At 46.0% G+C, this 286,892-nt stretch overlaps 7 protein-coding genes, 3 long non-coding RNA genes and 2 pseudogenes across 28 annotated transcripts; 6 read left to right on the top strand and 6 right to left on the bottom strand.

The window, feature by feature from the left end:
* Window positions 1-46,331: 46,331 nt before the first annotated feature.
* Window positions 46,332-55,630, bottom strand: LOC134479994 (uncharacterized). The gene is made up of 7 exons (XR_010054081.1): window positions 55,260-55,630; window positions 53,385-53,971; window positions 52,643-53,053; window positions 49,809-49,943; window positions 48,120-48,175; window positions 47,576-48,029; window positions 46,332-46,740 (listed from the first exon to the last, which is right to left on the bottom strand). It is a non-coding gene; the product is annotated as an uncharacterized LOC134479994 (long non-coding RNA).
* On the top strand, window positions 53,897-58,896 carry Izumo1r (IZUMO1 receptor, JUNO). 2 transcript variants are annotated; one of them, XM_063266161.1, is made up of 5 exons: window positions 53,897-55,202; window positions 56,402-56,558; window positions 57,114-57,302; window positions 58,052-58,190; window positions 58,300-58,896. In XM_063266161.1, the coding sequence occupies exons 2-5, from the start codon at window positions 56,421-56,423 to the stop codon at window positions 58,566-58,568; spliced, it is 735 nt and encodes a 244-aa protein (XP_063122231.1). In that variant the 5' UTR covers window positions 53,897-55,202; window positions 56,402-56,420; the 3' UTR covers window positions 58,569-58,896. The 2 variants fall into 2 exon arrangements, with proteins under 2 accessions (XP_063122231.1, NP_001385730.1); NM_001398801.1 differs by having other exon boundaries at window positions 55,148-55,202; window positions 56,418-56,558; window positions 58,300-58,895.
* A 6,366-nt stretch (window positions 58,897-65,262) lies between these two features.
* Dpp3-ps1 (dipeptidylpeptidase 3, pseudogene 1) lies at window positions 65,263-68,452 on the top strand (annotated as a pseudogene).
* A 1,184-nt stretch (window positions 68,453-69,636) lies between these two features.
* LOC102549408 (uncharacterized) lies at window positions 69,637-77,278 on the bottom strand. Of its 4 annotated transcripts, XR_010054080.1 has the most exons (4): window positions 76,420-76,566; window positions 71,975-72,114; window positions 71,349-71,462; window positions 69,637-70,517 (listed from the first exon to the last, which is right to left on the bottom strand). It is a non-coding gene; the product is annotated as an uncharacterized LOC102549408 (long non-coding RNA). The 4 variants fall into 4 exon arrangements; XR_010054078.1 differs by lacking the exon at window positions 71,975-72,114 and having other exon boundaries at window positions 76,420-77,278; XR_005487969.2 differs by lacking the exons at window positions 71,975-72,114; window positions 76,420-76,566 and adding an exon at window positions 76,588-77,083.
* A 21,964-nt stretch (window positions 77,279-99,242) lies between these two features.
* Window positions 99,243-109,731, bottom strand: Gpr83 (G protein-coupled receptor 83). The gene is made up of 4 exons (NM_080411.2): window positions 109,042-109,731; window positions 105,299-105,424; window positions 103,201-103,334; window positions 99,243-101,938 (listed from the first exon to the last, which is right to left on the bottom strand). Exons 1-4 carry the CDS (start codon window positions 109,423-109,425, stop codon window positions 101,314-101,316), a joined length of 1,269 nt encoding a protein of 422 aa, NP_536336.1. The 5' UTR covers window positions 109,426-109,731; the 3' UTR covers window positions 99,243-101,313.
* A 13,088-nt stretch (window positions 109,732-122,819) lies between these two features.
* Mre11 (MRE11 homolog, double strand break repair nuclease) lies at window positions 122,820-184,515 on the bottom strand. Of its 11 annotated transcripts, XM_039082071.2 has the most exons (21): window positions 184,263-184,515; window positions 173,467-173,573; window positions 170,047-170,163; window positions 168,601-168,733; window positions 165,778-165,938; window positions 161,031-161,118; window positions 159,269-159,410; window positions 156,816-156,930; window positions 156,131-156,316; window positions 153,832-154,003; window positions 150,203-150,283; window positions 148,249-148,375; window positions 145,619-145,722; window positions 144,228-144,401; window positions 141,854-141,916; window positions 136,610-136,826; window positions 135,667-135,747; window positions 132,812-132,870; window positions 131,301-131,365; window positions 129,644-129,719; window positions 122,820-126,062 (listed from the first exon to the last, which is right to left on the bottom strand). In XM_039082071.2, exons 3-21 carry the CDS (start codon window positions 170,064-170,066, stop codon window positions 126,006-126,008), a joined length of 2,121 nt encoding a protein of 706 aa, XP_038937999.1. In that variant the 5' UTR covers window positions 170,067-170,163; window positions 173,467-173,573; window positions 184,263-184,515; the 3' UTR covers window positions 122,820-126,005.
* Window positions 171,070-175,758, top strand: Ankrd49 (ankyrin repeat domain 49). 3 transcript variants are annotated; one of them, NM_001126283.1, is made up of 3 exons: window positions 171,070-171,101; window positions 172,663-173,009; window positions 173,995-175,755. In NM_001126283.1, the coding sequence occupies exons 2-3, from the start codon at window positions 172,752-172,754 to the stop codon at window positions 174,454-174,456; spliced, it is 720 nt and encodes a 239-aa protein (NP_001119755.1). In that variant the 5' UTR covers window positions 171,070-171,101; window positions 172,663-172,751; the 3' UTR covers window positions 174,457-175,755. The 3 variants fall into 3 exon arrangements, with proteins under 3 accessions (NP_001119755.1, XP_006242587.1, XP_038937278.1); XM_006242525.4 differs by having other exon boundaries at window positions 171,082-171,160; window positions 173,995-175,758; XM_039081350.2 differs by lacking the exon at window positions 171,070-171,101 and adding an exon at window positions 171,117-171,534 and having other exon boundaries at window positions 173,995-175,758.
* On the top strand, window positions 182,795-200,044 carry C8h11orf97 (similar to human chromosome 11 open reading frame 97). Of its 2 annotated transcripts, XM_063265959.1 has the most exons (6): window positions 182,795-182,930; window positions 184,127-184,268; window positions 184,560-184,757; window positions 189,368-189,472; window positions 196,879-197,004; window positions 199,765-200,022. In XM_063265959.1, the coding sequence occupies exons 3-6, from the start codon at window positions 184,619-184,621 to the stop codon at window positions 199,767-199,769; spliced, it is 375 nt and encodes a 124-aa protein (XP_063122029.1). In that variant the 5' UTR covers window positions 182,795-182,930; window positions 184,127-184,268; window positions 184,560-184,618; the 3' UTR covers window positions 199,770-200,022. The 2 variants fall into 2 exon arrangements, with proteins under 2 accessions (XP_063122029.1, NP_001102759.1); NM_001109289.1 differs by lacking the exons at window positions 182,795-182,930; window positions 184,127-184,268 and having other exon boundaries at window positions 184,541-184,757; window positions 199,765-200,044.
* Window positions 200,045-209,855: 9,811 nt separating this feature from the next.
* Window positions 209,856-212,204, bottom strand: LOC120094082 (uncharacterized). Its single transcript, XR_005487968.2, has 2 exons — window positions 211,755-212,204; window positions 209,856-210,661 (listed from the first exon to the last, which is right to left on the bottom strand). It is a non-coding gene; the product is annotated as an uncharacterized LOC120094082 (long non-coding RNA).
* A 382-nt stretch (window positions 212,205-212,586) lies between these two features.
* On the top strand, window positions 212,587-216,548 carry Fut4 (fucosyltransferase 4). The gene has a single exon (NM_022219.3). It carries the CDS (start codon window positions 212,942-212,944, stop codon window positions 214,241-214,243), a length of 1,302 nt encoding a protein of 433 aa, NP_071555.3. The 5' UTR covers window positions 212,587-212,941; the 3' UTR covers window positions 214,244-216,548.
* A 6,850-nt stretch (window positions 216,549-223,398) lies between these two features.
* Window positions 223,399-266,741, top strand: Piwil4 (piwi-like RNA-mediated gene silencing 4). Of its 2 annotated transcripts, XM_008765980.4 has the most exons (20): window positions 223,399-223,592; window positions 224,526-224,589; window positions 227,282-227,413; window positions 230,105-230,319; window positions 234,674-234,795; window positions 236,506-236,586; window positions 240,082-240,279; window positions 241,686-241,797; window positions 248,870-248,993; window positions 250,764-250,881; window positions 253,386-253,497; window positions 255,100-255,284; window positions 258,472-258,544; window positions 259,839-260,039; window positions 260,997-261,100; window positions 261,268-261,338; window positions 262,443-262,596; window positions 264,650-264,778; window positions 265,300-265,447; window positions 266,014-266,741. In XM_008765980.4, the coding sequence occupies exons 1-20, from the start codon at window positions 223,506-223,508 to the stop codon at window positions 266,128-266,130; spliced, it is 2,547 nt and encodes an 848-aa protein (XP_008764202.1). In that variant the 5' UTR covers window positions 223,399-223,505; the 3' UTR covers window positions 266,131-266,741. The 2 variants fall into 2 exon arrangements, with proteins under 2 accessions (XP_008764202.1, NP_001258062.1); NM_001271133.1 differs by lacking the exon at window positions 224,526-224,589 and having other exon boundaries at window positions 223,506-223,608; window positions 266,014-266,740.
* On the bottom strand, window positions 227,490-228,130 carry Scnm1-ps1 (sodium channel modifier 1, pseudogene 1; annotated as a pseudogene).
* Window positions 266,742-286,892: the final 20,151 nt, after the last annotated feature.

Genomic DNA, 286,892 nt, shown 5'->3' with positions numbered 1-286,892 from the left:
TATGTCACTGTGGGGAGTGGGCTTTGAGACCTCCTCCTAGAAGCCTGGAAGCCTGTCTTCTCCTGGCTGCCTTTGGATTAAGAAGCAGAACTCTCAGCTCCTTCTCCAGCACGTCTCTGCCTTCACGCTGCCATGCTTCCTGCCATGTCTTTCTGGACTGAACCTCTGAAAGTATAAGCCAGCCCCGGCTCAATATTGCCCTTTGTAAGTCATGGTGTCTTATCACAGCAATGGAAACCCTAACTAAGACAGAAGTGAATTTCCTGAACTAACTTGAGAATTGTAGTCAACCTGATACTACCAGTCAATGTAGGTACCTCAAATGGGGGTCTGGGAATTAAAGGACAAGGATGAGAGAAGGATGGGGCTAAGACAAAGTTCTGATCGAGACTCAATTTTATTGCAAAGAAGCAGGCTTATAAAGGCAAAAACCATAGCCCAACCTGTAGACATGACTGATGACGTAAATCACCTCATGCCGACAGCCAATGGCATAGGTTTCCGTTTCTCAGCACAGGCCTCTCTTATTGGGCCAAAAGTGGAATTCTCAAAATCTACCAAGTGCTGTGTTAGCAAACATAGCTGACACGGCAACCCCTGATATACGAGTCAGAGAAGAACCTCCACAAAGTGCCATGTTCCTGCAAAACCAGGCATGTCATTAGGAGGATCAAGGCAAGATAGAGATGAGGCTGTGGAGTGGAAGTGGTAAGAGGTCAATCTACAAGGGAATCAGCCCGATTACCAGGTGCCTGGATGGACAAATGTGGGAGCTGAGTGAGCAGATTGCAAGTCATGACCTTAGTCATAAAGCACACACTGCAGCAGTCAGCACAGGAGGCTGGCACCGAGTATCAGAGGTGGTGCTCAGGATGGCTGATTTGCCGAGCAGTCAGCACAAGGCTGTCCTTAGAGAGGTGACTCGTAACCCTGGATGCACGTAAAGATGCTAAGAGGAACTTCCTGCAAATATCAATGCCACAGCCTCATCCCCAAGAGTGTGACTTAGTGGCTCTGATTTCATGGGTTGGGTTTGAATGTTGGGAGTTTTCAGAGCTGCCTAAGTGAGTCTGACAGTAGGTCAAGATTGAAACATCCGTTGTAAAGGCAGTACCGCTCAGCTGCCCACCTCCCCACTGGCTGATGAGTCTATGCTAACTCGTAGTTTCTTTCCTGAGAAGAAAATATTAAAAGACCCTGGAGGTAGGAAGGACTGGCTTCATAGAAGAGGCAAGGCTCTGGTTAGCCTTAAAGGCCCACAGATTCTCTCAGTACAAGAGGCTTAAAGAGCAAAAGAGTCAAGAGACTGGGGCACCTGTAGGCTCTTTCCCAGAGGAAATTTTGCTCATACCTAAAAGAGGGGAGCTGTTAGGAAACCCTGCTGCTAGGGTCAAAATCTAACAGCTCTATGCAAAATGGTGGATTCCCTTTGTTCTCTTCTCTGGGGGAATCCCAGACCCCACATCAAAAACCCGAGGAATGTCACACATAGTTCTGCACCAAAATTCCTAGAATGCCTTCCCATGCTAACGAGGCATCTCAGTAGCCTTAGTCTTCAGCCTACCTGGATATTCTCACCCCTTCCCCAAAACTGCATAACCGCTGGCTCACTCCAATATGTGTATCAGCCCATCTGGAATAAAGATACATGTACAAGCTAAAATCATCTCAAAGAGCTATTGCATTGAAGATGGTCAGAGAAGGAATAAATTACCTCCTCTGCTTTCTCCCTCTGGAGGTGTCTAGATGCCCCTGCACACTGGACTAGAAGAATGAAATAAAGTTCCGGGAAGATTCCTGAATGGGCAGGATCCTGGTCCAGCTGCGAGTGAGTTTGGAGGTGGTGTGGATTCTCTGATGATCTTAGTGTTATGAATCTTCTAGACAAAGGCCTCTCTCTATGTACTCACGACTAGGCTCTACTCCCCCCTCTCTCTCACTCACCCCCTTTCTCTGTCTCTACTATCCCCTCAACTCCCCTCCCCATGCCCTGAATAAACTCTATTCTATACTATACCATCCTTGTCCTGTGGCTATTACCTTCAGAGGATGAGATGCCTCAGCATGGGCCCACAGAGGCATCCCTTTGCTCTGAACCATACTGCACTTCCAACAAACATATCCCTGCCTTCTTTTTCTTTTTTATAAAAACATGACAGCCTATGTCTAGCATGTGTATGAAAGATCAATGTGGGAGCTCCCAGCAAACCCTGAGGAGCAGCATTCTTTAGACAGGTGGTCCTGAGTGGTTTGAGCAATCTAAGTGAAGTAAGTCTACCTACAAGCCAGACAGCAGAACCTCCCAGGGTTCCTGAAGCTCTTCCTTGTCTGTGAACTGAGTTCCTCCTTAGAGATAATGCTTCACAGAATTACAGGCAGGTCTGCCTACAGGTTCCTGCCTTGACTTCCCTCAATAGTAGCCCGTGGAATCACAGGCCAAACAAGCCTTTCTCCCCATGTTGTTTCTGGCCAGGGAGATGTATCGTAGTGACAGAAAGGAAGCTAGAGCATCATGTAGAGCATACAGGATGCTTTAAACTTTCCCTCTCCTTTCTATAGCCTTAGCACCTCTGTATAACAGAGGGACTAGCCATGTATGTAAGAAGGATGGGATGTGTAAATACAAAAAGCAATAGCAGGACAGACTCCATCTTGTCCTCGAAACTCTATTTTAAACTATTAACCTTGGGAAAGGCTGCTGCCTCCTGTCCTTGGAGAAAGCAGAAAATTGATGTCCTTGGAGTGATATAGCCCCCACCCTTGAGCACTGGGAAAGAGACCACTGAGTGTTGAAGACAGGCATAACTGCTGTGGCCAGCTTGCAACAACAGGAAAAGACTGGTCCCTGTAACAGGATGAGTTCATCATTCCCAGGTCAAAGATGCTCCTTTCCAGATGTGTGGTCTCTCCTTGTTGTCTGAACAAATGTTACCGTTCGAAGGATAGCATTCCTTTATCCTCTACCCAATCATGTAATGCCAAGGCTTCAAAGCCCCAGCTTGCAGATTTTCCCTATAGAAACCCAAAGTTCCTAAACCCAAGCGTTGCATACCTAACTTGTTGCACAGGGAGGACTGTGCCCTGAGTCTGAACTACAATAAAAGACTCTTGTGTACTTGCATTGGAATTGTGGTCCCTGGTGGTCTCTTGGGGTTCTCAAGAACTGGACATAATGGATAAACTCTTTGGAGCTCAAAGGGAAGATAATAAAAATGGTTGTTGTCATTAATTCAGCATTTACAACATCCTGGGTACCTGAGAATGTACTTTAGGGTTTTTTCTCCCTTTTAATTATATATGTGTGATTGCTTGTGTGTATTCATAGGCCTGCAGGTGATCACACTTGTGGATTTGCAGTTACACACAGCTGTGAACTGTCAGCCATGAGTGTTGAGACTAAAACTGGAGTCCTCCTTAGGAGCAGCAGGAGCTCTTAAACACGGAGCCATGTCTTCAGCTTGACTATGGCCTCAGGGTCCTGATGTTCTAGCCAACTCTTGTTAAGTTCAGGTCCCAGTGGTTTGCCTTCCAAACATTATACGAACAGATAGCCGGAGGTTTAAATGGCAGCCCAGGAACTGGGCCCAGAGTTCTGTTCTCTCTGAGCCCATGCATCCATTTTGCCTGGGACTGACTGTAGTTCTCAAATTTGGGGGAGTATCAGGATCTCTGTTCACATCAGAGGGTGCATCCTAGGCACTTTAAAAATAAAGCAAAACAGAACAGTGCTATTCTGGTTGCAATCTCCTGAGAGACCGTGAGGCATTTTCACCCAATACGGCTGCATCTAGAGTCCTAACCCCGGTAACTGGGACGTAACAGATGAAATTTTCAGTCAGTGCACCATAGGGCCATTTGTTCTGTGGTAGTGAACAAGGGTTGTTCAAGTGTAATCTTAATTATATTGATTTTTAACATGCTCCTAGGAGCTAGAAGACTCCACAGATAATATACCTGCTGTGCGAGCCTGACTGCTTGAGTTTACGTCCCCAAATCATCATAAAGACCAAAGGAGAGAGCTGCGCTCTCCTCTGAGCTCAGTACATGGCCATGGCAAGTGTGCCCTACCCTATCATGCACGTATGCGCAATAATAAATAAGTTAATTAAATGCTAATACAAGGAGAGTGAAAAACAGCTGTGACATGTTCCTGCTCCTTTCCTGGCTAGACAAGCCATTATTCAAGCCAAATTTGTTTTTCCAACCTCCTTTCCCTCAGCCTCTAAGCCTGCTGCCAATGCCTCCCTACCTGGATAGAACTGAGGCTTTGGACACACAGAGTCAGCCTCCAGAAGGACAAGTGACCAGAGTTGGCATTAGGGTGCAATGAACCAACACAGCCATCACAGAGCCAAAATGAAATAACAGGCTGCCCGGGTTCCCAGGGTTATCAGCAGTGAAGGAGCCTGGGGAGCCGGTGTTTATATCCATCATCCATGTGTACATGAGCCATAACCACTTCCATGTGTTTCGCTCCGAGCCAGCCAATGTATGACATACTGCAGAGCGGTGGCCCACAAATCAAAGCTACTCCTGCTATGTTGCCTCCCAGCATAGTGAGCCGCGTCCCTACCCTCTTACCAGGAAAGTGAAGAGCTCGAATGGGGAACTTACCATTGAACCAAAAGTGAGAAGCAAACAGAATAGAGCCAGGGAGGCAGTTAATCTCCTTAAAGTTGCTCCAGGGATGGGCCCAGCCAGAAGCCTCCATCTCCATGGAAACCACAGAAAGAAGTTGGGGCAAAAAGATAGGAAACCAGAGCAAGGAAAGGATTTGTTATGTTCTAAACAAGACTGAATTCCAAGGTTGGTCAACTCAAAGGTCTGGGAACCTTCAAAGCTTGAGAGCCAAGCCCTGAGTTCCACTACCAGGAAAGGCGCTGTGCCCTGGCAGTTTGCAAGGCGTTGTAACCTCTGGAGTTTCATAGCTCGATGACAGGTTCTGAGGAGGAATGTGGGGTGGGGTGGGGTGGGGTGGGGTGGAAGTCCAAGACCCAGGCAGAAGACAAGAAAAGTTGGGTGTAGAATGTGGTACCCCTCTGGAGCTCCACAGATGCCCTATGCATGTCTCCATGGTGACAGGGACCATGCTATTGTAACAGCTATGTGCTTCTCCAGCCATCACGTGACTCTTCTTTGAGAATATGGTGTGTGGAAGTCACCGTTGTATAAGACACACTCAGGGTTCATCCTTGCTCCTATCATAACAAGGACAACCCTTACAAAACAACAATGGCCAGCATGCAAAATAGCAATGATGGACATGTGTCACAACTGTGGGGCAGTGTGCCAGGAGAACTCACAGCTCTTCATACCTGCTACCCTCCTCTTCCTGTGACAAAATGTCAGAGAAAAGTGACTCAAGGAAGGGAGGGTTTGCTTTGGCTTACAGTTCCGGGGTACACAGTCCATCATGATGAGGATGGCAGCCGATCGCACTGCATCAGCAGTTAAAGCAGGTTAAGATAGAAGGCCAGTGCTCACGTTGCTTTCTCCTGTCTTACTCAGTTCAGGAACCCAGCTATTGGATGCTGTTGCTCACATTCAGGGTGAGTTCTCCTCAGTCAAACCTTCCTCTAATGATATCATGCACACACCCCTAAGTGTGTTTCCATGATAATTCTAAATCTGCCCAGCTAACAATGAAAATTAACCATTCCTTTCTAAACGGTCACTGAATATTAGACCCAGTTTATAAAAGAGGAGCCAGAGGCATAGAGAGTTCCAGAGGCTTGCCCAAGGCCATGCTCCCAGTAGGTGGCAAACCTGGGATTTGAACCCAGCTCATCTGCTCCAGACAATGTTCTTCAGCCAGTACTAATATGTTCAATAAAGTTCTGTTGAATTAGTGGCCTGCCACAGTCTGTTCTCATCCCTTGTTTCTCTTTATCTCAATAGCTTGAGCTCCTGCTGAGTCTTTGCCCACGTATCTGTGTGTGGTTCTTGGTCTGTATAATGCCTGAGCAGTCTCACACGTGCCAGTGTCCTCCTGGTGGCTGGTATCCCTGCCTCCTGCACATGTGTGCTGTAGTTGAGAGAGATGCTCACACATAGTCACTGTTCTTTCTCTGTCTTGCACGCACACATGCGCACAGCTCTCAAGATTCTCCTCTTTCTTTTCTCCTCCTTGTAAGGTACAACTGGCCAGCAGATATGTTCTTTTTCCTTGTCCCTCCACCTGAAGTCCTCCTAGAATTCCTGCACTGAAAATGAAATCAGATTCTTAGAACAAATCCAGATGGGAGTTAGACTGGCCAATTTCTTCAACCAGTTACATAGGACAAAGTCTTCATTAATTCAGAACTCCAGTCCTGATCTGTATCATTTTTCTCCCCAAACTGATTATCAGCTCTGCTTCAGGACCCACGGACTAAAGTGGACACATTTCCTAACAAGATTCAAGGTCTTAATGTCTCACACAAATGTTTCCCCGTGCCTGAGCAGCCTCATATTGCTTCTCTCTGAAATCTCTTCCATCAGGAGAAAACACTCTTTGGAGGGTATTAGAGCGCTCAATTGGCCAATAGTAGCATCTCATACATTAAAGAGTTCAGCTGGCCAATAGCAGCATCCTGTGCATTCAGTTCTAACAATCATCAACTTCCCAGCAGCTCCTTTTTTTTTTTTTGTGAGAACCAACTGTAATTTTTAATATTCCTTTTTCTAAGACACAAGACCCCAATCCCACTGTGCAGTTTTTCAGTATCTCATTTATCCAGCATCTAAGCGACATTTCACACTATGAAGCGAGATCTATGAAATGTTCTAGTTTTCTTCTTCCTTATTTGGCTATTTCTCAACCTGCCCTTTAAAGTCAGGGTCACTGAAATCTTATCTGATGCTCCTGCTCTGAAGGAAGTTCTTTACTTCCAGGACTTAGGCTATAGATGAAATGTCAGCAGTGATTTTTTTTTTTTTTTTTTTTTTTGGAGACACATCATTGTCAATCTCCTTATTGGAAAATAAACCTTTCTTCGTACTCATATAATCAATTTTTTTCCATCTTTATTAACTTGGGTATTTCTTATTTACATTTCGATTGTTATTCCCTTTCCCGGTTTCCAGGCCAACATCCCCCTAACCCCTCCCCCTCCCGTTCTATATGGGTGTTCACCTCCCCATCCTCCCCAATTACTGCCCTTCCCCCAACAATCTTGTTCACTGAGGGTTCAGTCTTAGCAGGACCCAGGGCTTCCCCTTCCACTGGTGCTCTTACTAGGATATTCATTGCTACCTATGAGGTCAGAGTCCAGGGTCAGTCCATGTATAGTCTTTAGGTAGTGGCTTAGTCCCTGGAAGCTCTGGTTGGTTGACATTGTTGTTCATATGGAGTTTCAAGCCCCTTCAAGCTCTTCCAGTCCTTTCTCTGATTCCTTCAACGGGGGTCCTATTCTCAGTTCAGTGGTTTGCTGCTGGCATTCGCCTCTGTATTTGCTGTATTCTGGCTGTGTCTCTCAGGAGCGATCTACATCCGGTTCCTGTCGGCCTGCACTTCTTTGCTTCATCCATCTTATCTAATTGGGTGGCTGTATATGTATGGGCCACATGTGGGGCAGGCTCTGAATGGGTGCTCCTTCTGTGTCTGTTTTAATCTTTGCCTCTCTATTCCCTGCCAAGGGTATTCTTGTTCCCCTTTTAAAGGAGTGAAGCATTCGCATTTTGGTCATCCTTCTTGAGTTTCATGTGTTCTGTGCATCTAGGGTAATGCGAGCATTTGGCCTAATATCCACTTATCAGTGAGTGCATACCATGTGTGTTTTTCTGCAGCTCCTTGATCAGAGACCCCTACATTGAGCTCATCTGTAATTTACAATTCATGAGCTCAAGCCATCCAAGCCCATGTTAACTTACTGGGGACGGAACTCTGGGCTTTTCTGAACAAAAGTGGTTTGTATTCAATGTGGCAAGCATTACTGTGAGTGGGGAAGAGGGCAGGCAGTAGGAGCAGAGGTATACCGCTCATAGTTCCCACGTTCCTGGTCTAGTAAAGCAGCTATGCAGACAAGTGATGGTTACCCAGGAGCGAGAGCTACAAGCAAAGCCATGAACTCCTCTTTGAGAAGCCCATAGATGCAGGGAGGAAAGCCAGAGCCGTGCAGAGCCAGATGACCTTGAACCCTGATCATAAGGCCCAAGACCACTCTCCTGGGAACACGCATTTGAATAGCTTTCGCCATGCGATCATTATAACCTCTCCTTTTCTGCATATTAATTAGCGAGTGCCCAACCTTTTAAAAGGTTATATAGATGTTGGGATTTCTCTGTAGACTATTTTATTTTATTGAGTTTGTGAATATTTTGAATTATTTTTAGCCGGTCTTTGTGTTCCCTGTTCCCTGTGACCCTCTTTGCCACAGAGACCTTCCAAGTTCAGCACAATCAGATGTAGCAGTCCCCTGCTTTGTGGAAGATACCCTCTAAGTCTTAGCAAAGCTCCACCCCTACTCTATTAGGAACTCTCCACCCACCGCAACTTAAACCTCATCTTCAACGCATGGCTTCTCAGGGCTTCTGACCTCCTCAGGGTTCCTGGCTTCAGCCACTTTCCACAGTTCCCTCCATCTTGCCATTGTCATGACGGCATCACTGGTTATCACTTGAAAAATGCTGACAAGTTCTGCTGTCAGCTCAGGGTGTAGCCTGGCCCCTTTGAACCACCCTGGTGTTAGCTTCCCCTGGGGAAATGTTCTGTCTTCTATTCTGAGTGTAGACTCCCCCTTTCAAATGAATTTGCACTTTCACAAGATGGAGCTCTTAATGGGAGGGGGTCTTCCCTCAAGGTACTTTCCCTACTGTCCCAGTGCAGAGCACCAGGCAACTTTTAAATCTTACTGTATTCTTTTAAATTACGTGTATGTGTGGGTATGTGCCAGTGCCCATGGAAGCCAGAGGCATTGAACCTATCTGGAGCTAGAGTTGGAAGTGGTTGTGAGCCACTGGATTTGGGTACTGCGAAATGACCACGAATCTCCTACAAAAGGGGGGAGGGCATGCTCTTAACTGCTGACCGGCTCTCCAACCCTGTTAGGCTTCATTCTCGAAGCACTAATCTCTTTGACAGTTAAAGCTGATGTGTTGTCTGGATGTCCCCTGTTTACAAGCTCTTAATTATTTAAGTGTGTCTCCTGGTGCAGTTGTGGCAGTGAGAGCCATGCACTGCCACACCCAGCTTCACATGGGTTCTGGGGCTCTGACTTGAGGTCCTCTGTCTGAGCGGCAAGCACCTTACCCACTGAGCCATCTCCCCAGACCTTTCTTTTAAGTTTAATCTCCATCACACACTTTCCTCACCACATCTCACAGTTTTTATTTCCCTTTGCGCCACGGGCTCCTCCTTCTCACAACAGGTCGATGAGCAGTGAGCATCAGGCATGCCACGGCCTTGATGTTCAGCCTTCACTCTTCCTTCAGGAAACAAATTAAGCCTGTACTCTTGGGTTCAGCATCACTCAGGTTCAAGTCAGGAGACGAATGCAGCCAGATTCTTTGTCAGACTGTAATGTAAATGGCTTCTAGCCCACTTTGATCCTCTCTGAGCTCTAATGAGCCAGATTCCACAGTCTGCATATTTCTCTGTTTCCATACTACCACCAGAATGGTCCATTCAACTGTTCACAGCATCCAAGGAGTGTTTTTTAAACTCAAAGTACCTAAAACTTTCCACATTCCTCCCACAAACCAGCTCTAAAGGCTTAAGAACATCTTCAGGTTAATCACAGTAACAGCCACACTTCCTAGCACCAAGGTTCTGTATTAGTCATTTTTCCCATTGCTGTGATTAGACATCCTGACAAAGGTAACTTAAGAGAGAAGGAGGGGGGGTTGGGGATTTAGCTCAGTGGTAGAGCGCTGGCCTAGCAAGTGCAAGGCCCTGGGTTCGGTCCCCAGCTCCGAAAAAAAAGAAAAAAGAAAAAAAAAAAGAGAGAGAGAGAGAAGGAGGGTTCAGACTTACAGTTCCAGAAGAATACTGTGCATCAATCTGGGGACGGCATGGTGGTGGGGGCAGAGGCTGGCACCAGGAAGGACAGAGTGAACAGGGAGCCAGGTTGAGTCTCAAGACCCAACCCCAAGGCCCCCTCCTACAGTGAGGCAACTCCCCCTACTGGTTCCACAACCTTCCCAAACAGTGCCACTAGCTGAAGACCAAGTGTTCAGAGAGTTGAGCCCAGGGTGTGAGGAAGGTCAGGAACTTAAAGGGAAAATCCCACTGTATAATATTTTTGATAAACTGTAGAAGTCAATTGATAAAATTCTATTTAGCATTGCTTCTCTTCCTCCTCCTCCTCCTCCTCTTCCTCCTCCTCCTCTTCCTCCTCCTCCTCTTCCTCCTCCTCTTCCTCCTCCTCCTTCTAGTTTTCAAGACAAGGTTTCTCTGTGGCTATCCTAGAACTTGCTCCTAGACCAGGCTGGTCTCAAACTCTCAGAGATCTGTCTGTCTCTGCCTCTTGGGTACTGGGATTAAAGACATGTGCCAACACCACCCAGCTTGTTTTAATTTTCAATTGTTTTTACACAGTAGGAATAATTTTACTCTTAATGCACAGAACTTGATGGAAAAAATACAATTTTTAACATGTCCTTTGATGACTATTAACACAAATGCAAGATAAGATCCCGCAAATGAATACCAGCTTGAGTAGTAGTTTATATATAGCAATAGCTTGAGACAACTCACTAAGTGTGCTTGGACACCATGTCACTTAATAAAGGAGCAACCTTCTTACCTCAGATGCCAGAAATACAAAACATCACTAACATCTCTGAAGAGCAAGAATCCTATGTATATCAGGCAAGATCTACTTTGGGGGGAAGTTCCATTCAGGGTTTTACACAGGGAAATGGTGTGAATTGTTACAGTGTAGCTGTCCCTGAGCCACCAGATGACCATAGAACTGTTAATCATTACTTCAGACACCGAATCTTTGCTTTCATTCATTTGATTAATCAAAGCATGCTGGGCTCTCTTACCCACTGGGAAGCACATTACTGTGAAATTCATGACCACACAATTAATTTAACCTCAGGTGAATTCACAGGAATGAAACACTTTTCTTAAATATCAATTTCTCGCTGACGTGAGTTTTGTTTACACACAGTACTGCTCACAGCAGTGTAGCACATTTCCCATCTGCAGGGCTCATTATTTTAACACAAGTCTTGGTGTTGGGATGGACGCTATATATACACCCTGCCCCAACGCACTTGGCTTTGCCAATTTTATCTCCCAGATAAAGAATTCCTCCTAAAATATGACCAGGGGAGGTAAAGTGCTGGTCAATACGGCTTCTAGAACAAGAATCTTCCAGAATCAAATGTAGGATGTTTAGTATTGGGGTGGGGAACGGGGAGAGTTTAGTAATACTTCATCCTCTTTCCATTTTGTTTTTGTTTTGTTTTGTTTAAAATCTAGTTTAGGCTCTTAGGTTCTTTTAAAAGATTCACAGTTTTGCTTTCATATCGCTGTTATTTCTTTTGGGTTTTCCAGAAAATCTCCTGTCTTCACCACCTAGAGCAGTCTATGTGCTTCTTCCCTGGCATCTGTCTCCCCACATCGCTTGGAGGCAACATCCAATGAGTCACTTCTGGGAGGCAATTCTGGAACTCTCATCCAGTATGCAAAGAAACGATTCAGACAACCACATAGGTGAATGGCTTGACCCTGTCACTCAGGTTTGTCCGTCCTTCCTTCCTTCCTTCCTTCCTTCCTTCCTTCCTTCCTTCCTTCCTTCCTTTCTTCCTTCCTTCTTTTCTCTCTCTCTCTCTTTTTCTTTCCTTCTTCCTTTCTTCCTTCCTTTCTTTCTTTCTTTCTTTCTTTCTTCTTTCTTTCTCTTTTTTTACAATTGAAAAGTATTCAGTGGTGTGCAAATGTCAGTTTGCACATAGCTTCACATAGGAATGTTTCTAGGCTTTTGCTATCATAAATAAAGCTACTCTGAGGACCTGTAGCAGATCTTCCTGTGTTCATGACTATTTATTTCTCTGGCTATTAGAATTTCTCATTCGTATCATAAGTGTGTTTAATTTTATAAGAAACATTATATATAATATAATATGTATTTCTTATAATATATGTATGAAAGAAGGTATATAGAAATTAGCTTTCATCAGTGTTGACTTCTGCACATTGACAGGGACTGTAACATTTCGAGGTAAGTGTCCAGGTTGAGAAGAAAAATTCCCAATACAGAATCCTTCAATAGCAGAATTACATTGTGGTTATGTTATTCTTACAACCTCACAGCAAGGAAAGAGCACATGAATATGAACAAAATTATAATTTAGATTATATTTTACATTCTTTTTTAAGATTCACATTTTCACTTTCATGTTGCTCTTATTTCTCTTGTGTTTTTCCAAAACTCTTCCCGTCTTCCCCACCTGGAACAGTCTATGCATTTCTTCTCTTGGCATCTCTGATTATAATTCAGATCATACTACAATTGTGTGTTATAAATAAAATAAATTATATAGAAAAATTTATATTCAAAGTTGTCCTATTATCTTAAATCCTTGCTAGTAATGAGACTTGCAGTTTTTCCACCTCCTGAACAACCCTTAGTGTTGGTCATACGTTTTTAAGATGGGGTATCGTTATAGAGACTATGCTGGTCTCAAACTTGCAGAGATCCTCCTGCCTCTGCCACGCAAGTGCTGAGATCAAAAGCATGTGCCACCACACCAAGCTTGCTCACCGGCTTGCATGACGTGACATCTCAGTACAGTTTTAATTTCATTTTCTGCTGATTAATCCTGAGCGCTTTCCCACATGGGTATTGGGCATTCATGCGTCTTTCTTCACAGAAGGCTAAAAGCCCCTGCACTCCTTCATTTGACGACATTTCTATTCAAGTAGCTTGTCCACATTTATGCACCATTTTCTTACTGTTGAGTTGTAAGAATAACATAACCACGATGTACTTCTTCTGTTGAAAGATTCTGTACTGGAATTTTTTTTCTCAATCTGCTTTGAAATGTTACAGTACCTGTCAATGTGCAGAAAACAATTTTGACGAAGGCTAACTTCTGCCTCCTTTCTTGTTTATGCTACATAGAAAACATTCTCGTATACAAGGCAGTACAGGTTTTCTCCTCTATTTTCTTCTGGACGTTTGATAACACAAGCTTTTGGATTTGGAATCATCAGTCATTCCCATGTAACCTTTTAATTTTCAAGTTAAATATTTTTTTGAGTTTCGTACACAAGTGCTATATTCACATTATTTTCACCCTTTTCTCCTAGCCAACTAGGATCCCCGTGATGCCTTTCCTTGATGCCTTTCAAATTCATGACCTCTCTTCTTTAGTTATTCTCGTAGGGGTGTTGTGTGTTTTGTGTGTGTGTGTGTGTGTGTGTGTGTGTGTGTGTGTGTGTGTGTTTGTGTATGTATGTGTGTATGTGCATATGTATATGTGTGTGGATGTGTGTATTATGTGTGTATGTGTGTATATATACATATGTGTGGATGTATAACCTGCTGAGTCTCTTCGGTGTTGCTCCCGTGTGTGTGTGTGTGTGTGTGTGTGTGTGTGTGTGTGTGTGTATTTGTGTATGTATGTGTGTATGTGTATATGTATATGTGTGTGGATGTGTATATTATGTGTGTGTATGTGTGTGTGTGTATGTATATGTTTGTGGATGTGTGTATTATGAGTGTATGTGTGTATGTATACATATGTGTGGATGTATAACCTGCTGAGTCTCTTCGGTGTTGCTCCTGTGTGTGTGTGTGTGTGTGTGTGTGTGTGTGTGTGTGTGTGTGTGTGTGTGTTTAGTGCTGACTACTTGGGGCTGGATAATCTATCAGGGACTCATCCCTGGAGAAGCCTTCCTCTCCCTCTCTTAGCACCATTAACTGCCTGCTGCTCTTCATCTGGGGGCAGGTAGCCTATGAGGGATTACCCATCTGTGTCGGCATGTCATGCATAGATGTCATTATGCATGTCTTCTTTAGGTGACCACATTCTTGAGGTTTCAGGGGGGCAACGTTTCTGTCAGATACAGAAGATGCTGTCTCAAAGCAGTCTCTGGCTCCTATAATCGGTCTGCCCACTTCCATGGTAGCCCCTGAGCCTTACACGCAGAGAGTACACTGTAGGTCTACCCACTAGTCGCAGGCATTCCAGTCTGCCGTTCTCTACATTTTGACAGTAGCTGTCTGCGTCTGCTGCAGAAAGAAGCTCTCTTTGTTTTTTCTCCAAAAATACTTTTCTCCAAAAGTCTAATTTTTCTGTAGCCTAAAAGACATGAGAAATAACAAAACTGGTAAATATAACTCCTGCCCTTGGTAACACACTGTAGCTGAAGTATTTTAAAAGGGAACACTTAGATGATGAACATCGCCCATAAAAAAAATGTATATTTTAAAATACAAAACTAAGTGGTACCTGCCACCTAGAAGTTAAGGGGGAAATATTAGCCACTTCAGAAACCCAGGCAGACTGAATTAGGGAGGCAAGCAGGCTCCTATGTACAGTTGAGACCTGTGCTTGCTTTACGTAGCTTTTGCGACTCTAAAATGTAGATTTAAAATAAAACACTGCCTCTGAGTTCATCTTTTCATGGCTCTACAGTGCGCTCAGTGGGGCAAGTTCAACTTACTCCCTGTGATGTCCGTGCCCCGTCTCCATGGGGACTAGAGGTTCCAGTTTTAGGGAGTCTTAGATGACTGACAGCAGCTGTCCACACCCAGAACTCTGCGGCCACTGTTGACCAGGGTCCTCACCTCAGACCCCTTCCACATAGCCCATCTGGTGAGACGGGGCCTTTCCTTCTTGGAGTCCATACATCTCTCTGAAGGACCACTGAATTTAGATTATAGCTAATGGCTCCGAAACACTTCAAAAAAGTACTGATGGAGCTCCTCACCTCAGCTCAGACATCACTCCCTACACACCACACCAAATTCACAAACTCAGCATCTCAGCTCAGAATCTCATCCATTTTTAGGTTTGTCCATCCTTCATAATAACCTGCTAAAGCCCAGCTCCTGTGAGTGCTTCATTCAATCCTTCATAAGCTAAGTACCCACAAGCCCATTTAACCAAATCAAATTTGATCCCCAGACTCCTGGTTCCCACGAATGTCATGTTTGGAAACAGTCTTTGCAGATATGATCAGTTAAAGATAATGATATAAGTGTGCGCCTTAGTATGATATGATTGGCAGCCTTATGAAAAGAGGAAGATCTCACAATAAGATCTCTCATATGCAGAGAGAATACCCATGTGACAACAGGGACGGAGATTCAGTCCCACCATTGCAAGCCAAGGACCACTAAGTTCTGATGGCTGCTTCCAAACACCAGGGACGAACAAGGATTCTCTCCTACAGGTTTCAGAGGAAACTAAGACCTGGCAATGCCTTGGCTTTGAACATCAAAGACTGAGAAATTATGGATTTCTGATATTTCTAAGCAATTAGTTTCTGGTACTATTAAGGCAGCTCTAGGAACATGATTAATTTCTATTTGAACTCCAATGAATCTTCCTTCTGGCCTTCGTCCTCCATAAATGCTGCCTTGCCATTTCTAACTTGCTCTTTAACATACCACAACCATTTTTTTTTAAACCTAAACCCAACCTCTTTGTGCCTGATTAATAACATTTACTGTTGCCTCCTGTATGAAGGATGGACTCTGAGTTCCTTGACCTGACCTTTGACACTTCAGAAGCTCTCCAGCTACATCCTGCCTGTGTGAATTCATGTGTGGGGCCATCTGCACTCACCCTTTGCAGTCTACGTCCAGCATGAGATGCACGATGTACCTTGTCTCCCTGGTGAGCCACAGCCTTTCCATAGCAACAGTCAGGTGAGAGGTGCAGCCCAGGAAGGATGCCATCTTTCTTCCTGCATTGTGTCCACACAGCATCTACCATGCATTGGCTTGGTTGGTAGGAGACTGTGGGATGATGTCACAGGTGAGGCAGGTACAAGATACAATGAGGCCTGTCATTGGACAAGAAGGAAGGATGGGTGAGAGAAAAGTTTGAAGGAAGGGGAAGAGACGGGAATGGAAAGGAAGAAGAAAGGAGGAGAATGTGGGTAGCTGCAGAGAGAACATGGAGGCTGACGTTAAGATTCCACACTGTACCTTTACAGGTTGTTATGAATGTTCTTAAGGCATGGATGTGTACACAGCTTTGTGTGTTTAGGTGGGCAATTATATCTAATCAATTGGATCAGAGGTCATTGTGTTATGTGTTCTTTCCTGTGGTGATTTAAGTTTAAGAGAGTAGGTGGCAGCTGGTACACTGAGATGCCACGGAATTAGGATGTGTGTTTCCGCCATGGTAGCAGCCTGCCTTGGGAACTGGATGGGTAGAGAGATTGCTGCCAGGCTCAGAGAGAGGCCTTCAGCAGTGTGATATGGGATAGAGCAAAGTGGGTGAGAGGCTTTGCTGACTGAGATTGAGATATCTACCAGATATCTTGGGGCACTGCGGTGCCGGACCTAGCAGGGTAAAAGAAAGGTATTTGTTATAATTTTACAGCAACAGGAGACAGCCAATGAGACAGCAGAGAATGTCACAATCCACATTGAATATTCAAGTGATTTAAAAGCTTTTATCCCACTAAGGTTCTGTAATCCTTTGTACATAGACATGTTGCAAAAAAAATAAATAAATCAGTATTTGTCATTGAAATAAGCAAGGTAATAAAAAAAGCATGGTTTCAACCATAAATCCTGACATTTTAGCCATATGATGAATGATGCCTGCTTACCTGAGATATCCCTGAAACATTCTTACATTGACACATAATATGTTTGGAAATTTCTAGAACAAAGGGACAGAGACCATCTCTTCATTCAAGCAACAACACCAGGTGAATCGGACTTGACTCTGCCTTCATACAAGGAAGCAGCTTCCTTTGTGTAACATCTAGAAGATGTCTGTGTTAACATGAGGATAGTAAGGTGGTTCTCCAGTACCAAACAGAACAGAATTAATTCCAGACAAACACTAGGGGGTGTTCTGTTGGGTTTCTTTTTAAATTTTGGAAACAGCTCTGAGCCAGCCTTGTGCACGGGGGCAAGCACCCTGCTGGAGAAATAGTGGGGGACAAATGTGCCAATTGTTTCCCAAATAAGCTTCTCCATTCTTTCCTTAATACACAAGGATCATAAGCATTTTGAAGGACCACGGTAAGAAAACAGAGAATAAACTGAAGGGGCTGGAGAGGTGGCTGCAGGCATCAGGACCTGAGGCTGATACTCAGAACCCAGGCCAAAAATAGACAGGCATGGTGACACAGAGACAGGCAGACCCCTGGGGTTTGCAGGCCAGCCTTCACGGTCTACATGAGGGTTGGGTCAGCAAGAGACCTTTTTCAAAGCTAAGGTGGATGAGAAATGACTTCTGAAGTTGTCTTCTAATTTCTATGTGTACCCATAGATGGCAAATGCACACATGTATACACACACACACACACACACACACACACGTGTGCACACACCAAAATAAAACAACTATTCGAAGTTTGAAACAAAATTTTAAAAAGAAAATCTAGTATCAGAAGAAACAGAGCTAGGATGAGAGGGGAAAAAAACCATTCTTATTAATGACTCTTATTAATGACTCTTATTAATGACTCAGAAATCCGAAAAAGATTTTTGTCTCTGGAACATAAGCAGGCTGCATTAAAAATAGGATATTCAGAAAGTAATTACTTGGGAATTAGAAGTGTAATTTCTGCTATAAAATTTAATAGCTACACTAGATAATAGCATTAAGGAAAACTGTCAAGAGCACATGTAAAAGAAAGTAGCAGAGAGAGAAGACATAACAGGCCAAGTAGGGTCTCAGCCTCTGCCCCAGGAAAGTGTTCTACTTAACAAAAAGAGCCCCCAATAAAGGTGACTTTAAAAAAAGAAAGAAAGAAAAAGAAAGAAAGAAAAGAGGATTCATATCTTTGGTATAAAGTATCTTTTTCAGAAGCTAAACAAACGGGGGCTCAGTGAGTACACCGCTTGCTTTACAAACGTGTGGGCAGGGTGGTGACTCACTGGCAAGCCAATCTAGCCAAAGTGATACAATCCCAGTTCAGTGAGAGGCCACGTGTAAAACATAAGATAAATGTAATTGAGAGAGACACTCATCAGTAACCTCTGACCTTATCCATGCATACTTGAGTTTAACTCTCCCACATGTATATAGCACACATGTGCACATACACATCTATAAAATAAATAAAAATACACATACAGATGCAGCTATGTAAAATTTCATTATTCTACTCTTTTCACAGGAAAAAAAAATAAGAGATTCCATTTTAGAAAAAGACTCGTAGACAATGAACCAATCCCCAAAGAGCATGCTCTAGACTAGTGAGGCACTGTAGAACAATAACAGAGTCTAGGTACAAACAGCTACAGCACATCTATAGACACCACATCTACAGACATCTACAGACAGCTACAGACAGTACAACTACAACACAGCTATAGACAGCTACAGCACAGCCACAGACAGCTACAGACAGCACAGTACAGCTACAGACAGAACAGCACAACTACAGACAGCACAGCACAGCACAGCACAGCACAACTACAGACAGCACAGCACAGCTACAGACAGCACAGTACAGCTACAGACAGCACAGTACAGCTACAGACAGCACAGCACAGCACAGCACAGCACAGGGCACAGCACAGCACAGCACAGCACAGCACAGCACAGCACAGCACAGCACACCTACAGACAGCTATAGACAGCTACAGCACAGCAGTCCCTCGGAAGTGCTGAGAGAAGGCACTGAGCTGTGGGAAGACTGTCCTGACACGTGCTTACAGATATGAAGGAGATGGCAGAGCATCTAAGCCCTTCCACATAGATGAAAGCTATAACTGACCGAATAATGAAGGTCAAATGGAGCCAAGGAAAGTCTGCATCGCACTCAGGTGAGACACAGATCCCAGATCTTCCTAGTCTCCCAAAGCAACTGTTGTACCTGTTCAGGTGAGCACTCCATTCAAGAGGCTCTTCTGATGGTTTTTTTCCTCCCTCCTCTAGCGTCTTTCTCAGAAGCCCACTCAGAACAAAGGAGTGGTTATAAGTACATAATTTTCCAGAATGTTCCCTGAAGAGTTAGGTGAACCTGCGCTTAGGCTCCCGTGTGTACTGACTCTTCAACATGTGCATAGCTTCTTCCCTGAAGATCCACAACAAGCCAGTAAGACAAGGGCTTGTTTGAGGACATTGAAGAGTCAGGGATGAGCTCCCAAAGTCTTCACAAAACAAAACAAAATGAATTGAGGATTTACTTGGAAATTGAAAAATGAATGTAGAAAAGAATTTAAGGGAAAAAAAATAGAATTGTTCCAGGAAAGCAATGAGAAGGCCAATTGGAAACAGTTGCATAGGAAGCTTTCGAAGAACTGGCCCAAGCTAGAACTGAAATCAGAAGACTCGAGAAATGAGTGGTTTTTATTCAACAAGAAGTACTGAAGCCTTGAAAGCATCTAGTCATTTAATAAGGAGGTCAAATGTTTAACTCAACAAGATAAAGACAGAATGTTTAAAAGCCAAAGGAAGGGGTTGGGGATTTAGCTCAGTGGTAGAGCGCTTGCCTGGCAAGCGCAAGGCCCTGGGTTCGGTCCTCAGCTTCAGGAAAAAAAAAGAAAAGAAAAAAGAAGAAAAAAAAGCCAAAGAAAGCAAAGATGAGGAAAGCATGGTTTTGAGCAGCCAGAACTCAAGAGGGTGCATTTGGCGGGCTTGAGTAAGAAGTCTGTGACCCGCACAAGGTTAATAGCGTATGATTTCCTAAGTATTTGACCTATAATAAGCTTCACACAACTATAACATTGTTTCTTGAATCTCCCTATAGACAAAACAAGAGAGACTTAGTTCTAAGTGTAGAAAGGGTTAAGGAGATGGCTCAGCAGGTAAAGTGCCTGCTTCCCAAGTCGAGAATCAGAAAGTCAGGGAGGGTGTGGTAGCTGCCTAACCCAGTGGTTGGGGTGGAGACAAGGAATTACCCAGAGCAAGGAAGCTAATCAGACCGCTCAAAGGAAGAGCTGAGTGAGAGACCCTGCCTCAATTCCTAATGTGGAGAATAACAAGGAGATACCCAAGGTCATCCTCAGGGCACACACACGCACACATGCCACATGCACATGCACACACACATGCATGTGCATACACTATACACAGAGTTAAAAAACTAGTAATACAAGCACTTATAAAACAAAAACTCTCACAAGAATGATTAATTATAATTGACAAGAGAAGAGGCAGGAGACGGCCCACTGGTCAGTCAACCCCTTACCCGGAGACAGTGGTCTGGAGTGAATCAGTGCAGAAGTAAAATCTGCATACACTAGTTCGCTCTGCAGCATGCATTAAGTGCATTCCATACTCTCACCTCTGAGCCAGGACCTGAGAAAATTGTGAGTCAGACAAATATGCCTCCCACCCCGAGCAACCTCATAGGATCTGGGTGGGAGCAGAGCCTCTCTCTTTGGCAAAAAGAAACGAGAATCCTTACTGTAGCTACAGCAAGAATTAAGACAAGAGGTGGAATGAGAAATGGGGGAGAGTTCTTGCTACCAGGAAGTTCCTCTGATCAAGCAGGAAATTTTCAGTCTAGTCCCTCATCTATATCACTCCCCACCCACACCCAAAGGCTCGGGGACCACTGCCAGAGAGGGGGCTATGAATTGTAAGAGTCAGAGGTCAGGGAACATCGGGAACATCACAACAAGACAGTACCTACTGGACAGAACAGGACCTCTCCACTCACGAGCTGCAGCCAGTTGACAGTCCAGCGTGGGCTACGGAGGAGCTCAAGAGCCTCCACTCCATCTGGGAAAGGAAGACTCAGATTTCTTTATGGGTGTGGCCCCTGATCTCCTTGAGATGGGCCACACTCTAGGGAATGATCCCATACTCATGAGTATATGCACCAAGCACAAATTGGTTTCAGTGAAATTAAAAAAAAATTTTTTTTTACTGATCTTTGTGAAGAATCCCTTCATGAACCCCAATCCCACCCATCTTCCCATCCTTCCATATTCGCCCTCCACCTTATAACCTCTCCCTCAAAAGAAAACAAAACAAAAAATTAATTAATTAATTAATTAAAACAAATAAGACAAACAAAATCTGCAGAAACTGTGGTGTGTCATGGTGTGTACACCCCTTTGCCCAAACAGCTTTACTTGCAAATGTTTATTACAATGAGTCATTGGTCTGGTTCAAGAACTCTGGGTTCTGCTACATTCTCACTGGGACTCCTCTTGTATGTCCTGTGTTGCTCTGTGTCATTGTGTCTTGTAGCCCCTTCACACACTCCAGCAGTTCGTGGATGGTGGAGATGTTGGGAGAGGTCAACTCAAGTCCTGGATCTGGGCCCAGGTAGAAGCTAAACTGGTTAGCTCACCAGTTCTCCAGTTCTCGTGCCCTTGGGCCAGCCTGTACTGTCCAGTCAAGGGGTGGGACCAGCTCACCTGCGGCCTGCAGCTGGTGAGAGCAGGGTGATTCTGCACAGCCTTAGGACATCGACATGGGTCCAGGTAGCAGCGCAGACTAGGGACTTCCACATGGTCTTTGGTAGTAGCATGGGCCACGGACATCAGCACAGATCTCTGCTGCTGCAGGGTCAAGGACCCAGACATGGCTTTGGGCAGCAGCACAGGCCAAAACTTCACCATGGCCTCAGGTGGCTCTGCAGGCTTCTCCCATCCGGATGCTCCTCACCTCTCTCCCTAGTGCACACACTCCTTCGCTTCTCTTTCATCTCTCCACCACAGATTGCTCATCTGAGTGGTACCCAGACCTCTGGGTGTCTTCCATTCAGCCCTCAGTGCCGCGGTGTCTCATGGAACCCCTCCCCCGGCCCATGCTCTGCCTAGCCCATACAGCATAGCAGTGGGCTGGGGTCATCTTGGGTATGCTTCACCCTACCCATGTTGTGTGATGTGGGGAGAGTGGGGAGCCTCTTGACATCTTGTTGTATTTTTTTAAAAAGAGAGGAGGGCTGGAAAGATGGCTCGACTGTTTAGAAGACTGAACCCTTTTCCAGAGACTCAGACTGAACTCTTTTCCAGAGACTCAGGTTCAGTTCCAAGCACCCACACAGTGGTTTATGGCCATCTGTAACTACAGCTTCAGGGGATCTGATATCCACTTTTGGATTCTGTGGGCACCAGGTATTCAGGTGATTCGTGCACATACATACAGGCAAGGCATTCATATACACAAAATGGAAAATATTTTAAAGAAGATATGAAGTTAGGAGAGGGTTGGGATGGGTCTGAGAGTTAGGAAGAGTAATAGAAGATGAATGTGATCAAAATATATTGAATAGATGTGTGAAATCCTCACAGAATAAACTAGTATATTTAAAAAAGAACCTAGTTCTAACTTAGTTCAATTTATATACTATTAGGAACTTTTCCATGGGGCCACGCAGAGAGGAAGGCTTGAAAGAGTCAGTTTCAAGAAGAGTCAGTGCTGAGGGGCCTGGGGGTTCAGAGGTAGGTTAGCTCTGGGATAGAAAGGGACTCCACAGACAGGACAAGTAAAGTCCAGTGAACAGTGAGAGTCAGGTGAGTGAAGTGGATCTTATGATGGTCAATTTCAATCACCAACTGACTGCAATGTAGAATTACCTGGGAAGGGAATTTCAATGAAGGATTTGTTTTAGTTAGTTTGGTCCCTGGGCATATCTGTGAGGGATTTTCTTACTTGGTTTGATTGAGTTAGGGAGGCCCTCTCTGAATATAGTCAGCACCTTTCATGAGCTGGGTCCTGGGAGGAACAAAAAGGAAGCCAGACGAACACCAGTATACACTCATGAGTGCACTGTAAAGCCAATGAGGGCCAGCATGCACACATGAACGCATTGTTCTCTGCTCTTGACTATGGATGGTATGTGGCCTGTTTCTCCTGCCATCATGACTTCCTGCCATGATGGGCTATAGCCTGGAATTGCAAGCTAAGAGAAGCCCTTCTCTTCTAGGTTGCTTTGTTCAGGTATTTACTGTAGCAATAAGATCCCCCAAACAAGAAAGGGAACTGAGAGCCATGGGGTGGATGTTTCAGACAATGAGGCTGTAGTGCAGTAAGGGCAGCTGTTATGGTGGCACCACAGGGAGGTCTGGCAAGGCAGAGGCTTGTGGCCAGGGACTGGCTACAGAAGGAAGTGGAGATAGAAAGTAATTTGTAGCATGTAGTTTTTGCTACCCTGCTTTAAGCTCCAGGAGGACCACGTTACCAGCCCCACCTAGGTTCCTTTGTATTGTGGATAAAACACACACACACACACACACACACACACACACACGCACACGCACACGCACACGCACACACACACACACACACACACACGCACACACACTTAATTTCAACCTGCCTTATAGGCTCAATTGCTGGGCGCCTCAAATCTCCATAGCTAGTGTGCTCTTCCCAATACTCTTAGCTCAGCACCATAAATCTTCCCTCAACTTTAGTTGCTCAGTTACCTTCTCTTTGTTCTCGTTTAACTGCCTTTACCTTAGTCCCTAATCTCCTGCCTGGGGATGTGGCCTAGGGCTGCTCTGCCTGAGATCTCACATGGCTGGCCACCTTTCCGCCCTCTGAAGCATGGTGACGTCTCCCTCTATCTTCCTGTTTCCCTTAGCCTACTATGGTGACCCAGAAGTCCAACCTCTTTCTATCTACACAGCAATTGACTCTTGGCATCTTTATTGATTGATCAAGAACCAATTGAGGAACAGGACCTTAGCCTCAGAACCACCTCCTACATCTCACCTTTTCTGTCCAATTTAACCCTCTTCTTCTAGACATAAATTTAACAAAACCATAACCATCACGTAAATTATAAAGTATGATATACAATTAAAATCTAGTCTATCATATTTGTTAATTAGATAAAGTACTCTACCATCATTCCTAATTTAAGGAATTATGACTCTAGCCCTAGACTGTGTTTATAGTTCAGCTTGTAACACTGTCTGGAAACCATGTCTTACACTCTATAACCTCTCTCTCAATGTTAAACAATTTAGGTTTGATTATGGACTATAACTAGTCTTCAACCCTGTCAGAAATCTGAAATGAATTAAATATTGCCTGAGTATATAGGAAGCACCAAACATATCTTCCAAAACTTAAGCAATTATAGAGACAGCTGACTACCTCAACAGCCCCTAATTTCTAATAATGTTGGGTCTTCTATCTTCAGCCTTCTGGCCCAGAATCATCTGGCAAACTTTTCATGAAGTAGGAAATATGAAGGATCAGCTTACCCTGTATTGGCAGAGCTAATAAATGACTATCCTACCTTTTTTTTCTCTTTTGGACAGTATTTGTCTGTAGATGATAATCATTTTTTTGTCCAGTGGCTACCTTGCCATGATAAGCAACCTCACCTGAACATAAAGATGCTCAGTTTTTCTTTGAAGGAGAGTGGGAAAACTGTCCAGAACAGACACGTCCCATTGTCAACTGATTCTTAATAATGAAATAACATTAAATGTCACATTCTGTGGGTTTCTGATGCTCTTGAAGACTAAGTAAAGTGTCTTTGAACTATTAAACCTTAACTAGTGTTAGCCATTCCTATTTGAGTAAACTGAAAATACTTTATAATAATTAAATCATAATCTAAACCAGGAGTTTGCTATCTGGCCCTTAACTTGCATTACTTAATCATCCTAACCAGTTTGTAAAGCAGCTGTAGAAGGATGGCGTCTAAGCCTCATATTCTTAAATGAGTTGCATAGGCACAATGCCTATCTAAGAGTAACAATATTAATCTCAAATTTTGTATCAATATAAGACTTTCACACCCTTAAATCTGTATCAATATCAATTCTGTACCAGTGTAAAAAATTATAACCTCAATTTGTATCAATTATAAAGTTTTCTATCAATTAAAATTTTGGCTACACAATGCTTTGTTCAAGAATAAAATTTAGTTATCTATCCTATTTCCTTAGAGTTCAAAATTATGACCATTTCCAAATTATTCCTCAAAATGACAACCTATTTATAATTTGTAAAATAACAATTACCAGACACCCAAGCCCAGGGAATTGGTCTGACAACTCTCCATAGCTACTTCCTGCTGCATAGGGGTGATGAGAAATTCTCTAAAGAGGTTGGGAAGGGTAGAAAAATTAGAAAAACCGGTTAGACTTAAGAAAGCTAGCTTTAGCATCTGCTGTCCAGTCTCTGCATATTTGGAAGGTTCAGAGTTTGACTGAAGTTCTAGCCAGATCGGCCTGAAAGTTTGGATGAGGTAAGATGACCTGGAATCAGCAACAATCCTACAGCTGTTCTGGAAGTGAGTCTCTGGCACCTTTATTGATCGATCAAGAACCAACCGGGGAACATGATCTTAGCATCAGCACCACCTGCTACAGTAACTGGCATGACCTGGTTAGTCTAGGGAGGCTGTGGGTCTATTCTGAGGGTTTTGGATGCTCCATCCAGAAGCCGTACACACACACACACACACACACACACACACACACACACACACACACACACACACACATGGTTCATGAAGCATACAGACTCTTACCTTTGAGCAAGAAGCCATAAAGCACTCCACTAAACCTACAACACTAGATTTCTTCTTGGAAATCTCTGTTGTCTGTCATCTTCCCACCGTAACACAGCAGGGCTCAGTTCTGCCCTTAAAGGCAGCTCTGGTTCACAACTCCTGCAAACTGAAGGGAAAATGTTTCCCAGATGCACCCACGTAAAGCAGAAACCTTCCTACTACCCCCACCTCAAAAGGGCCTGAGCTATCATGGTGGTCACACCTGCAATCTTAGTTGACACTTAGGAGGTGGATGCAGGAGAATTAGGAGTTCAAGAGCGATGTAGTTAGTTCAAAGCCATCCTAGACCACATGAGATTGAAGAAAATAAAACACAAAGGAGCCTAGCTGCCTTCTAGGACTGGCGTCTCTCCCCCGCCCCCACTCGGTCGGTAGATTGTTTGCCTGGCATGAATGAAGCCCTATGTTCATTCCTAGCACCTCATGAACCAAGTGTGTTTCCTGTAAAGTGGGGAGACAATAATTAACAAGAACGTTAACAAGCTTCTCAGTGCGAGGTAATGAGAAATTATGATTCGTGAAGTGACTGATTCAGTGTTGGGCACATGGCACAGAAATATATCGCTGGTGGTTCCCAGTAGAGACACAGTTGTAGTTGGATGAAACAGAGTCTTGCTTTTGTTTCCCAGTAGAAAAAATGTTCAAACTCCAAGAACTAGCTGTCTCCACAGTCTTGAGTCCAGCCCAGTGTCTTATCACCAGCTGTGTGTGTCTGCTGGGCAATGGCTCAGACAGGCAAGCCTCCTTTCTATTACGTGTTAGTTTGCTGCAAGAACAGAGTCCTTGGGGTTTCTCCTACACCCTCTCCCTGCCCCCAGCTCTGTGCAACCAGAGGCCTACAGGTCACTAGGTCCACTTTATAGTGGTTTCCAATCAAACTGCAGGCTAGCTCCTCACATTACTCCCCACAAACCCAGCAAAACCTGCACTACCACCCCGAACACACAAACATACATGGCTGCTTTCTGGCCTGTATACCCATCTGCCTCTCCAGGCTTGTGGACAGGCTTCCCAGGGTGAGAGTAGAGAAGGCCACAGCTCCTCACTAGGAGCAGCCTCTCAGCCTTTGGACTCCCGAGATGCCTGGAATAGAAGACACTGTAGGAAGCCTGCTTCTTTGTCGCTCTCTATTCTTGTGGCAGTCTATTTTTAGAGATCCCAGGAGTTCAAAGACATGCTTTGGCTAATAATGCTAACAGTTTAAACACTGCATAGTGCTTAAAGCAAGATTTGAATTTAGATAGAACTTGGCGTTAATTTCATTTTACAATTTATCTATTATGTGACCCTGGCTACTTAAATCTGTCTCATCTAATATTTGTCAATTAAGTTACATCTAAAGATAGGTAGTTAAGGTTGTTGGCATAGGTGTATTAACTATTAAATGTAATAATATTTGTGACATTTCTAGCAAAATACTAGACTTTAAAATTAGTGTTTAATAAACTATAAGTGTGTCCCTGCACGTGTCCAACAGGAAAGCGAACCCTGAAAGAGATAAGAATGAAAACTCAGTGCAGATTGACTTTGTCAACCCTAATAAGAGGTGGTTTACTCCTAACGTATTTAAAATCAGTACATCCTGGGACAGGGGGAAATTCTAGGCATAATACAACCCCTAGTGCACAAGGAAGCATAATTACATTGGAATTCAATTCAGGCCAGTGCCATTTCTTCCAAGTGATAGTTACTAGAGAGACACTTACATTGGAATTCAATTCAGGCCAGTGCCATTTCTTCCAAGTGATAGTTACTAGAGAGACACTACCTGTACTAGCTTAAGCACCTAAGGACTGGCCTGGGTCATATAGATAGCATAGAGTCATTTGGGCTATTAGTCATCTCTGGTCCTGGTTGTAGAAGCTTGATATGGCCTGGCCCAACAGATAGCACAGACCACCAGGCAGTTAATCATTTCCAGTTCTCAGCTTTCTGAATGGAAGAACAGGTTTTTCATCTTTCCCATTGGAAAGAGAGTCCTGTGTCCATAGCATTCCTGGATTCTCTGGAGCTCTGTGGGCTCACGGAACCTTGTGCCATGCTCCCGATTATTAGCAGTGAAATGTATACATTTCCAAGTTGCTTGTCCGTGTCCAATGTGAAATTATTTCTAATGCAGTGCTTTCAAAATTATAAAGTTGATAGAATGCAGCTACTTTTATTTTGAGAGCATAGCCCATTTCCACTAGCCCAGGACTTCTATAGCACAAATGTTCTTTTAGTACCAACTTTGTACCAAGGCACAAGAGATAAGCCTCTTTCCTGGCCATAGGGGGATCTCAGACCTCAGAAATTCCACTTACGGTCATGTTCATCCTGAAGGATCCCCCAGCCCAACCTTACAGAGCCATAGAAATGTGGGTACGCAGAAGCCAAGAGGATGGTTTATAACTTGCTGAGAATTCAGCAATGAGCTATACTGAGGCTCCCAGCCTCATTTAGTAGTCTTGAAATCATCCAACTGGGAAGCAAATAAAAAGCTCAGAAGAGCTTCTAGAGAACTCTGCGCAGTTTGCACCTCCTGGGAGGCAGCAAACCAAGAGAGGATAGCAGGATGTGGGCGGATGTAGGCTGGCCTGCCCTGCTGACCCAAGGACACCAAGCATTAGAAGTGCCAGGCACAGCTCCATTATGCACAGCACCACACTGGCCCTGGAGCCAGGCAGAGACCTAGATGTGTTCCTATAGAGCTGCGGAGGAGCTTCCTAAAGAAAGCTACACAAAAATTAGCAATGAAAGAGACCAGAGGACTGGAAGCCCTAGGAGAAAAGCCCTCCATATGAGATCACAGGAGAGGCAGGTACCAGGTACGGGTCCCATTAAGAGCTGTGTTCTCTGCGTGGCTGAATGCTTCTATGCTCTTCCCTCAGCTCTCAATCCCACTCTCGCTCTCAGGCATGCTTTCCTATCATTAGTAAACTTTCTCTATTCTTGTTTCCATGTTACAGTCTTTTGTCATTTAACACAAGAGCCAAGAGTGGGGTGCTCTTGAATGTGGTCTTCAGCTCCACACTAAGCTGGTTTCCCTTTACTATCTTTTCGGATACTGGCTATAAGTCAAAGCATGCTCCCCTAGACACACTGGGCTCCCTCAGTGTCTCTCTGCTTTTCATGCCTAACCTAAAGGCATTTTCCTCCATCTCCATGCCTCTAGCAGCGTCAGGGACTTTCAGCTTGGCTTTACTACTGTCTTTCTCTCAAACTTCGATAAAATTGTTTTGGGGTTTCCATTTGAGTCTGTTTTTTAATTCTTTTATTAATGAGAAAGAGGTCTGTCTACAGCACCAAGCAAAGCCCAGAAGGGTTATCTGTCAGTGGTTGGACACTCAAGGACAAGTCCACAGCTAGAACTTAAACACATAACTTCTGACTCCACATGCTTCCCCCCTGGCTGACTAGCCCATCACTACCTGCATTCTTTGAGATAATCCAGCAGTGATGAGTGTTTTTAGGCACTCTGAACACACATATTATAGAGGAAGACACCATATAGAGTAAAATTGTCTGCCCAGTCTCTGATGCTTGTAGTTTTTATAGCTGCATGGGGAGAAGTCATCAAAGTGCTTCACTCCAACTGCAATTTCACATGCATTCCTTTCTCATCCACACACCAACTCTTAGCCTATGACCTATCACTGACATTTTGTGCTGCCTTTTGCCAAGGAAGAGGAAGTCCTTAGAGATGATGATGAGAGAATGTTACAGAGAATCACCAAATCTGCAGGGCTGACTTCCTCATTCAACTTTCTTCACCAGGACAGATTATAAAAACGTTAAAGATATCAGGAAGAATATTCTAGTGGAGGGGGGAGTAAAGAATGAGAATGGGGACTGTGTGTGTCTGGGGGGGGGTCCCTGCAAGCCATGCAGCCTGCAGTGAAATGAACCATGTGAGGTTCAGCAAGACTTAGCTGGGGCTAGCTCAAAACATCTGGAATCTGATTGACACCAAACTATTTCTTACACATTTAAGCAGTAAAACTTTGGAGATAAGTTTCCTCGTGACAATTATCACAACAAAGTTTCAAGCATGGCTGCATCGAAACTCCCTTGCAAAGCACATTTCTCTAGTAAAACACCCGTGACCTTTTCCCACAAGAGTGGGTTCTGTTGACTGAGAACAGTGTTTGGGATTTTGGGGGATTCAATGGCTTTACAGAAGAACAAAGGTTACCAGGTGTTAATACATCCATTTCCAGGCTTCTAGATGGAAAACAGATGTTAATTTCTTCTGTTGAAGAAAAAAGCCTGTGTGTCTAACAAATCTGGTTTCTCTGGCACTATCTGCAAGCTCGTGCCCTCTACAGGAAACTGTGACTAACAGTCAGCATCCTAAATCACACACAAAAGGAATCAAGACTAGAACAGATGCCACATAGATTTGTTTCTCTTCCCCCATTCACCTTTTCAGAGTGATCATGAAACAAGAGTGTCCTCCTCTTGAGACCCCCCCCCCCAGAGAAGCTGTGAGAAGTTGGAAAAATGACTAATAGGAGGAGGAGGGGGATGCAGAAGGGGGGAGGAGGGGGGAGGAAGAGGAGGAGGAAGAAGAGGAGGAGGAGGAAGAGGAAGATGAAGAGGAAGAGGAGGAGGAGGAGGAGGAAGAGGAAGAAGAAGAAGAAGAAGAAGAAGAAGAAGAAGAAGAAGAAGAAGAAGAAGAAGAAGAAGAAGAAGAAGAAGAAGAAGAAGAAGAAAAGAGGGAGGAGTGGGGGAGGAAGAAGAAGAGGAAGACGAAGTCATTGTTTACTAAAGTTCCAGGCCCACAATAAGCATTAATTCATACAAGCCTTAAATGATCTTTTTGAAATTATAAGTGTATCTGTATGTGTTTGTGCATGTCTGTGTGTATGTCTGTATGTATGTCTGTATGTAAGCCTGCATCTCAATGTATGTGTCTATGTGTGTGTGAGCCTGTGTGTGTATCTATATCTATGTGTCTGTCTGTCTGCTTGTGTGTCTATATGTCTTTGTCAGTGTGCTTGTGTGAGTCTGTGTGTGTGTGTGTATGTCTGTGTGCTTGTGTATTTGTGTGTGTCTGTATCTCTGTGTGTCTCTGTGTCTGTATGTGGGTGTATGTCTGTATTCATCTATGTCTATGTCTGAATATGTGTGTATGTGTGTCTGTGGAGGGGTTCCCATGTTTATGTGTGTGCATAATTATCTACATGCCTGTTTGAGTGTATATCTGTGTGTGCATATGTGTCTTTGAGTGTGCATCTCTGTGTATATCTTTGAGTACATGTCTGTGTGTGTCTATATGCTTCTCTCTCTGTGTGTACGTGTGCTTGTGTGTGTGTAAGGGCATGCATACTATAGCATGTATGTGGAAGTCCAAGGGTAACCTTCAGAAGACACACCTCCTCTTCACATGAGCCCTGGGGATCCAACTCAGGTCGTCAAGACTGATGGCAAATGTCTTTGCTTACTAAACCAACTCCTATGCCCTTAAGGTTATTAAGTGAACTTTTAAGGCCTGTGTAATTAACTGAATATTATAGGTGAGGACACTAAGCTCAGAGAGATCTAATAAACTTCCCATTTTCACATGTGTCAGAAGTAGAATTCAAATTCAGTCTGTGGTACCAACACAGCTCAGATTGGCGTCTCTCTGAACTGAAATGTGAACTGAAGGTCGGACTTTACACTTGTCCAGTATTGATTTCTTTTAATTAGCGTCAGTGCATCAGACTGGACTTGTTAGTCATGCTGGTAATTCTCTATTCTATATCTTACCATGTGTAGAGTCATTCAAGGGCCATTGACGTCACACAACAGCAAAGCACTTGGCCAACACCACATACCCATGTTTAGTCCTTGACCCTCCCTTTATGGTTGTCCTGGGCACGTTGTCACTTCTTCCCTGGTAGCTGACAAGTTAATGAGAAAAGACATTGAGTGTAGTGATAAATTGCTATAGCTGTTCCAACTAAAATTCACAGTGTTCTCAGCCCAGTGTACCCGTGCTTCCTGCTGCAGGCTGTCACGTTGGGTCATGTCTTCCTTCCAGTTTTGGTCCATCAGAGAGGCAGACTGTGTATCACTGTCACTCTCGATGAGTGTGTCACAACAGACAGAGCTTATGTCAGGGGGAAAGCCAATAGCAGAGCCCAGAGGTCTTCCCACACTCTGTCCTCACTGGAGATGATCTACCACTTGCAACACAATTCCCAGAGTGTCCATCAAAAAAGCCAAGCCCTCAATCCATGGACATTCTACTTCACGACAATCCTCCGAGTTTTCTTGGAAGCAGAACCAAGCACTGCCATCTCTGCTTATTCCTAGGAGAGCGCGAGGGTCTGCTTCTCTGTGTTGGGAAGGTGGGATGCCTGCTATGCCTTCCTGGAAATCTGAGGCCAGCTATGGAGCAAGACTTGTGGACACGTGGTTTTAGTGAAAAACCACAGAGCATCCCTGAGAGCACAGTCCAGATGAAGAACCACATTTTGGGTGTGTGGGGCAAAGAAGCCCAATACAGTGACCAATAGACCTTCGTGGTGCACCTTTGGGTGAAGTAAGACAAAACTGTGGAAAGGGATGTGACTGCTTAGCTTGTCCCGGCACCGTAGTCTGTCTCATTATTCATTCACTCACACATCCCTTCTTTTGTGAGCCCCTCCATCCATCCATCCTCTCCTTGGCTCTATAGTCAGCATTACTGTCTCTAGAGAGAAGCTGGGAAAGGCCCAAGGATGTGCCTATAATCTGTTCCTGGTGAGAGCTAAGGGATTCACAAAGGCTGTATCTGTTAGCTGATCCCTTCTCCCTCCTACACAAACCTGACAAGTATTCAGTTTATAATTCCCTGAGCTTCATTCATCCATATTCAGAGTTCCATTAGAAATGATGAAGGTCATTGATAACACTAAGCCTTTTCATGTGTTAAGTGGTGCCTTATTGTACATCATTTTGCTTCCATATTATAAGACTCTGGGCAGACAGGCCCCGTTCGTGCATTATTTTTTGGCTAGGGAAGCGTAGGCATAGGGGCTTCTGCCTGCTTCCTGACATGCCATGGCTGCTGTGAGTAAGGGCTGAGACTTGGATGCAGGTCTGTGGATTCAAAGCCCCCATTCTTAGCCACTGTGCTATCTACTTAATGAGGGAGCGCTGGCCACAGAGAACATGTAAGTGTGGACAATGCTCTTTGCTGGCTCTAATGACAGGATTCAAACCCCCTAGAGCAGTCTCTAATGGAAACTGTTGAAGTCATTCATTCCTTCCCATACTCATTAGCAACCATTCTTGAAGTCAGCTATGCCCAGCCTCTGTTGGCAGGGAAGAAACCAATTTTGCCCAGAAGAGATAAAGGTGGAATCCCACGAGAACTATGAGAAATTGGATGTTCTTGGAACAAAATCCCTTTTATTTTCTGTGTCTGGGAGTAGCTTTTGTAAGGAGAGGGAGAGTTGAGCCAGTGTTAAGGGAGAAGCTGGAGTTTGCAGAAATGAAGGCGATGCTGACTGAGAGAGCTGAGAAAAGGCAGGCAGAGAAACACGAAGAAAGAAAACTGGCAAGAGGTGGGGCAGAGTGGGGGCTGCTGCATGCACAGCCATGAGAGGAAACAAAAGAAGGTGAACAGCTAAGGCTGACAGGAAATGAGAAACAAGACTTCAATACATGGGCTTGGAAGAAAAAGACGTGCTCAGAGTTGTCCAAATCCTCCCCCCTACTTTCCTTCTCTTTCTTTTTTTCTCATCTTCCCGCACTCTCTGACCCCTCCTTTGTCCTTCTTCCCCTCTGTGAACTAAACAGGTTTTAAAAATATGGTTTTACTCTAAAGTATGCTGTAGTTTGAAGATTAGCATGAGAAATAAAGGAATAAATGTAGGCCCACTGAAAACCCTCGTGGAGGACCAAGAGCCCTCTGGATGCCATGAATACATCTCCTATCATGACCTGGAGGCTTATGAATGTGTGTGTGTATATATATATATATATATATATATATATATATATATATATATATATATATATATATCCATCCAGGCAGAGCAACTGAACACAGGGTAAAGAGAGGAAAGGAAGAAAAAGGGGGGGGGTAAATATCTTAGTCACAGTTCTAGTGCTGTGATGAGAGCATAACCAAGGCAAATATTATAAGAAAGAGCATTTAATTGAGGCTTCTTAGAGTTAGAGGTTTAGATCATTGTTCTCGTGTCAGGAAGCATGGTGGCATGCAGGCAGGCACTGGAGCAGTAACTGAGAATGACATCTGATCTATAAACAGAGAGGGAGGTGAGGGGGAGGGAGAGAGAGAGAGAGAGAGAGAGAGAGAGAGAGAGAGAGAGAGAGAGAGACTATAGAGGTTTGGCATGGGCTTTTAAACCTCAAAGCCCACCCCCAGTGGCATACTTCCTTCCAGGCCACACCACGTAACCTTTCTAATTTTTCAGAACATGGCACTCTTCGGCGACTAACTATTGAAACACACAAGCCAGTGGAGGACATTCTTCAAACCATCACAGTAAAGAAGAGGGTATGGAGGGAAAGGGAATTAAAATGCTACAGATGATAAACCACTGAGACCAATTTTAAATACAGCGGGCAGCATACTATCCTGAAAAGTATGCATACACAAGTCACTCAGTAAATATAATGAAGCCACCACAAATTGGGCAGGAATGCCTGTATAACCCAAAAGTCCCTGCCACGCCCTGTGTACTAGCGATTAAGCTGTGTGCTACTGTGGTGTTGGGTAAGGTAAGGGGGGAAGCCACATTGCTGCCAGGAGGAGTTGAACCCGGGGACTTCCACCCTGACCCATCCAGAGCAACTCTGTTTATAGTAAGCTTAGGGCTTCATCTTGGATTTCATGTAAAAACAGAGTCATTCCCAGAGAGTGGCAAGCCCCAATTAAATGCTTTCTCCCATAACAAGTGCATCCTGCCCTTCTTGTTAACTGTGTTGTCCCCTAAGTGTCTGTAACATTTACAACCAGTGCACATACCCTAGAAATCTACAGAGCCCTATGTTGGCGAAGGTTGGGGTAATGCAGCACACTGTGCTCGCACACTTGTCCGTCTTCCACACAGTGTGGGGTTCCACATCCAGCCTGTAAGAATGAGTTCAGTCCTAGATGCACTGTTTCCTTTATCCTGGGCTCTTTGCTCATGTCAGAGTGGCAACCCCAGTCTGCATATGTGAGAATTCCCTGCACTCAACATGTGTGGATTCCCTGCAGTCATCGGGATGACACAGTGAGGTCCTTATCACTTCCCTTCGCTTCTTATGGGATGTTTGCTGGGTTACTCGGCCAGCTCCTGCTTCATAACCCTAGGGGAGAACAACGCCGGGTCGCTGTCCACGGTCCTGAATCAACAAAGCTCCACAGAGGGCTTTGATCACAAATGAAACAAAAACTGTCTTAAAATTCAAATATCTGAACACGATATGACCATGGGCCTCTGTGGTCCTTTGCTGCTTCTGAGAAAGGTACCCAAGGGTCCTCAAAATAGAGAAATTTAGACAAGTCATGACCGTGCCCAACCCATTTGCTTGCTGCATTTGTGTCTCCTCTGTATGTCTCTTCCCCTCCCTCTCTAGTGTGTGTATGCAGGAGCATGTTTCACATGTGTGCACATGCATATAGCTGTCAGAAGACAACCTCAGGTGTCATTCCTCAAGAGCCTTCCCATTCTACCTTTTTGTTTGGGGCAGGATTCCTCATTGGCCAGAAACTATACCAAGAAGCAGGGGCTAGTTGGCCAGTGAGTTTCAGGGGTGTTTCCGTTTCCAGCTCACACTTTGCCATTGCTGATCACAAGGGCAAGCTGCCACACAGATTTTAGAGACCCAAACTGGAGTCCTTAGACAAGTGACTTACAACTAAGCCATCTCTCCACCCTGTGCATCTCTCTTACCTCTGATTCCCTTACAGTGTTCACAATGACTTCTAATCAGGGATTGTCCTTTGTCTGTCCTGCCAAGCTTTCTGATCTTTAATATGCTGGGTTTTGTACCTAGTAGATCCTGGAATGATATTCTCTTAAATCAACACAGGATTGCACCCTGTTGTTCATTAGCTGTAAATGTCTCCTTCCCAGAGATATCTTTTAAGCCCCATTTGGAATTAGTGGCAATATAAGGGAGTTGTCGTGACATCAACCATTTAATTCTTTATTTCAGTGCTGGGTGTTGAACTCAGAGCCTGGTGCATGCAAGACAAACTCTATTCCACTGAGCCACACCCCAGCCTTTCAACTGCTTAACATTCTACTACTACATACCATTATTTTCCCAGGTATCGCCACTCTCTGGCTTACTTGAAACTCTTCCAGCAGAAGGCACATGCAGGGGTCATAAAGAAGGTCTGGGGTTCTGAGCTACCCCTCTCACTGGCTCTGCTGGAAAGGTCAGTCTGTAAACTGTGAAGGGGAGTTTCTAAAGAAATCGCATCCCTGGAAGTGATGGAGCAGGAGCATGCTTCCAATACCTGAGATCAGATGGAGACCTGGACTGGGCAAAGTGGCTGTGATGCCCACAGAGCACAACAATGACTCAGTGGCCTCCCTATCTGCCACACCCGGGAGGGTTGCTTGCCACTGGATCCTATTACTATTCAGATGAGGGAGACAGATGCTAAGAATAACCAAAGAAACTGGACGTGTCTGCTGCCTTTAACTTAGAACTGGCAAAAGAAATATTTTGAAAAGTAAGCAGGGGAGAAAAAAACAAATCAAAAACAAAAAATCTACTAGGGTTGCATCTCTTAGTCTCGGGGTCTTCAGAATGGAGGGAAGATTTAAAGAAGCTTCTTACAGAAGGAAGGGGGCTGGAGGGGAGGGAGAAGAGAGGCCAGCAACTGCTTTCTTAAGCATTTGCTTCATTGAAACATGGAACAAAGCCTTCAGCCATTTTATTTTGCGATAGGGCGGCAACCTTGCAGAGTTTTGTCTCCTTTGAGTGTGACTCCAGAGCTAAAGGAGGCAGTGGAGCTTCAGGAATGCTGCAGAGAAGACTGGGCGGCTCCGCCCAGAGCTCAGTGTATGGCGATGAGCTCAACAAACACGAAAGAAAATCTTTCTCCAGCTAGAAATCCTGCCTTGGGTTCAGACAAGTGCCATCACTTTCTCCTCTTTATCCTGATTCTCTCTCTTGATTTCCTTATCTCTACAGAGCAACAGATTCAGCCAACAGCTGTTCTGCCCCCTCTGGGTGCAAATGATTTCCTGCTGGGCCACTTAGACAGACACTTAAATGGAGCTCTCAGTCCTCTCACCACTGGCGTCCTGCACTCCAAACTCCACAGACAACTGTACTGCCAGGGAGAGAAAGAAAATCAAGGAAGGTTTGCCTATTGGTAAGCCTTTGAATACAGATGGCAGAAATCCAACTTGGAATATAGTAGGGAAAGAACCCAACAACAACAATAACAAAAAAATCAAATCAAATCAAAACAAAACAGCAGCAACAAAGTCACTTGAAGTCTGAGAAAGGGTTGGGAGACCTGAGGTGCTGCTGGGTGTTGAGAAGTGGCACCCAGGAGCCAAATGTTGTCAGACTCACTTTTCCTGTCCGATATCAGAGATGATTTTTCTCGTTGCATTCTCCCTCCTGCATAGTTTCTTTTAATACTTGGCAGACACAAACATAGTTTTACAAAAGATAATGTCAGCCAGGCAGTCATTGTCAGTCAGTGACAGTCAGTCAGTCAGTGTCAGTCAGCATCCGTTAGCGTCACTAGGCAGTTGGTGTTAGTTATTGTCAGTCAGTCAGTGACAGTGTCAGTGAGTGCTAGTCAGCATCATTAGTGTCAGTAGGCAGTCAGTGTTACTGTCAGTCAGTCAGTGACAGTCAGGCAGTCAGTGTGAGTCAGTCAGTGACAGTCAGGCAGTCAGTGTGAGTCAGTCAGTGACAGTCAGGCAGTCACTGTTAGTCAGTTATTGTCAGGCAGGCAGTTGGTGTTAGTCAATCACTGTCAGCCATAGTGAGTATCAGTCAGGCAGCTGGTGTTAGTCACTGTCAGCCATAGTCAGTCACTGTCTCACTGTCAATCAGACAGTTGCTGTTAGTCACTGTCAGTCAGCATCAGTTAGTGTCAGTCATTGTCAGTCTGTATCAGTTGGTCAGTAGGCAGTCAGTGTTAGTCACTGTCAGTCTGCATCAGTTGGTCAGTAGGCATATGGTATTAGTCAGTTATCAGTCATAGTCAGTCAATGTCGGTCAGTCAATGTCAGTCATTGTCAGTCAGTCAGTATCAGGGAGTTGGTGTCAGTCATTGTCAGTCATCATCAGTCAGGCAGTCAGTGTTAGTCACTGTCAGCCATAGTCAGTCACTGTCAGACAGGTACTTGTTGTTAGTCATGTTGAGTTAGTGTCAGTCAGACAGTCAGTGTCTATAGTCAGTGTCAGGCAGTGTCAGGCAGTGCCAGGCAGTGTCAGTCAGGCAGTGTCACTCATTGTCAGTCAGTCAGTACCAGGCAGTACTGGATAATGTCAAACAGTGTCAAACAGTGTCATCAGTTTGTGATGCTATATAATGTCAGAGCCTGGCTGTCTGCAGCTAGAGACAACCATTCTTATAGTTTGGAGCAGAAGGACCTGATAAAGATGTGGCATAGTCAGATTTGGGTGAGGGCTTCCTGGTTTACCATCTTCTCACTGCATCTGGCAGAACAGAATGAACACTCAACGTTTCTTCTCAGAAGGGCACAGGTTCTGTTCCCGAGGGCTCTGCTTCATGACATCAGGGGGGACTCAGCATCAGTGGGGACTCAGGCTCCACTGATTGCATTTTAGGTGCACATAAGCAATCTGTCTACAGGAGACGGAATAGAAACAGAGCCAACTTTTCCGATCTCATGTCTGAAGATCCCATTGGTCCTCATTGGTCATAGCTCATCCCTATAGGCACACAATCACAGCAAGGGGTAGGATCTGAAAGAATAGATCAGTTCTTCTGGGGCTGGAGAGATGGCTCAATGGTTAAGAGCACTGACTACTCTTCCAGAGGTCCTGAGTTCAATTCCCAGCAACCACATGGTGGCTCACAGCCAACTGTAATGGGATCTGATGCCCTCTTCTGGTGTGTCTGAAGACAGCTACAGTGTATATAATAAATAAGTCTTTTTTCTTTCTTTCTTTCTTTCTTTTTTTAAAGAGAGATGCTTTTAAAAAAAAGAGCACTTCTTCTACATGAAGGGCACTGAGGAGAAGCCTCTGAAGAAGGACTTCACTAAGCCTAAAGCAGGGAGCAGGTAGATGGGTAAAGTAACCAGAACTCATCAGAGAAGACAGGAAGACAGGAGAGAGGGGACACCTGGCTAGCCTACTTTCCTATATTGCAGTCTGAGAATTAAAGGTCAAAGGAAGTGAAGAGGGCCTTTTTACCAGGGAGCATGTGCCTTGATGGACTATTAAAATACTAGATCATTTTTTCAAACACTTAAGAAAGCATCCATTGGGAGGAGGTGGCTAATGGATGCAGACTGTAACAATTGGATCAGAGCCTGAGGAGCAGAGCCCATGAATCTGTATCTTAATAAGGACTCCCTACAGGCAAGAGAAACTCTGTAGACAAGGTGCTCCCATTTCCTGAGAGCTGGCTTTTATGGTGGCAGAATTTTAAATTGATTTATGTGTCACACAAGCAATTAAAGAATCAAAGGATAGAAAATTGCACAGACTTATGGAGAAGCAGGTAAGGGAAAGTCTAGTTTTGAAGAATAAACAATGTGACTAATTTACAAAGTAGCAACAAAAAGGATTGCATTAAGAGTTAATATATTACCTTAGTCACTGTTCTATTGCTTTGAAGAAACATATGACCACAGCCTCTCATTTTAAAGGAAGCATTTAATTAGAACTTGTTTAAAGTTTAGTCTTTTATCATCATAGTGGGACACAAGCAGACATGATGCTAGAGTGGTGGCTGAGAGTTTCACATCCGGACACACAAGTAGCAGGAGCAGAGAGAGACTCTGGGCTTGGCTTGAAAATTTCAAAGCCCACTTCTAGTGACACACTTCCTCCAACAGACTTCACCTACCTCAACAAGGCTGCACCTAATCCTTCTCAAGAAATGCCACGCCCTGGTAACTAAGCATATATGGTTTATTTTATGCTTTTTGGAGTAGTTTTCATACACTACTAAATGGTTCATAAAATCTTTCCATAGACTTCAAGGACCTTTGCACAAACTGAATGTGAAGAATAATGTGAAAAATGCAACCATGGACTCCAGACTCTTGAGGCATGTGAAGAAGGGACATCATGGAAAGTGTCAGAGTGGCACACCCCCAGGACCCATTATTGCTGAGAAACAAGCCTTGGGCTTACAAGCATGTTCACAATAAGCCATTTGGAGACGTAGACATCCAATTTTAAAGACAACAAACAACAAAGGGGATGCTTAATGAGAAGCTGCTAGTGTTGGCCCGAGAGCGCGCAGCCTATGTGTGCTTAGCCTCTTACCATTTCCAGCTCCTCCAGCTTGGTGATGGTTTCTGTTCCTCGGCTTCCTGCTAGCCAGTCATGGCAATATTGTTGTCTATGAATGAGGCTCATGTGCTTTGAAGCAGGTCCCTGATGATTGTTTGTTTGTTTGTTTGCTTTGTTGTCTGATTTTCCTTTGTTTTATCACACTTTAATTTTTTCTGGGCTGAGGATTCTTGGGAAGTATTTGACAGCAGGAATTATGGTACTGGTAGTCTCCTGGGTAAGGGGTAGAGAGACAGGCGAGCAGCAGACACAACAAAAGCTGCAAAGTAAGAAGCTAAGGGGAAAGCTCCAGGAGGAAATAGGAACCCTGAATGATTTCTGGGAATACCAGGAATTGTGAGAGCTCCATGTCCGTTGAGCTTCAGCCCATTCTCACAAAGACCAGAGATGGGGCTGGGGAGACAGCTCAGCTGTTAGGCATGCTTGATTTTCTTCTAGAGGACCAAAATCCAGTTTCTAGTATCCCATGCCCTCATCTGAATGATGCAGACACACACACACACACACACACACACACACACACACACACTAAATTAAATTAAATTTTAATTAAATAAATATAAAAGAAAGAGCAGGGATGAGCCAGTGACCGTATTCTGGCTTACCTGTGAACTTTTGTAAGGACAAAATTACAGATGGCTAGTCTAAACACCAAACATTTTAGCTTAGACTGAAAATCAGAAAAGATTGAAAATTCCAGAGTCTGTTTTGATTTATTTTCAGTTGGAGGCATTTAAGTAAGTGTTTCTCAGGTTGCTGCACAGCTGACAAGATAATGGGAGGGAGACAAGCAGGGTTCCACACAACAAGGAGTCTGACAAGGGACGCTTGCAATATCATTTGGAAAAGTCAAAATGCAAATACAGGCCAGCAGTCTGCAGAGAGCAACAGTGAACCATGAACGGAGAGGGGGCAGTCGGACAGAGATATGTATGGGAAAATTCTTATGAGCGTGAGAGCATGGCCAGACAGAGACGAATGTGATTCGTTCGAATGACATAAAACAATGAAGCTGCAGAACGTCCCGGGGGAGCACAGACACTGGGCTCTCAGGCAGAGGCTTCAATGACTCTGCTCAACTGTGCTTGAATGACTCAAGTAAACTACGGAAGAGTAAGACAAAGGACACTGACACTCCTAGGAGAGGATCAGCAAGCACTGGGCCATTGGGGCGAGCTAAAGTTAACACATTCAGCAGGTTTCAGAGATAAGTCAGTACCTTGAAAATTTATTAAAATTATTCAGTAGAAAATAATAATAATAATAATAATAATAATAATAATAATAATAAATACAACTGCACAAAGCCTTGGGTATCCACTGGACTTCGACAAGCTTTCTAGAAAGAGAGAAAACAAGGAAGAGAAATATTTGTGAAGAAATCACAGTTCAGATTCCACACATATGGTTGAAAACAGGAAACCACACATCCAAGTTCAGTTCACCTTAGGATGCTTAATGCCTTCAACATGGAGACGCACTGTAGTCAGTGTCAGAGAACAAAAGTCAGTCTTAGAAGTTGCTGGGAGAGCCTCTGGTCATATACAATAAAATTAGCAATAATTTCTCATCAGAAGTTGTGGGTGTCAGACAGTGAACAGTGCACTTAAAGCATTAAAAGGTAAGAAAAAGATAAGAACCATAGAGATGACCGCTGTGAAGTACCTCCTGTGTGAACACGAGGACCGAAGTTTGGATCTTCAATGCCAGTGTAAAAGCTAGGCATGAGAGCTCATGAGGTAACCCCAGCAATGATGAGTGGAGACAGGAGGATCCTGGGGTGACCTCTAAATTGAGCAAGAGACATCAATTCTCAAAAACTGTAATGGAGAGCAAAAGAGGGAGCTCTCCAAAGTCAATCCCTGGCCTCCGCAAATGCATGCACCAAACAGTGTACATGTGCATGAACACTAACATGCACACACATAGACACACCCACATGCACACACACAGACACACCCATAGTCACACACATAGACACACCCACATGCACACACATAAACACACCCACATTCACACACATAGACACACCCACATGCACACACACAGACACACCCACATGCACACACACAGACACACCCACATGCACACACATAAACACACCCACATTCACACACATAGACACACCCACATGCACACACACAGACACACCACATGCACACACACAGACACACCCACATGCACACACATAAACACACCCACATTCACACACATAGACACACCCACATGCACACACACAGACACACCCACATTCACACACATAGACACACCCACATTCACACACATAGACACACCCACATTCACACACATAGACACACCCACATTCACACACATAGACACACTCACATGCACACACATAGACACACCCATATGCACACACATAGACACACCCACATGCACACATATAGACACACCCACATGCACACACATAGACACACCCAGTGTACACACATAAACACACTCACATGCACACACATAGACACACCCACATGCCCACACATAAACATACCCACATGCACACACATAGACACACCCACATGCCCACACATAAACATACCCACATGTATACAATGCGCAAGCAGCAATTCATTCTTCAAAAAGCATTCTTCAAAACTTAAAAAAAAATTAAGGGACTTCCAGAAAAACAAAACCCCAGAGTTCATCTCTAGTAGATCTGACTTACTAGAGATGCTAAAGAGTGTCTACCAGGATGAACGGAAAGAAAAGTAGAGAATATCTCAAAACCATGCAAGGGAATAACATGGATTATGGCAGCTGGGCAGACAAATATGAGAGCTGGGGTTATCGTATCTGGGGTTTGTAGTTTCTCTTTCCTAGATGATTCAAGATACAAAAGAAAACCTAGAGATATACGCCACAGGGCATACACCACGTGAAGGTGTGATTCATGACAACAGGAAGACAGAGGCTGTGTTGAACAGGGAGTTTGTTGGTTTTCATTTTGTTCTGAGATGAACTTCATGTGTCCTATGCTGGCCTTGAACTTGCTACATAATGAAGATCGCTCTTGATCTTCTCTGCCTCCCAAATGCTGGGATTTGCTATATACTACCACACTCATGCTGAGGGGATGGAACCCAGGGTTCCTGTGTGCCAAATAACTGCTCTACCAGCAGACCTCTACCATTCACCGGCACCCAGCAGTAGAATTTCATATGCTGGTGAAATTAATTGCTATCGCCTCAACTAAATTATTAGAAATATAAGATATTAACTTGAACCACTAGAATAACTGCTAAACTCCACCCTCAAAAAACAGCTTAAAAATAAACAGGACAGGGGATAAGGAGAGGGTAAAATTTTTAATGTTTAATTTTAATTGAAAAATATTCAGAATGATTGAAAGGTTGGCTGTTCTGAAAATCGATCAGGAAACGCTTTCCACTGAAAACTGTCATGGAGCCCACAGACAAAGCAAGGCCCTCTGAGCAGAATGTCAGCCTGCATATGACTTACATGAAAAATATAATTTTTGGATGAGGAACTTGTTCAGTGATTAAAGAGCTTGTCACGTAAGCATGAGAACCAGAATCCGGATCCCCAGGATCCCACAAAAATGCATGTAGGTGCCGGGACGCAAGCACGCTCTGTCTCAGGAATTTTCTCAGGGATGCTTCAGGCTCACTGTTACAGCCTTTGTCTCCCCGGGAAACCTAACCAGTTATCTGTTCCTATCACTTTTATAGCCTCTGGCTCTGGGAAACCTAGCAGTTGTCTGTTCTTATCAGTTAATACCTGCAGTTTACGGTTTATGGCTACATGGAGGGTGGTGACAGTGATGAATTGATCGTGGGCCCTGTGTGGCCTTCCTGCTTGCTTGTCCTTTTAAGCTGCAGCCCTGAAATAAAGTTTGAGAGCTTGATCAGACAATCGACTTGCTCTCCTTCTTTGAGCCTCTTGTTTCCCATTCTTTCTACTCCTCCTTAGGTCTCCACCGAACTCCCCACAGGTCGGGCATCTAGGTCTGTTTGCAACTCCAGCCTCAGAAGGAGGAGACAGGGGATCTCCAGGGCATTGCCTAGAAAGGCTTGCCCTATCAGTGAGCTCTGGGTTTGATTGAGAGGCCTGGCTTAAGTGGACGAACAATCAAGGATGATTTCCAACATCAGATATCAACCTTCTTTCCCACAGGAACCTTGAGAGTCTGTGAACGTCAAGGGTCACACTCTGGATCCTCAGGAGATAGTGAGGGCAGGAGTCATGGAAAGGAACTAATACTTTGCTGACTTGATCCTCAGTAAATATTCTCCAGTGAGCAAAGCCAGACCACTGCATTTTAAAGCCAAGTTTCCTTTTGACCATACTCAGGTGGTGGCTTCTGGAGCTAGGGTATGACAGCCTATATGACAGCCATAGCCCATAACAGTAACTAGTTCTTGGTAGATGTATAAGACTTTTATAAGCACGGAGCCTAGGACCTCATGTATTCTGCCACTGAACTAGGAGGTGCTCAACCCAAGGTTTAATAAGCTTTATGAGCTGGCCATCAGAAAATGGCACCCTGGGTCTGGTGCCAGCATTAGCAACCAGTTTCTGAAAGATCATGGCAGGTTATACCTGTCGGAGGGTGGCATAGGGATGGTGTGGGCCTGCGTACGACATACATCAGGTACTTAGTCTTCCACGGTAAAGCAGAACTCTTGCACCACATACCTCAACAGGTATGTACGAGAACTTTCTTCAAACTGACCGTACTCTTAGTAGAGAACAGAACAGACTATTCAAAGAGAAGAATTATAGGATAGTCAGTGCAGGAAATGCATGATGCAGTAGCAGAGATGGGCCACCCCATTCCACTCCTTGCTGCAAAGTATCAGACACAATATCAAGGAGAGCCAGATATCATAGAGGTGATCAGAAACTGGGTTTCCTCTCAGTCAGGAGCCATATGCATCAATAGTAAACTTGGTAAAACTGCGTTTGGGGGTCTTGTACCGATGCGAACCCTTTCAATCATTTGGACACTGTTTGGTGGATCATTCCAGGTCTCCCTGGCTATCCAAGAACTTCTCTACCTTGGATTTTTTTTGAAATTCTGCTTACTTGTGAATTCTCAGCTTGCTACATTGCTGTTTGATGAGCTTAGAAAACTGCTAGGTTCTAGTGGTGGTGGAAATAAATACAGAAGTGGGGAAGGGGATGAAATAATTGTAAGGAAATCTGAGAAAGTCCCAAGAAATCATACCATTAACTATCTGCCTAAAAACCTATAATACATGTATGCCAGTGTATAAATACACATACATAGAGTAAATAAAACTTTTCCATCTGAGCTAGCAATGTTTTCTCCAAGAGGCAAGAACCATCCTAAAAAATCCTAACACCAGACATGAGAACATCTCTTTTGAGTTGTTCAGGGTGGTTCAAGGGACTCCACAAACATGGCAGGCTATTGCTGCTGTCCTTAGTGGCTACCTTGAGGTAGAAGAAAAGTCCCTCTTGATGATGACAATATATGCTTCAGACACAGTGTCAAGAAGCCCTCAGCCAGAAATTACCTGAAAGCCTCCTCCCTGGGGGCTAACTTTCAAGGTATCAGAAGTTGCCACGCAAGATTACAAAGGAGGGAAGAAACCAACAGTCCTGTGTAGCTGTAATACTCGTAAGCCACAACAACGATCACCTTGCATGATACCCCTAAGGGTGCAGTGGTGGCACATGTACCTTGGCAGTAACCAACAGCTCTCTAACTGGACTTAAGAACCACTCAACAGGAAGGAAGCTTTGTCTGCTACTAGGAAGCTAGCCAGCTACCCAGGGCTGGGGAAGTCATGAATCCTAGATGAAAATCTACAATTACCATTTTCACTAAACCAGTGTAATCCCTAACTACATTATGGAGAACTACATTAGGAATATTTGTCCTTATAACCACAGGTCAGTGCAATGTCATCCCGCATCAAAGAAACTTCTCTTCACACTAGAGATCATTACAGAAAACCACAACCAATCGAAGTGCAGAGTTGTGGAGCCCAGTCACAGTGGCTGAATCTACACTCTAACTGCTACACCTAAGGCTTAGGGATCATTATAGAAAATGAAGCAGGAACCCACGGAGTTTGCTATGAGACTGTGTCTCAGGAAGAGCATACCAATGGTTATCTAACACCACACGGTCAACCCTAAAAACATACATACTGGCAACATTATATAGACGGATCAAGTTATACTTATGTATGTAGGAATATCTATAGTTATCTATACATACAGATGTGTATAACTATATATGTATATAACAATTATAGTAATAATGAAAAAAGAGACTGAATTTTAAAAGAGCAAGTAGGTATTATGGAAGGGTTTGGAGGAAGTAAGAAGATGAGAATGATGTAGTTATCTCAAAATAAAAGAATACTCATAAGTTTTCAATGCTAAGGGAGATTTTAATGCACTTTGCCCTGCCTCACTTAATGCAAAATTTGGAGAACATGAATTTTACCAAATCATCGTTCCATTGTTCATGATTTAACAACACGCAAAATGTCTCACTGTAGCTCTACGATACTGTTTTATTTTAAAATGGAGCAAAACTCTAGACAAATAGAATCGTAAATCATCAGAGCATACTTTTCCTTAAGCCACATTTAATCTCCAAATAAAAATAACCACAAAATATTTTCAGTTACCAGGTGCACATCTGGAAAGACACTGACCCCTTCCTGGGAAAGAGATGCAGACCTTTGAGTGGTCATCACTGTTTCCTCTGACATCTGATGAATTAAACAATATGATAACACAAAGTTATCTAAAGTTTGATGATAAAGACACAAAACTAATAGACTTGTTTCACTTCTCCAAGGCCACTAACAAAACGGGCTTACAATTCCTGTGCAAGGTTGCTTACACACCCATTCGTCCATTAGTCGTGCTGCTGATCAATACTACATTGTACACATCATACATTGTTCACATATGACCTTGTCTTTATTTCCAGCAAGTAAATGGGCAAGGACATGAGACACGGCCAAGGTTTGGTATAGGACCTAGAACTGGACAGACACTTGGGACATCTCAGTCATCTCCCTTTTGGGCCTGACTTGGGTAAGGCAAAGGTCTTTGGACAACCACAGCCCTATTCCTTCTGAAGAATGCACTCGCCAATTTATAGAGATGATTTCATTAGACAAATTCCAGATTAAAAGCATACCATCATGCCTGGGAATTTGGAGGGTGAACGACTACCCACATAGCTACAGATATGCGCCATGCTTTGTCTTCAAGAACAGTTTGGCGAGATGACTCAGTGGATCCTTTTATGCCCAGTATCCTTGGTAACCAGACATCCCACTGGCGTGAGCAGAAACATAAAATCCTCAACTCAAATATAAGGGGCCATTCGGCAAGTGAGAAGTCTAGCTCTGTAAACTGGAGTCACTGAATATTCATTACTGTTCATATCTCATGGCACTGTAAGTCTCATAAAAACAAGAAGCCATCCAAAAGTTTGGGGGCTTGAAAGAGGCCACTGCAGGATTGAGGATCGCAAGACTCATTGTTCTAGGATGGAAACTACTTAATGATCACACTACAGGGTCATTTACCCACCATCTCTGAGGGAGTTCATCTCCGGCCAGCCATCAGCTCTGCTTCCCTGATGAGCTGAGTCTAATCCATGACAGAAAGCAAGAGCCAGCTCTCGGCAGGTTGCTCTCTGGCCCCACACTCAGGCAGCAGCACATGTGCATAGGCACAACAAACAAACAAGCAAACAAACAAACGAGTACAAAGTTAGCAATTGTTCTTTACCATTTTATTCCTTTAAACTGCAAAATACGTTGTGAAATCTCCCAGTCATTTTCAGTGTATAGCAGAGACGTAAGGAATAAGACAAATCTGGAAGTTTGTATACTTACTCCTTCTTATCCATGGGATATAAATTTCATTCTTTGAAATTAAAATCATGAAGGAGACACAAATTGCATTTGATGAGCTGTCAGGGAGATGAGCCTGAGGAGCTCCTTCCAGGGATGCAGAGAGGGCAGGGACAGACGGGAAAGCACTGAAAACGAAAGGCATGGTGTCTATAGGCTCTCAACACATGTACACATACACACGTGCACACAGGTGCGCACACACTCATACCACTTACCATTGCCAAATGCAAAGATGTGACTTTCTGAGAATTTTTGCTGGATAACTTCTTGGCTAAAAAAAAAAAAAAAAAAAAAAGAATCATAGGATCTTTTGTATAAAAATAATCTTTTGTTCAGTTAACAAATGCCCACTGTGTTACCACATGTGACGCCGAGAGGCAACTATCTAGAAGAGACCATGCTCATCTGTGCCTATACAAGAGCAGCGTGGTTCACGATAAAGACAGCACTGTGCACAGGACTCCAGGAAGGCACATCTAACTCAGATGTGGGTCTTCTGATGAGGAATCCACTGAAACGATGGCTGTGGGTATATCCATGACAAGGGTGGAATTTCCCATGTGAAAGGGAATCACACAAGTGAAGAGGGACCATAAGAAAAGAGGGCACCAAAGACAATCCACTTAGCTGGAGTGTGGGATCCTTCATTCTGACAGCAGAAGGACATGGCCGTTGCTTTGATCCTAAAGCTAACACCAAGAACAGCTCAGGTCCCTTGGGAAAGTGAGTAGAGAGAGGGTATGGGAGTGCTAAGGGTTAGGCTCTGGAGGCCAGGCCTAAATGGGGCTCTATATGTTGCAAACATCTGGAATCCTCCCAGTCTAACTTTACATGTTTAGGAAAGTTTGAAGGTCTTTGGAGAAAGGCTCAAGGGTGGAACTTGGGAAAATGTTTCAACGGGTTACTGCCTTGTCCAAAGACACTTTGGTTTTGAGTATACTAGGCTGCCAGAGCAGAACCTTTGCTGAGCATTAACCTCTGAGGAAAGAACACTTGCCACAGACTCAGGCCGAAGCCCTGTGGACTGCCATGCTGAGCACTGCATTAACTCATTTGTTGAAACATTTAAAGGCACCACGCACTGTGCTAGAGGCTGGAAACAGGCGGACAGAACAAGTACTCCCGCCCAAGGGACTCAGAGGACAAAGAACAGCACCATAAATATGCTGAAGGCACAGTGTTGTGTAACAAGTACAATGTTAAAACAGAGTTCCAAACGTCCAGGGTGGCCGTGGAGGAGGTCTGTACCAGGGAAGAACAAAGACTGGTTTTCTGGAGAGAATGGCACCAGAATGGAGCCCTGCAGGGCAAACAGCTGGTGAAGAAGCAGGGTCAGGTCTTCCAGACAGACAGCCCTGCAGATGCAAAGGCAGAGAATGGTGGTTCATTCAGAGAGCAGCGTGATAAGTGCATAGGATGAAGATGGGAAGGAAGGGGAGGTTTCCATAGTAACCAGTGGCTGGACCATGAAGAGCCTTGTATGTTATGTTAAAGCCCTTGCATCCAGTGGGAGAACTATAGACTTCTGACCTGGAGACTAGAAGGAAGGGGGTCCCATTAATCAGCACAAGAAAGAAGAACTGAGAGGTTCAGAAGAACTGAAGAATTGAGGGCAGCGGGCATGAGAAGCTGGGAGAAGAGTGAAGTGTCACTGGAGGTCTAGGAACTCGAGGTACCACAGGCCAGGAATGGAGAGTGTTCTTTAGGGACCCGCACACAGACAATCAAGGAAACCATGCTGGAGGTCAGAAGGCCCAGAGACAAAGGGAAAGGCCCTGGGGCAGGGCTCAAGGGCAGGTTCATTGTAGAAATAGAGCAATTCAAGGAATGAAAAACACTGAGATTCCGACAGAAGAGAAGAAGGACGGACAGTTCTGAGAATCAGATAGAAGCAGGGGCATTACCTTAGTCAACAGCTTCTGAAAGGCCAAGTGAGCATTCAGGCCTCACCCATTAGCTCTAACACATGGAGGCTGGAGGCGGCTGGCAAATTTGACAGGACTGGGTCACATGGAGTGGCAGGAAGAGTCTGAGAGGCCCTGGTAGAGGAACATGGTGAACAGACACAAGGCTTTAGAAGCATGGCTGAGAGAGAAAACTAGTCCAGGGACAAGTGAGGGATGTAAGGTCAACGGGTAGTTCCAGAGCAGGATGCAGGGGCAGACTGCACACTGCCACATCGTATAAGCCTTACTGCCATACTCTGTGGAGAACCAGCATGGCTGGCTGTGAATGGGAGGAAGAGACAGCCCATGTGTCTAATTTTCAGTCCGTCTTTCCATTAGAACTTTGATGTGTTCTATCTGTCGGCCCTGTACTTGGATGCTCTCCAGTACCTGGTAGGCTTCACACTCATTTCCGTTTTGTGATTAGGCCTAAAAAGCAGGCCTTTTTCAAGTGTCGATGAGAGGCCCAGCATTGACACCCAGAAATCTAGCCGCCATCAGAGAATGAGCTTGTGGGGGCGAGGGAGGAAAATGGCCAGAGGGAAATGGGAGGGGAGGAGGAGAGGAAGGAGGGTGGAGAGGGAAGGGGAGGAGGGGGAAGAGAGCGAGTGAGAGGCATCAGTTGTGATGAATTAGAGGGGTGAGGGGGAGGGAAGAACGGGAGCAGAGAAGGAAGGGGAGGAAGAGAGATCGAGAGCAGAGAAGCAAGAGGGAGGACAAAGAAAAGAGGCCAGGGAGCAGCTCAGCGTGGGAGCCCATGCAAGGCTCCCAAATTGATCCTTGGTACTGCAAAACATGTTTGTCTTTAAGTAAATGCGAGGGTCTGAAAATCACTGAAGGAAGACCCAGGCTCAGACAGTACACAAAGACAAAGGACATTTATTCTGCAGAGACGACCAGCACGCAGGGGTCAACCATTTCATGAAATGGTTACCTCAGACAAAGGCACGCAGGCCTTCTTATAGGGAACGGGGGAGCTAAGGATTGGGTAATCTAAAATCTCATTGGTGGGTGCTAGGGGGTCACAGGTAGTCAGTGGTCAGATTCCTGTGCTCTGGACATTTAACCACAGGATGAGACAGGACTGCCCAGCATAGCTGACCCAGCCTGGGATATTTTCCCATCCTTGTGGACATCCCCAGGCTGTTCTCTGGGAGATGTGTGTGTGTGTGTGAGTGTGTGTGAGTGTGTGTCTGTGTGTGAGTGTGTGTGTGTCTGTGTGTGTGAGTGTGTGTGAGTGTGTGTGTCTCTGTGTGTGTGAGTGTGTGAGTGTGTGTGTGAGTGTGTGTGTGAGTGTGTGTGTGAGTGTGTGTGTGAGTGTGTGTGAGTGTGTGTGTGAGTGTGTGAGTCTGTGTGTGAGTATGTGTGTGTGTCTGTGTGTGAGTGTGTGTGTGAGTGTGTGTGAGTGTGTGAGTCTATGTGAGTGTGTGTATGAGTGTGTTTCTGTGTGTGAGTGTGTGTGTGTGAGTGTGTGTGAGTGTGTGTCTGTGTGTGAGTGTGTGTGTGAGTGTGTGTGAGTGTGTGTCTGTGTGTGTGAGTGTGTGTGAGTGTGTGTGAGTGTTTGAGTGTGTGAGTCTGTGAGTGTGTGTATGAGTGTGTCTGTGTGTCTGTGTGTGAGTGTGTGTGTGTGAGTATGTATGTATGAGTGTGTGTGTCTGTATGTGTGTGTGTATGTGAGTGTGTGTGTGTGAATGTGTGTGTGTGTGTGTGTGTGTGTGTGTGTGATCTTGTTCTGGATTCTATGGTCTGTTCCCAGAGCTGGTATGTATTGCCTTCTTTTTGAAATCAGGCCTGTTCCTTAAATGGAGACAAATGGGGTTTATGTTGTCTATTTCAAAGTAAGTTCTCTCGTGGTTTGAATTAAATAAGAAAAAAGAAAGAGGATGGGAGAAGACAGGAGATAATTTGAAAGACAGGAGAAGGATGTCTGAGAGTAGGAGGATGGGAAAGAAAGGGAGAGAGTAGAAGACATGGGGCTGAGTCATAGTAAACCAGGGAGCTGTCTGGACCAGTGCTCCTGCTCTCTAAAGGCACGTCACCATGGACTGTCCACTCTTGGTCAGGCTTGTGTCTGCCTGAACCGTGGACAGAGGGAGGCTGGGGGAGGCTGACAGGTGCTCCTTGGGGCAGAAGGCAGCTGTGGGAACAAAGCTATAGCAGGAGACATCAGACCCAAGAGAGCGTCTCCCCAAACCACAGAGACCGCAGAGCATCTTCCCTGGTGGGCAGAGGCAAGCGGTCCCTTCTGGGAACCAGAACTGTGTAGGAGTCTCTAGACGCTGAGGCTGAGGGTGAGTGGGCTGTGAGAGAGTGAGCCTTGCCAGGGAGACACCCTCTGGGAGCAGGGCAGCTTCAGATTTACAAGAGTCAGACAAAAGAAAGGGGCTGAGTTCAGCCTGTGAAACCAAGGGAGGGTGAAAGGAGAGAAGTGATTTCCTAAAGTTGTCCTCTGACCTGGGCACTCTCCCTATGGCTCATATGCCTACCCCATCCAGGTCACACACACAGACCAATAATTAATTCAAATAAGGAAAAAATGGACCTCGGATTAAAATAGAGAAATACACGGGGACTAGATTAACAACAGGGCCCGTGAGGAGGGTCAGTGGTTAAGAGCACCGGCTGTTCTTCCAGAGGACCTGGGCTCAATTCCCGGCATCCACATGATCGCTCACAACTGTCTGTAACTCCTGTTCCAGGAGATCTGACACCCTCATACAGACATGCAAAACAGCAACATACATGAAATTTTAAAAAAATATATATTAAAAAGGGAGCCCACAAACACTTACCCTAATGGATACACAGATTTTAAATGCGAGTGTCTGGCAACCATCTTTATGTTTTTAAAGGATCATTCTGGCATTTTTTTGTTTTAAAAAAAAGTGACAAATATTGGAATCTGGCTGAGGATGTGCTTGAATGGCTTGGAAGTTCCTCAGTTCCTGCTTCCAGGTGCCCGTGGGACAGATCCCTCAAGAAGGAGATGGATGGTTGGCTCAAATGAACGCCCTCCCTCTTAAAGAGGAAAACAGAGCGTATAAAATCACACTGGAGATGAGTATCCACTGTGAAATTCTCTCAACTTTCCCGCAGTTTGGAAGAGTTTACAGTAACGCCCTGGGGGCGGGGGTATCATCTTGACTGTTGCGTGGATAGTGCGGTGGAGGGAACCTGTTTGCAGTATCTGAGCCTGGCCCCAGCTGCAAAAAGAAACAAGCGGGTTAAGTCAACAACACCTCACGTTTGGGTGAACCACCCAAGAGCGCTGCCCCTCTGCAGGAGCTACAAACTTGCAAAGAAGCTTTAATTATGTAGGGTAAGGAGGAGGCTTCAGAATTAGAGCCGCTAGGGGGCCTCCTCACTGGCATCTGACTTCAGAGGCCCTGGGGAGCTTTTTTGTCTTCAGAGGCACTGTTTTGGATGGCCTGGTAACCCGAATGGTGGGACAGGACAGTCATCATCCTCCAGCATCCCTGTGACTTCAGGTCACTCCACCCCCACCCCCTTCAGAATCCCTTAAACTGGCTGCACCTCTTCCTCCGGTCTTTAATCCGTTGTTGTTTGCAGCTGCTCCGAGTGGCACCATCTACAGCCAGCCCTGATTTAGCAGCCTTCAGTCAGGAAACAGATTTCTCTGGAACACACTCGGACACAATAGGGCAAAATGAGCTCTGCTCAAGGGCCTCAAACTGCTTCTCCAGGGACAGATGCCTGGCCTGGAGGCTCTCCGAAAGGCAGCCTCTGCGATCGCCCCTCCCCCAGTCCACCTGCGCCCATGCTGGCCGCGACTTTGACTCGTTTCCTACAATTCTGTCCTGGAGGTGGCTAACGCTGCCGTCCTCCTTGTCCCTCTCCCTCCTTGCGAAGGACGTTTTTCCATTCCAGTAATGAGTGTGACTCATTTCTGGATTCTTGCTCTTGCCACATCCACAGTCATTTTAAACTTAATGTTCAATTCCAAATCGCTTACTTGTCAAGACTCGTTGCTCCCTGGGTGTCTATTCAGAACAAGTGTGAGTCCCCGTCTCTGCTGTCCCTGTGGACGCCGATACAAGGAGACCCTTGAGGCAGAAATGCCTTCCCATTTGGCCTCTGATTTCCAGAAGGGAGTCTCAGCTCTGTGGGAGACAGCACATGGAAGTTGGGCTGATAAACATCACCGCTCTGTCTCCAACCCCTAAAGCCAGCACATGCCCCCCCCTAATCCCAGTCTGACTGTGATGTTTAACTTTTTAAAAAAGACCTGGACAGTTCCTACCCCTCGGTCCTGGAGGTGATCCCCTCCCTCACCTGGTCCATAAGCATTAAATATGGAGTCAATCAAGCCTCGTTCAGATTCCAGCTCTCTGGACCTCTATCTGAGCCTCGGTTTCCCCTACATCTGAAAGAGAGTGCTCATTTGGGGGAATTCTTGCAGGCAGTAAGCCAGACCGGGTACCAGTGCCATAGGCTCCAGTCCCATGACTAGTCCTTCTGGATGTTCAATACTTTGTACCCGCGTGTGGAAACTGCCATTTTCCCTGCACATAATTAATATGCTTTGTACACTGACTGGCAGCCGAACATCGTGTGCTGTATTTTGTCTTCCTCAGCGGAAAACGCGGGAGGGTTATTTATTTATTTATTTACTATGTTTCTGTATGAAATTTCAGTGATTTTTGGCTACTTCTCCTTTGGAGGCAGAACATAAAAGACAAGTAAAGTTACAGGCATCACCTCCTACAGAACCTTTGGAGCAGCGGTCAGACCACGCCCCGGGTACAAATGCAGACGGTCCCTGCCCGGGCTGAGGGGCGGCTTTTGTTTCAGGTTTGATTTTTGCTTAAATCCTTGGCGCTCCAGGCTGCCTGTCTGTGCACCTGTGCGCTGCTAAGCTAGCTCCGGATGCTGTGGGAGGATGCTGTTAGCCAGGGGCCCCAGGGAGCTGAGCAGAAGAAGGGCCCCGTGGAACACTGGAGAGGAAGAGCGCGCTTCCGAGAACAAAAGATGAAGGAACTGTTAAGACATCCTTGTGCCGTGACCTTTTCGTGATCTCTCTTTCCTGACAGTCCCTGCCAACAGCTCTCATTACAGAGCACTAGACTGATAGAATCTAAGCTATCCCCAAGTTCTCGCAGGTTAGCAGCAGCGCTGAGAGTTGAACTTGTCCACTGCATGGATCTCTGGTACCGAAACGTCTTGTTTTTCTATCTTGAAGGCATGGAGGATGCTTAGGTCTGGCTACTTGCTGCTCTCCGCACCTGTAGCTCATAGAAGCTGAAGGGCAATAAAAGGCCAGTGGGTGGAGTGCCCTGAGCCTGCTCACCTCTCTGGGCCCAGGAAGAGCAACCAGAGGGCCCTGCCTTGAGGGTAAGTCTGAAGACAACGCTGAGAGGACTGACATCTTTCCTCTCTTGTCTATCTTACCTTCCTGGTCTTTGAGAAGAGTTGTTCTTTGTGCAAACTTGGAGCTCTGTGGGAAAACAGCCGTAGGTTTCGAGGTCGGGGTGGGTTCTGCAGTAGAATCTGGGTCTCTCTCTAATCCACATCTCAGACGTCCTGAGGTAGACATAGGCTAAACTGCTATGTGTAGGGCATGCTCCCAGCAGGCCTAGGAGCCATAGGAGCCATGAAGACCTGGCAGTGAGGACTGACTGGAGCCCTCCTGGAGCAGGGTGCACCCTTGCTCTAGCCGGGGGTGGGAGGGTACATCTTTCTGTCCATCCTCTCCACCCCCACCCATTGCCAGTACAAGCCAGAAGAGAACTGGAAATGTATCCGCAAACACCAAGGTACAAGCCAGCCTCCATGTTCCCGTGCTAGGGTTAAAGATGGAAGGTTCCTCAGCTCCTCATGCCTGACTGTGCTCCCAGCCCTTAGAGGCCAGCAGGATTCTTAGCGTTGTCTATTATGGCCTGACACTTAGGGTGTCTCTGAGATAGACTGGGGTGGGTTGAAATGAGCTAAAGAGAGCTCAGCGGTTGCAGGGACAGAGTGGGGATGAGCTACTCCGAGAAGCTCCATAGCCTGGTGCGGACCCTTCCTAGGGACTAGAATTAGGGTTGGCACGTGACGGAGAAAGCTAAGGCCAGCCTCAACCACCCCATCCCACCATATCCTTTGGCCATAAGGAGAATCTGCTTACTGGGATTGGTCACTTGGCCAAGAAGCTGTCTGCGGGCTGGGCCCAAAGCTCTAAACTCCCAGTCCATATATTACTGAGCTAGCAAAACCGCATCTAAGTGAACACAGCTTGAAAACATTCCCCACCTGCCCTCCTCTTCAGAGCTGTCTGTCTGTTTTTCCTTTTTCTTTTTTCTCTCTTTCCTCTTATTGCTCAGTTTGGTGTCTACGTTTCTACCATGGTTTGTACTGGGGTGTCAGATCCAAGTCATACTCTACGTTCTGTGATGTTGCTCTACACAGAAGGTTCTAGGAGCAGCCAGAGTGTTTCAGGGTTCCTAAGGGAGCCCTGGAGCCCCTACTCCCTCTCCAATGCCTGAAGGTTGGCAGGAGCAGGGTGGGTCTTACCTTCTTGGTCTTTGAGAATAATGTCCTCTCTACCTTAGGCTCCCCTCTCAACAGGTCATGGCACAATGGTGGCTGATCCTCCTGGGCTTGTGGACAGTCCTGCCCAGCTTGGCCGGGGGCAAGCTGCTCAATGTCTGCATGAATTCCAAGCACCACAAGCAAGAGCCTGGCCCAGAAGACAAGCTCTACTTTGAGGTACAGAGGAGCTGGCCCAGGGGCTGAGGAGGCTTCTTAGAATTATTGGAGAAGGAATACAGGCAAGATGGTCTCTGCACCCCATCACCCCTGATCTCTCAGTTCCTTAGTTTGGGGTCCATCCAGGGCTTTGCTGCTGAGCTGCTCTGGCTGCTTGGGAAACAGGTCATGTGGTGATCCCGGAGGATATGTTAGCTAACCATGGATCAGATCAAGCCTTCCTGTCAACATGGCGAGTCATAGACCTTGATTTGTGTCCTTTCCAGTCTCCTAAATTCCAACTATAAGTCCCTCCCACCCATCATACTGACCCAGGTTCCTGAACCTATTTTCTTTCATGGATTTATTACCTCCCTGGAGCTGATAGCAGGAAGCTATATTTGTGGCAGGAAGATAGGGAGGAAGGAGGTCAGTGGTCAGGTGCACCTCATTCTTCAGATGCTAGAGTCCCTCCTCTACAGAGGTGCTCATACGTCCCCTCTCCTGATACCCTTCTGCCCAAGCCACCCAAGCCAGCCTCTTACCCACCGTCTGTTGCCTCTGCCCCCGCCTCAGTGCATGCCCTGGAAGGACAATGCCTGCTGCACACGCGACACAAGCTGGGAAGCCCACCTTGATGAGCCCTTGCTCTTTAACTTCAGCATGACGCACTGTGGACTGCTGACCCCGCTCTGCCATAAGCACTTCATCCAGGCCATCTGCTTCTATGAGTGTTCCCCCAACCTGGGGCCTTGGATCCAGCCGGTGAGGAGACAGGAGGCAGACCCATGCAACACCCTTCCATTAAGTCCTAGGCTGGCATCTACAGGAGGCAAGTAGGACCAGGAGATGCTGTCCCTCTAGGGATAGGAGCAGAGCCAGAGGCCTCTGCTGGAGAAAGGGATGAAGAGGAAGCTAGACTGCCTCTGTCTCTGGAGGATAGCATGGCAGACACTACTGAAGAGGGCAAGTAGGATAAGGCTGGGTGGATGAGATGAATCTAGCCATCTGTACTTACTGTGAGACCTGGGACTGATAGCCATTCTGCCTCACGGTTCTTTTATCTGATGATGATTGTGGTGGTGGTGGTGGTGGTGGTGGTGGTGGTGGTACCTAGGGCTGAGAGATGGCTCAGTCAGTAAAGTGCTCATCACACAAGTGTGAAGACCTGAGTTCAATCCTCAGAACCCACACAAAAGAGCCAGGGGTAGAGATATGCGGCTGTAATCCCAGCACTACAGAGGCAGAGAAAGGAGGGTCCCTGGAGCTTGCTAGCCGATGAGCCTAGCCTGCTTAGTCAACTCTAGGCCAATGAGAGAATCTAAACCAGTGTAGACGAGGCCTGAAGAACAATAGTTGTTCTCTGGGCACTGCAGACGCACGGGTGCGTGCGCTTGCTGGCGCGCATGCGTGCATATTCACCTGCATTTACAGAATATGAACACACGGACACATAGAAGAAATAATACAGACATTGTAAAGAGTTAAATTCTGCCCCTCTCTTCTGCACCTAGGTGGTGCCAAACAGGCAGGAAGAGCAGCGGCTTTGGGACGTGCCACTGTGCCTGGAGGATTGTGAGGAATGGTGGAAAGACTGCCGCACATCTCACACTTGTAAAGCCGACTGGCTCCACGGCTGGGTCTGGGATCAGGGTGAGTGGCCTAACTGGGTCCCGTGGGCCCTCAGCCTGGGTTAAGGATGCATGGGGCTCAGAAGGGAAGGGACGATGGGAAGTTAGGAGCCCATTCTCGATGCCCACAGGGAAGAACGGGTGCCCAGCACACGCACCCTGTCTCCCGTTCTCGGATTACTTCCCCACCCCCGCGGACCTGTGTGAGAAGATCTGGAACAACACCTTCAAGGCCAGTCCTGAGCGCAGGAATAGTGGGCGGTGTCTGCAGAAGTGGTTTGAGCCCACCCACGGCAACCCTAACGTTGAAGTGGCCCTCCACTTCGCGGGCTCTGCCTCAGCCCCGCAGCTCTCTTACTCCATCACAGCCTTCTCTCTGTGCCTGTTGCTCCATGCCTGAGCCCCATTCCCTCGCCTACCCACACTTCCTGATCCTCTGGGCCATGGCCATCTCTTCCCTCAGGCTATTCATGTTGGGGACAGGCTGGTGTCTGACTTTCCCAAGCTGCCCAGCGTCCCCTCCACTGCTTGGCTCCATCTCCACTGGTCTGGATGGCAGCTGGTACCCAGCAGACTACGGTGCCTCATTTCTCCTGCCTTTAGGAACGGGCACTACTACAGGACTCCGGCACTTCTGTTCACAGCCATCTCTTTTGTGACATATTCAATGTTGACAGCCAGTGGACCTGTCCTATCATGGTACCTTCAATAAATGGCCAGGAAACTCACCTCTCCATGTGTCATTCTGCTCTAGTCCCATAGGCACCAACCCAAGATGCATCAAGAGAGAACTCATTAAGATTTTGATTTCCTTGATTACTAAGGGGAATGAGAATTGTTAATATTTACTGGCCGTTTGGAATGTTTTTCTCTTACACGCTCTGTGTGTGTGTGTGTGTGTGTGCGTGCGTGCGTGCGTGTGTGTGTGTGTGTGTGTGTGTGTGTGTCTTCCTTCTCTTCTTTTCTCCCCTTCTCTTTTCTTGAGAAAGGCTTTCCTGTATCCCAGGTTGGCCCTGGAACTCAAGGATGGTCTTAAACTTCTCATTTTCTTTTGTGCACCTCCTACTGCTGGGGTTAAACACATATGCCACCACCCCTGGTTTCAGTGCCACCACCCCTGGTTTCAGGCTGTGTTAGGGAACTAGCATGCTAGGCCAGCACCCTAACAACTGAACCGTATCCCAGGCCCCTCTTCCTCTTCCTCCAAAGGCATGATGTGCTAGTCTTGAATTTTGGACTCTTGACTTCTAAGCTGGTTTTCTACTTCCTGATATGCCCCCCCCCAATCCTCCCCCGTGTTTTGAGCACTGAACCTAGAGTCTTATGCTTGATAGGCACATTCGTAACCACTGAGCTAAAACCCAAGGCCTTTCCACTTGCTGTGTGATTCTTGCCAATTCTTTTGATCTTCATGTAAGACTGCTTTGATTTTTCTTTCCCACTGAGAGGAATGAGATGGTGGACCAGATGATTTAATTTACAAACAAAGAAAGGAGGGAGATCCAGGGGTCCCACTTGCTCAACCCAGAGGGAGTCACACCCAACAGAATGGGACAGAAGCACAGCATTAGGTTGTAGAAGGGCCACTGACTTCAAGGATGTCTTCAAGGATATGATCTGTGTGCTAGGAACCTTCCAGAACCAGAAGCTGACCCCTCCCAATGCTAGATGGTGACTTCCCTGTCACATTGGTTTTTTTATTTTTATTTATTTATTTTTTTGTCACACAAAAAAGGGACATAGCAGGTACTTTTCTCAAGAATGCCGATTCTGATTCTCGCTGGACACAAATTCTGTTCACCAATGAGCTCAGCATGTATTCCTCTTGTATTTGCTTATTCACAAAACAAATGTATCCCCAGGAGAGCACTAGAATCACAAAACCAAGTATGGAGCTCAGAATCTGGAGTAAGGGACAGCGGTCAACAATAAGAGGGACAAACTGGTGTATAGGATACTTAGAAGAAAAGGGCCAGCCAGATGGGTCCTGAAGGGTCTCACAGAAGCCAGGCTTGAATTTCAGTGGAGAACAGAAAAAGAATGTTCTCAAAGCCCACTGAGACGCAGAGACAACAAAGAACAGAGCCGCCCATGGCGTATAAATGAATCAATACATACACCCCCAAAATTACCTCCAGGAAGCCAGACATGCTGTCTCACACCATGGAGTGAGCCTGAGGCAGAAGGCTTGCTGTAAGTTTGAAGCTCACCAACATGTAATACAAGAACACTCCCACCCCATCTTTCTCTCCAGAGTGGAGGACCCCGGGGGATCTGAGGGTGTGTTGCTCATACGATCGGGAGCTTAATGATTTAAGGTGTCTCTAAAGTATAAAACTCACCAAAGTAGAGTTAGAACGGACATGAAGAAAACAGGACGAGTTCTGTTAAATAGTGCAACCACAGGAAGGGCTCTAAGGATGCAACATGTCAGGTTTCTCATTTGAAAGCCCCGCTGCTTAGCCTTTATCTTTACTTTTCTGACTAGAACATGACCAAGACATGTTTGAAAACAGCAACATCTAACTCCCAGCTCCAGAAGATCCCAAAGTTCCACCCGGCTCCATCAACCTTGGCCTACACAGTCTTAGGCACCCTCCCATCTTCAGCTGACTCCCATCTCTAGCTGACCCCCCCATCTTCAGCTGACTCCCATCTCTAGCTGACCCCCCATCTCCAGCTGAACCCCCATCTCCAGTTGACCCCCATCTCCAGCTGACCCCCATCTCCAGGTGACCCCCATCTCCAGCTGACCCCACCCATCTGTAGATGACTCCCCTATTTCCAGCTAAGCCCCCCATCTCCAGCTGACCCTCATCTCCAGCTGACCCCCCAGTTCCAGCTGACCCCCCCAGCTCCAGTGTTTGCACTGAACGGCCTGGCCCAGAGTGGAATGAGACAGAACCACAGTCAATAAAGAAGTAAAGGCAGACAGAGGTGAGGCTGTCGAGCTGAGAGAGCTGGCCCCTTTTCACTTTGGGATAGATAAGTGGGAGGTTTTCTAAAAGAGAAGGGAACTGTAGAGTCTCAGATGGCACTAACGCACGTGGGCCCAGGGACCTCTGACACATAGCTCAAAGCTCCAGGCAGCACCACCTTCTACTCCAAGACCATGGCTGAAAGGTGGCCACCCCTGTCCGTTTATCCACACAGAGTTAAGTTTTAACCTGGATTCTCTCTTCTGCTATACAGACTATCTTTTTACACTGAGTTCTGACAGTTTCTTGAGTTCATCTTCCAATCTTTTTAATTTCAGCAATCCATTTTTAATTATTTCCAGGAGATGTTTCCCATTCCCTCCTTTTTTTTCACAGCCTGCTGCTCTGGGTTTTGTGGCTGCAATATCTTCTCAAGTCTCACTGAAGATCTAATTAAAAATTTTTTCAAAAGCTTGTCCCTAGTCTCTGGAAGATGCACGTCCCCCAAGGTTGCTCTGTTCTGTTCTCTGATGTTTTCTGTGCACAGCTGGTTTTTCCAAGTCTGGTGACTTTGGCTACCCATCTACATTTAAGAATGAGGGCTGGATGCGTTTTGTATAGCTGGTTTGATCTCGTAGGTGCTTGTCTATATGATGCTGGAAGGTTCTGGATGTGGGGCGGGGCTGTCCACTGGAATAATTTGCTTAATGTGTAGAGGTAAACAACAGTCACTCAAATGAGTCCCAGGAAAGGCCGATTACTCAGAACATGCTGTGTACAAAGGCTGCAGCTATTATAACTTGCATTTTGGCAGAGAATCAAAGGCAGAGAAGGAAAGCTTTCAGTCTGCCCTGAAATCTGTGCTATTGGCAGGGCATGCTGGAAATGAGGTAGTTTGGGTTCCGTATGACTGGGTAGAATAATGTTTGGGTTTTTTTTTGTTGTTGTTGTTTTCTGGTTTGTTTGGTTTTTTTGTTTGTTTGTTTGTTTGTTGTTTTTTACCACTCGGTCCCATTTGGAATCATAGATTTAAAAACTAGGGTAGGGCTGGAGAGATAACCCAATGGTCAAGAACACTCTTTGCACTATCCTGGTGACCAAAGTTCATATTATATCAGCTACACAACAAGCCAGGAGCTCTACAAGCACCGTCGGCCCTACTCAGAGGAATCCAAAACCCCTTTCTGGCTTCCATATTTTCTCACATGTATACATACCCACATACCTGTGTTCATCACCCAGTCCCATCCACACAAATCATTCAAAACTAAGGAGGTTTACAGCTCCTCTTCTAGCTCCTGCTACGTGTGTGTCAGGAATGAAGACATTCTAAAGAAACACTGTGCCTATCTTTGACTCTCAGACTACTTGGTAAGATGAAGTTTCCCTAGGAGTATCAAGCTGGGAGAGGAACAGGCTGGAGCCTGGGACCAGCCAGAGGAGGAATGTGTTGATTTCTGGAAAGAGAAGTCACACAGTTTTGACACCTTAGCCGACCACCTTCAGGGAAGACTGCAGCTGAGACAATATGGGCGGGACTCCTTGAACGTGACTCTGTGGTATTGCACGCTTCTAGCTCTCTGTTAAACTTAGACTTAAAGTCAGGACTCCAAGGGAGGTATTACTGGTCCCTCCGCTCTTCTTCCAACACAGGCACAAGTCACTGTGGTTTTCTCTACAGCTCGTCTCCTCAAATGGCCTATTGTGGAAGCAGACAGGATTCTTGTCCTTGAAAATTGATATTTAATAAAAATAGTGTAGCCGTGTAAGGAAACAATAAAAAAAGAAACTTCAAGAACTCTAGACAAGACAGCTGTTAGGAAAGGAATCACAAGGAACTCTGGGAGGGAGAAGAGGGGCCGCTGTAGAGGAAATAGATATGGTAGAGACACCTGGAGAGACTATTTGGTGTCCCGGGTGTGTTTTGGGGGCAGATGCGGAGTCCTAGAGGAGACGAAGCAAGGGAACAGAAGACGAACAGAAGAGTCCAAGGCTCAGCACAGGGTAGTGGGGTCACCATGTTTTCTCTATGGAGACAAAGACAGAAGCTATTTAAATGCAGACACGGAACGAACTGCTTCACATATAAACTGCTGGCTCGATTAGCACCAAGCTTTGGCCATCTGCTGAGATTAGATGCTTAAACCTCTGGGACCTCAGGGACTTTCTGGCCACACTGGAGGGTCTGGGCAGCTAGTTTTCCAAGTCCACAGCCCAGACCACTTATCTTTCCTCAGCCATATGGGAGATAATATTCCAGAGGAAGGAACTCCACCCAAGGCTGAGGTCCGGAAACCCAAGAGGATTCTTTTCTGGGTACGAACACGTTATACAGACCCTAAAAGTTGGCACGAACAACGGGGAAGCGAAGAAACCCTACTGCCTCTCCTCTGAGCTCTGCGTCTGCTCACAGCAATGAAGGCTGTGTCGGAGCATTCTGGAACAGCTGCTGATTGCGAAGCCGATGGGCCCAGGCCCTCTGACTGCTTCATGCAGGAAGAGCTAATACTTAGCAGGCTGTGATTACTTCCATTCAGAGTCGGGCTTTGGGAGGAAGGAGCAATTTCTCCTAAGCTAGAATCCGGTGCTCTAGCAAAAAACTGCAGGAAGCCGGGTCTCTGAAGGGGCTCATTGCTCAAATAGCTTAGTTCAGCTAATCCTTTGTGGGCATAAATCATGTGTGGCCGCCTTCCCCCCCCCCCCCCAGCCCCTCAGCATCACAACAGCACAGGAAGTTGTGGGGTGCAGTGGGTTCGCTAACTCATTAGTAAGCGATCGCTAAGTTCAAAACCCATTTCCCAGCTCGGGGAAGCTGAGATTATCTCCCAGCATATCTGTTTTTAGTGTCACAGTTTTAATCAGCAGTCTTTCAGTAGCGAAGAGCTTGCAACATGAATTGTTATCAGACACAGCTCTGGACGCTGAAAAGCTGAATCTGATCAAGTCCAAAGAAAATGGAGGCGTCTGGTGGTTGGTTAGATGTCAGCAGGCTCGGGGGTACTGGGGTACGCTCAAAGGATTGGAGCAGAAAAATCATAATTGCTAGTCAGAGGAATGGACCTTGAGTTTTTATCTCTGGACCTAGAAAGAGGTATGACACCCTGAATGGTCCTAAAAGTCACTAATGGAGAACCCTCTAAAGCTGTGGCCAATCTCTTGTCTCAACATTATACGACACTGTCACCTACAAAGTTCACACTCAGGCGGAATCCCCGAGTTTGGTTCCCAGCATCACCTCAGGCAACTTCCAGCAATGCCCTCTTCTGGCTGTCTCTGGTACTCCACTCACATGTAGAAAACCACATAAATATGCACACAGTTAAAAATAAAAACAAAATATTTTTAAAAAGCCACGCAACCAAGTTACAAAATTACTAATCAACATAATGTTCTAAGTAGGTTTAAGAGTTTGTGTTGAGCCACATTCATACTGTCTCTGGGTATATGAGCCCATGAAGTACAGGTTGGACATGCCTGCTAGCAGGAGACTTTCTTACCAAGAACAAGCAAGATACAGTGTTTCTTTATATAAGACTCCATCTAGACTGTCAGCCACTGGGACAAAGCCCTTCAGGAGAACCATGGGAACAGGAAGTCAAGTGGAATACAGAGACGCTGGTGACAGATCATGGGTCCCTACTGCAAAGATGTGGGGATGAAGACGTTCACAGCGCCCCTCTATCTACTCTCAAAAGGCTAGCAGCAAGAGGCATCTTCTACACCACTGAGCTTCACCAACAGTCTCAGAGCCCTGCTAAGGAAACGTAGCCATTTCTTCCCACACTGTCTTGGATTCTGCGTCCTGAGCCTACCACAGTTTGTGGTGAGTCTACTCCATGCTGGGAATTCTCATGCTTAGCATTTCTGCTGCTCTCTGCACCTTGTACTTAAGAAAATGTCACCCATTCTGTCAAGACTGCAGGAGAGGACGAACAAACCAGATCATGCACTGGTCAGAGCCACTGGCCCTTGCAATAAGAGACAGGTGATCTTCCATTTTATCCCACAAATAATGTTGATAGCAGGTCAGGAAGAGGGGCCATCATGCTTCTTCCTCTTCAATGCGACCACTGTTCCAAGAACACACCCTCCTCACCATCTTGCCTGAAACCAGGTCACTTCATCAGGCAGGTAGATGAACTCTGCTACACACCTTGCTCCTGCCTTCTTGCCTCCCCTGGGTGGTGATGGAGAACTAAGTTCATCTTTTCTCCCTGTGATGGTTAATATTGGTCATCGACTTGACAGTATCTAGAATCACCCAATAGACACGTCCCTCTCTGGGCACTCCTGTGAGCCACCCTGAATGCCCACGTTACCATCCAAGGAATGGTCCCAAACTAAAGAATCAAAAGGGGAAATGGAAGTGAGTTTGCGAACAGAACAGCTGCAGCAGGGCTCATGGCAGATACCCAGTACATCCTGCCCAATGACATTGGTGTGTCTAGCCTGGACTGCCGGGAGGCATTCTGCCTGCTGTCACCCGCAGAGCGCCTCTAGGCCCATCACCTGTCTAGAGCCGCTTGGTATGGAGGCCTGGCTGTGCTGCTCCAGACATCCCCTGAAGCCCCCTACATCTATGCTCTGCTTAGCCGCCTCTTCCCTGCCCAGGATCCTGACCAGCTACGCCAACATGCCCTGGCTGAGGGCCTGACGGAAGAAGAGTATCGGGCATTCCTGGCCTACACTGCAGGGGTCTACTCCAACACGGGCAACTATAAGTCCTTCGGTGACACCAAGTTTGTTCCTAACCTGGCCAAGGAAAAGCTGGAGCGTGTGATCCTGGGGAGTAAGGCTGTCCAACAGCAGCCAGAAGAAGCCAGGAACCTTTGGCAGACCTGTGGGGAGCTTATGTTCTCCCTGGAACCAAGGCTTCGACATCTTGGGCTGGGGAAGGAGGGAGTCACCACCTATTTCTCTGGGGATTGTACCATGGAAGATGCCAAGGTGGCCCAGGACTCTCTGGACTCTCAGAACCTCAGTGCATACAACACCCAGCTCTTCAGGGTGGTCGGCCAGGAAGGGAAGTACCACCATGAGGTGCGACTGGCTTCAGTACTCAACACAGAACCTGCTCTCCACTCTGAATTGACTTCCAAGCTGAACAGCTACGTTCCAGGGGAACCATTTCCGGGTCACCCATGGGGACTATGCCCCCAATCCTCCAGTAGGTGGTAGAACACTTGGAGAAAGCTAAGGCTTACGCAGCCAATCGCCACCAGGAGCAAATGCTGGCCCAGTGTGTGGAGAGCTTCACCCAGGGCTCCACTGAGGCCCATAAGAGGGGCTCCTGCTTCTGGATTCAGGACAAAGGTCCCATTGTAGGGAGTTACATTGGCTTCCTTGAGAGCTACCATGACCCCTTCGGCTCCCGAGGAGAGTTTGAAGGCTTCGTGGCCATGGTAAACAAAGACATGAGTGCAAAGTTCGAGCGCTGGTTGCAAGTGCTGAGCAGCTGCTGAAGGGGCTGCCCTGGCCTCCTGCCTTGGAGAAGGACAAGTTCCTCATGCCTGACTTCACTTCCCTGGACGTCCTTACCTTTGCCGGCTCTAGCATCCCTGCGGGCATCAAAATCCTCAACTATAATGACCTGAGACAGACAGAGCGCTTTAAGAATGTGTCTCTGAGGCAAAGATTAAAACAGACACAGAAGGAACACCCATTCAGAGCCTGCCCCACATGTGACCCATACATATACAGCCATCCAATTAGACAAGATGGATGAAGCAAAGAAGTGCAGGCCGATAGGAGCCGGATGTAGATCTCTCCCGAGAGACACAGCCAGAATACAGCAAATACATAGGCGAATGCCAGCAGCAAACCACTGAACTGAGAATAGGACCCCGTTGAAGGAATCAGAGAAAGAACTGGAAGAGCTTGAAGGGGCTCGAGACCCCATATGTACAACAATGCCAAGCAACCAGAGCTTCCAGGGACTAAGCCACTACCTAAAGACTATACATGGACTGACCCTGGACTCTGACCTCATAGGTAGCAATGAATATCCTAGTAAGAGCACCAGTGGAAGGGGAAGCCATGGGTCCTGCTAAGACTGAACCCCCAGTGAACTAGATTGTTGGGGGGAGGGCGGCAAGGGGGGGAGGATGGGGAGGGGAACACCCATAACGAAGGGGAGGGGGGAGGGGGATGTTTGCCCGGAAACTGGGAAAGGGAATAACACTTGAAATGTATATAAGAAATACTCAAGTTAATAAAAAAAAAAAAAAAAGAAGAAGAAGAATGTGTCTCTGAGGAATGTGCTGGCTGTGGCCTATGCCACAAAGTGGGAGAAACTCACCTTCATGGAGGAAAAAGACAAGGATCTGTACATTGGCTGGAAGGGGCCATCTTTTGATGTGCAGGTGGGGTTACATGAGCTGTTGGGCCACGGCAGCGGCAAGCTCTTTGTACAGGATGAGAAAGGTGCTTTCAACTTTGACCAGGGGACAGTGATCAACCCGGAGACTGGGGAGTAGATCCAGAGCTGGTACCGGAGTGGAGAGACATGGGATAGCAAATTTAGCACTGTTGCCTCCAGCTACGAAGAGTGCCGGGCCCGAGAGTGTGGGCCTCTACCTCTGTCTCAACCCCCAAGTGCTGCAGATCTTTGGCTTTGAGGGAACTGATGCAGAAGATGTAGTCTATGTGAACTGGCTCAACATGGTCCGGGCTGGGCTGCTGGCTTTGGAGTTCTACACCCCAGAGATGGCCAACTGGCGACAGGCCCACATGCAGGCCCGGTTTGTGATCCTGAGGGTTTTGCTGGAAGCGGGCGAAGGACTTGTTACCGTCACCCTCGCCACAGGCTCTGATGGGCGCCCAGATGCCCGTGTCCACCTGGACCGCAGCGAGATCCGGTCAATGGGCCAACCTGCCTTGGAGCGGTTCCTCCGGAGACTCCAGGTGCTGAAGTCCACAGGGGATGGTGGTTGCAGGGCGCGCCCTGTACGAGGGCTATGCGGCGGTCACTGAGGCACCCCCAGAATGCTTCCTTTCTCTAAGGGATACAGTACTGCTGCGCAAGGGATACAGTACTGAAGCTTATTGTCCCGCCCAACACTCGGCCTGGAAGGCTCAGAAGTGCAGCTTGTAGAGTATGAGGCCTCAGCCGCTGGTCTCATCCAATCCTTCTGTGAGCCATCTCCAGAGGATGGGCCTGAGTTGGAGGAGATTCGTACCCAGCTGGCCGCAGCAGATGCTCGATTCTGGAGGGACCAGGTCCAGGAGGCCCCATCTGGCCAGGCTTGAGAAGATCTGTGTGATCTCTCCCTTTTAGTCAAACCGGGGCTGTCTGTGGCCCTGAATTGTGTTTAGGAGTCGGGGGGAGGGGCAGGAGCGTGGACTTTGGTGCTACCTCAGCTGAGGATGGTGACGCTAACCCCTTCCATTTGTCAGCACGTTCCAGTTTACCGTATGTCCCCATTTCCTGGATCTGCACTGCCATCCGTGGAGGGAGCTCAACCGGGTGCCTAGTCTGGTTTTCCAAATGGGAAGGTGGCAGTTCTGAGAAGTAACTGTTCTCGATCCAGCAGGTGGCATGTGACAGAGCCAGGGCGCAAAGCATTCTCACCAAACCCAGCGCTCTTCGTGTATTACTTTTATAGCCAGAAAAATAAATATGACAACCACCATCTTTAAAAAAAGGGGGGGGGGAATGGAGCCTCAGTCAACTCTCCTCTCCCTGACCGTGGTGTGACATCACCATGCAGAGGCAAAGGCCCTTGTGTACACAGATAAACACTGAAGAAGCCAGGAAGACGTAAACGTGCTACTTCTCTCTCCAAAGGGAGAAGATATTCGGCTGTCTGAAATGCTGGGGGTGTGGGGCTGTGGGAGGTGTGGCTTACAACCTGGAAATTCTTTGCTCCCTGTTGAGCCAGGCTCCACCCATATCCTCCAGAATACTAGGTGTGTTTATCTCTGACCTTTTCCTCCTAAATCTTGAGCATTGCTTCTAGGCCGTAGAACCCAACCCTATGGGTGGTGTCACTTGTGCTTTACAACAGCCTAAGTGACTTCTGTGATATCTTAGGGCCAGGCCCAACCTGACACCCACAGGCCTTGTGTTTATCACAGCCATCCTCCCTGGACCTTTATTGTGCACACTGTTTCTGAGTCAACAGAACCTATCTTATGAAAGAATCCATACATACGTAGTCTGTAAAGAACTTCAACAGAACCATGTCTTAAGCTTTGCCCTACTCATGGGACTGAGTTATTAGAAAACTTCCAGAATTGTGCTGCGCTTAAATATGGCTGAAATAAACAGGTATCAGACCCTCAAAGATTTGGCACAGCACTAGTACCTAATTTGGGCTGAACTGAGTTTCATTTTCGTCCCTTCACGGCTCAATTCCCTGCTATCCAGAAGCCCTCAGGGGAACCTCTGTGAGCAAGCACATCACTCCTACCCCACACCTTCCCCACCAGGATGGATTACACCCTTGAACCGTGAGCCAACTTGATTCCTCCCTCCTTAAATTGCTTTTGTCGGACACTTTGTGCCAGCTACAGAAAAGTAACAGATGTACACCCCAAAGTCACATCAGATGGGAGACAAGAGATGTTTATTAATTAACCAACCACTGGTCTGTCTTCTCTGTGGAGTGAAGCTTATTCTTTAGACCTTGAGGGTATGCCAACCCCTCTTCCTGAGCACTGATGCCCCTGCCTGGCCTCCCTTAGGGTAACCCCTCCCTCATGCCCTGGCTGGGCATTGTGGGGTCACACTTGTCATCTATGGCTTGACAACTGGCTTTACCACCTGTGGCTCTGCTGGGAAACATGATGAGAGCAAGAGCCCTGAGACAGCAGAATGCTGGGAGGAAATGACAGATGGAGTAGGTTGCCCATGATGTCAGCAGCATCTGCAGTAGAACACACTTTACCCCTGGAGGAGCTGAATCATCCATATTTCACTGTGGGCGATCAGAGATGCTAACGTCTTCTCTGGGGTTAGAAAGGTGGTCATAGACAGCACTCTGCTTAGAGCCTACTGTTGTCTGTCACTGCCTGACCCAGGAGAATGTCCATTTCACTCTGAACCAATGCCTCTCTTTTAAGAATCCAGGGTTCATCGAAAAGGACAGGTTACCTTATTCCACAGCCCTCTTCCCTTCTCCCCATGAAGGCTCATATGGCTCTGTCCTTCTAAAATGACAGCAAGAAGCTATCTCACTCTGTGTAGAAACAAAAGTCATCCCCAATCCCGAGACAAAGAGCAGGTAGGCCATTCGCTTCCACCTCGTTGCCACAGCAAGGCCACCAGCATTGTGCTTTGCCAATCAGCAGAGGCGCAGAAGCAGGAAGAAGTGGAAAGACTTAAAGAAGCAGAGCTGTGGGGACCACTTCAGCGTGCTCAGATTGGAGCTTGCTGGGGAAGCCGGAGGCAGGGTGTCTTCTGTGACTGATCTGGTTCACTGGGTGGGGACCTGAATGGGAACAAAGAGTAAAGAAGCCAGCATCACTGACCGAGTCGTCACCAACCTGGGACTGGAAGTGCAGAGCTGTGCTGGGCTTCCTGTTAGGTTACTGCAGATCCGGGGTGAGGGGACACAGTCAAACCATAGACAACAAAGTATCAGCTACTGTTAGTGGCTTAAGGCCTTCGTTGTTGTACATCTTTTCTGGGTCGGAAATCAGAATGTGGTTTGGCTGCTCTTTAGACTCAGGGTCTCTGACCAGAATGTAGGGTCACCAGACTCTGTAGTCATCGTAATGATGAAAACGGAGATTGAAATTAGCCAGGCAGGACCCCATGTCTTTGTTCTCCAGCCAGAGATGCTGAAAGGGAGCTCTGATTTCCCTCTTTCTGGATTCTTCTCTGACACTCTAGCCCAGACATCAAGCCCTTCTGGATCTCTGGACTCTCCCAGTCATGGCCCATTTCCTAAATGATTTTAGAGTTACTTCTTTGTTACCATAGCAGTAGAGGCTCACCAAGGAAGCTATGCTGGCCACTCGACTACCGTAACGGTGGAGACTCATCGAGGGAGAACTACGGCGGACTCTCAATCGTGGGGGTAGGCCTTCCTTCCTTCCATATTGTCTATGATTCCTTGACCATAAAATAACCTCTTTGCTCCTCCGGTAATCCCTGACTCATTGGCACTTACCATGTTTTAAATTCAACCTGTCGGACAAGGCAAATGGTGTCCTATCCAGAGGTCCATACATTAAGAGACAGCAAGGGGGGTAACAAAGCGAGTTAATTACAGAAGCAGCATTAAGAGCTGTTTGGCCTTGTGTGGAATGTGACTTACTTGCTGTGCAAAAGTTACTCAGTGGAGCAAGAGGTGAGTCGAGAAAGGGTATAACTCGCTTTCCTATTGCAAGGCCAGCTGTGCTCAGAAGCAGATTTATGCAAATTAGTCCATCTGCAAAACATCAAGACACATTAGCATGCATTGTAACCACAGCCCTCAAGGATTGGTATTTCGGTCCCCATTAGCGAATGGAGAGTTACCAATCTAAAGTGACTGGGAAACTAGTTCCAAGATCCCCAACTTCAGAGAGTGTGCACGGTGCTTCCCTTCCCCAGAGGCGGGGGAGGTCTGTAATGGTTAGAATGGTAGACTTGCTGAAAGTACCAGTCAGCCTAGGTTCAGATGAACAGCAGCAAATCACTCAACGGTAGCCCTGAGAGACTGAAGGCTTAGATTCCCAGGTCAGCCCTGCTTCTCTGGGTTTTCTCATTCTCTCAGAACAATTATTATACTACTTAGTAAGCAGTGTTGGCCACTGGCTTCCAGGTCTCAGTTCTTCAGTCTATAGATAAGAAATCACAGTCCAGAATGGTTGAGTGGCCTGACAAAAGTGTCTCAGGTAGGTAGTCATGGAATTGTGAACCAAGAATCCCAATTTATGGCCTTTTCTGCTCCTGACTGACCTTCCTCCAGTCGGCTCTGTGCCAGCGCTGACTGGGTCTGTAATGAGTCTTCACTTATCCACCTCCTCACTGACTCAATAGGTTCATTTCAACTAGCCTGGGTTTTTAATGGCCTTGATGGTAGAAAGACACTTCCTGCACTGTACAGAGAAAGAAAAAATGGTTCAAATCAGAGTTAACAGAGCCTCCCAAAGTCACATGGAAAGCTGGAGATTGGCATGGATGTCTAACTTCCAAAATGCAGGCTGATATTTTAAGTCAAGATGTACTGACTGAAATGTTTCCTCCTTAGCCTGGAGCCTGCCATAGAGGTCCTAAAGAGTCTTGGCGTTTCCTGATGAATGCTTTCTTCACACTAGTAAAGTGATTATTGGAAGCTCCCAAGCTAGTGTTCCGATGGGGCTTGAGAAGGTCCAGCCAGAGGCTCTAAGGAAGAAGGGGCCTGCAGGAACTCAATGGTGAATCAGTGGTTTAAACCATCATGCCTACTGAACAGGCAGACTGAAGTCCTAATGGCTGGTTTGCAGACTGCAGCTCAGTGGAGATTTGCAGCCTGTGAACAGGTCGATGTGCCAGGAGGGTGACAACCTGACTCCCCAAGGGAAGGACACTGAAGGTATGTGTCTTTCTTCAACCTTGTACTGTGAATGCATGTTATAAGGAAGCCATAGAACAGGCCAGGGAGATAACTCAGTCAGTAAAACGTTTACCTTACAAGCCTGAGACCCTGAGTTTAACTTCCAGAACCCACATTTTAAAGGCTGGGCATGGTAGTGCACAATGGTAAACCCAACACTGGGGAAGCCAACAGGTGGATTCCTGTGGTGTGATGAGTCTATCCAAGAAAGAAAGTTCCAGGCCAGTAAAACCCTGTCTCAAACAAACAATGAAAAGAGAGAGCAAGGTGGATGACTTCTGAGGAACAATACTGAAGTTGTCCTCTGACCTACACACACACACACACACACACACACACACACACACACACACACACACAATGCACTCACATACCAACCACACATATGCAAACACAAGGGAACACATACATGTGGACACATGTGTGCTCACACACTTGCACCTACAAAAGCATATCTAGTAACTGGAGGCCCTTCTTAAGTTCTCTGTGATTTTTTTACTGAGTTGTGTGACCCTGAAACTGTGGACAGGCAGGCATTCATGGGTGCAGGCAGACTAGGGGTCACTGGAACTGGCATCTAGGGTCTGGAACTCCCCTCCAGGCAGTTCAGTTGCAGTAAGCTGACCTGAGGCTTTACAGAAAGGTGCAAGGTGTCAAACCAGGCTACAGGCATCAGAGGTCTTCCACTACCAGGACAGGATAACCCTCTCTCTTCTCTGTGCTACACACACACACACACACACACACACACACACACACACACACACGAAGAGCAAGCACTCATATCTCTTAACTTCCCAGAACTGAATTATCAGCTCTTTGAGGAAAGCGATTGTACCCTATCAGTTTTACTGCCTTTTCCTGCCCCCATTCTCAGCAGTGTGTGTTTAATGAATTAATAGCTGAATGACTGACTACCACGTGCTCAGCACTCAAACTGCCATTTCTGCCCGGTGCCTTCTGCCTTCCCTATTTCCTGCACAAACAGGGTAATTGCTCCACACAAGCGCCACTCTCTCCCAGGTGCACTCTGTGCTCTGCTGAAGAACAGAGGCTGCCCAGCGCACGCAAGGGAGAGTAACTTGTTCACTCCCCTCAGCCCTGTTCCTAAGGAGAAACTATGTATCGCATGGGGCTCCGCCAGCCTCTGAAACTAGTTCCAAGATCCCCAACTTCAGAGAGTGTGCACGGTGAACTTCATAGGCTGGGGCATGTCTCAGGAAGGGACTGTTCGCTGCACGAGTCTTCCTGTGCTTTGTGTCTGCTTTCCAGAGAATGGACCAATGCATTAATGACTTGACTCTCTAGATGGTCTTTGTGGGTGTTTGCAGGTGGAAGAAGACCTATCTCAAATGTGGGCAGCACCGTGTCATATGACATGGGATCTTGGAATGAATAAAAACGAACAGAAGGCACTGGGTGTGTGGCCCTGCGGCAGCAAGGCACTGTGCCGATGTCCATGGCCCGTATTACCACCGAAGACCACGTGGACATCCCTGGTCCATCCCAGGTGCTGCCACTTGGGGCCATGCTGGCCTCTGAGGGCTACATAGAGCTGCCCCCATCCCTTGCCAGCTGCAGTTCTCTGGAGAGCCGGCCTGCACCTTACCTGAGCAGGCCTGAGCTGGCCCTGGTGGCAGGGATGCATGTGAACTGGTCCAGAGGGCATGAGTATGGAGGAGTTGGCCCTGACTCTCGCCTGGGCAGTGTGCAAGAGTTGGCCCTGAGGGTACGGGAGTGGGAGACCTGGCCCAGATGGTGTGAGCACAGGACAGCCACTTGCCAGCTGCTGCAGACAGGAGAGCTAGCCTTGCCTCTTGCCTTGGTCAAGTGGGAGAGATGGACCTGGTGGCACAGGCACGGGAAAGCTGGCAGGCTGCCCACTCAGCTACCACGCGGGCCAGATTCAGCTGGCCCACCCAGCATCTACCCCATGTATGAACGGCTGGAGCATGTGAAGGGCTGCTCCCACAGAACCAATGCTACAGGCCCCCTGTGACACAGGACAGCAGCAGATAACAGAGGAATCCTGGTGAGGACCCAGCATTGATGGTATCATGAAGCCAGAGGCCCCAAACCAGCCCAATGACTCGCTACAATGAACATTTGCAGGTGAAGCTATTTGGGCAAAAGGTATACTGTGGGACACACCGTGACACACTGCAGTTTCCACAGTTAGATTTTTTGTTTGTTTGTTTCTATATTTTGTTCTCTTTTGAGGGGTAGTTGCAAGGGCAGAGGGTGGTTATGGAGGAGGAGTGGGATTGGGATATACAATGTGAAATTCACAAAGAATCAATACAAGGTTTTTAAAAGTGAGCAGAGAGCGGCATGAGAGACAGGTCGGTGGGTGAAAGCCCCTGACCACACATGCCTGACCAGCTGAGTGCCAGCCTTGGAGCCCACTGGAGAAGAGGAGAACTGACTCCTGAAAGCTACCCTCTGACTGTAAGGAGCCATATTGGATTTGGGCCTGGCCATTTTGTGACTGTATAGCTCAAAGTGGCTACGTGACTCTTGGCCACACATACTCCTCAAAGAGCCTCTCCCATGAATTTATGGCACAGGAAGATAACATTCACGGGATGCTTCAGCCTAAGTAAAAATCAGTTATCTCCTGAGTCAACACCCGGTGTCTCTACCGCCTGACCTCTTTGCCTCCAGCTATCACTGCTTATATCCTCATCTCCCCCTCCTACCTATTTCACAAAGGTCACTCCCCCTACCTGAAAGCCTTAAAAGCTGTAACGTTCATCCCAATAAACGAGACCTTGACAACAGAACTTTTGCTTGGTCTCCTTCTTCTCTTCACCCCCATTTGGCCCACAGGTAGAAAGCCTCTTCGGGACCCTGAATAACTGGGTCCCCGCTGGCGGGGACATCTGACTCTACACTCCTGCTGTGCTTGTGCACAGTAAGAAGGTATTTTTTAGCCAGGTTTGGTGCTGCACATCTTTAATCCCAGTACCCGGGAGGCAGAGGCAGTCAGATCTCTGTGACTTTGAAACCAGCCAAGTCTACAGAGTGAGTTCCAGTACAGCCGTAGACAGGAGAGCTAGCCTTGCCTCTTGCCTGGGTGAAGTGGGAGAGAGCTGGACCTGGTGGCACAGGCACAAGAGTGTTGGCAGGCTGCCAACTCAGCGGCCACCCAGGCCCAGACCCAGGTGAGACCCTGCTTCAAAAAGCCAAACACATATAATTAATGAGTGAAGAAGAAATCCAGATGACTCACTCCTCTAGGACTCTTGCCTTTGCTCTGGACCTGCTCAGATGTGCGAGCAGCCTCCCACTCCTGCTGCCAGCCAAGGGCTGCTCTGGCTACACACTTTCCCCATCGTGTGGCCTGCTCCCTCAAAGCCGGAGCTAAGCTAAAGCCATTCTTAAGTTGCTTTCTGTTACAGATTTGGTCACAGTGAGAATAGAAACTGAAACCATTTCTAGCCTGCACGGTGAGGATGTGATCCTGAGCCAACCCTTACAAATGCAGTGGTAAGGAAGGAGAAACCCGAGGTTTCCTCCGGAGGGACTGGGAAAGCCCAGAGCACTTAAGGGGTTTCAAGTCAACAATCGGGCATAATGGAATCAAAGGCAAGAGCATGCAAAAGGCTCTAGTAGGCAACAGGAACCATCCAGGAGGTCCAGGAAGGGCAGAGGGGTGTGGTTTTGAGTAAGCTCAGTGCAGCATGGCGTGCCAATGGGAGACTGAAGACCTGCACAGGAAGGCAAGTTTCACCAGTTGCCAGGTGAAAATAAATGAGATTCCGTGGCTACAAACTGAGGGACTGCCCCTTTACACTACCAGACTCACCGCAGTAGAGCCCTGGCAGAGCACATGAACCAGCGCGGGATTCTTGATTGTCTGCCCACGTCCTAGTAAGAGCCTCAGGCTAGCGGCTCTGCAAAATACTAAAGTATCCAATTCACAGCACTCTGCAGAAACTCTCCTCTCCTGCAGTCAGAAGGGCACACTACTCACGGTGGGATTCTTGGCAGGCCTTGACCGGAATGGAAGGTAGAAAGGGATGAGTCGGACTTCCCACATCGGAAGGATTTTATCACCACTGATCTTGACTCAGCATGTGGCCAAGAGGTGGGATTTGAACTGAGCATTATGAAGCCATCAAGCCAAGGACCGTGTCCTTCCATGCCCACTGCATCCTGGGTCAGGGTCTAAGCTTCTTGGCAACACTAGCATGTTCTGCAGGTCTGGACTTCACCCCTAATTGGCTTGGCTTCTCTCCCAAGTCACGAGCTGGAACAAAACCCCCAAGAATCCCCACACAAAGAGCGCGGTGCCTGAGAAGAAGCCACCCAGACTTGTGGGGGAAAAAAAAAAACTTGTGTTTTGAGTGTGAAATGGTTGCCTCCCAGCTGGTGACGCTGTTTTAGAAAATTTATGGAACCTATTGGAGGTGGGGCCAAGTTGGAGAAAGGGTGGGGGGTGGGGCTTATAGCCACGCCCATTTTTTCCTGTCTGCTCTCTTCCTCCTGACTGTTGATACTATGTAACCAGCCATCTCAACCTTCTGCTGCTGTGGTATGACCATGCCTCCTTCACCAAGATGGACTCTGTTCTCTCAGGTCACGAGCCAAAATAAACCCTCTCTTCATTAAGCTGTTTCCTGTCTGGTCTTCGGTCACAAGAACGAAGCCAAATAACCAGTATCCAGTGGGGGTGGGGGTAGGGTGGAGCGGGGGAGTCTTGTAGCACAGTGCTAGCCACAGCTGACTTCTTTCCTGTTTGCACACTTTGTTTTTGGAACAAAGTCAAGAGTCTTCTATCAATAGGGCTACAGTTTACAGCACTTCATCTGCTCCATTTGATCCTTCAGCAACTCTGGTTGCAGATAATGGCACTGAGGCTCAGAGAACACCATTTGGTTGCAAACAGGCTGGAACAAGCTGAGACAGAGTTGAGCCTCCTATTACCCGGTCCTACCAGAGCCAGGATACCCATCCCTGCACCCTACTGCCTCTCCTGGCTCCTGAGACACGGAAGAAATCAGCTTTCACCCCTCCACTGAGTCCTCCTTCCTGGAAGAGCATCTCCAAGGACAGAGTGCTCCTCCAAGGACACAGAGTGCCCAGCCTCCCTGAGGAAGCAGTTCCAGCCTTTTCTGGCACTGTTCTAAAAAGATCTCCTTTCTGAAGAACACAATTGCTTCTTGCTGTAATTTCAATTCATTGCTTCCTGTTGAGTTTAGTTGGAAAAAAATTAAAGAAATGAAATAAAGTGTTATTTTAAACATTTACATCTCCATCCTCATCAAAAGCAGCTTCCCCTTTCTCTCAACTCTTTGACAACAGAAATATACAATTGGTATAAATAAAGTATATTTTTGAATAAGAAAATTAAAATTATTCATTGCTCAAAAGTATTTTTTCCTCAGAGAGAATTCATGAAAAATGGTGTGTCATGCTTTCCTGGTGGCTGGCTCCCTGTGTGTATGATTCTTTTATCCCTGCATTTTTTTTTCCACAATGCTAAAGTTTGAAGGTGACATCACATTCCATGTCCCTAATAATTTCTACTGCTGGGATGGATCTAGAGCCAACTATTCACAAATAAATTTTCATTATGAACGTTTCATCATTTTACCTTCAAAGGAAAGTAAAACAAATTGCCCTGTCTCTCTGACATGAGACAGTAGATCCTTGACATTTGTGAATGCCACTCCCAAGCCTTTGACAACCTCCACAGGGCCTCCTGGTTGCCCTTCAAATCCTACTTCCTTAAAAGGCATACTTCCCGGATGAAACTTAATTTTTTAAATTTCTTTTCCATTATTTTATTTTCCCCTTGAAATGTGCATTGAAGCAGACTGAGAACTCAGTAGTGGTCCCATCAGATCTCTCATGACTTCTCATTTCTGCCTAGATTGTCAACATTACAAGTCAGAGATCTTAGTGGCATTCTCCATTTAAAGTCAGGCTTCTAATCACTGGCCAGCCATACACTGACTTCCTCTTGGAAGTCAGCATAGAAGCCATTTGCACTGAACTTCAAAGCAGATGATGAAAATGTGCCGAGAGAAGGGAAACATTCAACACATTGTTTATAAGCTCATCGCTTTCAGCTGAGCTGTGACACAACTTCATTTGTTGGAGTCCTCACTTCCAGGATGACTGTTGGGTGGTGAGGTTTTAGGGACATAGTTATTTTGAATGAAGTCATGAGGTAAGCCATATATAGGAAGGGCCAATGTCCTCATAGGAAGAGACGTCGTCTCAGTGTGCTGGTTAGTTTTGTGTGTCAACTTGACCCAAGCTGGAGTTATCACAGAAAAGGAGCCTCAGTTGTAGAAATGCCTTCATGAGACCCAGCTATAGAACATTTTCTCAACTGGTGAACAAGGTGGGAGGACCCAGCCTACTATGGGTGGTACTGTCCCTGGGCTGGTGGTCCTGGGTTCTATAAGAAAGCAAGCTGAGCAAGCCAGGGGAAGCAAGCCAGTAAGAAACATCCCTCCATGGCCTCTGCATCAGCTCCTCCTTCCTGACCTGCTTGAGTTCCAGCCCTGGCTTCCTTTGGTGAGGAACAGCAATGTGGAAGTGTAAGCTGAATAAACCCTTTCCTCCTCAACTTGCTTCTTGGTCATGATGTTTGTGCAGGAATAGAAACCCTGACTAAGACACTCAATCAAGAAAGGTCATGTTAGGACGAAAATACCGAAAGACAGGAAGAGAGGTCTTCTCAGACGTCAGCTCTAACATCTTCCACTGGGACTTCCGGCCTCCAAAACCATGAAACCAGAAACCAGCTTGAGCTGTTTGGTGTTGTGTCAGCTGGAGCAGGCTACTCAAACATCACCAAATGACTTACAAAGACTATCCAACCAATGAAAGTGGGAAGTGAAGGAAGTTCGAGAAACAGGTTGAAAAACAAAAACAAAAACAGACAAAACCCCCAGGACATTGAGGTAGATCCATTAGCAAGCTTAGTCTAATAGGTTTTTAGATGTTCTTTTCCAGAGTAACTTAGATTACAGCAAAATCGGGTGGAAAATATAAAGATCCTTCATGCACCAACTGTTCCCACCACACACAGACCCCACACCATCAGCACCCCAGTCTGCACACACCAACTGTTCCCACCACACACAGACCCCACACCATCAGCACCCCAGTCTGCACACACCAACTGTACCCACCACATACAGACCCCACACCATCAGCACCCCAGTCTGCACAGTTCTTGTGCTCTAATTGGTGAGCCTGCATAGACATGTCACTCCCTCCGTAAGACCCCAGTTTTCATCACATTTCACTCCTGTGTGTTCTGTGGGTTTGCACCAAAGGAGGTAATACATATTTAGTGTGATAATATCATGTGGAATAGTTTCACTGCCCTAAAATCCTGTCTCCTTCATACCTTCCCATCTATCGATGCGTTTAAACCACTGATCTTTTTACAGTCTCCATAGCTAGACCTATTTCAGAATGTCAAGTCACTGAAATCACACTGTTCAACCTTTTCAGGTTTCTTTCTTTCGTACAATGATAAGCTTTAACTTTTCCGCCATGTCTTTCCTCTTTTAAAAAAATCATTTTTTTTATGTGTGGCCGGGGTGTATTTTTGAGCACCGTGTGTGCGCGTGACCCATGGAGCTCACTGTCCTCGGGGACTGCAGTTACTGGTTTTGAGCTGCCCCGTGGGTGCCGGAAACTGAACTCCGGTCCTGTGCAAGAGCAGCCAGTGTTCTCCAGCATTTGGGTCACATCTCCAGCCCCATTTCATGGCTTTTTCTGGTTTAGCAACTCGTTTCTTTTCAGCATTGAGTAGTATCCCACCATCACACATGGACATGCCCCAGGTCTCCACTATTCACCTAGCAAGGGACCTCTTGGTTGCTTCCCATCATTGCCAATTATGAATAAATTTTCATAAACATTCATTTGCATGTTTCTGTAGAAACAAAATGTAAATCCCCTGGATAAATGCCAGGGAGTACAATTGCCGGACCGAGTGGTAAGAGGATGTTTGCTTCTACAGAAAGCTGTTAGAGCATCGTGCTGTCCTGACAGCAGAGAGGGAGAGAGCCCTGCTTAGGGCCACTCCCCTGATTTTGTAGTTAGGACTTCGGCCATTCCCATGCGTGGCCACCCTAAATATATTTAGCATTTATAAGAGTTCCAAACACTCTCCTATCTCTCTCCATTGACACAGGGATAACTCCTCCCATCCTAGCATGACAGCATGCTCCCTTGGATGGGATTTGGAAGGCACCAGACCCCCTCCTTAGAACCAGAAGGGCTTTTACTTGTATTTTTCCACAGGACCAGCCTAGGCCTACTTGGATACTTGCTAGAAATGTCTGACACCACCCCTCTGATCAAGAAGATGGCCTGCCCCTCGATGACAGGTTGAGGACTGAGGAGACAGAAGAGACACCACCCTTAGCAGATAACATGACCTCAGGGAAGGACGTCCTGACCTGGTGGCCACTGCCCAAGCCGTGTGGAATCCACCAGTCATGGTGACACCGTGTTCGCCAACCTTAGAACTCATTTTCAACTTTCTGTCATCAATCCCTGGGATGAACAATGGGGAATGGGAGTTGTGGGTAAGCTCTACTCTGCCAAATGCCCGAGAGCCAGCCTACACATTTTCTGCCAGCTTGTCCCTGGCTCCAAGTCTGTCTTTACCCATGTAGACATTCTTCAAGAAGAGCATCGAACCCAGGAGGTTCAAGTCACCCTCTCCTGGCTACCATACATCCAATTTACAGTGATCCTCCTTTCCATAACCACCTACCCTAACTCTTCTCAATGCCTTTTCCACCACCTCTTCTGGCCACTGTTGACAGCTGTTCTGATTAACATCTCACTTCAGGAACCCTGTGGACCTTACCACATGAAAGTTACAAAACACTCCTCTCCCCAATCTATCCTTCACCTTTTGCCTCTTAGGACACTCTTCAAGGTTCCATCCTGCATGTTTCTGAAATGCCACTGTCACCAAGCCAGTGTGTGCTGACCAACCCCCCCCCCCCAACCATTCTCTGGTGCAATAACTTGGGTCCTACAATCTTTCCAAGGTTTCTGCACCCCCATAATGATTGTACTCCAGGCTTGTCTCTATAAGCTCAAAGAGCTTGCACTGCAGCTGGGAGGTGGCCAAAAGAAAAAGGAAGTCTTCATCTCTCTGCTTCCTGGACTCATCTCACTGGGCACCATGGCAGCCACTGGAGCAGCCCTTGTCCAAACACTCCAGCTGGCCAGTGACTTCCAGGTTAAGCTTGCCCGGGCTATGGCTTCCACTACTGACAGTCTTGAGTCTCTCTAATGATAAATCATCTCCCTAGCTGTGGATGGGGGTGTGTTTGTGTGTGTGTGAGGGCGTGGTTCTTGACTTAACAGCTGAACTTAACCACTGAACAGGAAGGGACATGCATTGTGTTGGGGAAGGAATGCTGTTTCTATGTCAATGAATCTGGGCTGGCAGAACAAAACATACAAATTCCCAAAGATCTCTGGTGAGATCTCCAGGTATGCTATGCTCCCAAGAGCCCTATCCCATGGCACTCAAACCCTCTGGTAGCGTGACTTTGTCCCCTCCTTGGGCCTATGTTGTTCACTGGGGCCATATTCCTCTTGGCACCCTGCCAATTGGGTTCTGGTTTAATACCAAGCCATTCCCAATATATAGAAGCTGATGACTGTGATGACATCTCATCCCTTTATAAAAACAAAACTGGAAGATGTAGGGCCAGAAAGCTGGGGCAAGAGTGAGTTTGGACACAAAAATTTCATCCTGAGACCTGTGGGCTTAAGAATGTTTTCCTACTTGCTTTGGGCCTGCATGTTCCAGGTCTGGTTCTGAAATGACTTTAGTGTCTCATTTCCTCTAGAATCGTAAACACCAGCTTTGCTCCTTCTGAGGATGTAAATTGCACTCTGAATATCTGGGTTTTGTTGAGGCCCATTAAGAGAACATGACTTCTTCCTGGTCAAAAAGTAGAATCTAAATTCTACCTCTGACCCTGGGTAGAGACCCCAGATTCTAAGTTACTACAACCATGACATGCTATTGTCTCCTCCTTTTAAAATTTAATCTAGGAGTTAGAGAGATAGCTCTGTGCTTTAAGAGTGAGTGCTGCTGGGGCTGGGGATTTAGCTCAGTGGTAGAGCGCTTACCTAGGAATCGCAAGGCCCTGGGTTCGGTCCCCAGCTCCGAAAAAAAACGAACCAAAAAAAAAGAGTGAGTGCTGCTCTTGCAGAGGACTTGGGTTTAGTTCTCAGCACCCAGACGAGTGGCTCACAACCATTGGTAACTCCAGTCATAGGGATCCAATACCCCCTTCTGACCAGGCACACGCACAGCACACAGACATACATACATGCCAGCCAAATATTCATACACATAAAATGCAATAAGTCTTTAAACAGAAGGGTGTTGTTAATCTGGCAAGACCTGTCTACCATGTGGCCAAGAGTCCACTCTGCACAAAATTGGTTCACCCAACAACAGGATACGGAGGGGAAAGACTGATTATGCCTTTAGGGGATAATGTACCTCACCATTGTGGGCTGCTTGTTTATCAGACGTACTCAGAAAAGCATTGCTCCCCACCCTCCTTTTGTTTTTTATTTTAAACACTGACCAAATCCTGGGCATGTCTGAATATGCTTTCCTACACAGTGGCCTTTTTTTTTCTGTTTTTCTGACTCCCCCCCCCAACACACACACATCCATTTCCACTATCTGGCCTCTTGGCACCTTACAAAAGGAGTGGCTTTCTCTCTCATCTCTATCTGCCTTCTCAGGACAGCTGCTTTCATTCACGGCTTGACTCCCCTGTTAGTTTGGTTTTTAATAATTTTTCTTCAATAAGTTGTCCCCATGCTTCCTTCTAGTCTGTTTCTAAATTATTTTATTAAGGGAAATAAGAAATTCCACCCCCAAAATCAATTCATCCAGTAGCAATAATAATAACAAATAAATAAAATTAAATTTTGCCTTGGAATTATCAGCATGTTTGAAACAGTAATCTTTTCTGCTTGGATTTTAGTTTGGAATGACTCTTGAACAGGCTTTTAAGTTGATGGAATTCTACATCTTTTCTTAAATGATTAAATGTATAAGAGAAACTGGATTTAAGAAATACTGAAGGATGGGTTTCTAGCTGTTCCCAGAGCTGACCCAGTCCCACAAACCCCTATAGCCAAATCCCATGGGAAGAGAAAGCTGGACTCTCAGAAGTGCAGAGAATCCTGAGAGCACAGGGGAGACCACCACTTCTGCTCACACTTCAGGCCCAAGAGGAACCTGCCTGGAGCCCTCTGGACACAGGAACCTAGTAGTCAGAGACAAGATCCTTCCAGTTTTCTTCTGCACCCAGAGCTGAAAACCAGTTGCCAGGAGATGACACAGTTGACAGCAGAGGTAAGACCACCACTTCTGCTCTGAGGGACCCACCTGAAGCCCTCAGGAGCAGTCTGGGACAGGATCCTTCCGGTTTCCACCTGTACCCAGAGCTGACCCTATGACACAGCTTTCTGTACCCAGATCCCACTGGGAAAAAGCTGGTTTCCAAAAGTGCTGACTCACAAGCTTACAGGAGGGTCAAGCCACTGTCAGAGACAGCAAGACCAGTCAGTATCACCAGAGATAACCTGATGGCAAGAGGCAAGCACAGGAAACTAAGCAACAGAAACCAAGCCTACCTGGCATTATCACAGCCCAGTTCTCCCACCAAAGCAAATACTGGATATCACAACATACCGGAAAAGCAAGATTTGAATTTAAAATTACATCTCATGATAGAGGACCTTAAGAAGGACATAAATAACTTCCTTAAAGAAACACAGGACAGCACAGGTAAACAAGTAGAAGTCCTTAAAGAGGAAACACAGAAACCCCTTAAAGAATTACAAGAAATCACAACCAAACAGGTGAAGGAAAGGGATAAAATTATCCACATTTTAAAAATGGAAATAGGAACAATAAAGAAAGCACAAAGGGAGACAACTCTGGAAATAGAAAATCTAGGGAAGAGATCAGGAGTCATAGATGCAAGCATCACCAACAGAATACAAGAGATAGAAGAGAAAATCTCAGGGGCAGAAGATACCATAGAAAACATTGACATAGTAGACAAAGAAAATACAAAAAGCAAAAAGTTCCTAACCCAAAACATCCAGGAAATGCAGGACACAATGAGAAGATCAAACCTAAGAATAACAGGTATAGAAGAGAGTGCAGACTCCCAACATAAGGGGCCAATAAATATGTTTAACAAAATTATAGAAGAAAACTTCCCTAACGAAAAGAAAGACATACCCATAAACATACAAGAAGCTACAGAACTCCAAATAGATTGGACCAGAAAAGAAATTCCTCCTGTCACATAATAGTCAAAACACCAAATGCACAAGACAAAGAAAGAATATTAAAAGCAGTAGGGGTAAAAGTCAAGTACATATAAAGGCAGACCTGTCAAAATTACACCAAACTTCTCAATAGAAACTATGAAAGCCAGAAGATCCTGGGCATACATCATACAGACACTAAGAGAACACAAATGCTAGCCCAAGCTACTATATCCAGTAAAACTCTCAATTAACATAGATGGAGAAAACAAGATATTCCATGACAAAACCAAATGTACACAATATCTTTCCACAAATCCATCCCTACAAAGGATAATAGATGGAAAACTCCAACACAGGAAGGGAAACCATGCCCTACAAAAAGGAAGAAAGTAATCTTCTTGCACCACACCAAAAAGAAGAGAGCCACACAAACATAATTCCACCTCTAACAACAAAAATAACAGGAAACAACCACTACTCCTTAATATCTATTAAAATCAATAGACTCAATTCCCCCAATAAAAAGACATAGACTAACAGACTGGATATGTAAAGAGGACCCAGCATTTTGCTGCAAACAGGAAACACACCTCAGTGACAAAGACAGATACTACCTCAAAATAAAAGCTAGAAAACAACTTTCCAAGCAAATGGTCCAAAGAAACTATCTGGAGTAGCCATTCTAATATCTAATGAAATCGACTTTCAACCAAAAGCTATCAAAAAAGATAAGGAAGGACACTTCATATTCATCAAAGGAAAAATCTACCAAGATGAACTCTCAATCCTGAATATCTGTGCTCCAAATATAAGGGCACCTACATTCACAAAAGAAATCTTACTAAAGCTCAAAGCACACATTGCATCTCACACAATAATAGGAAACTTCAACACCCCACTCTCAGGAATGGGCAGATCATGGAAACAGAAACTAAACAGAGACACAGAGAAACTAACAGAAGTTATGAACCAAACGGATTCAACAGATATCTACAGAACATTTCATCCTAAAACAAAAGAATACACCTTCTTCTCAGCACCTCATGGTATCTTCTCCAAAACTGACCATAAAATAGGTCTCAAAACAGGCCTCAACAGATACAAGAAGATTGAAATAATCCCATGCATCCTATCAGATCACCATGGACTATGGCTGGTCTTCAATGACAACAAAAACAACAAAAAGCCACATACACACGGAAGCTGAACAATGCTCTACTCAATTACTTGGTCAAGAAAGAAATGAAGAAAAGAAATTAAAGACTTATTAGAATTTAATGAGAATGAAGGTACAATATACCCAAACTTACGGGACACAGTGAAAGCGGTGCTGGAGGAAAACTCATAGCTCTGAGTGCCTCCAAAGGGAAACTTGAGACAGCATACACTAGGAGCTTGACAGCACACCTAAAAGCTCTAGAACAAAAAGAAGCAAATACAACCAAGAGGAGCACACAGCAGTAAATAGTCAAACTCAGGGCTGAAATCAACCAAGTAGAAACAAACAGAACTATACAAAAAATCAAGAAAACAAGGAGCTGATTCTTTGAGAAAATCAACAAGATACATAAACCCTTAGCCAGACTAGCCAGAGGACACGGAGCAAGTATCCAAATCAGCAAAGTCAGAAATGAAAAGGGAGACATAACAACAGAATCTGAGGAAATTCAAAAAATTATCAGATTCTGCTACAAAAGCCTATACTCAACAAAACTGGAAAATCTGGATGAAATGGACAATTTTCTAGACAGATACCAGGTACCAAAGTTAAATCAGGATTAGGTAAACCATCCAAACAGTCCCAAAACTCCTGAAGAAATAGAAGCAGTTATTAAAAGTCTCCCAACCAAAAAAAGTCCAGGACTTTATGGGAATAGTGCAGAATTCTATCAGACCTTCATAGAAGACCTCATACCAATACTATCCAAACTATTCCACAAAATAGAGAGAGAAGGAACACTACCCAATTCCTCCTACGAAGCCACAACTAAACTTATACCTAAACCACACAAAGACCGAACAAAGAAAGAGAACTTTAGACCAATTTCCCTTATGAATATCAGTGCAAAAATACTCAGTAAAATTCTTGTAAACAGAATCCAAGAACACATCACAACGATCATCTATCATGATCAAGTAGGTTTCATCCCATGGATGCAGGAATGGTTCAATATACAGAAATCCATCAATGTAATCTACTACATAAACAAACTCAAAAGACAAAAACCACATGATTAGATGCTGAGAAAGCATTTGACAAAATTCAACACTCATTCATGTTAAAAGTCTTGGAAAGATCAGGAATTCAAGGCTCATACCTAAACATAGTAAAAGCAATATACAGCAAACCAGTAGCCAACATCAAACTAAATGGAGAGAAATTTGAAGCAATCCCACTAACATCAGGGACTAGACAAGGCTGCCCACTTTCTCCATAACTATTTAATATCATACTCAAAATCCTAGCCAGAGCAATCAGAAAACAAAAGGAGGTCAATAGGATAAAATGGGAAAGGAAGAAGGCAAAATATCACTATTTGCAGATGATATGATCGTATACTTAAGGGACCCCAAAAGTTCCACCAGAGAACTACTAAGCCTGATAAAGAACTTCAGCAAAGTGGCTGGGTATAAAATTAACTCAAACAAATCAGTAGCCTTCCTCTACTCAAAGGATAGACAGGCTGAGAAAGAAGTTAGGGAAATGACACCCTTCACAATAGTCACAAATAACATAAAATACCTCGGTGTGACTCTAACCAAGCAAGTGAAATATCTGTACGACAAGAACTTCAAGTATCTGAAGAAAGAAATTGAAGAAGATCTCAGAAGATGGAAAGATCTCCCATGCTCATAGATTAGCAGGGTAATATTGAAAAAAAAATGGTCATCTTGCTGAAAGCAGTCTACAGATTCAATGCAATCCCCATCAAAATTCCAACTCAATTCTTCATAGAGTTAGAAACAGCAATTTGCAAATTCATTTGGAATAACAAAAAACCCAGGATGGTGAAAACTATTCTCAACAATAAAAGAACTTCTGAGGGAATCACCATCCCTCACGTCAAGCTGTATAACAGCAATAGTAATAAAAACTGTATGGTATTGGTATAGAGACAGGCATGTAGATCAATGGAATAGAATTGAAGATCCAGAAATGAACCCACACACCTATGGTCACTTGGTCTTTGAAAAAGGAGCTAAAACCATCCAGTGGAAAAAAAGATAGCATTTTCAACAAACGGTGCTGGTTCGACTCGAGATCAGCATGTAAAAGAATGCAAGTGGATCCATTCTTATCACCCTGTACAAATCTCAAGTCCAAGTGGATCAAGGACCTCCGCATAAAACCAGATACACTGAAACTAATAGAAGAAAAAGTGGGGAAGAGCCTCAAACACATGGGCACTGGGAAAAAAGTTCCTGAAAGAACAGCAATGGCTTATGCTCCAAGATAAAGAATGGACAAATGGGACCTCATAAAATTGCAAAGCTTCTGTAAGGCAAAGGTCACTGTCGTTAGGGGAAAAAAAGGCAACCAACAGATTGGGAAAATATCTTTACCAATCTTACATCTGATAGAGGGCTAATATCCAATATATATATATTGGAAGTTAGACTCCAGAGAATCAAATAACCCCATTTAAAAAATGGGGTACAGAGCTAAACAAAGAATTCTCAACTGAGAAATATTGAATGGCTGAGAAGTGCCTAAAGAAATGTTCATCAGGGAAATGCAAATCAAAACAACCCTGAGATTCTACCTCACACCAGTCAGTATGACTAAGATCAAAAACTCAGGTGACAGCAGATGCTGTTGAGAATGTGGAGAAAGAGGAACACTCCTCCATTGTTGGTGGGATTGCAAGCTGGTACAACCATTCTGGAAATCAGTCTGGAGGTTCCTCAAAAACTTGAACATAGCACTACCTAAGGACCCAGCTATACCACTCCTGGGCATATACCCAAAAGATGCCCCAACATATAACAAAGACACATGTTCCACTATGTTCATTGCAGCCTTATTTATAGTAGCCAGAAGCTGGAAAGAACCCAGATGTCCCTCAACAAAGGAATGGATACAGAAAATGTGGTACATCTACACAATGGAATATTACTCAGCTATCAAAAACAATGACTTTATGAAATTCATAGGCAAATGGATGGAACTAGAAAATATCATCCTGAGAGTGAGGTAACCCAGTCCTCTAATTCTCATTCTCTCTCTCTCTCTCTCTCTCTCTCTCTCTCTCTCTCTCTCTCTCTCACACACACACACACACACACACACACACACACACACACACGGTATATACTCACTGATAAGTGGCTATCAGGCCAAAAGCTCAGATTACCCAAAATACAATCCACAGACCACATGAAGCTCAAGAAGAAGGATGACCAATGTGTGGATGCTTCAGTCCTTCTTAGAAGGAGGAACAAAAATATCTATAGGAGGGGATATGGAGACAAAGTTTGGAGCAGACACTGAAGGAATGGTCATTCAGAGACTGCCTCACCTGGGGATCCGGTCCATATACATACAGCCATCAAACCCAGACAGTATTGCTGATGCCAAGAAGTACATGCTGACAGGAGCCTGATATAGCTGTCTCCTGAGAGGCTCTGCCATGTATTCTTCTCATACAGAGGAGAATGTTCCAGCCAACCATTGAACTGAGAATGGGATCCCCAATGGAGGAGTTAGAGAAAGGATTGAAGGAGCTGAAGGGGTTTGCAACCCCACAAGAACAACAATACCAACCAACCAGAGCTCTCTGGGACTAAACCACCCTCCAGAGAGTACACATGGACAGATCCATGACTCCAGCTGCATATGTAGCAGAGGATGGCCTTGTTGAGCACCAATGAGAGGAGAAGCCCTTGGTCCTGCCGAGGTTGGACCCTCCAGTGTAGGAGAATGTCAGGGCTGGGGCTGGGAAGGGTTGAATGGATGGTTGGGGGAACACCTTCATAGAAGAAGGGGGAGGGGGCATGGTATAGGGGAATTATGGACGGGAAATCGGAAAAGGGGATAATATTTGAAATGTAAATTTTTAAAAATCCAATTAAAAAAGAAAAAGAAAGAAATACTAAAGGGTTGTGTGTGTGTGTGTAGTTTAGTGCTTGAATCCAGCACCACAACAGATGCTAAAAGGAAGCCCAAACATATATATATATATATATATATATATATATATATATATATATATATATATATATATATGTTCCTCTACTATAAAAACATAGAGATGTCTAAAATTACAAACAAGAGAATACTGGTGCTGTGGCAGCCAGTGCTAGTGAGTAGTGGGGTCAGATCTGTTGTGCCAAGGCCAGGACTGAGTGTACTGCTGGGTGTTGAAGTTCTGTCACCTTTGAGAGTGCAAAGGCCACTGAAAGCTAGGAGCCTGTAAGAGCAGAACGCACAGGGGAGCAGGTTGATGCTGGCTGCCTCAGAGAAGGGATGTGGGCATGGGGAAGAGCAGCTAGATTCTGCCTAGCCCAAGGAACTAATGTGGCCCTGGGGAGTTATTAAATTCGGGCTGGCATGAAGAAGTAAGGAGGAAGCTCCTTACTTGATTCAAGCATGGAAATAAGGTAGCCTACAAGAAATTTAAAATCTAAACCAGCCTCACAGTTAGATATGAGGCGAAATTCACGATGATTGTCAGTATGCACAGCCTACGCCGGAAGCAATCTTAAAAATTCATTCAGATGGGTGAATAGCGGAAGGGCTGGGTCAGAGGAATTCTTCTAAAGTAATGAGTAAAAAGCCAGGAGAATTGGGGCAGCAGAGGGGGCTAATCTGACTACAGTGGATGCCACCAAAGAGGTGGTTCTCAACCTGCCGGTCAAGTGCGACCCCTTTGGTGATCGGATGGGGTCTCCTGAGACCATCCTGCATATCAGATACTCACATTGCTATTTATAACCAGCAAAATTACAGTTATGAAGTAGCAAGAAAAATAATTTCATGGTTGGTGGGGGAATCACCACAACGTGAGGAACTGTATTAAAGGGTCACAGCATTAGGAAGGTTGAGAAACACAGCTCTGGAGGAAGGAAGACCAGGCAACAGAAGCCACCCTGAGATAGACCTAGCCATGCTAATTAGCAGAAGAAGAAGAGGGGGGAAAATCAGCTACTACTCTACTCAAACCGTTTAAAGGAAAATGTATTTATTAGCAGATGATGACTCTCTACAGCAAAATAGAAATTATTTTAAAATCTCAAGTGGAAAAGGGTAGGACTTCTCAATGGTGGCTTTGAGAGATCAGCCTATTCCTCTAAAGGAGCAATGACGTAAAGAACAAGACTGAGTGACTGGAGAGAACCGTCCGGCTGGCGTGGAGGGGCAGGACTGTACTCCCAGCACTTGGCTGGCTGAAGCTGGAGCACTGATGGAGTTGTTAGGGCAGGAGCCTGGGCTCAAGCAGCCCTAACGAGTTAGGCTAGAGCACCTGTCCCCAGCAGGCCAATTAAAAAGAGAAGCAATACCAGAGAGAGGAGATGTATTCAATCAGGACAGACATTTGAAAGGGAAATTCCAAGTGATAGAAGACTGCAGAAAGGCTGAGCTCCATTATCAGAGTATACATTTTACCCAAATCCTGGCTTACCATCAAAATCTTCTGACAGTGGAAGCCTCCAGGGACCAGAATCAGCAGAGGAGAAGCTGGAAGCTGACAGCTTTAAGCAAAGAAACCTCGATGTCTGAAGGCAGCACATAACTCCACTGAAAAAGCTTGTTTCTCATATGACTACAGATAATTATTATTAATGATATTATATTAATTATATTTTTTAAAGAAGAAAAGTAAAAGATCAGCCAACCAAGAATTAGGTATAGAGTGCTGGAGGGATGACTCAGTAGTTAACAGCACTGGCTGCTCTTCCAAGGGACCCGGTTCAATTCCCAGCAACCACGTGGCAGCTCGCAACTGTCTGCAACTCCAGTTCCAAGGGCTCTGACACCTTCACACCATCATGTGTGCAGTCAAAACACCAATGCCCATAAGAAAGGAACTAGATATGGTCTACAAGGTTCAGTGTACAGGATTTTGTGTTGTGTGGATGGGCAAATTATATCTTATCAACTGGATCAGAGGATATCGTGTGGATGCATTGTGGATTGAGAATTTAACACATAAATCTGATTGTTGGGTTACAGTTGGTTGAGTCTTGATCTTTCTGGGTAGTTGGGAGTTTGTACTTTAACCACCAGGGGGCGGTTGCTGGGATCGTGGACTGAGTCCGTGGCAGGGACCCACGAGAGGCCAGCCGCTGCAGGATTTCTAGAACCATGATTTTACCGGGTAGCTGGAACGAGAGAGTTCGAGGCTAGCAGAGAGCCACTGGGAGAGATACTAATCTGTAATGAATTAGCGTTAGTTCCAATGGCCTGTTGGAGCCAGAACTAGCGACTGACCACCAGGACATGCGCGGGAACCGGTCCCACCGCTTTTTTATTTTCCCACCACAGTTCAATCCTTGTGGCCGTGTACTCACCCGTAGATTTGTATCATATTTTCAGCTCCGTGAATGTGATATGTCATGTCCGCAGAATAAAGGAGAAAACCAAACCATGTGGTCGGTGACAAAAGTCATTTACCATGATTTGGTAGCCACAGTGAGGGAAGGGGAGATCCTTAGTGTGAGAGAAGGCATCTAGGACAAGATCAGACTCAGAGATGGAAGGCTGAGTCCTTTCTACCACACAGCAGAAACAAGGCGAGAGAACCCACCATTGGGCCACTGTGAGCACGGGTCTGATACTGCTCAGGGCAATTACAGCAGGCTGGGTAGATTCATTGCTGCTTCAGTGATGTAGCAAAGAGAAAGCTACTCTGGTGGAGTCATCTGAGTGAAGAACGGCCACGTGATAGCTGCCAATAAACAGATTCTATGTGGGTAGAGACAGAGCTGGATTGGGGCAGCCTAGTGGCCCACACACTTTTTGTGTGGGGAGTTTGTGGAAAGCATCCTTAGTGAACAAGAAGCTGAGGACAGAGTGTCTCAGGGACTCAAACATATCTGCCATACCTGTGTTTAAAAGAGGCTGTGAGGAGTCTCCACAGAGCCACCAGAGTGTCCACAAAATAACTGCCTGTCTACACCAGAGAGATGAAGTCACCCTGTGAGAGTCCTCTCTCCCTTTCCTCTCTTTGACTCATCCCTGATTAGGGATCCGAGTCAAGAGTGTGTTGAAGAATGTCAGAGTAGAAACTGATTACACCATGATCCAGAGGGCGGGAGGCTGGCCCTGCAGGTGTCAGCTAAGGCAGCGCAGAGACCCGCTGAGGATGGAGATCGAGCTTCGGTTCTTACCCTCAGCATTTTAGTTTCTGAACGTAAACACTCAAAACTATATTTGCCTCACGACTGTTTAAGAATAAAAATAGTAACAGCACTTACAACATTAAAAAAAAAAGACACCAGGTACTAAAAAAAGAATTGGTAAACCAAACTTTGTCAAAAACCAGTATTTCTGCTTTGCAAAAGCCGCGGCTGGAATGATCACTCGGTAATGGATCAGAACTGAGAACCTCGGGATGAGCTCATGGGCAACTCAGCACCAGGCATGGAGCAGAAACCCAGCTATGTGCCCTGACACGCGGAAGGCCTTAGAAGCAATGACAGCCCAGTGGGGAAGGGCACACCTAGCATGCCAATAATTGATACTTAAAATTTTTCCAATCAATGGAGTCAATCCTCTTAGGAAAATAGATAATTCTAGAACAAAGACAAGGATATAGAAGAAGTCATGTGGTGGTGGCACACATCTTTAATCCCAGCACTTGGGAGGCAGAGGCAGGCAGAGTTCAAGGCCAGCCTGGTCTACAGCGTGAGTTCCAGGGCAGCTAAGGGTACATAGAGAAACCCTGTCTTGAAAAACTAAAACCAACCCACCCCATCCCCCAAAAAAAAGAAAGAAGGAAGGAAGGATGGAAGAAAAGAAAAGAGAAAGAGAAACAGAAACAGAAAGAGGAGAAAAATACAAGAGAGGGAACTAACTTCCTTCTGTCAGACCCCACCTCCTAAAGGTTTCCATCTCCAGAGAGCAATGGAGGCACTAAGATCAACTCTGACACATGAGCCTCTGGAGGGCACTGATGCAAACCATAGCATTTTAAATTGCCACTGCTCCGTGAGGAGCTAAATTCCCTGAGCTAGCCTTGAAGTCTCTTTGTAGCCCAGGTTTGCCTTGAATTCACAGCCTTTGTAACTCACTTTCCCGAATGCCGGAATCTCAGCCCGTGTTGCTATGCCTGGTAAGTCTTAAGCTTCCAAAGAAATTATTTTCTATTAATCTCTGTAATGCTGAATATATCAGGCTGATTTGTCTGATAGCCAGTCCCACTGCTTTCTCATAATATAGAGGTGGGACCAAAACAAAAACAAAACAAAAAACAAAGCAGCAACCTCTGTGGTCTAGACTCCTTCGCAGTCAGTGATACACATGTCAACATGATCTGGAATGGAAGACAGTCATGAAATTTACAGAGCAAAGAGAGCTTGATGAAGGCACAACTGTCTTCAGGTCAAAGATCTCTTCCCATGGACCCTCCATGGGTTGGAGGAAGCTGTGTCTCCCATGGCAACTGTGGCAGAGATTCACTGTCCAAGTGCTGCGCGATGGCCAGCAGGGTTTGCTCCTAGCACACCAACTGAGCACGCCCCTCCAAGATGGCCACTCGTAAAACACCCACACCTCGTCCCCGGGAATCCCGAACATTTCTCCAATTCTTATGACAACGTGCTTTTAGATTTCAACCTTGAAAAGCATTGTTACAGCTTTCGTTTTCTGTGATAAAACACCCAAGATAAGTAATTTAAGAAGAAAATATTTTGACTCGTTTGGGCAGTGTTTTACACACACACACACACACACACACACACACACACACACACACACTCACACACACAGCTACTTGGTTCTGCTGCTTTGGGACCTGTAGTGGGGCAGAACCAGGAGCCCATAGTAGAGAGAGCTACTCACCTCATGGCATTGAGGAAGCCAAGAGCAAGTGCAAAGGCCTGGACACAGCCCACAGTCTTCAAGACTGTGCCCCCAGTGACATTCTTTGTCCAACTTGGCCCCTCCTCTGCGGTGTCTACTGCCTCCCTGTAGTCTGCCCATTTATGAATACGCTGAAGGTTTGATCCCTTATAAGACCTGAGCCGTAATGGTCTGGTCACCCGGAGACATTGCAGCTTAGAGGGCCAAGCTTGCACCACAAGTCAGTCTTTGGGGGACAGTGTACCCAAGCTATAAAATTTGTCCTCAGGTGAAGCAGCTGTAGACTTCTGAGAAAATTGGCCCGGAGTTTACCTTCTTTCTCGGACTTTGAGGGCATTGAGGATGAGGAGAGCATTGCTGGATGGGGAGGCACTGGTGCTCATGGTACAGAGGCTAAGCAGCATCCCTCCAGCTGACTGGACTCCTGAGGTTATGGGATCAGGTGAGCTAGGCTCCTGTGCCCACAAGTCTGTTCTGTGCCAGCTGCTGAGCTGCCAAGCATAGTTGGGATACTAAACAGCTGGCAGACTGCAAGCATGGAGGACGCTCGTGCCAGGTGGAAGCCCCTGAAGTCCCCCACTTCTTGAAAACAGTGAGCCAATGCCACAACACATCCTTGGGGAACCAGAGAAGCTGGCTCCAACATCCATTCTTAAATGTCATAAAGAGAGAGGAAAGCACCAGGTTTTGGAGCAGGAGAAAAATGTAGCCTTGTAGGTAGAGCAATGGTCATCCCCCAAAGTGCCCACTCTTCAATGTCCAAGCCCTGTGGGTGTGTTCAGGATGAGAGGAGTTATCTTTGCAAATGAATTAAAGGTTCTGAGCATCCTGAATTACCTAGGAGGTAGGTAGAATACAATCACAGGACCCTGAAAAAATGGTGAGGCAGGATCTCAGAAAGAGCCCAAGGGGGATGTGGTCCTGGGAGAAGCTCAGATGCAATGCTGCTGGCTTCAACCTGGAGTGAGGGAGGAGGCAATGAGCCGACGCATGCTTGTGGCCTCTGGAAGCTACAAAGACCAGGAGGCCTCACTCGGGACAAGTAGAAAGAAAGCCCCTCGCCGATGTGTGTCACACTGTGTGGCTGTGCGGCCTGCAGAACCAGAAGATGAGCAATTTTGTTGTTTAAGCCGCTAAGACTGTGGTAATTTGTTACAGCAGTAATTTAAAACTAATTCAAATGCTTTCAAAATTGCAAGAGAAAATGATTTTAACCCATTACCTAAATTCAGACACAGTACTGATTAAGTATGAACTTAAGCACATTTTCAGATAAATAAGGTCTTGAAAAATATGAGCTCCTAACACCTACTCTTGCAGGGCAGGGAGAGGGGATAGAGTTTTCCAAAATAAGGAAACAGACCAAGACAGGACAGCAGGAAGCAGCTGGTCTCGGCCTGGAGAAGGTAGCGAGGAGACGCTCAAGAGCAAATGCTGCAGGCGTAGAGCAAAGACCAGACAAGCAAAGAAGAGACGAGCTTCAACCCCAGGCAAGGAGGCTTTGTTCTGAGAAGGAAAAAGGATTGTCCTGTCCTTGTTGTATGGCAATGAGCTCTACTTGCCCACTTAAAATGGTTTTACTAATTCTTTGAAAATTTCAACCCTCCCTACACCTCCCTTCAACTTTTAAAATAAATAACCATCAAATCCATTTTGTGTTTCCCGTATACTGGTGGAAAATACATATACATCCACTGGAGGGAGCATGGCCAATCAACCAGGGACATACCCTTAAAGAAAACCAACTCTCAGTCTCCCTTACCAACTATGAGTTGACAGTGGCTTCTTCACTAGGGGTGGGACTTCTGACTTCCTTCCGACTCTATACTGGGTTTCTGCCAGGCTCGATCTTGGGCAGGTCTTGGGCAAACTGTTAGAGCCAATGTAAGGAGTTCCTCTAACTGTCCTGCTGTGGGAAACACTGCTTCAGTGTGCCACCTCTGCCTGTCACAATCTTACAGGGTCCTCTTCTGATAATAGCCCCGAGCCTTGTGAGGAACAATGTGACTGACTTATATATTGTAATGATTCAGACGTAGCCTGATTGGAAAGAACAGGGTAGAGAGGTGGAGGGCTGTGCCTCTGGCTCCCTGACTTCATTGGTTTTCTGTTTGTTAGTAGGTGTGGTGGTGGGTGGGCCACAGGGTCAGGACTAGATTAATTGCTGTCGGTGGCCTATGGTACCTCTGAGCAGGTGTCCAGGTGTGACCTGCTCTTTGCTGTATGGTTAAGGATTTGATTAATTACTTTCAATACGTAGTAGACACCCTTGAACCCACTGCTTAAACAAAGCTAAAACCTGGAGAGTAACCCATATCTAGCACTATGGTCCATATCCTGTCTCCATATCCTGTCCTGAGACCAATGCTTCTCCCGACTGTGATAATTCGTGAGCCTCCTGTCAGTGAGGCTGTCTCTTGGCTGTCTCTTCATATGCACGCCGAGAGCCTTAAATTACTGACCAATTTGACAATGGTCCCTACTAGGCTGGAAACAGGAGAAAAGGAGAGGTTGTTGAAACCAACCACTTTGCCCCTGAGAAGCTGCAAATAGCACACAGTCTGTGAGACAGTTTACTACAACTGGGGGAGAGATCTAGCCCAGGCTTTGCTCATGTTGAACACCACTGTTTTCTGTGTTTTCAAAACTGCATCCAGCTCTCTCTCTCTCTCTCTCTCTCTCTCTCTCTCTCTCTCTCTCTCTCTCTCTCTCTCTCTCTCTCTCCCGTCCCCCTACCGAGAGAGAATTGGCCATAGAGGATGCATGGAGATGCTAAAACAAGATGCTGACAACTGGTCTCTCCAGATCATGAATCTTCTGTCTTCACGCTATGCTCTGAGACAGGCCGGCTTCTGGTTCTCTCAGATCCCTCGGTGCCAGCCAGGGAGGCCTCTACATTAGTTACTTTGTTTCTTGCTGTTGCCAGATACTTGACACAAGTAATTTAAGGACGGCTTTCTCTTGGCTCATGGTTTTAGTACACAGCCCGTCATGGTTAGAAAGGCATGGCGGCACAACACTCCAAAGTGGTGAGAGCTGCTTGGTCACATCTCAGCAGACTGACCAAGAAGCAGAGGAGGGGAACGTTGTCACCCGATAGCTTTCTCCTTTCCTCTCTGTAATCACCCAAGGGATTATGCTGACCCACCCACAGAGTGTCTCTTTCTTCCTCCAGTAGATCCTCTCTGGAAACATCGCCATAGATACACCTAGAGGTGTGTTTCTTACAGGATTCCAAATCCAATCAAAGAAGATTGCGCAACAGGATCTCACCACCATGGAGGTCTTGGTGGAGCTCAACAAGCTCAGACTGGCAATGGTACATTTGCATCTTTGCAAGCAACCCTAGAACCTTGAGGCTCAGGAGGATTCCTTGGCAACCTGCCAAGGTCTCACAGGTACCAGGGATATGGGAATGATTTTGCCTACCATGCTGTCTAAGTCCTGATCCGTAGAGGCCCTAAGACTCACTCAAGCATTTTGCAAAATATGTAAATTAAGCTCTAGTCTTTAGGGTTGCTAGCATATTTTCTATCCCCCAAAGAAAACCTTTCCATCAAGTAAAATTGGAGAATATGGGATTAAAGTTAAAAATGGGATTATTTTTTATGCGTTCACAGAACTTGACCTCCTAGGTGATATTTTTCAGTTTAGACTCTGATTTTGAGAAAAATTATCTAAGTTTGCTGAGCCTCAGTTTCTTCTTCAGAGAAATACCGATGCCCACCCCAGAGAAGGCAGGGAGGGTGAGGTCATGAACTCGAAGGCATCTACGCCATGAGGAAACATCCACAAACCTGAGCTCCCTTCTCTCGTCTCTTACGTTTCTATCAAATTGCCTTCAGGCTCTTCAGATCACCTCGTTTACATCTGTCTTTAAAACTGGCTTTAGAGTTGCGTGAAGGCCTCGGGTTATTCTCTATGCTGGCACTCCAGACCTAGCATAGCATCAATCAAGCACACGAGGGGAGGCCGTGTCTACTGTGCACTGCTAATGGGAGGCCTCCAGGCTCCAGCAATGGCTTTGCTTCCTCCCAAATCACCAGGGACCAGTGTAGCTCAGGGTTCAAGCATACAGCGCAGGTGCATCACAACCAAGGAGGGACATGGCAGCTCTTAATGAGAGTCAGAGGGCTCTCTGCGCTCTCCTCACCTTCGCTGTGCCCAGACTTTCTAAGATAAAATTCTGAGCTTCACATGGAGAATCTCCATGCACTCCTCATATGATCCATGCCAATCCTGTTTTAAAGGCTACCATCTGTGACACGATCACCAGTCCAAGAAGTACAGCCTGCACACAGAGGAGAGGTTTTATTGCGCCTATGGTGACTCACAATAAAGCACACTTTGCAGCATATTGGAAAAACTCAGGCTTCACAAAGACCACAGTCACTGTTACCAGTCACGTCTGCTCCGACGCATACAAGGAAGGGAGCAGATGGGGACGGACAAGAGATGCAGATCTGATGGCTGACTCTGTGACAGGGTGCTGTCTCCAGCTGCCCTCTGGGAGCTATGGCTGAAGCTCCTCCCACAAGTCCCTAGGGGAAGACACACTGTGTGTTGCTGCTGCCTGTCCTCAGGTTAGTACCATGACTCTTCTTGGCCACATGAAAGATGAAACTCCCAGGTACCAGCTGACAATACAGAGATAGGACAGATGCAGAAGCTGTGGCCTCAAAAACTCACTTTATATTTGGAAATCTACCCTCTCCAAAACATTTTTTTTAAACAAACTGATGTTCTATAGATGACATTTTTTTTTTATCTTGGATTTTTTTCTAACACTCCTATGGACAGACTAGTTTAAGCAACCCCCCAGGTTTGTTAGAGGGAATCAGACTTAAGCAGATTGTGCTTCAGTTAGCAACTGAGAGTTCTAAATGAGTCTTGGATGAGCCTCTCCTCCCTTGAGCCTCAGTTTCCCTCTCAGCTCCACAAAGATGGCTTGTCTCTGTGGTGGCTCTGTGAGGAGGAGGTGGGAATCCGATGCTAGCGCAGCAGCAGCCATGGCTCTGGGCATGGGGATTGGAGTCAGTTCTGCCTGGCACAGCTGTCAGTGGGGAACACTGAGAGTCATCGGGACCACATGGAAGATGGCAAAATCACTGGGCACCTGGAATGAGATTTCTCTGACAAAGGGGCCCTCGAGGAATAGAGTGGCTTCAAGAAGCCTGTAAGTTTTTAAAAAATGACACATGAATTTCTCAGGTGATGTAGACAGGGAAATCTTCTCTCAGGAACTGGTGTGAAAAAGTTTTTCATCATTCAGACAATGGAGAAAAATGCCCTGTCTAGACATCTTGGGCAGATGAGGTGTCTAAGCACAATTATTTCCAGCTTATTGGAAAGCAAGTCCTCACATTGTCCATTAAAAGGGAACAGTGATTCACCCCTTCTTCTTTCTGGGGGTCAGGAGAAAGGGAGCCTACCTCCCGGCTCTCTGGTGCACTGCTCATCTTGATGGTAACCACCTAGGAGAGGGCCAGGCCCCACCCATCACTAGTTACAAGGTAGAGTTGATCCAACCCTCACCTTGCTTACTTCTCCTCTCCCCTCCCCTCCACTCCCTTCCCTTCCTCTCCCCTCCTCTCCTCTCCTCTCCTCTCCCCTCCCCTACCCTCCTCTCCTCTCCTCTCTTCTCTTCTCATATGCTGAGGGACCCCATTTGTCATGGAGGAATTCAATAGTACTCCAATATATCCCTATTTCTTGCTAATTATTACAATCTAAATGGATACATGTAGTTCATGACTTTAAAAGTACAAATGTGCACACATAGAGAAGGCAAAGTTACAGATAAATTCACAGCATATTAACAGGCTTTTTTTTTTTAACAAATCGATGGGGCTGAATTAATTTCTTTCCCTTTTTGACCTTTTCAAAATGGCAATGCTAATTTCTATTTTAAGAAACCAAGATGGGCCCTGTCTGGCATAGACAGAGCCAAGGCCATTGAAGCTGTGTGATTGGACTTGCCCCAATGACTTCAGAAGGCCTCCATGCCTGTTCTCCCTGGCTAGTGAAGTTCTTTTCTGAGCACATGCGTCAGGCCTACCAATAATGTGACCCGGGTCCTGCTGTGGGTGCTCAGCAGAAGGAAGGACAAAGGTGGCAGATGCTATACAACTGACAGGGGTTGACTGAACCAGCCTCTGCTGGAGCTGAGGTGGCTTCCGGAGCTCTTGCTCAAAGATCCACACACAACACCTCATGGTATCTTCTACAAGGTTTGCAAACCAGAGGGTGCTGGACAGGTTCCTAGGAACCCAAGCATCTCACTGATTCTGGGGAACTTTCCGACACCTTGAGTCTGGTCAATTGTGAGAGGACAGAACCCTCTCCCACCACTTCCAGCTTCCCCTAACTCACGGCCACAGTGGGTTCCACAGAGGACAGATCTGTCTTCCCAGACTGGATCTGGGAAGAGGGAAGGTGGTGATTAGCTAGCAGAGCCCTCCGACCATGGCTCTTCTCCGTCCATGCCACCCTGAAGGAAGGAACCGGGGAGGGCAGCCTGTCTTCCTGAGGCTTGGACGGCCTCTGGCACATGCTCAACAGTGCCTTCAGCTCCACCCTGAAGTTCTCGTTGAGCCAGCAGTAGATGAAGGGGTTATAACAAGTGCTGCTCATGGCAAACCAGTGGAAGGCAAAGTAGAGGGCGTTGTTGGTGTGGATGGCCTTGCTGGACAGAAGGAGGACATAGCAGTTGAGGGGGAACCAGCAGAGAGCGAAGAGGACCACCACAAGCACCAGCATCTTCACGGTGGTCTTCTTCTTGCGTCTCAGGGCGAGGTACTGCTCTGTGGTCACGTCGCCAATAGTGTTGCAGAGCCACAATTTCTTGGCCACACGAGCATAGGCCACTGAGATAATGAAGAGTGGAAGAAGGTAGAGTAGGATGAAGGTGGCCAGGTCCAGGTACTTCCAAAAGAGGTCAGCTGGCTCTGGGAAGTCCGGCAGGCAGAGGGAGCGCACAATGTCCTCACTGAGCCAAGAGAGAGGGGAAAGGAAGATGGCCGACATGAGTGGGGGAATCAGTGCTACCACTTCCTGGGGAGGAGGGCCCTACCTAAGGCTTGGGCCCATCTGTCACAGTCCTTTTGGGACTGTCCCCTAATCATCTCATCATGCTTCAGTCTCTCCACAGAACATTTTATAGAGGTCCGGAAGACGTCAGACTCTGTGTCCCCTGAACTTAGTATCATCCCTCGCACACAGTGGGCCCACGAATATTCAATGAACAAATGAGTGAATGAGTGAATGAATGAATAAGGAATGAATGTATCCGTGAAGGAATGAGGCGTCAGTGTTCCTGCTCAGGAAACCACCTCTTTCTTGAGTCTGCTTTTCAGTCAGATCTCACTTCTAAGAGCAACCATTAAAACAGGCGGAAGGTCGGGAGAATGGGTGGTAAAGGACACACGCCTCTAGCCATGCCCAGGCCTTAGTAACTCCCTTACACAGTCTAGAAAGAAACGGAAGGAGGGAAGGAGCTGCTCCCAGTGGAAAGCGGTAAGATGCCGAAACCACTCAAACTTCCCTCCTTTGTTCAGTGTTGGTGAAAATGTACTGCAGGTTTGTAATGTGGAGGCGGAGTTAGGGATCGACTCAGAGAGATCATGAGTTCAAAACGGGAGAGTTCTTCCTCCTGTGCAGTCTGCCATGGAGACAGGCTATTATGGAGTAGATTGCGGTTTTTGTTGTTGTTTTTAACTGTTTGAGAGAAGGAGCTTCTCATCTGGTAAGAGCATATGTTAAGGTCCACACTGGGTAGTGGGGGAGATAGGGAATCCGGCCTCAGAAGCATATACTCACACTTACTTTCTTTCTAGGTTCTGTGAGTCGGGAAATCGTGCTTATTTTAAACAGGGCTGAGTGGGGGCCCCGTCCCCATCTGTGTGAGCACATGCCCCCTGGTGGCAGAACCTGGTAACTACTGCCTTGTCCTTGCAAGCAACCTAGAGAGCAAGGTTGAGTTGAAAAGAGGATACAAAGACTTGGCATGGACCAGGAAGCGACGGGGCGGTCTACAATAGCTCACGGAGGCAGAGACGCCAGACAGCAAGAGTCACATCCGGAGGGGGCTCCCGTTTAGTCCCAGTGACTGTGGGCCAGGTCTGTTCTGGAGAAGGACAGCATGATACGCTCTCCCTTGAGCCCCACGCTACTCCAACTAACAAGTCTCACCTGTACTTGAAGGTAACGCTCTCCCTTGAGCCCCACGCTACTCCAACTAACAAGTCTCACCTGTACTTGAAGGTAAACAGTTTCTGGCAGATGGCATGAGGCAGAGAGAAGAAGGTAGCCATGACCCAGATGACAGCAATATATATGACACCCTTGGTGATGGAGATCCGAGGCTTCAAGGGATGCATGATGACCTAGAAAACATGGGAGGGGTCTCACAGCTGAAGGCGAAAGCAGGTAAGAATCCAGGTCTTATTTATCAAAGGGTGAGCACCTGTTACATCCCTTGGTGGCACCTACATGGGACAAGGCAGCCGAGGAGTTAAAGGGAGGTCACAGCTCAACTCCAGGGATGGGAAGAGGGTGCCATGTGGACTCTGTGCCTCCTAGAAGTTCCAAGTGCCTCCTAGAAGTTCCAAGGTCTCTCGTAAAGGAGAAGAGCAGTGTGAGGTGACAAGGAGGACACAAAGGTGACAGAAGGGATCCCAAGCTCAGCCCTGCCTCCTCAAAGCCCAGCCATCTTCCCATGGTTCCAGACCTTGGATGGCATAGAGGGCTCTGACCATAAGAAGGACTCTCTTGTCACCCACTGCAAGAAGAGTGGGGGGCTGATCTGATGCCAGCCACTAAAGCCACGGCTGAACTCCAGCCCAGACTGATTTCCACGCACTTCAAAGGGAACCAGTATCACAGACATGGCGCCAAAATGTGTCTTGGAATTAATATTGTGTTCCAGCCAGTCAACTCTTCGAAGACGCTTGAATAATGGTGGAAATCTAAAAAGTATTTCCACTCGTGAGGTTAGTTTCTGGGGCAACGGTAGCCCAGATCTCTGATCGGATTGGTGGAAGCTAGCTAGAAGGAAGGAACAGTTACGTGCTAACCTTCCTCGACTGGCCGTGACACACCTTCACTACACAAGGACCTGATTCTAACGTGATCAGGGCATTTTGACAATAGAGTAATCTCAAATTTGGGCAGCCCACCCCTCATCTGATGTGCAAATTCCTTTAAGAATACTCTTTTCAAGTTGTCGTCAGATGCATTTAGATGTGGCTGGTGACATGGGACACTGTCCTAGGCAGCTCTATCCACTTTGAACATCTGTTTTACTAGAAAGCCATCCCTCACACTGAATGGGGCCTTCAAAGATGAGTCTTTGAACTCAGTTCTCTATTGGGCTTCTTGGGTCACCTCAGGGCAAACTTCGGTTCCCTTTATCCCGAGGAGACTTGCTCTGTGGGTCTGTTTAAATCACTACAGAGTAGGGCAGTCTAGTGGGCTAAAAGCACGGTCTTGGAGTCAGACAGATTTTGGACTAATGTGGTCATTCTTGGTCACACGATCATGGGAAAGTGTGTGCATTTCTGGCCTGTTTCCTAATTTTTAACATGGTCTAATCTATGTTGAGTGGATTTCAACCTGTGGGTCATGACCATCAGAAAACACAGGATTCTGATGGCCTTAGAAACTGAGACACCATTCACTGGCAAAATTATAGTAGTGACAGATTAATGTTATGGTTGGGGGTGGTCACCACAACATGAGAAACTGCATTAAAGGGTCACACACTAGGAAGGTTGAGAACCACCAGATAATCAGCCATCTGTGTTGATGGATTATGGAGTTTGTGGGTGCAATATACCAGACCCAGAGCTGGCCCCTTACACAAGGGAGGACCTCGGGTCATCTTTGAGTGCCTACCACCCGTGGGGCACCACTCCTACACTTCCAACCCTACCTGCTCCTGTTATCGGTACACTAGCTTGTGTTCCTCCTACACTGTCTGGCCAGGGATTCTCCATGTCCCATCTGAAGCCTTCTCCAACCTGCAGACATTTGCTTCTTCATTTCCATCTATGATTTTCTGTGTTTGCTTTTCTACCACCAAAATAATTCATTATATCCAGAGATGGGGACCAGCGGCAAGTCTTCATGTCAACCCAGTGGAAATAACAGTTCACAACTACCAAAGAGTTTAACGTCCCTCCTGTCCTCACCCAAATAGATCAACAAGGAGACAAGTACACACGATGACAGCGGGGCTGAATGAGTCACTGTCCCTGGGTATTCCCTACAGACCACGGTGGTCTGAGTATTCCCACCAGGCAGGCATAGACAGAGAGGGCAGGGTGATGCTGGGGACAGGTGCTCTCACCTGGTGACGGTCCACAGCGATAGCTGTCAGGGTCAGTGCTGAGACATGTAGAGAACAGTACTGGGCAAAGCGGCTGACATGACACATGCCCTTCCCAAACACCCATGTGCTGTTCACAAAGCGGACCTGTGGGTAAAATACAGATGGCGGGTAATCAGTAGGCCTTGGCTGGTACCAGTGCCAGCTCTCAGTGGTCTTTGAAGAACATCTCTTCAGGATACTTCTCAGCTCCCTAGCCAAGAAATCTTCCAGTTACTGTGCCACAGACCACAGGGCTTTCCCCGGCACAAGCCATTTTTGTTCATTCAGTTCACCAAACCACAGTCATGGCCCTGGGCCATCAGGTATCGGGAGAGCTGGGAAAACAGGGCTCTGGGGGTTGGCATTTCATCTCTATTTATTGCCACACAGCCTTAGCCAATAAACTCCTTTAACCTCGGTTTTTCCGTTTTCAGAAACTGGCTTCAAAATCCCCACCTGAAAGGCTTATTGTAAAATCTGTGAAGATGGGAGGAATTGCACAGCAAATTGTTAAAAGGTAATTTTTAGAAATGGGAAGCTGGCATTTTAAAGTGTAATAAAATTCTTTCTTGGCTGAATGGAACATGGCCTTGTGGGAAAAATGTCTCCAAAAAGTTACAACATAGCATGTCCAATGTGCTTAGAAGGTGTGTGTGTGTGTGTGTGTGTGTGTGTGTGTGTGTGTGTGTGTGTGGTGTGTGTGTGTGTGCATGTGCTTATGTGTGTGTGTGTGTGTGTATGTGCATGGTGTGTGTATATGTGCATGTGTGCATGTGTGCATGTGCTTGTGTGTATGTATTTGTGTATGTGTGGTATGTGTGTGTATGCATGTGTCTGTGCATGTGGTGTGTGTGTGTGTATGTGCATGTGCACATGTATAAGTGATCCACCCTAGAGCCATACATACTGTGTAAGCGATCTATCACAGAACTACATACAGCCCAGCCCCACATCTATGGCCATAGTGCAGCTGATCAGCTGGGACAGAAGAATCTGGGAAGGTGAAGGTTACAGTGGGGAGAAATGGTACCCTTGGGAAACACAAAGTCCTCCCTCAGCACCATGAAGGGCTGGGTGCGTATATGGGCCTGGAGCAGTTCCTGTGAGGAATGTCTTGTGCCCAGGAGAAACGGAGCATCAATTGTGAACAAGGTTTGTCTGGTCCAGGGAGGATCATGGGAGAGGGAGTGAAATGCGCAAAGGGAGAAATCGATGGAGGAGTTTTTTGTCCCTTCCTGCTGTCATCTTAGATCAGAATGGACCAGCCTTGACTGACACAGTTATGCTTCTTATTGGTATCCAAGGAGCATCCTCTCAGGAGGTTTCTCAGCCTTCCCAGCCAAGGAACATTCCAGGTGCTGTGCTGAAGCGTGGCGCACCGGCATTTTCCTCAGCGTGGCTCGTGTACTCCCACTTTAGGGTCTCTGAGCCTCCCCCCTGCACGTGTGCAGCAGCTCCCCACAGGTGGTCATAGAGATCGTGCACGATAGAGAAATGGTGCGCGGCAGGCACACCATGCTGTACTTAGCCCCTCTAAGTTGCCATTGCTACTGCACCAGGGGGTGTGTAAGATGGGCAAGAACTCACATGTGTGGAAACTGGGATAAAAGCCACCAGCCCTGGATCAGGCTCTGCTGGGAACTGAGGAGTGGGCTGTTTGCCTGGTGTGTATACAGGAATGTTGCGTCAAGTCTGGCTACATCTCCACAGGGAGAAGAAGATCGGGGCTCTGTCCTGTGACTGGGAGGACTTTGTCCTGTGACTGGGAGGAGTCATGGAGCCTATGAAGCAGGGCATCTTCAACCCCTCTGCCTCCCCCTACGATCAGCAAGTGAGCAACCCTGTTTCTGATGGGCCATCACCACCTCCCAGAAGCCCCCTCTTCTCTCTGGAGCTTGCCCTCATGCTGTTCAGGTAGAACACTGCTGCCCAGACAGAGGCTGCAGAAAGGCCCAGTCCTGACGCCTGGCCCAGCCTCTTTCTGACCCACTCCAGCTTCACCCAGCCACTCCGTGCTCCCTCAACATAAGGTGAACCTCAGAGGCTCCTTTCTTTTGCTCTGCCTGCTCCCTCTGTGCTGTGTGGAGATCCAGCTCTTGCAGATCTGTTGCAATGGTACATCCTTTTTAAAGTCTCCTTTGACTGCCTATTAGGAAGGAACGAAGGCCTGCCTCCTTCAGGCTTCACTACACTGTCTGCATGTCTCTGTCATGGGAACCATCAACAATGTTTTGCTATTGTCTCAACGATCAGAGTCAGTCTTCATGCTAACTGCTGTGAGCACAGTGGCTAAGAAGGGGGGCCCAGGAGGGTTACCAACACCAAGCAGCCAAAGGCAATGCCTCACCCAAGTGGGAAGGCTGTGGTGAGCAGGCTGAGGGATTTGAAGACCCTTCCTCCCAGTTCTCATAACCTGTGTGCACATGGCAACACCCTGGATGGATGGATGGATGGATGGATGGATGGATGGATGGATGGATGGGCGGGCGGGTGGATGGGTGGATGGATGGATGGATGGATGGATGGATGGATGGATGGGTAGATGGATGGGTGGATGGATGGTAGATGGATGGGTGGATGGATGGATGGATGGTAGATGGATGGGTGGATGGATGGATGGATGGTAGATGGATGGGTGGATGGATGGATGGATGGTAGATGGATGGGTGGATGGTAGATGGATGGATGGATGGGTGGATGGATGGGTGGGTGGATGGATGGATGGATGGGTGGATGGATGGATGGATGGATGGATGGGTAGATGGATGGATGGATGAGTGGATGGATGGATGGGTAGATGGATGGATGGGTGGATGGATGGGTGGATGGGTGGATGGATGGATGGATGGGTGGATGGGTGGATGGGTGGATGGATGGATATTCTTCTTGGCTAATAACTTTAACAACAAGTTATTCCATAAGTTGATAAGGGCATGGCTCCACTCTAGAGATGAGCTGGCTGTCAGCAGGATTTCTCAGCCATACTTTCACTGTTTCAAACCATCCATGAAGCTCCCTGGTCCCTGAGGGACAGAAACAACATCAGTAATGCCACATAGCCACATAGAGACCCAGAGAGGGAGCCACCTGCATCCTCTGCACAAATGTCCCAGCCCTGAGGCTCCAGGCCATCTCACCATTACTCCCTCACAGCACAGCTCTTACACTGGGGTTTGCTATCAAGCCATAGCGGGAACACAGCTTAACCCACTAGCACAGAGAAAGACGTTTCAGACTCCATTAACAGCTAACAGTTGCTGTCTCAAATGACCCAGCAGCAGCACCGTATGGCTGGGAGGCGGGTTTCTCACAGGCTGAAGAGAGGGTCGGGGTAACAGCCTCTGTAAAACTTCAGGGACCTGGTTTACTGTTTGCTACTTCCAAATGTCTGTGACCAAAGACGGGAAACAGAACGGTCAGTCCCTTAGCGCCAACTGCAGACACTTGACTCTTTGAATCAGTGCTACCAGTTGCAGGAACTCTGGTTTGGAAATGGAGGGGGGAAAGAAAGAGCAAAGGAAAGACAGAGCTGGAAGGAATATTGGTTCGTGTCAGGAGAGAAAGGAGACCCAAGGATTAAGGCAGGAACACAAAACTAAGGCTGGGTTGGCCGAACAGAGCAAGTGAAGGAGTAGGGTGGGAGAGCCTGAAGGTGGGGAGGATCTGGAAGAGACAGACTGGCGGGAGGAGACGAGACTGAGCCCAGGAGGACCTTTCCTTACCAAAGTGAAGGGCGTGTTGAGCAATGTGATCATGATGTCTGCCACTGCCAGGTTGACGATGAAGAGGCTGGTGGCCGAGTGCATACGCTGGTTCTTGAAGATTACATGACAGACCAGGACATTGCCGAAGAGCGAGAAGACAATGATGAAGGAGTAGGCCACGATGAGCAGGGCTTTCACTGTGGGGTTCTGGGACTCAGCCCCATAGCGTCTCCTGCCCACGAAGTTCTGCCAGTCAGAGAAAGTGTAGTTGGCCCAGAAGTGCGAGGCATTGGCTCCGGTCAGGGCTGCATCCATGCTGGGATGCTCAGTGACGACCTGCGGCTGCTCAGTGGCTCTCACGGAGGACAGAAGAAAAAGAAGCAGGACAGGAGGGACATTCATGTCCAACCACTGCAGCTCTGGGCACAAGGTCCGGACTCCCCGCCAGGCTCCGTATGAGGAGACTGGGTGCGGGGCGCTGAGCGCACCGGGCTAGAGGAGTCCGCACCACAGAGGGAACCTGGACTCGAGGGGCGCGAAGCATAGAGGGAGCCCCGACCTCCGAGAGAACCTGGGGACGCCAGGTCCTGGATGGGGAGACAACCGAGATCCTCAGGAGGGTCCGGACCGCAGGGAGAACTCCGGAAAACCTAGGGATCCTAGGGAACCTAGGGATTGTGCGGACTGTCACCCACCTCGGTCCTCGGTGGCGCTCACCCGATTCTCACAGCACTTTTATACCTCTGCTCGGGCAGGGGCCAGAGCGTCTCCGCCTATAGGGCCGTGCAGCGTCTCTTCGCTCCCGTGACGCGCTCGGCTCCAGCTGCCCCGCTCCCTTCTGGCAGCACCGCAGTTCCCAGCGCTGCTCGCACTGTCTCCCCAGCTCTGCTACCCGGCAGCAGCCCAGACTCCAGCAGCCCCCTCCCTCGAGCTCGCAAGCTTTCTGTACAACAAGACAGCAGACGGGTGCAAACAGCCTTGGGGACTATGTGGGGCCACACTGAAAGGACGGGTCTGTGCATTCCGAGGATCCCACGTTGGTTTCCATCTGTAGCCTTGGCACATTCCCGATATTAAGGTGCGGCAAATCCTGAAATAGACCTGGAATGTTTCCTCTCCGTTTGGACCTTAAGATTCGCTGGGGGGCTTAGTAAAGGCCTATTTTTTTTTTTTTTTGAACAGCCTTCAAACACTTCCTGACACATTCAAGGAGCAGAAGAGATAAAAAGCTCCATTCTGTCCACTCCTCTGGAAACAGCAGCTTTGCCACCATGGACTTGTGGGCGCTGCCTCTCAGCCACCCACCCATTCCTCCAGTGAGAAGTTTTCTGATAGCTAGCATACACAGCAATGGCTTTCTTCATGAGAGTGTCATGAATACTTCTCATGCATATGCACTTTTTATTCTTTTCCACCCTCCTCCTTCACTCCTCTTCCTGGTTCCCTTCCTCTGGTGAAGTAGTTCTTCCTGCTTTCATGTCATGCATACTTTGGCAGACTTTGGTTTCCCCCTCTTGTTCCTCACCTGCCCCTTCCGTCCCTCTCAGAGACCCCTATTTACTTGTGCATGTCCCTATCTTGATAGACAACCCCATTCCTCCGTGGGAACTGCGTCATCCACCTCCTGTCTCCCCTGCGGGATGCCTCTTGCAGGACCTCAGACCACCCCACCTAGTGTCCAACTTAGGGCATCTAGTGTGTCATCTGACCCTGGTGAGCAGCCTCTTAGATAACCAACCCAAATGCTGCCGATCAAGTCAGGGAAGAGAAAGGAATTCCCCATTTTCTATTTCTTTTTTTCTCGGCTCCAATCCCTGTTTCTGCCTGTCTCCCCACCACGTCCTTCACAGACTTTGTAAATTTCCTGTCTTTAAGTTATAGTTGATGAATCTGTAAGTTTGTTGCAGAGTAGGAGTCCAAGTCCACCTAGCAGGAGCGGGAAAGCGAAGGGGATGGCCAGTTGCAGTGTTACACACCCACACACACCTGCTCTCCCTGGCATTGTCCACTCTGAACCAAGCTGCTAATCAAACTCTCAGGATCATTTGTTCCTGAATTTGATTCCAAAGTCTGGAGTCCGATTCTTCGGCTACTGCTTCGCTCTGGCCCGCTGTGTCCTCGGTGTAGGCATGTTTGTGCTTCTCTGACTTCTGCAGCCTGCTGCGCCTCTGGCCACTGTATCCACGGACATCTCCATTTTCCCTTGCTATCTGTCCTCCTGCTTATACCTGTCTGGGTCTCTCAGGAGCTGCAGCCCCGCTCTTGGCAGCCTGGGATTCTTTCTTTTGGCCTTGCCTTCTCTCACTTAGAGTCACCTGCTCTGTCTCTCCTTGTGCCTTCCTGGCCTCTGTTTCCTTGCGTCCCCCAGGAGCTGCCCACACTCACTCCTGCAGCTTCAACGCTCCATCCCCTCTTGGAGCTCATAGGAACACAGCCACGCAGTGCTCATCTTCCGGTCCTCCTTCCTTCACGGCTCAGGCTCTACTACAGCAGCTTGGCTCAGTACAGATCAATGGCAAAATAAATAAATAAATAAATATGGGGAACTTGATTTCCAAAGTCTAACTACTGCAACTGCCTAGATAAAGGATCCCTAAATATCTTATATCTAAACTTGCTCTGTTCTACAATTCCAGAAGTCTCTTGCCTCTAAGGGTCTACCCCACACTCTTAAAAATCTTTCATCGCTATGATTTCTTTGCACTCTGCCACTCAAAAAAAAAAAAACTCTAAAGATTATGCTGTATACTCTTATCTCACAATTTGCAAGTTGTTCATTGGGTGTGGTTTAAAAATCTATAACCTATGTAACAAAATTTGGCTTTAAACTTAAAACAAAAGGCTTATAATTAAACATCTATACATAGATCTCTCTCTCTCTCTCCCTCTCCCTCTCTCTCTCTCTCTCTCTCTCTCTCTCTCTGTGTGTGTGTGTGTGTGTGTGTGTGTGTGTGTATGTAATCAACCCGCTTGAGATATATGTATGTATGTGTATGTAACTTGGACTCACTTCTGTTTGTATATGTGTACGTAATACACACACATACTAGGAAAACATGTTTTTAAATAGCAGCCTTGTGGCTCTTGGCTGGTGACCTCATCAGGAAGTAAGCAGCCACATGGCTGCCAACCATCTTTGCTAAGGCTAAGGAGCACATGCCCGTGGTGACTTCACTGTGTTTAGATGACCACATGGCAACAATTGAAACATTCTTAGTCTGGATGAGTGCTGTCTATCATTGTATCTCCCTTTCAGACTAAGAAGTAGCAAGTCTCAAATATATTATGTTGGTATAGATTTTTTATGATGGTAAAATTTAAGGTTATATTTGCTACAACATACAATATGTGTGATTCAAGTCTGGTTTACAATATACTCTATATAATGATAAAAATTTAAGGTTATAAAGGTCTATTCAGAATAACAAAAGCTGATTGGAGACTTACACTTAAGTTAGTATGTCTTTGATAATTGGTCAACACCAAGCTTCTTGAAACAACGTGTTTGATATTTGATAAATAAGGTGTGTTTGATTTTTTTAAGGCTAAACCTAACAGAGATAAAGCTGCAAAATCCTAACCTGTATGCAAAAACCTAATATAAAATCTATTAACTTATTGAAAACTGTTAAAGATGATTAAGACATGCAAATTAACAGTCACCCTACGAACGACCAAATTCTTCAATGTGTTCAGAACTATACATGTAGCCATGCTAAGAACTAGTGTAATTAATTACAGAGATAAGCTTTGCTTACCGCTCATACATGTCTTTAAATTTAAGCCTAAAACAAACGACTAGAGACAAGCAAAGTCTGACCAGTTTATATGCACGTAATAGATCAATGGTTCTCAAACTCTTCGAGGGATCTGCTGGATATAGTATTTAAAATGTTTAATAAAAAGCTTTTCATGATAGCTCCTGGCAGCACCCCTAATCTCCTCCAAAGAAGATGATGGACAGAAGAACCTCCACTTGGAGCTTGCTTTAAATGTGACAAAGCTGACCATTGGATGAAACCTCCCCAGCTACCAGGACCCTGTCTAAACTGTGGATTGGTAGGACACTGGAGAGTCAACCGCCCTTCTTTGCCACTAGGCCAGTCCTCCCAACTTCCTACTCCACAGGAAAATCTGTCAGCTCTTTGGAGCCTGGAGGCCAAAGACTGATGCTGTCCTGGAACCTGGAGGTCTGCCCCACATGACCATGGAGGAACCTAGGGTGATTGATTGTCCAGGCAGCTGGTGAGCCTGCCATTTTTAATAGATTCAAAAGCTGCTTGGTCTGTACTTCCTCCTTACGCAGGTAAAAGTCATCCTTCTCAGGTCTCTGATTGTGTAGACAACTAGGCTAGTGATGGCCTTGTCAGTGGAACAGCAGCAGCCAAGCCTTCTCAGTTCTCTTCATGAGTAAACACCACCCCCCAGGTCTCACTTTCCTAGAGCTAACATGAGGTCTAGACACTGTTTACTTTGCTACTAGACTTGAAAAAGAGATAAGCCCACAAAACAGACTTCATTGTAACTTTTCACCATTCCTTTATTTAAAGAAATTCAGTTTGTAATGACTGCTCTCATTAATCAGTCACATGTATCTCCTGTAAATGACTGCATAGAAAAAAAGGTGTAAAATTTGTGTGAGGTCTGAGGATACAAACACTTAAGTTGTGAGAGTCTGAGAAGATGTTTTAAGGTATATAAATGCAATTTGTAAAGGTCTAAGAAAGTGTCTTAAGGCAAATAAAAATGAAAAACACCTTTCTGGTGTCTTTCCTTCTCTGTACTGTTGTTATATCAAGACTTCAGAAGTTCAGAGTTTTAACACTGGTTAGTGGAGTTCTGGCAAGCTATGTCTCCTCATCCTCCAGATAGAGGGAAGATGGCTCCCTCACCCTTTTCATACGGAATCACTTCATGCCCTGAGTTTCTACAGTGACTCAAAGGTGTGAGTTTATTTCCTTTTCTGCAACATGGGTTTCAGTGCACATTGCAAACAGTGGTGATACTAACACATCTAAAGCTTTAATCTTTCTATAAACTGAAGACATTCTTATAAGCTTCAGAGAATCGACTTGAATCCACCTCTACTGGGTCAGTCGGACTCCAGATAAGCACTCCTGTCAATCAGCAGCCTAAGCCCCCCCCCAACCCGAGTTTCTCCCCTACTTCCTGTTGCTAAAGGTATGCTCTTCCCCCTCCCCTTCACTGGTCTTGGGACTTCCCTCACCAAGTTACCAGAACCATGTCCTAAAATTTTCAAATGCACACCTAAGAAAAAAGCCCCCTCCCCTAAACCCCTTAACTTTATCTTCTGCCCCGATACATATCTGTTCCAGAAACCTGCCAGTTCCAGGTGTTCCTGCAAAACCCATATCTTTGACAGCTTCAAAGAGGCTAGTCCCAGGTGGCCCAGCCTCACAGACTGCTCCAACTGCTGTCTGAATCTCCCCAGGCCCAGACGGTCCAACAGAGTCTGGACAACAAGTGAAACAGTGTGCTCTTCCAGGACGTGGCCAGCATCCCAGCTTTCTTAGGGTTCCCAGAGGAGCCAACACCCCCAAGACAGCAGGTAGAGGTCTGAAGAGCACAGAACCCCCGTTCCTGCCTCACCATCACCCCTCCCTGTGTGTCTCTCCATCCAGTCAAGCCGATAATCAAGATTACCCACCACAGGTGACCACACTCTTGGAAAGGAACCAAACAAGTCTGAAATGCCAAGTACTGCCGAAGAATTGCTCCAACATACAACAACAACAGCAACAACAACAACAGCAGCAGCAACAACAACAGCAACAACAATAGCAACAACAACAGCAGCAACAGCAACAACAACAGCAGCAACAACAACAACAGCAACAACAGCAACAACAACAGCAGCAACAACAACATCATCAAAACCATGGACAAGCCAAGCGAGACACTGGAGGCAGAGTACAAGGATGCCTAGCATAAGGAAAAGGAAGTGTACCCAAGGGGCATTTACAGTTTGGGAATCCAAGGTGAGCCTGGTGTGGTTAGAATACTGCGCTCTGGGTGGCTCTCACTCTGCAGTCTGGGCCAGCATGGGGCTTGCTCCACACACCAGACTGGTCTCACGTGTGTGGCGGTGCTTCCGCCTCTGCCTCCTGAGTTTTAGAATCACATGCATGTGTCCCCACTCTCAGCATTAGCCTGTACTTTATATGTATAATTTTGTGGGTGCATGCGTGATGTGTGCTGGTGTGTGCTCGGGGTGCCAAAGCACATGTGTACAGGCCAATCTGAAAGACTGGTTCCGTCCTTCCACCTTCACTTGGGTCCCAGGGATAGACCTCGAGTCACCAGGCTGCACCAGTAAAATGGCTAAAGATGTATATCCACAACGTGGGCGGGGTTTCCAGGGTACCATCCTCCATGATCTGCTTCTTTTGATTCAAATGTACTTTTTAAAAATTTTTCTTTTTCTTGGATATTTTATGTATTTACAATTCAAATGTTATCTATTCCCTTTCCCCCATCTCCCATACCTACTCCCCCTTTCCTGCTTCTATGTGGGTGCTCCCACTTCTACCCACCCACTCCCACCTCAACACCCAGGCATTCCCCTACACTGGGGAAACGAGCCTTCACAGGACCAAGGGCTTCTCCTCCTATTGATGCTGGACAATGCCGTCCTCTGCTACATATGTAGCTGGAGTCACGGGTCCTTCTATGTGTACTCATTGGTTGGTGGTTTAGTCCCCGGGAGCTCTGGGGGGGTTAGGTGACCCTAGCCACCTCTATTACTTTATCATCTGTCACTCACCAGACTCGAGACCCGTCTCACTGGCCACCTTTCTGCAAAGCCCAGACGGTGATAGCTGACTGGCCATTTTCACCTTGAATACTAACATACTTGGTAGGAAGCCGTGAACTACCCATTCTCTCTCATCCTTCCCTTCCCTTCTAATAACTGCCCCGTCTCCCATCTAACCTGGTGAGAATCTGAGGTTACCTGCATCTCACCTGTTTCTCGATGTACTTGAAAAATGCTGCTTCTACCCTATGACCACTGCCCCTGTCACTTGAGAGCCAGAAACAATTTTGTGTGTGTGTGTGTGTGTGTGTGTGTGTGTGCGCGTGTTTTGTATACATGTATGTATGAAGGCCAGAAGATAATTTTGGGTGTCATTCTTCTGGCACTATTCACCTTGGGTTTTGAGACAGGCCATCTTTCTCTGGAACTTGGAACTCACCAAGCTGACTAGGCTTGTTGGACAATGGGAACTCACTTGTCTCCAAGTCTCCAGTGGTATGATATCAAATCCAGTCATTTTATATAAGTTCTGAGAATCTATCTTAGGTCCTCACACTCGACCCATCTCTGCGACCCAATTCCTCTCAAAGATCCAGTTCTAATGTGGCCTCTTCCATAAAGAATCTCTAAACTCCTTTATTATGAGACCCTAAGGACAGTTAATCGAGGGCCTGCAAATCACCCTGTATAATAGACTCTCAAACACACATCTAGTCTCTCACATTCAGTTTTCCTTGTTTTTATCTTGTCGTGGCAACAGAACCATTTTCCCCACTAAACTGTTAGTTCTCCCAGGTCAGAAATTGTCTTATTCCTAACACCATCTCTTCCGTGTAGCACAGAACCCAGGTAGAGGATGCGTCCTGAGGCAGGCAGGGTACCAGGGTGAGACAATCATTTCTCTGATACTTCATCTGTCATGTAGGACCCTGGACATTAGAGCAGCAGTTAAAGAGTACATGTTGCATATGCAGAAGGACCAGAACAACAGCCAAACAGCCACAAAAGCCATGTCCACAAAGGCCTGTCACCTCAGAATGAGGGGTTGTGGTGGAGACAGGAGAATTACTGGGAATTACTGGCTGCCAGCTTAGCAAAAAACAAAACAAAACAACAACAACAACAATAACAACAGCAACAAACTGACCTTGAGTTCCAGGTTCAGTGAATGACAGTGCTTCAAAGGAGTAAGGGGGAGAGTGGCTTCCTGAACTGGCTCTATGTGCATACACACCTGCACACACACACACATGCATACACCATACACATGTGTACCTCACACACGTGTGCACCATATACACGCGCCTCACACATGCCATACACACGCACATGCTTTCACATACTAAAGTTAAAAGGCACATGCGTCTCCGTCTTCCAGGACTCTGCCGTGGGTTAAGCGCTCGGACATTTCTTCGCTCCATCTTGCATGATGAAGCCATGACACAGTCCCGGCAGGCAGACCTGGAGCTGGTGTTATAGGATTGCATTTCCATTCCACTCATTTTTCCAGCACCAGCTCTAATTTTATGCTAATTGTCATTGAGCTATTTTTCTGCTTCTCTTATTCCTGCTGTGTGCTTTGTTTCAAATAAGAACTTGAAAGAGGATAATTTACCAGAATTTTTCAGTTACTTGAGCAATATTGCATCTTATAAAGGAAGAATGGTGATTAAAGTGTTTTTAAAAAATACCGAATCAAAATTTTATTAAAAAAATGTTTCTAGGTGGGGCTGGGAGATGGCTCAGTGGTAAAATTGCTTATTCTCTATCCCAAGACCTACCTAAGTTTGACCATGAGTTCTAATTCCTACAAGTTTTCCTCTGATCTCCACATGTACTGTGGATTGTATAAACACAGACACACACACACACACACACACACACACACACACACACACAGGCTCACAGATACACACATATACTGAGCAAACATAATTTAAAAGATAAAATATTTTAAAAGGATGCTTCTAGAAGCACCAACAGGCAGATGTGCAACCACCTTCTCAAGATGAAGCTATAGCTGTCATTTGGCATACGCTTTTGAAAAAATATGCTTTAATAAGACTTTTAAAAATACCTTTTGGGGAGCATTAATTCCCAGCTCCAGAAAGGAAGTTATCTTTTTCTCCATTTTCATTTTATAGACTTCTATTTTATTAGATTCGTGCTATGATAAAGACAATGTCTAGCAATTATACTTGAGTCTGGCTTGCAGGCACTGGGACTGAGAATGGCCACTGTGGTGTAGGAAGCTGATGGCCACGCTTTGGAGTTAAGAGAGGCTCATCTTGCAGTAAACACACAGATTGGAATGTGAGTCACATTTTGGCCCACTAGTTCAGACTATTTCAAAGACTCACCTGACATTTTGAGAGATTTTGATTAAGGGTAGAGTAATAAAAATATAATTTAAATTATGTGAGAAAAACAACCATACCGTTTATATGACACCTAGTGGCTTAATTGCTAAATAAAAATTCTGAACAGCAAGTGAGTTCTGCAAAGCTCTTGGACCCCTGGCTGGATTCACACTGTCCCCTCTCCTCCTGGACCCCTGACTGGACTCACCTGCCCTCTCCTCCTGGACTCCTGACTGGACTCACCCTGCCCCCTCTCCTCCTGGACTCCTGACTGGACTCATCTGCCCTCTCCTCCTGGACTCCTGACTGGACTCACCCTGCCCCCTCTCCTCCTGGACTCCTGACTGGACTCACCCTGCCCCTCTCCTCCTGGACCCCTGACTGGACTCATCTGCCCTCTCCTCCTGGACCCCTGACTGGACTCACCCTGCCCGCTCTCCTCCTGGACTCCTGACTGGACTCACCCTGCCCCCTCTCCTCCTGGACCCCTGACTGGACTCACCTTGCCCTCTCCTCCTGGACCCCTGACTGGACTCACCTGCCCTCTCCTCCAGGATGTTTTCACCTGGCCCTCTCATCCACACCAGCATTTTGCTACATGGTGTGGTAGCTGACTCTTGCTGACTTTTCTCACAGCTTTCTTAAGGGTAAGCACCTGCCTTTGCCTTTTATACCAGAACTTGGCTTGGTGCCTGGCACAGGGCCAGCTCTTACTAAACACAATGAAAGAATGTGAGAAACATTAATAGATCCCATTAAGAGAAAAGCAGAGTGTTCAGAGAAGCCCAGCAGAGCTAACTTCACTCCCACTCTCTTGAGAGCAGAGCCTTTTCAGAACAGACTGTTGTCTTCAGAAAGTACTGGAATCAACTAGAGTCCTCTCTGTAAACTACTGTTGTCTGGGTATTAAAAGCCTTCCTCCTGGTATAAATGGTATCCGTGAAAAAAAGACTCTAAGAAAAACCAAAAGAACATAAAGAAAATAATCTCAGGGCTGGAGACGGCTGTACTCGCAGAGTTGACTCTCCAGCAACCACTTTGCTCTAACTCCAGGTCCGGAGCGGTGGTGCCCTCTTGTGTCCTCCTTCTGCAACTGCACTCAGGTGCACACATTCTTGTTGCCACCATCTTATCATTAACAGTTTGGTGTTCTCTTAATGTTTATCTATATAATAGACATGCAATTTTATCAGTTTCATGTCAGGATTATATTATCCTTAAGAATTCTCAGTATTATCAAGTTTTTCTCAAAAAATTAATTCAAAGATTAAAACTTAAAAGGAATTAAAATTTTCTTTTAAATGGCTGGACAGTATTTTATCTTGTGGAATCCCATAGCATAATGTGGTTTTCAGTGTAATAATCTTTTTATATAATCTTCCTAGACTTTATACGAAGACATACATTTACCTTCCAGTTTCATTCATTTCTTTCCCACTGGTCTACATTAGAGGCTGGGATAGAGAGAGTCCAAGACACAGAGTTCGAGGTAACAGAGATGAAGTGTTCTGAGGCTTGTGGTAATTTGTCAGGTTACTTGGTAGAAGGCTATATCCTTTTATACTCCCACCAGCAGTGGAGCGGAGCAGGAGAGAACATCCCGTTCACCACAGCCCACCCAACCACCTGACTGAAGGAAATGCATTGTAAAAGGATGTTTCCATTGACTCTAGGCTCTAAAACCCTTCCTCACCAACAAGCTAATGGTGAAATGGCTGCTTAGGGAGACCTGGACATTCACCTTCTAGTGATTAGAGTGCTGTGATTCATCCAAGTCAGTTTTGGAGACCTGCTTCTCCTTAGTCAATACCCACCTCAGCGGTGATCTGGGGCAGGCCTGGCTCAGAACAACACAGGAAGCTTTTTAGAAATTACGTTAGACTAAAAGCTAAGGTCTCTTACACTGCTGGGTATTTTCCTAGTGCCTGGTACACAGCTACTACTCAATACTGAAGGATGAGGCTGGTCATGTTATGGTTAGGATCTGAAATGTCTCCAAGAAGTTCCTGTGTGGAAGGCTGGGTTCTAAGGCATCGAGTGTCCCTAGGGGAGGTCTTTGAGCTTCCAGGACCTAGAGGCATCCATCTTCATCAGTGAATTAACCACTAGTGGCTTCACATCTTCATGGGAGCTGGCAGAAACTCTAGAAGGTGGGACCTGGTTAGAGGCAGGACATCAAGGACGTGCCTGGAAGGGTGTATTTTGCCCTAATCCTTTCCTGTCACCATGAAGTGGGTTTTTTCCATCACACATAACCCCATGATGTCCAGTGTCTACAGAGGTCTAAAACAGTGGAGCCGGTGAACCATGGGTTCCAGCCTCTGAAACTGAACCAAAATAAACTTCTCTTCTTAACTAGACGTCTCACACTGGTCAGTGGTAGACGCTTACAGACAAGCAAAGCTGCATTTGTAATTGTGTCCTGTTAGTGAGAAACACACACAGGGCTGCACCAAGGAGCTAACAGTGCTGGGTAAGAACCAAGGGCGCCAGCAAGGCGTGGCAGGGGCGTGGCAGGCACAGGGCGTGGCAGGCACAGGGCGTGGTAGGGCGGGGCGCAGGCGACCTCAAGCTGACCTGCAGCCTCTGTGGTGGGCAATTGGCAACACTGAGCAATACTGCATCTTCTAATACGGGCTGGTACTTCCGAGAACTTTCTCTAAAAAAAGACCCCAAAAATGTGAACACACTAACAGGACACTAGCATTTGTAATTGTTAAGAATCAGACATATCAAAATGCACAAACCCAGGATAATAAAATAAACTACTGGTGTTTAAATTCCAATGTATATTCAAAGCTACAAAAGTGAGGGAGATTGTATAAAATATGAAGCCATTTCCAGGCATAATACTCAGACAAAGCAGGCTCAGTTATAGCAAAAGTCTTTTGTATACGAAAGGGCAAACGATAAAATAATTCTAATTATTTTGGCAAAAAGAATATAGAAAAGGCAAATTATAATGGAGCTGGCTAATGGCAGTGGGTGGGCAGAAAGATTTGGAAGATTTGAGTGCATACTGAGTGGTTCAGAATTTAAGAAATGTTAATGTTTTACATATACAAAAATAAAATTAAACCCAAAAGGAAAACTATACTGTGAGGAAATTACTGGGAACACCTGCTTTTAGCAGTCTGTGCAGTGCAGACCACTGTGCCAAGGTCACAGAGAAATCCTGAGGTGATCCATGTGGAGAAAGAACAGGGCTGCGGTCTACTCTGCAAAGATCAGAGAGAAGTCATATCTGAAGATAAACCATATATGCATCTATAACACACATTAAATGTATATACATAAAATATATGTAAATGTGTGCATATATTATGGATTATATGTAATATGTAAATGTATACATATCATGTAAATGTATACATACATTAACTTGGCGAATTTTTATATTACATTTAAATGAGGGATTAAACCCATTATTCTTACCGACTTTCGGTAAAATAAATATTTCAAAATTTTTAGGTGCTAAATTATCACTCAGTGGTACAGTTTGCGCTTAACAAGTGGGGTTCCTGTGCTCCAACCCCAACAAAACTGAAGTAATAAGGTTTTAGAACCGTCATCTGGGGGCCTGGAGAGATGACTCGGCAGTTAAGAATGCTGGCTATTCTTCCAAAGAACCTGGGTTCATTTCCCTGCACCCACATGGCAGCTTACAACTGTCCTTTAATTCCAGTCCCACAGGACCTGACACACTCACATGGACATACATGCTGGCAGAACACCGATTCACATAAAATAGAAATAAACTATCATCTGGAACCAAAACACCAATAAAAAGCTGAGGGATCGACTGAGAAGCCACTGGAGTTTTCAGGGGTAAGAGACAAGCTATTTGATTAATTTCAGACAAGCACTTACTGTAACACATATACATTCACTTCCTAGGCCACATTCAAGAGAAACACAGCTCTGAGTCTCACCTATTAGCTATATCCTTATTTATTTATATATTTCCTGACTCTATAAAAATATGCTCAAAGTCAGATATCTGCCATATCATGGCCAATACATTAGCAGAGGGTGTTTTAAGACTGTGGTGTAGGAAATACGTCCTTTGCATAGGCTGTAACAATCTGGAAACTAAACAGGCCTTGTGACAAAGCGACTTAAGCAGCCACCAGGGCTGCCCAGCAGCTGGCAGAACCAAGCCTACACCAGGCCTGGGATAACCCATGTGAGACTCAATGTCCCACTGCCAACGACTGGACTGTACCAGGTCTAGGGCCCTTTAAAAGTGCTGTCACTTCTAACACAAAATGAACAGTGGCATTTAAATCACCTGTTGGAAAACAGTGTGTCTAGTCCTTAAAATAGGCAATGACAGTTTAAGAGTGGCTAACGAGGCAGATGTGGAAGAAACAGGGCACCAAGGTGGGCATGGAGCTGGGCAGAGCCTCTAGAACATGTGGCTGGAGGAGTGGGTTCGAACCCGGCACACTAGTTATCCCATGAAAAGGATCAGAGAACCAAGTACCCAAATGCTGACGGGCTGTAGCCAAAGAGAGGGTGCAGCCAGACATCCGAAGAACTTAAGGAGAACTAGAGGAGTGTGATCTGAAGGACACTCTAATGGCCACAGCCAAGTGCCCAACTTCACAAACAACAAACTAAAAGTATGGTGTGATCAGGTCCAAGAAACCCACTCAAAATTCATCAAAAACAAATCTTTATTATATAATTCTTTTATAATATTTTAATGTCAGTTCTTAAAACCCTCAAAATACTAGTTGGAATTAAACATCTGACAGATACAGTTTGGAGGAAATATCACTTCATGCCAGGAGACCACTTTCACTTAGTTTTTCTAGTAAGATTTGTTTTTCCTTTATGAAGACATCGACTATTGACTCTTCCAGAATCTTTACATGTAAAACACACCAAATGAGCCTTCTATGCAGTGGGTGGGGAGAGGTGGACACGCAGCCTGCACATAATCGAGGGTGAGTGCAGCTTTTCGGACTAGATTCTCAATCCCCGCACAAACCTAGGCATGGGCATTCGCTGTTCTAACCCCGAAGTGCCTCCATCGGCAGAACTGCCACACTGCTCCCTGCAGCCACAGCTCCTCCATGGCGAGTCCATCCCACCGGCTCCTGCCCAAGAGGAGTCCCTTCACAGTTTAAGGCATGGCTTTTCTATAGTTATCGTCATCAGCAACTTTAAAGGTTTATAAAAATAAACGAAACGTGAGCGTGTTCGTAAATTAAGCTGTGCCTGTTGAGAGCCTGACCTGTAAGCAGCTAGAGGTACAGTGCACCCCACACATACTCCCAGGATGCAGTGCCAGGAAGGGATGGACTCTTTGGTAAGCATAATGGACAAAGGTCTTCATTCGTGTGGATCGTCACATACGTAGGAGCAAACAGGGTGCTCAAAAATCATCTGGTAGGCTGTTGGGAGCCAGGCCGATCCAAGGCACCCTCAAGACGCCCCATGAGAGGACAAAGAGCTCAGTTCGGTGTCCTCACCCAAGGCACACTTGGCAAGGTCTGGGCTGGGGCTATGAAGGAGTAAAATTTTGGTTCCTGAGAACTTATCTTTTCCCTCTGAAGAGACTGAATTTATACATTCCAAGGCCACTGTGAGCTCAGTCTATGATGCCCTTGAGATATCCCATGTTTCCCTTGTGCAACATGGCTTGATAGCTTCCCGCCAACTTCATCCCATTGTATGGTAGCTTTCTGCTTATGTCCTATTTTCCCAAGACACACTGTCTACAAGAGGTACTTCTGAAGAAACTTGCTTGGCATAAAGACAGAGCTTTGCAAGACTTCCTGAGCCCAGCATTCCTATCTCCTTTATTTTCTGAACCTGTGGCACTCCCTCTCAGAAACCTGTCAGTGAAGAGTAACTTGTTCCAGATCCCAAGACTCTATCCTGACACCCACAGGCCTGAAAACTGTCACCAAATGTCACCAAGGCCAGATTTCTGCTGTCTCTAAACCCCAGGCTTTGTGAATGACCTTCAATACCAGTCTCAGCTCTTTGTACTTCCCATCCTGCTAGGGTCTGCTGCAGGCTACTCATGGTAGAGTCCCACACTGCCAGGGACTCACTTCCCCTAGCAGCTATCAGCATCACTCTATACTCTAGCTGAGGGTTTTTGATGGAGGAAAAGACTCACTAACCTTTCCAGGAGCCTGTCAGGGACTTTTGTGACCAAATCCTCACTGTCACTCACCTAGGAACATCTTGCTGGCACACATGCCTAGGCACTACCCGATGCTGGCCACAACTCTGCATCAGGGAGTACCACCTCCCACTAGCCTCCACCCCACAGAGCCCCACACTTCTTCTCCATTCAGACCCTGGAACACTTGAGATTTAATGTGATAAAGATGGGGATGGGAAGAACTGCCTGAAGCAATCTGACAGGACCATGCCTTCTGCTCTTAATGCTCCCCTGACAATCCTGTGCTCACATCAGTTACAAAGCTCCTCTAAGCAGCTCATTAGCACTGGGCTGTAATTCTGACTCAGATCACATTCGAGACATGGTGGTACTGTCAGGTGCTGGGCTCCAAACACTGATTAATTTGATGGCCATGAACACTGTTTGGCCTAAATGCTGGTGTCTACATCTGGGAAGAACATCATGTTGCTGTGCTAGAAGGAGCCAGATTTCCTCAAGAATGTTTGACCACATTTGCCCTATAAAATTAAAAGACCAGCAGAGCTTCTTAGAGTGTGAAAGAGGGAATAAGATTATTTAACTCGGGTTGGGGATTTAGCTCAGTGGTAGAGCGCTTGCCTAGCAAGCGCAAGGCCCTGGGTTCGGTCCCCAGCTCCGGAAAAAAAGAAAAAAAAAAGATTATTTAACTCAACTCTGAAAGGATTACATTTTTATTTTCTTCCTAAAACAAGTAAGAAAATGTAAGCTTGCTGTTTCCGTCAGTTTTGGAACCGTGTATTCAGAGATGTTTATAGCAACCAAAGCCATGGTACAGTGCTGCTGCTGGTCAAGGAGGCCTGGCCCCGACTCCGGGCAGAAACTGAACTGTGGTATGTCAGCCTGAACTAACCACAAGGTCAGCTGGCTGTTTGGCCTAAGAAAGCTTTTTCACTATCTTTAAGAAACAGAAAAATCCTATTAAGCTTTTCTCCCTGACAAGAGTTGAGAGAGAAAAAGAGCTTGTCATGAATGACAGAGTGATCAAGAAAATGACTACTGCTCAGTGGGGACAGGATCTGAGTCTCTGCTACAACGTGAATAAAGACCAAAACCAAAACAACCAAAATGGTTTCAACAAAAACCTTATACTAATTACTGAAATATAAGGCCCTTCTGGCCCTAGTGGACCGTCCTCCAGCACACTCTGAAATCCACACACTTGCTAACAACCAGGGAGCTCAGACTGCTCCCCCCACCACACACACAGGAGGGCCTTGCTTCCTGGGGAGACAGGAAATGGTTACAGCCCCGGTAAGCTGTCACATCAACTCTGCTAGCTGAGGCACTGGAGGCTGACAGTCTCTGATCAGAAGCAGGAATGGATAATGGAGGGTTTTCTCTAATCTTCATTCAACAATGGAATTTTAGCAAAGTTCTTACAAGCAGGAAACACAGTTATGTCAGGAAATTAACATTCTTAAAGCAGCCCCAGACAATGATAACAAGCAGATTAAAGGCTAAGGAGAAGCAGCAATCTCCTTACCACCCGCCTAGGAAATGGCTTAAGAGAGTCACCTTCAGGAAACAATATTTTAAAATAGAATCCCAGGCTTTTCAGACTCCTGTAGTGCTGCAGCGATAAAACACCGCCAGCTGTAAAGTTAGCATACGCTGCTGCGATTTCTTCCTGCAGCGGGACAACTTTTAAGTTCTACTAACAACATTATCTTCGGTTTCTTCTTGGGCAACTACCACTCATGAAAGGGTCGTCATCATCGTCCTGAAATGACACAAACATTATGCTATGTCAGTGACCATCCTCTCTGAGCCAAGAAAGAAACTCTTCCGATTAAAACGGTGTCAGGGAAGCCACACTTATCAGACCCATTCCTCTGAACTGGAATGTAAATGCTCGAGTCAGTTCTTTGTGCATTAAACATCTGCCAGCCCTCGTGTGACTGAACACATCTGTAACACACAATGCACACACTTTTTCCAGTCACAAACCTTAGTAAAAGTACGAGGTGTAGGAGAGCCAGGACAGAAAATATTCACGTCATTTTTTATTCCGTTCGTGAAGTTTTCTCATTCCCATTATCATTACTATTATTATTAATACGACTATGTATATGTGTGCCCTTCCACGCACAGTCGTGTGCTCCATCAGGACAACTTCACAGAAACACTTTCTCATCCTACCTTTGTGGGCCTCAGGGCTCACAAACTTGGGCTGCCAGCTTGTGCAGTGGCAGCTGGGCTTGTGCGGCAGTCGCTTCACCACTGAGTCTCGTTGGCCTCACCTAGACTTATTCACTCTTCTGCCCTCTTGGAAATTGAGTCAACAGACAAGGTAGTCACAGAGAAAAGTACCAAGGACTGTGACTCTTGTTTCCCGTCACCCTTTCACAACAGAATAGACTGGTTTCAGGCAGACAGAGGAAGAACTGAGTAAAGCTGTCTTCAGCTTTTGCCAGAAAAAGTAGCTGGAGCATTTCAGGTGTCCCGAGTTGATGGATGCAGACTACAAGCACAGGGAGAATAAACAGGAACATCTACGTTAACCAAGAACTTAATAAGAATGAGAACAACTAGCTAGGTCTGGAGTCACAGGCTTGTCACCCCAACTTCTGGGGAGCCTGAGGCCAACAGGTCACAAGTTCAAGGCCTGTTTGAGCTGTAGAGTGAGCACAAAGCCTTGGTAGCTGTGTGAGCCCTGTCTCAAGGGAAAGAGGCAAAGGCTGGAGCTACAGCTCAGTGGTTGAGAGCTGGCCGAGAGCTGGCCGAGCATGTGCCAGGCCCAGGGCTGAAACCCGGTCACAAAGCAGAAACAACAGCCTTATAAAAAGCCTGCTTATAATCTGATGAAAGACAGACTAGAAGGACTGGACTTTATAGCTACACATTTGACAGATAAATACTTTTATAAAATTGTTATCATAAGATGTCAGTAAACACCAATGATCATTTAGCATTAGACCTGACTTATGACTTGAACAAATCTGTGTTTTAGGGAGTTTACTAGTGAGAAATGGATGCCCTGAGAGGCACAAATTCAAATCTTGCTGATCTGCTTCCTTTACTGTCAAAGGCAGGCCTCATTAAAGACATACAAAGGAAAACTTCGAACGTGCCTTCGATTCTTTTCTAGTTACATGCAAATTAGCACACATACATTTTTCCTTCTGTGTGTATGCACTTTTTGGTTCAAGTGCATCTGCTGCTTCTAAGCTCCTAGAATCCATGTGGCCATGCCCAGTTTTTATGTGCGTATCAGACTTCAGGTCTCAGGGCCTTGTACTTATGCAGCAGGACTTTACCCAGCAAGCCACCCTCTCACCCGTTGGTTATACTCATTTTAAACGACCATCCATGGACATCCAGATGTGTGCCTGCTTCCCTACTGGCAGCAACATGTCATCACTCAACAGAGAGACCAAAGTCACAGCCTGAGGTGCAGGAAGCTGGCAAACTGAGAGCTAAGGCATAAGGAGCATGGCAGCAACAGCAGATGCTCAAAACAGAGAGTTGAGGCACAGAGAGCAGGATGGCCACTAAGGACACTTTGCAAGTGGGACAAGCCAATCACACAAAAATCAATAGAAATTTCATTACACAGGGACACATAGCAAACAAAGTCAAAGAAAAGAGAACAGAATGGTAAGTATCGGTGGCTGGGGACGAGGGATGGACTGGGGTGTGTTTAAGGGGCACATTTGTGGTTCTGTAAAACGAAAGCCCTTGGACTGTTTTTTCCCTCTCTCACCTCCTTTCATACTCCATCTCCCCTCTCTCTCAGGTTCACCCTTCTCCTTTTCCTCCTCCCCTCAGAAAAGAGCAGGCCTTCCAGGGACATTAACCAAATATAACAAGTTACAATAAAACCAGACACACATTCTCACAAAAGGCAACCCAGTAGGTGGGAAAGGGTCCCAAAGGCAGGCAAAAGAGTCAGACACGGTTCCTGCTCCCAGTTAGGAGTCCTACAAGGACACCAAGCTACACAGTCATAACGTACATGCTGAGTGCCTAGGTCAGACCAGAGAAGCTCCCTGATCTCTGTGAGCCCACTTGAGTCAGTTGACTCTGAGCCTTGATGCCTCTGGGTCCCCCAACTCTTCCTCCCCCTCTGCAGGACTCCCAAGCTCTGCAAATGTTTGCCTGTTGGACCTGCACCTGCTTCCATCGGTTGCTGGATGAAGTCTCTGATGATGGTGATGATGATGATAGGCTCTGGTACCAGCATATCATGCAGTCAGAACAGAGGTGAGAGGTTTTGATGCTGGGTTGGTGTCCCAATCCCTGCACTTGGGGTCTTGCATGGTTACAGAGGATGGCTATTTCAGGCTCGGTGTCCCCATTAGGAGGAGTCTCCACTAATGTCACCCTTGGAGTTGTCTCCCAGTATTCTTTCCCTCCATCCCCCATCCCACCTGATCTCCACCTGCCCTAATCCATCCGCAAAATCTATTCTATTTCCCTTCCCGGGAAGATCCCTGTGTGCCCCTCCTCCCCCCCACACACCTCAGGCATTCCTTATTACTTAGCCTGTGGACTGTAGCATGGTTATCCTTTACTCCACAGCTAACGTCCTCTTAAAAGCGAGTGCATACCATTTTGTCTTTCTGTGTCTGGCTTACCTCACTTGAGGTCTGTTTTACAACAAGAACATATTTAATACTACTAAGCTACATTTAAAAGAGTTTGGATGTGATTTTTGTGTTATGTGTTCTGACTACAACATAATTAATTCTAAACATAATTGTTTAGAAATAAAAACTAAATGAAAATGAAGGCAGGCTTGACAATCTTCTGGAAAGCCTACAGAGGTTCAAGTGGCAGCCATGAGGGAGCAGGAAAGGCCAGGGCTCTGTGTCTCACAGCTCTGATCCAAGGAACACAGAGAGACGCACCCTGACTACACTTCCTCCCACTGCCCGTGAGTGACAGACTGTGACAGTTCAGTGAAGACCCCACTCTGTCCTCACGGTGCATGTGTGCTGAGGTAGTATTCTGTCCAGAGTGCAGGGACATTTCACCACATTAACCTTAAAAGCTTCTAGACCAGCGCCACCCCACTCTCCAAATATGAAAGGCAGAAGCTAAATTAAAACCAAATTAAATCCCCCAGCTTCGATCACACTAATGGGACAAGTGAGAGCAGAGTGACCGGCGAGCTTTAAACTCCTGCATGCCTTTGGAGGACATTACACTGGGGGCACACACTGACACTTAGCATTACCACTCACAGCAAGGCTATCAGGGAGCCTAAAGTATAAGTTGTAGTGTGCCTAGCCAGTGGTCTCTATTCACATGTCATAGACGGCTAAGGTAAAAAAAAAAAGCCAATGACAGGACGATTACCTCGTCTGATTCAAAGTCCACCCCTTTGGCTGTCTGGCTCTGGGACATCCGTTTGCTAGGTGCTGTGCCCGACCACCTGAGGAAGAAAGAAAAGCCAAAGACAACGAATAAGAACATCGTACGAGCTTCAATCCCATAGCAACCACTGAGTACAAACGACACACAGCTCCCTTAACATATATAATAATTTCATGCATCTGTGTGCACTAAGGGACAATATATTACACACACACTGTGGGCTGATTCTCTGAGGAGCCCTAAGAGCAGCACTGTCTGTCTCTCAGTTATTGAATGTTTTTAGGGTAAACACGTTCTAATAGAAAAACAAACAAACAAAAAACCCCATTTCCTATCTATGCTACCCCCTCTGCACCTAAATGTCCTCATCTGTCAAATGGGGAAATGTTTGTTTTTTAAAGAGCTATGTGCTGATATGCTTGAACACTAGGCCATGGTCGGATTTGCTAGCACCACCTGAGTGCTGACTCCTGCCCCACTGTAGGACCTGCTCCCCTCCATGTGTAATCCCACAGTGCTTTCCCTTCATGGGGAGCTGCACAGAGTCGGGGACAAGCTCAGCACTCTCCAGAGTATCTCCTGCCACATGAGCACCCACAATGCAGAGCCCGAGTCACAGCATTTCACACACGATTATGAGCTAATTTACTCATCCCTAATGTAGTTCTATGTGGCTAACCCTTACAGCATAATTTAATTTAACTCCCCCAGGCTGGAGCCTTATCAAAATCTGTTATGTACCACCAGACCTAATAGAATATAAAGACCGAAAATGTTAGAAAACAGAGGGGGCTACAGACTTTTCTTTTAAAGATGATTTTTCTTTTATGTAGATGGATGTTTTGCCTACAAGTATGCATGTGGCAAGGCCTATACAATCCCTGTGGCCAGACGGATCCCTGCGGAACTGAAGTTACAAATGACTGTGAGCCATCACGTGGGTCCTAGGAAGCAAACCCTAGTTTATCCACAGGAGCACCAAGTAGCTCAACTACTCCGCCATCTTTCCAGCCCCTTCTATTACGTTCTTAAGCAGAACTTTCCATTAAGTTTAAAGTAAACAGTATTTGCCCAAAATGTTAATACATAAAAGAAAATAGTGATTTTTAAACAAAGTTTAGTAAATACGCCAAAGTAAGTCAATTAATTACTCCAGAATTGAGTAAGTCTATGTCAACCATGCAAGTACTCCAGAATAGGTCCAGCCAGCCATATTAGCACCCCAGAGGAAGTGCACATTAGCCACAGAAGTGATAGAGGAAGTCCAGACAGACACGTAAGGACTCCAAAGTTCATATCAGCCGATTCCGCTGTTTGGTAAAGCAGTGTATATGTAAGGCAGAGAAAATGTACAGTGAAAATTAAGTCTGAAATCCAGGATTAAGAAAGCATTTTCTATTTCTGAGAAGCCACTCTTTCATGAAGAAGGGAACGGGGTAATAGAGACAAGAGGACATGAGTCACAGGCTGTTTTTCAGAGGAAATGCATACAGCAGTGCTGAATCATATCTGTTTTTCATTTCTCTACATAATTGCTAGATGAAAAGGATTCTATTTATCCTCTCTAGCATAGAAAGATGTATTGCCATAGAATTCTGCATAATTATATTTTTATTTTCAAAGGATGTCCCTGGCCTACCTTTGATCAGCCCTGGAGCTGGTAGGAAAACTGTCATCGTCATCAGATTCATCCACCTCAATGGTCTACAGAGGAAGAAACCAAGCAACAGGTTCATCTCAACAGATGAACTAAATAATACAATACCAAGACACACATGCAGATATGTGGCCGGCAAATCACACAAACACTTGCAATTAACACAAACTCGGAAGTGCATATGGCTCAGTGGTAGAGGACCTGTCAAGCAGTGAGGCCCTGGGTTTGATCTCCAGATCCCAGAGAAGAAGGTAAATGCAGCCTGACCTCCAACCAAGGTCCCTCTTCCTTTACAAATGTTAGTCTCTTAGCTACAGCCTACTGGCCATTAATAACCGTGAGCCCCTAAAATACACAGAAAGCTGAGTGACTTGTACAAATGCAGGCGCAGCCCTGCCCTGCAGCTTTCTTCCTAGGTTCTGATAAGGTGAAGGCTGTCAGTGTTTCAACTGCAAACTTTTCTTTCTTGAGTAACCCAGTCCACTTTCAAACTCATACTCTTCTGGCTTCTGCCCACTGAGTGTTAAAATTATTGATCTGGACTGCCAAAACCACCTATTAGCTTCATTTAAAAAGAAAAAAATCGGGCTGGAGAAATGCCTCAGTGGTTAAGAGCACTGACTGTTCTTCCAGAGGTCCTGAGTTCAATTCCCAGCAACCACATGGTGGCTCACAAACATCTGTAATGGGATGTGATGCCCTCTTCTGATGTATCTGAAGACAGCTATAGTGTACTTATATATTAAATAAATAAATAAATACATAAATACATAAATACATAAATCTATCTTTAAAAACAATCAGCTCCAACTTTAAATAAGGTATTGGATTACACGGGGAGCAGCAGGTAGGTAGACACGCCATTCCACCATGCCCTGTGTTCTGTGTTACCTTGACCCTTGACAGGCATGTGCTATGTTTTCACCTGCTAAAGTGTAAATGAGGAAGAAGCCAAAGACAAAATTCCAAAAGAGCATCTTGTGAGGTCACAGGCTCTGCTACACATCCTGCATGTACAGGGTATACCTCACCAAGCAGGGCTGCCTGGCACAGGAAGAAGAGCCCTGGCCTGGGGCTTAAGTTTCACGGATTATGACAGTGAGACAGCAGGTAAGACCTTTCCTGAATTTGCTTGCAGAATCCCAAGTGCAGAAAGGGCCCATGTTAAATCTGTAACAGGACACAGGATCCCGAGCCTGGTCTTTAGTCCACAGCGGTGTGAAAGAGTGTGCCTCCCTCCACGTGAGGAATACACCTTCTGTGTCGGGGTTTAGAGGTCAGGCGGTTGGGTCAGCACTGCTGTCCTTTAAAATGCTACCAGACACAGGAAACGAATGCACTTGCAGGGTGAACCGGTGAGCTTTGCTATTGGCCCTAAGAGTCTAAATAACCATCAAGTTCTCACCAGTGCTGATGTCTACACCACATCCCTGTTAGGAAGTCCTAACACAGAAAGCACATTATTAAAACCAAATCGAAATCAATTTTCTTACCTCTGAGTAATTCTTAGTGGCTACATTTCTGGAAGGCTGCTGTCGGGTAGATCTGAAAGCTAGTATAAGAAAAATGAAATGCTTGTTAACATGGTCCTTAAAGTAATTAAAAACATGTACTCACTTCCTCAGCTGAAGGATTCTAAAGTCCTACCTGCAAAAACCTGGAATGATCAGTTGAAAACCACCTGCATATTCTGAAATCTGAAAGGATGTGAGACTATATATACTTGACATCCAGTTTGCCTATCAGTCTCATGGTTTCCCAGGTTGTTCAAATAGAGTAACAAGCAGAATTCATAATTACACCCACATTAAAATATTTATAAAACAGGCCTGAAAGATGAAGTCCTGTCACTCAGCCAAGTAAACTACACTAGCCCTCCCACCATTTTCTGCTGACAAAGCTTTCCAAGGCTTCACCAGCTCTCACTCCTCTCCCTGTAGCCACACTGGGTGCATGAGAACACACCAAAGGGGAAATCTGCAACTCATTTATCCTCGACTCCCTGATAGAGCTTTCCATAAACCTTCCATTTTGCTTTATCAATACTTGCAGTTTTGCTAGCCCCGCCTCTTTCCTGTCATTTGATATAGAACCATGCAATAGATCCAAACAGCCAGTCAGTGTTCACTTTCTCCTACGTGTGTCTTCTCCAGGACAACCTCCACTCTAAACTGGGCAAAGGGAGACATACAAATAGCCAAGGTGTCCCTCAGACTCCCAACGTCTCTAGTCAGGAGACCTCAGCAGTTTTTCTACCCAGACCAACTTTATCACTGCCCAGGCTTCCCACCTCAGGTTTCTGTGTTGGATCTTGTGATGTCTGAGAGAAAGACGAAAGGCGGAAGACCAGGTCTGCCCTCTCACTCACAGGCCTCACCCTACTTTCTACAATGGAGAAGCAGGTCACATGAACAGAAAGCCAGAGAGTACAGTGCTTTCAGAGAATGTTGTCAGCACTTATTAATGGTCCCCAGTCCTGAGGTCCTGGAAACTTTCTTTAGCTCCCTAGTGGACAGCCACTGACGAAGGAGTGCTTATGAAAGCAGGTAACTTTTATCAGAAGACAGTTTTGTCAGGAAGGCCATGTGCCTAGGTAGGTCAGAGGTTTGCTTTTGGAACTGAACCCACTCTGACTTTCAGGCTAGCAGCCACTGCCAAGTTGCTTGGCTTATTCAAGTCTCACTTTCCTCACCTGTAAACCAGTGCCAATATTTCACACAGAAAGCTGTTGAAAGGAAAGAGGTGCTTAATGCAAATTGCTTTGGCAAGTGCCTGGCAGGCAGCAGGAGCACACACAGAGTATTAGCATGAAAAGCACAGTGACTCAGGGTAGTAAGTCACACGAGGCAGTGGCCATAAGATGTCTTTTCTCTGCTCAGTCTCCTCTGCTGAACAACTTCAGTGGAAAGAAATCTGGTCATCAACTCCTATGGACAGCAGCTGTTGGCTACGCATGTTTCCTCCTTTCCTAACAGTAAACAATCTTGTGTTGTGTGGAGTTCAACTAACATTGTTTACCTGTCCCCTGCTCCCCTACAGTGGACATCTACAAGTACAATTTCAATGCTACACCTTCTTGGGTGCAGCACCTCCAGGTTGAAAACACGTATGTATATATGCTTGGAACAATGAATGAAAACTGTATTAATAACAATGTGGAGAGGGACGGGGAAGGTTTGGAGAGAAGAAATGGAAGGGTGAAATGGTGTAATTATTGTAACTCAAAAAATAAATAGTTGAAAAAACATGAAAAGACAGAAATATAAAAAAAGAAAACCTCGTGAAACTTAATGTAACAAAAACGTTTTGTGTATCTATCCACACACAAAAAAAAAAAAAAAAAAAAAAAATCAATTCCCGTTTAAGGAACAAAGGAGACTAAAGGGAGTGAGGAGGTGACCAGAGGATGGGTGGGGACATCGTTAACACCCAGACAGAAGCTCAAGAGTATAGCAGAGTGTCAGGAAACACTAATGCACACAACTCTATGAAGTTGGATGAGTCCTAAACAGGATAAAAATAACAACAACAACAATAACAACAGCACAATAGGTACAAGACCACAGACAGTAAGCTGAGGGAAGGTTACCGTAAGGAAACGTAACAGCTGATACCTTAATGACAATGGAAACGGGGAGAGTCTCTGTAACTAAGGCTTTAAATAAGGTAAGTATACACACCATATCAAAGAATTATTCACACAAAGCCATTAGCCCTGAAAGAGAAAGGGCAGCCTGGCCTAAGGCACTGGTTTAGCCACAGCCAGACACAGCCAGCCTAGTGCCGCACAGAGCACTGCAGGGCTTTGGCAGGGAGGCATACCCACGCCAGCACTCTCTTTTTGTGTTCCCTGTTTCTTATTTTGCTATAGTAATAAGCTCTTGGAGGGGCCTCCTGAAGCGCCAGGCACTGGGTCCGCTTGTTTTATCCATGGCATTAGACAGCTCAGCTCAGTCCCTCATGCACACTGAGGCAGTTCCCAGCACAGGTTATCAGGGACAACCTACTCTCCCCTCCCCCACGGCCTCATTCTCTCTGCACTTGGGAGCTGTCAGAGGGAAGGGAAGTTATACTCTACAAGTTAATCCGTTAAAAAAATTAAAAAGCTCCAACATCCCTGTGGCATGGCAAACCTTTTTCAGTTTTTTATTTTGTTTCCTCAGTGCTGTGGGAAATCAAACCTAGGGCTCGACACAGGCAAGGCTCATCTCCAGCCCCAAGATGTCTGTCTCTAGAGAGTATTTTACCCCATCCCCTGGGTGGCTGCTGACTGCAGGGAGTGTGGTTACAAAGGAGGCGCCTTCGGCCTCCCTGGGCTGGAATGTATACACTATGGCTGTATACTCACCATCTATAATGGACATATTTCTAGATGTTGACGCAGTGGCCTTTGAGCTCCTGCCCCGAGTAGAGATCCCCAGCCCAGTGTCTGCAGGAGGAATCACAAGTGGTCAGTAAGCTCCCTCGGCAGCTGTAGTGAGCACAATGCAGAGGGAGAGCTCAGGAACGAGCCATGCACAGAAAGCCAGCAGCTTTCACACTGTTCGTAGTCACACTGTCCTCAGTTACAGATTAAGTTACACTTAAGCCGTTAAGTGTAAAGATGATAGAAATGGCCACAGGCTGACTCTTCAGAGCTCTTTTTTGGCTTGTTTTTCCGAGACGAGGTCTCACTATGTAGCTCTGGCTACCCTGGAACTGACTATGTAGACCGCGCGCATAGACGTCTGAGTGTGCACTGCCGTGCCTGGCTCTTCCGAACTCTGATATTGAGCCACGGTGTAAGCTTAAGTGTTTATGGCCTCACATGTATGCAGGATCCTGCAGAGCAGAAGCGAGCATCGATCCCCTGGAACTGTGAGCTGCCATGTGGGTGCTGGGAATTGAACTCAGGACCTGTGGAAGAGCAGCCAGTGCTCGAACTGCTGAGCCACCTCTCCAGCCCAGAATGTAACACCTAAGTACTTTGTCTCCTGATAGTGGCATATTTCTCTGATGTGGAATTGCCATTTGCTAGCCATTCCTTTCATTCACATTTGTCGTTCATTACTTCTCCATATCTGAGAGACTACATACAGGAGAAGAGCCCAGTGAGGCTCTTAATCAAACTTAAAAACAACTAAAACCCTACGGCTGCATGCAGCCAGTTACAATTCATCCAAGCTCTACTATAGGCAGCAACTGTTTTAGAAACAAAACCTCCCAGTTCTATTCTAACCAAAGGGCACAACTTAGCATTTCTCTTGTAGCTTGCAAGTCTGCGGTGTTGAAAGGCAAAGATGGGTGCTGACCTCGGCCTCTCTGAGAGCCTCCTCTGGGTGCAGTGCTCTGCCCTCTGCCTCCTCTTCGTCCTCGGCCTCGACCTCGGCCTCGGCTCGGCACTGCTGACTGGCTATCGTCAGAGTCATCTGCTGTCTGCTCCGTTATATCAAAACTCAGGTCATCTGCACTGAAGGCTGAGGCGGCGTTCTCCGACTGTGACCTGAGGGCCCGGGCCCTGCTCATGGCCTGTGCAGCAGGGACAGCACATCAGTAGAGACAGCATCACGCCCACCACTCATCCAGTCACATCAACCCACGAGCGCTGCCGTGCACACTACGTGTGCTGTATACACCAGTGGGGAGAGGAGTGTTCTACCAACCAAGTTCTCTACCCGTACCTGTGCTATGACCTCTTACAAGGGTCTCCAAAAACCTCAGTTTTGTGTTCAGCGCTTCTAGAACCAGAAAAAAGATGGCTGAAGATCACTCCTCATCCTACACAATGTTTATAGAGACAGCTGCAAGCTGTCATTCTTTTTTAGAATGAGTTCTTAATTAAAAAGAGAAAGAAAAAAACCCATAAAATTTAGGGTGCATTTATTTTCTTTCTGATTTTTGAATATGACAATTTCCCCTAAAATAACTTTTATACCCAGAAACACATAGATAATAAGTTGTTATCTTGTTACATATATTATATAAATTGTTATAAAAAGACTGAAAAAGGAGCTGGAGAGATGGCTCAGTGGTCAAGAGCACTGACTATACTTCCAGAGGTCCTGAGTTCAATTCCCAGCAACCACATGGTGGCTCACAACCATCTGAAATGGGATCTGATGCCTTACTTACATGAGTGTGTCTTAAGACAGCTATAGTGTACCTCATATGCATAAAATAAATAAATCTTTAAAAAAAAAAAGAATGAATCTTGGAACCAAGCATACCCATTTTCTTCATTTTGTAAGAAATCATTTAGAAAAAACAAATTTGAGATTCAGCCAAATACTGTAACTCTAAATGAACAGATTTTTTTTATATTAAAAAAAGAAAGCAATTGGAGGTGTGGGGAGGTCATGGCTAGGGAGACGACTCGATTGGTAAAGTGCTTGCTGTGCAAGCATGAGGACCTGAGTTTAGGTCTCCAGAATCCACGTTAAAGACATGGGTGCCACTGCATGTGTCTAGTACCACAGCACTGGGGAAGAGGCAGACAGCCTCTGGAGCTTGTGAGCCCTGCTAGCTTAGTCTAATCAGTAAGCTCCAGGTTCTCAAAAAATAAGGAAGAAAGTCATAGAGGAGGACAGCCCACACTGATCTCTGCCCCACATGCACAAACACAGACAGGGTAGCAGTACCTAGGAAAAACACTCAGGACTGTCCTCTGCATACATGTCCACACATGATCACACGCACACATACGGACATAAAATGTTAGAATAAATGTGAGTTCTAACGCAGGTCCTGAAAACATCCTAGAGCCCCAGGGGGAAAAAAAAGAAAAACAAATGCCATCAAGCGTCTAATCTTCCAAGAACAGTTAGAGAAGATTGCTTAGAAACACCATCCGGGAGCGGAAAGGACGCTCAAGGTTAAGAGCTGTTGTTGCACAGGGTTGGTTAGACTCCCAGCACTCACACTCATCAGCAGCTCCATTTTCAGGAAGTTCAACTCCTTCTTCTGGCCTATTTGGATACTAGGCAAGCATGTAGTTCAGACATCCATGCCGGCACAACACAGAAGTTAAAAATAAAACAACAAAACAGGCAAAAATCCCCACACACCATCCAGACACCAAGAACTCTGAGGCAAATTTCTAAGGCCAGAGCCCACTGCTACTGCTGACAGGCGCCCAGTGCTCCCAAAGCCAGCCCAGTGTAGACAGCACTGAACATACAGAGAGCAGACAGCAGACCTTATCCATGAATACAGCAGAGCCCAGGAGTACCCGCAGGGCTGGCATGCCAGTACAGACCTGCAGAGTGATAGCAGGTCAGGGACCCATACATAGTAATACACTTCCCATGAACAGAACGCAAGGAGGAGGCCCCACATTTTCCTTCCCTAGATGGAAAAGGCCTTAACTCCCCACCACTCCTATTAACAACAGACTTCAGGAATAGGTGGATACTTTTCTACATGACAAACTTAGAAGGCGCATGGAGAGAGGAAGAGGAGGGGGAGGAGGAGGGGGAGGAGGAAAAGAGGGAGAAGGAGGAAGAGGAGGAGGAGGAGGACGGGGAGGATGGGGAGCACACACAGAGAAGCATGAGTTACCCGCTTCCCCACTGTTAAGTAGGTACCTCGCATGAATGCTTTATATACATTAAAATCTGCTCACAGAGGTAGGGAATTTGGTTCAGCGGTATAGCACCAAGGACGGGGTTCAGTCCTCAGTTCCGAGAGCAGGGTGTGGGGGACACTCATTCACTGTTACAAAAAGGAAGCATGAACCAAACACAGCATCAAGAGAGAATCCCTTGGGATGCGCAAAATCAAACGTGTAGCATCGGAACAAGGTGAGGGATGATGGAGCATGCGCTCACAGACAGCGGTGCTGAGAAGACAAGCTAGCACAGCACCTCTGTAGCAGCAGTGACAGGCACGTAAACCCCAGTCCCGCTGGGATGTCTACTGCTAAGTGACAAACCAGCATTTCCAAATTATCTATCTTTCTTTGGCTAAACACCATCTTTATTTTCATTTTCTCAAATATTATAATCAAACACTGCTCTAGCTCACATTTCTGCACAACAGCTTTAAGTTACTCTAGGACTTATTCTTCATCTTAAACTGAAACTCTACCCATTTTCTACCCCCAAGTCCCGGGGAACCCCAGTTCTGCTCCATCCCTATGACTGAAGAACACAGCAGCACAAACAGGAAATGTTATGTTTGTGCAGTGGACTCTGGCCCCTTCCCACTCAGTGTGTGTTCATGTGCATTGGAGCACGTGTTAGACGGTAATGATGGGGTGACGTTCCCTTTGCTCATGCAGTGACTGATAGAAACCTGCTGTGTCTCGCTTGGCTACTGTCGCTCATACTCTGGAGCACTGGCAGGTAAGTATTCACTTGAGGCTCCACCTCCACTCCCCTTGCTGTATACTTAAGCCTGTTTTACCTTTCTCAAGGGTGGCCATATTGCTTTCCACCCCAGGGCATTGGTCCTCCTTGCACCAGGAGGAATAGGGCTCCAAGCTGCACACACAGGTGCCAATCCTCACCCTTGTTCTTTTCTGCTCATATTCTTGCTCTCTCTCCCTGGGGGTTCACCCTTGCTTCTCTAATGTGGGGTGCAAGTCTCTCTGTATTGTGAATACTCAGGATCCTTAAGTGCTGACAGAGCACATGAAAACCTTTGAAAAGATGTCTAGCCAAGGCTTTTGTCCATTTTTAAGTTGCTGTTATTGTTGAGTTTAAGAAGCCCTTTTTAATACCACATGGACACCAATTCCTTGTATGTATGGCTCATGAGTCCTTCCTCCCATCCTGAGATTTCCCCTTCACTCTGGGTTAGGATCAGCACCACATTTGGAAAGGGTGTACCAACCCCATCTAAATTCAGAAAAGCTGGAAAAACAAGGAGTGAGTGCCAGACCTGGAACAGCTGTTTTTATAGAACCATAAGAGATAGCAGTGCACAGGATAGAGATCATGGCAGCCTTCAAAATCCAATCTTTACTGTCTGTTCATGGCTCTAGGTTTTCAAGTTACCTTGTTTTCCCCATGTCAACAAGTAGCTCTATGGTATGTATTCTGTCTGTTAAAATAACTAGGGCATAGTAATAGGATTTATATTCTAAGCTCAGAAACCCTGACACATCTGGGAGTTATATCCTGGGGACGTGTCAACTCTATTACTCAAGTCGGGTAGGATGCTGACGCTGAAAGCCCTGTCAGACCCACAGCATTCTGGAACTGCTTATCCAGACTTCACGTGCTGAAACTTTACGTGCAAAGCCACCTCTATCAACAGTATGGAGTGGTCACTGCATGAGTCAGGCCTCATGAGTGGATTAATCTATTCACAGGATCAATGCACTCCTGAGTTATGGAGGCAATGGCTCAGACCTGAATGAAAGCTAGCACGCTCACTCCCTACCGTGTCATGCCATCTGACAAATCGGAAACCTCTAGGAAGACTCTAGTTAGATGCTGGCACCATGTTCTCTGGCCTTCCCAGCTTCTGGTACTGTGAGCTCAAACATTTCTCTATACTTTATGCTTTTTTTTTTAAAAGATTTATTTATTTATTATATATAAGTACACTGTAGCTGCCTTCATATACACCAGAAGAGGGCATCGGATCTCTTTACAGATGGTTGTGAGCCACCATATGGTTGCTGGGATTTGAACTCATGACCTCTGGAAGAGCAGTCAGGTGCTCTTAACCACTGAGCCATCTCTCCAGCCCTACTTTATGCTTTTTGATATAGCAACAGAAAATCAACTAAAATGCTCAGGAAATCCTGTTACCTGCAAATGTTTTAAAAAATATAGCTAAGTTTTAAGCTTATTTTACTCCTTTGAAGGGCTCCCACTTGAAATGTTACATTTCCATATAAAATATTCACCATTCCTTCCTTTATTTTTATTTTTTGGTGGTGACAGGGATGAATCCCACAGCCTCACACATGCAGGGCAGGCACTGGACAACTGAGCTCCGCCCTCAGCGCCAGCTCTTATGCTTTTAAAGACTAAGGACACCGATGAGGAAACTCCGTGGTCAAAGACCACACCTGTCCAATTCCCCCACACTTGTACTCACCACCACCACGAAAACCAACGGAAAGCAATTCAGACGAAGGCGCAGGAGTCAGTAATGTGTGAAATAACATGAAAACAGCGGCAGTCATCAAAACCCAGAGAACACACAACCAGAAAACAAACGTGTACATTTCAGTCATGAGTGACCAAGCCCCAGTGACTGTCAGAAGCCCAGAACTTCAGTAAGCACTTTCAAATCTACCTTTCTTAACACTTAAGGAGACTTAGGATTCCAACATTCTAACTCAGAAATATCTCTCCCCATGTTATTTTCAATAATGAGGATTTTTCTCTGAAATCTGTGCCCATCACATGTACAAATACATTTTAACAAGAGCAGCAGGGAGAAAAGCAATGACAGTCACACACTCATCACTGATGTGACCTGAGCTCAAATCAGCCAATGGTGGCTAGGGTGTTCACTCCTAGACAGGAAATATCCTGGGGCAATCACTTCTAGTTCACAAAGCAACCTACAAACACAGTATGTTGCAGCTGGAACGTTACCTCTCGAACTTCATCGTCTTCTTCGTTGGTATTTCTCTGTCTGCTTTCTCTGAAACGCCGGACCTAGACCACAACAAAGAAAGTCAGACTCTGTATATCCTAACAGCAGAGCCCCATCAGAATACAGGTGACAGAGGACAGAGTCATGGGCAACTTGGTGGTTTTTGGTCTGTGCAACTGAGAGTCAAATGTGTCCATAGAACTCTACTGGAAGAGCAGGACAGAGAATGCGCATCTTGCTTGGGAGGGCTGTTCTTCATATACGAGGAACAAGCCATAAGTTATGCAAGTCTGGATCTAAGGAAGAAAGGCTTAGGAGAAACTTGGGAGAGTCACCACCAAAGCCATGAAGCTGGATAAAGTTGGAAAGTGAGGATGCAGATAAATGGGAAGTCCAGCTTAAGAAGATGGAGAGTTGAAAGTTACCAGGAAAGGGAATATTCTGTCAAGGAGGGAAGAAAGCATACCCAGTGTGCGAAAAGTCCTGTAAGACATGTAAGATAAAAATGTAGCAACAAGTTTGGCAGCAATCAAAGCAGGTCCCTGACAGGGGTGCTGGCAAAAGGAGTCACTGGAACCTTGACAAGAGCAGTGGAACCGTGGGTCAAAAGCCAGAATGGGAACTGGCATGGTGGTACACATCTTTAATCCCAGCACTCAGGAAGCAGAAGCAGGTGGATTCCTGTGAGTACTAGGCCAACTGGGTCTACATATTAAGTAGTGAGTATTCAAGGTTACATAGGAAGACCCTGTCTCAGAAAAAATAAAAAAAGGTTGGCAGAGTAAGACAGAGAACAACATGTGGAGTAAGAACATTCCATCAGGTAAGAGGCAAACTGAGACACTGTTTTCATGCTCACGACTGTGGAGGAGATTTTATTACTCCCTCCATTTTACAGATTGAGAGCTTAGAGAATTCAAGAATCAGTACTCAGATAAGGCTTCTGATTTTGAGCACAGCATGATACACAGACAAAAAGACGCAGACACACACTGTGCAGCTCAGCCTGGTGCTGAGTACACGGACCTGCGGACTTGAATGTACTTGGCACAGAATGACACTATTTACATAAATAGCAGCAGGCTTCAAGAGGGCCTGCTAAACAGCTAAGGTGAGCGGCGAGGCAATGCCTCATCTGTGAAGCCGAGCTTTGCTCTGCAGAGAAGGCAGCCTCATGGAGCACAGTCAGTAACCAAGACGCTTGCTGTGTCTGGACCCCCAAGTATCTATTCACACTCACACACATGACGAAACTGAGTAAATCCGTGTGTACATCCCTTCATCCTCACAGTCCTGCTTGCCTATAACATTACACTAGAATACGTTCCCTTGGCTTTCAAACTCATACTTTTTATTTAAGACAGGGTCTCATGTAGCCCAGGCTGGACTGAAACTCATTATGTAGCGAGGATTGACCCTGAACTCCCAATCCTCCTACATCCACCTTCTCAACTCTGGAGGTATGGACATGTCATTCCACCTGGCCAAAATTGCAATACCTAATAGCTTATTAATACATAATACTTAATAGAGGTCTTTAGACTTCTAGATCTTGTGACACTGTTCAAAGAAACAGACATTTCCTGCATCCCCCGAGCACACACTGGCAGGACTTAGCTGTGTACAAAGGTCTGCTTTACTACTTCCTTAGGACAACCCCAGGGCCAAGCACTGTTGCTCTCAGGAGGCTACTTCAGTACACCTCCAACACTTGCTGCCAGCTTTCTCAAGCTAGAGTCGACAAATAAAATCCATTTAAAATTAATGCCCTTGGTTAACTGTGGTTAAATACCACCTTCTCAAGCTTATTAGCCATGTGTACTTCTTGTGAACTAACTCCCTTTTCATTTTCCTGGCTCTCCTGACATGTTTAACACTTCTAAAGCTTCCTATGAGCTTTAAACTCCATTCAAAGTATTAGCCTTTTTTTCTGCACGCTTACAAATATTTTCTCCACATTTAAACCCCGTAATTTTGCTTTTTGATGTGGCAATATTTAAACTGCAATGTAGTCCAATGGAAGTTTTTCTCCTTGGTATACAAAGGGGAAGCATGCTCTGGATGAGATTCCAAAGCGAGTCAAAACTAACGAAAAAGGTGAAAGAAAAGCAATTCTACACTACAAGCTTCATTCTGAAGCCTTCCTGGGAGCTCTGAAAGACACTCTCTCTCCGATAGAACCAACCTTACCCAGCACCAGTCACATGTCAAACTCTACTGGCTTCTGCCTAGACACTGCCTAATTCATCCGTCATTTTATCCCCTTAACTTTACAGATGAGGAAACCAAACACATCAGAGACTTAAACAGTGGTGGGTCCAAAGCAAAACCAAACCTTAGCGCGACCCTCACAGGCTGTCCTCAGCAGCTCACCTCTTCATCAATCTTGTCTTCTAGAGCATCGATGTGGCGCTCCTTAAGAAACCGCTGCGTTTTCTCCAGCTGGTACTTCACTAATTCCTCGATGGCATCTTTCTCTTCCTTGTCCACAAACTCTTGAACTGCTTCACCCATCCCTCTTTCTGTCAGCAGTGAGAGCTGAACATTCTGTGTAAGACAACACAAGCTGTCTGTACTACCAGGAATTACCCAAGAATGAAAACATACTCTGCTACGGGTGTGGGACCGGCAGACAGCACTTAAGCCAATGGCTAAATATTAAAAGGGCCAGAAAAAAATGGGAGGTGAGTCAAGACCTGAATGGTTGACAATCCCAGAGAGGCCACCAATGGCTACTAGAGATGAGGCAAGGTGATGGCTGTACAGATGTCCCCACTTCACTCTGGGACCTCTGACTATGTTATATGGTGAAGGAGTCCAAGGCTACAGGTGACATCAAGGGTGTTCACTATCCAGCTATGAACTAAGCAGGTTGTCAAGGGTTCCAGGAATAAGTGAGGGGCAGGGGAAGACATAACGTGGGAAATGGTCAGAGATTCAATACTGCTGGCAAAGACAAAGGAGACTAAGCCAAGGTACGTAAGGAGCACAAGTAGCTGGGGAAGGCTAAGAAATACACACTCCCTTACAACTTCCAGAGGAATATGGACCCCTGATACCTTAATTTCAGCCCAGAAAGATCAGTGCTATTTCTGACCTATAAAACTGCCGGATAACAAATTTGATTTTTTAAAAATACATACAACCAGAGAGGTCCAAGTAGTATATGGCTGTATCGGTAAAGTAACTAAATTAAAAAAAAAAAAAAAGCTACATTCAAACATAAGGTAAGATCAAGACTTTTACAGCAGCAATAGAAGAGTAACATAGAGCCAACAAGGACTCCTGTTAATTATATTAACAGTGTTTACTGAATACTTTGATACAAACTACCTCACACTGGTTCCCTCACAGACTCACCAGTCATTTACTTGTGAATTACACACGGTCTATACTAAATCTGCTGTGTCACCCATTCTTAGGTATGGCCCCATAGACTCATGTGTGTGAATGCTTAGACCTCAGGAAGTGGCACTATTGGAGGAAGTGCGTCACTGTGGAGGCAAGCTTTGAGGTCTCACATGCTCAGGCTCCACCCACTATAGACGCTCCACTTCTGCTGCCTGTAGATCAAGAGCTCCTGGTTCCTCCAGCACCATGTCGGCCTGCTCAGCGCCATGTTTTCTGCCATGATGAAAATAGACTGAACCTCTGGAACTGTAGCCCCAATTAAACATTTTCCTTCAAAGAGTTGCCCTGGTCATGGTGTCTCTTCCCTCCAACGAAACCCTAACTAAGATAGTGAGTTCTGAGGAAGGAGTTACCTTCTCTGCAGTTTGGAAATACTGCTTTACAAGGTCTTCTACTCTGAGCGTCGTCCCTTCTGAAGCAGGTTTTATGATGAGCTTCCCAAAGTTGATCTCTTCTCCTACAAAAAGGAGACCAGCAGAGAACAGCAGCTTCTACAACACATTAAAATCTCCAAACGCTCACCAACTCCTCAGTGCTTCCACATAGAATTTAAGGGAAGAAAAAGAAAGCTGTGCTTGCTAATGGCCCTGGATGTGCCTCTTTTTCCACACAGCTCACATTAACTTTCCCCATCTTAAAGGACCACGGTTCTTGCCACTGTTCTGCTAAGACTGTCCCCAGCCCTTCCTTTCAGGAAGCATCAGAGCCAGAACACACTCACAATACCAGAGCATCACTGACAGTGCCCACTGTGCGCACTAAGGATAGACGCTGACAGTGCCCACTGTGCGCACTAAGGATAGACGCTGACAGTGCCCACTGTGCGCACTAAGGATAGACGCTGACAGTGCCCACTGTGCGCACTAAGGATAGACGCTGACAGTGCCCACTGTGCGCACTAAGGATAGACGCTGACAGTGTCCGCTGTGCGCGCTAAGGATAGACGCTGACAGTGTCCGCTGTGCGCGCTAAGGATAGACGCTGACAGTGTCCGCTGTGCGCGCTAAGGATAGACGCTGACAGTGTCCACTGTGCGCACTAAGGATAGAAAGGTGGTGGGCAGAAGTGCCAGGTCCAAGGATTAACCACAGCAGCACCAAAAAGTGCTCCTACATCACTACCACACACCCCCAGTTCAAAATAAAGGAAGCCAGTTTCACTGGCAATGCCTCTCACAGACAGACGGTAGCAAGCCTCAACCGTGAGCACCTGAGGGCACTCTGTGAACACTAACAGGGAATATGGATAATGTACTTCTGCTGACTCCCTGTGCAGGGCCGTTTAACAATGTCCACTGGGCAGGAGGTCAGCAAACTGGCCCAGCATCTGCTCTCCTGACACCCTGTCTGCTAACTGAAGATGGTGCCATGAACACCATGTGAAAAGGAGAGATTCCTGCCCATGAGAACAATGGCATGCAAGTGGTGAGTGCTACAGAGAATGAGGAATGCCAAGAAGCAGACTCCATGTGTAGCCGGCAAAGGCAGCTATGATCTGATCACAGAACACAGCAGAGATGACAGAACCAGGAAGGAAGGTCTCAAAACAACTAGATGGTGGAGACACCTTCCAGGTCAATGTGTCTCTCACCAGGTGGATGAATACCTTAGTGCCAAGGCAGAGGCTTTACTGTTACTTTACACATACGGTGAGTACTCTTAGTGCCAAGGCAGAGGCTTTACTGTTACTTCACACATACGGTGAGTACTAAGCATTTGCCAGACACCGTGTTAAGGCCATGTACAAAACAATTTTGGTTTCATAAATGAGAACTTTTAACAGTAGAGTAGATAATAACTTATACAACTTTCAGTTAAGGCACACAAAGGTGACACCATTTCCACCAAGCAACTCAAGTAAATAAAAAAGTATCTCCAGGCCAAAACCTGCTGGAGATAAAACTCAAACAGGGTTAAGGTTCTTGTCACGGAACCAATAAGAAGTAACTGACTAAAACTCACAGCCAAAACACAGTTCTTGCACATGGCTTTCTGATCTCTACACTTCAGTATCTGAACCATGGCATCAGGGTAAATTCACAGCATTTTTACTTTTTACTTTTTTAAATTCTATTTCATTTTAATCTAATGAATATGACGTTTGCCTGAATGTGTACCTATGCACCATGTATAAACAGTGTCGAGTGGCCAGAAGAAAGCATGGATCTCCTGGAGTTGGAGTTACAGACTTTGTGATCCACCGTGTGGGTGCTGGGAAAGGAACCCGGGTACTCTGGAAGAGCAGGCAGTGCTCATTACCACTGAGCCATCTCTCCAGCGCCATCATTCTTCATTTCTACCATGCTGAAAAACTCTCTTACTGGCTATAAAGGGAAGGGTACTCTGTAATAAACATGATGAATATTTCTTATGAAAAACGTTATTTGAGTTGATGACTTTGTTTAATAGTTAACAGGGCACTAGGCATTTATAAATTTAACTGGAAATGAACTCTTCAATCTTCAAAATACCAAACTACAGGACACTTTAGACTTCAAAAGTCTGAAGTCTTCCTAAAACGCTGTATACGCTAAGTCAAAATACTTAATACTGCAGAAGGTGAGAGCATGCAGTCCATCCGTCTATCCGTCTATCCGTCCATCCGTGGGAGGAAACAGGTGCAGATATGAGTAACAGGTGCCTCCAGACATGGCACAGTCACTTCGCACTGAAGCCTTGCCACAAGCCTTCATAAATACTCACAACTTTAAAAAGCTGAATGCAGCTGGGCAGGACGGCACAAGCCTGCAGTCCAGCACTCAGGACACTGAGGAAAGATCCCATGTGAGGCCAGACTGGGCTACATCAAGACCTTGCCTCTAAAATCAAGTAAACAAGAAAATACCCCAAAGGTATTCACTTACCTTTTTCTTTTCTAACTTTACAAATACTAAAATCTTCTATTTTGTATTTATCTTACCAAAGACTAGTTTATACAAATAACGCCAGTTAAATTCTTTAACTTTTTAAAATAACCAGTTTACCTGTTTTTCCTTTTTGTTCCCTGTGTCTGAAAAAGTGGATGACATCTTTTGGGTTAGCAACCCGATCCACAAACTTCTGGCTAAAACGAAGAACGTTGAAAGGTTCAAAGCCTCCACTGTAGTCCACCTAGAAAGAATAAACTATTAAACCAGGAAACAGTGTAGCAATTTTGAGAAATACATATTTTTGGCTTCTCTACTTTGGTATGTATTAATATCAATCTAAAAGCTCAATATTCTTACATTTCTAAACTCATGCTCTGTAATGACAATGATGATGTTAAACCATTTGTCCCACTGACAGAATAATTCATAACCTAACATTACATAAACACACTTCCTGTTCAATAGAACAAGGCAAAGCCATCCAGGATGGAATGAATGCACTGTCTTCCCTGATAGCCTAGGTACACAGCATGGTACTAGCTGGAAACAAGGTGGGACTTTTAAGTCAATTTCTCAACTTTCAAAATAGAATGCACCCCTTATATACGTCAGCTTATTCATCTGCATCCCAGGGAGACATCTCCAGACTGGACAAAGACAATGCCAGGAGAATCCAGACAGTGAAAAATGTCTGTGGGTTCTAAGAAATGGCTACTTATGGTGGTTTGAATGAGATGTCCCCCACAGTCTCAGGCTTAGGGGGTAGACTTTGAGAATAAAAAGCACCAACTACTGCTGACTTGTACTCTCTACTTCATGCTTTGGCTAAAAATGTGAGCCCTGAGCTTCTACAGCAGCCTCCATGCCTATCCCCTGGTGCCTCTGACCCAGCAGACTCTAACCCTCTGAAACCAGTAGTTGTCTTGCGGGTGGCATCCCGAGTCAAAGCTCAGATAAAAGGGGCAGGAAGAAGATTCAGTTTCCTGACTTGCCCTTCCCTCTTGCTGCTGTGCTGGTTTATCCAGCTGCTGCCACCACCACGGCGGCCGCCGATTCCCTCACTTACACTACAACGAGCATTTCCAGCCTTTGGCTTTTGACTGGCTCCCTAGTTTGGGACTGCTGAAGGGCCAGCGTCCTCAACTGTACAATCGCAGAGGCCTCGGTCGCTACCTACTCTGACCACCAAAGCACCAAGCTCTTGGGCTGAGCACTGTCAGGTTCTCACCCTCAGGTGTCCCAGAACGTCTCAAGTGGTAATGTGTACGCATGAATCTCGTCAGAAGGCCACAGGGTCAATGTGGGACCTGGAATCCCACATTTTAAGCACTGGTGATGCCAGGCCACACTTCCTGAGCACAGGACTCACTACACCAACGCTGTTAAAGCCAAGTGTGTAGAATGAAGATGGCTAAGAGACAGGAGGAGCTGGAGACAGCTCAGATGAGAGGGATTCAGTGGCGAAGACTGAAGTGAACTCAAAATTCCAGGTCACCTGCTCCCTCAGAGCTTGATGACAGTGAGTGCAGGCTCTGTCTGTGGAGGACAGGGGAGATAAGAAGCACAGCAGTCGGAGGAAAGGGAAAAGCAGTAGGGCAAATGACATACGCTACCCTGTCTCTAGCAGAGTGCAAAGGACAGGCTGACTCACAGGACAGTGCAGCTCACAGCAACCAAAACAGCAAAGTGCAAACAGTAGGAGGAACGAGAAGCTAGACTGACAACAGAAAGGAGTCAATCAGCTCAGCAGGAGAGCCACGGGCTCCACCCCACAGCGCTGGTCTCTGGAGCACTCACCGAGCTTCAGCAAGGCCAAGGTGCCCAGAGGGGAGCAGGAGGGTGGAGCAAGGACCGATTAGAAACACATTATTTAGAAAACAACAGGAGCATGAATGAACTAACGAATCGCTAAAGCTCTCCTGAGATTACACCAAGCCCTCGGCTTCCAGTTTCCCACTTGGCCTCTTCCCGTTACTCTAGGCACTAGCGTACTAAATTTTCAGGGAAGCACATTAAGTGTACGTTGTTATTAGAACTAGCAAGGTCGGCTAACACGCACAGGACTTACCCGTAGTCGGATGAGAGGCTTCTCCGGCTGCTGAGGATTCCCCAGCCGTTCCCGCTCAGCACTGTCAAGCATTTCTTCAATCTCAAAACAGAAACGCCAAGTATTAAGCTTTGTGTAAGCTGGGTGGTGTAGTTTATATCACTGCAGAGTTCTGCACAGCTCCTTGCCACCCTGACTCCCATCTTGCTGACCGCATCCTTTACAGCTTGCAGTGCTCCCACCAATCTCAGCCCTCAACAGTTTTCTTTCCCAACATTCTTAGTAATTTGTCCATCACCTCACTCAACCCCTTCACAAGAAAATCTATGATACTGACTCTGTTCCAATTTTCTACTCAAGTTTAAACTGAATAAATCGGGTTTTCAATGGTGTCATGTACTCTGCAGGAATCTACAGGATCTTGGATGGTTTACTTTGGAAAAGCTCACGTAAACAAGACGAGTGTTTCCAATGTGGTGATGCTGTACCAGATCGGAGATCCCAGACGAAAGCTCCTGTCCTGCACTGCTCTGAAAGAGCGGAGGCCCAAGGAGGCAGGTTTTATTTCCAACACAGCTTCCTAATGGCTGCAGCTGTTTGCCAATCTTCTCCAAGACTGAGTTTCTAATGCTGCCCCGTTCTGCCTGCCTCCACCTGCCAAGTACTGGGATCACAGGGATGCAGCACCATGCCTGCTCCTAGAAATACAATTTACTGTAGTATCTGGTGCTATTGCCATGAAGCACATGTGGACATAGGGAATTGAAATGTGGTTAGCACACCCGGAAGGTGAACTCTGAGTATTACAGTCCACAGCCACCTGTGCTGGTGACTACGCTCCTGGATGGAAGGGAGTTTCAAGGAGATCTGCTCAGTCAATCTCAGTCAACCAGCATGCACATAGCACCACAAGTGCTAAACAGAAAGGCAGGAAGTTGGGCATGGTGGCACCTGGGCACCTAGAACCCACATTTCAGAGGCAGAAAGAAGGCTGAGTGTTTGAGGTCCCAGTGAGCTCCAGGCCAATTTAACAATAGAACAAGGCTCTGGCTCAAAAAACAAAAAAAGTTTAAAATACAAACATATTAACAAGTGAGCCTTGTCCTCACAGGTACGAAGATAACATAATTAAGGACCATATCAAAGAAATATCAGAAATTATGAATAGCTTAAATCACTGCTGCCAGGAACTACTCTTCCTGTCCAGATTCTTATGGCTCTTCTAGGGGTAGAGCACGCCAGCCATCCAGGCACTTGGAAGGCACAGGCAGGAGGTTCAGAGCAAACTCAAGTTTCAGGCTAGTCAGGGCCTCATGTCAAAACCCTGAATCAGAAGGAAGGAAGGAAGGAAGGAAGGGAGGGAAGGAGGGAGGGAGGGAGGGAAGGAAAAGAAAGGGAGAGAAAAAAGAAAAGAAAAGAAGAAAGAAGACTGGAATTTAGGTGCAAGGACTGCAACAGGGTCAAGAGGAGGTGATTTAAATCCTTAGAACATTTCAGTCTGTCTTATCATGGCTGTACGGAAAGGGATTGTGCTGGCTGGTTTTTACATCAGTTTGACACAGCTGGAGTCATTTGAGAGGAGGGAATCTCAAATGAGAAAATGCATCCATCAGGCTGGGCTGAGGGCATTTTCTTAGTGAATGGCACTGTGGGCAGTGCCACCCTAGCCTACTAGTCCTAGGTTCTCTAAGGTAGCAGACTTAGCAAGCCATGGAAAGCAAGCATCCTCCATGGCCTCTCCATCAGCTCCTGCCTCCAGGTTCCTGCCTGATTTGAGTTCCTATCTTAGTGTCCCCAAAAGATTGTGATTCAGGACATGTAAGCCAAATAAACCCTTTCCTCCCTAAGCTGCTTCTGGTCGCAATGTCCGTCACAGCAACCCCGACTAAGACAGGGAGCTACTGGCAGTTAGTGGACAGAGGCCAAGGAGGAGACTGAGAAATATCCTGTCGCACAGAACCCCAGCTGCTCCCACAACAGAAAAGACCGAGTCAAAGTACCCACTGTGTCAAGGCTGAGAAACCTTGGGCTGGCTGCTGTGGAGACATCCTACAAAATCAACACAGGGATTTCCTACCTGTCTGACTTCAGGAAATGGGTCACCAATAAAGCTATTCAGGGATATCTGGAGCTAGTGGGAAGAAGAGTTTTTTTCAGCTACAAAGACAATGTATGCATCTGGGCCACAGCCAACATCTTCCTGATAGTGACGAGTATCAGGGAAAACAAAGAGTTGGTAGAAAGGGGCTGGCCTTAAAACAGAGAGACAAGTCTAGGAAGCCTGAGTCTGTGACGTCAGTCACCTTGGAACATGCACACACTGGAGCTTCTCAGCTAGGTAAGCCCTCTGTAGCTCCTTCATCTGTGACAATGGCCGTTGTGTGATCTAAGGACCAGCTTGTGGTGGAGAACATGGAATAGGAGGCTGAGGCACTCAATGGTAGGGAAATTGTGTAGCATCTGTAAAGCCCTGGATTCAATTCCTAGAAACAATAACAACACGGAGGAGAGAGGAGGAGGGAACAGAGGAAGACAGCAAGAAACTGGGAGGAAGAACCTGTCCACATCCAGGCGCTGTGGATGAATCAAATGATACCGGGCACAGAGCTCACAGAAGCAGCCAGTTCCCATGAGTGATCACCATCATCATCCCCACTTCCTACTTTACATGAGAATAAGACGTGAAGCCAAAGCTGGCAGAGAGCAGGGACTAAACGATGTCAGCAACTCTAGCTGTCACGCTGCAGCCTAGGATAAAAACATGCAGCATGACTGCGACAGCAGACCCAGAACCTCCCCGAGGATGAGGGGTGGCAGCAGTCCACACCAGAGACAGGGGGCTAAGCTTGGTTTGGAGTAGTCTTTAGGGGGGAGGAATGTGTGATGGAAACTAGACATAAAGGACCTCAGTGTCCTTCCATCTCCAAAGTCAGCGTCTGATTTCACAAGGAAGGTGAGCCATTATCAAACGCAGATCAAGGTGAGGAAATCCAGTGTGTACTCTTTAAAAGAAGTTGTAGGAGAGTTAACTGGTGACTTCTCTACATCTAGCATTCTTCTGTATAAGAAGTCTTTGCACTTGGACACTCGGTCCTAACAGTCCAAGTATACGACGGTCCTTTCTCAGGTGGGGAACACGGACAAAGCCGGTGGAACGAGGAAGGGCCAGACGACAAGAATGACTGAGGCATCACTCGGGCTTGACACAACCACTGCGTCACAAACCCTCAAGGCTGCACAGGTCAGAGGGATCCAGGGAAGGGGCAGGCACTGATGAGGAGCCCAACACACACCAATCGGTTCCAATCCCAGGGGCACAGAGAGCCCCGTTTAAACTCAGTGAGTCATAAAACAGACACGAAAGTGGAAGACCCTTCGTAAGGGCAGTCGAGGGAAGAAGGGAGAGAAGGGCCCATTACATACATACATACATACATACATACGTACATACATACATACCTACATGTGTATGGAATTGTCAAAGAACAAATTTAATTAGTAAATAACTCTATGTGAATAAATAAATAAAAGATGCACCAGTGGTGTTGCCGCTTTCTGAGCAATAAACACAGATGGTTTCTCTTTACTCTGCTCAGCCTGTAACTGAGGGGCAGTGAGCCGGCCTCACTGCTGCTTTTGGAAATAGTCACCTTCTCCAAACAGAAGCTCTGGATGGCCTGGGTCACCTTAGGATTGTCAGGGTTGAACAGGCTTGGGTGGTTAGCCAGGACCACATCTTCCATGAAGAACTGTCGCACTGTGCGGAGAGGCAGCTTCTGCATGTTCATCTTTCTCCCTTTAACGCGTAGCAGGCCTACATGTCTGCACAGAGAAACCACGAGCTCAGACATAAAGCAAGCCTCCTCAGGAAGATGAACACACACACTCAAAGCTATCAACAAGGCGTGGGAATAGATACTGGTGATTCCTAACACCCAGGAGACAGAGGCAGGAGGACAACAAGTTACAGGCTATCTGGGACCCTGCCTTAAAAAATAGGCTCCATTTTTTCTTAATTCTTATAAAATATTTGCTTATAAACCAATACTGTTTTAAAAATTGATGTTTCTGTCAATTTAATTTTAATTTTTTAATAGTAAAAAGAAGCAAACATTCTTCCTAAGAATAAAATGAACTCCTCCATCTCTCCTATCGGAGCAAATACACTTCACAAAGAGGGACACCCTGACTATAGTATAGTAGATGCTATCCAGATCATGACAGAACCAGAGAAAACCACACAAGCACACACTCCATCGCCATGCTCTCTGTTCCTGTTGGTACCATAACATCAGAACCTGAGCAGATCCACTGGGTAAGTAAGACCTTCTACTGAAGCTCAGTTCACAAAATGTCAACAACTTAAACTGAATTAGAAAGCTAGGCAAGGTACCACAGTCTTTGATCCTAGTACATGGGGGCAAAGGAAGAAGAACCATGAGTTCAAGGCCAGCCTAGGCTACATGGTGAGACCCATCTTAAATGCCATCCCCCAACATGGACATAAACAAAATTAGATATGCTACAACAGTACACGTATAACCAGAAAAAGCTCAACTAAGTTACTATGGGAATCTGCTAATATACAGACTTTGCAAAATTTGTAAATTATCTACATAGTAGCTAATCTGAAATTTATTCTTAAATGTTAGTCTTGAATTTTCCTAAAATGTAGCAAAATCACCAACAAGCACCAAACTCCCTCTCAGTAAAAGGCTTGGGCAGTCAGTGTAGCCATGGCCTTACTAGCCTGCAGGAATAGAAGCGCGTCAAGTCAGACCTTCCATGCCATGGCTCCTCTAAGGGTCTATCATTGGCCAGTTAAGCTGTCCTAGCTAAATCTATTCACACCTAAGTGGAAATTCTAGGAGACTGACCCTGCGAGGCTGCAGAACTGAAGGCTGAGAGAAGCAAATTCAGGAACATCAACTCTAGGAGGGTCCCGAGTGAGCCAAGGCTGACCTGGGATGTTTTACCCCAATGGCTGCCACTACAGCTCAGCAGTAGACTGAGACTATGTGACTTACATGACCGCTCTCTGTGCTGTTCCCCCTTGTATTCTCTGCCACAGAGGAAGAGGGAACGAGAGTCTCGGGACTAGGAAGAACCTTGGCACTTAACTAGTTCAATCCTGTTCTGCCTCAGTAACTGAGCAAGACCATGTCCAGAAAAGCTAAACAGAAATATTCAAGATCATGAATTTATAGAAAAATGATTTCTATTTTATTATGGAAAAAATGGATGCACAGCTAAGTTAGAGCTTTGGCAGGGAGCCCATTTTACCCAGTTCCCAGATGCTACAGAGAGGTATTTATGAAATTATCTACTCAACCACTATCCTATCATCCTCCACCTTATTTTTTGGATGTATTTCAAAGTGAACCACAGATACTGATGCTCCTCTCTCTCTCTCTCTCTCTCTCTCTCTCTTTTTTTTTTTTCCTTTTCTTTTTTTCGGAGCTGGAGACAGAACCCAGGGCCTTGCGCTTACCTAGCAAGCGCTCTACCACTGAGCTAAATGCCCAACCCCTGAAGCTCCTCTCTTAACGCAGCATTTGTTTTTTCATTTTTTATTTTATAACTGAGACAGAATGCAGAAAACCAACCCCCCAACCTTAACACAGAGCAAGTACAACAACCAACACTCACACACAAGGGACCTCAGGGCAGGTGACATGGCTCAGCCGGTTAAGCGCTTGCCTGCAAGGCCATGTTTGATTCCAGAACCCAAACAAAATGGAAGGAGAGACTTGATTCCACAAAGCTGTCCTCAGACCTCACCACAGCATGTGTAGCCTCACACACAGAGGTCTCTCTCACACACATACGCACATAAATGAAATCTAAAATCTAAACAAGCTGCCCTCTGCTGCCGACAGCATCGGTGTGGGATGATCAGACTGTAGCAAGGGTTTCTGAAAAGCTGACTTAGAATATTACAGTACTCACTTCTTCACAGTTTCTCCAGGGGAAAGGGCTGTCACCACCGAGCTTCCGGGCTGAGACACATAGAAGAGCTGCTGCTCATTCCTGGTTGGGCCGATTTTACACTCATGTTCATGGCCCCAGATGACCAGGTCAATGAAGTCATCCAAAAACTGCTCTGGGATGAAGTTGGTGCTTCCGTGTTTACTCCTATGCCAAGGTTTAAGAGCAGGATTTATGGTTGTGTGTTTGTGCGCACACACACAGCTGAGACATTAGGCGTGTTTACATGTGCTACTACACATTAACTCTGTTCCCTGATAGGGCTGAGAGATTTAGCACCAACCAGCGCACCTTAGCTCACATATTAGTTCTAAGTGCTAGCAACAAAGGCACTCAGGACTCATTGCAGAAGTGGTTGATTCCAAGGTAAGGATAGGAAAACACAACAGTGGACTGCAGCAATGTTTCTAAGGGACATGAGGGACAGATGGGATGGTGACCACCCTGCTGCATCGGTGTCTGTTCAGTTACTTTCGTGTCTCACCCATTCCAAATAAACATTCACTGACAAGTATTAATACTGTGAACTAGGTTCAGCCTGAAGTCACAGAAGACAGACAGCCCCATGTGAATCTGTCCTGGTGGTGTGAAGGAGTCAGGCCTGGAACCTCAGTGCTTCACTTACAAACTGACAGAGCGCTGTTACCTGTTCTGATGAATCACGAATAAGTTAAACCATGAGTTCTCGTCTTCCTTAGGCCTCAACATCGTTACTTTCTTATTGACAAACATCCGATAGAGCCTTTCATCTGGAATGGACCCTGTGAAGGGACACGGCACTAATTTAAAACTGTTTTCCTACTGTGGATTTAAAAGGTTAATAGGGTTTTACTCCTAAATAATACGTTTCTCTAAAGTATATTTCCTGTTCAGCTATATATGTGAATTTGGAGTCACATGTATAAACACATCTATTAACAAACGCCCCAGGTTTATGCACAAGAGCACTCAGTTGCATTCAGAAAACTCTTCGCACCCTGGAAATCAGAATAATGTGTGAGCAGAAATAAAGGAATCTCCTATGCTTACATCCCACTAGAACGTCTAGGAAGACCCTCCCTCATTCTCTCACCATGTTAAAGAAATGTGCTTTTAAACTGTGATACACCAATAACGTGCACAGAGATAGTGAAAGTTTAAAAAGGATGAGACTTTTAAACTGTATTTTAAAGTATAATACTATTACATATACTGATTTTATGTTTTTAGTAATTTAACGGTTTTAAATAATTCTTCCTATACTAAGAGACTTGCCTTGGCCTGGCAGAAGACACCAAGAAAACAAGTAACAAAGCAGAAATAAGTTCGAGCTGGGGATGGTTTACCACTGCGCATGCTGACTACAGAGAACAGCCAGTGTCTGGACACAGAGATGTGTGTGTGCTATGTGCACCGTGAGGTGACGTGGGGCAGGCCCCACCCAGCACACAGGCCCATTGCACTGGTGGAGGGCCTACATGTAAACACTGGGAGTGCTGGTAAAGCCTGAAGGCACAGGCTAAGGGAAGGGCAGTGGCTTCCTTGGAGCTGAGTATGTTGAGACAGCAGATTGTTGAGATTGTAGATGTGAGGGGAACAGGGACCCCCCACTTCTACCCCACACCCACAGGTGTGAGACCTGTGAGGGACACAGGACAGCAGGCTTCAGACGGGCTTCACTGGAGGAGGCGAAGGCAGAGGTGGGGTTCCAAGAAGTCTGAGGGTTCGGAGAACTTGGCCATCACAAAGCACACGTTTACGATGCAGCAGACGCCAGTTAAGGAGGACAGAACAAGGTAAAATAACATGGGAGGCAGACAAGACGGGAGGGCGCCCCACATAACAGACCAGACAAAGGTCAGAAATAAGAGCAAGCCATTTTTTTCTGGAAACCTATCAAATACTGCAGACGCTGAAAAAAGTCTGTCTCCTTCTACCTCAGATTCAGACATAAAATCACAATGAATGGGCTTTATACATTATTTCTAGCCTCAAAAATACTTGAGATACAAAATATACAGAATTTTAAAACTGTGTTCTTTAAAAATAATACTTAGTTTTTCATTCATGTACAATAAGGTCTAGAAAAAAAACAAAAAAATAAAAAACAAAACAAAACAAAACAAAAAAACCTTTCGCACAGAACAGTAGAGATGTAAACCAGAAGCCAGCAGAGTGGTACATGCCTTTACTCTCATTCAGGAAGCAGAGAAAGGTGGGTTTGAGGCCAGGCTGGTTTACATAATGAGGTCTAGGACAGCCAGAGCTACATACACAGTGAGACCCTGTCTCAAAGAAACCAAAATCAAACAAACAAACAAACAAACAGAAATCAGTGAAGTAAACTCAGTGAAGTGCTGTAGGTGGAGACCAGAGGTTGACCTTGAGTATTGTTCTTCAGGTGCATCCACCTTGATTTCACTACACTGCTGCCCAGTGAGCCCCAAGCATTCTTCCCTCTTCCCCTCCACAGTGCTGAGATCACAAGCAATGATAGCACACCCAGGATAAAGCTCATCTCTGAATCTGCTTTATAGTAAGATGTCAGTTGTAGACTAGGTAATGTGAGCCTCTAATACAGCAGACACAGAAATAATCTTCTTCTGATCACTGAAACAGGTAAATACCAAAATTAATTTTAACATATACAGTCTGTTAATAGGTCCTCCTCCGTCTCTTTCGTCTAGTGTGTCACAACTCATGACAGCCGCATTTCAGTCTCACAAACTACAAAGGCCAGTGTCACTGTACTGGACAGGATGCTCTGAACTCTCCTAGACTCCTGTGACTGACTAGTCTGCACTTCTGTCATTCAGCTTCGTAAATGGGACTCTAAACAAAAGGTTCAAAACAGTAATAGGAACTAAGCAAAGTTTTGTTTGCTTGTTTTTTCTACTAAAACTGCCATTAGGTATGAAGAACTATCAGTCTTTAGAAATGCTAAGAACATTTAACCAGAAAATCCCACCATCTTTTACAGAAATCAGTAAGAAATAATCACATTTGTCCAATTTCCCCCTTTGGGTCCAAACCATCACTAGTACTGTATTTGCCAACCATATACACATTCTCTGCTGACATGGACAACGGAATTGCATTTGACCTAAATCAATCACCTACCTAAGCCGTACAGAGCGAGTTTTGTGCTTCCTTTCTGCAGCAGAACTGGACTAATGTCAACCTTCTCCACAGACATTGACCGTCCAAAGTGATTCACAAACCCAGCACAGCTTAAAACATCCAGGGCACAGAGGGCATCTGCCTGTCAAAGTTTCAAAGAGCATGAGTGTGTCTGCAGAAATCAGTGGTCTGGTGAGCAGCACACCCTGCACACCAGTGTGTCACACTCACAAAACTTAGGATCCAAGTGTTTTCAGAATGTGGATTTTCTTGACTTTAGAACGTCTGTGCAGAATCCCAAGGTGAAAAACCAAAACCAAACAGAATCTAAAAACCAAAAACTTCTGAATCTCAACTTTTAAGATTTTTGTAGCACTTTTGGCTTAATAATTTTAGATTAAGGACATTAACTTGTAATTACAAAAACACATTAGGACAGTGTCTTCTCAAAACTAAACCCCACTGTTGAAGAGGCTGCTACTTCCTTCTACGCACACATCACCTACAGCAGCTGCAAGCTCCCGCAGACGCAAAGCTACTGCGTCATCACGACACGATGGCCTGGCCACCAAAGCTACTACGTCGTCACAACACGATGGCCTGGCCACCAAAGCTAAAGCTACTACGTCGTCACGACACGATGGCCTGGCCACCAAAGCTACTACGTCGTCACGACACGATGGCCTGGCCACCAAAACTAAAGCTACTACGTCATCACGACACGATGGCCTGGCCACCAAAGCTACTACGTCGTCACGACACGATGGCCTGGCCACCAAAGCTACTACGTCATCACGACACGATGGCCTGGCCACCAAAGCTACTACGTCGTCACAACACGATGGCCTGGCCACCAAAGCTACTACGTCGTCACGACACGATGGCCTGGCCACCAAAGCTACTACGTCGTCACGACACGATGGCCTGGCCACCAAAGCTACTACGTCGTCACAACACGATGGCCTGGCCACAAAAAAATACAAACTCGGCTGTGAAACAAGAACTTTGTAATATAAAGTAGGTCTCATAAAATGAGTTTGTTTGTTTGGTTGGTTGGTTATTTACTTATTTACTTATTTATTTATTTATTTATTTATTTATTTATTTATTTATTGGTATTTTGGGGGATACATGAGCATAAATTAAACTAATGACCTACAATGATAGGAAGACACAAACATACTTTCTATTAGGGCTGTTAGTCTTGCTTCCATATCAAACAAGGAATAAAATAATTGAATCTAGATTTAAAATACTAAAAGAGGTCATTTTTACAATGAGCACCGGGAGCTCAAGGAGGCTGAGGAGCACCACGTCACTGTGTGGGCAATCATCTCCTCCTAGCAACTCACTGTCAGCCAATGCCAGTGGAACAAAAGCAAAGCCCCAGCAGTCCCCGTGCCAGGGGCTGTAATTCCAGGTCCTTCTAGGCCGAGGCAGAATCACAAGCAAGGCCAGCCTGAGATTAATGAGATCTTGTCTCAAAATAAAAAGGGAAACCAGAGCTGAAGATGGCAATTATAACCTGGCACGTGTCAGAGCCTCCTCTCTACCCCCAGTACTGCAAAGGAAAAATTCGGCCTCACTCTTTCATGTAAGAATTCTTATTCCATATTAAAACAAACGAAGAAGTATAAAGCCATAAATGAAAATAAATTAATTTGAATTCATGGCTCAATTTAACTGCCAATACTAGAAAAAAGCTAGATGCCTTGCACCAATATATTCAATGTCATTTTTAAGATTCCAAGAGAATTGTTACCCCTGTGGGATCATCATGGTTGCCGTGGATACTAAACACTGGAATGGAGATGTTGAGATTGCCATCCTGGTAGTTCACCCATGGAAACCTTAAAAGAAAATAGAGTGAAAGTTTTTGTAAGAGATAAACACTGTTTCCCCAAAACTTTCTTCTAAGTGGTAATTAATGCGCTAGGCAGCTTCCCACATCTGCAGACAACCCCAGCTCAGTGCTGGAAATAAACTTAGTTAAATTAAAGAGTTTGAAAGTATATTAAAGCATATGAATTATATAAAATAGTAGACAACTGATAACTGGCAAGTAGTAGGCCTCTCAAATTTTTACCCCTTTGTATAAGGATCTGTGCATGTTGGAATCTAAAACACCACGTTTCATAGCCCATTGTGAGCTCCACTGTCTCTCCGTGCAGTTTAGTCCCTGCATATTCCTTCCCCTAGACATCAGGTTCTCTTCTCTGGGACAGTGGGGTGAGCCATTTCTATTATGCCTGTCTAAAACTTTATCTGTACATGTATAAAAAAGCATATTTCCTTCTTACATATGTTAGAACAGTATGGCTTTCTGCCCCTGCTTATCTTTCCACAGAGCACTCCCCTGTGCTTTCTGTCAGTTGCACGAGTTCTAGTGTATGGATACTGTCCAGAGCCTTGGGTAGGTCCCTACTGTTTAGACTCTGGTAAGGATGTGTCATTTCTTCCAACCTCAGCAGCATGGTTCTTATCAACCCTTTAAATCCACACCAGTGGTTCTAGATTCTCATTACAAACTCTAATTAGCTGGGGATCTTTTAGGAAATAATAATGCCCAGGCCACGCTCCAACACCTCAGCAGTTGGCATGGAGACTGGGCACAAACCCGGGCATCTTGGGTAACTGTAATGCGCACTGAAGTGTCTGTCTATACAGTGACTGACACAAGCACTCAGTCTCGCCTCCTCCGATGCCTTACAAAGGCGGCAGCTGCTCCTGAGAAGCACTGGTGCTATTTCCAGTTCTGTACACTAGGTACCTTCCTCCCCTACCTTTTATAAACTAATGGATTTTAAGATCAACTTGAAGGAAATAGTCACTGGAAATTCAGCCCTAATTTTTGCTGAGCTGCATGTACTCTTCCTTAGTGAACTATGGCTTTTAAGTTTATTCCAGGAGTCATTTGCCATAAATATATTTCTTTTTAAAAAGACAAAGTATCAATCTTTTTTCCTGCTCCTGGGTTTTGTATACATCTTGAATAAATTCAAACCACAAGTTGTTTGTATGAGTTGTGGATAGCTGGTAACTGGGAAGTAATAGACCTCTAAGATCTAAAACCTTCATAAAAGTTCACTCTTTCCAGCAGGGAAAGAGATAGCCACCAACACAGACTTTCTTTAATATTTAATCAATTTCTTGTAGAACTCTCAATGACTAATAGCTATTTCTCCCAAGGTGTGAAAGACTAGCGGTCTGGGATGCAAGGCTCCTTTTGGAGTCCCTAGTGTCTTCCAGCTCTGCCAGTTCGTGAGCCACACTTTAAATTACTTATAATCTCATCGGACCACTTCCAGAGTCTCCCTTCTGTGTCTGTCCATTTGTCCTGTATGACCTAGGAAAACCAGAAGGGGATAAACCGCAAAGCAGAGATGAAGTGAAGGTAGTGTTCATATCAAAGGGAGTAAAGGGATAAAAGACGACCTCAGCCAAAATGCCCACCAGTAGGGAGAGGGAACTCTAGGAGCCCACCTCCAGAAGATAGACAGGGCCTCACGTAGAGGGACGGGGTTACCAATCCACAGTCAAAATGTCCGACCCAGAACTGATGCTGTCCAAAAGAACAGCAGGGACAAAAATGGAGGAGATTGAAGGAAAGGTGCTCTAGTGACCGGCCCAACTTGGGATCCATCTGATACTGATGCTATGACGTGCTTACAGACTGGAGCCTGGCATGGCTGTCCCAAGAGGCCCTACCAGCAGCTGATGGACACAGAAGCAGAAACTTACACCCAACCATTGGACTGAGACATCTATGGTTAAATTAGGGGAAGGATTGAAGAAGTTGAAGGGGAGAGTGAGCCCTTAGGAAGACCAGCAGTCTCAACTAACCCAGACCCCGGGAGCTCTCATAGACTGAGCCACCAACCAGGAGCATACACGGACCAGTCAGGGCCCCGGCACAAATACAGCAGCGATCTACGGGGTCTGGCCTCGGCCGGGAGAAGATGCACTTAATCCTTGAGAGCCTTGTGGTCTTCGGTAAGGAGAAGGCCTGGTGGGAGGGAGAGCACTCTCTTGGAGACAAGGGAGAGGAGGAATGGGATGAGGAACTGTGGGAGGGGAGACTGAATTTTGAATTTAAATTCAAAGGATTAAAGGATAAAAGCATTCAGGAGAAGCAAGGGAAAGCTATTATTTTAAAAAGGTAATAGATAAGAATTTCCTGAAAGTAAGCCCAGTATAGGGCACACACATGGAATCCCAGCACTTGGGAAGAGGAGGAAGTAGGATCTCTGTAGGAGATCCTACAGTGGGATCCAGACCAGCCAAAAGTACATAGGGAGACCCTGTCTTTAAAAAAAAGCAACCTCCTAAAACTGCTGAAGAACAATCCGGTAAAATGCAGGATGATGGACACAGCTCAGCAGACGGGGAGCCTGGCATGTGAAGTCTCGGATCAACCCCAGCACCACTATGAGCGAAGGAAAAGTCAAGTGTATGCTGAAGCCCAGCAGGTAAGCAGAGTTCAGCCTACAGTTAAAGGCTGAAGAGCATAAGGAGTGTCTCAGTGACATGATTTCTTCAGGACAAAATAGTCTAAGTAGCTTTCTCACTAACTCAAATCTCCATAATGTACCTGGCACAATTCTGTCCCTTTAAAAACAATGGAATTGAGAGAGAACAGGTAAGTGAATGACTTAGTCATGTGACCATTAAATGATAGAGCCAGGATTTGAACTGACACCATCCAGAATCCATGCTCTTTTGGAAGTTGGGGAGACAGGTTCTTACAACACAGGCCAGACAGACCTTGAACTTGATACCTGCCCACACTGGCCTCCTACCTTTGCCTCTCAGACGATGAGATGGCAAACATGCATGACCACATCCAGGCAATGCATGGATCCAACGTTCCTAAGCTCCATGCGCTATAGGCTTCCCAGCGATTACACTGACAACAGATCAACAGCACTAAGAGTAAGACCTCATCACGCACGGATGCCTAAAGAAGCTACATCACAGAGAAGGTAGGAAGGCAGGCACAGAGTGTACAGCTATAACCACAGCTTGCAAAGGCACCAGGCAAGAGGTTTCAAGTTTGAGGCCAACAGGAATAATCCAGAAAGATGCTGTGAAACACAGAGGCGTTAGGAAGGAGCTCGGTGACAGGAAGGTGAACAAATAGCCATGGTCCTTTGATCTTCCTCCCTCCAGGGGTGATGCAATTGCTTTGGGTTTCTTTGTTGTTTTTGTTTGGTTTGTTTTTTTTTTTTTTTTTTTTTTTGAGATAGGGTTTCTCTGTGTAACAGCCCTGGCTATTCTGGAACCCCCTCTACAAACGAGGCTGAATAAATTTGAACTCAGAGATCTGATTGCCTCTGCCTCCTGAGTACTGGGATTAAAGGCTTTCGCTCCCACCCCAGCCAGAGGTGGACTTTAATCCTTGCCCATTGAGTGTAGGCTAGACTTAGGGACTCACCTCTAACCAAGAACAGAAAAACAGCTTTACACTGGAGAAACCTGAAGACATCTTGGCCTAACACCAAGGTCAGCATGACTACAAACAGTGACCAGTAACACAGTCATCAAAGATGAGAAAAAGAAAGAGAATGACAGCACATAAGACTGAGAACACACTTCACTCAAAGGTAACACGGTGTCCTTACATGTTTAAAAAGAAAACAAAGGCAGTGGGAAAGTAGATGTGTAATATACACAAGGCTCTGGATCCATCCCCAACATGGCAGTTTACTTAAAAAAAAAAAAACTTACATAGTATAAGATCAAGAGCAATGGTCCTAAACAAAAAGAATCCTGTATGTGACTACATCAAAACTACATCTGACAACAACAAACCATAACACAGCTAAAGGGAACTGACGAGAGAAAATATACCAGCCTACAAAATGGCTTAGTAGCTAGAATAGATATGTAACTTGCATAATTCACATCAAAAAAGATAAAAAATACCAAGTTTAAAATAGAAAACAAAAACAATAAGAAAAAAAACAAACAAGATATAAAAGAGAATGAGATTTAGAAACTTAGTCCCAATGTTAGTTCAGAAATACAAATTAATGAAATGACATAGAAAATTCAAAGAACTGCACTACTGTAAAACTGCCCAGAATGAAATCAAAAGAACTAGTAGATAATGTGTTAGTTTTATCACATGACATAATCTAGAATCACCTGGGAAGAGTCTCACTGAAGGAGTGCCTCCTGGCTTGTGAGCATGTGTGGGAAATGGTCTACCTTACAGTGACTGATAGGGGAAGTCACAGCACACTATGAGCAGCACCATTCCCTAAGCTTTAGTCTTGGACTGTATGAGCCTACAGAAAGCTAGCTGAACAGTGAGCAATATGTTTTCATTCTCTCTCTCTCTGTTCTTGACTGTGGAGAAAACTAGCTGCCTGAATGATGAACTGGAACATGGAATTATAAGCTAAATAAACCCTTTCCTTTTAAAGTTGCTTTGTAAGGGTATTTTGCCAGCAACAACACAGACATCACACCCAAGAAAACCGTCCCTCAAATGTAAGTGTACTTACTTACTAAAACCAAAGTTGACTGACTGGTCACTGATGATCTCAAATTGCACAGGGCGGTCACCCATACAGTACTTCCTAAGCAGCTCTAAGCAGCTGTGCAGGGTTTTCCTTGAGGGCTTGTTTTCATGGAAAAGATCACCACCTAACAAAATAAAATCCACCTAATCAAAAGAAAACGGTGTTAAAATCAGTAAGTTCAAGGCAAAAATTGTTTAAAATATAGACAAGATAGAAAGAGGGTTGCACTTCAGCCTTCTACTTTGAGACCAGCTTTAGCAACACAGTGAACTGAGGATGCTACTCAATTATAAAGAGGGGAAGGGTATGGTTTGGCCTGCCATGACATCTTAGGCTCACTCACAGCACAAAGGAACAGAGACAGACAAAAAAAAGGAAAGATGATTGGTTTTTAATTATTCAGAAGACACTAAAACAGATCTCTAATGCTCTACTAGTCAAGGGAACTTTAGTAGATAAGTTCCCCAGGTCGGTGAGAGACTCTCTCAAAAAATACGGTGTTAAGAAATTGAAGAAGATATCCGACATAAACCTCTGGCCTCACATGCACACATGAACACATGGACTCACATACCAATATGCAATGTGTGCAGGCAGACTGTAGACAAGGCTAGCCTGGTCTATAGAGTAAGATCCAGGACAGCCATGGCTATATAGAGAAACCCTGTCTCAGGCAGGGAAAAAAAAAAAAAAATCAAGGAACAAAGTAGTAAGAATAGCTGGAAGGCGAGGATTCTACAACGGAACTTAAAAGTCAAGAATTTAGATGCTAAAGGACAAATATAGCATGCACTTGGAAGATGCAGCATGGAGTGTACAGAGAAGGGAATCAGGAAACAAGGGATAGAAATGGATAATGCAGTAACAGCCAGGCTCAGGGGGAGGTGTTCCCAAACCCAAAGTTACAAAAGAGCATGCTCAGGGTTCCGTGGAGTTTTACTCCCCTAAGGGAAAGAATCTAGCTTGACAGAACATAAAACCAGCAGAGTCAACCGATCTCTAAGCTTCCTAGATCCTATTCAAGGTGCAAGTTAGTTTACTCCACCAAGACTTAAGGTTCATTTAGATTGCAATTGATTTCTTATTGCTTCCAGAAGGATAACAACCTTAGAGAATGAAACTGAGAGCATGCCAAGCCTTAGAGGGCTAGAAGAAGGATATTTAAAGGTGGGCACTACAATCATCTTGCTTCAGTGGAACCTGAGGTTGTGTGGGAAAACTGCTTTACTCCTCCTAACTGTCTCTCACTCCCATCCCCTTTCCCACAGAAGGAAGTGGTTTACAGTAGGCAGAGCAAGCAGTTAGCTGAACTCATAGAGATCTGCCTGCTTCTGCCTATGCTGGGATGAAAGGTCGGTGCCACCAACAACCAGTACCCACTCTTTATTCTTATCTCACAGCAGTAACATTACTCTGGGGAGGATGCAGGCTGCTAGGAGCCTGTGGAAATTTTAGGGCAAAGATCAACAGCCTGGTTGGTCTAGGTGGGTGCCTGGTACAGAGCTAAGTCTTCTCAGGCATCATACAACAATACACTAAGCAGAGGGCACTAAGGCATCATACAACAATACACTACTAAGCAGAGGGCACTCGGGGTCTCGCACACAAGCTGAAGGGAAACGGCTGAGTAGGGAGGGCACCTATGTTTATTCTCCTGCTCCCTCCTGGGCTCTGCAGACTCTCACTCACCTGCTGGGACATTCTCCACTGCCATCTCCAACTCTATTCTGGTTAAGTTAGAGTTCAACACCTTCCCTGACAGATTCTCCTTCAGTTAGATGTTTTAAACCAATGCCACCAGCAGGCACCCAGATTTGTAAGTTAATAAAAATTAACTTATGTACGCTTTCTCTTTGTAACATCTCTCATATTCACTCTTCTCTACACCCAATACCACCAGTTTTAAAAGTATTAAAATAGTCTCCAGTACCAGGCTGCTAGACTTCCCTCTGCACTGAGCACGAACTGAGTCCGATGACTGCATAGTAATACGTCTCAAACCCTCTCAGTTCTAACCTTTTGGCATTCTATTTTAAACTATGGGATCTCATCCATGTAGTTCAAACTAGCCTCAAAAGCACTGCAGTAATTGCGATGACCTTGAACTTCCAACCTCTTCCTCCTTGGTGTTGGGATTACAGGTGTGCCACTGCACTAGAGTCTGATGCAGGGCTGTGGACCAATCCCAGGGCCTTGTGCTTGGTACACAAGCCGTCTACCAGCAGAGCTACATTCTCAGGCCTTTTTCAGCACATACAGCACACAGGCAAGCCGAACCAATCCCTAACATACGTCCATGTTGTCTTATACCGGTGCCCTCAATTCTGCTTCACGCTGAACATACATTCTCCTTGTCGCTCATCATTAAAACCACGTGTTAAAGGTCACCCCCTGAACTGGTCTCATATAACACCAATCTTCTCTACCTCCAAAGTGCCAGGAAATTGTGTCCCATGTACAACTGTGACCTTGTACTGGACTGCTTGGGAACTGCTGTCTCACATTCTGGCTGGATAGATGTTCTTTGAAAACCAACGGCCATCTTTTTAATTCAGGTAGAAATCGTAACAGGTTGGTACATCACTAAACATCCTGTGTTTCTAAATTTGAAGGTTATTTGTCACATCAGTTTCTGCTCCAATTGTGAACACGAGAACTCAAAATTTTTACCAGGTTTTTAGTATTTTGGTATTTAGCCAAGAAACGCTAATGCATGAGGTTATATAATTAACTCTGACTTAATGGAAAAGAGCCCGTTAACCAAGGAAGAACATTAGAGCATACACAAATGTAACTCAAACTCACTTCATTTTCCAGGGCAAGTCTTAAAATTTCATCAAATGTCACAAATGTGTCATTTCCTCTAACTGCATCTTTTTCCATAAATCCAAGATGAATATCAGTGGCAACCAGGATTTTAAATGTGTCTTCATCATCACTGTGTAAAGAAGAGAACAAAATAAACAAGCATAAAATAAACAGTAGCAACTAGAAAGCAAAATCATATTTTCTAGCCTCAGACCTGGCATGAAAGTCTGCAGTGCTCAACAGATCTTTAGCTTCACAGCTTTCTAATCACAAGTTCAATACAGAGCAAATGTTGAGTGGCACTTGTAAGTGTTCCCTGTCTGCTCTGAAATTTAGTCTCGTTATAACCAGTTTTATGCAGTCAGGTCTGCTCCCTAGATAGCGCCACAAAAATCCAAAAGGCTTTGTCTGTCTGCCCGCTTGCTTAGTATTTGACTGCACACTTTTCCAGGAAGTCACTTAAAAGTCTTCCTCTAAGTGAAGACTAGATTTGATACTAATATACTAGTTCCTTACAGCCCAAACTCTGATGACATCTACCTGACTCTGCTCTCCACCTAGTTTTCAACAATCATTTGGTCAAATAACAAAACGGAATTGTTTTAACTCCAAAGTTACTTTCAGGTAAACCAGCAGCTTACCAGTTATTAACACTCACTTAAACTTATCATTAAGTTTAGTTCTTTAAGATACTTTTTATCTCAGTCCCCACAGAGAAAGCAGCAAGCATGGAACACTATCTCTTAAAAAATAAGGCCTAACACAGAGAAAGAAACCCATTCACTGCACAACCAGTAGCAGAAACAAGACTAAAAGGCATTAGAAATGAGGCTATTTTCACTCAATTATAATTAATTCAGTTTTGTATATAACTCCACAAGTCAGAAACCTCCACACTCTTATTCACGAAGCCCTGGCTGTACCACAAACTTCTCAGCTCACACAACTATATCCTTCCCCTCTCTTTAGACCTCAGAGTTAACCAGAAAGGAATATTATTAGTCTTCTCATGCAAATGCTGATCTTTCTAACCCTACACAACTAGTTTTGACCAAGAACTTGAAACAAGAGTGGGAAATTCCATTCATGTTGAAGGATTTTCTTCTCCGACCTAACTTCTATAGTCCTCTTATTTCTTTCCATTTTGTTCAAATTCACTTCAACTAGGGCAACTTATTCTAAAAGACTCTTTGTAGATTCAGCTCTTTAAGACAAAGCCCAGGAGCATGCAGCTCCCTGCATGGCCACGTAATAATTACTGCAACACATTCATCTACTGCTCCACTTTATTTTCTTTTGCTAATAAGCATACAGTATGTGCTTTTAATTAAGCATGGTACACACAGTTTTGGTGATATTTTGTCCACTATGAGATTCTGTTGCTGTTTTTATTAAAATGTCATTTTTCTCTTAAGGTCATCACAGTTAATATGTCAGGCTTACAGCGGATCTGCGGGGCTCATTTTTATGGTAGAGTTCCTCTAGGACCAGGTTCCTCTCCAAGTACCCTGGGGTTCTGTGTTCAGGTACGTCAGAAAAAAAAACACCCGATTCCAAACTCTAAAAATAAATACCAAAAGGCACACATTATACAGGTTGCACATATTTCACCAACATGAGTTCAGCTGCAGGGTAGACTTCTTGAACAAGCACTGGCAATTTTGAGAAAGTCCCATTTTCGTCTTCAAGACTTACTATAAGAACCTAAGAACAGAAAATCACATCTTTATGCATCCTAATTGCATAATACGTCCTAAATGCATAATGCGTCCTAATTGCATTATCACAACTACTTCTCTATTTTACTCCTGAGATTGGTGTATAGTACATCTTTGGACAGGTAGAATCAAATGTGACTTTCTAAGTGCATAAATTTAAGCTGCACCACGCAGGGCTTTGAATCAGAGACCACCCCATACTCTTAACATTAACATGGCTTTTGTGGGGCAGCACACATTTAAAGCCAGAATAAACAACCAAACACGTAGTCTACGTGAAACACCTTTCGGATCCACGGTGACAGACAGCTCAGAGTGGTCACTCTGCGAAGGCGAGTGCTGCCACTACAGACGACCTTCTACCCGAGGGACTCTGAAACGGAACGCAGAGCCCGCATCCCTTCCAGCCCACCCGGCCGGTCTTCCCTGACGGCTCCACGCACTCCGGGCTTCCGCCCGGGACCCACACGCTACAAGACCGTAGCAAGGCCTAAGTTACCCCAACCTGAACTTGTCAGAGCCGACCAGCGAGGCCACAGGCTATCTCTACCTCGGGGAAAAGGGGCAGGAGTCGTCAGAACGAGAAGAAAACCGCTACCAGAAACCTAAATTGGGCGCGGGAGAAACGCATCCGTACTTCTCGCGAGAGCCAGTGGTAGCATGACGTCACAGAACTTCTAGATTCTCATTGGCTACAGAATGGCTCACAGGAGCCAATCCTAGGATGCAGAGGAAGCAAACCCGGAAACGAAGTTCTCGGCCAGGTTCTCTCTGTGAAAGGTGAGGCGCGTGTCCGGAGCGGTGGGGCGGGCAGCTGTGGGCGGCCGGCCACCTCGCAGGTAGCACCATGGCAGTTCCTTCGCTTTGGGATTCGGAAGGTCTCGCCTTAACAGGACAAAGACCTTTCTTCCCTGCGTCCCTTGACAATCGCCCCAGAATCCTCAGCTCACCATATCTGGCTTGCTCTGTGTGCTCAGAGAACCTTGAAGAGAGTGCAGTAAAAATAATTTGGAACCTTAAATTAGATCAGACCTCAGGACCCCAGAAGGTCTTGATGTACCGTAATTTGTCTTAATCTGTTGGAACCCTAGCGCAGGCCTCTGAGATGGGGCGTGGGCTTCCACCTCACTGAGATAACAACCGAAACAGTTTGTACCTCTCTCAAAATGGAGTGTTCCTATAAGTTAGGAACACATCCTATTCCTCCATAGCGGTATGTATGCATCGAGCTTTATACCCAGAGACAAGGGGATACATTTGGTTTTTGAAGTAAGCATACCAAGACAATTTAATATGTGCCTTCCATCTGAAACGATAAGTTCAGAATTAATACGGCACTTTCAGATGTGGGAAGGAGGCCTGAGATCTGTGCCATATTTTGGTTATTGATATCTGTTAAGCGTTAATTTTGATATGGTAGCTTTTTAGAAGCTGGAAGTGAAAGGAAAAATTGAAAACATCAAAAAAAAGATAGTTCTGGTAGCTCTATTTTAAAATAAAAAAAAGACAATTGATCCAAAACCATACAAACCCCTTAGTGGAATTTATAGGCCCTAAGAAGTTACTGGTCATGATTCTGGTGCTCTTGACACTAGTAATGAAGCTTAATAGAACAACATAATATTAAACATGTGAAATTAAGTAGAACAAAGCCATGAAGAGTGTGTATAACTAAGTTCCTCTTAGAGGCCATTCAGAGCAAAATGAAGTAAGTGATAGGTCTTAAGTTTAGTGATACAAAAGTTCTGAGTGCAGGTTACATACAAATGGCACAATAATCTGTTAATGGTGACCCTATCCTTAAAAGGTTAATGGCAGAACAATATGAGACATAGCACCTGAAGTAATAAACATTAGAATCTAGTCGGTCAACAGAATGAAAGTGGTAACATTTCACAATAGCAAGGAAAAACTGCTAAGTTCACCAAACATAGTTAAAAGATTGATGGTTTTCAAAGTAACTTCTCATTTTCTTTAAGGCTTATATGCAGGTAACTCCCAAAGCTGATGTCAGTTTATAATTAATATGGCAGTTTAGCAGAGACTAATCTTTTAGGACTGGGTAAACTATGGTCCTCCTGTATACTCATTGCCTGGAATCCATCAGTCTTAACATACCTAGATTCATAGATTCAAATTAAGATAGCTGTATCCATTTACTTAGAAGAGAACATTTTTGAAAGATAGATCTCTGTATTTAGTACATTTAATGGATATTATGAGAAAACACCAAAGCCTTTGTGACATAGAATTTACCTGGCTTGTTTGTAAGGTTGGTGTCCATGCCGTTGATACTGTCTTGTTACTGCCATGCTAATGACTGTTGTGTTTGTGTTTTTAGGTTGGAAAGAAACAATGTAGACATAATTCATCTCTTTAAAGATTGCGCCCTAGTACTTGAAATGCTTTTTAGCTAGGAGAATAGTAAAAATGGAAGAAGAAAAAGTAAAGGACGATGAAAACCCAGACCTGGAAAGCTCTGTGGACTTTTCTGAACAGTTTAACCAGCTTGAATTGTTGGAAACCCACGGACACCTGATTCCCACTGGTACGCAGAGTCTCTGGGCAGGCAATTCTGATGATGATGATGAGCAAGAGGAAAAAAACGAAGAGTGGTATCAATTGCAAGAAAAAAAGCTGGAGAAAGAGCCAAGCAAATTGCTTCTTTGGGCTGCTGAAAAGAATCGGGTAAAAAAAGAAACCATTATGTAGTAGTTGGAAAAGCGTTTGGTTAGAGCCCAAAGCCCTGTCCCTGAACCTCCATCTTACCTCTGGGCACGTCCCACCAGTGCCGACCCTGGAATTCCTGTCTTTAAAAATGGCAGCTTAACATTTGTCTCATTTACACGAGTGTCAAAAGAAACAGTGTATGTGAAAGTGCACATTACATTATAAGCTGGCTCTAGGTGTCTGGGGCTAATTATGAACCTCTAAGTTGTTAGGGTCATTCTGCACAGCAGCACTACTAAGGACAGGTAAGATGGAGACTGACTTAGGTGCCAACTCCACCAAGGGTCTTATTGCACTTGTTTACCCCTCACAAAGTCCTGCAAGGAGGCACCATTGGAAGCAGCTCTTCTCACTTGACCATTTGTACTTCATTTATTAAGTTCTTGCGTATCCGTGTTAGTAAGTAAAAACTTACTTCAGGGTTTTGCAGTTTATAGTAGCTTTTCCATCCCAGAGCACAATGTACTCTGTCCAGTCCGTAGAGCAGACCCAAAGGTGGTGCCAGCCGCATAAGCACATCGTCTGGAGGAGGAAATGAGTTCTTTAGTCTCTAGATTGCTTCAACATCGCTTTATTCTACTGTTAAAAGCAGTTTCTTTTTTGTTTTCTGCATCATACACTATGTGTATTGATACAATCTGATAGAGGAAAATTAGACTTGCTTTAGAGGTGAAATATACAGAGAAGCCCTCTTTCCATCTGGGTCCAGGTATGGGGCAGCAGGCATTTATTAGGGTAGGATAATGTGATAGCTTCTGGTGATAATCATAGTCGGATTCCTGAGTCGCTCCTGAGTGTAATGAGCTGTAACTTCCTTCTTATTAGTCAGTTACCCTCTGCCACTACAAAAGAATCCTAAAGTCTAAAGCCACTGAATGGTGTAATTGTCTGTGTTCATTGTCCTTTGTGAGTTGAACTTTGTAAAGTTCTCTTTTCTCATTAGCTTGCTACAGTGCAGAGACTCCTCTCTGAGAAGGCCGCTGAGGTGAACACCAGAGACGAAGATGAATATACCCCTCTTCACCGCGCAGCCTACAGCGGACATTTAGATGTTGTTCGGGAGCTGGTGGCTCAGGGGGCAGATGTTCATGCAGTGACCATAGATGGCTGGACACCGCTGCACAGTGCTTGTAAGTGGAATAACACCAGGGTGGCCTCTTTCTTACTTCAGCATGATGCAGACATCAACGCCCAGACAAAAGGCCTTTTGACCCCTTTGCACCTTGCTGCTGGGAACAGAGACAGCAGAGACACCCTGGAACTCCTCCTGATGAATCGTTACATCAAACCAGAGCTGAAGAACAACTCACGAGAAACTGCTTCTGATATCGCCAGGAGGACAAGCATCTATCACTACCTCTTTGAAATCGCGGAAGGCTGTACAAACACTTCACCTCCGCCTTAATAACTCTAGTAGTTTTCTTAAGTTTCAAAGTACCAGTGCCTCCCATGTGTGAGATGTAAAATATTCCCATGTACAGAGAACAGATGTCTCACTACAGAAGTTGTTGTATGTATCATGGTTTTCTTCCAGGTGAGCTGCCTGACCTGATGTCAAATGTCTCTGAGAGTTGTTTGGGTGCAGCTGTGGTGATTTCTGCAGTTTGTGATTTTATCAGAAGTAATTTTACTGGACACGGGTAATACAGAAACTAAGGATATTTTTTGGTGCTGATCCAAGAGAAAAGTATTTTTAAATATCCCATACCCTGGGTCTTGTTCAGTTTAGCCTATTGACTTGTATTTTTATAAACTAACTCCAAATTTTCATCTTCAACATACTGGTGCAGTTCAACTGTCTTCTCTGCATCTCCATTGCTTTCCTTCTGAACAAGAAACACTAAAAAGTCAGTGACTTAACATCTGTGTAAGTTTTAAAAAAAAATAATGGAATGTTTAGATGTTTTTTAAGATGTAGGCCGTTCTAAGAAAAGCAGTTAGGGAGATGCTTAATTCTTGAATGTTTTACACTGCCTCCCCCACCACACTCATAATCCTGTGGACAGTCCTACCTCACCCTGGTCAACCCATGTGACCCTTACTGTTATGACCAGACAGTGTCTCCATTTAGACATGCACAAAACTGTACCTTGGTCCAAAAGATTAAAACTGCCCTCCAAAGTGTTCACCTTCCTTCCTGCAGGATTGGGCATTGCTCATGAATTCCAGGAAATGTCCAGCACTACCCCACAGCCCTCATTTTCTACAAGCCATGACAAAGGAAAAAGGACAGGAATTCTAACAGTGAGGAGTGATTGTCATATGGGACCAGAATATCAAGTGGCTCAGGCTTTCTTAAAACAAAAACAAAAGCAAGCAAACAAACAAACAAACTCATAGTGTGACTAGTAACAGTGTAAATACAAATAGAATACAAGTTTGACAATGCAGAAGGCAACCTGCATATGACTTCACCAGATCTATGGCATGTTTGTTTAAATTACACTAACTTTTAATCTTCTTGGTGCCTGCAACGTAGCTTTCGATGGACTCCCTAGCCCCTCTGTATTCCCAAGAGGTCTTCTGAGCATGAGAATTTGAGTCCTAGGGAAAGGGCACTGAGGGCTCATTGTCAACTCAGAACACACCTCTAGCATGTCTAGGAGGGAGTTTCTGGAAAAGTAACTGAAGAAGATGCACATCCTGATGTGGGTGGTACATCACCTGAGCTCAAGTCCCAGATTAAATAAAGAGAGCAAGCCAAGAACCAGTGTTTGTCTCTGTTTCCTCACTAGATAGTAGCACATGCTGTTCCTTCCCCACCACGGTGACTGTCTTGTAACATAAGATATGTTCTTCCTTACGGCATTTCAAGTGTTTGGTCACAGCAAGGAAAAAAGTAACGTACTAAAACAGCTGTTATCAAAAGCGCCTATGTCATTCTGGTCTGGGCCAGCCCAGGTACCTCATCTACCTTAGATAAGTTTAACCAAATGTCTGTGAAATACAGAGATAAGCAGCCACTGCCCTTCCAGAGGACCCATATTCAATTTCCAGCACGCAAATGGAAATTCACAGCATCTGTAACTCCAGTTCCAGGGGTTTCAAAGCCCTGTTCTGGTTTCCATAGGCATTGATGAATGCGATGCATAGACATGCAGGCAAGGCAACACATAGATCAAATTTTGTTAGATGTATGTATATATGTGATGGGTTTTATCAGAACAATATTGGATTGTCCCTTAAAAGGTAATGAATTGGATTAGATGGCAATCTCAGAAATGACAATAACTTGAAAAGATCTTTTCCTAAGTATCTCAAGTACAAGGGCTTTGACAGGAATGGAAGGCAGTGTCATTTAGGTCTGTCCAAGAGAGTAATACTAGTGATAGGAATAGTTGATAGAAGTGACAGGATGAGACTGCACACAGCTCCAGAGACAGTTAAGTAAGGCCGCATAGTTACCTGGGACTCAAGCAGCCTTTGGCTCTATTCCAATTTGGAAATGAGCTGTGTCCCTGCTGTTGTTACCTTTTTGGTGAGTATTGGGCCAACGAGGCCTCCATAATCAAAATGTTTGGTTTTGGCTTTTACATATAAGGTTCCGTGTAACCCAAACTGGCTATCTAGCCCAGGATGATGAAATGATCCTACCTCTGCACCTCCCTTATCCCTAACAGGGAGCTGACCTGACTACTCTTCAGAGAACATTTTCCTAGATGTCCATTCGGCCTTGTTTGCTTCCTTAAGTTTTCTTTTAATGACTACGAGATTCCTGTCCACAAAAGGCCCTCACTTTGACTTGTGTTACATACCTTTTACTTTCCAGTTTATGCCAGCTAAGTAACTCAGTTTATAAGCAAAGTTTTCTTTAATCTTGGGGAAACGTTCCAAAGAAGTTTTAATATCTCTCATAAGTAAAAATCATAATCTTGATGTATATGCTTGAGGAGGAAGTAATGTGTTATTGTTTAATGGAAAGAATTCATACACCCACTAGTTAGCATTGCTTTTATAAAGTCTGACATTTCTCCAGAGCTGGTCCATAACCTATCACAACGATGTGATTTGTGGAGTCTTTTCTAGAGACTTGAGAGCATTACTTCTATTTGATGGCATCCCACTACTGAAAACAAAACAAAACATAGAGGCTGTCTGAGGTTTAGATCTCTTACCAAAATCAAGTCTCAGACTGATTCAATTACACACACACACACACACACACACACACACACACACACACACACACACACACACGCATGCGCACTTGGGCGCCGATGTATGGTTTATAGACAGACTGACAGGTAGATTACAAGTCATCCTCACCTGCCTGCAGTGGCTCCATGAAGCTAGATATTCTGCAAAACGATCCCCTACCTCCTCCGTGATGCCTTTTCTCTAATTAGGGGATGGCATAGCCCTGTAAGATTCCTTAATGCATGTGTTAGACAGCATTTTCTCTAGGTCGACTTGAGATCTGTTGAGCCCCAAACACAGAAAGGATCCAGTGTAGATAATTGATGGTTTTAATTCCTGGAAACTTTCCTTAAAAGCCTCAAAGTTTTACTTCTGAGAACCTAAGTAAGGCATCTAAGTCAATGCTATTTACATAGAAACAGCATAAACCACATATGTAGTTTTAAGAGTTTTTTCTTAATAACCACAACAAACCAACATGAATGACATTAATTTTTTTTAAAAAAAATACATATGTGAACCAACACAGCTAAAATGCTCATTTCAGCATGAGATGCATATTTTAAAACTGAGGGCTGGAAAGATGATTCAGTTCATTGGGGCTTGCCACCAAGCCTGAGAACCTAAGTTTGATTCCTGGAACAGGAGAAAATTGCCTCCCACAAGCTGTCCTCTGTCTTCTCACACAGGTACGTAGCAGCCACACACACACACACACACACACACACACACACACACACACACGAATGAATGAATGAATGAATGAATGAATGAAATTTTTAAATTTGAGACATTTTGCTTTTTATAGTATAGTGTGTTTTATCACCCATCCTGACTCACACGAGCCATATTATAAGTTCCCATCAACCACACAATTTGAGTACTGGCTACTGCATGGAGCAGACAGGTCTAGGTGCCTAACATAATCTAGGGAAGTCACTCTCTCGACTTGTGGGTCGTGACCCCCATAGGGGTTACATCAGACATCCTGCATATCAGATATTTGTATTGCTGTTCGTAACTGTAGCAAGTTATAGTTACGAAGTAGCAACGAAATAATGTTCTGGTTGGGGTCACCACAACGTGAGGAACTGTATTAAAGGGCTGCAGCATTAGGAGGGCTGAGAAACACTGCCCTTGAGCCTTTTCAGACTGTATAAATGGAGCGTTAAATGAAGTTAAGTCCCGAATGTTATTAGTCAGACAACTAAGTGCAGGTCTTTACCTACAAAAGGGCGGGATCTCCTGTTGAAATGTACAAGGCCTACATGCGATGTAGAATAAAGTCCTTTTTCATCACACTGTAGTTGCTCTCTCCAGCACACTTCAAGATGACATGCCATTCGCACCCTAGGCATCTGCATCCCTTCTCGTTTTGTAGGGTTTTTTTCCCCCACACATTTCCAGTAAAATTAGCAGCATAGAATTTCTCTCAAATGGTTCAAGCAACTGGACTTAAAGGAAAAATATGTCTCCCCCAGTGTGAGAGGCTCCAGCAATGTATCAAAGGTTTCTTCAATAGAAAAATTAAAAAGTAAGAAATTAAAATTAAATTAAATTAAAATTGAATTAAAAATTAAAGAGTAAGAAAAATTAACAATAAGCCAAATTTTAAAAACAGAAATGATTACAAGGACTGCAAGAGAACTGAGATTCTGAGAGAAAATGTACCTCTGAGGAAATGCCAAGTCTTGAATGGGTTAAGGTTCATTCTGGGTTCATCTTCCTGAATCCCCCAAAATTAGTTCTCACATTTTCCCCTGTTTTCAGAATGGTCTCTTGTTAATACTGAGCAAATGAGGAAAAACATCCACAAAAGCATTCCTCTCTGGTTCATCATTTTAGCCATTCAAAACTCAGGTTCATTCAGTAGTTCTTACTGTGTGTTTAAAGATATCTTCCAATGGCTCTCACTGTAGCAAAATCCAAATTGTTGGCTTAATGAAAGAAATAGCTCTCACAGTCCAAAAGCAGTCTGCTGCCCCATTTGTTTGCTCGGTGTTTCATCTCTAGGAGCTGAGACTGGAAGTACTAGAGAACTAAATTGAGTTCAGGAAGGTAACTGACCTTTTGAGATGCCATGAACTGTGTTTTCACACGCAACCACCCTAACACAGGAGAGTTTTAGTAATAAAAGAGGGTTTGGGGAGATGGTGCAGAGTGCATCCTGTACAAACAAAAAGAGCTGAGTTTGGATCCCCAGAACCTGCATAACCAGGTAAGGCGGTGTGGGGGCACACGACCATAATCCCCATTAGTAAGGCAGAGACAGCAGGATGCGGGGAGCTCACTGCATTCAGTGTGGCAGAAAAGGCTATTTTCAGATTTAAGAGGCTCTGCCTCAAATAAGATAGAGCATGACAGAGGAAATATCCAAACTCGCCTGTTTGAATGAGGTCACACACACACACACACACACGCACGCACGCACGCACGCACGCACACACACACGCACACACACACACACTGAACATTCTAAAAATGAGACCGTTCTTTTTGTCACTACATTTTGTCATGGCAACAGAAATGAAATCAGGACAACCATTATATACTTAAATTTTTTTTTCTTTTTTTTCGGAGCTGGGGACCGATCCCAGGGCCTTGCGCTTGCTAGGCAAGCGCTCTACCACTGAGCTAAATCCCCAACCCTATACTTAAAAATTAAACAATCACTGATTTTACTTTAGATTTCTTATATTTGATAGATTCATTTAAATAGAACCAAACACTGAGCTAAAACACAGTTAGAAAAAGAGACCTGATCAATCCTAGGTATTGTTTGGAAGTAAGCATTCCCTACTCCCAATTTTGGCCTTTAGGAAGTTCATCCCTGAGGTCAAATGAGTTTATTTTTAGAAAATTCTAATTTCTATGATTCAGTGGAGACCATAGCCATATCCTGATTTTCAATCACTTGCACCATTAGAAATGTAAATTGTATTGCATTACTGAATAAAGTTGCAATGGATTTTACATAGGTTTGTCCTTTCAGAAAAGAAAGAGAGAGTTAGCCAACAATAACTGTGTACTGCTTGTTAGTCTGCAAATACACAAAACAGAACCCATTTCCTTTCATATCTTATGGTAGGTTAAGGACATAGAAAATACTGAGAGGAACTGTGCTTGTTTTTACGTTTAGTGTATATATCTTAAGATTTGTTTTCAGTTTTTAATTGTATGCATGTAGTGTGGGAGAGTATGTGCATGTGAGTTTAAGTGCCCAAAGAGGCCAGAAGAAGCCAGAAGAATGCATCAGATCCCCTGGAGCTTAGGGCAATTGTGACCAGCTGAATGAGGTGGACGCTGGGCATGGAACTCCTCTGCAGGAGCAGTGTGCATTCTTAATGCCTGAGGCATCTCTCTCAGCCACTATTTTTAAACATGATTATTTACACTCAGACGTGTATGCCAGTATGCCACATATCCACGTGTGATAACTGCATTTTACATAAGCCACAACTGTGTTGATCTCTCTTCCCATGCTATTTTCTCCTATGTAAAAATGTCCCCTTTTGTTGTTATTGTGGGAAGAACATTTATTGTAAGTCTTCCCCTCTTCAAATTGTAAGTGCAGAGAACAGCGGGCCTACAGACACAGTGCTGCCCAGCAGACATGTAGAACTTAGACATTTCCGTGACTGAGACACTATGACCAGTGAACGCATCCTCCTCATTTCCTTCTGTGTCCCACCCTGGAAAACACATTTCTACTCCACACCAGTGAACTTACTTGTTACAACAACCTCACATAAGTACAATTACACAATAAGAAGCAAACCAAATTTCACTTTGGAGCATAAAAAATACGAGTAGGGAAAAGTCTCTACAATGAAAAATGGCTGGTAGCTTACCTGCCTGCTTTCAAGATTAGATGTGAAATAGAGGTTTGGGGCAGTGGGCTATTAATGGGTGGTGTCGGTCAACAGAATAAAGCTGAAATACATCCAGATACAGAGAACTAGTTGACTTTTTTCTTGAAATGATTGTCCCTCTAGGGACAAATAAAGAACTCATTTATAGACAGAAAGACAAATCCTAGATTTGTTTAGTGATGGGGAACATGGTCAGATTTCAGAATGGCTGGACAAGTCATCTCATGGCTGGTTGGAACTTTTACCTGTTGACTATGTCGTATTTAGGCAGGCATGACTCTCAAGTCTTTTGCCCCCACAGTCCTTCAAGCAGAAATTTTTTCTTGCATAGGAAGTATATTGCAATTACATTGATTTCTTTTAATGGTTTTGCAAAACAGGTTCTCCTGATAGCCCAGGTTGGCTTGACTTCATGGTCTCCTGCTTCAGCCTATAGAGTTTTGGAATTACAGGTCTGGGCCACAACACTCAGTTTCAGTGAGGATGATTTTTGAAGGTAGATATCCAATAATAACTAATTTTATTCTCTTATTTTATTTTCTTATAGCACGTAGGAACACGTGATGACCTCTTGCCCAAATTCTAGGAAGTACATTTTCTTGGGAATCCTTTGAGATATTTCAAGCTACCAAAAATAATGTTACCAAGTCACTGGAATTTTAAGATCCCAAACAATCAGGCCCATATTTATAAGGAGCAGCTCCTTCATTAACTGACAGAAAAGGAAATTGCTCCTAAATTTAATCCATTTGGAAGCATTCAATAAGTTTGAAATGATGGCTACTTACTATAGAAGAGGAAATGGTTGGCTTTGAAGATACTTTAGGGCTGTAGGAATTGAGAGGAGAAGCTGGTACAAGTACAGACTTGACCTCTCTGAAGAAATACCACACAGAGCCCCCTGTTACTCAAAACCTAAACAGACAGGTAAGGGTTCTGGAAACCTGTCCTAAATCTAAGGAATTAAGCTACGATGTTAACTCCCTAGCAATGAGCAAAGACACTCCTTGATAGTGCTATCATGTTGTCAGTCAGGGGCAGAGGAGATGGCAGTCCTTTGTTCATCCTCATTTAACACCTGGCTTGATGGCCAAAGCTGTTTTATACCTAGGACACATAAAAATCAAATCCAGGGAGCACAGTGCAGAAGAAGGAAGATGGAGGCCTGAGTACTACCTCGTCACCCACAGACCTGCCCTCCACATGGCACGAGCGGGCCATGGATACCTGCTAGCTGACACTCCACACGATGCGGATGGAGGATGTCACCTAGGGTCCTGCCAACCACGAGGTCACCCTGCAGCGGGAATCACCACAATATGTGAGTGTGTGGTGGTCAGATGGGAGAGAGAAGAGGAGCAGCTTGAGCATTATGGAGAGAGATGGAACAGGAGACTTGAGTGGACAGGAGCAGCCTGTGCTCAGTGACCAGCCCTGCCACCTGGGACCATGGTGAGATCCTAGCCTAAGGCGACTCTGAGGGCCATGTCTGAGTCAGTGGCTACACAGCTGCAGGGGTCAATGTCAATGGCCAGGGGCTGTGCAACACTGGCCCTGCCCCTCACTGGCTACAGCATTGAGGAGAGCTGGCCCCACCTCTCATGGCTGGCAGCACTGAGGAGGGATGGCCTTGTGAATTACCCCAGCAGCACAGTGGAGCCAGTCCTGAGGGCGTGACTGTGGAGAGCTGACCCTGCCAGAGGTGACGCTCCCTGCTCCCACCACCTCCGGCAGTTGGGAAAGTTGCCCCCAGGGTCATGAGCACAGGAGAGCAGGCCCTGTCCCTTCCTGGCTGCAGCACAAGGACAGTGAGCCCTGCAGCTTGCCTGGTCAGCACAGCAGTAGGACTGGCCCTGGTCGAAAGATGGAGGTGAGCTAGCACCAAGGGTAAGAGTGAGGGAGAACTGGCCCCATCACTTGTTTGCAGTGAGGTGGCATGGGTGCAGGGGGGGTGCCCTCCCCTTCTCCACCACCACCTCCCCACCCCACCCCGCCCCACTTTCACCCCTCTCCACTTGCAGTCGTTTGGAGATCTGGCACTGCCCCTCATTGGCAGGAGCACTAGGGAGAGTGGGCCCTGTACTTTGACTGGGCAGTGAGGTGAAGATGGCCCTGGAGGTGTGGGTTCACTGAGCTGGTCCTGCCTCCTGCTGATGGCGGTATTGGGTAACCTAGAAGGAACAGTGCTAGAGAGCTTGCCCTGGTGATTCAGTCAAGAGAGAGCTGGCAGAGTGACCAGATCCGCTACCATCCAGACCCATATCTGGGGCTCTAAGATGCCACACCCCAAAATCTATATCATCAGCAAAGGGTTGAGAACCATGAAAGGGCCAGGCCTGCTGTCCCAAAGCTGCAGGTTGTCCATGACACAGGGCAGCAGCAGGATAACTGGGAGGAATTCAGATGAGGATCCACAGAAGTGCAGAATGAACATTTACAGGTGAAGATGTGTGGACAGAGGGGTCTGCTGTGGGACACACTGCCACAGCTTCCACCATGAGATGTTTTCTACGCTTTGTTTCTTGCTGCTGCTGTTTTTTTTCAGTTTTTTTCTGCGGGAGTTTGCAAGGGTGAAGGTTGGATATGAGGGGAAGGGGAGATGAGTGGGACTGGGGTGCACGATGTGAAGCTCACAACACACACACACACACACACACACACACACACACACACCTTTGTGTTGTATCTGCTGCTCATATATGGTTAGGTCAGTTTCTAGACAATTCTGTTCCACTTATGTGGTTAACATGGTTGCAATCATGAAAATATCAATCAAAAATAAAAGTGGCTGGCACTAAGGTACAGTAAACATATGGGTGGGGGTGTCTCCTGAACTTGTTAATAGCCCTGTAGAGTTATCTAACCGTTCATCTTTTATAAAATCAATGCCACGTTTTAACGACTGTAAAACAGAGGTAACCCTGCTGCAAACAAACTCGATTTTCTGACTCACGTTTCCAATTCTGTGGGTTTGTCACCTGAAAATTTGGTGATTTTTGTGAGCTGTCACAGACTATGTGTACAAAAATCCCTGTAAACTAACTACAGCTATTTAATAACTTACAGCACCAAACTTGTGAATTTTCAACATGAATTGCTTGAGAGTCATGTCCAAGTCCAGATGTGACTGGTAAAGCTCTGTATGGAGCAGGTGACTGTGGGGAATTGCTGGTCCTGTTCCTCAAGCCATCCCAACACTCACCCAGAGGTAAGACCAAATCTTTGAGGCTTTAGAACTTTTGCTGAGTCACATCCCTGTTGTGTGGCCTTGGGCACTTTCCCAAACCTTTGTGACTCTTGGATTCCCATCCACACAACTGAAGCATCTCTCTTGAGAAAGCTGGGTTCTTTCTGTGGGTCTGGATCTAAGGAATCGCCGCTGCTGCTAGCACGTAGGCTGTAACCTGCACGCACCTGTAGCCTAGGGGAAGTTGGCAGAGCCCTGGAGGCCCGGAGCATCGGCGGTCACTATGACAACCCCAGATGCCTTGCGTTCCAGAGCAGCCGGTGGCGGAGTTGAGAGGCCTGGTAGCTGTGGGTCGAGGAGACCCCGGTGGCATGAGGCGGCAGGAGGCGCTGGTGGTGACGGCTGGGACAGCCTCAGAGGCCAGCCGCGACGGAGAGCAGCCTAGGCCCGCAGGGCTGGTGTGCCGCGCGCGTGTTGAGCCTGGTGGTCCCCAAGAGTCTCGCCAACAATGTGAGTTCAGCTCCAGCTTCAGACCTTGGCGGTGGTAGGACCAGTGACAAGGCTGGGCGGGCGGCGGCCAGGGGTCGGGGGAGACCCCAAAGTGGAACTAGCTGTATCACTTAAGGTTTCTGGAAGTGGGATGGAGAGCCCCTATTTGGAGGTAAGGACACTAGAAGAAATCTAGTGACAGCAGGGACAGCCATGGAGGCAGGCCTTCCACAAGTGAGGATAGGGAGCAACATAGTCTCTCCTTAGGTCAAGAGCTATGTAGAAGGGGGCTATTGACCCTTCAACAAGGATTCCTGAGCCCAAGGACAGGAAGGATATCAGCCTCAACTGAGTTGGTCCTTAACAGCACGGTTTTTTAAAGGGACCATGAATTCATTAACCCAGAGGAATGTACGTAATGATGTTGGGTTTGAACTTGGTGGCATACCACTTGTCTACCATGCACCAGGACCTAGGTTCACTCCCTTATATTTGTCTGGGAAGTAGGGTAGGAACCACTCACATCATCATTCATTTCCCAGATCAGGAAACTAAGGTGCAGAGCAGAGGGAAGGAGGTGAAGTCAGCCAGCACTGGCAAAACACTTGACAATCATCTCTGGCAGTCAAAGCTCACAAATCACTACCTGGGTTAGAATGTCACACTGCAATCCTTCTTCTTCCCTCTGCCTATGGAATATGAAAACAATATTCAAATCAGTAAAGACTGTCTAGAGGCAGTTGTAACTGGATTTCTAAGTACCTGAGCCGTTGGCTGCTGGGGAGGCTTGAGGGCCAAGGAGGACTGCAATCAGCTTCCAGGACTGCTCAGAGCCTCCTTGATTGCCTCTCTGGGGACTAGCTGAAGCATCTGGAGGCTGTCTGTGCTTGGGCACTCTAGTAGAGAGTTTGCTCCTAAAAACAAGCCATTATATTGATCTGCATCAGTACTGTCCTGTGCTCTCTCCGTGTGTCTCTGTCTCTCTCTGTATGTCTCTCTCTCCCTCCATCTCTGTCTCTGTCTCTGTCTCTCCCCCTCTGCCTCTGTCTCTGTCTGTCTCTGTCTGTCTCTCTGTCTCTCTATCTCTGTCTGTCTCTCTGTCTCTCTCTCTGTCTCTCTCTGTCTCTCTCTGTGTGTTGATGTGTGTCTGTGTGTTTGTGTCTGTCTCTCTCTCCCTCTTCCTCTCTCTCTGCCTGTCTCTCTGTCTCTCTGTCTCTCTGTCTATCTCTCTCTCTCTCTCTCCCTTTCTCTCTCTCTCTGGTCTCTCTCCCTCCGCCTCTCTCTGTTTGTCTCTGTCTTTCTCTGTCTCTCTGTCTCTGTCTCCCTGTCTCTCTCTGTCTCTGTCTCTGTGTGTGTGTGCTGTGTGTCTCTGTCTGTGTGTCTGTGTCTGTATGTCTGTATGTGTGAAGGCCAGAGGACAACCCCAGCTCTCATTCCTCAGTTTCACTGAGAAAGTGAGTACCACTGATGTTGAAGTTTTCTTGCAGCATAGGTTAGACTGGCTGGATGACTGGCTGTCTGGCCAGGGAGCTCCAGGGATCAATCTGCCACCACTTCAGGCTTTTCTTATTATAACACACAAATAATTGTATTAGCCCACAGGCAACTGTGAGAAAAACAAACACAAGTAAAATGGTCGGGCGCATTATAAAAATCAGCACCACTTGCTGTTCGAAGTCAAGGAGCCTGGCAAACCTTATTATAAAGCAAACCCCAGAGTGGCACCAACACTTAAACATAGATAAACAAAGGCACAGTGTGTGGATTTCCCCTTCTGTCATCTTTTTCTTTTCTCTGTCTCCAGTCCCCACTTCCCTCCTTCCCTTGCTTTTTCTTAGTGGAGGACTTTTCCCTCTCTAGCTTTTTGTCATTCTCAATTTCCAAGGCCCCACCAGTCTCCTTCAGCAGTTTCCTCTGCAAATTCTCTTGCTGCCAAACTGCAGTCTGTCAAGAAACCTGCGCTTTTGAGCAGGCAGCTCTTCTCTGTGATCTGGTATAAGCTTTGCCTCCTTCCTTGCCATGTTATTTCCCATGAAGGTTGTGATTCTACAGAGAAAGCCTAAAGTAGTCAGGTTCAAGTAGTGCTGGTTCCTACTCACATGAGTCCCAACCTCGGAAACAAGAACGAGAACCTCAGAGTACCTGGTTGTACCTTTTCTGAGTCTGGGGACATATCTGAATCCTTACTATTGGAAGTGGACCAGGGTCACATTCGAGGCTCTTGTCCTGATTGAGCATGTGAGACTCAAAGTGAGTCTTAACTACTGGAAACCCTCCTCCACCAACACACACACACACACACACACACACACACACACACACACACACACACACACACACACCCCAAGTGAGACAAGAACAGAGTTTGATGCAAACACAAGAGGTTTATTTTTCCAGCACGTTGGGGTTGAACTTCAGTCAGCCCCTTGTTGTGAGTGACTAGAAGGCAACCCTGAGTGGCTACAACAAGCAGTTTTTATACTTTTTAGGGGTACAGGTTACATCAGGAAGGTTACAATTCAAACTTACTGGATAAGCATATTGACCTTTGAATCTATTGGCTAGCAAGCATGGGCAGATTATGAAATGCATTCGAATTCTATCTGGGACCAGAGGATCAGGTGACTATCAGTCAGTACATTCTGTGGGTTTTCAAGAATGTTCCTGCTCCTCCCGAGAACTGTGGGTGGAGAATGGAACTAGGCCTAGCCTTGCCCTGGGGTGGGTGGGTGTAAGGCTGGAGAAAGCCCCTATGGTCCTTCAGGTCTGTCTGCAGTCAGAACAAGTACACTCATGCTAACTGTTGGTTAACCTGGAGTAAGGGGAGATGTCTACCATATCTTTGTGAGAATAACATCAAATTTCAAATATATAACAAATTTGCTTGAGTTTTCTCTGGCTCCTTGAATTGTGACAGGAACCTCTTGTTCTCTAGTGTTGACAGACACATCCATGCCGTACCTGAGCATACATCTGCTGTCCATCTCTTATGCTTTTTGCCACACTCCATTTAATATTCCAATCAGTGGAACAGAAAGACTTCTGCTTTTACGAATGGCTGTTTTAAAAGACAGATACTAAACCATTAGTTATGCAATAATTGTATGCAGATATGCAAATGAAGGGACAATAAATGAAACAAAAGAGGAAAGAAATGCTGTGAGCTGTAGGTTGGAGAACCGGGGATGCTCCTCTGAGTAACTGATACACAATAAAGCTGGCACTTACAATTTGAGTGGCAGTTTTACTTAGGCAGAAGCTCCGGAGAAAGACTGGTCTTGTGAAGATGGGATCAGAGGGGAGGGAGAGCCAGGGGTGGGAAGTTGAATCTGAAGATGCAGCCCAGGCCAGGAAGCACATAGCTCTTCTGTCCTCTTAGGGTTCTGTTCCCTGAGAAGAACAGAAAGAATGCAGCAAGGCGCTGAGAAGGAATTCTCCTGGACTGGAGCAACAGGGAGAGATGGGGCCAGCCTCAGAGGCCAGGAAAAGGCCCTAAGTCTTCCTTACAGTTAACTTCTATAGGTTTAATCTCTTATTTAAGACTTGTTTTATTATTTGTGTGTGTGTGTGTGTGTGTGTGTGTGTGTGTGTCCGTGTATCCACGTATCTCTGTGTGTTTATGTGTCCTTGTACATGGGTAGCCACAGAGGCCAGAAGAGGGCACTGGATTCCCTAGAGCTGGAGTTCCAGCCTGCTGTGAGCCACCCTGTAGGTGCTAGAAACAATGCCTGTACCCGAAGGAGCAGCAAGCATTCTTAATTGATGAGTCATCAGCTGGAATCTTTAAAAACGAACGCTAAAGATGCTGAGATGAGGCTGGCCTAAAGCACTTGCTGTGTGAGTGTGAGTGCCTGAGTTTGAGCCCAGCTAGACCCAGTAGCATCCACCATGAGATGGGAGGCTAGTGCACAAGAGTTCTTGGAAGTTTTCAGAAAAAAGCAGCATGGCAGTACACAATGGTAAACAAGAAAGAGAGGAGAGATCCTGTCGCAAAGGAGTGGAAGATGAGGACTGAACCTGAGTCTCTGTCTCTGTCTCTTTCTGTCTCTCTCTGTCTCTGACTGTCTGTCTCTCTCTCTCTTACACACACACACACACACACACACACACGCACACACTGCATTCTACATCTGAACTGCAAGATCCAGGCACAAATCTGTCTTACCCTTTACTTTGCCCTCGCCCCCAAGCCAAATGTCAGGAACAGAGTAGGTCTTTAGCCAGAATTCACTGCTGGGCGTGGTGATGCATACCTGTAATCTCAACAGGTTCTACAGCTGCCTGTGAGACACAGGGAGAGTTTGCCACAAAACAAAGCAAACCACACCCTGAACCCCTCATTGTTGATAAATGAAAGTTCACGAAGTCAACGAGAATGTTTCACATATTTCTTCACCATATTTAAAGAGAATCCCGAAGCCCACCTCACACACTTGGGAATTATGGGAAAGGATGAAGTCCTCCAGACCAGAAGTTGTAATGACAGAGATAATTCCAAGATAATTCCTCAGGGCAAGCCATCTATTGGTTCTAAGGAATAGCATGCTGTTTTAAAAAAGTTATTCATATAGGAATGACGGCTGGAAGGCTGGGCAGGGTTGGCCATAAATCCATTATGAGTATTTTTCCAGGGAAGACGTTTCTATACTGTGAGCCCCACAAGAGAATCAAGGAGGTTTTGGAAGAAGAACTTTCTATCAAGAGGGATGAATGTCACGTGAAAAGCCCAACTGCAGGTAATCGTGCCACAAGCAAGGGCCTTTGCTAAATGAATATGAAATTGTCTGTCTGATGGCAGGTTGGTTAATTTATTTGTAATGAAACAATAACCATCAAGAGAAATAAGTTCTGGGAAATCTTAGAATGCTTTCTGGCCTGTGTCCAGTTATACCTCCACATGTAGGGAAAAATGAACTAAATCTTCCATATGTGGTTTGCTGTCCATGCTCTTGGCTACTTCTTTCTGTTTAACCATAAATAGAACACTCTCACATGCTTGGGACACAAAGTAACATCTTCAGACTCATCAATGTAGATTTGCTCAATGGCAGGGGTTCCCAAATGGTACATTGTACCTGGATGCCTAGACTACCAAGTTCCCAGGTGACTGGTGCTCCTTGTGCAGAGCCCCTCCCTGGCAATGACTGTTACAGCAGAATGAGAGTCATTAAACCAGTTCAAATCACCCAGAGACCACATTTTAGCAAAACACAGTACATGAGTGACACAACTGGGTACAGATAACTCTCAAGATGGTTGACATGATGTCCATGCTCAGACATGTCTGAGATGACTGGCCCCATGTGCCTGTGATTCCTTTTCCAATCCCTGGGAGAATATTTATAATCAGGTTTTTTATTATAATGCTCATGGGGTCTTGAATTTTCTAGAAGAAAAATATGCAGGTCAGCAGAATGGCTCATGGGGTTAAAATACCTGCTGTGAAAGAAAGCCTACTCACCTGGGTTCAATCCCTAGAACCTACCAATCCCAAATTCCCTTCATACTGCTGGTATACAGCTCCCTGACAAAAGCAACTTCAGTGGAGAAGGTTCACTGGATCCATAATTCCAGGTTACACTCCATCAAGGCAGAGACATCAAGGCAGGAATGTGAAGCAACTAGACACACCCACGGTCAAGAGCAGAGAGAGAGAGAGAGAGAGAGAGAGAGAGAGAGAGAGAGAGAGAGAGAGAGGAGAGAGCATGCCCGCTGCTCAGCTTGCCTCTGTACTCTAATTCAGTCCAGGACTCCAAGACCAGGGGACCTTGCTGCCCAAACTGTGGTCTTTGCATATCAATTAGCATAACCCTACCAACATGCCCACAGTCAACCTGATTTTGACGATCCCCCATTGAGACTCTTCCTGGATGGTTCTAGGTGTGTAGGTTCTAGGTTCTATGGTGTGTAGAGTTTATAGAGTTAATCATCACATCATATAAACGCAGAAAGAGAGAACCAACTCCACAAAGTCGTCCTGTGCCCTTCACATGCATGCTACAGCACACACGTACCCCCCCATACTAATAAAAAGAAAATAAATGAGAGAACCGTGAGTACAAAGTTCAGAGAACTGGCAATTTCTGGAGAGAACTATGGGGTCTAATAACAGATGCTGACAATCTCAAGATATATCATTCAAACTCTAGTCCACTTCACAGTTCTAATCAGCCGTGGGAATTTACTCTTAGGTCTGACTGTATTGCTAATGTCATGCAGTATCTTCGAGAAAAGCTTTAAGTCTACTCTACCTGCTGTGGATAGATGGAGAGTGGCCTACGTGTAATGTGGTTTTGATGGCTAAGCAACTTTTGTCCAAGTTATTATAATAGTTCAGATTTAGCTTCATTGTTTCAAAGGACGGACATAGAAACTAAATAACAGGTTTGCTATTCTCTGAGGAGGAAATGAGTGTTGTATCATTCTTACTGAATGCATTGATGTGAGGCAGCCTAAGAGAATAGGAAAGAAACATTTGTTTTTGTATTTTCAAATATCCACTTAGCATGCAGCTACCAGGGCTGCATTTTATGGTATCCACCAGAGGGCGCACAAAGGCAATATTTCACCTAGAAAAAAAATCTCAAAGATGATATAAAGTTGTGCTTTAAAGGGCTCCTCCAGAATAGGGACTTGGTACCCAGGAAGAGTGATAGACTCTTGCCCGCTGCAGTAGGGCACCCCTAATGGGCCGTTGGTCTTCTAGTCGGGTATGCAGAAAACCTGATGACCACTGGAGCTTCTCCTTCCGGAAGACACACATAACCACACACAGCCGGGAGTCCGCATGCAGCGTTCAGGAACGCCATCTTAGCCATCTAAGATTCTAAGAGCGAGTGTGCACACAGAGGGCTGCTTCTGTGTTTATCTGTCCTTCCTTCCTCTCTCTTCCCTGTTGTGATACCCTTTGGTCCCCACGAGTTTAAAGACATTTCCAGATTGAAAAAAAAAAAAAAACACCAAAAAACAAAAAACCCTTCCTTTTGAAGGAAACCTGTGATTTCTCTACCATATCCATCCCCTGAGTGGCGTCCTGCAAGGCTGTATACTTCTTTCTGTTATCAAGGCCTCAATATGGCCCTGGAGAGCATCAGTTTCCATTCCCCTGCCTCAGCTCCTTTCTTCTTGCCACCCTTTTCTCCCTCACTCCTCTACCTCTACTTGGCCTCAAAAATATGAATAACTCACTCTTCATTCTTTTGAGTAAGGGTCTCTATATGTAGCCTAGGCTGGCCTTAAACTTGTAGAGATCTGCTGTAGTAAAAATAGAAAAATGGGTGGGACAGTTCCTGCGGTAATTCTGCACGCAGTTATTATTATTTTACCCACTCTTCAAGAGTCTTCCCCACATCAAGAAGTAGTGCACATTCCATTTACTTGATTAGGGCAACAGTGAGAAGTCAGGCCCTCAAGTGCCATTCCAGACCATGGTTAACTCGCTGACTCCATTTGTGGAAGAGCCCTGAGTTTCCCAGCTGTGCCCTTGACGCCTCCATCCCTCTCCTCTGTCAAGAGCAGCAAGGCTTGCGGCTGCTTCCTGCGTGGTCTCCTAAGTCTGTTCTCTACACAGAAAACAGAATGGTCTCCAGGACTAATCAGGTCACCACCACACTCAAACCTCTACAGTGTCTTTTTTATTGTTTTAAATCAAATCCCATCACTTGGGAAGTAGAGGCAGGAGGATCAGGGGTTGAAGGTCATCTTTGGCTCTATCATAAGTTCTAGGCTAGCCTGGGCTACAGAAAAGCTGATAGAAGCAAACACTAGAATAAGTCACACTCTCCTGCCCGCTGGGGCTCTGAGAGGTTTCTAGGTTGTGCAAGGTCATACAAGAGTCAGATACGTGGCAGAATCAGATTCCAATTAAAGTCTGATCCCAAAGCCATTCTTTCTACGTAGGATGTTCTGGTCATGCTCAGCTGAGCCCTGTGGGGTTTGTGCCACTGCTCACCAACTTAAGGTTCAATGTTTAATATGCCTGATTGTTCGTTCTTGTCCCTGGACTCCATGACACTAAGCTGTTCTGGTTTCCTTCCTGGGACATTCTTTTCTTTTGTTGCTTAAGAACTGTTGTTACTCCCTTTGCTCAACAGCCCAGGTTTGCCGGGATGATATCCACCATCTTGTCCCACTACCTCTTTCTGAGCTCCTCCGCTGTGATCTCACTAACACACTCTTGATATTGTGTCTCTAGGCAGACTGTTTCCTGGGTGTCCCTTAATCACTCAGGATCAGCACTGGGAAAAATAACTCCTCCCACCTGACCCCACCCTACAGTGCCAACTTACTCCTGAGTCAGTGGCCACCAAATGACAGGGCCACCTCCACAATCTTCTTCTTCTCCAGGCAGACATAGCCTACATCTAGTACGGCTTAGATCAAGCTCCAAAACCACTGGCCATGTGCCAACTTCACCCTTCAAATACATATATTTTCTCTGTGGTATATACTTTATCAGAACCATGTTGTCAACATTAAAAAATCAGACCCATCCATACCTGTAATCCAAATACTTGAGTGGAGGCAGTAGTAATCAGGAGTTGAAAGTCACCTTTGACGACATACAGGGTTTGAGGCCAGCCAGGATTTTATTAGGCCCTGTCTTTTTTTATTTTTAAACAATCTTTTTAATATTTTATTTATTTATTATATATGAGTACACTGTAGCTGTCTTCAGACACACCAGAAGAGGGCATCAGATCTTATTACAGATGGTTGTGAGCCACCTTATGGTTGCTGGGATTTGAACTCAGGACCTCGGGAAGAACAGTCAGTGCTCTTAACCACTGAGCCATCTCTCCAGTCCTAGACCCTGTCTTAAAGAACTGAAAAAAAAGGTGCTAGGGATATAGCCCAGTCATAGAACACTTGTCTAGAATGCACAGGGTCATGGGTTGACCCCCCCCCCCAAAACCTCAAGCACTATCAGATCTGTGTATCTTCAATGTATACAATGTATAATGTAAAATGTATAAGGCCTAAGCTAGGCCTCCCGAGTACTATCAGATCTGTGTATCTACAATGTATACGGTACAATGTATAAGGTACACTGTATAAGGTACAATGTATAAAGTACAATGTATAAGGTACAAGGTATAAGGCCTAAGCTAGGCCTCCCAGCTGGCAGGTCAAGGGAGTCACAGTGCAGGAGTTAAAATCTTAGAGTTTTCTTCCCCTTGTCAAATCTCGGAGCATGTTTACACAGGGAAGCATGGGAGGTAGGGCTTGAAACTGGCCTTTCGGGGCCTCTTATTCATCGCTGCCCACAGACAGCCAACCAGAACAAACACATATTTTTAAAAATAAGTTTGACTTTCCTGTGAGATCAACCTGAGGCACTGGCTTAGAATCTCTAGGGGGTGGGAAGCATGCATGGTTTTGTAATTTTTAAATTTAGAAGGAAAACCCACAGGAAAAGGTCTTTGAATAGAAGCAGTCAAGGGTACGAAGAGAGAAAAGTCTCTACAAGGTTTTAGGACAGGATCTGTGTCTTTGGTGCCTGCTGCTCTCGTCCCTTCCTGGCCAGGTATGCCAACTCTGAGGCTCTGCTGGCACTGCCCCGGTCTTGTCCTCCTGCTACCTTCTAAAAGGCACATCCCTGGAGCATGGGGGAGAGGGGTTTCACTCCTCAATAGAGCAGCTGTATCAAAGGGCTTCAGAGCATCTTTTGTTCTACTTGAATATCTCAGCTCTGGTAACTTCTTCACCCAATTATTACATCGAATAAACACAATGTTATTAATAATTTTTCTATCCGTCTTCTTCTTTGAAAGCAATAATCACTTATGCACAACTGTGTTTTGCTTTGGGGGTTTTAACTCTCCTTAGCACCTGCACATGTATTTTGAATGTTTTCTCCATTCAATTGTAACCTTTAGCACTCCTGTGATTGTATCAGGAAGAACACGACTAGAGTTGGCCCTCGAGACACTTTCATATCCAATTCAATGTGGTGGTCTGCAGAGCCCTGCTCTAGAGTGTAAACTGTTCTACCTGCTAGATTTTCTAGGGCAAATATTTATGGTCCCCTGCCTTTGAGAACCTATTCTCGGTGGCTGAGAGGAGCCTTTTCTCTCTAAAGACAGGACAGAGGAAGAGACTGGCTTGAATGGGAGGGGAAGATTTAGGTTAGATTCAAAGAACGGCTTCGATTTCATAAGATCTAGACAGAAAGAGACTGTGAGTCTGTCCTTAAGGGCCTAGAAAAAGGCTGACTCTCATCTTGAAAGGCAGCATCAGCCACTCTCCTAACCGTGCGAGCCAGGCTGGGGTGACACTGAGCTTGGCAAGCCCTCTGAGCTGCACCCCTGCAGACAGACTCTGAGCTCACCCTTTGACAGTGAAATCACTGTCCTTGTGAAAACAACAGCAATCATTTGTTAAACACAAAGCACTCGGGGCTGGGGATTTAGCTCAGTGGTAGAGCGCTTACCTAGGAAGCGCAAGGCCCTGGGTTCGGTCCCCAGCTCCGAAAAAAAGAACCAAAAAAAAAAAAAAAAAAAACCACAAAGCACTCTATGCGCATGCCATCCAGGCCATCCAGGCCATCCAGGCCATCCAGGCCATCCAGGCCATCCAGGCCATCCAGGCCATCCATGCCATCCATGTCCAAGCAGAATCCGACCAGACAGCGCTGTTAATACGACTCGTCCAGGCTCTCAGCCCCACTTTACTCTGAGCCCAGAGACTGTGTTCCCTCTTGGGCATTGCTTAGTGTGGAATCTTTTAGGGAGGTACCAAATGTCATGAGAGCATTAGTGAGACGGCCTCTGGCTCTGAGGAGAATATTCAGCAGTAAAATGCTCACACGCACTCAGAATCCTAACAAGTCACACAGCTAACCCGAGTTCTCTAACTCAGTCAGTGAGCATCGTTCTTGTTTTGTGGTTAAATTTGTCTTAGGTTTGCTATTCCTGTGATCAACCCCATGACCAAAGCAATCAGGAGAGGAGAGGGTTTATTTCAGCTTATAACTCCAGGGCCACACTTCGTCACTAAGGGAAGTCAGGGCAGGAGGTGAGGCAGAGGCTGTGGAGAGAGGCTGCTTCCTGGCTTCCTCAGCATGCTTTCTTTTTTTTTTTTTTTTTTTTCGGTGCTGGGAACCGAACCCAGGGCCTTGCGCTTCCTAGGCAAGCGCTCTACCACTGAGCTAAATCCCCAACCCCCTCAGCATGCTTTCTTATATACCCCAGGGCCACCTGCTCAAGTTTGTTACCACCCACAGTGAGCTGGGCCCTCCCTCATCTATCATCAGCCAAGAAAACGTCCCCTCCCCCAGGCTTGCTCACAGGCCAATCTAGTGGTGACATTTTCTCAGTTGAGGAATTCCATTACTCTTTGTGTCACATTGGCATAACACTAGCCAACACAGAAGTTAATGGAATAGCTAAGCAGATGGTTTTAGGATACCGTGGGGATCAAAGTACAAAGTATTAGCAACACTTAGACATGTTCTCCTGAGCAGGTGCCCTTTTCAGAATTCCAGACCTGCCATCCGCACATCACAGTGCAGACGCCATTTTCCAGGTGTTCAGCACTGTAACAGCAGGATACTGAGCTCGTCATGGGGACATTAAGCCACACCTGGCTCAGGGCTTTTAGGAGAAGCTAGAGTCTTCTGAATGTTTTCTAGTCTGTGGAAATATTCCCACTTAATGAAGGAAGGAATTAAATTAGAATCAGATACAGAAAACTGAGCAATACATAGAATTGGTCTTATTTATTCTTGATCCTTTGGTTTTGCAATATATGTTAACATAATGGCCTTTCATGTCTTTGCGGAGACCCAACATAAGAGCACACAGTGTTTTTTTTTTTTTGTTTGTTTGTTTTGTTTTTTTTTTGTTTTTTTTTTTCGGAGCTGGGGACCGAACCCAGGGCCTTGCGCTTGCTAGGCAAGCGCTCTACCGCTGAGCTAAATCCCCAACCCCAAGCACACAGTGTTTTAATTCCATTGCTGAATGCATGAAGTGTATCGAAGATTAGATGGCAAACACCTCATGTGGCTTCATTCATTAGGTTGAGTGTATTCTACTCAGTGAATTGGAAGCGTAGTCACCCAGGAAAATCCGTTTGAAGCACTTTGTGCTAGGAGGAGAATACAGCACTCACTGTCGTTGTCTTGCTCCTAACACTTTCACAGTGGCCCTGGATGGAATCTGGAGCATTCGAAGGAATCTCCCCGTGGGAGGCATGATACCAGGACAGCAGAGCAGGAACTGCTCACTCCCACAAACCAAGTACTACTCGAGGCATGGAGGACTGAGAAGTAAGACCCTGGACCCCACAGCCCCACAGACAGCTGAGGGGGTTCCACAGCTTACAAACAAGCGGTGCACCGTTAAACACCTTAATCACAGGTCACCTTTCCTGCTTTGCTTCTGTCCTGTCACACTTTACTTATCCACTGTCTGTCATCCTGGGACTCACAGTCCAGTTACAGAACACACCTCCACAGACACAAGAGAAGTTCATACCTAACCTGAGACATCTGACTCTACTTCACACGCACAACGGCCAGGCTCTGGGGGAGGGATTGTGTCCGTTCCTTTCTTCTAAACAGGTGACAAAAGGGAGGTGAGAGAATTAAGCAAGGACCCGGCAAGATTCTTACCTGTTCCCTTAGTCTCCCCTTAGGTACGTGGGCCACCTGTCTAGTGTAGTCCTCAGGAAACACGAGCTTAGAGAGAAGCACTCCTCATTCCTTCTTCTGGGTATCTGTCACAAATCTTCAGCAGGATATGGGAAGGAGCAAAGAGCATTTGCAGACACTGTAGGGACATGTTGCTGGGACATGAGTCCTGAACGTCACTGGGGGGTGACCCTGTGTGCAAAAGCAGCAGCACACAGAAGCCAAAAACGCTCTCTCCCTGCTCCCCCCAATCTCTTGTCTCCTTCTCTTCCATTTTTAAAGACATTTTGCTGTGTGTGTATATGTTTGCTAAATGACCACAGAGGTCAGAGGTCAGAAACAGGATTAGATCTTTTGGAGCTTGAGTTAAAGGCATTTTATATTGTTGACGCTGGGTTCCAGACTTTGGTCCTCTGATAGAGCAGTTCATGCTCTCAATCACCGAGTCAGCCCCAGTCCATGAACTCTTAACCAGAATACGCATCACTGCGGCCAATTCTACAAGCCCTGCTTGCTTCAGATTGTTCTAAGACTTGCGCCTACCATAAGGGATAGGCACAATTCATTTTTCAGATGAGGACATTGAGACACAGAAAGACATTGCCCAGTGTCACTTAGCTATGGAGGGGAAGTGCTTTGAACCCAGGCAGAACATTCTCAGAGCCCATGCCCTCATTTATGAGGTGCTCTGGTGCCCAGAGCCCAGAGACGGGGGATGTAGTGCCCGTAAGTGACAAGTGGGTACAGCACAAGTACTATAAAAGAGGAGGCTGGGGATGGGCCTGTGAGATACGGATGATGAAGCCACTGAGAACTGAGACACAAGATTAAAGGACAGAACTGACCGGAACTCAGCTGTGAGCATGGGTTGGCAATGATAAAGCAGTTGTCATGATTTTACCTCATGTGAAGTGGGACAGCAAGCATTTTACAGTTGTGTAGGCCACATGATCAAACATTGAAGACGATAAGCTCCAACTTCCGGGCAGGATGATTTGGTCAGGAAGGGAATTATGATCCATAGTCTGAAGGGTTGTGTGGTGGAAATTACTAGCCTCTGCCCATCTGGCTTCCAAGACTGTGCTTATCCACTGGCCATCCTGACAGAGATTCTGGACAACAGGGTAGAGCCAATTAAATCAGTTGGTTGTGGTTAGCCATACACAAATGCCAGGGCTGTGCAAGGCAGCGTTAGACTCTGAGAGAGAAAGTACATCTACAACCCAGACGCTAATCAGTGCTTTGAGTAAAACTGATTTATCCTGTGATCCCAGCTACATAGACTAAACCTGGAGTATCCTCGGAGTTCACTTGCCAACAAGCCTCACCAGTTCAGTGAGCTCCAGGCCCAGTGAGCGATCCTGCCTCAAAGGATAGGGTGGGCCAGTCAAGAAGCGTTTACACTGACCCCTGGTCTCCATCATGCACAGGTACATGTGTGCACAGTCTCATGCATACACGCTCACATGCTCATGTCTCTCTCACCATGGCAGAGCTCACTAGTTTGTCATGAGAATGACCAACAGCTGTAGGAGCCAAAGACTCTGTGTTGAATGTCATAGACTGTGTGCTGCTGCTAACCGCATCTACCTCTCCATGAGTGTGTGGGTTTCTCCGATACATTGAACAGGATACAGAATGGATGACGGGAGCAGGGAACCTAATTCCTGAGTTAAAATAATGTGAAGATGTTTTATATGTATTCCGAACCCTGTCACACTTTTGAAGACTTTTCTGTTTCCAAGAACCCCTGCCTCATTCTCTCTCTCTCTCTCTCTCTCTCTCTCTCTCTCTCTCTCCCTCCCTCCCTCCCTCCCTCCCTCCCTCCCTCCCTCTCACTCCCTCCCTTTCCTCCATCCTCTCTCTCATCTGTCTATCTGTCCATGCAATGTGTTCAAGACAGTGCGACACTCCCAAGTGTCATGGCTATTTGGTGGGTTCTCACGCCTGATTTAGGGACTGCACAGTGGCCAGTCCCCACTGCATCCTGATCTTAACTCATTTGCTCTCACCACTTCCTTATTCTGCACCCTGCTAACAAACCAAAAGAGAAAACAGTCATAGCCCACGGAGCACATGGGTTCCTTATGACAACTCAGATTCTGTTTCAGGTCAGGCTGGGTCCAAGGCTTTTTCAAGCCAGCACCCATATGTGCTGGCATTGCCCAGAGTCACACTCACAGTTGGGGCTTAGGGGGAACTGGGGTTTCTGGGTCATAAGGAAGTGTTGGCTTCCAGGTCACTAGTGCCTTTCAAAGTGTGGCTTTCACATTGTGCCCTGCAGGTGATCTGCCATGAGGACGATGACTTTAAAGTTAGACTGAAATGGGGTTTGGATTAAAGATCATCTCCCCGGATAAAACGTGTTTGCCGACATTGTTCTCTTTCTTATTCTAGGGTAAGACGGACATCTTTTCATAGATGGAATTTCATTCCCCTAATGTCCAGAGACTGAAGAAACCCAGGCTTGCTTCTCTATTAAGAAGTATGGGGGGAAAAGGTTTTACCCTATAATACCAATATCCAAGTCAGTCCAAAGCCATGAAATACTATTGGGAAAACGTGCTAAGAAAAATATCCTTGTTTTGTAGTTTTCACAGTTGGGATGTATTAGGCTTCTGTTCGGCTTATTTGATTAAATGTATCAAATAAAAATCTCAACTCTTCTTCATTTCAAGTTAAACATTATAAAATTGAGTTTGTGGTATAATTGGTGCACCCATTTCAGTACAGAGAGTGATTCAGACATGGGTGCCACAGAGCAGAATGTCCAGTACCTGCCTGCAGACTGGTGAATGAATGACCAGCCAGAGAGCTTGGCTCAAACACAACCCTTTTTATATAGCTCAGTAGAACCCACTGTTCCTCTAGAATTTGCTTACTAAATGGTAAGGAGCCAGGCACTCATGTATCTGTGTATCTATGCATCTCTCTGTGTATCTATGTGTTTATCGATGGATCTGTCTGTCTAATTTTAATGAGTTTAAAAAGAGGTTAACAGGAAGAGAGAAGCCTTTTCACCCATTTCATAGAAGTATATACACACCATGTACATATTGGCTTAGCCATTGAGAGTACTTGCTGCTCTTACAGAGAACTCGACACTCACTCTGTCTGTAATTCCAGTTCTAGGGAGTATGACGCCCTCCTCTGACCTCTGCATCCACTGCAAGTATGTAGTATACAGCCATACAAGGAAGCGGAACGTCTACACACATAAAATAAAAGAAATCTTAAACATTAAAAATAAAATGTGAAGAAGGGCTGGGCTGTAACTTGGTGGGTGGAGTCCTTGGCTTGCATGTCCGAAGCCCTGGCTTGTGGTAAATATTGGGTGTCCATCACAGAAAAGATCAGGAGGATCAGAGGTTCAAGCTCCTCCTTTACTACATAATGAGTTTGAGGACAGTGGGAGCTACACGAGATGATCCCAAACACCCACAAAAGAAATGCAAGGCAAATATTTTGTATTTGCTCTTCCAGAGTCACGGACAGCACACTGATACACTTTATTCATGTTCTTTTATGCTTGCTTCTCTTTACTTGTTTGACATCATGCTCTATAGCAGCGGTTCTCAAAGTGACCCCTTGGGGAGGTCAAACAACCCCTTCAGAGGGGTTGCCTAAGACCATCAGAAAACACAGACATTTACAGTACAATCATAAAACTGGGGAAATTACAGTTATAAAGTCATAATGGAATAATTTTATGGTTGGGAGGGTGACCACAAAAGAGGAACTGTATTGAAAGGTTGCAGCCTTTAGGCTGAGAACATCTCGTACATTTATCAACCCACTTAATGTAACAATACCTCCAGTTCATTTATGCGTCTTGAATAATTGCAAAAAATTATATAAAGCCGGATGTAGTTCCCCCAGCCTTCAATCTCAGTACCTGGGGTGCTAAGGCCAGAGGATTGCCAAGAGTTTGAGGTTGGCCTAGGCTATGTGGTGAGTTCTAGGCCAGCTCAGCTACAGAGGGAGACCTTTCAAGACAAACAACAAATCGTACCTAGTTTATTCATGGATTAGTCTGTTTGCTAGGTATTTGGACTTTTCCGGTTTCTTAACCTCTCGGCAGCTGTGGGATACACGACAGTAAAGATTCTGTCTCCTGTTTTCCAGTTTCAGGTGTTGTGTCCTCCCTCCGCTAAAGCACAAGCTCATCTTAAGGCCACCCAGACTGCCATTCTCAAATCCAGCCCTGCTGCTAATGGAACAAATTGGAATAAACTGTTATGTCCTGCCCCTGCTTAAAAATATTCACCCAGTGAAGCAGCCAGTGTCTTGAGGCAATGTTCAAACTTTTCCAAACTTAATACAAAATTTTCCATGTAGTTAGAGCACAGCCTGAATGAGGTGACATCATGTGTGTGTGTGTGTGTGTGTGTGTGTGTGTGTGTGTGTGTTCGAGAGAGGGGGGGTGAGGGGGTCTGGGTCTAGGTGTGTTTCCAGCTACCGTCATGTTCCGGAAGCCTTCCACCACTGGTTACTTCAAACACATTACTGTGAGGCAGAGGGTGAAAGCCCCAGGCAGCATTGTCAGTCAAGACACAGCCAAACGGCTCAGAGTTAGGGTAGAGCATCGGCCGATTCCACAGATCTCAAGCTCATGACTTACCGTCTCGCTCCTTTTCTGTGCTTTTGTGCATGCAGAGAGAGGACAATCATAATATATGATGTGGACTTTCTGGTCACCCAAGAGCAATGACACCCTTATCCTAGTCGATTCCTAGTAGAACTTTATAAACATGCTCAGAGATTTCCAGTCTCACTATGATCTTATTAATAAACAAGCCACCCGACTCTGACTCAACCAATTCCCAGGGTTGCTGCCTGCTGGCTGCTCCCATCTGCCCAGCTTTGAGTGCTGGCAAACTCAGAGCTTCAGCAGACACTGCCTCCTGCTTTCTGTGCATGTTACTCCAGGGCCAGACTGCATTTGCAGTTAAATACGGTACCCAGGCAGATGGATGCACAATGCTTCTCTCACCAGCACCATTTATATTGTAAGCTGCCCCAACACCGGCACATAGGTGGTTCTGAGAATGATGACTTGATGTAAATACTTCGGAGCTGCACTTTAAATACACACTTAAAAACAAAACATGGGTCAGAGAGATGGCTCAGTGGGTAAGGCACTTGGTGTGCAAGCCTGTTGTGTGAGCTTGATCCTAAGAACTTCTACAAAGCATTTGTAATACCATTGACCTGATGGTGAGGTTGGAGGTGGACCCTCTTTGAAGCTTGTGGGCCAGCTAGCCCGGGATGGAGCACGGTAGCAGAAACATGGGACCCTGCCTCAAAGCAAGGTGGGAGGGACTAGCGTATTCTAAAAACTGTCCTCTGACTCGTCATGCTCTGTCCCTCCTGGCCCTGCTGGGCCTCCCCGGTTCCCATCAGTGTTACCCCAGCCCTGGGACACATCTCCCTCCCAAGGGCTTATACTGGATCTCCCACTTTAGACAGAGCACCCAAGAGCCACAAAGATTAAAAATTAGAAGTAAAATCATGAAACTCAAACGATGAAATGACAGCATCTCTTCTGGGCTGAGGCCTTTTGAAAAGCAGACTTTGCAGCCTTGCTTCAAAAATGCTCTGCACTCTGCCCTCTGGTTTATGATCTTGGCGCCTTCATGTCACAACCGGAGTGTCTTTAGAGATGGAAGTTATCTGAAGAGGCTCGGGACTTTGTATTCATAAAAATACACAGTGCACACATTTTATAGCTCACATTCAGTATTCATCATGGCCATTTCCATAGGTGATATATGCCTGCCTTGTGATTGTATATATTGTAATGAAATATATATATATATGTATATATATATATATGTGTGTGTGTGTGTATTCCATGTTATATATGTTATGATATGGCTTTACCTTTTGTAACCATGTCTCTTCTGCAGGGCCTTCTAGTGTTTCTAATTTGACATTTCAATTTCCCATCCACTTAGAGGAATCACTTAGATTTTCTTCAGGAGTTCATACTTTGAAAGTAATAAACCAGAAGAACTTTGAATGAAGACAAAGCAATTAGGTTGTAAGGAAACACTGGTCATCACAACTTCCAACCTCTTAGTTTTCAGAATGTTTCTCAGGCTGGTTTCTAAGACACTCACACATACACACACACACACACACACACACACACACACACACGTGCACGCATGCACACACTGTAGACAATCGGGGGGGTCAACATGAACAGACCTAGCCGACATAATAGTACTTGAAACAAGCCCATTCACGGAATGACCAGTATGTCAGGATTCTAGTTCTGTTAAGATTTTAAATAGTCCAACGCAGAAGAGAGTAGAATATGGCTATCAGGTGGGACTGGGGATAGGAAGGGAGCACAGCTAATCTACAGGTACAAGGACTGGGGATATGACTTAGATAAGAAACCGTTTGCCTTGTAAGCATGGGGAACAGGGTCCAAATTCTATGTACCCACAAAAAGTGGACACCACAGTATATGTAACACTAGTGGAGACAGAAGGATCCCAGGGATTCACTAGCTAACTGGTCTAGCTAATCTATGAGTTCTAGGTTTGATGAGAGACCCAGTCTCAAAAAATAAGGTGTGGAAAGCAGCAGAGGAAGACACTTGATACCTCTGGCCTCTCCTCAACACACCCACACCTGTCCCCCCCACCCCTCACATACACACACACATACACACACACACACACACACACACACACACACACACACACAGAGAGAGAGAGAGAGAGAGAGAGAGAGAGAGAGAGAGAGAACACAGACTCACACTATCGCCATCACCAACACCAACAAAGTTATGAACTTTCAGATGTAGGATGGATTAGTTTTGTGGATCCATTAAGCATGTCTAGCTACAGATAGCATTATTGTCTCATATACTTAAGAACCTGTTACAAGCGCATACCTCTTATTAAATGTTCTTTCCACAAAACAACTTGGAAAAAAATCACAAGTGGTTAAATCCTCATTCAAACCATTGTGTACGGACAGGGTTTGCTAGCTCGTGGGTTCGCCTGGGTTTTGAAACTGAAGGACTTCCAGGCAGCCAGCCTTTAGTTTTGTCTGTTTCAATTACAGTTCGTGCTTAGAGCATGTGTGTGGCTAAAGAGCTTCCTTTGAATGTATCATTCCTCACATTTCATCCTTATAACTAAAGCAGAGAAATGACGATTCCTGTCTACCTACTTCCTGAATATGAACTTGCCTGACCATCTGACAGCCCTTGCCAAGAAGACTGAAAAGGAAGGTGAGCCGGGGTAGAGACGTGTGCTCTTAATAGACTGTCTAGGCACAATGGCACGCCGGTACCCTAGCTACTTGGGAGGTTGGGATGAGAAGATGGTATGGGCCTAGAGTTCAAGGCCAAATGGGCAACAATAGAAAGATGCCCCATTTCAATACAAGTTCAAACAACAAATCAAAACAATACTGGTCAATGTCAAAGTAATAAAGGAGCCAAGGCAATCAAGGAAATGCAGTCCGAGGGGCATATGCCACCCATGACTTCTAAAGCCAACCTTTAGACTCCTACATGGAACTTTCCTGAAGCGGTGACTGGTGGAAGGGCTGAGTGTGACGCTGTGTCCTGTGAGGGCAGAGATATCTGTGTTTGTTTAGTGACAGCCCGTGTGCCTCACACCTGACTGGCTCACCCTCGACAAGGAGCAGCCTGCATTTACTTTGCTATTTTCTATATCATACAATAACTTATCAGCCTTTCATCTTGCTCACTTTAATCCAACAAGGACTTATTGATACCTGACTGGCCCAGGTCCCCTTCGGAGGAAGGGTCACAGGAATGGGTGTGACGGAGCCCAGTCAAGCCTCCTTTGCGTGCTCTGGGTCTGTGGGAGAAACGCAGGTCTGAGAGCAAAAGGAGGTGGCTATCCAAGTCTCTCCAGAGCACCAAGCAGGTGACTGTTCAAAGTAGGAGCCAGCCACCTCATGGAACAATGTTGGAACCCTGTGAGTGGCAGGTATCACCACAACTCCGACAAGGTTGGTCCGGGTTCCTGAAACTGCACAGAATTTGTGTAAACTCAAGCAGACATGGTTGAGGGGAGCATTGCTGAGGAGATCTGGTAAGTCACTATGTTTTACCCAACACTTAGGAGGCACGGTGTGTAATATCATCATCACCCACAGTTTAAAGCATTGTGTATTATCTGAATACCTGCACAAATCGAATCATTGAACTAATACTCCACAAAGTACAAAATTAATGGCACTGTTCGTTCATTGGTTGGTAAGTATCCATTAAGCACAAGCCTGTGGCCACACTGTGTGATAGTAACATGCAGATACAGTATCCATGGGTGTTAGTAAGAATAAAATGTTTTCCCTTTTTATTAAGAATTTCAGGACACATTACATTCTACACAATATATGTTGTAGCTGCCCAGCAGGGGTAGGTGCTCATTATAGATACTTTCCTGTCAGTCGGGAAAACGCTTCTTAATCTATAGTCTCCAAGCTCTTCTTTGTACATGGTGTGGTAGGTTGAATGAGAATGTCTCTGGTAGGCTCCTGTACTTGAACACTTGGTTCCTAGGTGGTGGCACTGTGTGGGAAGGCTTAGGAGGTGTGGCTTGTTGGAGAAGTATGTCACTGGAGGTGGCTTTGAGACGTGAAAGGTTCCTGCCATTTTCAGTTTGCTCCCTGCTACGCTTGTGTGCTCCAGCTTTCACTCCCACTGCCACACCTACTGCTTGATGCTGCAACGAACTCTTATCCCTCTGGAAGCCCAAGCCCATATAAACCTTCCTTTCAGGAGTTCCTGGCTCATAGCATTTTTTTTCAGAGTAACAGCAAAGTAACTACTACACCCAGTAAAGATCAGCTTCAGACACAGCCCTCAGTTTCCATCAAACTGCACTGACCTGGAAGGTAAACAACCCTTGTCTCCTGACTCTGCCATCACTGCACGTGTACACCCATGAGCAAGCACAGGCTCGCCTTGCTGAGTCCAGGGAGAATCTCAACAACACCCCTGCCTGGATGCCCAGACCACAACCTTACCAGGACTTAGGTTCCTCGAAGTGGCTAGACTTCACTCGCTTTCCAGGCAGAACAACCTCGTTTTGAGTAAGTCTCAGAGTCCACATCCCGTCACTTTTATATGTGATTGGAAATGGCCAATACTTAAGGGAAAAGCCATGTGCAAGAATGCAGAGGCAAATGATTGGAGTGTTTGAACAGCGGGCAAACATCTCTGATTTTACCCCCAATTTCCCTGCATTCATTTTCCTGAAAGCCCAAATTCTTGCTATAATATCTCTTCACGCAAGGAAAGTGTGCATGAAGTTTAACACTGGGAAGTAAACGCAACACATTCTTTTAGTGACTAACAACTCGAGGCAGTGAAATGGTTCCTTTGAGCAAAAAAGAAAAACATGCACACTCATCTTGTTTTCCTATCAAGGATTTAATGGGGCCGGGACGAAATGACTCCCATGGACAAGGGTCTGGTATTCACGAGTGCAAAGTTCGGATGGCTATGTTGCAATACAGAAGCATGCATCTGTAAAGTAATCCCAGCACACATGATTCAGAATGCTAGACAGAGCAATCTTGGGAGTCTTGCAGGTCAGCTAGCCTGATGTATATTCAAAGTGGGGAACGAAAGATTTGTCTCTCACAAGGTGAATAACCAAGGCCAGTATCCAAGGTTTTCCCCCGACACATGCACTTATCCACCCACTATATTGCAAATATATACACATATAAACACACACGCATGCATGCATGCATGCAGGCACATATGCATGCACGCACACACATCCACACATACATGCATGCACCCATGCACGCATGCACACACATGTCACCACCACTACCAATAGCAGTAGAGAATACAACAGTGTAGAGGACAGTAAATCGAGAGTTGCTGTTAATCTTAAGCAATTCCTAATAACCTTTAACTGTTGTTCTTTCCAGACCTATTTCCCCAGTTGTGCAGATAAAAATGTGTGCCTGATAAAAGAAAGAACCCTGCCTATTTGCCTTGCCTGCCACACCTGCTCACTGGCCCTTCCCCTTTAGCACAAGCACATAACTCCTAACATAAAACTGGACTTTGAACTGCCTCTTCCTCTCTTCTAGGAAAGCAACTGAATGTACATCTGAGAAGTGTGCATTCAGCTCCAGAAACCTTATATCCAACCAAAAAAAAAAAAAAAAAAACAGGCCCCTTGACAGCAGCTAGACCCTCACAGACTGAGGCTATCAGAACATGTTCTGGGCCTTCCCTTAGGAAACACCAGCTCTCTCTGGTGAGTAACACCAAGGTAGTCTTAGGTAGAACTGGTGTGGTATTGGTTCAAATTGTCTCCAGCCAGGCATGGTGGCATACACCTGTAACCCCAGCACATGGAGTTGAGGCAGGAGAATCAGCCTTGGTGACCCAATAAATTTGAGCTGCCTGGGCTCTATGGGACCACACCTCATAAAGCAAAAACTAATAGAAAAGTCAAATGAACTATTTTCCTGGAGGAAGAATAAAGAATGAGTTTGAATTTGGGAATTCAGTTGTCCTGTCTCCTTTCCCCACAGAGCCTGTATGTACGAAACTGGAGGAGAACAGACAGCCTGTGCAATCATACTGTGGATTGATTTCCTCCACCTGACCATTGGCACATGAGTTATAGAGCATTTTTCTCCACCAACCTCAGCATGCAAACGCCCTTCATTTACAGCTGGCCTGGCTGTTTTCTTCACGCAGACTTGAAAACTGATTCCCCCTGAGCAATGTTCTGGGAAACTAGGAGACTGCTAGAAAAATCCCTCCTCATTACTGAATCAGAATGATCCTCAAGGAGATGGAGAGCTTAGCCCAGCCTCTCCATCTTCTAACATTATCTGCTTTCTTATGGGAAGAGGCCACATTTTTGCTCAACTCACATCCCTCACTCTGCTTTAGGTAGCAGCAACTTCACATTGTTTTTCAAGGAACTACTTTCTTCCCATTTTCATCCCATGAAATTTAGATGGGGGTAATTTCTATCTCTTCAGTCTTGAAAAGGTTCCAAAACCAATCCACACCTCCCTGGCTATTACTGTGTGAAGGTACAGCAGGTCCAGGATACATCAACCTTAGTGACCTAATTGGATGGAGTTTGAATTCTGGTGAACACGGACATGTCTACTGTTTTCCACCGAAAGTCCATGAGGTGTCTTAAGGTCACAGTAAGCAGTACCTGTAGTCACAGTCTTTTGATATCCAGTCACTTTCTCATAGGGAACAGATAGTGACAGATAATTTCAGTGCTGCACTAAGAGCATGAAGTGGAAGCTTCTGCTTATGTCATGTAATGCAGACTCACACGGTGTTTAGCTGAGGTGAGATCCGTGGGAGGACATGTGATGTTGAGAGAGAGTACAAACAGGACTCAATGGGCAGTGATGGTGTGCTTGCATAGCTAGCCCTGTAACACTCTGTTGGTCTCACATCTTCGCTGAACTTCACTTTGTTGAGAGAGGCATGGCTTCCCCTGGAATTACAGTTAGTTCTGGTCTCTCTCACTGACTCGTGCCTATTTGGCAGAGGCCTGGCTGTTTCTGCTGGATCCTGCCACTGCTGCTGATTTGTGTTTGGTATCCTGACACTACTGAACTGGACTGCTGGCATCCTGATGAACAGGGATAGGAATCACCTCAAAGAACTACTTATAAACAGGTCCACATCCCCTTGTCCTACTTGTCTCCCCTACTTTTGGACAGTGGGCTAGAAGGGGATCGAAGCATTTGAGAACTCTTGTTAAAAGTAGGTTTTAGGGGCTGGGGATTTAGCTTAGTGGTAGAGCGCTTACCTAGGAAGCGCAAGGCCCTGGGTTCGGTCCCCAGCTCCGGAAAAAAAAAAAGAACCAAAAAAAAAAAAAGTAAGAGCAGTTATTCATTCTGCTCACCAGTGGGAGGCACAGAGACAATGACCACTGCTGGATGGATGGTGTGGTGCTATGGCAGACTTTTTATGCGTTTGGGGAGGGGGAAGGCGGCTTCACATCACAGCATGATGGAATCCAATATGGCCTAGTGAGAAAGATCATGAACCCAAAGCTTCACTCTTCCAGAGAGCGCTTCAGAGAGGTGTGGCCTGGCTCTTCAGGCTTTGGGGTCTGTCTAAAGGGACAGGCCACGTTCTCACAACTCCTCCTTCCCCCCACCCCAGGCCTGCCTGCTCCTCTCTACTCCAGCTTCACCCAGCTCATCCTTTCTGATGGCACACTGCCCTTTCTAGGACATTATGAAAGAACGTCTGGAGCAAACGCTGTGTTCTCTTAGCTAACACATCTGTTCACTAAAGCCTTCACTCAGGAGCAGGCCAGCTTTTCAGGAGCCTAAGTCCATACATTCACCCCACTTATGACAAAAGTTCATTTTCAAATATGACTCTTTTTTCCCCCAGAAACAGTTTTTAGTTTTCAATGAACTCGTAAACAAAAGCTCCCATTTCAAAATAAAAACAAAACCCCAGATCAGATAGATGCTCGCAATGATTACATTTATCTAAGCAACACGCACACACGCTCAGCTGTAAGACAGTGACTAGACTTCTATGACAAATACGCTTTTTTTAAAATATGACTCTAATGGTGTCACTTTCTTGCCTCCAGGCCGGATAAACACCTGGACAGACATCTTAGCTCCTTCTTCCCTCCTGTTAGCTTTTCCTTATCATTCCAGAGGCCTCTCCCCAGCCTTCAGTGACCCCTTCCCTCTCAACTGTCTGTTGTATACAAGGGAAGGCCACTGCACTCCGTTTGATTGAAACACGACGTTTGTGCCTGTTAGTTCTTACGTTAATAAAACCCCAAATTGAGCGACAACGACTAGTGGTGCATGCCTCTAATCCCAGGATTTAGGAAGTGAAGTCAGGAGATCACGAAGTCAAGGTCAGCATCCAGCTACACGTCAGTTCAAGGGCAGCCTGGGCTACTCGGCAAGACTCAAACAAAAACAGTGGGGAAATACTGAAACTTCTGTTTTCAAACAAAATTTTTTGAAATTCATTTTTCATTTCACTTCTTTTTCAATTAAAAAGCAACACCCTCAAGACACTGTAAAATGTCGGGAAGAGAAAACTACTGGACAGAGGAGTCTAAACAGAGTATGTGTAGCTCTCCAAGGAGTCCCCACTTGAACACTGAGTGGATGTGTTGTGTGACCAGAAAACACAGAGCTTCTTCAATCCTACTCTTGATCTCCCAGGACCCACATGGCAGAAGTCGACATTTCTACAAGCTGTCCTCTGATCGCCACCACACGCCATGGTACTCGAGCATCCCTTCCCCTGCACACACACAAAGTAAATGAACAAAAATGTAATAAACATTTTTAAGAGTTAGAACAAACCAATGAAAATGTGCCAGAGAGGCAAATCCAGGTGTATTTTGTGTGCTGAGGGTAAGAGGGGCCTGGCAGGTTCTCCCTAATATCTCATATCTGGATACCAACTGTAGGCTTCACAGTAGGAATCTACAACTGTTTTCAAAACTGCCTCCTCACTTTCAATCAGCTCCCCCCCCCCCCGCGCTTTAGATTTCCACCTAATAACATCTGAGTAACTTAATAAGAGAGGGTCTAGCCCAGGAAGTGATCATCTAGCTCTGGGCCAAACCTTCCCAAGTGACTACAGACGTGGATGCCTGGTTTGTCTCTGGGACAAATGTAGAGAATTGACACAGCCTTTACTTGGGCACGAAGGTATCTGATTCATCATTTTATAGTCCCAAGTCTTCCGTATAACCTTCCTGGAATCAGACATTATTTAAGTGCTTAAAAATAGTGATCCTTGGGTTGGGGATTTAGCTCAGTGGTAGAGCGCTTGCCTAGCAAGCGCAAGGCCCTGGGTTTGGTCCCTAGCTCTGGAAAAAAAAAAAAAAAGAAAGAAAGAAAGAAAAGAAAGAAAGAAAGAAAGAAAAATAGTGATTCTCAACTACTCAGCAAAAAGCAGAATGAGACACAAGGATCATCCATTGGTTTCTGCATCCTCAGCCCTGTAGTACAAGGAATGCTGTTAGCAATCGTGAGGGGGCAGGTACCCTCATTCCTATTAGTGCATCCGGTTTTCATCAGACTCACGTTAGAAGTTACGTAACTCGGGATTATATAAAAGGCATTCAGTAGGCATCAAATTACTTAATGAAAATCAGAGTGCATTTAAGGTTAGAACTAATTGAACTGAGAATGTATATCCCCATGGCAGTAGGCTCCACGTGCCTGTGTGTGACCTTTCTGGTTTATATTTAAAAGTCCTTAGATGTCATCCTTACTCAATATTCATGTTCAGAAATCAGCTATCTGGGGCTAGAAAAATGGATAGCCCACTGCCTAAGAGCACTTGTTGCTCTCAGAGAAGACCTAGGTTCCGTTTTCGTACTCACTCAGTGGCTCACAATCACGGGGGTCCGATGGCCTCTTCTGACCTGTAGGGTACCAGCATGCATGCAGTACTCACACAGGGAAACAGCCATATACGTAAAGTACAAGAAATCTAAAATTTAAAAGCCTGTAAATACATGATGTGGAGGACTAGAGCAAATGATTTAGATTGTCTTATTGGGTAAAATCATGTGTAAAGTTTATTTCAGTGAAATAAATTTTAAAACCTCTCTCTTTCTCTCTCTCTCCTCTCTCACTCTGTCTCTCTCTGTGTCTCTCTCTTCTCCTCCCCCCTCTCTGTGTGTGTCTGTGTGTGTTCTCTTCTCTGTCTTTCTCTGTGTGTGTCTCTCTGTTTCTCTGCGTCTCTTCCTCCTCATCCTCCACCTCCTGCTCCTCCCCCTCTTCCTCCTCTCTTCCTCCCCCTCTTCTTCCTCTTCCTCCTCTTCCTCCTCCTCCTCTTCCTCCTTCCCCTCCCTCCCTCCCTCCCTCCCTCCCTCCCTCCCTCCCTCCCTCCCTCCCTCCCTCTCTCTCTCTTGGTGGAGAGTCAAGGAAAGAATGCTTCCATAACCCAAAGAACACATTTGCCTTCTGTCCTGTCCTGGGCCCACTAGCACCTTTTGGAATGTTCTTAGGACCACTTAACATTGCCCTGGCCGGTGCCTGACTCCACAGCTGGCCTGTTTGGTCCCAACTACACTCCAGCTGTTCATGGGCTTGCGTCCTCCCTCCCTCGCTCCCCTCCCTTTCTCGCTCCCTCCCTCCCCTGGGCGTCCTTGGCCAGGCACAGTGAAATACGGAAGGAAGCTGACTCTGCTCTAAGTTCTGCAGTGGGATCGCACCCCTACCCCGCCACCCCTTCGAGGTGCAGGTCTCCAGTGCAAGACTCTCTCTGCAAGGCGAGGACTCAGGTCACCTAGTCGCGGGACCAGCGAACGCATCAAGAGGCCACGACCCCCGGTGAGGCGCCATCCGGGCGCAGTTTCGGAGCCCAGGATCCTTGGCTGGGCAGGGGAACCAGCGCAGGCGCAGCAGGAAACGCCCCAGGCCGGGCCCGCAGGGCTTGGAGAGCAGTGTCTGGGAAGGCCAGCGTGGCGCCGCGCCAGGGCCACCGGCCCGGTTCACCTCGTCCTGGACTTGGGAGGGGCGAGGCACCGCCCGTGGGCCCGCCGATGCCCCGCCCGCCCCCTCTATGGCCCCGGCCGGGCGAAAGCTACAGCATGAGAGCCGGTGCCGCCCCTCACGGCCCGTGGACGCGTGGCGAGCCGCGGCGACCACTCGTGGGCGCTGCATGGGGACCCCAGGGGCCCGGCGACGCGCACGGCGCGGAGGCTGGGGATTACCCCGGACCTCCTCTGGGCTGGCAGCAGCGGGACTACTATGCACCGCGTTGACTGCCTGCCTCTGTTGGGGACAGCTGCCGCCGCTGCCCTGGGCGTCCCCAGCCCCGCAACGCCCGGTGAGTGTGCTGCTCTGGTGGGAACCCTTTGGGGGGCGCGGCGGCCACTCCAAGCCTCCCCCCGATTGCAGCCTGCGCTTCAACATCAGCGGCTGCCGCTTGCTCACCGACCGCGCGGCCTACGGGGAGGCTCAAGCAGTGCTGTTCCACCACCGCGACCTGGTGAAGGGACCCCCCGACTGGCCCCCGCCCTGGGGCGCCCAAGAACGCACCGATGAGGCTCCGGAGCTACGCGTGTTCGACGACCAGGAGGGAGCGGTGATGCTAGCTAGAGAAGCCCTGGAGACCACAGGCTCTCGTCCCCCGGGTCAGCGGTGGGTGTGGATGAACTTCGAATCACCCTCCCACACTCCAGGGCTGCGGGGCTTGGCTAAGGACCTCTTCAATTGGACACTATCCTACCGGACCGATTCGGATATCTTCGTGCCCTATGGCTTCCTCTATCCCAGGAGCCATCCAGCCGAACAGCCTTCAGGTCTGGGCCCCCCGCTGGCCCGCAAGCGGGGACTGGTGGCCTGGGTTGTGAGCCACTGGAACGAGCGCCAGGCACGGGTCCGTTACTACCATCAGCTGAGGCGGCACGTGTCTGTGGACGTGTTTGGCCGGGCGGGACCCGGACAACCAGTGCCAGCCGTCGGGTTGCTGCACACGGTGGCCCGCTACAAGTTTTACCTGGCGTTTGAGAACTCACAGCACGTGGATTACATCACTGAGAAGCTGTGGCGGAATGCCTTCCTGGCTGGGGCCGTGCCAGTGGTACTTGGTCCCGATCGTGCCAACTATGAGCGCTTCGTGCCTCGTGGTTCCTTCATCCATGTGGATGATTTCCCTAGTGCTGCCTCCCTGGCTGCCTACCTGCTCTTTCTGGACCGAAACGTGGCTGTCTATCGCCGCTACTTCCACTGGCGTCGGAGCTATGCGGTGCACATCACTTCTTTCTGGGATGAGCCATGGTGCCAGACATGCAGGGCCGTCCAGACCTCTGGGGACCAGCCCAAGAGTATCCACAACTTGGCAGACTGGTTCCAGCGATGAGGCTATTCTGCTGTGAATTGATGACATCTCCTTGACTGTTTTTCTAAATACCCAATTTTGCTTTATGGGAAGAAGATGAGTTACCAGTTAATATTATTTAGCACAAGGATGGGGAAATTGCCAGGCCCTCATGGCTTTTTTACAGAGAGGTGGGCTGGCTCTCTGTTAAAGGGCTATGGTGTCCTGGGTGAAGAAGGAGGCCCTTCCTTCCCTGTTACCTTTCTTTGGCCATAGGCCTTACCACGACCTATGTGGCCTCTGAATTTTAGATGGATTTGTTCTCTGCTCCATGATTGGTTGGACCAATGAGGAGCAGACCACAGGTTTTTGAAAGGCAGTGGGTGTGAGATAGTGGAAGGCTTGTCCCCTCGGGTGGTGTTTTCTTTGGTGGTTGGAGTCCTCAATCCCTCTGAACCTGGAAAAGATAAGAAGCCATTGAGTTCCTTCACCAGCCGCTGTGTTCCCAGCCCTGCGAATAGAAACGAGAGGCGAGATTATCCTCAAAGGGAAATTCAGATGAATTCGTGGGGACACCTCACCTCACACTAGAACCCTACTCCCGAGAAGCTGCATTTAAGTGACACCCTAAATTCAGGGACCTAAGGGAGTGAGAGTATCTCATAGAAATCAATGAAAAATCCCTTTGCAATGTGAATTATTTCTCGCCTTTATAGTCCCATAACTGGATCAGGAAAACGTTAAAAATACAGATATGAAAGAACCACAAGCAATCGTCTCTCTTTTCCCAGCCAGTGTTTACAAATGGAAGGGACATAAATGGTGACCTCTTGTGCACAAATTTGTTTGTTCTGTGTCTCTGATGGACCTGAAATTTAAACAGGAACGTTTCGTTAGTCCTTCAGCAGGGTTGGCAGTGCTGTGCAGAGAGAACACTAAAAGATTCCGGTGAACTATGGGTATGTGCAGAAGCAACACGCTTGTGGTGTCTGTGTACCGTTGTTTGGTTTCTGTCCAGCTTTTGTTCAATGGAACTGACCTGTGCTTACAGTTAGTTTCTGTCCTTTGTCCTCCCGTTGCTCTCTGCTCCTAGGTACACTCATTCACTCCAGTGCCTTGGACCCTGCGCTGTGGGACTAATCTTGAAAACAGTCATTGATTTTCCACATTCAACAGATGTCAGGGCATGCCTGCTTGTGCCAAATACTGGCCTTGAGCTCCCAGGGGAAGGAAGGTACAGAAAGGTGTGAGGAATTGCCTCCTCTTTGGGGCTCCTACACTCTACTACTGCCGCAGGGGAATAGGGATTTTTGGTTACACAAAGTATTGTTCATGAATCAGTTGGTTGACTAGAGGCCTCGAGTTATTAAACTAGGACCCTCAGATCAACGTGCTGTATACCAAGTTCTACCCATTTTGGGTCAGGACAGTTATTTGAATCTTATATCAGATTTATATCTAAGATTCTTCATTACACAGAAGCTTGCAAAACTACTTAGGCCCAGGTGCTTCTAGTCCCCATCTTCCATAAAAAGGAGTAATTAAAAGCTGTGAATAACATTGCCTCATTAAAGTGTTAAGGTGTGGGCAGAGCCACAGTTGAAGAATTAAAAGAAAACAAAAGTTCGGGGGGCGGGGGAGCGTTTGTTTGCTTACTTTGGTTTTCAGACAGGGTTTCTCTGTAATAGTCCTGGAACTCTCTTTGTAGACCAGGCTGGCCTTGAACTCCAGAGGATCCACCTGCCTCTGGCTTCCTAGGGCTGGGATTAAAGGTGTGTGCCACGATGCCCAGCTTGAAAATTCTGTTTTTAAGACAAATATCAATGGAATGTTGGCCAGGGGTCTCAGTGTTGTCGGAATCTACAGTGGACATTGGGATTTGGTAATCTGGCTTAGCTTTGCCTTCCGGCCTGGAGCACTGGGATGAGGAATGAGCCTGAGCACAAAATTCCTCTTCTGTGAAGTGTGGGGGGAGGGCGCCTGAGGCTCTACTGTGTGACGTAAGAGATGCCGCCTTGTGCTTGGCGGGCAGTTGGCGGGATATGTGTAGCCATGAGCACATTGGCTACTTTTCTTTGCAGGGATTTTCTGTACTCTCATATGCATTTTACATCCGAAATTAAATGTCAAGATCTATTACAGAAAAAAATCTAAAAAGAAAGGAAAGTCAGTCATGTATTGTGTATTTCAAATAAATCCTTAAAACTGAGCCATATCTCAGGATCAGACAATTTCTATGAAGCTTGTATTTTCAGACCAGAAGTATGTATGTTTTGATAAAGCTACGTAATTAAAATTGTTTGGATTGTTTCACCTATGTCTTCTGCATTAAATCCATGTAAAACTAGCCTGGTTTTATGGGATGCTTATTACGAGGAAGAGTGCTTCTGAATCTGCTGTGTATTTCAAAACGCATTTTCTGTGACTGCCATGGCTTTGTTCAAGGCATAAACGTTCCTTTCAAGTTGAACACAAATGTAACCTTTTTACCCCTGGATGCCCCTCATTCCGTGAGCACATCTGGAAGGATATTCTCAGAAGCCAGAAGAACTTGCTGGCAGTAGGTAGATTCTTTTGTGTTCCCAAGTCCTTCCCTGACAGTTAGAGGAAGACAGCTAGGGTGCCAGGGTGCATTCAGGAAGGCGCTTGCCGTTGGGAGCCAGAACCCGAGACAGTGGCTTGGCCACCCTTGGCAAGTTATGTAAGTTCTTGAGTTGTAGTTTCTGTTGTATGGCGTGAGTGCCCCAGGAAACCATCCCAGAGTATGATGTGTGTGCCCAGGATTTCTGTCCATTGTAAGGTCCATGCCTTGCAGACTCAAATCCCTGAAGGCCCTAGAGCAGTTTAGAACACATTTCTGTCCAGAGCCAGAGTGACTATTCCAAGCTTTGCAGACTGGACACTCTGTGGCCTGAACTCCACTCTCCTGTGGGCAAGCAGGAGCAGCCAGCCCAGAGGATGCAGACCAGCAGGGACACTAGCCCTAGAGTCAGACAGAGTTCACCAACTCAGCTCTAAGTGTTTACAGATGATGCAAGACAGTCAGGAAACTTAACTGTTTTAAAGAAGTATAACATGATGGGCATCGTTTAAAAGGGATTTAATAATTAGGATTTAAGAATTCTGGGGGTGGAAATTGCTGGGTTCCTAGACCAGCTTTGCAACATTCCCTAGTTGCTGCTCGTGGGCAAATGATTGAAGAAGCTTTCTGTGTTTTGGTAGTCTCATCTCTAATTCAAGCTAACCATGTATGGATGTACAGAGGGCTGAGCTAAGACCCTCAAGGAGTCCTCCCTGGCCCTGAGGATGTGCCTAGAAACTGCTGAGATTACAAGCCTCCGGGGTGGCCTACAGAGGAAGAGGCCCAGGTTCAGACTCTCTGAAGGACTTACCTAAAGTGACAGTAATGTGCCTTGTGTGTTGTGTGAGTCACACCCCTTGAGCACTGCCACCTAAACTGCAGAATGAGGGGTCTGATTAAAAGCTCTAGGGGCCTTCTGGATTGTCTGTCTGTCTGTCTGTCTGTCTGTCTTTCTGTCTGTCTGTGTCTTTGTCTCTCTGTCTCTCTCTCCCCCCTCTGTCTGTCTCTGTCTCTGTCTCTGTCTCTGTCTCTGTCTCTCTCTCTCTGTCTCTGTCTCTCTGTCTCTCTGTCTCTCTCTCTCTCTCTCTCTCTCTCTCTCTCTCTCTCTCTCTCTCTCTCATTCTGCTAATTGGCTCCCTAGAGCTTAGAGAGGTAATTACTCTCTGGTGGCTTCACACCAGGAGCAGGAAAGTGGCAGCAAACCGGGAGGATGGAGTGGGGGAGGGGAGAGAGGCTATGGGATTGAGCTCCAATGTGTGTGTATGCTGCGTGTGTACATTATACTTCTCAGACGCCAATGGGAGGAGCCAAGTACTTGGTGTAGAGTTGGGCAAGGTATACATTTAGGTCACTTTTGCCTGTGTCTCAGGGGCCCTTATGCTACATGGTCTCTTAACAAATCCAGTCTTTCTGTAAATAAACAGGTTATTTTGACAAATGATTGAAGTGGTCAGATAGAAAACAGCTCCATGTTTATAAGCACTAAGAAATGCATCTCTGACCCACAGGCATCTTCGTGTTGCTGGGGTGGAGTCTGCGAGTGGCCTGTTTGGCACTGATTTGCCCGTGTGGAGCTGCACCAGGCAGGCCCAATGCAGTTGGCCCCTCTCTGTTATTTCCTTTCTCCTTTTAAGTGACTTGTTTGCAAGGGCACACACTTGGGTTCCTACCAGGCTTGTCCCCACATGCTCCTGTGTTCTCAATAGTTACTAGCTCTGCCCACCACCAGTAATGTCCATTTTGGGTAGAACAGGGACAGCAAACCTAATGGCCGAGTGGTGAGCTGAGAACAGAAAAGGTGGGCTTTATTCTTTATTATTCTTTTTAGAGGGCACAAGGTTCGCTGAGAGAGGAAAGTGTGAGGTTGGAACTAACACTGGGAAGTCTCTTCTGTCCTCTCCAACACACACACACACACACACACACACACACACACACACCACACACACACACCACACACACACACATACACACACACACACACACACACACGCACACACACACACACGCACGCACACACAGTGGCATACTCACTTAAGTACCAAAGGAAATGTTACTGTGGCCACCTAACGGGAGCAGGACTGCCAGGGGGGGATAACTGAACAACATATGGGTTAAAGTGTGACGTTGGCTGGAGAGTGAGGAAGGGGATAGGCATGGAGTCAGTGAGGACCAAGAGACCCCAGAAGCTGAGCCCAAGGCAGGAGGGGTGAGAACAGGAGAGAAGTAGAAGAAAGTGGGGTGTGTGCACCAGATGAGGGCCAGTTTGAAGAGCACTCTCCGCCATGCCCTTTGGCTGAGAAACGTCCTTTGTGCAGCTTGAAACAGCCTCTGTGGGCCGAGGGGATGTGAATGAAACCAAGGCAGGAACTTACTGAACAAGGAATTAACATCAAACCCAGATTCATTATAGCAGGCTCTTGAATGCTTATGAATGCAACTTTTTTGATCTGAGGGGGAAAAAAAATCTCACGTTAATTCCAGTTAGAATATGTCATTGGCCCTCAACATCCTTTTGTAAGAAATTGATTTTGGAAACAATCGCCAACATTCTTCTTAAGGGAAGTAGCGTGGTGTGTGGAATGTCAAACACATCTTTATTGCCTGCGAAGCCCTGCGAAACGACTTCAAGTGAGATTTAAAGAATTGGATTTTTATGACATTGATTTTGGAATCTTTAGTTTTTTTTTTTTTTTTAAATTACGGTGCCTTGGGCCACTGAGATGGCTCAGTGGAGGAAGCCTGATGAACAGAGTTTGATCCCCAAACCCACATGTTCAAGGAGCAAACAGGTTCCCTAAAATTGTCCCCTGACTTCCACCGTGTGTATGGCACGCGCATGCCCACACGTGTATACATACTGATACAATAAATGAATAAACGAAAGCAATTTTAAATTGCCGAGTCTCATCTGATACTGTAGTAAAGAGAATGTCCCGTTAGACCGCACGCTAAGCATCTGTGAAAGATCTTTGCAGAGGAGGGATGAGGGCCGTTAGTAATTAACAAATGTGTCTGGAGTCGCTCCTGTGCCCAAGCTCTGCACTCAGACTGGGAGGTGGAAAGAAAACGAAGGGATGGACACGGCATCCAGATGTTCTCATCGAGGAAGTGGGTAGGAACGAAAACTCACCAGGAGCAGCCACATCTGGATGTGCATGAAAATCCCTGAGAGGAATCTGCAGACGACTGCCTGGTTCGAATTTCAGTCGCAGGTCCAGACACTAATTACCTTCCCTTGTGCTAAGTTCTACCCCTCCAGAGCAGCCATGCCTTGCCCTCTGTGTCAGAACCGACGTCTGTGACAATAGATAAAAACCTTTTAAAATCTATTGATCGGCAGGAAACTAGCTTCTACCAATCCAAAACAAACAGTGTAATCAGGTAACATCTTGAGCTTCCCCCACTTTGGTCTACCTGCCTCACTGATGTACACACCAATGCATTTTAAACTAGCCTTGAGTTATAACTTTCTCTGTTCTTTACAACGATTAAACCTCTGTGAAATTGCTTCCACATTGGAACCTGGATTTTAGGTAACCTAAGTCTGTGTTCCTAGACAGTGGTCACCCAAAATGGCACCAGAGTAAACTCTTATTTCTCTTTAAAATGAGATCTGTGGCTTTTGTGTCAACAACAAACAACTCCAACACATGCTATTGCCACAACACATGTCTGTTACAGGAAGAGCTATCATAGCATGTGTGAAACCACAGTCTGAAGACTCCATGGGAGTTCTGGAAGCACCAAAGCCCCACAAATCAGGGAGGTGTCCTCCCTCACACCCCACCATCACAAGCTAAGTTCCTTTAATGTTATACAGAAAAATGCCAGTACTTCAGCTGCTGGCCTCAGTACGTTGTCTACCTGATGGTTGTCACTAATACTACAGTTAAAAAGAGAGTTGTGCTCAAGTAGCACCTTCAAACCGACTAATCCCCATAGAGGAATTTGCTCTCCTAGCAACCAGGCACACCTGTCCACACCCTCCGATTTTTCTGGTTCCCCCGAGGTTAAGCCAACATTCTAGAACCCTCCCACATCTGCCCTCTATCTTGGTGATCAAATAATAACGCCTCAAGATAATGCTAGAAGCCCTTACAGTTTGTCAAGCTTTCTCGGGGAGGAACACAGATCCGGTTCCTGAACAAATGCTCTAGGCCAGAGGTTGTAGCTGACTGAGACTTGTTATTTGCAAAGCTCCTGGTCCAAACAGGATTATTTTAAGCTCACACTGCCTCTAAGCATTCTCCTTCAGTGAAAGACAACCATTGGTCCTGGTCTCCTGGTATCCACAGCCATGTGATCGCCCTCCTAGAGTCAGGCTGGGTTTGGGTAGCCCACCACTGATAATGAGTATAAATACGTCATGGCTGACTTTCTGGGACTAGGTTGTGGAGCCCAGCTTTTTGTCCCTTCAGCGACCTGCCTCCCAAATGCTCCCACCTAAGTGTTTTAAAAGTGCTGTAATTTATAACTTTCTTTGTTCTGTTACCTTTAACTCCATGAACCTGTTTGCATATTGGAACCCGGAACCTGGGGTGACCTACCCCGTGATCTCAGGCCATGATCACTCATTGTTTAGTTCCAGAATAAAACTAGTTCTTACTCCCTTGGGATTGAGAGGTGCGTTTTTTGCACCAACACTATGCTACCATTTTGTTCCTCCCTTTCTTCCTCTTCTCTTCTTTCTCTTCCCCTCCTCCTTCCTTACCCACTCTGCTCCTGTTTCCCTTCCTCTCTCTTCCCTTCCCCTCTCCTTTCTTCTCTCATTGTGACATAAGAAGCCTATATATGAGTGAATTTTCTTAGATAATAATAACCCTCATTTTCCAAACTCTGGGCTCTAATCTAGATAGTTTTATGGAATATTCTGTGTACTAAGGGAGTTCTTGTTTGTCGCATTTATGCTTTGAACTACAGATCACTTGACTTTACTGTCCCAGCTTGTGAATATTTTAAGAAATAGAAGAATTAATTTTGGCTGCTTGTTGCTTTTAACCCCCACTGTCCACATCCTTTCTCTTTGTTGTTTAGACACCTGGCGATGCTTTCCTGTTGCTGGAAGGAAATGGTTTAGGTTGCCCTTCTCCCTGATGAACTGGCTGGCACACCAGCAGCTTCGCTGGATGCTATTCCAGATGCAGTGCTCTCTGACACTGTTCCTGGGGGGACATGAACAAACATCTACTCACTCCTCATGCAAAAGCAACACCGGACCTTGGTGAACCAATGAGTTTTATTGGGGTTACTTACAGGAGTGGAAGTAACTCAAAGACATCTGCATTGCCAAAGCCCACTGCAGCATGGGTGGGCTTGCTTATGGGGTCTTTGATGCAGACTGGAAACATGGAGCACACTGCACAGCTTGAGGCAGCTCAACAAGTTGGGGCCCTTCGGTTGCTCTGAACCCCTTCTAAGGAGTTCATCTCTGACAGTGTCTCTCAGATCTCTTTTACAGCTTCTATATGGTTGAGAATGGAGAGGCCTAATGTATCTGCTCAGTTTTAGGGACTTGGTGAACCTTCTGAGTTGTTTAGTTCCTGAGCCTAAGGGTTTGTCTACAGGTTGGAACGTGTTACCTCTCCTGATACTTCACACCCTTTCCGCTACCCTGTGCTGTTATCCAAATGCTGTTGATTGAGTGTTTGGAGCACACAAGGTTTCATCTCAGAGAAAACTGCTCCAGAGCAACCAGCTCATTTAGGAAGCCCACAGCAGACCTCTGGACACAGTACCCGTAGGCCTCTGGTACAATATACTGACTTCACTGGCAGACAGATCATGCGATGATTTGTGGTGACTTGTCTGTAGTGACACAAGGGCTTCGTCTCCAGTGTAGTCACCCTTGACACTCTCCCTCACTCCCCTGGCTGTGGCTCTATTTAGAGTTTTCAAGGCTGCACACCCTTTGCCTGAATTACACTTTTAAAAGACATTTTTCTGTGTGGGTCTGTACTGCACCAGGAGCACACAGGAGCCCAAGGAGGCTAGACAAGGGTGTCGGGTCCTCTGAGGCTGGAGGTCCAGTAGTTATGAGTCACTCTGTGGGTGCTGGGAGCTAAACCCTGGTCCTCTGAAAAAGCAACAAGAATACACTTATCCACCAAGCCCCCAACCTAATTTCTTTAAGATTCATGCATTCATCTTGGTGTCATTCCAAAATTTGTCTACAAACTTCCCATGCTTTTCCAGCTCTCACGCCCTCTCAGGTACACCCTAACAACACTCAGGCGAGCACCCCTTACGACCTTCCCACAAGCTTCCCCTCACACCGCCAGAGTGGGATGTGATGTAACTGTATGTACGTTTATGATTGGGTAATTTCTAAAAATCAGGAGCAGGGGGATAAGGACGGTAAGCCGGGTACTTATACCAAAGGAGGGGCATAGAGGAAGAGAAAAAAAGGTGTGGGGGAGAGTGAGACAGAAAGAATAGAAAAGAAAGACAGTGAGAGAGGGGGGGAGGGAGGGGGAGGAAAGAGGGAGGGAGGGAAAGAGATCTCCCTCCCCCTGCAATGCTACTGGGTGCCCACCCCCGCCTTGCCCGCCCCTCGTGCTCCTGCGCATTCCGAGGGTCTACAGTGCCCTGCCGCCCACGCTCGGGTTGCTGTTTCAACCATACTCCCAATCTCCGAGTCACAGCCTCACCCTCTCCCTGCGGAAGAGGAAATCCTCCTGTAGAGGTCCTGCAGCCTTGGAAAGCCGCTGGGAAACCAGGAACATGAGTGGACGGGCCCGTGTGAGGGCGCGAGGCATCACCACTGGCCACAGTGCCAGGGAAGTGGAGCGGGCCCCAAGAGACCTCATGGTGAGTGCTTCTGTCTGTCCTTTCCATGGCCTAGGCTATCAGGGCAGTGTTTTCCTCTACATGCCTCTCTTAACTTCTCCGAGGGCTTCCCATCTTTTTCTTTCAAGTTGATATTGTTGTTGAGACCCGGAAGTGCAAAAGGCATCATGGCTAGGAGATGTATGCCTTCTACTTTCTTAGCTTTAATTCAGTCAGTTGTAAATTGTTTGGGAAAGAATGAGAAAAAGAAAGAATAAGTGGAAGACTGACAGACAGTACCCTGAAGTACCCTTACTTGCTTTGGTGTGATACAGTTGGGTTCTGGTAAATGGTATCAGAAATGATCTCAAATTCAGATGTGGCTTAGATTCAGCTGCTGTTGGTTACCCAGACACTTGGAGTGCGTCTGTTTGCTGGGAGGCCAGAACAGAAGCCATACTGAAGAACAACGGCACATCCACGGTTTGGAGAGCCTTTGAGACTCAGGCCACACGAGTGGCTTGTGATCATTTTGCCTTTGTTATCAAGTAGTGGCGCTCTCCTGACTTTGCTCTTTTTAAAAAATTTTTAAACAGCCCAAGATGTGATGATTTCTTGGGCAAAGAGAAGCTTCGGCAGAGGAAATATTAATGGCTTCTGTTCTGTGAGCTGGTTTTAGTTCAGTTCATTTACAGGGATCACCTCTATGCTCAGGGACCCACTATTTGGGTCACTGTCAGATGTTAGCACAACTCAGCTAAATGCACTTGGCAAGGGGCACCCCAGCTCCTCCTTAGCCTTCTGTGGAGAGTGGCCACCCTCCCTCTTGCCCCTCAAGGGTGTCTGCTGCTAATGTTTTCTACTCTTGGACCATGGTAATCTACCATATGAGACATGATACTGCTCTTGCCTTTTGATAACGTCACGGGCTGTGAGTTTATTTAAATCCTAGCAAACTTTCTGCATACTTTGTAGGTCACATCTGTCAGTCCCGGGGACAACGAGGCCAGCAGTAGGACAAGCGTCATTTCACAGCCACGTACGTACCTCTGGGTCTGCCTTCCTGACATCCCTCATCTCCCTGACCTCCTTCAGCCTGAGTAGAGGAGGACCCATCAGGCCCCGAGACACCAGACCTCACCGCTTGCTCTACTCCCTTTCCCTGAGGGATCCTCCTCACATGATCGCTGTGGATTCACAGGGCATCCTGGTGGTGCTCCAGACACAGGGATTCGGATGGGGAAGCCAGTCTGATTCTTTCTGCTCAGCGAATAATTTTGAAACCCCGCCAACCTTGAGAGAGAGTGTCAGAGCCCGGCTAACCTCATACTTAACTCTATCCCTGAGGAATGACCTTGAACTTCTGATTCCCATGCCTCTGCCCTCCCCAGCCCTTCAATACCAGGATTGCAGGTGCACACCACCACCCCCATTTTATATGGTTCTGAGGATTGGATTCAGGGTCTCACGCATGCTAGACAAGCACTTTGCTGACTAAAGAACACATTCCAAAAATACAGAGCACAAACACCAAACACCCATCTTACAGGATGGGAGGAGCCAGGTACGCACCTCTGCGTTCCTTTTCCCTTCCACTGGGCGATAGATAGCATCAGTCCTCCCTGCAAAGCCAAGCTCAGTCTCAGGGATCTGGCCCACTCTAGGCCGAACAGCTTGGGTGGCCTTGCCAGGTGTACTGGGTTCTGCTTGAGCTGCTGTGAGGAAGTAGCATAGACTGAGGGGCTCGAATAAGACACATCTGTTCCCCCCAATTCCAGAGGGTCGAAGTGAATCTGAGAACACAGTTCATTTCATATCCCTGGATGAAACCTGTCTACCATGCTCTGTATTCTGACCATGGAGCAAAGTCGTTGATTTCTAGTCAGTGGGTGAGCTGAAAGCGCTGAGGTGCCCAGAGTTTATCTCTGGTGTGGTCATCTGTCCTGGGTGAGCTGAACTACAATGTACTGCGTGTCACAGAAGCCTGCTGTGAGAGGCAGCATGCCGGCCTGTCTGCCATTGCTACTCAGACATTGCCATCCATGAGTGAGTGTAAAACTCAGGATGAAGACAGTCCATTCTTTGGAGACAGACTGGTCTATTTTGTTGTTGGTGTTGTTGATGATCTCCGTAAATTATGGTACTATACATATAATCTGAATGTTTCCCTTTTAACCCTTAAGTGTAGAGCCCTGTTTTGTTTCTTTTTGTTTTTATAGTATGTATTTTGTTGTATTGTATGTATTGTTGTATGTATTTATTTAATGTATGTGGGTACACTGTTGCTCTCTTCAGACACACTAGAAAAGGGCATCAGATCCCATTACAGATGGTTGTGAGCCACCATGTTGTTGCTGGGAATTGAACTCAGGACCTCTGGAAGAGCAGCCAGTGCTCCTAACCCCTGAGCCATCTCTCCCTAGTCCTGGGGTTTTAAGCTTACTCTCACTGTACAGTATTTGCTGGCATCCGTCTCTGAAACTCTTGTTAGTTGTTAAAAATAACTCCACTTTCCATCCTCCCAGTTTCTGAGAACCACAATTCTATGGTAGTTTGAACTTTTTGCTTTTGTTTTGTTTTGTTTTGTTTTGTTTGTTTGTTTGTTTGTTTTAAACACAGAGTTTCTCTGTGTATCCCCTGACTTATCCTGGAACTCTCTCTGTAGTCCACTCTGGCCTTGAACTCAGAGATCCCCTGTCTCTGCCTCTAAGTGCTGGGACTATAGGCATGTGCCACCACCACCCATCCTAGTCTGAACTTTTTAAAAATTAAGATTTGATTTTATGTATATTGAGTGTGTGTGTGAGGCCAGAAGATCTGGGTCCCCCTGAAGTGGTTGTGAACCACATGATGTGGGAATCAGACCGGTCCCCTCCACCAGCATCAAGTGCTAACCACTGAGCTGTTTCCCTGGCGCTGGTAGTTTGACGTTCTTAAACTGTCTAAAAATCACTTAATATCTAGAGCAGTGAGAGATATGGATGGTCAGTTAAAATCAATCTCTTAAGAATTAGAGCATTTTAAAAACTGTTTTGTTTGTTCTTAAGTCTTCCTGAGAGACTCCACTTCCATGGAGTAAGGACTGGAAAGTAGTTTAGAACAGGAAGAAGGGGTATTTGGGTACAGCACATATAGTGACTACATTACAAGACAGATGAACCCAGAGGGTCAGCGCATTGTTTTGCCCTAAAATCCTGGATTTTGAGGCACTAAAGTTACTGTTCCAGTGCTGAAGGCATTTCAAAGCTGTGCTCATCTAAGCAGATTTCTTTCAGGTTTTTGTGACCTGAAGTAAATGGTAGACACCAAAGTGGACTCTTCTTAAAGAATAATCCAGCATAATTGTTGCTGTCCAGGCCTGGATAGTTTCTCTTTGCCCTGGGAAACATGAGAGACTCAGTCACTCTGTGCAGAAGACGGTGTGGATTTCCCTGGCTTGGAACGCGTCAGAGTGCAGCCACCCTAGAGCTGAGGGAGAGGGAGGGATGGTTACATTTAACAGGTGGCACTGGGGCCTATGGAGGGAGCCGCAGCATTGTAAAAGCTGACACCAAGTCTTATTTCTAACTGAACGTTCCCAGCGTTTTCTGTAGTTTTCAGTGTTGGTACCGTCAGGAATATGTTGGCAGCTCAGACACATCTTACTGAAAACCCAGAGCTCTGACACTCAGTGTGGTTTTGATGGGGAGGCTGCATGCAGTCCAACATGCCATGTTATCTTCTTGTTTCAGATGAGCTTGGCGTCTCTTCTGGTGATGGTAGACGTACTCTCGTGGAAAAAAGAGGCAATGGCAGACAGGACTTCGTCGATTTGGGTGTCTGTACCAGGGAGAAGTTGACTCACGTAAAAGATTCTAAAACAGGTAGCCAGTCCAATCCTTGTTACTTTTTCCCCAGTGTGCTCCCAGGACCCACTGTAGAACAAATGGGGGAAAGGGGTTAATTGTCCACGGGAAGATCAGGGGGTTCTTCCTCATCAGAGTTAAACTCAACGTTTCAATTCTTTATCCATTGACATCGTCCATCTGGGACCCACCCAGAGCTTCAGAGGGCAAGGTGATGAATGGTTCAGGGCTCGCCATTTTGTGAGGCTCGTGGGTGCAGAGGCCAGGAGAGCTGCTGACCCTTTGGCATCTGATCTCTCCCTGGGCTCAGCTTCCCTACTGATCTTTGCACCCTGGAGTTCGACCTCTGGAGGTAGCAAAGGAGAGAGAGCTGGGGACAGAGGGAGCAGGGGCTTCTGGTCTGTGCTTCCTCAAGCAGCAACTGTTATAGTGGGGAGCTCTGTGAAGAGCATTCTGGGTAATTATTCGAGCCTCAGCTTTGCTTTCTGTCTTCAGTTTATTCTACTGTCTTGGATTGTGCTCTGTTCCCTGGCCTGACTGACTTTTGCCATAGAAAGGCTTCAGACTGGACAGGTGCTTCTTGCCTGCACGGAGGGCTATCAGCATGGCCAGCGGGTCCAGTGCTGGTCGGTGGGGCGGATGGGATTAGCCAGAAAATCCCGACTCCTCCTTTTTGAGCACATTGAGCTGACTCCAGTCATCCCCTTCCCTCTTCCCTTTCCTCTTGAAAGACATCACAACTGTGAGAAAATGATAAATTCTCCTACACCTATTTCACTGCTCCTTTAGGCCACCGTAGGAAGAGTGCGCCTTCTCTCTCCTTGTTACTTTTCAAAGGCCACCAAAGTCTTGCTATGAAACTGAAATTTCTAATTCTGAAATAGGTAAGTTTGTGAAGCATCCTGATGGACACGGAACAACTGCTGTGTTGAAAGCATTCTAAGTGTGTCAGCTTTGTTGTCAGGAGCACAAAACTGTTTTCCTCAAAACCACACCTTACTTAGAAAAGATAACTCTCTCCTCACTTTCGGACAGAGTGTCTTTCCCAATCCTTATCCTATATGGGGAATCTGCCTGTGGGGATTTTAGCTGTAGACAGGAGTCACAGCCAATGGGAACACTTCTTCATCCAGACTCTAGGCTCCCTGTGGAATTGTACACATAGTTGTGGGCAGATGTGGCTCCTTGGAAGTAGGGTCTATGGTTTTCTTCAGATTTGCAGGAGGCTTTGTGGCTCTCTCCTCGCTGATGGGAAATGTCTGTTTCTTTGGTTTGGTTTTTATTTTTTTTAAAACAGAAAAGGTAGAAATAGATGGTATTACTTAGCAAACATATGCACAACGGAAGCCACGGCTTCCCACACAGGCAACCCTTACTGCATTCAGGTGCTCTGGGTCTATTCTCCTGTTCTGGGTGGTTCGTGAAACACTTGGACTGCGGAGATGGCTGGGTGGTTAGGAGCACACACTACACTATGGGAAGATTGTAGTTCAGATCCTAATACAGCTGTAGCTCCAGGTCCTAGGGGTTACACACCCTTCTCGTCTCCATAGGAACCCGCTCACACGTGTATGTGGGCGCTTCCACAAGTGGCAATAAATACATCTTTTTATCCCCTCCACAATAAAGCCCACTGATTTACATACCTTCCAAACCCCAGTATTGATGGGGCTTGCTGCAGTTGGAAAACACTGTCACAGATGATCTCCAAGGCCCTCCTAGTTCTGGTAGTCTAGACCGGCATCTCTCAGTCTATGCAACAACCAGCAGAAATGTGTTGCCATTCACTCAATCTGGGAGAACAAAATTTTTCTTAAGCAAAAAAAAAAAAAAAATTGACATGATTATCTCTTGCCTCTGCCAGACCCCTATATCATGGGCCAAGGCTGAGGGAAGAGTTGTACATACCATTCATTTCTCTCTACCTTAGGGGCTTGCAATTCCAGTTCCTCCATTAAAACAAGCAAACAAGCAAACAAAAACCAAGGTAGTGCAGGTATGGTGGAAAGATACAAACTGAGAAGTCATTTGTATCCTCCTGGCATCTGTCCCGGGGAGGAGCTTGTGACATCCTCCATACAGCCAGCTCTGCTCAGGCGGGCTCTGGCTCTGTCCTGCAGACTTTTATGCTGTGAACAAAAATGTGCATAGGGGAGGGAATTCCAGGAAGCACGGATGGTCGCATGTGCCTGTAGCAGTAGAGGCCTGAGTCATGCTCTTCTGAACAAGAGTTCCGTTTCTTCTCAGAGCCTCTCTCTACCTTTGTGGGGGGCCCACACAGTGGTCTAACCTCTCGTGGGAGTTTGTCAAAATTTTCCAAATCCTGGCAAAGTTCTGATTTGCTGGAGCTCCCAGAGCTCGGGAGCTGTGCCACTCATGGTGAGAGTGGGGTAGGTTTCCATCGTTCTGTGTGTGTGATCTCAGCGTGGCGTCCTAAACCATTAGACTGACCGGTGGAAGGCACAGAATCACATCCAGGGGGACAGAGGTTGGAAATTCACACCATTCCTGATTTTGGATGCCTGCAGTGCACAGGAGCTCACCGTAACTCCCAGTGGTGTTGCAAGGTTAAAGTACACGTATTTATCCCACACCACAGATCAGAAGGCCTTGCTTTATAACAGCCACTATCCACGTAAAAACTTAAAAATATGATTAGCATTAACATGGTGAGCCCTTCCGGTGAAAGACATCTTTTCTCTTCCCCAGGTTCTAGCGGAATACCTGTGCAGCTGGCTACAAATCTCTTCCATTTAGATTTGCCCCAGGATTGGCAGCTATACCAGTACCATGTCACATACAGCCCGGATTTAGCCTCTAGGAGGCTGAGGACTGCTCTGCTGTATAACCACAGCATACTCTCCGACAAGGCAAAGGCATTCGACGGCACCAGCCTTTTCCTCTCAGAAAAGCTGGACCACAAAGTACGTATGGTCCGTGTTTCATAGTGCGTGCACAAGTGCACATGTGTGTGTGTGTGTGTGTGTGTGTGTGTGTGTGTGTATGAGAGAGAGGGGGGGGAGAGAGAGATACTGTTAATATGTTTATTACATATCTGCAAAGAAGAGCATTGATTTTCTTGACAATTTGAGGGAGTGTTTCCCTCGAGGTTTACTCTTTCCTGCATACTTGCTTGAGAGCTAAAAGATTTCCTAAGATGTCCTCAGCCATTGGTGTTGTAGATGAAACTGATGCTCCAGCAGGCTAATCCTTCAAGAGCTGCAGATTCTTAAGACTGATGTCCTTAGAAACCTCCAAGCAGGTGAGAGCTCCAGAACCACTATTTCCGTGACTCTAGAGCTATGCACATATTGACGCACTGCTTGTGCCCCTCTGCAGGCTGCCTGTGTGGCCGGATAAGCACATTAGCTTCTGAATGTAGGACCGTCCTTTCTTTCAACATATCCCCAGTCATAGGAAAGAGGAGTCACTGACGTCAGCTCTGTGAGTGTTTGCAAAATAAGACCGTTGAAGTAGTTAAATGTCTAATCTTCCCTTACCCTCCCCTTTTCAGATTTTCAACATGATCAGTTCCCAGATAGATTATCATTGTGCATGGTTCTCTCAATGTTGTTTTAAAATAAGATTGGAGCTACGAAGAGAAAAAGAACCAGGTTTTAAAGTTAGTAGAACACAGAATTAGATCTCTGATGCGTAGTCAGAATGCGTAGTCAACAAGGCCAGCATTTTCAACACTCCGGAGCCAATAGCATCGGTTAAGTTGTTAGATGAAGGCCTTGAAATGTGTGGCACCAAATGGTCACATGTGGTGGGTGGCTCAGGGCATCGGAATCTGTGCACTTAGAAACGTTTCCATTGCCCTTCAAGTCCTTTGTCCAGCATCACAGGGGCAGTACGGGGCACATCTTCTTCTTATGTCATGTATTTCCATGTCATCGAGATTAAGGTCGTCTTGTTCTTAGATCCCTTTCATAGCAGTAGTTGAGAGGCTTCGGTGGTGTGGGAGGTCACGCGTGTATCAATGGAATGGTTCAGTTTACCTCAGTTGTTCCTAGCCACACTAGAGAAATTCTCATCTGTACATACCAGGAACATGTTAGCACTGCCCACCTCAGTTCAGAAGTAGCGTGTTGTATGTATCAAACATTTCCAAGCTGGGGACAGAGTCCAGTGAGGAGGCAGGTGACAAGGCTGTGAGACAGAGCATGTGGCTTGTCAGGGATGTGGACCTCATTTCCAGACTGAGTGACACTGGGTGCAGACAGAGGATTGTGTCCTATGATGTCCTGACACTGCTACCATAAGCATCCTAAGGGCAACATTGCCCTGCTCCCCTTTTATTGGGCTCGGGCATAATCCTGCACTCCTGCCGGTCTCCACGTTTCTAGTGCATGCCACCGTTGAAGAGTCTCTTTGCATTACATTGCCCTCCTGTCCCTACTTCTGTAAGCTGCCTTCCAGCTGCCTCCTGGCCTTCCAGTATTTTCCACAGTCCATCTGTCTGCTGGGAGGTGCTGTCATTAACGTCTAGCCTTTGTACACATATAAGGAGCTGACTGTATTCTTAGTGGGGTGTTAGCACCAAGGAGGAAGGAAAGATAGATACAACAGGGTGCTTTTCTTTAAAGTGATTCCAGCTTAACATCAGAGTTAGAGTTGAACACAGTATGAGGTAGAGTGACATAAGCCCTTAGTAATAATTAGTGTTGAATCAGTATTCCTATTATACTGCATTTATTGAATAAGTGTAGAGGTTTATGCCTGGCAGGTCTTCAGATCAGTGTCACAAAACTATCCTAATGTGGCTGTTACATATGACTACATTTGTTCACCCTGAGCCCTGCCAACCTCTTCAATGATAACACATGTTTTAGCCCTATTGTCACTCGGAATGCTCGAGGGTCTTACTCCAAAGTCAGATCTCAGAGCACAGTGAGAAGCCGGAGCATTCCAAGGAGGACACTTGGTGAGAGTGGGGATTAGTGTCTTAGGGTCAGAGAGATGCACAGTGGGGCAGGGCCCTGGCCGAGTGACAAGTGAGGGGCATATTCGAGCAATGTTTGGTCATAGAGGTTCAATTAGCAGGGGGTAAAAGTGGCCTGGAGGTGGGAGAACTTTAAATGGCCTTTGAACACTGAAGGTAGGAAGAAGAATCTGTCTCTTTTTGGAGCAGTGAAACACCACAGGGGACTCTCCGGGTCACATCCTGAAAGTGGTGGGAAGATTAATGGAGTACCCTGGGCAACGTGTCAAAAGAACTTGAATAAAAATCTGAAGGGTTGTTCTCTGTTTGACCTTTGTGGGCGAGCTGGATTTGCTGCCATGTGAGAGATGGTGAGGAAGCTTCAAGTGTTGAAGCGGCTTCCTCCCGGTCACACAGTAGACACTAAGAGGCAGCTGCGAGAGTCTCTCCAAGCATGGAGAGACTGAAGAGCTGAAATCACTCAGAGACATTGCTGTGTTGGTGCATAGAGACATGGGGTTTGCTCAGGTGGCAGGGGACGGGATGTGCACATACATGGAGGTTAGCAGCCTGGGAACTGGAGGGGCTGGTGCAGGAACAGATGGCGCAAGTACAGGAGCAGTTGGTGTTTGCTGAGGGGGGAGGGAGGGGGTGAAATGTTTGATGTTGGGAAGCTGTTGAGAAATACAGTTTCCAAGACTGCCTGTTGCCAGCTCCCTTCAGTTCTTCACCTCACAGCCATTGTTGTCCACATCCTTTGTCTGCAGTCCCTGTGGGACTGGGAGCAGGATGTCCCTCCTGCTTCTGCGTATAGAGGGCTTATCTTGACCTTGGTGAGGTCTCTGTAGCTGTTGCCATTTCTGTGTGAGTCATCTGAGGCCAGGAATCTCCTTAATGCAGTATCCCATGCCATGCGGAGGGATGGGTTTCTCTTAGCGTCTGTGCAGTCCAGTTCCTGATATAAAACGGACACTGTTAACTAGAAGAACGGACACAGATGCTTGGTAACAAGCTGACTCCTCTTCGTTACTTTTTGAGAAACCCCTGGTCATTGACTGATACTTATTGACTTGAGTTACGAATATTTAAAAAATCTGTACTGGGCCTTGCCTGGTTTAGAGGGTGTTTTGTTTCTGTCTAAAGATTTTTTATTATATATGGTGTGTATTTGTGTGTGTGTGTGTGTCTCTGTGTGTCTGTGTGTGTGTCTCTGTGTGTGTCTGTGTGTGTGTGTCTGTGAGTGTGTCTGTGTGTGTGTCTGTATGTGTGTCTGTGTGTGTGTCTGTGTGTGTGTCTGTGTGTGTGTGTCTGTGTGTGTGTGTCTCTCTGTGTGTGTCTGTGTGTGTGTCTCTGTGTGTGTGTCTGTGTGTGTGTCTCTGTGTGTGTGTCTCTGTGTGTGTGTGTCTGTGTGTGTGTCTCTCTGTGTGTGTGTCTCTCTGTGTGTCTGTGTCTCTGTGTGTGTATGTCTCTGTGTATGTGTGTGTGTCTGTGTGTGTGTGTCTGTGTGTGTGTGTCTCTGTGTGTGTCTGTGTGTGTCTGTGTGTGTGTGTCTCTGTGTGTGTATGTGTATGTCTGTGTGTGTCTGTGTGTGTGTGTCTGTGTGTGTGTGTCTGTGTGTGTGTGTCTGTGTGTGTGTCTGTGTGTGTGTGTCTCTGTGTGTGTGTGTATGTCTGTGTGTGTGTGTGTGTGTGTGTGTGTGTGTGTGTGTGTGTGTGTCCGTGAGTGTCTGTGTCTAGAAGAGGGCACCAGATCTGGAGCTGGAGTTACAGGCAGTTATGGACAGCCCAGTGTGCTAAGAACCAAACTCCTCTGCAGAAACAAAATGACTTCAAGCCATCTCTCCAGCCTTTGGTGGCTTAGAGTTTTCTTTAGTTGATGACCCAAATAGAGCCTATAAAAGCTTCCTTCCAGACAAGTTGAAGACTTTTGCCAGCCCTTTATAAGCTCTGAGTAAAAGAATGAAATTTCCCATCGTAGCCCCCACATTCTCTCTTCCCCTTGTCTTCCTCTTCCTCCTGCCTAACCCTTTTCCCTAGAGGACTTCCTGTCCCCAGCTTTTCTGCTTTTGGAGGAATTTCTCAGGAATTCCTGACCTCGAAGGGGACCAGACCGTCTGCTTCCTCCTCCTAACACAATGTGTGCCCTGCTCTTCTGTACGTGCAGACATGGGACTTTCTTGTGGGGAAGTCTTTAGCTGGCTTTTAACGTAATTTGGTCCCCAGATGTGGATTGGACTGTTACACACGCTAACAACCTGCAGCTCCAGTGTTGTTAACACGCATGTGGTTGCTCTATAGTGTTTGTGTTCCACACACGTGAGGACAAGCCGCGCCTCTTCCCTCCCTCTTTCCCAGGTCACAGAACTGACAAGTGAAACCCAAAGAGGGGAGACTGTGAAGATAACTCTCACCCTGACCAGTGAGCTGTTCCCAAACTCCCCGATGTGCATTCAGTTTTTCAATGTCATCTTCAGAAAGTAAGTAGCTCGACCTTTCTTTTTTTTTTTTTTTTTTTTTTTTTTTTTTTTTTTTATTGTCTTTTTTTTTTTTTTTTTTTTGGTTCTTTTTTTTCGGAGCTGGGGACCGAACCCAGTTAGCACGATCAGTCACTGTGCTGGATGGATGTCGGGCCAGCAGTAAGATGGGACACAATCTATCTCAGCTGCTCTGGCCCAAATCCTCCATATCTAGCCTTACCCCCAAGCTAGACCACAATGCTTTTCGTCTTTCCCTCATTTTCTGTGCCCTGCCCCGCTGTGACCCTAGACTCTGAGTAGGAACTAGCCATGCGATAGACTTGTTTCTCCACTAACTGGCTGGTTTGGGACACACAAGGCTGTCACTATGTTCTGCCCTGGCTACTTCTCTAGCCCCATATCTGGCTTCACCGCCTGAGTGGGGAAAGGGGAGTGGTTTCATGTAAGCTCTGATGTTCTTTAGATTGAGAGAGTCATGTGGTCCCCAACTACCTCCAGGATGGAGACATTTGACCACATTCAGACTCCCTGTCCCCTATCTACACTTAGTCAAAACAAATTTTCCATTGGCGGGGCCTGGAGGTGAGGAAACCCAACCAAGCAAGCCCTCTCCCCCAGCCCCACACCCATGACCAGTGATTGAGCTGAAAGGAAGGAAGTGCACAGGTGCCCCACAGTGATGTGTGTGTCAGGACCCTGCCTTCAGAGCCCTTGTCACAGAGATGCCAGCCACACTTCTGCTTTACAGCAGACTGAGGGGGAGGAAGTCAGGAAGTTTGGGGCTTTCCAGTATATCTGGGCACATAAATTAACTTCCTCCTTACACAGCGTGCTGTATCCTAATGTTGGTCAAATGCTCGACCCCTTGTGCCCTGCTGAGGGGCCACTCCAGCTGGCGTGTGGACGGTGCTTTCCAGCGTTTTACCACGTTGGAGCAGGCACTGTTAACACAAACCCTTACCTTACAGATGGGAGACTGGCTTCTGTGACAGCAGCAGTCAGATCACCAGGGTTGGCTACCCCTGGGTTCTGACTCATGCTGCTTACATTTCCTCCCACACTGGACACCCCCACCAGTCCCCAGAGATGACCAGGGTAGATAGTTGCTGAAGACAGGGTCACCATGATGTGGGCGCCCAGGGAACTTGAGTGGCTTATGAAAGATGGCCTCTTCCTCCTGAAATGGGGAAGGGTCAAAAGAGCCCCATGTGTGGCATACCTTACTGTTGTGACCTAGAATCACAGATACACAGAATTGACTGCATTGCTGTAGTTAAGTGTTTAGATATGTCAACACGTTATTTTGAAGTATGAAACTAAGAGTTTTTACAAATACACACTCATGTATGCTTGGTGTTTGCTCTGGCTGTGCATACTTGCCTTAGTGTGTGTGGAGGTCAGCCTCCTCTGTGGGCTCTCTTCTCCCTTGTACGAGATAAGTTCTTGTAATTGTAGCTGCTGTTTATGCCAGTCTCACTGGCCCATGGGCTTTAGAGGGTCCTCCTGGGTCCACCTCCCATCTCCTCATAGAAGGACAGGGATTATAGATCTACACCACGTTGACCAGCTTTACGTGGCTTCTGGAGATCCAGACTCAGACCTTCATGATCATGGGATGAGCGCTTCATTCACTGAACCATCTCCCCAGCCCCCAAAAGGTTGAATTACACTGTTGTGAGTGTTACAAAGATTGCAAAACTATACTTTCAGGATCTTTAAAAAGTTGAGCATGTACCAGATTGGACGGAACTACTATAAGCCTTCAGAGCCAGTGGAGATCCCCCAGTACAAGTAAGTTTGTTTATATTTCCTGTTCCTGTAATATCAGTGGCACTGTGCCTCGGTGCACGTCGGAGCGTCTGAAATATGGAATGCAATGGGTTTTTGTAATTTTCAGGTGTCCTTTTTTTTGTTTGTTTGTTTGTTTGCTTTGTTTTGTTTTGTTTTGGGGAATAGTGAACCCAATGTGAAGCTAGAAGTTTGTGTTCTTTGGTTAGTTCCTTAGGTCATAGCATTCTAGAAGGGACTCAGAATTCAGTTTTCTGTGGACACTCAGCTATAAAAGCAGAGTGTTTCATTCAGAAACACATCAGGTCCCATCCCCTTGCTGAAAAGGAGGTCAGCTCTGTCGTGGTGAGTTTGGGCTACTCTGCTTCAGCTCCCAGCGGATCCCATGCACACTGCCCAGGAGCTAGCTTTGCATCCTCAAGTGAAAGACACACACACACACATTAGCTTAGTATTAAATGCCTGGGCTACCTCAAAGGCTGGGCACCCCTAACCCCTCCCCTGCTACTTCAGGCCTAATCCAGGAGTGTCTCCTGCCACTACTGCGTCCCATCCTTCTTCCCCCAGTCATGGTGAATCTTCCCGTTCTCTGTATCCTCAACCCTGCACAAATCTAAGGGTCCTGCATCGTGCCCAACCACTGGCTGTTGGCATCTTTATTGATTGATCAAAAACCAATCGGGAGCAAGGACCTTCGGCATCGGACATGCAGATTCCCTAGAACAAGCACAGCTGGGGCATCTGACAGAGGTCCTGGTGAGCACCGTACAACAGCCACAGCTCCTACCAGAAGTACAGAGTCCAAAGTCTCAGGGCTCAGTTTGAGATTCTGATTCACCAGAATTTTATCCTAAGTCTACGTTTAAAGAAAACGCAGCTGAAAAAAAAAAGTCCAATGTTTTCATCCCATAACGGGAATAAATGACACCGAAGGAAAAACAAAAACAAAGCAAAACCAAGAAAACCTCACCGCAGGAGAACTAGAACAAAAGCTCGCCATGTTAGAGTCTCTCTAGGTTTTCTGGTAGTATACTTTTTTTTTTTCCAGTTACTACTGTACTTTATTGTGTTCAACCAAATCACCATGTTACAAAAATAGCAAGCTGCCATAATAAAAAATAAGGCTCCTCTATCCAGCACCAGATAGCATCATTTTACTTTCAAGCCTAGAAATTGCACACTTGCATATAAACCAACTGAAGATGAGGATTGAGAGTTCAACTTGGTGGATTTTTCCTTTGATGAATATGAAGTGTCCTTCCTTATCTTTTTTGATGACTTTTAATTGAAAATTGATTTTATTTGATATTAGAATGGCTACTCCACCTTGCTTCTTCTGACCATTTGCTTGGAAAGTTGTTTTCCAGCCTTTCACTCTGAGGTAGTGTCTGTCTTTGTCTCTGAGGTGTGTTTCCTGTAGGCAGCAGAATGCAGGGTCCTCGTTGCGTATCCAGTTTGTTAATCTATGTCTTTTTATTGGGGAGTTGAGGCCATTGATGTTGAGAGATATTAAGGAATAGTGATTATTGCTTCCTGTTATATTCATATTTGGATGTGAGGTTATGTTTGTGTGCTTTTCTTCTCTTTGTTTTGTTGCCAAGATGATTAGTTTCTTGCTTCTTCTAGGGTATAGCTTGCCTCCTTATGTTGGGCTTTACCATTTATTATCCTTTGTAGTGCTGGATTTGTAGAAAGATATTGTGTAAATTTGGTTTTGTCATGGAATATCTTGGTTTCTCCATCTATGTTAATTGAGAGTTTTGCAGGATACAGTAACCTGGGCTGGCATTTGTGTTCTCTTAGGGTCTGTATGACATCTGTCCAGGATCTTCTGGCCTTCATAGTTTCTGGCGAAAAGTCTGGTATGATTCTGATAGGTCTGCCTTTATATGTTACTTGACCTTTTTCCCTTACTGCTTTTAATATTCTTTCTTTATTTTGCGCGTTTGGTGTTTTGACTATTTTTTTTTCATTCTTTTTTTTTTCCCGGAGCTGGGAACCGAACCCAGGGCCTTGCGCTTGCTAGGCAAGTGCTCTACCACTGAGCCAAATCCCCAACCCCTGGTGTTTTGACTATTACGTGACGGGAGGTGTTTCATTTCTGGTCCAATCTATTTGGAGTTCTGTAGGCTTCTTGTATGCCTATGGGTATCTCTTTTTTTAGGTTAGGGAAGTTTTCTTCTATGATTTTGTTGAAGATATTTACTGGTCCTTTGAGCTGGGAGTCTTCACTCTCTTCTATACCTATTATCCTTAGGTTTGATCTTCTCATTGAGTTCTGGATTTCCTGTATGTTTTGGACCAGTAGCTTTTTCTGCTTTACATTATCTTTGACAGTTGAGTCAATGATTTCTATGGAATCTTCTGCTCCCGAGATTCTCTCTTCCATCTCTTGTAGTCTGTTGGTGAAGCTTGTATCTACAGCTCCTTGTCTTTTCTTTTGATTTTCTATGTCCAGGGTTGTTTCCATGTGTTCTTTCTTGATTGCTTCTATTTCCATTTTTAATTCCTTCAACTGTTTGATTGTGTTTTCCTGGAATTCTTTCAGGGATTTTTGTGTCTCCTCTCTATGGGTTTCTACTTGTTTATTTATGTTTTCCTGGAATTCTTTCAGGCATTTTTGCGATTCCTCTCTGTAGGCTTCTACTTGTTCTCTAAGGGAGTTCTCCATGTCTTTCTTGAAGTCCTCCAGCATCATGATCAAATACGATTTTGAAACTAGATCTTGCTTTTCTGGTGTGTTTGGATATTCCATGTTTATTTTGGTGGGAGAATTGGGCTCCGATGATGCCATGTAGTCTTGGTTTCTGTTGCTTGGGTTCCTGCGCTTGCCTCTCGCCATCAGATTATCTCTAGTGTTACTTTGTTCTGCTATTTCTGACCGTGGCTAGACTGTCCTATAAGCCTGTGTGTCAGGAGTGCTGTAGACCTGTTTTACTGTTTTCTTTCAGCCAGTTATGGGGACAGAGTGTTCTGCTTTCGGGCGTGTAGTTTTTCCTCTCTACAGGTCTTCAGCTGTTCCTGTGGGCCTGTGTCTTGAGTTCACCAGGCAGGTTTCTTGCAGGGGAAAAGTTGGTCCTACCTGTGGTTCCAAGGCTCAAGTTTGCTCGTGGGGTACTGCCTAAGTCCTCTCCGCGGCGGCAGCAACCGGGAAGATCTGCGCCGCTCTTTCCGGGAGCCTCCGTGCACCAGGGTTCCAGATGACGTTTGGTGTTTTCCTCTGGCGTCTGGACGTGCGCAGAGTGCAGTCTCTTCTGGCCTCCCAGGCGCGCCCGCCTCTCTGAAGGTTCAGCTCTCCCTTCCACGGGATTTGGGTGCAGAGAACTGTTTATCCGGTCTGTTTCCTTCAGGTTCCGGCGGTGTCTCAGGCGCAGGGGTCCTGCCGCTCCTGGGCCCTCCCCTGATCAGGCGGTGAGGTCTCTCTCCCACGGGGTTTTGGTAGTATACTTTTAATAATTAAAATACTCTTTTGCTGTTGTCCCTTACTTGTTTTTGAAGATTGTCCCTGTGGCCTGGGTTTGCCATTTCTGTGTCTCGCTTTGAAAGCAAACTCCTGTTCAATGCTGACGTAAACTATAAAGTCCTCCGCAATGAGACTGTTCTGGAATTCATGACTGATCTCTGCCTCAGAACCGACATGTCATGCTTCACTGAGACGTGCCACAAACAGCTAGTGGGGCTCATTGTCCTTACCAGGTAAGAGTTGGCCCCTGATGGTTTTCTAGGACAGACATTTAGGAGTGTTGGGATCCAGAGTGTTCCTACCACAGTGGCTAGAGTACTTGTGTGTGTGTGTGTGTGTGTGTGTGTGTGTGTGTGTGTGTGAGAGAGAGAGAGAGAGAGAGACAGAGACAGAGACAGAGAGACAGAGACAGAGAGACAGACTTGGCTCAACTGTAGAAGGCCTGCTTGTCCCCTCTAGTCACAGGTGAGTCAACACGGCTGTCTGTGCTCTCTTGCTATCTTTTTCCATCTAGTACTCAGCAGCCTGCGTGTTGTTCTAGGACCTCTGCCTGATTTCTAGTGTCTGTTTCCCCCTTTCAGATACCTGCTTCTCCAAACCTACTCTTAAGCTCCCAAGAGCCCCACTTGTGCATTCTGTTAGAACCATCCACCCTCCTCTGGCCACTTCCTGTACTGTTTTGCTTAGGGCCACCCACTGACTTCATGGTCATTGTGTTGTGTTATATGATAGGATGCGCACTTCACTGCTGTCCCCTTGAGAGTCTGAGGCCCTTTGGGCAAGCTTCTAGATTTATGCTTCATGCCTTTGCAAGCTTCTAGGTTTATGGTTGTGATTTGCCCTCAGTGATCACAGAGCCAGATCAAACAGTGGCCTTTAGGCATCTTCCCTTGATCTCCAAAGCTTGTCAAAGACTACTTTCCTTTCTGGAACATCCCGGTGACTAGCCTGGTCTTAGTGGAGGGGCGGCCCAGCTGGCTTTACCTTGTGGGGCACAGGAACACTCCCCCTGCCCTCCTAGTTATATTTTGATACATTGGCTTACTGCAGTCTTTCAGAGACACCTTTTAGGGTATCTAGAACACTGGGAAGCCTGCCTTGGAGTCTCTGTTGCAGACCAAGGCACAGGAGAGCATAGGGCTGAGAGAGAAGGGGCATTTGGAATTGTCTAACCCACTTGTTCTTCAGTTTTGCTAAAGGTCAATCCAAGGAGAGAGGTTAACATAGGATGCTGGACTTGTGTGATTGGCCAGCTGTGTTGATATTTGTTATGGTAAAGACCACCTGGGAGCTGACACGTGACACCAGGGGATGGCATAGAAGCGGGATGGAACTTTATCATTGGAACGGTTGAGAATCACTTACTTGGGGCTAGTGTCCAGGCTGGCCAAACATGGAGTATGGCTTGCTAAGCCTGTTCGTTGGAATGGAATGTGGAGAACTTCCTGAGTATTGAAGAGTTCACGTGCTTCTCTGTTGAGAGCTGATCATGGTGCACGATGGTGCGACTATGCTTATAGTATCTTCCACGATGTCAGGCGTGGACCTTGTATTTCGAACTTACTCAAGATGGTGGTATGGTAGCCATGCACCTAAGGTGATTTTGCAGAGCGGTTTCTAAGTGTCTCAACTTTTCCAGGTACAACAACAAAACATATCGTATCGATGACATTGACTGGTCTGTGAAGCCCACACATGCCTTTCAGAAGCGGGATGGCTCAGAGACCACGTATGTGGATTACTACAAGCAGGTAAGAGTGCTTCCTCTTGTCTCCTTTCTTCTTAGCCTAGAGACGGCCTTCTCTATTTTAGTCACTTTTCTTGTGGTTGGGACCTCTCCAATAAACAGTTTAAGGGGAACTTGGTCTCTTCTGGTTTATAGTTCCAGAGGATCCTTCTACCATGGTGAGAAGAAGCTGGCTAGACATACTGCACAGAGTGACCTCAAGTGTGGTTGGCCTTCAGCCCTAGTGACCCTCCCTTCATTTAGCTTCACCTTCTAAAGCTTCTACCACCTTCTAGAACAACACTTCCAGCTGGATAACAAATGTTCAAACTCAGGACTCTGAAGGGGAGACTTCACAAATGTAGACCACAACACTATTTCTTCCAGAAAATGCCCCCAACTGTTAGGGTGAGACTCCCTCGTACATAACTCATTCTCTTGCTTGTCCCTTTGTCACCTTCATTGTCTCCGGCTTAGACCCTCAATCGCCTCTTATTTTCTTCCTTCCTGTGGTAATTGGCCTTAAGATCATATCTGATCATGTCACACCCAAGCTTTAAAGTTTCCAGGAGTTTATTGTCTTAGGAGTCAGTTGTAAACTTCCTCATGGCGCTCTGGTCTAGTCACAGCAGTCTCCCCCGTGCCCCGCCCATACTAACTCCCTATGCTCTGAAGTACTGGCCTTTTGTGACTCTTGACTCAGTTTCTCCCCTCTGCATGTTAATGCACATGCTTCCTCTTCCTGGATTTCCCATTAAGCCAGGCAAGCCTTGAGCAACCTGCAGTTCTCAACCAGGCAGCAAGACCTCTGGTAGCCCGTGGTGCAGATCCAGGAGGCTTGCAGTCCCTGAACTGAGCCTCATTGTTGGCGGCAGGGCATGAACCGTCTACCCTCCCCCTGAACACGTGTCTCCTCAAGTCATGCTTTGACTATTTTGGGGCACCCTGGGTTATCAGCTGAGTTCTGTCCCACAGCAGACACTCAGGAGCAACCTTGCTCATTTACCGTAATTCTGTGGGCTTCTCCTTCCAGGCTTCTGGCAGAGGTGTCTTCCTTGTAATCATTCAGACATCTCACATCTCACAGAGGAATTAAAAAAACAAAAATGACACTTGTACCCTTGATCCTCACACATCCCCTGGAAAAGTGCTTTCTTCCTTCGTCGCTTTTGGAAAATGGCTGTGGTGGTTCCAAGTCCTCTGTATCTGGTCATGCATCTGGCTTTGTTATTACAGAAATAGCTTCATGAAGGCCAAAACTTGCACAACCTTTCTCACACCGAGCAGCTTTCTGTGGCTTTCGTTTTTCTTATTTATCAGTAATTATATTGTTTTTTTTCATGGGTAGATAATTACACATCTCCTTGATGTGTATTTGGGATATTTATACGTCGCGCCCCCAAGATCATTGTGTTGAATGAAAGAAATGCAGCACAAAACGGCACCCACAACACAAGTCTTCTTAGAATAGGAAACAGTTGTGCCCATTGACTCAGCCAGAGGAACAGAGGTTGCCAGAAGCCAGGGATGGTGGAGTAGAGAGAGATGTGAGAGATTGGCTGATGGAGAAGGTACAGTCAGTCAGTCAGACAGGAGGGATGTATTCTGGTATTCCACAGTAAAGGAGATGTGGCTTGCTTTTGGCTACTGTAGGATGATGTCATACAGGGAAGGCAGGTACAAGATAGAACGAGGCCTGTCATTGGACAAGAAGAAAGGATGGGCGGGAGAAAAAAGTTTGAGGGAGGAGGCGACTGGAATGGGAGAGAAGCCTTGGAGAGAACATGGAGGCTGACATTACGATTCCACGCTGTGTATTTACAGGTTGTTATGAATATTCTTGAGGGATGGATGTGTACAGGGGCTTTGTATGTTTAGGTGGGCAATTATATCTTATCAATTAGATCAGAGGTTATTGTGTTATGTGTTCTTTCTTATGGAGAATTGAGTTTGGGAGAGTGTGTGGCAGCAGAGACACTGGGCCGCCACAGTGTTGGGATGTGTGTTTCTGGCATGGTGAAGCCTGCCTTGGGAACTAGGTAGGTAGAGAGACGCTGCCAGGCTCAGATAGAAGCCTTTGTCAGTGTGATATGGGATGGAGCAGAGCAGGTGAGACGCTTTGCTGCCTGAGATTAAGATATCTACCAGATATCTTGGAGCACTACGGTGCTGGATCTGGTGGGGGTAAAAGACAGCCATTTTTTATAATTTTACAGCAACAGGCTACTCCGTGGGTTCTTCTTTCTTCCACTATTCTCCATCGCTCAACCCCCAACACTAGATGGGAGAGAACAAAAGGATGGAGAGGAAAGGAAAAATTCCTGAATAAGGTCCGGGGTCAGAAAGGGTTGATGTTATCATTAGACTACTTGGGGCAGGTCTGATCTTCACTGTTAGGGTACCTCCCTATCTTTTTCATCTTGTTGTTTCTTCTTTGTGCACGACTGCTTGACAGACAGAGACCAACAGCAACCAACAACCCACCGACCTCTCAGGGCCCTAGCATTTACATGCTCTCTAAAATGTCCCCAGAATTCCAAATGTCACACAATCGTAGAAACTAGTTGCAGCTGAGAAAACCATGCCCCTGCCAGAGCACAAGGCCAATCATAGTCAGCTGCTGTGGACACACTGAGGCAGCCCCCTCTCCCACACCATCTCCGAACCTGGTTAAGATGAAAACACATTCCCGTGATATCTCTGTGTTTTGCAAAGAAACCAAGATTTCCAAATTGTCACTACGGGGGAAGGCTGACTGCAGTTAACAACACTGTGTTGTATGTTACGGTGACATTGGATCTCTGAGAACATGGCCTCTGCATCATCTTCTTTGTGGCTTCTCCCCTGAATCTCAGGTTGATTTGTGTCTCTTTGGACATTTTCTTCTTCCCTTTTGAGAACAAGGGAACAGGTCATTCACTCTGGCTCCTGCAAGGCTCTTTCCATTGTGGTCTGAGACTGCTCAGACCCAGTAGGTTTGCCTTTCTCCTTGTCTTGGGGGAGGGTTTCTGTTGCTGCAATGAAACACCATGACCAAAACAAGTTGGGGGAGGAGAAGGTTTCTTTAGCTTACACTTCCAAATTGCTGTTCATCATCAAAGGAAGTCAGGACAGCAAGTCAAGCAGGGCAGGAACCTGGGGATGCAGGAGCTGAGGCAGGCACCATGGAGAGGTGCTGCTTGCTGACTTGCTTTGCTTACTTATTTTTATAGAACCCAGAACCACCAGCCCAGGGATGGTATCATCCGCAATGGGCTGGTCCCAGCCCATCAGTCACTGACTAAGAAAATACAACACAGCTGGATTATATGCAGGCTCCTCCATTCAGGAAACACTACCTTGTGTGTCAGGTTGACATTAAGGCTAGCCAGCACAACCCATTCCTGCGTTAGACTCACCTGCACACCTCCACTCCTGCATTAGACCAGCCAGTGCACCCCCATTCCTGCGTTAGACTCGCTTGCACACACCCACTCCTGCCTTAGACCAGCCAGCTCACCCCATTCCTGCATTAGACTTGCTTGCACACCCCCTTACTGCATTAGACCAGCCAGTGCACCCCCATTCCTGCATTAGACTTGCTTGCACACACCCACTCCTGCATTAGACCAGCCAGTGCACCCCCATTCCTGCATTAGACTTGCTTGCACACCTCCACTCCTGCATTAGACCAGCCAGTGCACCCCCATTCCTGCATTAGACTTGCTTGCACACCTCCACTCCTGCATTAGACCAGCCAGTGCACCCCCATTCCTGCATTAGACTTGCTTGCACACCTCCACTCCTGCATTAGACCAGCCAGTGCACCCCCATTCCTGCATTAGACTTGCTTGCACACACCCACTCCTGCATTAGACCAGCCAGTGCACCCCCATTCCTGCATTAGACTTGCTTGCACACCTCCACTCCTGCATTAGACCAGCCAGTGCACCCCCATTCCTGCATTAGACTTGCTTGCACACACCCACTCCTGCATTAGACCAGCCAGTGCACCCCCATTCCTGCATTAGACTTGCTTGCACACACCCACTCCTGCATTAGACCAGCCAGTGCACCCCCATTCCTGCATTAGACTTGCTTGCACACCTCCACTCCTGCATTAGACCAGCCAGTGCACCCCCATTCCTGCATTAGACTTGCTTGCACACACCCACTCCTGCATTAGACCAGCCAGTGCACCCCCATTCCTGCATTAGACTTGCTTGCACACCTCCACTCCTGCATTAGACCAGCCAGTGCACCCCCATTCCTGCATTAGACTTGCTTGCACACACCCACTCCTGCATTAGACCAGCCAGTGCACCCCCATTCCTGCATTAGACTTGCTTGCACACACCCACTCCTGCATTAGACCAGCCAGTGCACCCCCATTCCTGCATTAGACTTGCTTGCACACACCCACTCCTGCATTAGACCAGCCAGTGCACCCCCATTCCTGCATTAGACTTGCTTGCACACACCCACTCCTGCATTAGACCAGCCAGTGCACCCCCATTCCTGCGTTAGACGCGCCTGCACACCCCCTTACTGCATTGCACACTCACTTCCACGTCTTCAACATTTTATTTGCATAAGTGTCCTGTGGGCGTCTCAGTCAGACATTGTTCACCCCGTTTCTCCTTAGGATTGTGAGGCTGAGCTCGAAAATGCTTTTGCTGTCTTCCTCCTCTTTGCCTCAGTCACCTGCACCAGTGCGTCACCTCCTCATCCACATGCACCAGTGCGTCACCTCCTCATCCACATGCACCAGTGCCTCACCTCCTCATCCACATGCACACACTAAGCTCAGGGCCCAGTAAGGGGCCTATCTAAGCTCACTGCTATGGAGCTGCACCTCCTTTGTGGTGTTCTGTAAGCAATGCACAGAGTAATGGTGCATCCAGACCCTTTAGCCTGATGCCTGCATGTTGTGAGCACAGGCAGGTGGTGGAGACCCTTGCTACCTTTCTCTTCTTCACCTCTAAATCAGAGCTTGGGCCATCCTCCCTCTCCTTCCCCCAGCACATCTTTCCTGCTGAGTCCCTGTCTGCTTGCTGGTCACTAACCGCCCAGTCTCCATGCATCTTCCCTAGCCAGATACCTGCATGGAGCAGACTGTACCATTCCTCTCTATCACTAGGTCAGGTTGCAGCCTCAGTATCAGGTTTGTCTCTTAGAAGCGTTCTCACTTTCCTTTCTGTTACTCGTGCAGAAGGTGGGCATGCAGCCACCTGCACCCGTGCATTGCATTCTCCGGGGGCACATTTTCTTTAAAACAGAGATGCCCTTTGGAGTCCTGGCTGTACAATAGCTTGTATCTTGTACATGGTATGTACTCTCGTGTGCATTAAACCCATACTCTTAAACAGTCGGGTGTCTGGACTGCATCCTTTGTGAACTGAACAAATCTCTTTTAGGACCTGTCACTTTCTAATATGGAAAGACCTGGTCCTTTTTTGGGCTGAGTTGGCGTGCTCTGTGTAGTTACGGAGGGAAGGAAACAAAATCATGTCAGATTTCAAAACGTCTTCCTTTCTGAACTAGGAAACGCACGCTAAATTTCTGTATGCATTTCAATAGAAAGCATGTTAAGAACAATTTTTGAAAATTATTAGAAAATTGGGGCCAGGAAGAAGGTAAAATCCACCTTGGGCCAGCCACTTCTGGAGTACTGTGCCGTGAGTAGATTCGGGCTGTTCTTCTGTAGGGGTCTATTCCTCTGGAGTGCTCTTTATCCATGGACTCTGCCTCCTTCCTGAAGCTCCCCTGACTTACCAGCTCAAGCCTGGCACCCTGTGGAGCAGCACTGAGTTAAGGGTTAAATCCCGGCTCTGCAGCTGTTGAGCCTCCAGGAACCATGCATGCTAGGGTCTGTTCCCATGGGCGTGGTCTGTCATGCGTGGCTTTGCTGTGTAGATGATGTGGTTACCAGAAAGGCAAAGGACTGTTTCTCTTCCCTTTCTGCATCTACTTCAGTTCCTAAGAGGAAGAAGGTGCCCCAGACACCTGTACTGAATTAATGAAGCTTTGTAAAGACTCTTGATAAAGGCTTCTCTGAACATCTCCTCACATGTGCTGTGATCACAATTGTAATCTTGTATCCCTGAGTTGGTTTTAATTTTTTAAAAAAGTCCTTACTGGACTGGAGTAAAGTTTGCATTTAATGCCCTTAATTTTTATTTGAAGGTCAGTAAAATGTAATTCCCAGGTATTTTGTAGATTGCAATTTTGCAATTCTAGTCATGTCATTAGTTGTACCAGAAGTTAGTATTAGTTATACTTTGCCTTTGGAAATAAACCTTTGGCAAGATGAAAGTAAAGTTTAGGAAGGGGAAGGAGTGGAGTGTGACCAGACAGCATTGAGGTCTCATCATAAACCACACACCCAGTGAGGGCCTTACCTGAAATACTTGTGAACTTCCTGACACCTCATTTCGTAGAAGAAAAGTGGACAAAAGAGCTGGGTATCAAATTCCCCCTTGTCAGTTCTGGGCTGCGTCTACTTCTCTGATATGTAGTGTCGTCTTGGGTATGAAAGATCCCCTTGTTCTTTTGGGAAACTTAGTACAGTATAACCTTGGCCTGCAATCTGTATGTAGAAATTATTAAGGTAAATTGAGATGGTTAGAACCAGTTATTTAAGCATGGAACGTGTGCTTCAGTTGTTTACAATGTGTATTCAGACAGCCAAAGGCTGTTCTGAATCTGGAGGAAGCCCAGAGGAAGCAGGGCAATCAAGTCTTACTGGTATTGCAGTGTAAAGGTTAATAAAGGGCCAGTGAATAACTCAGCGGTCAAGACTCTCTTTGCCAAGCCTGAGTGGCTCGAATTTGAATATTTAAGATTTATATAATGGAAGAAGACAACAGAGTCCACAGTTGTGCCATCACATAAATGAATTTACACACACACACACACACACACACACTTTACCACACTAAATTAAAATGTAGTTTAAAATAAAGGATAATTAATGGTATAAAAGATGAGTTGTGGAAAGAAAGTAGTAAGAAGATTTACTTAGTGACTCATTTGGGGGTTTGCGCTGCTGGTAACCAGGGATGTCCCTGAGCTCTGTATCCGTGTTTGCTGCCTGCCATTAATCTTGTATTTTACAGCAATATGATATCACCTTATCTGACCTAAATCAGCCAGTGCTTGTCAGTCTGTTGAAAAGAAGGAGAAATGATAACTCCGAGCCTCAGATGGTCCACCTGATCCCGGAGCTCTGCTTTCTCACGGGTAAGGTTATGTGTCAAGCTCCACCCCCTCCCTCACTGAGTGCCAGTTCCTGAAGCTGGGGCAGGGACCCTGTAGGCAGCTCAAGCAATTGCTTGACCAAGTGGGAGGACATCATGCCCTTTGAGTCGCTTTTCTCTTGTGCATCTTGTTTTTGAAGTTTACTAGTAAAGGAAATCATGATCTGACCTCTTTGGGGTTTTGGTTTTGTTTGTTTGTTTTTTGTTTCCTTTTTTTTTTAAAATTGGTTCTAGACTATTTTGTTAGAGTGAGACCAAAATGACTCTTAGTTTCTTCATGTACCAGTTTCCCAAAAAGCAATTCTCACTGTGTGGAAGAGCCTGCCTGAGTGTTGATTCACACTAGATGGCCAGTACACACTATAGAGTAGAGCCTGCCCAACTATCAGTACACACCGAATCATAGAGCCTGCCCAACTGTCAGTACACACCGAATCATAGAGCCTGCCCGAGTGTCTGCAGTGCTGTCAGTACTCACATGGCCTGTGTGACTTAAGTGCTTATGTCATAAATATCTGTTTTGTGCAGACAGCAGTGGAGTTCAGTGTCTGAAAGGAGGGTGTTCATTCTCAATGGTCTTCTGACTTGCAAGCCCTGCAGATCTGACTTGTAGCCTCTGACCACATAACTTTATTGAAAACTTGAAGTGTTACTAGCACTCCCACCAATAAATAGAAATAAGGCATGCTGTGAATGAAAAACACAGGCCAGATTGTGAAGGTTCATTATTAAAAATATTAACTGGGTAATATTTTTAAATATGTTTCATTTTAAAACATTGATGTTTAGTACACTGGATTGAATCCTTAATACTACCTGAAATAACTGACCACCCATCCCTTCGCCCTTTTTTTTTTTTTTGGTTCTTTTTTTTTTTCGGAGCTGGGGACCGAACCCAGGGCCTTGCGCTTCCTAGGTAAGCGTTCTACCACTGAGCTAAATCCCCAGCCCCGCCTTCGCCTTTTTTACACACTTGACTACTGTAAAACTCTCATTTTAAGATTTATTTATTTATTTTTATATGTTAAGTGCATTGGTATTTTGTGTGCATGCTTGTCTGTGTGAGGATTTTAGATGCCCTGGAACTGGAGTTACAGACAGTTGTTAACCACCTGTGGGTGCTAAGAATTGAACCCAGATCCTCTGGAAGAGCAGCCAGTGCTCTTAACTGTTTCTGGTTCCCAAGGAAGTCGGAAGAGGGTGTCGAATCCCCTAGGCTTGGAGTTACATACGGTTGTAAGTTTCTGTGTGGGTGATGGAAATCACTCCTAGGTCCTTCGGAAGAGCAACAAGTGCTCTTAACCACTGAGACATTTCTGTAGTCCAAGACTTTCTTAAAAACAAAAAACAAACAAACAAAAAACCAGTTTCACTATGTAATCCTGACTGGCATTGAGCTCACGTCATAGAGCAGGCTGGCCTCAAACTCCTGAACCCTGTGATTAGAGATGTGTGTCATACACTCAGCTTTTAGAAACTGTTGTTCTAAGTGGTTCTCAGTCTGTGACTCCCAACCCTTTTGGTTGCATATCAGATGTTTACATTACGATTCATAGCAGTAGTTAGGAAGTATGAACTGATGTTAAGGTTTGTCGCTGAGAACCACTGTGTTCAAGACTCCTGGGGCTTGCCTCTACTTCAGAGGGCCCTGCAGGGGGTGCATCTTACTGATTTGAATGCAAAGCATGCCTAAGCAGGGCCAGCCCCTCTGCCTGTGTTCACTCCCTACATCCACCTTTGATGCCTCTCCCAGGCCTGACCAGCCAAGCAACCTCAGACTTCCGCTTGATGAAGGCAGTCGCTGAAGAAACTCGGCTCAGTCCTATGGGAAGGCAGCAGCAACTAGCCCGACTGGCAGATGACATCCAGAGGTAGGGGCCACCAGCTGAAATCACAGGTGCCCAGCTTGGGGCTGAGTGTGTAGGACTGGATGATTTTGATGATATTCTGTTCATTTGTTTGAAAAGAATGTCTAATGTTGCCAACACTCAGAGCAAGGGTTTGAACTTGTGGGTTTGAAACATCCGAGTGCAGAGCCCAGAGGTGCAGCCAGGAACTCAGCAGTCACAGCTGGTAGGATTTGAACAGGCACAGCCTTGTTCTCTTCCAGAGAACACATCACACTCTGGGCGAGGTTTTGAATGAAGAAAGGGTTACTGGTCATATTAAAAAACAGGAAATGGAAACAAAGACAACAACACAACACCCCCAGACTCCCAGGACTCCCGGTGAGGGATGCTCAGATCCAGACGAGATTTTCTGAAATCTGGATGGACAGGATCCCTAAAGTTCTGTTCTCAGGCCATCTCTGAGGCTCCCCCTGCCTGCCTGCATCATGGTTTCCTGTGGCTTGTGAGGAGAGCTGTTAATGCAGCTGCTAGACATTTTTAAATTGAATTCACTGCTTGCTTTTAGATTTCTGTGGCCCACGTTACTGTGAAATGGTTGTTTTTCTCTAAAGATGTTTGTGAGCAATACTAGGTCAGGGAGAAATTTCAGAATTGATGTAAGCAAAATATAAAGGAGATAAGAAGATACAGAGTAGCAGATAATGAATTGTGAATAATTATTAATAGTGAATGACCATATTCTATGGAATGATATAAATTTGCAGATATTTGTAAATTCACAGTCTACTCTCATTCTTCTCAGGGAAATGGCATAGCATACATATTTTAAATATTCATTTCAATGTTTTTGCATGATAAATGTGCATCTCCATTATACCCCTGACTTTGTAGTACCCACTCTGTGGGTACAGTTTTTACTGTGTCTTGTAGATGTATACTTGTATCTTTAGATGTATACTTGTATACCTACTGTATATTTGTATCATATGAAGAGATACTGTTTGGCCCCTTAAACTGGGCTGTGTATCTTCTGATCGTGTCACCACCACATGCCTCCTGCTCATCATGTCCAGGCTGGTGATGGCCTCACCCTTGGCCAGACGACATCAGAAGCAACTTAGTCATTGCAAGGATCAGTGTGAGGACAGTTGTAGGTGTAGTCCCTGTGGAGGAGAGGTGGCTGTGAGAGCTTTCTAGGGAATGGGGTGGGGCTTTTCACAGCACTCACCAGCATCCTCTAGGCTGCTGGCTGATAAAGTCTTGGCAGCTCTGGAGGAGACAGGGTGATGTGAACACACTCACTGGCCTCTCGGAGCTCACAGCTCAGTGAAAGCACACCTTGTCATCATCCCATGAGCTAAGCCATAAAGCCTCCTATGTCACAAATGGAGAGTTATAGAAACATTGAGGATGCCCTATGGATAAGACTAGCCTCCTTGGTCCTCTTCCCACTGGGTGTGAATCTTTTGGATTTTCTGGAACTAAATGTTTTGTGTGTGTGTGTGTGTGTGTGTGTGTGTGTGTGTTAAAAATGTTTATTCACTGACACTTTCATTTGTGTGAAATCTGTGTATGTATAATGTACTTTGACCATAGTTCCTGTAGCAAGGAGTGGGAACCTTGCCTTCTTCTCAAGAAGTCCTCCTCATTTGCATTTGTTGGGGTCACCTTCACAAGTAGGGGTGTTGAGCCAGGACAACTTAGCAATGCTTGCTCCACTGAGGACTTTGATTCCTCTTTGCTCAAAGCTCCAGGGTCCAGGGGAAGATCAAAGTCTCCTGAGCCCCACCCCATCCATGCAATGAGTGCATGGGTACCATACCTGGGTCTTGTCTGGGAGATAAAACTAAGTTCCTATCTTCCCGTTCTTTATAATTCCCAAGCCAACACATCCGAATGCTCCCAGGCGAAATCTGCACATGCAAACTCCAAATAACCCCTTGGTAAACTGTTCTAGGATGCTATCCTGTGCAGCACTGTGGTAATCATGTTCACGTCTTGCCATCTTTAATGTTTACATGTATATGAAACAATATCTACATTTTCTCAGTTAAGAAGCCAAGGCATTGGAAAAAGAAAGTAAGTTTGCTTAAGGTCACCTGCAACTGAAACATAGATACAGAGTGAAGCTGGGTTTTCCTTGTACCCCACAGCAAGCTTCCTGACTGGAAACCCCTGTGCCCCACTGAAAGCCTCCCCCTGTGAACCCCTGTGCCCCACTGTAAGCCTCCCACCTTGGAACCCCTATGTCCCAGTGCAAGCCTCCAGCCTGTGAAGCCCTGTGCCCCACTGCAAGTCTCCCTTCTTCCTTTTCTTGGTGGGGACAGTGATTGACACATTCTTTTGAGCTGTCCAAAATAGATATATTTATTTTACATATATCATGAGAAATAGGGGACAAATCCCTAAATATTGACTGAATAATTATTGACCTGAATAATTCTACAAGTCACTATTATATCTGAGATATTTAAAAGCCTTCAGAAGACACACACTGCAGAGACTGTAAATGACTCTGTTGACAGAAACCAAGTGACTCGGTTTGAGCTTGAGACCTGGGGATTGCATTTTGGAAGCCAGCTATCCCTGACCGGCCGGGTTGTTCCCTCTGAAAAGATCCTGCTGCAGGACCACACAGTGAGTAGCCATTCTCTTTATTACAAGTGTTTGCTCAACTGTGTGTACATATGTTTACTCCCCAGGGCGATGGGGCTTGCCGCACACACATGAGCATGCCCGTGCTTGTGTCTATGTGTGTGCCCATGTGTGTGCATGCCCTGCATGTTCCTGTGTGCATGTGCGAGTGCCTGTGCCCATACATGTGCGTGAGTGCCGTGTGTGTGTGTGTGTGTGTGTGTGTGTGTGTGTGTGAAGCGCAAGTCACACATGGCTACCCATGACCAACTGTCACTCTTAAGCAGCTGAAAACAAGCAAGCAGGGAAACATGGTCACCCAGGTAAATTCTGGTAGAGAGTGACTTTAATACTAACATTGGACAGCTTCACCCAAAAGGTAGCGAGTCATACAGATCTCACAGTGTGCTTGGGCTGTGTGTGGGCTGAGACATGAAGACAAATCACCCCCCATCCAGGTTTTGGTGGAAGAAATGAAACAGGTATCAAATGGAGAGGCCACTTGACTGCTGGTGGCTGTTACCAGCTTCTTGACCCAGGCCAGACCCTAGTGTCCAAGTGAACTAAATATCTGTAGGCATTGGTCCTGGGCTGTGGTCTCCATAGGTCTCCATAGGCTCGTGGACAGGGCTTTCTGCACACTGGAATGACCTCAGTCCCCAGGAGAACCACTCAGGGGCCAGCCTTCCTTTCTGTTGTGTTAAAGTCTCCTGGAGCCGCATCCCAGCCCTGTACCCAATGCATGTGGTAGTGACTGGAACTCAGTGCTTCATACTAAGTCCCTTGGGTATGACAAAGCCACTGGTATTCTAAACTTGTTCTTGCTGCCTCTCACTCTTAGCACCTCTCTCCCCTGTTCCATTTTTGAGTCTGTAGAACTGTGAGAGGCATTGCTTCTGCAACACCAGTGGTCTTGGTGCTAGTCCGATGGTTCAGGTAGTCCTGAGTCCAGCAGCTGTGCTTAGGGGCTAGTCCAATGGTTCAGGTGGACCTGAGTTCAGCTCTGCAGCAGCCATGTAAATTTAGGCTGCAGCTTACCCCTGTAATCCTCATGCTGGGACTTGGAGACAGGGGATCATATGGCTTTGATTTTTTGAGTTCTTTGAGTTCTGGCCTTTGAGGACATGAGCACACACATGAGACAGACCCAAACATGCACACCAGTACACACATGAAACCACTATCGGCCTCATCTTTTCCTTTCCATGTAGCTCTTTCTCACTAGAGCAGTCTCACCTTCCTGCTGGCCTAAAGCAACAGAGCACGGAGGACCTGGAGCATCAGTAGTCTTTATTTTGAATACTTTAAGTAAGGAGTCCGAAAGGTCAGCCTTCATGCTGTCCGAGAGAAAGGACAAGCAGAGGTGGAAGGGAAGGAACCAGAGATCTTTCAGTCAGACACCAGCAGCATGTCCACCCAAGGCTCCACACCCAGGGACCATCAGACCTTGTGTGCCTCCCGATGCCTTTTTTCCCAGGAAGCCTGTGTATTCTGTGACGAGGAACAGAGCCCCACCTGCCTTTCAGTTCTTCTGTTGTGACAAACGTTCTAAATTACTCTCTGAAGAACTTTGCTCAGACCTTTTATGATCCTGCTCTCTCTCAGTGTCAACCTGCATTTGCTGCTGATTGGTCCAAAGATATGCGATCTTGCAAGGTTCTGAGTTCTGAGCCTTTGAATACATGGTTGATCGTGTGCTGTAGCAGGGCTGAGCATTTGATTGAATCCTTCCTGAGCTGTCTGAGGAGAGTTGGAGGTTCCACGGGATTCAGTGTGGGCCACCCAAAAATGTGAGTGTACAGTGAATTTTTTCCACCTCCTAACTTGGCTTGAAAGTTGGAAGTGATGCTTGGTACAGCTATAAAACATGTATTGTAGTAATGTTTCTCTTTCTAATGTTTCTTTTATAAAGTGATGTCTATGTCCACATGTCTGTGTGTGGGGATGGGTACATGAGTGGGCGTGGCCATGGAAGGGATCGCTGTCAGAGCCTCCAGAGCTGGAGTTGAAAGTGGATTTGAACTATCCAGTGAGAGCGCTAGGAAATGAAGCTCAGTTCTCCAAAGAAAAATACACACTCTCAACGTCTGACCCATCTCTCTAGCTATTAGTATTAGTTCTTGAAATGTCAAAAATAGTCACAAGAAGTTACATTTTGTATTTATTAAATTGCCTTATAAAACTAAAATATAGGGGCTGGAGACAACTCAGCTACTCTTCCAAAGGGCCCTGTTCAATCCCCAGCACCCACATAGCAGCTTACAACTCTGTCACTCAAGTCTAGCGGATCTGATGTGTTTTTTGTTTTTTGTTTTTTTTTTTTTTTTTTTGGTTCTTTTTTTTTTTTCGGAGCTGGGGACCGAACCCAGGGCCTTGCGCTTCCTAGGTAAGCGCTCTACCACTGAGCTAAATCCCCAGCCCCTTTTCTGGACTCTTTAGGCACCTGGCACATGAGAGGAACCCAGACACACATGCAGGCAAAACACTCATAAACATAAAACAAAAATAAGTAAATCTTTAAGGACCCCAAAATACATTTTATTGTATCTTTGTAAAGGTTGGCTTTGTAGTTTGTCTAGGGAAGGCTCATTCCCTCGGAGTCTTTCATGTCCGTTGGGTGTACATCCTGAGTAAGTCTGTGTGGTGCCTTCTCTAATTTTAACTTCAGGTCACCTATTATAAAACTTAATAGCAGACATAATATTAACAAGCAAGTGCATTTCCTGACTGATTTGATAGATTTTTAGGCTTCCAAAAGTTACAGTAAGATTAGTGTTAAAAGAGAGCTTTCTGACAAACAGCCAAAACCAACCCAAAACCAAGGCCAGCCTTTCATGCTCTGAGCCTTTCTGGAGTAGCTTCTGTGCCTCAGACACTCCGTTGGCTGCCAAGAATGAAGAAGATACGAACTAACTAAGGGCTACATGTGTCCAGACACGGTCACACTCTCAACTGAACGTCATTTTGCCCTGAGATTGACCACGTCTTGTTTGAACTCGATGTACTTGAAAACAGACAGTAACCAATTAATTATGTCAGCAGTACATGTACTGTCCAACTCCAGAGCTCTCCTGGAGTCTCGCTTACATCATATTTAGAATTCTCCTCTTATCATTGAATCTGCTGACAAATCCTCTTCTTCAAGTTTCCCCACTCCGATTTCTCTAAGCTGGGAGATGTGGTAGGAGTTGCACTCCCAGACCTGCGCTGGGAGGACAGTCCTTGGATCTCACAGGTTCCAGAGCCATCTTGTGCTTGTATGTCTTTGGACTTTTACTATGATAGCTGTGTTTCTATTCCGCTCTGTTTCATCTATGAAGTATCCATTTGCCTGCTGGATTTACAGGCCTGGCCTCTCTCATCTAAGATGTCTGCCTGGTGTCTGAGCTGGAGTGAGAGGTTTCCCTTTGGAACTGAGGAATTTCTAAAGCAGTGTTCCCAGTCCTACAGGTGGCTGTTAGAAGTGGCGGGGAGCCCTGCCTCCTGCTGGGCAACTGTATTTAAAAAGGCAACCGGTTGAGACTCTTCCCCCTTCTCTGTCCCTTTCCCCACCTCCTGGCTATGGGGGGGGGGGGGCTGCAGATAATTTTACTTCGTGTGTAGAGACTAGATTGGCAAGTGCCTGTGTGTAGCCCCTGATAACATTCTTTAATTGACAAATTATTGCTGAGTGGCTGATTACAGCTAAATAGGACAAGGCTCCAAACAAGACGCTCTACAGAAGAGTAACCAACACCCCTTTTGTGATTCATACAGATTAGTTGAAAACCTCTGTCATTAATTAATGATCCCCAAAGCATTTTTGAAGTTTCAGGTCTGCTTCAGACATTTGAAATTATGGGTTTATAATTTCAGAAGTTCACTTTTTTATTGAATATTTTTTATTTACATTTCAAATGTTATTCCCTTTCCCAGGTTTCCTGTAATAAGCCCCCTAGTCCATCCCCCTCCCCTTCTTCTATAAGGGTGTTCCCCCTCCCCACCCACCCCCTCTTCCTGCTTCCCAGCCCTGACATTCCCCTACACTGGGGGCTCCAGTCTTGGCAGGACCAAGGGCTTCTCCTATTGATGCCCAACAAGACCATCCTTTGCTACATATGCAGCTGGAGCCATGGGTTTGTCCATGTAGTCTTTGGGTAGTGGTTTAGTCCCTGGGAGCTCTAGTCGTTTGGTATTGTTCTAATGGGGTTGCAAGCCCCTTCAACTCCTTCAGTCCTTTCTCAAACTCTTCCAACAGGGACCCCATTCTCAGTTCAATGGTTTGCTGCTAGCATTTGCCTCTGTATTTGTCATGCTCTGGTTGAGCCTTTCAGGAGACAGCTATATATCCTGTCAGCACGCACTTCTTGGCTTCAGCAATATTGTCTAGTTTTGATGGCTGTATGTATATGGGCTGGATCCCCAGGTGGGGCAGTCTCTGAATGGCCATCCCTTCAGTCTCTGCTCCAAACTGTGTCTCCATATTTCCTCCTATAAATATTTTTGTTTATCCTTTTAAAAAGGACTGAAGCATCTGCACTTTGGTAGTCCTTCTTCTTGAGCTTCATGTGGTCTGTGGATTGTATCTTGGGTATTCTAGTTTTTAATTCTAGCTTTTGGGCTAATATCCACTTATCAGTGAGTGCATACCATATGTGTATTGTTGTGATTGGGTTACTTCACTCAGGATGATATTTTCTAGTAGAAGTTCACTTTTAACCCAATTTTGAATAGCAAATCCATTAACTAAGGGGACTTGGTACAACTGAGAGCTTTTCTATTTTTACTAATTTTTATATGCTAACTGGCCGATTATGGAGTATTTGGAACGTCATGCACTGGAGAAATACATTAAATATGAGAGGTTCTTGTTTCTCTCCAAGGATTTTTTTCCCCTATAAAATGAATGATATGATGAGGGGCCCTTCTGTACTTTTCCTAACACCCTATGTCTGATTGAAAGCTACTAAAAGACAACTAAATCACCTTTCTATGTAGCATAAAAGTGGATGAAAACCCTGCAGCGTTCCTTCGAGCCATCCAGCTGCACGTCAACCCCGATGTTCAGTTGGTGAGTGTGGGGCTTGTTCTGGGCTTTCTATGCATGATTTCTATATTTCCTTTATGTCTGACATCTTAAAGAAAATGTTCTGAGCGTATTGTCTGTCTTAGATAGGGTCAAATTGCTGTGATGAAACATCGTGACCAAAGCAACCTGTGGAAAGGGCTCTCTTGGCTTATACAGCTACCAGAAAGCTTTGTACTTAGAAAGAATGTGTATTTCACTCATCTCCCAGGCCTGGGCCCCACAGCTGAGCCATGCAATTGCACAAATGCCTGTTCAGTTCCCCTGTAGAAGAACAGCAGCCTCTCCCTCCCTCTGTCTCTCTGTCTCTGTCTCTGTCTCTCTCTTTCTCTGTCTCTCTGTCTCTCTCTCCCTCCCTCCATCTCTGTCTGTCTCTGTCTCTGTCTCTCTGTCTCTCTCCCTCCCTCCGTCTCTGTCACTCTCTCTGTCTCTTTTTCTCTCTGTCTCTGTCTCTGTCTCTCTGTCTCTCTCTCCCTCCCTCCGTCTCTGTCTCTCTCTCTGTCTCTCTCTCTGTCTCTCTCTCCCTCCCTCCGTCTCTGTCTCTCTCTCTGTCTCTCTGTCTCTCTGTCTCTCTCTCTCTCTCTCTCTCTCTCTCTCTCTCTCTCTCGGATAGTACGTCAAATGAAGAGAATTCCCGATCTAAGGATGTTAAGCTCAATCACAGCAAAACTGTAAAGAAAAGTGAAAGCATGTACAAGCATGTACAAGCATGTTCTTTCCCAGAACCCAGAGTACCAGACACGTGCTGTCATTTTTGGAACCCTTTGAAGGTACGTTGCAGGGTGCCCTTTACTCTTGATGACTCTTGATACGAATGTCCTAAAAACAAGACCACTCTACCTCAGAATCACAGGGTGGTCAGCTAACCATGAGAGAGAGCAAGCAAAGAGGGAATTTGAGGAGCCTACCCTCAGTCAGTTCAAGGAGAGGGAGGACGAGGAATCACGGGTGTGTCCGTGAAGCTTGAACACTTATGTAGCTGACTTTGCAGGGGGTGGGGAGGGTACAATTGGAGAGAATCTGACTGAGCAAAATGGTATTTTAAGGAATCAGTGGCCTCAAGGCCACTTAAGGGACCCACTGCCATGTTTAGTTTTGCTTCTTGGGAGCATGGGACTGACGATGTTTAGAGAATCTGTGCTTTTGCCTTGATTCTTCTACCAGACCTGTTCAGGGACTGTTTAAACATCTCCAAACATCCCACGCCTTCATGTTGTCCACAAGCTGTTCACACTTGTAAGGAGCTGGACCTGATCTTCTGTTGTCCTCTTGCATTTAGGTGATGTGCATCCTGCCTTCTAATCAGAAGAACTATTACGACTCCATTAAAAGATATTTGAGCTCCGACTGCCCGGTCCCAAGCCAGTGTGTGCTGACCCGGACCTTGAACAAACAGGGAATGATGCTGAGTGTGGCCACCAAGATCGCCATGCAAATGACCTGCAAACTCGGGGGCGAGCTGTGGGCTGTGGAGATCCCAGTGAGCACTGCTCCTTTCTCACGTCCAGTCGGACGTGGCATCGTGTGATCCCAGTGTCTCAGTTGCCCTGGGGGTCTTGGGGTTGGGGGGAGGGTACTTCTCAGACCCCCTGGAGGTGTGATGCCCCAGTCTCTGACACCGAGTTTCCTTATATAATTAACTGGTGTGGTGTGTGCAGACGGCCCACACCTGTCTCCTGCACGCTTCAGTCAGCTCCAGATTAGTTCTAGCTGCTAATACGGAGGGCACTTAAACCTGTGATGCTCTGGGGCTGTTTCTGATATGTGTGGTTCCTCCCTACCCCACTGCACCCCACCCCCAGGTTGTAGCATCGCACAAAGCTTTGCAGAGAAATTCCAAAAGATGGCGAGACACAGCCTCTCCTCTCAAGGAGCTTCTGCTTGGCTACTCACAGACTTCTTCATGGAAGATAGTCCTGGGTGTCACAAACCTGGGAGGGGCCTGATTTAGGTTCTCTTGGCTGCCATTTTAAGTCCTGTCCCATGGCTTCTACCTTTGCCTGTGTCCAGCAGTGTATGCCTCCTCAAGGGGACCACCACCCGGCTGTGGTAGGGACTCACCAGACGCCATCTTGGAAGGAAGTGAGGGAAAAGAAGTGGCCAGGCTGCCTGTCCCTAGTCCTTCCTCAACTGTGGCAACTGTGAAAAACAGGAGTGGTTCATCCTCACGTCCTTCTGACTGGGCAGAGGATAAAGGGATTGCTACCCTTTGCCACCTCTGTCCCTTTCCCAGCCCTTGGGAGGCTGATGGTCACTCAGGCTTCTCAGTGAAGTATCTATCATAATCTTCCTGCCTTCCATTCCTTGGTTTCTGGTTTAATCACCTGTCCCATCTGGAACTCCATTTCTTTGTCACACAGCTTAACTTGAAGAGTTAACCACTGGAGAGGTACTAAAATGTTTATTTCATTTAACCACAGTTAACTTGATTTAACAGTTGAAGTCACTGATGGTCGTGGGCATCGACATCTGTAGAGACGCCCTCAGCAAGGATGTAGCGGTCGTCGGGTTTGTCGCCAGCATTAACTCCAGGATCACCAGGTAAGTTAAACTGCTCTTAACCCTCCTAACCTTAACCCGACAGGCAACACATACAAAGTTAGGAGCCCGGGCTTTCCCCGCCCGCTGCATCTGTCTCTAACGTCAAGAATGTGTATTCGAGGCAGGCGTCTGTTGTTGAGTCTCACTTGTGTGTCTGTTGGTTTCAGGTGGTTTTCCCGCTGTGTCCTCCAGAGAACGGCAGCTGATATTGCAGATTGCCTGAAAGTCTGCATGACTGGTATGTCACGGAGTGGGCTTTGGGGACTGCTCCTTCACACCCCAAACCCACAGACTGATGGGAGCTGACACTCAAACCTGTCAGCTCTCACCCAGTTGGAGATTCCCACATCTGTGTGCGGACTGACGGGCTGGGTAGCGTTTATGTCGCTGTGTGTGCCGAGCACAAAGCCAAGAGGAAAGAAAGAAAGTGTGTGGCCACCTCAGCACACGTGGAAGACTCACCTTTCACCCCGAGGACAGGGGTGTGGGAAGAGAAGACACGGGCGAGAGGCTAGGGCAGGCCTCCTCTTCACAGCCCCAGCCCCTTGGCTTTATCTGTAGTTTCCAGTCTGCAAACCTGAGGGGTTGGGATGTTTTTGAAGTGAACTTGTTTTTGAAGTGAGCCTTGGCGGCTGCCCTCTTAGAAGCACGACTATCTTCTGTCAAACCAAACCAAATTTCCTAGGCAGTAAACTCTCCTGAAATGAACTATGCAGTACGGACACAGAAAGAAATTACTGCGTCTTACCGTTTCACTCCATTTAAAAACCCGGCCAGTGTTTTAGTCGTTCCTGCTGAAAGTCTCTCTCATGGAGGAGTTGACGTCTGGGGCTCACTCAGAAGCAGTTTGGAGTTAGCGTGGGTGGAAATGTTTTCAGACTCCATCCCATCTGTGAGAATTAGGCTCGGATTCAGTCAGTGTGAGGCTTGCCGGAGTCATTTCCTCATGTTTTCATATTTATTCTCATTAGGGAAGAAGATGAGACAAGCGCAGCCAGTCTGCTCTTGAGCAGATTCAAAGACTCGAATTAGTGTTAATTTGGTTTGAGGCATTTGTCTATCGCATGAATTAAAATTTGATTTGTTGCTCAAATTTGGCTCAAGAAATGCGCTAAAGACTATAAAATGCCACAGAAACCCTGTGATTGCTCAAGCAGCAGACATGAAGGATTGGTCCTAGTTAGCCATTTCTCTGTTGCTGCAGATACAACCCAAGCCAAGCCTTACCGTTTTTACTATGGTCTGAAATAGCAAAGTTACTTAACTGGGAAAACCCATAGAAATATTATTTTTGGAGGCCCCGGACCGATGCCTCTTCTCTCACTAACATCACGTTCTCCAGGTGCTCTCAACAAGTGGTACAAACACAACCACGATTTGCCGGCACGGATAATCGCGTACCGGGATGGTGTGGGCAACGGCCAGCTAAAGGCAGTTTTGGAATACGAAGTCCCACAGCTGCTGAGCAGTGTGACAGAATGTGGCTCCGACGCCAGGTACTCTGTTCCCCCTCGTTCTCTGACACTTGTGTGGTACCATACATACCTGTGATCCATGGTTGTGGACACAGCTTTCACCTTTCAGACAGTGAAATTTTGCTGTGTTTCCATGTCACGCCCAGCTTGGATGGGTTTTCCTGGTGCTACAGTGTAGTTCAGATGGTCTAACACTGATACCCTACTGCTGTAAGGTTTGGGAGCCTTGACTAGGGCACCTAGAGGGAGGAGGCGTTTTACTGAGCAGCTGGCAGTCTTCCTGAGAGAGCTAGCAGAGGTCAGAATAGGAGAGACATTGTATACATATCAATACTCTACTGGGCTGTGGAGTTGTGATTTAAAAGTTGAGTCCCAAATCCGTATCCAGACAAAACCTCAGGTTACAACCACCAGGTCACAGGTAAGGTTATGAATACAGGTGGGGAGCCTTGCTGCCATGCAGTGAGCGCTGTGGTCACCTGTGTTTCCACTGGGGGTAGAGTTCTCCAGTGATTACATGGAGGGCCACATGTAAGGAAAATCCTAGAAAAAGTGAGTAAAGACTATACTCTCAAGTTGATGTCTTAAAATTTTTAGGGATGATCTGGGAGCTGGATAGATGGCTCAGCAGTTAAGAGCACTGGGTCCTCTCCCAGAGGTTCTGAGTTCAATTCCCAGCTACCACATGGTGCCTTGTGACCGTCTGTGATGGGATCTGATGCCCTCTTCTAGCATGCAGGCACATATGCAAATAGAACACTTAATACAAATAAATAAATACTTATCTTAGGGAATAAGATAGGATCATCTCATTCCCAGGCAGCGCAGATTTGTGTCTGGCCATGCTCCCATTGCAATCGACCAAAGCCAGGGCCACCAGCCACAGAGGAATGAATGGACTTGTCCTAAGGCTACCCTTGGTACAGAGGTGGGAAAGCCAGCTACCTGTAGTTGTAGTCTGGCCTGGAGAGGGAAACCTCTTTGCTCCTCACCAGACCTCCGGTGACTGTCTCAGTTGAATGATTAAAACTAAAATGATGTCACTGGAGGAGACGGGCAAATCCAGCAGGGCAATCTAAGGAGCTGACATTTTAAGTTTCAGCGCAGGAGGCATTCGTAACTACTGATTTGTCACTGACTTCTAGGAAGAATAGTTTACTGTACACTGTAGGAGAGCATTGTTTCGATGAGAGTACTGTGAGTACTGCCCATATCTCTTCAGTCTTCACACCTTAAAACTGCTGAAAGTCAAGGTTCACGCTGACTCCTGCTCCCACGAATCCCTTCCATGACAGAGCATAGCGGGAGTTTGCCGTGATATCGTGGAATAGACTCAGCACCTGCTCAGTCAGCCTCTGGTCTGTTTTCCCTTCCCTCCCTGCATGCACCCATCTGTCTGTCTGTCCACTCACCCATCCTTCCACCTGTCTGCCTTAGCGTAGATTCTCCATGATTGTCTGAGGCTCAGGAGGGACCACAGTTCTCCTTGGTGCCTCAGTGGAGGTGGAATGGAGTGACGATTGCCAATGCAGGAGAAGTCTCCTGTAGAGAAAATTCTGGAAGATCTTTCCTTAATAGTCAATTGAAAATCTGGGTGACACAGACTTGTAGCTCCAACCTGTGCAACTTAGCGAGACCTTGCTTCAGCAGAGCAGCAGCAGAACACTTGGCTAGCATGCACGGGCTTCTGGGACCCACCCCCAGTTCTGTAAGAGAAGGCGAATGAAGTGACCTCTCTTCTGTCCTATGAAATGGTAAACTAGGCAGATGGTTTAGTCACTGTCGCTACAAATCCAAATAGACCCTCATTAAAATAATCCAAATAGACCCTCATTAAAATAATCCAAATAGACCCTCATTAAAATAATCCAAATAGACCCTCATTAAAATAATCCAAATAGACCCTCATTAAAATAACTGGATGTCTGTCAAGAGAAGGAGGATTCATAGGTGGTTTTTTTTCTTTGTATTGCAGTGTTTTTAGGATGATTTTCTATTTATTTCTCTAACTGGATCAAACAGCAATAAGTCACACAAAAAAGTGAGCTCAGCCTCTGTGCCTCAACCCCTGCAGGAGCTGTAGACTGTCAGTGGTCGTGGTCAGGAAGAGGTGTCTGCTGCGTCTCTTTGCCGAGTCTGGCCATACGCTACAGAACCCCCCACTTGGCACTGTCGTGGACTCAGAAGCAACACGTCCAGAGTGGCAAGTGTCCCTGGAAAACTGTGTGTGTGTGTGTGTGTGTGTGTGTGTGTGTGTGTGTCTATGTTCATATGTGCATCTATGTGTATGTATGTGTGTCTCTGTATTTGTGTATATGTGTTTGTGCATGTTTGTGGGTATGTATGCGTATGTATATGTGTGTGTGTCTGTATGTATGTGTGTGTGTTTGTGCATGTTTGTAGGTCTGTATGAGTGTGCAAAGGTGTGCAGGCTCATGTAGAAACTAGAGTTTGATATTGAATGTCTTCCTGGTTACTTTCTATCTTTGGCTGGGCAGTCCCTGCTGCCCTGGACTTGAGACTGATTACAGGCACACGGCCACGTCCCAGTTTGTTTGTTTGTATTTATGCGAATGCTGGAAGATCCAGCTCAGGTCTGGTGTGGGTGCCTCGCTCTGAGCAGTCTCCCAGAAAGACTGGTTTTCCCACTCACCCATTGAGCACCGTTCCAGTTTGGCCTTGTTCTGTGACTCCTTCTCTCCACCCCTCCCTGTTTCTCTGCAGGTATGACTTCTACCTGACCAGCCAGACTGCTAACCGGGGGACTGTTAGTCCCACCTACTACAATGTCATCTATGACGACAACGCTCTGAAGCCTGACCATATGCAGCGGCTGACCTTCAAACTGTGCCACCTCTACTACAACTGGCAGGTGAGGGAGAGCCTTTTACTGAAGTAGGGGTGACATCACCACCTGGGCTTGCCTAGTCCTTCCCCCTCATCCATTCCTTAATTCCACGGTAGAAGACCCCACTCTGTCAACTAAATAAAACAGCAGGGAGCACAGGTTCTCCAGAGGATTTGAGGATACTCATTACCTCAGGCACGACTGAGGATAGCTTGCTAGGAGAGTCAGGAAGCCAGCAGGTTAAGAGATGTGGGCCTGCCTGTGTGCCTTGCCTTAGGCAAGAGCCCAAGGCTCAGGTTAGCTCTGAGCCCTGATGGAACATCAGACTAGAGGCAGTTTAGGGTAGGCCTGTATGCCATGTCTCCCAGCTTGCACACAGTGAAGAGACACAGCCCCAGCCCATTTTGCCTGTGAGCTTGCGTTTCCAGTGGGCAAGGGTCCCTTTGTTGGTTGAATTAAGTTACCATTTACCTAGGACCTGTTCTGCTGTGTGAGTAACCAGTAGGCGAGAAGGACTCCAATTTAAAAACATCCCTTTGGAAGACAAACAACGTTACCTCTGCAGTGATATCTTTCCCTTTCCTCCCCAGGGCGTAATCAGTGTCCCTGCTCCGTGCCAGTATGCACACAAGCTGACCTTCCTGGTGGCACAAAGCATCCACAAGGAACCAAGTCTGGAATTAGCCAATAAGCTCTTCTACCTGTGACAAGTGGGCCAATAGCATGGCTCGATGGAGACGCCAAAAAGCGGTTGCTATGCTTTGTTCAAATCTGCCTAATGCTCAAGGCTCCTGCTGCTTAAAGGAGCTTCAGCCTGATTTTAAGTATTGGGAAGGAGAGGGTTTTTTGGTTTTTGTTTTTTTGTTTTGTTTTGTTTTGTTTTTTGTTTTCTGGGTTTTTTTTTTGTTGTTGTTGTTGTTGTTTTTAAAGTCATCTGAATCAGTTGAGGACAAACCTATGGGGATTTTTGTCTCCCCTGTGTCTAAAAACAACAATGACAAACAAACAAAAACCCACAGAGTGATGGGTTTTCTTGTGGCTCTGTCAGGCGACATTTTACTTTGTCCTGGTTTATCCTCGTATTTTTTTTTTTTTAAGTAAATGCTTGAGGTGAATTCTCACATGGTATATACGTGATGATATTGGGATATATCATCACAGCTAACTGGATTCTAAAACAATATTCGTGTGGTATTGTGATGGTGTTTAAGAGGGGTTTAACTTCTTTCCTGACATTACCAGGGTTGTTCTAAGTATCGTAGAGCATTTTGTAGAGTGGGTTAAGTAAATACTGAAAATAAAGACTCCCTGAGCATCGGTTATGTGTTTATTGTGACTTGAATTTGAAGTGGAGTGAAGTGAGCCTAGGATTTAAGGAGCTGTGTCACAGACATGCCCACTGGACCTCTCCTTCTCCGACCGTGGGCGGTTTCTGAAACAGGACCCAGTTCCTGGTCCTATGATAGGTTCTCATTCCCAGCAGTGGTGCCCTGGGGCTGCAGCCCAGCCTTGCTGCCCACTCACAGGGAAGGCAGACACCAGCGGAGAGGACTGGGCAGATCCAGTGCATCCAGCCCACCTGTGCTTGTAGACTCGGCCTCCCGGCTGTTTCCAGTACTCCCTCTGTGCCCTGGGCACCAGAACCACCCTGCCAGCCGTGAAGGGGGTTTCTCTGTCTTCCCAGAGCACCAGTTTTTCCTCACTGACCAGTTGACACTATAAACAGGTTATTCTGAATATCCTTAAAGGAAACCACTAGGGACTGGAGAGACGGCTCAGCGGTTAAGAGCACTGGCTGCTCTTCTAGAGGTCCTGAGTTCAATTCCCAGCAACCACATGGTGGCTCACAACCATCTGCAGTGGGATCCTATGCCCTCTTCTGATGTGTTTGAAGAGATCAGCAGTGTACTCAAATACATAAAATGAATAAATAATTTGTTTTTAAAAAAGAAAGCGTCCATCCATCTTCCTCTGCAGCTACCCCCTCTCTTTCCTCCTCTTCATATACTCTGTGTATGTACAGCAATTTGTATGTACAATTCCCTGGTCTAATTAGAATTTCACCACAATCCCTGCATCAGATCTGCTTCATTCAAGAGTATTGAGGCTTTCACTGTGCAAAGTGTTACAGTCAGATGTCCTGTGACAGCATTTGACCACTTGGTGTTCTCCTGGCCTCCCGTGAACCACTACTTACCTCTGTTCTGCCAAGTCCTCCCTTCTCACCAGCACTCCTCCTGCTGGAGTCCTCCCTTCTCACCAGCACTCTTCCTCTGCTGGAGTCCTCCCTTCTCACCAGCACTCCTCCTTCTGGAGTCCTCCCTTCTCACCAGCACTCCTCCTGCTGGAGTCCTCCCTTCTCATGAGCACTCCTCCTGCTGGAGTCCTCCCTTCTCATGAGCACTCCTCCTGCTGGAGTCCTCCTTTCTCATGAGCACTCCTCCTGCTGGAGTCCTCCCTTCTCATGAGCACTCCTCCTGCTGGAGTCCTCCCTTCTCATGAGCACTCCTCCTGCTGGAGTCCTCCCTTCTCACCAGCACTCCTCCTGCTGGAGTCCTCCCTTCTCACCAGCACTCCTCCTGCTGGAGTCCTCCCTTCTCACCAGCACTCCTCCTTCTGGAGTCCTCCCTTCTCACCAGCACTTCTCCTGCTGGAGTCCTCCCTTCTCATGAGCACTTCTCCTGCTGGAGTCCTCCCTTCTCACCAGCACTCCTCCTTCTGGAGTCCTCCCTTCTCACCAGCACTCCTCCTGCTGGAGTCCTCCCTTCTCACCAGCACTCCTCCTGCTGGAGTCCTCCCTTCTCACCAGCCTCCTCCTGCTGGAGTCCTCCCTTCTCATGAGCACTCCTCCTGCTGGAGTCCTCCCTTCTCACCAGCCTCCTCCTGCTGGAGTCCTCCCTTCTCACCAGCACTCCTGCTGGAGTCCTCCCTTCTCACCAGCACTTCCCCTGTGGAATAGGGGATTCCCAATGTGGTCCACAGTGGAATGCCCCAGGAATGAAAGTGTAGATCAAGGCAAGAGAAAGGTTTTGAAGAAGGAAAGATTGCTTCCAAGTTCTTCCTGTGGTGTAAAGTCACAAGGAAGGCTGTGGGGGCGTGGGCGGGGGGCGGGTCTTCTTGAGGAACCAGGTACCTGGGGGACACCAGCTGGTAGTATTGTCACATTGCACTGAAAGCATTCTATTGTTCTTTTTCCTTTATTTCCCCCCTCCCTCCCTCTGTCCATCCATCTGTCCCCTCTTCCCCCTCCTGCCTTTCCCTTTCTCTGTCTTGAGACTTGGTCTTGTCACAGAATCCAGGCTGCTCTAAAACTTGTAGCAGTACCCCTGCCTCAGCTCCTGAGTTCTGGACTACACAGGTGAGCACTACCTCACGTGGCCCGTCCTTCCTGGGGAGCTCTGGTCAGACCGGTATTGAGCTTGACGTCCACATTTAATATTCATGGCTGTATGTGCACTTGGCAAATGATAAAATGACGGATTAGTTACAAGATTCACCAGAGCTGATGAGATTAACATGTCATGCAGACAGACTTGCGGGAGAAGCCTAAAAACTCTCTTGTCTTAATGCATGGTATTGAAAAACTGAAAAACCTTGCAGGAATTCTTTGTGAGGAACCTGGTGTCATAAACAGGAGTCTTCTGAGACTCAAGGCAGTGGCAGGAGTAATGGTCTGTGTCATTGTGTCCTTCCGTCAGCTTTAAGGGTTTGTTGTCTGTCTATGTGATGAACACTGTGAGTAAGTGCAAGTTAGTAAGGAAAGGCCTCTGGCGATGTATCCTGATTGCATTCCATCGCTGAGGGAAATCAAGGCAGGAACTCAGCAGGAACAGGAACCACGGAGGGCTGCGGCTTGTTGCTCAGCTTCCTTTGTATGCCGCCCAGGACCATCTGTCCAGAGGTGGCACCGCCCATAGTGGGCTGCTTACTCTCACATCAATCTTTAATCACCCACAGGCTCGTCCGGTGAGGTAATTCCTTATTTGAAGTTTCTGATTCCCGGGTGACTCGAGTTTGTGTCGACTTGATAAAACCAACCAGCAAAGGTGACCTAGAGGCCCCATCTAACTAGATGCCTCGTTAGCATCCGCCCAAAGCACTTTGATTGACGGATGCTGAGGTCTAGCGTCGCCCCTGTCAAGGGTGCCAATGGATCCAGCAGAGGGCGCACGTACACTGTCCTTTGGGCAGAATCTCCCTTTATTGTGCTGGGAGGTTGAATGCATTGAATCAACTCCCTGAGAGCAGCATGGAATTAGGAAATCTGTGCTTAAATCCAGATTCCAACAGGCTGGGCCTTGCGTAGACTTCTCTCGGGACTCTTACGCTGCGTCCACCATGAGGAGGCTTGGACTGCACTGTGGGAGACAGACCTTACCACAGAAACAGCTTTTTGTTGCCGCTCCTTCAGTGTTGGGGTGGAACCCGGGGCCTCAAACATATTAGACAAGTTTTCTACCATTTAACCCCCTGCCCCGTACCCACCCCCGCCTCAAACACAGTGATTTCATTGATCATAGATGAAGCCTGAACATCTAAATGTTTTTAGCGCCAGGTTTAATGCTTAAAAATGTCACGTCCCGGGGGGTTGGGGATTTAGCTCAGTGGTATAGCGCTTGCCTAGGAAGCGCAAGGCCCTGGGTTCGGTCCCCAGCTCCGAAAAGAGAACCAAAAAAAAAAAAAAAAAAAAAAAAAGTCACGTCCCACTATGCCGTCTTTAGGGCAGTTGGTAAAAAACAAACAAACAAAACACCACCAACAACAACAAAAACACTGTAATCTAAGCTCTATTCCAGCTCTCCTGCTGTGACCGCCTGTTAATTAGCTTCTCACTAAAGTTACCGGAAGTAAAGAGAAAGGAAGCGTGCGTCCGGCTTCAGCGCAGCACTGGATTTGAGTCCTAGAACTTCCGCTTGGCAGTTGGGTAAATTAGCCACCCTGAGCCCCAGGAGATCTTGTAAAAACTCCTATGCCCATTGTGTAAGAACGCTGGGCCTCAAACCTAAGGTAGCTGACTTTAGTGAGGAGAACCACAGTATTAGATCAGATGAGAGGTGAACGGATGCCACATTTTAGTCAGCACTAGACTCAAATCTCATAACTCTGCTTAAAGTGTCATTTTTTTCCTAGATACTTATCAGTTGCTTTTCTCATTGCTGTGACCATATGCATGACAATAAGCAACTAAGGAGAAGACAGGTTTGTTTTGGCTCACAGTTTGAGGGGACAGAGCATCATGGACCAGGAGGCATTCAGTTGTAGTGTCTGGAGAGCCCGGTGGCTCCCTTACATACCCGTGGATCAAAAGCAGAGGACAGGAAGCCCTAGCTCCCCAGCAACTCACTTCCTTCAGCGGGGCCCCGCCTCCTAAAGGTTCCACAACCCTGTACAATAGCGCCACCAGCGGGGAAGGAAGGTTGATGCACAGATGAATGTGGAGGACATTCAAACCCCAGCACAGCAAAGTCAACCTGCTGCTTAAAGACAGGGTTGCAAAGAATTTCGCCGTCATGGGGGACGGGAAGGAGGTGGGAGAAAACGTACTTTAAATACATTCCTGGGGGTCCCATGGAGGTGTAGCAATCGTGTCTCATTTTCTATTAAAAACTTCAGTAGGAATGAAGATGACTTTCAGTTTTTAAATGGTCCATCTTCGGAGTCCCTTCAAAGGGACATTGTGACTGAACCGACTGTGGCTCTTTCCCTGCCACACAGAACAGAGGCAATAGATCTGGACCATTTCTTCCCAGCGGGAGATTCCGCCGCCTCGCAGCCTTGACTCCTCTTGAAGTGGCCAAGTCTGTCTCGGACATGCGATGGAATTTCTGACTCTTTCTAGCTCTCCTCTTTCCTTCCCACCCCTTTCACTGGTGGCAGATGGGTGCTTGCCTGCTTCTTCCCTCCTCCCGTCTCCTTCCTGTAGCCTCGCCCCACTGACTCTCTCACATAGGTTTCTAGTTTTGTGTCTGCTGCTTGGGAGACCCAATTCTCTTCATGAGGCCCATCTTGTGTTTCAATAAAAAGCACTTTTAGTCTTAAAATGTCTACCAATCAAAAACAGGAAATCTAAAAGAAACTGTGTACCATGGGATGCTGTAACCTTTTAAATGCTGGGTTTTGATTTAGCAGTTTCCCATGGGAAAATTGACTCAAACCTTAGCTCACTTCAAGACGGTAAACACAAAATGTCAACTGCTCTTGAAGCTTATGGTCAAATGTCAGGGTCTGCTGCTCACATTAACCTGTGCTTGGCACACTGATTTGACCCAGTGCACACCAGCCAAGGACACACCCGCAGCTGCTCCTGAAGGGCAAAGAGAAGACTCATTTCTAATGAAGAAAGGACAAAGAGTAGATAAAAGACAAGATAAAGACCCTTCCTGTGTACTACGTATTGATCTTTTGGCTTGTTTCTGTTACCACTAACCTTTAATTATGGAAATTATAGATGGACATTATACAATATATGGAAAATTTTTTTGAAAAGTAGGAAAAAAAGAGTCCCCAAGGTTGGTACAGAGGTGAACACCTGGACTTCGTTCCCTTAGGTATATTGCACACATAATTCTGCAAACTTTATTATCCATGTAAAGTCATAGTACGTATATTTTTCCATTTGATCACAGACTTTCTATAGGCATGTTTTAGTGACTAATACTTTACGGTATAAATATAACAAATACTTTTCTCTGTTTTTACTGCATTTTAAGTTATTTCTTGCTATGAGAACATGGCATACAATATTTCTCCCCGTATGTTTTTGGATGGCCTCCTTAGGTTAGGATTCTAAAAGAAAAATTTTCAAGTCAAAAAGTTCTAATACTTAAAAATTAATCTTTATCATTTTATGTGTGATTTGTTTTACCTGCACATACATCTGTGCACCGTGTGTGTGCAGTGCCCACAGAGGCCAGAGGAGAACACTGGATCTCCTGGAACTGGAATTACAGGTGTTTGTGAGCTGCTGTGAGGGTGCTGGGAACTGAACCTGGTTAGGGGCAAGAGCAGCCAAAGCTCTCAAGTCCTGAGCCATGGCTCAAGCTACACACACACACACACACACACACACACACACACACACACACACACACGGAGTATACTAATACATTAGAAGCTGTCACTACACATTGAATACATCGAAGCTGTTAATATACATTATCAATTTCTCCCTAGAATGCCTCAGGTATTGTGTTCTCAGGGCGGCACTAGGGTAGAATTTGCAGATTCCACCAAATCAAAAGGGATTGCTTTTATGTTATTGGTATTATTTTCAATGTGTTTATTGGTATTTAGTAGATTAGTAAGTAAATACAAACTGAAAATGCTAACTGGTAATTTGTATTTTTGTTTGCTTTAAAAATTAACATATATGAGGCCATTACAAAGGCCATCTCTCTTTGTTTTCAACTTGCTGTGTGCTTTCAAATGTTGTGGTGATATTTAAGCCACATGTATTTGAAGTTTGTATACTCAAATGATCATGGACTCCTTTAAGTTCATAGGGAGAAGGCCGACTTTCAGGCGTTACCCAGAGTGCAACGCAGAGACAGTGTCGGTCAGACACACACACCCTAGGAATTTCAGAGAAAGTGGTGGAGGTCGGGACAAACTCAAAGAGCAATGCCTAAGAGTGTTCTATCCCTGGAATGTACGGTTATGGGGGAAATAACAGAGCATTGTCTTAGCTTCTTTCCTTCTCTGTGATGAGACCATGGCCAGGACGATTTATTCAGAACAGTGTTTAATTGGTTTACAGTTTCAGGTTAGGGTTCCTGATGGCAAGAAGACACTGTAGTGCAGACAGGTGAGAGCTCACATCTTGATCCGTAAACAGGTAAGAGGAAGCAGAGAGAGCACTATCTGGAAGTGGCTCGAAGTCTGCCCCCGTGATGCACCTCCTTCAACCACACTCCAGCTGCTAATCCTCCCTAAAGAGTTCCACCAGCTGGAGAGCATGCATTTGAATACACTTGGAGCACCAAACCCAGACTGCAGAACACCAAATGTGGAGGAAACTCTCAAGACTTCAGAAAGGAAGCAGACACAGGATGCCTGCAGAGAAACAGTCACATGCTATGTGGTGAAAAGGCATTAAGTAAGGTAACAGCTTTAACCTCTAAAGAGAAAAGACCGGGAAGACTGTGTGAAGCTATGTCTTTCAAGGATGAGCAATTCAAAACTGCAAGTATGACAGAGGCTCGCTTGGTTGTTGAAAGGTCTTCTAAAGAGTACAGGTCTGAAAGATAGAAAACAAGCCCACTGAAAGAAGCCAGTTGAGTTAAGAAGTCGGTATTGGCTCGGAAAAGCTAAATTGTATCTGCTGTTGATCAATGGTTATCTATCAACATGGCCACAGTAACAGCACATTAGGAGGAAGAGTTGTTGTTAGAAGAAGGCTAGAGATAGTAATGCTATCCTTGATTAGAAAATAAAGTTTTTTAATTTACTATATTGTGTACAGGTGTCTTGCCTGCATGTATTTCTGTCCACCACATGTTTGCCTGGCACCTGATGAGGCCAGAAGAGGTTACTATATGGAGTGAGCTAACTCAAGTTCATATGGCTGTAAGAACGACCGGCGGTCTTAACTGCTGAGTCATCTTTCCGGCCTCTGTGACCATCTTTTAAAGGAAGACTTCATGGTTGAACTCAGTGGGAGGGAGAAAGAGAGCGAACAAAGCTACATTACACACTTAGATCACCACTGCGCAGTTAGCAGACGTAGGCAAACAGAATCACAGAAACCACCCAATTGGTTGTTTGCGTTATTGGCCCTGACCAGTGGCGGTCTATGATTGGCTGAAGCTCGGTGGTCTGTGATTGGATGAAATCCTGCCATGTTACAAAAATGTAGGCTGTGGTTTATTGCCCAAGAATTTAAAGTACAGATTTAGGCACATGTTTACTTTTTCTGCCCTCCATTGAATGGGCTGTAGCCTGCTAAATAAAATAAGGTAAAGGAGGAAGAAAAATGAATGTAAGTAGAACATGCCGTGTAAGGTAGGGAAAAGACACTGAAGGACATCATTAAGAGTGCATTATAAGGGCTCAGTGAGAGATGGCTCAGTGGTTAAGAGAACCGGTTGCTCTTCCAGAGGTCCCGAGTTCAATTCCCAGCAACCACACGGTGGCTCACAACCATCTGTAATGGGATCTGTGATCTGAAGACAGTGACAGACTTATATAAAAATAAGGTTAAAAATAAGTAAACACATGAATCAGTAGCTGATATAAATATATTAAAATGAAAGTAAGGTTCTCATTTCTAAAAATAGCAAATGGGAAAAAAATCCAAACAAAGATGTAACCATCAAGAGCACACGGGCACCAGAGTGACTGGAAATGCAACGCTGAGACACAGTGTGACAAAGACAAGCATGGCAAGGTAACATGAGCTTCTTCAAACCTGATCAAAAAGGCATGAGCATACCAAGCCTAGTGGTCTGTTGGGAGGCTGAGGCAGGCAGGAAAATTGAGAGTTCAAGGCCAGCCTGGGTCAATGTGAGACCTTAAAAATACAAATCCTGGGGTTGGGGATTTAGCTCAGTGGTAGAGCGCTTGCCTAGCAAGCGCAAGGCCCTGGGTTCAGTCCCCAGCTCCGAAAAAAAGAAAAGAAAAAAAAAAAAAAACAAATCCTAAACAGACAAGTTATATATAAGTAGTATAACAGCACAAATAATTTTATTTAATCTATTTTTGTGTGTATGTGGAGGTCAGAAGGCAGCTTGTGGAAACTGGTTCTCTCTTTCCACCATGCAGGTCCTGAAATTGAACTCGGGTTTAGCTGAGCCATTTTTACTGGCCCTGTAGAGATAATTTTTAAAGTAGTTATGAAACATGATTTAGTGAGGAGGGGGCAAAGTTAATCTCCACTGATTGCAAATAACTGACATTATACGATCTTTGGAAACAGCCCTAGGTTTAAAAATAACCACCATACTGGGAATTTTTAAAAATTAAAAAGGGTACTACATGCTGAAAGGTTTGTAAGGCTAACGTAGAATGGGTATTTACAGAGAAATGCGTGCCCTTCAATGTACACATTAAAAAGTAAAAGCGAACATTATTTTTTAAGATTTATTCATTTATTATATATAAGTACATGGTAGCTGTCTTCAGACACACCAGAAGAGGGCATCAGATCTCATTACAGATGGTTGTGAGCCACCATGCGGTTGCCAGGATTTGAACTCAGGACCTCTGGGAGAGCAATTGGTGCTCTTAACCTCTGAGCCATCTCTCCAACCCAAAGTGAACATTATTTAACTGAGCTGTTTTTCTCCTGGCCATCCTGGGTGCTGCACTTGGGGCCCCTAGTACACTAGGCAAGCACTCCACCACTGATTAACCACAGCCCCTAGCTAAGTGTTTGATGAGGGGAAAAGACCCACTAAGAAATCCTAAAGAAAGAGCTAGAGAATAAAGATAAAGTCATAGCCTACTGAAAAAAATAACCAAAATGTAAAATCCAGCAGAAACATGAACCAAAAAAAAAATCCTATTCTTTTATCTTTATTAATGTTCCATTGTGGAAACTTCCAGCTATGGGTGAACGCAGCCCAGGAGCCTGGCTGACTCAGCTCTGTGTGCTAGCATGGATGCCATACTTTTATTTCCCAGTCAGCCTCCTAACCTCAAATGCCTACCACGGAGATGGGGTGGCCTAGGAGAACAAAGTTTTAGTATAACTCATGAGTTTACAAAGCAGGCATAGAGTAGGCAAGACGAGTCAGCTGGGAAACAGGCTTCCTCACAGCCTGATGGCCCAAGAACTTCCAGAACTCACTAAAGGTGAGAGGAGAAAGTCATCCCCTCTTCCGCTTGTGCGCCACCGTCACCGTCACTGCCACCCCCACCTCACCCACACACACAGCAGTAAGAGTAATATTAATTAATAAGCAACAGGGGCCACAATATCAATGGAAACCTTAAGGATCAGCACGAGTCAAGCTACGAGACTGTTTGAGCATATTTAATCTGTTTGACATGCGAAACATTGATATATATTTTTTAAAAGATATGTAAACTGACAGAATGTTGTCAGGAAAAAAAGTGTAGGAAAATCTCACTAGAGTGTGAAGTTAAGCCCACGAGTCTGCAGCTTGAATGTAGACTGGCTGGGTTCCATTTTGGCTCTGCTCCTCATAGTGAGCTTGACAAGAAACCCGATCCCTCCCCACCTTCTTCCCTCTAGCAAAAAAACTGCCCAGAAGATAGCCATGCTGACTGAGTGAATATTAGTTAATGAACCAATGGCTTAGAGGAGGACCTGGCATTTGTTATATTAACTCTGCCAGTGTGATAAACAGGGGGAAAGCAAGAAGCACTGGTCATCATAAGCACCTTTCCCAAAAAGGAGAATAACAGGAAAGATCGCTGTGCTCAAAGAACAGATCACCCTGTCTTACACATGCTGTTCCAGATATTGTTTTATGAGACAGTATAATAGGATTCCTCAGCTGGTCGTGGACAGGATATGCCACTCCATCTGGAAACATCCATGTAACGATTCTGAAATACTTGCAAATCCAGAGGAAACATTTTAAAAACAGGACCAGCATCCCGGGAATGGACAGAATATCTAGCTTGAGAAAAAAACTATCAGTTATTTATCAAATACCAGATTAAAGGGGGAAGCCCAGGAGTGGATGTCGGCACTGAACTAGTCTTGGTACTTAGCACTTATTTGGGACTTAAAAAGGCAAAAAACCTCCTCCACAGTGTAACTCGTTTCCCTGGTCAACGTGGGTTTTCCATTAAAGTTAGGATCAAGGATCTGGTGTGGGACACAGGCCTACAAGCCCAGCATTTGGGAAGAGAGGCAAAAAGAGCAGGAGTTCAAGGCCAGCCTTAGCTACATAGGAAGTTTGAGGTTAGCCTAGGCTACATGAGACTCTATCTCCCCTTGCCCTCTGTTCATTTCTGGTTTTGTATTTTTAGAGACAGAGCTGAGGATTGTTGCTGGGTATGGTTGTCTATTGTAGAGTGTAGACAGCCCTGCAGAACTGGTATTTTCTGCAGAATGAAGCATGAGTCAATATTTACAAGGAAAATAAACAAATGCCTGAATACACAGAAGATCTATACACATTTAGGCTGAGGAAGCTTCTTTGAAGTTTTACTAAGTTGATCTTAACGGACTGTGCTCCTCACGGGGTAATCAGTGTAGTAAAGATTTGTCCTCAAAACATCAACCTGCGTCCTTCCAATACAAATCCTAATAGAGAACCTTATACATCCATGTGGGAGAGTAAACCTCCAAAAGCAGTCACTGTAACTCTGAGAGGGGAATGCCGAGAAAGAATTGTGTGTTTTACCAGATACAAAGGTTTACTGTGGAGTTGGTTAAGTGGAAGAGTGTGGTCTAACCAGAGCTATCTGTGAGCAGTTTCGGAATTCTCAAAACGAGTACTCTGCACAGAGACCCCCGGTCATTGAGTAATTCTAGCACCACACATCAAGAGACAGGGTTAAGAGAGCTGAGCTTCCTAATTCTTACATAAAGCAAAAAAGAAACGAGCAGGCTCATTAGATTGCACCTAAGTGTGACAAACTAGGAGGAAATATAGGGGAGTGTCCTGAGGGGTTGGAGCAGGAAATACTTCTCAACCAATTACACAGGAAAGGGCTAGAATCTCAGACTCAGTCTAAACGTCAACTTCTGAATGGAAGTCCTGCTCAAATGGATGGCTGTCAGCACATCTGGGACCACACTCATGCAAGGAGGTACGGGCAAAGTTCATTATTTTATTTTAATTGTGTGTGTGTGTGTGTGTGTGTGTGTGTGTGTGTGTGTGTGTGTGTGTACGTGTATTTGTGTAGAAGGCATGTGCAGTATCTTTGGAGGCCCTCAGAGTTGGAGGTACAGGTTGTCATGTGGTTCCCAGTGTGGGTGCAAGAGCAATGTGTATTCTAACCCATCGAGCCATCTCTCTACCCACTGGTGAGTGCTTCTGTGCACTTACCCATTCTGGCACCATGACAAAGAGATGACCAGTCCGTGGACAGCCACAGATGCCTGTTACCTCGTGAAATTCTAACACCAGCCAGTCTTGAGCCTCACACAGATGTGTGAGGAGAGGTGCCCCAGAGACCTCTGTGACCCCTGATCAGGTTCTAAGTCCCATGGCGTCAGTGTGGCATCAGTGTGCGTTCACAGTGGAGTTTGCTTGTGATGTACTCAGACCCTGAGTGAGGAACACACCAGTTCATACATCACACAAAACAACTACGTAAGACACCAGAGAGTCTCACACCAGCTCCTCTCAGATAAAAACTGGTAAAAGTGCTTCAGAACATGGCCGGCCATGGTAGAATTCATGACTCTGCCTCCGGTATCTTTTGTGTCTCCCTCTGCTCTTATCAGAATGTGAGCTGTACAGTCTGTGCTGGAACATTCCTTCCTCCATCAGAGCGTTGATCACGCAGTGCTCCTTGCTTTCTGTAGCCCTCCGCTGCCCTCAGCCAATTCCTGGAAAGGTTTCCTAAGTTGCCAGCGAGGCTCCGTGTCTGACTTTGGCTTTCTGTGCCTGGTCCTGCCTTCTCGGCAGCTACTGAAGCCTTCTGTGGAAATCAACTTCCCTTTTGGTGTAGGGCTAATGAGCCCATAATGTTAAACTTTTGACAAGAGTCACTTCTGGCCGAAGTCAAGTCCTTGGCGCCTAGAGCACATGGCACAACCTGAGGGACCCCATAACTGCTTCTTTTTTTAACCAATCAAATGGTTTTTCTGTTAAACAATGCCCAGTGGGGAGTGACCACTGGCCACTGATGTCATTGTTTAACATGATCTCTTGGGACTTCCCCTTTTTCTGACACAGCCCTGCTCCACATCAGACTCCCTCTCTAGACAGCCACCACAGGTGAAGCCCTAGGAGCAATGATTGCAGCATGGCTACCTCAGCCACAGATGACAAGGACATGGGCAGTGGTCATGGAGAGAAAAGGAAACACAAATGGGCCTTATTCTGCAGAGACAATGAGATGTGGGAACATGTGGTTGGACGTGGCTCCCTTGGGGTTGGCGGACATCCTAACCTCTGTGCCAGGAAGTGCTACATAGGACCAATCTACAGGACATGTTTGTTTCCTTTAGAGAAATTCTCCTGATTTTGTTAAAGTGAACCAAAGGAAGATGATCGTTGTTACAGAGCAAACAGGAGCAGGAGAGACAGATGAGAAGAGGGACTGAGGGACAGCCGAGAGCATGAAGTGAGGAAAGAGACAGCTCAGCCAATGAGAAGTGCGGTGGGCAGAATTTTTAAACAGCTTTTGTGACTTCTCTTTTAAATTTTATTATTTTAAACTTATGTATATGTCTTTGTCTGTCTTTGAGTGTCTTTGTGTGGGTCTGTCTGTCTTTGTCTGTCTTTGTGTGTCTTTGTGTGGGTATGTCTGTCTTTGTGTGTCTATGTCTGTCTTTGTGTGGGTATGTGCACAGGAGTGTGAGTTCCTGCTGAGGCCAGATGAGGTGGAGCCCCTTGAGCTGGTTATAAGTGGTTGTGATCCACAGATGTAGGTGCTAGAATCTGAGCTTCAGTCCTCTGCTAGAGTAGGAAGTGCTCTTGACCACTGACCACTGACCACTGACCACTGACCACTGACTCATCTCTCGACCCTTAAACCTCTCTGATTCTTTCCCTCTCTCTCCGTGTCTCTCTGTCTCCCTCTCCCTTCCATCCCCCCTCTCTCTCTCCCCGCCTCCCCCCTCTCCCTGACTCACTCCCCCTCCCTGACTCCCCCCCCCTCTCTGCCTCCCTCTCTCTCTCTGCCTCTCTGTCTGTCTCTGTCTGTCTCTCTGTCTCTCTCTGTCTGTCTCTCTGTCTGTCTCTCTGTCTGTCTCTCTCTCTCTCTCCCCCTCCCCCCCTCTCTCTCCCCCCCCCTCTCTCTCTGTGTAGAGGCCAGAAAACAACATCAAATTTCTCCTCTAATTGCTCAATACCTGATTTTTTTTTCTCTGCCATATTGTTCAAGGAACAGTCTCTCAGTGAACCCAGAACTTGGTGGTTTGCTTGACTTGGCTGAGCAACAAACCCTAGATCCTCTTGCACACATCCTGGCATGCCTGGCTTTCAGGTGGTGAGGGGCATCCAAACCCAGATCCTTGTGCTGGACCAACAAGCACATTACCAACTGAGCTGCATCCTCAGCCCCCCCAGTCACCAAGATTCCCTTGCCCAGTGCTCACACCATTGAGTAATTCCTTCCCTGTAGCTGTGCTGGGATCTAGCTCTTTCTACAGGCTCTAATTAATTGACAGTAAGTTATTAAGAAAAGGGACTCACTCTTAATTGCTTGTCAACAAGGGATAAGATGCTTCAGTTTTACAGCTATGAGCACATGTTTTCTTTTGTCCCACGCGCGACCACGCCAGCAAGAAAACACGCCGGGACATACGAATCCTTGCGGCAGCAAAACTTTTATTCAATCTTAAGGAGAGCCCCGTGCGCCCGCATGGCGCGGTTTATATACACCTTAGCACGGCGCATCCACACCTGATTTGTCGCTTACCCATGATCTCATTAGGCATGCCCCGGAGTGGGCAAAGACCTGGCACGAAGGCACTCTTGCACATGTGCACACAGTTAACTTCCTGAAAGGAAGTCGGCTGGCGCGGCGGGGGCCAGCGCCATCTTGTAATGGCGGGAGCTATCCTGGCCTTCCATGTGGGGCGCAGTGGAAGCCAGTGCCATCTTGTGGTGGCGAATGTTAAAGCGGCCCTCTACATTCTTCCTGTACTGTTGTGAGCCTGGAAGACTCCAGGCCTCAGGTAACATTCTGCCTAGCTGTCATATGGACTTTATTCACCTATGAGACTAGAATCCCAACCCCTTAACAAATTGGCTTTGCAGAAAATGAATGGTTGGCTATTCATCTGGCCTGCCGTGGCTTTGGTGTGTCTGAGCACAGGGACCCTGAGAAGCAGCTCAGTGCACCCTTCAGCCTGGCTGCATGCCCTTCCTCCACTGAAGTCTCAGGAGAATCACTCCGCAGCAGAATATCACAGAACGGATGCTTGTTATATAGAATGCACCGTTCATCAGCCCCAAAGAGAAGAGAAGGAAAATGGGGAACGTGGACAGGATACCTGATCCTGGGGATGGAGCAGGTGTGAAATCATCCTGGTCCAAGACAGCACAAGGAGAAAGGGCTCCTCCCATGGGGAGCGAGGTAAAGGTGCTCCCTTAATCGGAAAGACCTGGTTCCCTTCCCATTCAACAGTCTTCACTTGGATCATCCCTCTGCCCTACCACCCCACACTTATTAGTCAGAGTCAAGCAAGTCAAGGGCACCAGCACTCCCCCTGGCTATTCAGAATGGAAGTCATTCCAATTAGATGGCTAAGAGGCATGCAATTTGAGTCAGGCTAAATGGTGAACCCAAACAAAAGACACACAAAACCTCACAGTCACATAATGACCCACACCTTCCAAACTGTTGCTAGCTGCATTTTTCCAACAGTCCTGGGTACAACGCAATTATTCACTTTATTTATTAAGGCAGGGTCTTATACAGCCCAGGTTGTCCCTGAACTTGCTTTGTAACAGAGGACAACTTTGAACTTCCGATCCTCCTGCTTCACCTCTGGGGTTCTGGGATTGCAGTCGCACACCACCACATCTAGTTCATATACTGCCGGGGATGGAGCCAGGGGTTCTGTACGCCAGGCAAGTGCTCCAGTAGCTAAGCTACATCCCCGGCCGCACCATGCACAACATTTTAGGTGAGAAAATTGAGATCAAGACAAGTTAATCAAGATCGCACAGCTTAGAAGTAGCAGAACCAGGGAAAGAAGCTAAGACGTTCCTCCCAACAGCTCTCGGCCCTTTCCCCAAGGTGTGCCAAGGGCCTTCCCAGTGTATCATAGGAGTATGTCACTGAGCAAGACAGGCATGTCCTAAACCACCCATCGGCCAGATAACCGCAGATGGTGCAGAAACTGAACAAGGTTCTATAGGAGCTTACTGAGTGACCAGCCCAGTACTGAGATTAGGAAACTCTGCTACAGTAACACCCAGTAAGCTAGATCTAAAAGCCAACATGTATTACGAGGGAAGCTGGTAAGGAGAGCATTCCAGGTACAGGGAATAGATTGGCATCTTTGGTCATGTTACTAGATCTTTTTACCTTTGCACATTCATTGAGAAGGGGAAAGGGAGGCAAGGAAAACTAAGGAGGCAGAAAGGGGCCAAGGACTTTAAAGTTTCAACTGGAATTCCACATGGTTCAGAGAGCCATGGCAGCCGGAGTCCTTAGCCAAGGGCTTCCGCTTTCAGATCACAATAGAATACTACTATGACTGGAAATAGTGTGGGGGGAGAGAGGAGCAGGGGCAGCCATGGGAGAGGACCAGGTTATTGTGTCATTCAGGGGAAGGGCGAGTGAGAACACAGTTCAGCTGAGATGCAGGAACAAGCTGGGGATAATCAATATGGCAGTGGTCAAGAGAGGCAGGGATCAAAGGCTTGTGTTTGACCCCCCTGCATAGGCGTTCTGTATATTTCAGAGAAAATGGTTGAAGCATTTGTTTTCCTTCTCACAGAGACAATATCAGGTCCTTGGTCACTGCCTCTGGGACCCAAGGGCAGCCCAGCCAACAGTCTGAGAAGAGCTTTGCTGAGATCAGTTAATACAGATCCACATAGGGGCCACTCAGGCACAGTGCTGCACCCTGAGGGTCAGAGTTTTAAAGGGAGCCATTGAACTCCTCCAGTGGAGAGTAAACAACCTGGAAGCCGGCAGGAAAGGGCTAAGTGACATGAAGCCTTCACATTGCTTTCTTCATGCTAAGACCAAGATCTTCTGGAAGATTCTGAAACCAAAGTGCACTGTTCCTTCTCTGAAGTTCTGGAGGAGGGGAATTTGTAAGAAAACAGGAGACATGAGCCACATTGTGAGGCAGTGTGGTCCCTGGTATAGCCTGGATACAAAGATAGGATTGCCACCATACTTGAAGCCACAGGGAAAATGGTGCTAGCTAATTCTTGATTCCTTGCTGTGGAAGGGAAAAAGTCTTCACCCCAAATTAGCAATAAGAAGAATGGCATGTCTTTGAAACAAAGTACTTGTAACACAGGACAACTACCTATCTGCTTATTCTGTGATGTGATATTGAGCATCAAGAGCTTGTGACACAAACCACAGGCCAGCTGGGTTGAAGGCCTTTAAGGTCTGTGTCTTGTCAGTTCTCATGGAGGTGACATTCTCCTCTACAGGAGGTGAGTATTCTCCTCTACAGAAATTAATGTCTAGCTGAGGGGACATTTGGCAGGGTCTAATCGATACGGCCCATTCTTCCCATATCTGAACACAATTGCTCAAAGCTTGCTCAGAAAAGGTTAATAAATAACAGGGGGAGGGAAATAAATCAGTGGTTAAAGTGCTTGTCAGGAAGTGGGAAGACTAGAGTTCCAATTCCCAGAGTCTCACTTAAATGCCAGCAAGGACTGTAATTCCACTTTAGTAAGTAAAAAAAGGGGATACCCAGCAAGCTGGCTAGCAAGACCACCCATATCAGTGAGCTCTGGGTTTGATTAACTGACCTGCCTCAATGAATAAGGTAGGAGAAAAGTGAGGATAATTTACTACAGCAAGCTTACGCATCCACAAGAATGTTGCACACAAGCGTGTTTGCTCACACACAGGTGCACACACAAATGGCAAAACAAAAATAACCCTTTTAAAATTTTCTTTTAGAGGAATTAGGTTACTTTGAAATGGGTCAGAACCCAGCATGGCCCCTTTGGGATGCGTAGGGTTCTGCTCTGATGTGACCCTGTGACGTGACCTGCCTTCTCTCTAAAATGAGGAAACTCAGTGTGTCTCCAACAACCTACATTTGCTTTTGAAATTGCAACCAGAGAAGTGCAGCCTTACAACCACTTGGAGAGAGCAAGGGTTCCATTAATTTTTAATTCAGGTCTGTTGTTGTAAAAAGATAGAAAAAGGCTGTCATTAACCCAAGCTAGATCTGGAACCACGGTGCCCCAAGGTATCAGCAGGACATCTTGATTCTCAGTCAGCAAGGCATCTTACCCACTGTGCTACCAGTCTCAGAGAGAGGTCTTTGGCAGTGTTACGTTGGATGGAGCAATCTCTCCACCTATCTAGTTCCCAAGACAGGCTTCCATGTCTGAAAAACACATCCCAAAATTATGGAGGCCAAGACAAGTAACAGTACACTTTCTCACATTTAAATCGCTACACTGAGGGACACACAACACAAAAACCTTTGGGCCAATTGATGAGATAGGATTGCCCACCTAAACATACAAACCCAATACACATCATCCCTTAAAAGCACTGGTAACAACCTGTAAAGGTACAGCATGGAATCCTAACCTCACCCCCAATATTGTCCTGCCGTGGCTTCCCTCCCTCTCCCTCCTGTCTCTTCCCTTCCCCTTTGCATCTCCTCCCCTTCCTTCCAACTTTTCTCCCACCAGTCCATCCTTCTTCTCCAATGACAGGCCTCCTTGTAGTTTGTACCTGACACAGCTGTGACATCGTTCCACATTTCACCCCTTGGCCTAATTAAAACAAAACAAAAACTTTTCTCTCAAATATAAGCCAAGCACAACTATTATCATTTTAGAATTGAAAGCATAAAATATATCTCCCACCCAGTCCAACACTCTTTCAGTGAAACAGAACGTTTAGTTTTCCAGTCCAGTTTAAGAAAGGCTTAAAATCTATATTATATCTTGGCTAGCTTGTATACTATCTGATAACCATCAAATAAAGTATGTATATTCAGAGTTAAACAGCCTGATAGGCTCTCAGACTATAGTCAGTCTACAACCCTGGCAGAAATCTGAGAATGACCAAATAGCTGTACACACAGGAAGCCTAAGGGGCTTCCAGAACTGAGAGGTTGTAGAGAAAAATCTCCACCAGCACAGTCCCCCATTACCAATCCGGGAGCTCAAGTCTTCAGCCTTCTGGCCCAAAATCAACTGACAGACTGTTGAAATGCAGATTTTAAAGGGCTGATCACCCCATCTTGTCAGGGCTCATCAGTCAACTCTTCTGCATAATGTGTCCTCTTCTGGACAGTATCAGTCTGCAGATGAAAGAGGGAGTTTTGTCCATTGTCAGCCCAGCCCCAAAGTATGGCCTCGCCTGGAGGCAGAGATCTTCAAATCCTTCATTAGATCCACTGAAGGGGAACTGTTAGGGGCAGATGTGTCTCAACAAAAGATGAATAACTTTAAATCTCAAATTGGATTTCTGACGTTTTTGAAAACCATCTATCTCTTCATAGTAATCTGGACTTTTGTCTCCTAACCCTAAATATCATCTTGAAAGTATTCTCACAAAACTCAGAGCCAGGAATCTGTTATTTGGCCCTTAACTCACAGATGCAATCAACCCAGAAGTTTGCAATGACATTGATAGAAGGACTGGCTCTAAACCTTGTACTTTTTAAAACTTTTTGTGAAATAAATTCTATACCAAAGCAAAGATATGATTTTATCTTTGTTAGCAAGTGAGATTGTGACTGTATAACTAAGTACAGCTACTTCGTCGTTGTTAAATCACACCCGTTTCTAAATTCCTCATGAAATGAACTTTAGAATAAACATTTTCATGCCCCCCAAAGTCCAGGGAATAGGGGCGATGACTCCTCCATAACTTCTTCAAGCTGTACATGGGCGTTGAGATATCCTTGGGGGTAAGGGGTAGGAAAAATGAAGCAAAAGCTGTCCTGACTGGACCCAGGTGAAAGTCCTTGAGAGCAGGACTCCAAGTAGGCACACTTGGCAAAATACAGCAATCAAGACGAGGGTTTAGACTCCAGATATCGTTTTGTTCTAATATCCTGAGTCAATGTTTACAGGTTGTCTACCGCTATCAAATCTGATCAGCTTGACTCTGTGAGGTTTCCAGATCACAGAGCCTGATCACATTTTTAAAACCACGAAGACAAAATATTTCTCCCAAAATACTGTGTTCCTTTGTCTGTAACCTGACAAAACTTGTGTCTTGCACTCCCTGCTAGAGTAAAAAATATAACGGTCCAACACAAAGGCACACCCATTATGAAGATGAAACAATTTTTAGAAAGGACGTAAACTAAACAATGAGCCCGATAGGCCATTGTACTCTATGATATCAGAAAATGAAGCCAATTACCGGCACAGCCCACCTTAAGAGAATCCGAGCTTCCTGCTGTGTGTGGTAAATATCAATAGTAACCACAAACCCTCCCAAGGTGGGATCACGGAGCCATAAGGCCTTTTGCCGGGTAATTCATTAAACAAACTAAACTTATTCTACCAATTCTAATACCGATAAGGAAGGTATCAAAAACCAGGACAGCAGCCCAAACATATATCCATCTGTTAAGCTCTCTCTGTCTAGCCACAGATTTTTTATTTAACCCTAACAACTTGTATAATTTATGTCTGCATCACTCTTTCTCACACTTAAATCGCTACGCGGAGGGACACACAACACAATAACCTTT

Source organism: Rattus norvegicus, chromosome 8 (assembly GCF_036323735.1).
Source record: "Rattus norvegicus strain BN/NHsdMcwi chromosome 8, GRCr8, whole genome shotgun sequence".
NCBI classification, from domain to species: domain Eukaryota; kingdom Metazoa; phylum Chordata; class Mammalia; order Rodentia; family Muridae; genus Rattus; species Rattus norvegicus.
Note: the sequence above shows the minus strand (reverse complement) of the source record. Positions and strands in the feature narration are given on the sequence as shown.

Excerpts from the sequence above, each read along its gene's own strand:
- Izumo1r (XM_063266161.1), top strand. The coding sequence starts at position 56,421 with ATGGCACAATGGTGGCTGATCCTCCTGGGCTTGTGGACAGTCCTGCCC. Across the intron at positions 57,303-58,051 it reads TGGGGCCTTGGATCCAGCCG|GTGGTGCCAAACAGGCAGGA; the intron begins GTGAGGAGACAG and ends TTCTGCACCTAG. Across the intron at positions 58,191-58,299 it reads CGGCTGGGTCTGGGATCAGG|GGAAGAACGGGTGCCCAGCA; the intron begins GTGAGTGGCCTA and ends CGATGCCCACAG.
- Gpr83 (NM_080411.2), bottom strand. The coding sequence starts at position 109,425 with ATGAATGTCCCTCCTGTCCTGCTTCTTTTTCTTCTGTCCTCCGTGAGA. Across the intron at positions 105,425-109,041 it reads TCAACACGCCCTTCACTTTG|GTCCGCTTTGTGAACAGCAC; the intron begins GTAAGGAAAGGT and ends TTTTACCCACAG. Across the intron at positions 101,939-103,200 it reads CTGTTTACCTTCAAGTACAG|TGAGGACATTGTGCGCTCCC; the intron begins GTGAGACTTGTT and ends CTCTTGGCTCAG.
- Mre11 (XM_039082071.2), bottom strand. The coding sequence starts at position 170,066 with ATGAGCCCCGCAGATCCGCT. Across the intron at positions 156,317-156,815 it reads TTCGTGATTCATCAGAACAG|GAGTAAACACGGAAGCACCA; the intron begins GTAACAGCGCTC and ends ACCTTGGCATAG. Across the intron at positions 132,871-135,666 it reads AAATATGTCCATTATAGATG|CTTTCAGATCTACCCGACAG; the intron begins GTGAGTATACAG and ends TTCTTATACTAG.
- Ankrd49 (XM_006242525.4), top strand. The coding sequence starts at position 172,752 with ATGGAAGAAGAAAAAGTAAAGGACGATGAAAACCCAGACCTGGAAAGC. Across the intron at positions 173,010-173,994 it reads GGGCTGCTGAAAAGAATCGG|CTTGCTACAGTGCAGAGACT; the intron begins GTAAAAAAAGAA and ends TTTTCTCATTAG.
- C8h11orf97 (NM_001109289.1), top strand. The coding sequence starts at position 184,544 with ATGCCTTGCGTTCCAGAGCAGCCGGTGGCGGAGTTGAGAGGCCTGGTA. Across the intron at positions 184,758-189,367 it reads CCAAGAGTCTCGCCAACAAT|GGAAGACGTTTCTATACTGT; the intron begins GTGAGTTCAGCT and ends GTATTTTTCCAG. Across the intron at positions 189,473-196,878 it reads CGTGAAAAGCCCAACTGCAG|TGGCCCTGGATGGAATCTGG; the intron begins GTAATCGTGCCA and ends ACACTTTCACAG.
- Fut4 (NM_022219.3), top strand. The coding sequence starts at position 212,942 with ATGGCCCCGGCCGGGCGAAAGCTACAGCATGAGAGCCGGTGCCGCCCC.
- Piwil4 (XM_008765980.4), top strand. The coding sequence starts at position 223,506 with ATGAGTGGACGGGCCCGTGTGAGGGCGCGAGGCATCACCACTGGCCAC. Across the intron at positions 234,796-236,505 it reads TTCAATGTCATCTTCAGAAA|GATCTTTAAAAAGTTGAGCA; the intron begins GTAAGTAGCTCG and ends CTATACTTTCAG. Across the intron at positions 241,798-248,869 it reads ATGTGGATTACTACAAGCAG|CAATATGATATCACCTTATC; the intron begins GTAAGAGTGCTT and ends TGTATTTTACAG.